At 40.6% G+C, this 288,358-nt stretch overlaps 5 protein-coding genes, 1 long non-coding RNA gene and 2 pseudogenes across 29 annotated transcripts; 3 read left to right on the top strand and 5 right to left on the bottom strand.

The window, feature by feature from the left end:
- Positions 1-1,301: 1,301 nt before the first annotated feature.
- On the bottom strand, positions 1,302-20,524 carry LOC140616850 (cationic amino acid transporter 3 pseudogene; annotated as a pseudogene).
- Positions 20,525-52,524: 32,000 nt separating this feature from the next.
- LOC140616849 (cationic amino acid transporter 3 pseudogene) lies at positions 52,525-72,837 on the bottom strand (annotated as a pseudogene).
- Positions 72,838-92,036: 19,199 nt separating this feature from the next.
- Positions 92,037-126,046, top strand: LOC140617379 (uncharacterized). Of its 12 annotated transcripts, XR_012017618.1 has the most exons (12): positions 92,037-92,932; positions 93,062-93,156; positions 94,667-94,784; positions 95,364-97,985; positions 100,182-100,332; positions 100,438-100,564; positions 102,470-102,532; positions 103,420-103,573; positions 105,707-105,806; positions 108,949-109,071; positions 111,715-111,849; positions 124,984-126,046. It is a non-coding gene; the product is annotated as an uncharacterized lncRNA (long non-coding RNA). The 12 variants fall into 12 exon arrangements; XR_012017627.1 differs by lacking the exon at positions 124,984-126,046 and having other exon boundaries at positions 94,667-94,780; positions 111,715-113,908; XR_012017617.1 differs by lacking the exon at positions 124,984-126,046 and having other exon boundaries at positions 95,364-96,341; positions 111,715-113,908.
- Positions 113,080-159,295, bottom strand: RECQL (RecQ like helicase). 10 transcript variants are annotated; one of them, XM_072798717.1, is made up of 17 exons: positions 159,166-159,287; positions 158,601-158,795; positions 158,043-158,130; positions 152,441-152,488; positions 145,436-145,633; positions 143,766-143,945; positions 141,290-141,396; positions 134,883-135,081; positions 127,014-127,180; positions 125,603-125,684; positions 124,482-124,630; positions 124,272-124,389; positions 123,596-123,734; positions 121,721-121,812; positions 115,106-115,325; positions 114,679-114,808; positions 113,080-113,876 (listed from the first exon to the last, which is right to left on the bottom strand). In XM_072798717.1, the coding sequence occupies exons 4-17, from the start codon at positions 152,454-152,456 to the stop codon at positions 113,733-113,735; spliced, it is 1,941 nt and encodes a 646-aa protein (XP_072654818.1). In that variant the 5' UTR covers positions 152,457-152,488; positions 158,043-158,130; positions 158,601-158,795; positions 159,166-159,287; the 3' UTR covers positions 113,080-113,732. The 10 variants fall into 10 exon arrangements, with proteins under 10 accessions (XP_072654818.1, XP_072654822.1, XP_072654819.1 ...); XM_072798721.1 differs by having other exon boundaries at positions 158,609-158,795; XM_072798718.1 differs by having other exon boundaries at positions 159,162-159,178.
- Positions 159,296-159,375: 80 nt separating this feature from the next.
- On the top strand, positions 159,376-172,866 carry GOLT1B (golgi transport 1B). Its single transcript, XM_072798726.1, has 5 exons — positions 159,376-159,551; positions 165,310-165,401; positions 166,961-167,139; positions 168,035-168,116; positions 170,429-172,866. Exons 1-5 carry the CDS (start codon positions 159,527-159,529, stop codon positions 170,465-170,467), a joined length of 417 nt encoding a protein of 138 aa, XP_072654827.1. The 5' UTR covers positions 159,376-159,526; the 3' UTR covers positions 170,468-172,866.
- Positions 172,867-178,443: 5,577 nt separating this feature from the next.
- SPX (spexin hormone) lies at positions 178,444-186,664 on the top strand. Of its 3 annotated transcripts, XM_072798747.1 has the most exons (6): positions 178,444-178,973; positions 179,164-179,221; positions 180,180-180,242; positions 181,168-181,251; positions 185,079-185,130; positions 185,698-186,664. In XM_072798747.1, exons 2-6 carry the CDS (start codon positions 179,200-179,202, stop codon positions 185,699-185,701), a joined length of 225 nt encoding a protein of 74 aa, XP_072654848.1. In that variant the 5' UTR covers positions 178,444-178,973; positions 179,164-179,199; the 3' UTR covers positions 185,702-186,664. The 3 variants fall into 3 exon arrangements, with proteins under 3 accessions (XP_072654848.1, XP_072654847.1, XP_072654846.1); XM_072798746.1 differs by lacking the exon at positions 185,079-185,130; XM_072798745.1 differs by lacking the exons at positions 178,444-178,973; positions 179,164-179,221 and having other exon boundaries at positions 179,988-180,242.
- On the bottom strand, positions 186,658-247,084 carry GYS2 (glycogen synthase 2). Of its 2 annotated transcripts, none has more exons than XM_072798743.1 (16): positions 246,859-247,084; positions 229,917-230,098; positions 225,935-226,126; positions 223,558-223,740; positions 218,425-218,569; positions 215,844-215,961; positions 215,541-215,661; positions 213,110-213,216; positions 211,941-212,000; positions 210,944-211,022; positions 210,049-210,162; positions 199,699-199,825; positions 195,857-195,952; positions 194,875-195,038; positions 193,353-193,433; positions 186,658-190,938 (listed from the first exon to the last, which is right to left on the bottom strand). In XM_072798743.1, the coding sequence occupies exons 1-16, from the start codon at positions 246,959-246,961 to the stop codon at positions 190,717-190,719; spliced, it is 2,094 nt and encodes a 697-aa protein (XP_072654844.1). In that variant the 5' UTR covers positions 246,962-247,084; the 3' UTR covers positions 186,658-190,716. The 2 variants fall into 2 exon arrangements, with proteins under 2 accessions (XP_072654844.1, XP_072654843.1); XM_072798742.1 differs by lacking the exon at positions 246,859-247,084 and adding an exon at positions 239,094-239,527.
- A 9,192-nt stretch (positions 247,085-256,276) lies between these two features.
- On the bottom strand, positions 256,277-278,905 carry LDHB (lactate dehydrogenase B). The gene is made up of 8 exons (XM_072798741.1): positions 278,657-278,905; positions 275,472-275,606; positions 268,254-268,371; positions 266,645-266,818; positions 264,858-265,031; positions 260,785-260,902; positions 258,388-258,511; positions 256,277-256,650 (listed from the first exon to the last, which is right to left on the bottom strand). Exons 2-8 carry the CDS (start codon positions 275,598-275,600, stop codon positions 256,483-256,485), a joined length of 1,005 nt encoding a protein of 334 aa, XP_072654842.1. The 5' UTR covers positions 275,601-275,606; positions 278,657-278,905; the 3' UTR covers positions 256,277-256,482.
- Between the last annotated feature and the right edge of the window lie 9,453 nt (positions 278,906-288,358).

The raw sequence follows: 288,358 nt of genomic DNA, 5'->3' as shown, positions 1-288,358 counted from the left end.
ACTAAAAGTCCATTCCTGTACAAAGTCTTCTCTAATTTCACCAATTAACCCTCACCACTGTGCCAGCCACAAATGATCATCTTCTACTCTGAATTCCCAAAATACTTTATTTGTATATTACTTATGACAACACTTTCTACTTTGTGTTACAGCTTTGCTTTACACCTTGTATTAGAATATCAGCTTCTTAAGTGCAGGGGCCACATGTCATCTTTTTTTGGTCTTTTTCTAGTTTCTTTTATTTATTTTTATTGAATATAATGAGCATACAGTGTTCTTATATTACTCTCACGTGTACAATACAAGAATTCGACAATTCCATATATTTCTCAGTGCTCATCAAGATAAGTGTTCTCTTAGTCCCCTTTATTTAAATCACTCATTCCCCTACCATCTCCCCTTTGGCAACTATCAGTTTGGCCCTCTATTTAGGAGTCTGGGGTAGGTTTTTTGATTCTCTCTTTTTTCTTTTTAACTTTTTTTAATTTCTTAAATTCTATATAACAGTGAAAACATACATGTGGCATTTGTTTTTCTCACGTGATATATATATCACATCTTCTTCATTGATTCAGCTATCAGGGGATACAAGGGTTGCTTCTATATCCTGCCTATTATAAATAATGCTGCAATAAACATAGGGTGCATATATCTTTTCAAAATCATGTAACTAAAATTCTTCCCAACAGAAAAAGAAACCATCAACAACAAAAAGAGGCAACCTACTGACTGGGAGAAGATACCCACAAGTGATATATCAATAAGGGGTTGACACTCAAAATACATAAAGAACTTATACAGTGCAATACCAAAAAAAAAAATAATAATCCAAATAAAAAAAGGCAGAGGACCTAAATATTTTTCTAAACAGACATACATACAGATGGCCAATGGGCACATGAAAAGATGCTTTGTCTCACTAATCATCAAGGAAATACAAATTAAAACTGCAATCAGATATCACTTTATCTGAAATCAAAAATAGAAGAAAAGCAAGTGTTGGCGAAGATACGGAGAAAAATGAACCCTCATGCACTGTTAGTGGGAATGTTAATGGTGCAGGCATTATGGAAAAAAGTATGGAATTACCTCAGAAAATTTTAAAAAGAACTACCATGCGATCTGGTAATCCTGCTACTGGATATTTTCTTTTTTTTTTTTTTTTTTTTGGATATTTTCTTAATTACTACAGCCACTGTGCAGATCATACTCACCAGACTCAGATCAGGAATCATGCTATACTGACTGAGACAGTTAGCTACATCCTTCACTAGTGGATATTTAACCAAAGAAGAGGAAAATGCCTTCAAGCTTCTTTTAATACTAATTATGTAAATGTCAGTAAGCAGTATAGACACAATTAAAAAGTAGAAAGGAAAAAAAAGAGGAGAAAGAGCAAAGTCTCATCCTTCACTCTACCATAAATATGGAGCTCTATTAGTATTTTCACACCAATATCTCATAAGAGCCCTGGATTCCCATGTGCTCAAGAGTACTCCCCATTACTGTGTAGGGAACCAGACTGAATTCAGGTGTGATGACGTCAAACCAAAAATGTACTGGCACTGCTGAGTTCAAGGTCTATGGTTTGGTCACTTAAGGCTGTGCTGGATCCCATAGACGAAATAGATAATAAACCCAGTCAGCATCCAGGCACCAAATCGGACCCAGGTGCCAGCGGTCATCTGCATCATAAGGCAAACATTCAGAAAGATGCTCAGGAGTGGGAGGAGAGGCAGACCAGGTACCTTAAAATGAGGCAGATGGGAGCTCTGTGGCTGTCTCCAGATGATCCCAGTGATCCCAGTGATGACCACCAAGAGCAGCACAACTACTGTGATCCACCCTGGGTCTCCAGAAAGCAGACCTGGCCACTGGGCGAGCACCAGGCAAAGAACAATCAGCAGCAGAACAAGCAGTGAGGAGCAAACATAGACAACCCGGCCAGAGAGTGGAGTGGGGATGGGGCTGCCTGGAAAAAATAGTCCCTGTAGAGTTAGCTTCTCTGCTGCAGGTGGGTTCTCCTCCTGCACCTCTGCTTCATTTCCCTCATTCTCCTCTTCCTCCTCTGCTTCGTTTTCTTTATTCCTCCTCTCAGGCTGATACCTGATGATGAGAACACAAAAGGCTACCAAGGAATAAGATAGCAGGGTCGCAATTGACCTGAGGTCCAAGAGATCAGCAAATCCAAAGAATAATAATATGATTACTAGAATAACATAAATGAATATCCTGAACACTAAGTGGGTGTATGTGCCAGTGATGAACCTGGCAATCACAGGGAACAGGAGGCCATCCTTTACCATCATGTGTATCACAAAACGTATGGGGTACGTAAAGCTCCAATACATGTTGACAAAAATACTAAAGAAAATTACAACAGCTACAACATAGTAGGCAAGGCCCCAGCCAATATGGAGAAATGCCTCAGGCAAGGTGCTCCCAGGTCGGAGCTTGTAGTAAGGCACCATAAGTGTAATTGCTGCAGAGACACCAAAATACACCAAGACGCAGGTGAGCAGTGAAATAACAATGCCCATGGGGATGGAACGCTCAGGCTTGTGCAATTGATTGACTCTGGTAACAATAATGGCGAAACCTATAAAAGCATAGAAACAGGTAGCTGCTCCACGAAGAATCCCCTGGAAGCCAAAAGGCACGAATCCTCCAGAGCCCAGAGGGCCCAAGCTAGAGGTGTCATTGAGTCCAGCCTTTATGTAGTCCTCTTCTGTGAGCCTCCAGTTGTGCAGGTCCCCCTTAACGAAGCCAGAGATGATGACAAAACTGAGAACCAAAAGTTTCACCAATGTGAAAAGTTTGAAAACCCTGAAGAACCCTTGAAAACCCAGATCTTGAATTTCTAAGAGAAAAAACCAAAGGACCATAGTAAAGTAGATTAGATTATTTGCTAAGACCTGGGGAATGTGCTCTGAGATGCTCTCAGAGATCTGATTTCCAATCAGGTAGTCAAAAATTAAGGTCCAGGCCTGGATCACAATGACTGCATCAATAAAAAAGGAAAGGATGAGGTTCCAACCGGTGATGAATGCCCAGAGTTCACCTACAGTGACAAAACAATAGAGATATGCGGAACCAGAATGCGGAACCCGGGCGCTAAACTCTGCATAGCACAACCCAGCCAATAACGAAGTTAGGCCAGCCACCAAGAAGCATATCACAGTGGCTGGTCCTGCTTGACTACTAGCCACCTCAGAAAGCATGAGATACACACCAACCCCCACTGTGCGGCCCACACCCAGGGCCACTAAATCCAGAGTGCTCAGGCTTCTACCATATTTAAACTCATATACATCTTGTTCCAGTGGACGTCTGTGTACCAGCTTTTGACCAAACTTGCGAAGTGCTTGACGCAGCATTCTAGCTGGAATTGAAGAAGATCCTAAAGATCAGAGAGTTGTAGCAACATCTGGGAGCCAAGAGTGTTAGATCTGGTTCAGTGAGGCTGAATTAAGCCAGGTTGGGTTAGGGCTGCAAAGGTTGGGTTGCTCAAGCTTCACAGTTGCTGCTTCATATTTCTTCTGGTATCTGTTATCCTTCCATAATGCCTAGGGAAACAATAAGTGTATACTGAACATTGGTGTTCAACCAACCAAATGAAACTCAAAAGTCACGTGTAACATGGTGCAGGCCAAGTATCACAGGAACTGACACCAAAAGACATCATAAAAAAATCAATCCTGCTTTCCCCCCAAGAAAAAGTACCACATACCATCCAACATTCTGCTTTAAAAAAAAAATGTATTTTTCAGAGGGCTCAATGCCCAGCATGGAGCCCAACACACGGCCCAAATTCACAACTTTGAGATCAATACCAGAACCAGTATCAAGACTCGGGCTCTCAACTGACTGAGCCACCCCAGCACCCCAAAATCCTCCTTTTTTACACACCACGTGATATAATCCCATTTGATCTCATAAGTCATGTAGCTTCACATACTAATTAAGAGTTTGTATGTATCATGGGATTTTTCACATGCTGTGAAAAGTGTGTGCTGTGCTTGAGCATAGGTTATGACACATTAATTCATGGACTAGAGGGCCATGATGAAATTACAGACCCACTTTTTATATATCATCAGAGTTTAAAATACAAATATTGGTGTATCAATCTTAAAGCTCTTATCACTAAACAACAAGCACGTGAGACAGATAAGGAGGCTCAGTTCTTAACTTATGGATTCTTTCTACACTATTTAAAGTGTCCCTAACCCACAACCAGGCTTCACATCCCCTCCATGGTTCCTACCGCCCTTTCTTCCTAGTCTTTCCTTTCTTCATCATCTGACCTGTCCTTACTCCTCCAGCCTCATTCCCTGCCCAGTTCCAGTTCCAGCTGAGAAATTCAACACTTGCCCTGTTCCCTGCCCTCTAATGCCCTCTGGGCCCCTTCACTTAGCTAACTCTCACTTCTCTTTCAGTTCCCAGGTCAGCAGTTACTTCCCCAGGAAGCCTCCACTGACCCTTATGCTGCCCTTCTTATGTGCTCTCACAGCACCAGGCTTCGCCTCAGTGCCATTGATCCTAATATATCCAAATTCCAGGTCAGCTGCCAGTCTCCTCCATCAAACTGTGGGTTAGGTGTTCAATAAATATTTCTTGAACAAATGACCACACTGAGAAGAGAACCTGCAAGAAGCCATTATCCAGAATTCCTATATACTGGATATTAATATACCTATTTTGTAGTCAAGCAACCTTGATAAATATAGATCAGGTAAAGATAAACATGGTATTACCTTCCTTGTGGAAGGTGAGCAAAATGGATAGTGAGAAGGGGAAAACAACTGTGATGAAACTTTGAATGCATATCATTCATGGCAGGTATAAACCACACCTAAGTGGTAAACAATTGTTTGCCTTTGAGGACACTTGTTTAAAAATATAGGGCTGCTTTGGATTATAGACAACCGATACCCATGCCCAGTTTGAAAATCCCTACTTTTTGGAAGGCATAGGCTCAAGCACTATAATCCAGGTAGGATGTCCTAAAGCAGAGGTTCTCACTTCAGGGAACAGAGGCAGGCATAATGAAGACACCTGGGGACATTTTCAAACTTCAATCTTCTCCCTCTGGAAATTCTTGTCCACTAGCCCTTACTTCCCATAGCTGCTCTAAACCACCCCAATTCACAAGAAATCATCCTCAAGTTCAAGAGGAATGGATTCTGAAAACTTCCTTCACAGGAGGCAGCATAGTTGAATAGCTATGAGTAAGGTTCTGCAGGTAGACTGTTCAGGTTGAAATCTCACCTCAACCTCATACCTGGGTGACTCTGGTCAGATTAGTTCACCTCTTAGAGCCTTAGCTTCCACAGCAGTCAAATGGAAGTAAAAGTGAATACTCATAAGACAGTGGTGAGGAGTAAGTGAAATGATGCCTGTAAGCACTTACCTCAGTGCCTAGAAAACAATCAGGACTTAATATGACTACCTAGTATTTAATATTGAAACCCGGTCAAAAGTAATCAAATTTTGAAAATCTATCAGTCTGTATAAATGTGCAGACTCAAAACCAACCACTAAAACTCAAGCTTGTCAGCTAGCCCTCAAAGACAGTGAAAACAGTTTTATTCCATATGATTCACCTTCAAATGTTAAGGACATTTGACACCTTCATTAGACACCCTAATTAGACACCCTCATACATACTGGTGATAATACATGGGGCGGGGGGGTCCTAGGCTTACTACATTAGGCCAGGCATGGAGAAATGCAAGATTCAATACATAATAATAATTAATAATAACAGTAATAATAATATCTTTGCCCATCTGGAACAAGGAGTACTGGGTACTATGAAGGTAAGAACAATGACATATAACAGAAATCCTGGATCATGACTATATGAACTTGGGTAATTTGATTAATCTCTCTAAGCCTTAGGCTCCTCATCCATTGACTTGACTTCCCTCATTGGATCAACATGAGAATTCAATAAGAAGATATAAACCATCACACACTGCTGGTAGGAATGTCACTGGGGGACCATCTAGAAGCACAACCTTAGTGGAATTAAGAATGCACACACGCTTGTGCACTGTAGTTGTTGAATGGGTGAATGTATCTAAAACATATATAGAATGTGGACTGGAAGAGCATTTGTTAAATACACTAAAGCAATTGCCTCCAGGAGGGGAAATGAGAATAGAGATAAGGATGAAAGGGGAAAATAAAATGCATTGAAAGTAGCCTGACAGGAAGTGATGGTCCTAACATACCATAATGGAAGAAGGGACTGACTCCACTCTGTGCAAGGCAGGTTCAACACAGGAATCCAGGAGAGGACCTGGTACAGACCCTGATAAATGGTGGGAAGATGTAACATGAAGGGGAACCAGAATTCTGTAATCATCAGGATACAGAGAATACAAAGAAGGAACCTGCCAAAGAGAGGGGGAGCAGGGAACATGAGGCACCCTTCATACTATTCCCTCTGAACCCATTTCCCTTTTCCCAATTCCTCTTTCTCCTTCAGCTCCTTTAAGTATCCTTGGAGGCGCCTATACTTAGCACTAAGGATGTTTGTATCATGTTTCTTTCTCTAGGGAACAGTCCCCAGCCAAATACCTCCCAACAAAGACACAAAAGTGGTTCTTCACATTATTAAATCACAGAGACCCCTGAGGTTGGTCACCTCAAAAAAAATGTGTTACACTATTCTGAAGTCCATCCATGGACCCTGAGTGAGATCCAGAGGAGAACCATCTGAATGGCAGGGTTGAAGAGGGCAATACTTTAATAATTTGTTTCTCTCAACTGTGTTGTGCAAGGTGGTCCTTGTGCTCTTCCCACTTTTACCGAAGAGGAGAGAGAGGGGTCTACAGAAAGTATGAAGACACAAGAGAAGCAACTCAAAGAACAAAACTTCTAGGAATTAAATAACCATGTTTTATGACTCCAACAGGAGCAGGCAAAACAAAAAATGAACAAGTAAACATATAGAAGAGAAAGCAGATCCATTATGGGGAATTCTGAGAGAGCCTACCACAAGTCCAGCTTCAAACAACACAGAGACACATGGTCCTCAAATGCCAGGTTCAGAAATGCCCATTCTCATGCAATAATCTACAATTATTCCAATGGTTTATACTCAGTCCAAACTCTGACCCAGCTGTCAGAGCCCCTCCCTAATTCTCCCCCTACCCTCAGGCCCATCAGCTCCTTCCTAACTCAGCTCATCACATCCTGAATTACCCTTTCTGGGATGAACCTGTGGCCTGGGTAAGTACCTGCCCTGCCAGGGAGGTCCTCCTCACTCCTTTCTGTCCTGTCTTGACCCTGCAGACTCTAATAATTTTCTACAATCTTTCTCCGGCCTGCATGTATGAAGCCTTTCCTTAGCCGTCCTGGCTATCCCCATCTCCAGCCTTCTTCCCCTTCCCACCAGCACTTACAGCCTATTCTGATGATCACTTGAAAGTAATTTTCCCAGTCAGTTGGCGTCATGAGTGTGTTCCTTAAATTCCTTGATACTCAGAAGGCTTCCAGAGCATTGTGCCAGGCTCTATATACATCCTCATTCTGGATTCCACACTCCCATCTCCAAACCTTATAACTCAGGACAAGGATCTGCTCAGAATTATACTAAGTAACCAAAAGAGGCATTTAGGACAGAGAAAATGAATACATAGATGGATTGATTAACTACTATATCTTGAGATTCCTAGAAGAAGGGTTGTTTCATTTTGTTTTGTTGGATAAAGAGAAAAATCCCAAACAGTGGTATAAACAGGAAACTATAACATACACTATCACCTATTTCAAGAGTGTCCCAAGGACATTTCCTAATGAGGGCCCTGGGTCTGTGAATCTCAGTTTCATTAGGAAACAATCTCTCCCAAGAGAGTGTACTTGGTAAAGGGGAGGTGTTTAAGAAATGCAGAAAGGGGCCAGGGAACATGAAGCCAGCTTCTATGATTTCCATAATGGCCCCCCTTCCCTCCTTCCTCCTTCCAGTGTATCTCTCAGTCTTTAAGCTTCTTCCAAACTCCAGAAGTTCCATCCTATGTTGCCTGGAAGAACTCTTGTCGAGTCCAACAATTCACTCCCTAAGTTGCCGGCTGTCTTGCTTTCCCAGCCAGCAACCCCACCCCACCCCCAATCTCCTTTGTCCCTAAGGTCATTGTGTTCACTCTTCTGCCTCTGAGAAGGGCACTGCCCTCACTCTGGACCTTTCCTTTCCAAACATTTTTCCAAAGCACGAACTCCCACTGGTTTCCATGGTAGGAAGTTAATACTCATATCAGTCAGGAAGTTGGCCTTCTGGATCCTCCTGAATAGCTTCAAAGGTAGTTTGCATACTAGATACTTTGCCAGAAGTTTGAGAAAGATTTAAAACAAAGGCTAATGATGCTGTTAAATGATGATTTTCAAGTTCTCAAAGTGTCAGAGACATGGACTGAAAATGCAACATCACCAGAGATGATACAATCCTCTATCCAAGTATAGCTCCCTCTTGATCCCAAAGTGCATAAATAACTCTCGTCCACCTTTAAATCTTTTTAAAGATTTTATTTATTCATTCATGAGAGACACAGAGAGAGAGAGAGAGAGAGGCAGAGACACAGGCAGAGGGAGAAGCAGGCCCCATGCAGGGAGCCCGACGTGGGACCTGATTCCGGGACTCCAGGATCACACCCTGGGCCAAAGGCAGGCACCAAACCACTGAGCCATCCAGGGATCCTCTACCTTTAAATTTTGAGACAATGAAGCTTACAGATCCAATCAAACCCGTGGCTCTCAAACAAAGTCTTTTGGAAAGCTAGGCTTCCCCAGAGTTCCTGAAGTCTTAACTCAAGCAGCCCTGTAATTCTGGTATGGAGCACTCAGAAATACAAGAAGAGACTTTGAGTTAAGGGCAAGAGTTTGAAAGAGTAATAACTATGGTGCATGTCTCACCAACACTTCCATAGTGATACAGTTCACAATACGTATGAAAATGCAAACAGAATGAAAACAGGCTGAGCCTCATATCCAAGGGTAAAAAAAAAAAAAAAAAAAAAAGTTTACAAACGCAAATGAAAATGTAATTTTCCCATTTTCTCTTTCTGTTTGTAGAAGTCTGTGTTCAATCATGGTCCTTCACGTATTCATTCAACAAGTAAGCTGCCCCCTATTTATTTTGTACTATGGATAAAGTAAAGAAAAACATAAACATCCTTCCACTGAAGTTGCTAACATTCTGCAATAGGAAGCAAATTAATAATCACATTACTAATAAGAATATATATTGTGTCAGATTTGCAATCATTGCTGCAGAGAAAAAGAAAGCCGGGAAAGGTTAGGGGGTGTTTAGGGTGGGTGTTGTGATTTTAAAATAGGTGATCCAAGATGGCCTCACATTCACACTGTTGTGGGGCCATCACCACCATCCTTTTCCAGAACTTGTTCATCTTCCTCAGTTGTAACTCTCTATCCATTTAATAGCAGCTCCCCATTCTTCCCTCCCTGCAGTCCTTGGCAGCTACCATTATACTCCCTGTCCCTAGGAATTTGACGCCTCTAGGTACCTCATGTAAGTGGAATCATATAACATTATCATCTGTGACCAGCTTATTTCACATGGCATAACGTCTTCAAGGTTCTTCCATGTTGCAGCATGTGTCATAATGTCCTTCCACTTTAAGGCCGAATAATATTCTATTGTGTGTATATCCCACATCTTGGTTATCTAATTATCCATGATGCACATGCTGCTTGTTTTACGAATTGGCTGTCGTAGATAACGCTGTTATGATAAATACAGGTATACAAATATATTTTGAGTCCCTGCTTTCAATTCCTTGGGATATATACCCAGAAGTGCAATTGCTGGATCACATGGTAATTGTATATGCAATTTTTTGAGAAATCACAATACTGTTTTTCCAAGCGGCTGCCCCATTTTACATTCCCACAAGCGTTTAATTTCTCCACATCCTCACCAACACTTGTTATCCTCTTTGTTTTTAATAACAGCCATCCTACTGGGTATGAAGTGTACTTGGCTAGTTTTGAGGAATAACAAGGAGGCCTATGAGGCCAGGACAGAGTGAGTGAGGGAGAACAGGTAGGGGATGAGGTCAGAGAGAAAGCAGGAAGCCAGATGCTTCACATAGGGTCTGAGAGTTACTGTGAAGCTTTGGCTGGATATGATAGAAGCTTTTACACTGGATATGATAGAAATCCTAGAAAAACAGAGCTTCACATGTTGTATACCGATTTTCATGATCTTTGAACTAAGTATTGGGGTCCAAGGAATGACTTCCTCCAGAGTTTGAAAACAAGGCATGGAGACAGGTTTTGCAGAGCTCTCAATAGCTGCCTGGAGCTTCTGAAAACACAGTGAGGACTGAACAAGCTGCATGCTTCCATCTGCCTCCCTCTCTAGATGCCAAAGAAAAGATGTCATATAGCCTCCCATGGGACAATGACATGACAGATTTCTTTCCCTGAAGCTACTCACTTTATGGATTGTATCTACATAGGACTCTATCACTTTATCAAACAAAAGGCATTGTAATATCCTTCACTATTGTAGGTTATTCCCACCACTATTTTGGATAATAGAGCTGACAGGGAGATAAAGGGCATTTTTTCCTGGAACCTGGTGAAATTAAGGACTGCAAGGACAGGGGTAAGTAGACTCTCACACAGGGAGCAGGAACCATGTGAATCAGGCACTCAGAAGCCTTACAGAATTAAATTGATGAACCCAGTCCCCTGCCCCAGATGCATCAGAAAGGACTGTCAGAAATGTCTGAGGTTCTCAGAGCTGGAGAGAGAGAAAAGACCCCCAAGGGAGCCTAAACATACATTTCTGAAAGGCAAAGAATACCTCTTATAACCACACTTCACCAGGTTGATGGGTTGAAAGCTTCTACATCCAAATAAGAAGTCCAAGGAATTAGACAGCTTCTCAACAACAAAATAATCTGGAGTGAATGGCTGCCCAACCACTGTCAATGGTGTTCTTAGGATTCAAATGGGGGTAGAGGAGGGAAGGATAGTAAACTCTGGAAACCTAAATAACTAATTTCTCTCAGCAAGGAAACAGGCTATGTACTCCTAGGTTTTTCTGTTTCTGGTTTTTCCACAGCTTACTTCACATCATAGTCCCCATCTCATTTCCCTTCTCTGTGCACTCTTTATAGAGGTCCTGGATTACATTTAACTTTCAAACATGTATTCTAAAAATGGGACTAGAACATAGGAGGAGGCCGCTCTTTCTCCCATCCTCAGGTAGAAAAATAATAGACCTAAGTAGCAGTGAAAGTCTTACATCATTCATCATTCATTCATTCATTCAATAAATATTAAGTACCTTCTAAATGCCAGTCCTAGTGTTTGACCCTATGTACACAATGGAGAGGAAAAAGAGGTGTTTCCTGTCTACATGGCACTAATTGTTTTTAACAATGTTCTTATATAGTATTCCTACCCAAAATGTGAACCTGAATCTAATGATAAAAAATGATCAGTCCCAACTTATTCCTATGTATCTTATGATTTTTGAAGATCTGTACACTGAAACCTATAGAACACTTACAAAATAAATTGAGATGACACAAAGAAATGGAGAAACATTCCATGCTCATGGATTCAAAGAACAAACATTGTTAAAATGTCTATACCATCCAAAGCAATCTACACACGTAATGCAACCCTTATCAAAATACCACCAGCATTTTTCACAGAGCTAGAACAAACAACCTTAAAATCTGTATGGAACCACAAAAGACCCCAGATAGCCAAAGCAGTCTTGAAAAAGAAAGAAAAGCTGGAGACATCACAATTATGCACTTCAAGCTATATTACAATGCTATAGTCATCAAGACACTATGATACTGACACAGAACAGACACATAGATGAGTGGGACAGAATACAAAGCCCAGAAGTGGACCCACAACTATATGGTCAAATAATCTTTGACAAAGCAAGAAACAATATCCAACGGAAATAAGTCAGCATCTTCAACAAGTGGTGTTGGGAATACTGGACAGCAACATCCCGAAGAATGAAACTGGATCACTTTCTTACTCCATACACAAAAATGAAGTCAAAATGAATGAAAGATCTAAATGTGAAACAGGAATCCATCAAAATCCTAGAGAAGAACACAGACAGTAACCTCTTTGAACTCAAGCATACCAACCTCTTACAGACACATCTCTAGAGGCAAGGGGAGTAAAGCAAAAATTAACTATAGGGATCTTATCAATATAAAAAGTTTCTGCACGGTAAAACACAATCAACCAACCTAAAGGACAACCTACAGAATGGGAGAAGACATTTCCAAATGACATATCTGATAACAGGTTTCTATTCAAAGTCTATAAGGAACGTATCAAATGCAGCACCACAAAAATAACAATCCAGTCAAGAAATGGTCAGAAGACATGAACAGACATTTGTCCAAAGAAGACATCTAAATGGCTAACAGACAGATAAAAAGACGGTCAACATCACTCATCATCAGGGAAATACAAGTCAAAACCACCATGGGATATAACCTTATGCCTGTCAGAATAGCTAAATATAACAACACAAAAAACAACAGGTGTTAGCGAGTATGTAGACGAAGAGGAACCCTCCTACACTATTGGTGGGAATGCAAACTAATGAGATCACTCTGAAGAAGAGCATGGAGATTCCTCAAAAAAGTTAAAAACAGAACTACACTTCATCCAGCAACTGTACAACTAGGTATTTACCAAAGGATACAAAAATACTGATTTGAAGAGGCACATGCACACTGATGTTTATAGCAGTATTATCAACAATAGCCAAATTATGGAAAGAGCCCAGATGTCCGATTGATGAGTAGATAAAGAAGATGTGGTATCTATATACAAGGGAATATTACTCAGACATCAAAATGAATGAAATCTTGCCATCTACAACCTTGTGGATGGAACTAGAGAGTATTATGCTAAGTGAAATAAGTCAGTCACAGAAAGACAAATATCATATGATTGCATTTATATGTGAGATTTAACAAAACAGATGAACATAGGGGAAGGGAAAGAAAAATAAAATAAGATGAAAACAAACAGTGAGGCAAACCATAAGAGACTCGTAATGATCAAGAACAAACTGAGAGTCCTGGAGGGAGGTGGTAGGAGATGAGCTAAATGGATGATGGGCTTTAAGAAGGGTACTTGTTGTGATGAGCAATGTGTGTTGTATGTACATGATGAATCACTAAACTCTATACCTGAAACCGATTTTAGCCTATGTGTTAGCTAACTAGAATTTAAACAAAAAATTTGAAATAAAAATGATCCGTCTACAAACAGTGGCATTCCACAAAAACTTGACTTTCTATAAAACAACTGACCTGTGTGTTCAAAAACTGTCAGTGTCAGGAATGGCAGGAATGGCAGGAACAGCAGGACGAGGAACTGTTGCAGATGAAAGGAAAATAAAGAAACATGACAATGAGATGCAATGCAGAGCCCTGGACTGCACCTCAATCAGGGAGAAATATTTTACTATAAAATTGAATAATTACTAATCTTTGAATATGGACCATATTCACTCACACACACACACACACACACACACACACACACACACACACATAGTGGAGAGAGCAATAATATGTGCCAATATATCAACAACTGCTCAATGTCATTGAAAGATAAAGGAATGTTAATGCTACTATTCTTGCAGCTTTCTGTAGGTTTGATAATTGTGAAACTAAAAGGGTAGGAAGAAAACAACAATGTCCCAGTAGCAAAGGTTATGGGTTCTCCTTCCCTAGATGTCCTTTATAAACAAGCTTGCCGTGACTTTTGGATGGAACCAATTTTTATCCAGAATGATCTAGCCCAAAATCAGGAACATTAGATCAGAGGAGTGAGTATGAAGATAGAACTCCCATGTCTTTGACTTACAACCATATTTGTCAGCAAGCAAAAATTACTGGAAAAAAAACTACAACCTTGGCTCATGTTACCATGCTTATAAAAACTCTATCCTCTTTTATTGTTATTTTGTGGGACTGACACAAACTAATAAACCAGGGCCCTAGGCTTGAACTCTAGAGGCATTGGGGAATATGTGCAAAGGTTGGAGGTAGAGAAAAATGGTGTCTGGCATATAGGGGAACCACTTATATGTGCAATATTTATGGCCACATGGACAGAGCCATGAAAGAGAACAAGAATTTGAGCTGCAAGTAATATGCAACATTATTTCATTTAACCCCCATAACAACCCCATGACCTAAGTATTATTCTTCTCTTTGAGACCAGGTCACACTCTGCCAATGTCTCCCTCTCCTCCCATATACATAGTGATGGACCAGAGCTGGAAGTACTGTGATGTTAAGTCTGAGAGCTCTATCTAAACATGTCCTGCTAAAACCAAACCAAATTTGGGGCCAAAATGTTTCCATATCATTCATTCATTCATTCATTCATTTTCACACATTTTTGTCAGCATAAATGTGCCATGATACTTTTTAATAAAAAAAAAACCTGCTGAAGACAGATTCAACGGAGTGGTCATATACTCAAAATGTATGTTATGAAGCAAAATTGGAAATAATCCTTTGCTATTCCAAAGAAAATGTGAATTCCATTTTTAAATGCATGTCGAACAGAATACTCTTGTTATAAGGATTAATTGCCACTATCTTCTCTATGGCATTCCACTTAATGGAATGATTAATAGTTGCAGACTGAAATATTACATTTTGTTAATTTGTTTAATACTTTTATTTTATGTTTTTAATTTAAATACAATTGATTAACATGTAATGTATTATAGGTTTCAGAGATGCAGGTCAGTGAGTCATCAGTCAATATAAGACACCCTCCTTGACTAAAAATGAGCAGTAGTGTTCCCCATTGTGACCCATGTCTGTCACCAGCTCTAAGCCCATAGCACCTAGAGCATTGAGAATATTTATTGATCACTCAGAGATAATCACTAGGACCTATGGACATCAAGCATCATTACAGAATTCTTTGTCTCTTTGTGGATCACCTACTGTATTTTTTAAGTTATTAACAAATACAGACTTGACATAAGGAATAATGGGCATTGTGAACATGCTATTACCTTAGGAAGATCAATAAAGAAGATAAAGGATTGCCTTTAAATTTTAGCTTCAAAACAAAGAAAACCCTAAATATGACCAGAAACAAGGGTATTGACAAGGCAGCCTCTAAGGACTTTATTCGGGATAATAACATAAAAGTTTTGAATACATCTAAGGAATTCCAACTGAAACCATTGGTTTCAGATATTTGGAGATCACCAACCTCACCCTCAATTCAATTCAGCTGACATTAAGTCACATGGACCCTTAGCGCCTTGTCCATACAACCTCTACCTACTAGGTTCTTATGGTTTGCCAATATTGCATATCCAGGGCCAGCCTCCTGCCATACTCCGTGGTCCACCCTCTTGGTCCATAAAATTTGTAACTCTAAATACAAGATACTCTCACCTCTCACTCAGATTCACAAGACAAGGCCCTAAATCACATTCTTCCTGACTACTACATTGCCCCAGAAAACTGAAGTGGGAGTACTCCCTACTGTCTTTCTGGAAAATGACACTTTCTTCAAGTCTTAAAAAGACACACACACACACACACACACACACACACACACACACACAGAGTTTCCCCCTCTCTATCTGATCCAAACTTCTAAGATGGTATTTTAAGTCTTTCTTTGCACCGTTTTTACCACTTTCCTACTAACAAACTTTTCTGTGTCTCCTGCTTGAACAGAACAAGTTTTTCCCCACACATGCATGTCTTGCTGGTGTTAACATCAGCCCTCACACTGCCTAGAACACATTCTTCCCAACCCTGTTCAATATGTCTCTACCTCCAGAAATAGCTTGGGCATACCTCCAGATAGATATCCAGTCTCTCCATGAAGCTCCACTTGCTCCCTGATCTCCCCTCATTAATGTCCAGTGGGCCTGGAACTCTGCACTGGGAGAATTCCTAGTTAGGGAAGAGGGTAGGAGTAGTAGGTAGTGAGTTGGAGTACAGGAGCAGAGCTTCTGTGTGATGACATTCTCAGCTTGCCTTTCCTTTCCCTGATGGAGCCTGAGGTACAAAGAGTTAACTGGCTACAGCCAAGGAAGGACCCTAGACTCTAAAGCCCATTTTGGCCAAGACAGAAATCTGACAAAGAACTGAGGTCCAAGTCTCTTTCACCACCATGAAGTGAAAATACAAGGGAAGTAACCCAAGTCAGTTGACACAAAGTGCATTACCTGTGACATTTATGATTTGCTCCAGTGTCATCTCCTTGATGTGTGACAACTGAACAGACAGGACAGAGTTTTGCTATTTCCACTTTTTACTTTGTTTATAAAACAAGTCACCTAACACTTGAGCATTAGGCAACATGACATGATTCTCCCAACTTCAATAAGTACATGTAGGACTAGCCTGCAGAAGAGAGGCGTGTACAACAGTCAAAGGATTGAAGGGGGTGTAGAATAGGATTTTCACCTGTTTCAGGAGAATAAGGAAGTATCCTTATAGTGTAAGCACCCAGAGAAAAGATATTCCTGGATTTGTTACCTTTTTTCCTATAATCTGTAAATAACTACACAGGTGCATTCAATGTATTTTGCATTGGGGCTAAACAGAGACATTGGATGGTCTCTCAAGTAAAGACTACGTAAATTTCTACATGAGAAAGACTGGATTCAATCTATTAAAGATCAGATTTCAACTAAGTATAATGAATACAAAGGCAAATTCCAAAGTAGAAAATTCGGGAACCACAGTGATTCTTTGCACAAAAGAATTCAAGCAAAAGAAATATCTTCCTTCCCTCTAATTTATCAATACCACCACCAATATCCCCAAATCCTCACACACTCAGTTACACACAGTGCAAGACAATGGTGGCATATACAGAATTCCACTCTCTGGGAACTTACAACTTAGGGCATTTCATGAACACCTCCCCACCTGCTGAAATACGTAAAAGATAGATCCACTATGAACCAGAAAGGGCATTCCTAAGTAAGAAATGAACAGTCAAGGCAAAGGTATGTGAGATCCCACTTGGCTTACTAGTAGATGAAAGGGAAGGGTACTAAGGACCACATTTTCCAGTGTTGGCAAGGCTAGTGAAAATCTTCTGTGCACTGTGGGTCAGCCTGAGAAGACTGTGTAGAAGAGGTGGGAATTGATATTGTGTATAACTATAACCATCTTGATATTGTGCATAACTGTTGCCAAGGAAAACATCACTTCAAGCTACATCTTCACTTGGGCCATGATCCAATAGGTAGAGCTCCCTTAGGCCTTCCTTCTAGGCCCCCCACCAAAACCACAAAACAAATTCCACCACACATTGAGCCAGTAAATCCAGTTTGCCCAAATGGACAAATCCGCTTAAATATTTGCTACAGCTTTTAATATAAATCCAGGTACTAAAATATAATGTTAATGATAATGATGCTAATAATTCTTCTCAGTACTGGCCTATGCAGGAAAGAAAGAGGGAAACCATTGTAGTAATAAAAAATGTGTAACTTCTCTCCTAGAAAAAGAGAAGGAAAGTTCAGATAACTTCCTTCAAAGGTTGGAAAGAAGGCTGAAGTAACCAAATTCTCTCATGCTGAAGAAAATAATATCCTAACTTATCTCCCAGCAGTCCTGTGAAAACCACCTCACCAAACGTATCACTTACCAGGCACCCTCCCACCTATGATCTACTTCGTACTACATTCTGGTTATATGCAACTTAGAAGAAGCCTTTGTGTCCCTTTCTAAAATAAAAACTTCTAGATACAACCTGCTTCATCTTCTCGCCATGAGCCTAGAATGCCAAATTGTCCAAGTAGATATTACTAGGTGCAACCAAGACTTGAAATTGAAGGCATGGCAGCTCCCAAACTGTCTGCTCATTAGACCAAGAGGAAATACAGCCACCTCCTCCAACTCACATACCTACCCTACCACCTCCAGCACTACACCTCTCAAATCCCATCCCACTCTGGCAGAGGCTGAATTCCAACAGTGAAAACCTATCCTGATGCAGACTAATAGGCTCCAAACCAACTATATGTGGACCAAATCCATCCACCCAATAGATTCCAAAATCTATGTAGGTGGAGACCAAAACATTTTGCTTCCTCCTACAAAATACACGGAGTCCCTGCCAGCAGCAGCAGTATGCTAGTAGCATTGCACCATTAATTGGGTAAACAATCAGATAACCAGGGCTTCTGTAGAGGCTGTAGAGACTCTGTATTATCTAGTATCATTCTGGGGTGGTTGTGAACAGGTGGCTTTTCTTAGTCCCTCTGGGATAATTTTAGAAAAGATGGAGTGAAATGCAATATTCCTCATTCACGATTTGACTCATTTACAGGTTTAGATTCAGTCAGAATCCAGTGAGGAAATTCTTCATATTTCTATCACACCAAAACAAGAGGATAACCTGACAAATCATAAAAGCCTGGACTTCCCGCTCCTAGAAGTCTTCAGAAACAAGATGGGCTACCAGGAAGAACTAGAATGAGATTTTCCAAACAGGAAATAGAAAGAGAACTGGGAAAGCCAGCAAGGGTGAGTAATTAAGGGATGAGAAAGTGATAGGAGACATTGATGTCAACAGTGAAATTCGCTTTCTTCTCTACTTCTCCCTATGATTCTCCAATCCATTTTCTCAATCCTGAATCCTGCTGACACAAAACACCTAATAAAAGTCCTCAGGAGAAAGCAGAAGGAAATCCATCTACCTTTCCAAACTACAAGTATAGTGTAGGGGAGCACTGATTCACAGTCCTTTTTTCCAAGATGCCTTACTAAACACCTTTGTTTTTTCCCCTAAATTCTCCCTTTCCTTGTAAGCCCAGAATCATGAGATCCATCCAGTGGTCTAATCCATCACTATAGTGTTTCCACATTTGGACTAGTTGTTGTGGGTGTTCAGACCTATGGTGCCTTCTTCCATGACATCCTCCCAACACACACCCTCAGTAATATGCTGACGGTCAGAAAGGCTGACGGTCTGTCTGGTTTTCTTCCTTCATATCTTTAAATGCGTCTTCCTGTCCTCCTCTGTAAGGACTTGGCTATTTCTCTTTCCATCCTGTCTCACCAGACTAGGCTTGGTTCTTAAAATAGCCCTAGAAGGATGCTCTACATTACCACCATCTTCACTGGAGAGAGAATTGTTTTGCTTTGTTTTCAATTATATTCATTAGAGAGAGAGAGAGAGAGAACACAAGCAAGGAGGTAAGGCAGAGGCAGAACAGACTCTCAACTGAGCAGGGAACCTGAGGTGGGGCTTGATCTCACTGAGCACATAACACCCCTGAAGTGATAATGGAGAGACATGGCCTAAGAACTGCTAGAGGGCAAGAGAAAGACAACCTATAAATCAACATTTTCCATATACAATCAAGATAAAAGGAGTGCATGGGTACGTGTTCTCTGGGCTTGTAGTGTTAGCCTATGGCCCACAGTGTTCATGGTGGTGGAGAGGTAGGAAGAGTAGAGAACAGTATAGGTTCCAAAGGCCTTCAAAATTAAAGAGTTGCTGATATATTTTGTGATAACAGCAAAGTGCTTCTTGGTGAGTCAGTGTTTTAATGATCACTAGGTGGTCACACCCCAGGGGACTTTGGTAATCTTTCCTCCTAAGCCTGACCTGGACTATATTCCATCCCCACTACAACTTTTTTAAATTAGATAAGAAAGGCAGGGAGATACCTTCAGCAGCTATAAAAATATTTAGCTCCTTGAGCCTGGAGGAAGATGACCCTCAAACCCACCCGGGTGATGGGGAACCACCTTACCAAACTGGACCTGCTCATCTGCAAAGTCCACACCAATGTCCTGCCTAAGAATATGTGATAAAGAGACTTCCAAAATCTCCGATGAGAAAAGGAGGCAAAACATGGAGGCAGCAGAGTCAGGGGGAAGAAACTACTCATTCAAAGAGAATGTCTAAGCACACTGTGTGCTGGGCCCTGTGGGAGAGACATAGATGAGGAAAGCAAGCTGTGCACCAGGTGAGAAAGGAAAGGACTGGAAGGAGGGTGGGGTCAACATGTGGGAGGACCCTGGAGGAGAAGTGCCGAGGAATAGCCTCCCCTAAATCAGATTTTCCTTAGCAGAGCTGAGAACCTGTCTAGTCTGGAGGAGGATGTGTAGGCTTCCAAATCCCCCTGATCCCAGCAAACCTACCTGCCCTTCCCAAACTCACAAAGCCTCTGATCCACACCCCACCCCTACACCAAAGTCTGGCTCTGGCACCATGAAATACCCTCTGCTCAAACCCCACAGGGCTTCCATACCCAGTGGTGTCCCAAGCCCAGGCTTCCTCCTCTCTGGCTCTGTCTCAGTTTTCCTACCAGGTCTTTAAACAAGGAAAATCACTTACCCAGGAGATTCATCTGCCTTCTAGGAGAAATACTTAGAAGAAAGTGCAAGACAAACCCAGGGACAGGAAAGGAACTTGGCCAGGCAGAGTCAGGACTTGGAGCAGAGCTCACAGGGTGCCCTCAGGAAGTTGAGGCCCTTAGGAGGCAAGGTCCTCATGGAGGAGGGGCCTCAGGAGTCTGAACACTAACCAGGCTGGGCCTCATTTTGTTGGGGCTAAAGGGCGAAGAGGTCTGGGAAGATGTGAATTAGGAAAGAGGTGGCTGAGCTGGAACCCTGGGGGAAGGTTAGAGGTGGGCAATGGAAGACTAGTGGGGCCCTACGTGGTGAGGAGGTGGACTAGGGGCTCAAATGGGATTTTGTTGGAGACTCTGTTGGTAGCAAGGGGTGAGTTTAGAGGTTACCAAGCCCTCCAGGGTCCTGGGTATGGAGGAGGTCCTGGCTGGTAGGAGGAGAGTATGGGGAGCCCAGTGGAGCCCAGCCTGTGGTCTATGGAGGCCAGTCCCAGATCCAGCTAAGGAGCCCACTAAGCAGTTATATAACAAGGACAGAAGCACCCCACCACCCCAGGTACATCTACCAGAATCTCCTACAGGTTCCTCTACCAGCACCACCCATCCTGGTCCTTCCGCCATGTTTCCAATCACTCCAGGGATAAAACTAAAAGGGAGTTGTTTTAAGCTTCGCCATGAGGGATGTCCTTAGATAGTCACTCAGCATTCATAGCACATTCTGACTGAATCACTGTGTGGACCAAGGAAAGATACGGTCTCAGCTAGAGTTTTCGGTTCTAGACATTCATCACATAGCACTTCCAAGACCCTGAAACAGTCACCAATGGAAGAGGCCTCCTCCTTGCCTTCAAATGGAGGTAAGACTTCCTGAGATGGAGAAGGTGAGGCCTACTTGGACAACCAGGGCAGAATGCACATGTGATGGACTCACAAAATGGGTCTCAAGGAAAAGGGGCACCACTGCCTCTACTTGATAGTGATGAGATTCCAAAGCCTCAATTAGGTTCCTTAACCTGCGGTGGAGGTAGAGAGAGGGGAGAGAAGGGGAGCAGCCGGTCCTAAAGACAGTCTATACTAGTTCCATAAAGACAGAGCATTGAACTTGCAGCAGAATGAAGTGCCCAGATCTCAGGAAGAACCTCTACCTGAAGAAAACCTACAGAACCCAGCACCCCTGTCCTAACACATCTCCAGGAGGCAGGTCCTGTGTTCAGGGCACTGTGCTGGGGAGGGGGTGAGTGGCCCAGCCCAGACCACAGACCCAGGATTCCCAGAGGCAAAGGAAAAGGGCACGATTGGCAGGAGGGCTGTGATGACAGGACAGTAGGGAAGGGGCAGCTGGGTGTGTGATCTGTGTCTGTTCCCAGGTCCTAGGCGGTCTTCTCTGCCTCAAGCTGGGATTGTCCCAGATGTGCCTCTGCTTGAAGGAAAGAAGGGCAGGTGCAGGGGAGGGTCTGTGTATCCTGCATCTGGTCCCCAGAGCAATCCCTTCCCCTTCTCCTTGTGCTACTCACTGCCTGCTGGGGAGAGGGTGGGAGGCTGGGGACAGGCCAGGGTCCCCAGTTACTGGGTAATAAAAAAAAAAAAAAAACCAGCAGAGGCACTGCTTTCCCTCCCTCCCACAGGGCAGCAGGGGTGTGTTGGCAGCCTGGAGGCCCTCGGGCAAACCATGAGGCCTGTCCAAGCCCAGCGGGCCAGGGGTGGTGCCTTGAGCCTGGGCTCTACAGGACTCCTGCCTCCAGCCCACTGAGCTCTGGAGGCCCCACCAAGGCTGAGGTCATATTCCCCATGTTCCCTTGCATGCTGCTACCCTCATATCTGCCCGGTGGAGTGGGCAACCTCCTGAACTCCTTCTATTCACACTAGGGGCACACCCAGAACCCCCTGCAAGTCAGGGCTGAGCTCCAGCTTCACCACTGATGCCCTTGCTGCTGTGCCCCTGGCCTGGCTGCCTCCACAGTGGACAGAGCAGCTCTGAAGCCTCCACCTGTGTCCAAACCAGATGACCCAGCTGCACCCCTATCTCTGCTTCCACCATCGCCTCAGCCACCACCACTGCCTTCATAGCGTCAATCTGGATGGTCCCCATGGCCTGGGTCACATCTGCCTCTGAGAAGAAGACAAAGAGCAAGGGAAACTACACATGCACCCTGCGCACCAAGAAGTCCAGAACAGCCACAGTCTCTGGAGGCAGGAGGCCATCCACATGGGATCCGGGCTATCTGGGTTCCTGGGTGCTGTGGAGATGCCCACCGTGATGCCCCACGGCCTCCTGCATGTCCCCAGCTGAGTGATGCCAGCAGGGGAGGGGGAAATGTGGGTGCAGGCAGGGCCACAGGGTCCACAGGGGCCCAGGGGCCATAGGAGGCAGGTGACAGCGCCCGCCTCTGGAAAGTACACCCTTGGGAAGCACGCCTGTGAGGTGAGGCAAGGCCTTCAGTAACGTCTCCCATCCAAAATGACAGGAGCTGTGACGCTCAGTCAAGGAGCCCTGCCCGTGCCCTGTGTGCCAGCAGCACCGCAAGCACAAGGACCTCGTGAGCTACCAGGAATGTGCATAGGACATAGGGCGCAGTGCATAACCCCACAACGGCCCCCAGTGTGATAGAGCATCACCTGCCACGTCACCTCAACACTAGGCTCAAAATATGCGCTTTACAGACAGCCTTCGAATGGGACACGGGTGGCAGCTTTTGCTACTAAGGATCTACTGTGGGCGCACATAGTGCTGCACCAAGAGAAGGGACAACACGTGTGTGGCGAGATGCCAAGAAGTGCACTGCCGAGGCCCTCACCATGTTGTTGAGCTCCGCAACAAAGCTACAGGTAAGGTCTGTCCTAGGGCAGCAGTGGTGATGGTGGCCTGGCACACCTGACCCCACACACACCTGTTCCCTCCGTTGTGCTGAGGCCCCCTGGAGAGTGGGCAGCAGGGAGAGGACAGGAGCGGCCGCTGCCCTCACCCCTCTCCTCTATGGACCCCCTGCCCTGCCCTGCCCTTCCAGGGATCTGGGAGCCTTGGTGGTCCTTGCCCCCTCCTTCCACCCTACCCCCTACCACTGTCTGCTGCCAGCCCCCCGCCCCCGGAGTGGTGGGGGTTTTTTGTTTTGTTTTGTTTTGTTTTTAGCATGGGGAGGGAGGTTAGGAAGAGAAGCATCAAAGATCTGTCTTAAAGTGCAGAAAAGGTGAGATTGGAGAAGGAGCAGAAGCAGGGAAAATGGGGTACCAACTTCATAAGGCCAGGGCGTTTGGGTCCAGGCTCTAAACATCATCCTACCTAAGCTCTGTCAGGGTAAAATAAGCCAAAGGCAGCAAAAGAAGGAGCCACTAGTGCTAGAGACAGAACAAGTGATGGAATTTTAAGGTGCCAGGATAAACAGTAGGGGTTTCAGTAATTACAGGAGCTTCCTGCAAGTGGGCAGAATGGTGCCACGGTGTCCGCCACCCCTTTTCCACCCCACATCTTTTTTTTTCACCCACTCTCCTAGGAGCTGTGGCCCTGGCCCTATCATCTGGTTCCTGTGTCCGCTGCCCATTCCCACCCTTCATCCCTCCTTTTGCATGGACGATTAAATTTTAAATGAAAAAAAAAAAAAAGGAAAAGTAGTGGCCCAGGGCTGCGTGGAAATAGAGGGTGCAGAGCTGAGATCTTAAGTCCCTCCTTCAGGCAAAGATGGAGGAACCTGGAGTGGGGAGCCCACCCTAGTGATGTCACAGGAAGTATCTGAAACTTGAAGGGGGAAGGAGAGAAGAGGGGAGGAGGCCAGGATGTCTGTCTCAGGAGCCAGAGACCGGGGGAGAAGCTGAGAGACACAGAGATGAGAGAAGCAGGGAGAGCCCTGGAAGGGAGGGCAGAGAGGGACCAGGGATGGGGGGCAGCACAGGAGACAGACAGCAGGACATGCAGGGGGACACACTGACAGGAGCCCAGGGTGAGACTCACACAGATGTGAGGGGAAGAGAGACCCTCTGACCCTGAGGGAGGGACACAGGCAGGGGGACAGCCAGAGGGAGGAGCTGAGGACAGACCCAGCTGAGGGCAGACCCAGCTGGGAAATCTCAGAGCACAGGACATCTGGAGTCAGACAGACAGACCCCCAGACAAACAGATGCATTGACAGAGGTGAAGGTGAAGGAGGCCAAGATGGAAGGAAGAAGCCAGGGCTGCAGGGAGGAGGTGAGGGGAGCAGACAGGGAGAGAGGAGGCAGGTGCGCAGCAGGAGGGGGAGCCAGGCCAGGGAGGGGGCTGCAGAGTGGCTCCAGGAGCCTCTGCCCTCCCTCCTGGCTCCTGCTGAGTCCGGGCCCCTCTCAGGACCTGCTGCTGCTGGATGGGCCCAGAGAGCTGACAGGGCCAGGCTGCTGCCAGGGCTGCCCCAGGCTCCCTCCTGTGCCCACCAGGGGGTCCCAGAGGCCCTACGTGGATATGGACACTGCCTCCCCTGCCCTCCCCACCACGATGCTGTCATCAAAGGAGGCCTGAACTCAGCCCTAATGTCTCAGAGCCTGGCACACCCAGGGCAGGGAAGTGGGGGACAAGGAGAAAGAGAAACTGAGGCAGGCAGGCAGGGGAGGCTGACCAGCTCTGGAGAAGGTGCTGGGATAGCTTGGTTAGGGATCCCATGGAGGAGAAGAGAGAAGGCCCGGACTGTGTCTGCACTGAGAGCTAAGGAAGCCCCCTGCACAGTGAGAACAAAATAACCTACTAGTGACTGTCCATTAATTTGGGGTCAGCAGTGTAGACAACCTCTGAGCAGCCACCATCAATGCCTTCAAGCAGCTCCATACTAAAGGCCCCCAGTAATACACTAATGAAACCCACAAAAGGAGAAACTGAGGCAGAGACTAGAGACCTGGAGGCCAGTGTACATGCTTGAATCTAGGTTACAAGGGACCAGGGATGAAGCAACCACCACACAAGTATGTGAGACCTAAGACAGCATGGCAAGCTGGCCCCCGCCTCTTACCCAGGCTTTCTCGGGGCTCTGCAGAGACCAGCTCCCCCAGCTCCCCTCAGGGTCAGGGGAGACCCTGAGAACATTAACCCAAGCAACCTAAAGGAGAATTGTTCTCCCCACCCCGGCTGGGTGGCACAGGGAACCTTCCAGAGAAGTCTTGCAGACAAGACCAGTGAGCAAAGCTTTCCAGGTCTATCCCACCTCCATGGACACTTATAAATGTAATAAAGTTTGAATATCCAGGGCTAATGGGTAATTACATCCAGGAGCTGCGTAATCATATTACCTCTCGACATTCTACACTTAACCCTCTTCCTCCCCCAGGGACACACATCTTTTATAAAACACAATGAACCAGATCCTGGATCAGTAGCTGCCTCCACTAGAGATGGGTTTCAGTTCAGAAAGAAATTTAGAATACCCTAGAAGAGCAAAAGACACGAACAGAAATCTCACAGAGGAAGACATAGACATGGCCAACAAGCACATGAGAAAATGCTCCGCATCACTTGCCATCAGGGAAATACAAATCAAAACCACAATGAGATACCACCTCACACCAGTGAGAATGGGGAAAATTAACAAGGCAGGAAACAAATGTTGGAGAGGATGCGGAGAAAAGGGAAGCCTCTTACACTGTTGGTGGGAATGTGAACTGGTGCAGCCACTCTGGAAACTGTGTGGAGGTTCCTCAAACAGTTAAAAATATACCTGCCCTACGACCCAGCAATTGCACTGTTGGGGATTTACCCCAAAGATACAGATGCGATGAAACGCCGGAACACCTGCACCCCGATGTTTCTAGCAGCAATGGCCACAATAGCCAAACTGTGGAGGAGCCTCGGTGTCCATCGAAAGATGAATGGATAAAGAAGATGTGGTTTATGTATACAATGGAATATTCCTCAGCCATTAGAAATGACAAATACCCACCATTTGCTTCAACGTGGATGGAACTGGAGGGTATTATGCTGAGTGAAGTAAGTCAATCGGAGAAGGACAAACAGTGTATGTTCACATTCATTTGGGGAATATAAATAATAGTGAAAGGAATATAAGGGAAGGGAGAAGAAATGTGCGGGAAATATCAGAAAGGGAGACAGAACGTAAAGACTGCTAACTCTGGAAAACGAACTAGGGGTGGTGGAAAGGGAAGTCGGAGGGGAGTGGGGGTGACTGGGTGGCGGGCACTGAGGGGGGCACTTGACGGGATGAGCACTGGGTGTTATTCTGTATGTTAGCAAATTGAACACCAATAAAAAATAAATTTATAAAAAAAAAAAAAAGAATACCCTAGAAGAGGATTTCCTTAGAGCCAGGGAAGGTAAACGCCAGAACCAGAGAAATACACACACACACACACACACACACACACACACACACACGCAGGTAAAGGAAAGCCTCTCTTCACTGCTGTTTCTTTGTTTGTGGGATGGACCTCCAGGTGATGTATCCCACATCGAGAAAACAATAGTCTCTCTAAATATTAGGAAATAGATTCCTGTCTAACCATGAGTTGCAAGAGAGAATGACTTCTCCCCTCCCCCGGTCATGGCAAATGTTCTGAGGAAGGATGACACAGCCTGGAGGGAAGAGCCCACATGCAGATGCCCGGTTACCTGTCCTGTCCCCCGAGGCCTCCCTGTCCTGTGGATGTCACCCCCCTGCATGTCTCAGCATCCACTCTTTGGACTTCTCCTGTGAAGCCCAGAGGGAAGGAAAGCACCCCAGGGGAGAACACAGGTCCTTGTTCTCTGGGATCTGAGAAGAGAGACACACAAGATAAGAAACTCTGGTAGAGAAAAAAAGAAAGAGACAGAAAGAGAGAAAGGAAGGAAGGAAGGAAGGAAGGAAGGAAGGAAGGAAGGAAGGAAGGAAGGAAGGAAGGAAGGAAGGAAGGAAGGAAGGAAGGAAGGAAGAGCATCGGGCAGAAGAGGGGGAGAGTGGGAAGGAAGACCTCAGAGCTGATGAGGAGGATGGATTAAACACCTCATGCACTCAGATGTATGATTCTTTACAACTGCGCACGGTTCTTTGGCAGGAGCTCATTTTACCTCTGACAACAGGCTCCAGAAGCAGAAGTTAGTGCTGCTAATTTATAATGACTTTAAGGCACAGAGAGGGTAAGTCACTGGCCTCAAATCACAAAGCAGGTGAGGGCAGAGCAGAGAATCACAGGACTGCGTGTGGGGCCCCATCCTGCAGGCTCTGCCCTGAGAAGCAGCCAGGCTTGGGGCCAGGGGTGGAAGGGACAGGAGACTCTCCAGAGGGCAAAAGACCCCACTCCTGGGGCCCTTCTCAGCATGTCCTGCCCCGAAGAGCTTTGCCAGGTTGAGGCCTCAGCTGGGAAGTGGGGCAGGAATACCTTACCCTCTGCACATGAGAGGCTGATACACATCATTTATGGGAGGACTTTGAGCCCAGAACATAGAATTCTGTCCTTGGAAGGGGTGGGTGATGGGGAGAGCCCGGAGAAAGGTCCGAGAGCCTTCAGGCTTCCCATGACCCTCCCCACCACACCCCCATCTCCCTCTCTCTCTTTCTGTCTCCTGACCCCCAGGGGCCCCTTCCCCACCCGTCCAGTTCCAGCTACTGTGTACCCCCAGATATGGCTCCCCAGCCTGTGGGGTCCAGGCTCACCATCCTCACAGCCCAGGAGGACACATCAGGGCCAGGAAGTCAGTGTCACTCCCAGCATCCTGCCCACCCAGCCCAGGGTCACCATGGAGCTACAGCCCTGGCACAGGTTACATGGTGGCCCTGCATCCAGCAGACCCTCCTCCTCCATCCCTCTGCCTCCCACACACATTCTCTCTCTCTCTCTTTCTCTCTCTCTCTCTCCCCCCCTCCCTCCTCAAGTGTCTCCCAGGCTCACATCCCCTCCCCCAAGGTCATGCACTTCCTGAGAGCTGTGACTTCTCTGACCATCTCCTCTCCAGGTTCCTGCTCCTTGCTACTAACTGAGCATCATCCTCCTTGTCTCCTTAGAAACCTTCTAGACTTCTGAGTCCTCCTCCATTTTCCCTCCTTTGGTCATTGCCAGGCTCCCATCATCTGACTCCTCTGTCCTGGTCCACTTGCCTTGACCCACTCCGCTCACACACACACACACACACACACACACACACACACACTTGCTGAGGGAGCACCCAGAGCCCTGTGTCCCTCCACCCTGGCTGTCAGGCTCCTCTTCCCAGCTGGCAGGGAGCTCCCCCAGGGCAGGGTCTCTGATCCTCCCTCTGGGTCTCCCCTGGGTGCCCAGCACACAGAGAGGGTAGGTGTAGGACCCACTGCTTCTGCTCCCCAGGAGACAGGAGGGAAGTGAGAGAGAAAGCCAGGCAGAGGCAGCAATCTGAGCCTCCCCTGCCCTGTGAGGTTCAGGGTCAAGGCAGCAGCAGCTGGAGGGAACCCATCTCCGGGGGGTAGTGCTTTCCTTTAGAAATCCCAGGGCACCTCTGTGTGCGTGTGTGCGTGTGTGTGCATGTGTCTGCACCTGCCATGCAGGGAGGGGAGGGAGGATGTGGGTCTGAGGCTCCAGGAGTCCAGGTCCTGTGTGGAGGGGAGAGGGATGGGGGAGCTGGACCCCAGAGCAGGGCAGCTCCCAGCACACACAGGCCCATGAGCGCAGGGACGGAGGGGCTCAGTGTGGCCACAGTAGGATGGATGCAGGTGGACCGTGGACATGCCTCCTTCCTCCCTGCGTGTGAATTGGCTCATTCAAATTGGATTTGGTTTCCTGTGTCCCGTGGTTCCATCCTGCCCCCTCCTCCCTTCTTGTCCACACTCAAGGGCATTTCCTGTGCTCAGAGCTTAGAGCCTTTGTTAGGCTGAACCATATGCAATCCCTGATAGTCAGTTTGGACTTACACAGTCTATTATTCTCACTCTTCTCCCTTCTACAGACTTTTTGGACTCCAGGCTAAGGCCCAGGGGAGCAGAGTGAGGAAGGGCACATTTACTGAGCACACACTGTGCTCCTCTGTGGCATTCCTACCACAGCGCTGATGCTCACTATAGACCCTGGAAGAATTTCCTGCAGCCCTGACAGGTATTCCCCACCTGTTACAGGTGAGTGAGTCCAGGTGAGGAGGCTACACCAGGAGGAACAGGGCAGGGATCAAACTCAGCCCCAGACCTCTTGCTTCCCCACCTCCATCCCCCACCAGAGGGATGACACAGCCTGTGAGCCAAAGGCCATGCCTGCAGCTTCAACATAGGGAGGGCAGGAGACACAGGCCACACTGGAGCTCGGGGTGGGGGGGGCAGGAGAGCCCCCATGGAAGGGGCAGGGGCAAAGCCCAGCGAGCACACCTGCACCCCAGCGGAGATGGGACAGTGCTAGAAAGAAGCAAGACAGAAACACACCCATGAGTACAGGTGACAGAGGTGGCAGCAGCAGAAGCCAGAGGCTGGGAGGGCAGAAGGAGGACTTGCAGGGAGAGGCCAAGGCGGGTGTAGACAGAGCAGAAGGGTGATACTGTGGAGAAACAGGGCTACAGGGTCTAGGGCGCCAGGGCAGGAGCCTAGATGGGGGCAGGAGGAGGAAAGTTAGAGTCCAAGGAAAGGATGGAAGCAGGAGGGAGGGAGAGAGCATGGAGGAGACAAGGGACTGAGGGGAGGGACCAGGGGTAGGGGCAGTGCTCAGAGGGGGTGTGAGAGTAGCCTCAAGGAATTAGAGAAGGGGGTGAGGTGGCAGGACTGGGAAGCAGTGAAGGAGTCTCTCTCTCTCTCTCCCTCTTTCTCTCCCACGCTATCCAAGACAAAAGCAACAAGTGTCTGGTGTTTGGCTCTGAGGCTGGGTGTGCCCCCACCCCACCACCCCAAACCCTGGCAGGCACCCCCTATTATGACCAGTGAGTGTGTGTCCTTCTGTGTGGGGCAGGCCTGTGGGTGCCTGAGAGTGTGTGTGTGTGTGTGTGTGTATGAGTGAGTGCACCTGCTCTGGTGAACAGCCTGTGCCTGCAGGCCTGGGTGTGGGTCTGGGGCCCTGAGGCCTACGTCCGGGTTCCTCCCCTGCAGGGAGCGTCTGCACAGGTTTACCCGGTGCTGGTCTCTGTGGGCAGAGCACTTTGCCACTGTGCTGTTTGCCCCCTTGTCAGGCCCTCAGCGGGGGCAGATCTACCCAGTGGAGGGAGAGCAGGAGGTGATGCGGGGGCAGCCGGGGCTCTGCAGACTGTTCTCCCCCTGCGGACACATGTGCGCACACAGACCCTTGCACACCTGCACACATGTTTTCCTCCACCACAACTAAAACACAAAATGCAACTGAGACCCATTCGCAGGTGACCACAAGGAGTCCCACAAAGGAACAGACCTTGCTCAGACAGACCAACATGCCATCAACACACACAGGGAAAGACAGGGAATCGGGACACAAAGCTTCTTAACACGATGTCACCTGAATAAGTCTCCCCCCAACATAAACACACGTACACCAACGCTCAGAAGACACGCTAACTGGGGCACACACCTCTGCAGACACCTGTGCACGAGCGCATCACAGCCCAGCACATCCCAGGGCTCCCTCCGTGGGCCTCACTCCCAACCCTAGCAACCTTGGACACCCTGCCTGACTGTGAACATCCGCCCCCCACCCTGTCCCCTTCATGCCGGGTCCCCAATCCAGCTGTTTACCCCAGGCCAGCCCAGCTGTCTCCGCCTGGTGAGGGTTTGCTCTTCCTGCTTCAGAAGCAAGAGAGGTGACTGGGGCTCCAGCAGCCACCAGGAATGTCCCCTCTGTCACATGCTGGGAGCTTCTCCCTCACAATGACCTCTCAGAGCCATGTGGGAGGAGGCACATCCTCCACTGTGTCTCCCACATCCACCTGGTTTTTCTCTGGAAATCCTGCCCCCGGCTGGGTCCTCCCTTCTCCCCCAGCCTCAGAGAGCACTAGGCGATCCTCAACACTGAGATCCGCCCCGGAGGACACACGGGCCCCTGGTGAGGACGCTCAGGGCGGCCCTGCAGGCTGTGAGGGCCATCCCCACAGAGGAGGCCACAGGAGCCAGGCTCCTGCAGGGACAGGTGACACCACCACTGGGAAGCAGGTGGCAGGCAGGGGACAGGCTCACTGTACGGAAAACAGGGCAGAGGGACAGGGTCAGCCTAGAAGCAGCCCTGCCGGCCTCCCCACCTCAGCACAGGGTTGTGTCCACCCAGCCCAGGTCTCTGGGGACAGTGGAGCCCTGCTGGCCTCCCCCCTGCCCCTGACCTGCTTCCCCACAGCCCTGACTCCCCCAGCCCCCCTGCGTCTCTTGAACCCCTGCCTCCCACAGGTGTCCTGCTCCAGCCCTGTCCCCCTCAGTCCTCTGTCCCTTCCCCACTCTCAGGTCCTCTCCCTCTGATCTCGGGGTGTGGGGGAGGCAGCGCTGCCACTTCTTTTCCAGCTCAGACTGTCTCTGACTTGCATCTGGTGTCTCTCCCTGCCCCCCTCTGCTCAGAGCAGGGGCTGCAGAGAGAGGGGGACAGGGGCACCTTCAGCACCACAGGACTCTGGCATTGTGACTAGAGCTCCTGCCTGCTGGGGTCCTGTCACACTCACACACACACACACACACACACACACAGGAGCCCCTCCTCCCACCACAGCCCCAGGACCTGGGAGGCCAGCAGAGCCCTTGACTCAGAGCCTGCACCCCACCCTCTGCTGCCTCTCCCTGCCCCTTCTCCCTGCCTCTCCCCTGCCCCCACCTCCTCCTCGCCCTCCTCTGTCTCCCTCTCCCTCCCTCCCTGTGGGCCTTCTCTGGAGTCTCATAACCCTGTCCCCCCTGTCCAGATATCTGCCTTTGGCTCTGGGTCCATGGCTTTCCCACCCCCTGAGCCTAGGTCCCTCTCCTGTCTCTGAGTCCATGTCTGTCTCTGTTATCTCTGGCCTCGGGGTATTTCTGTGTCTGTCATGATCTTCTGCTCTGGTCCATGGAGGCTCCTCTCTTTCCTTTCTCCTGTGTCTGGCTCTATCCCCTTGTGTCTCTGTCCCACAGTCCACTGTGTCTCTGGTGATTCTGTGTCTGGGTCTATAGGACCCACCAGGTCCTGGGACCAGCTCCGTCGTATTGGTCTCATCTGTTGGTCTGGGCATGAATATCCTGGTCCTTTCTGTCCCCGTCCCTATAGCCATATCCTCCTTCTCGGCCTGCCCCCCCCCCACAACTGCCCCCTACATGCAGGGGTGGGCTGGCTTGTAGAGCACAGAGGAACTGTGCCTGGACGCCATTTGTGTGGCAGGTAGATGGCCGGTGGATTAGGATGCAGGTTGGAATCCTACTGCAACATCCTGCTCCTCTCAGAACATTCTCCACGACTCCGAATGCAGTTCTCCTCCTACCTTAAGGTTTGATCTGACCTTTCCCAGTCCATCCACTGAGATCCACAGGAAATACTGGGAGGGCATTTCAGCTCCCCTTGACCAGGTATCTATATATCTGGAGCATATTAGAGACGTGAGGAGAGGCAAGACACCACTGGAAGTGCTTTGGCAGAGGAGTACCAGGGTGTGCAGAACAGAAAACCTGGGAGCTCTGGCTCTGCACCCTGGGCAGGAACAACCCAGCAGCTCCTTGCACCACAGATAGTCACACCTGGAGAAATCAAGGACATGTGTGAGTTCTCCAAATAAGGAAATGGGAACAGAAATATGTGTGTCCCTCTTTTATCCCAGCATGGCACTTGTAACCCCTCTGTGTACATAGGAAGCTCTTCATAAAGTCAGTGGCTCCTATTGCACCAGGTCTCCCACAATAAGCCCCAAATCAGTGGAACTCAATCCCTTTCATATCCCTTCCCACCCCACCCCCACTCCCTCACCCCCAGCACCTCAGTATGTGTGCCCAGCACAGTGTCCCTGCCAAGCCTGCCGTGCCCCAGGGATCAGGGGACCCCAGCTCACATCCCAGGCATCCCAAACCTTCCTCCTCCCTCATTTATCTGGGTTCCCTTCCCTCCTCTCCCCCCTGCACACCCAATGCAACTTGGCCTCCTTGGTGTCTCCCAAAGACAGGCAGTCCCTAATGAGCCCTGAGCACTAGAGGGGAGGGCCCAGGACAGCCTGGTGGGGAAGGGCATCGAGAGCTAGAGATAAGGAGTCCTGCCAGCATCTGTCCATCTGCCATCTCCTCCAGCATCCCTGCCTCCTGCCTCCTGGCTCCTGCCCATCCGTCTCCCTGCTGAGGCTGATGGGCTGAGCTCAGGGGCAAATGCACAGAAGCCCAGACTCATCATGCCTGATCGGCTCCAGACCCATGTTCTCCAGGAATGTCACTACCTCTGCCATCATTCCTTGCAACCCTTCAATGACCTTCTTAAGGTGAAATTCTAGATGGACCCCAAGGACGCGCAGAAATTGGTCTCATTCCTCAATATCTTGATCTCAGCCCTTTGTCCTCACAGCACATTCCCAATAGGAAGAAATGAAAACTTAGGCAATGACAAAGGGGTTGAAATCTCAGGAAGACTTTCTCAGCCTTAAGGAGCTCCTGACTGCCCCTGGGAAGCAGGGGCCAGGGCGGGATCCGGGAGATGCAGGGGAACAGTCAAGTTTGCTTCTCCTCATAAATGCAATTTCCACCAGGGGCGAGGGACCCAGCCCTGGGGACTTGAGGGGCACCTTCTCCGCAGCGGCCTGCGACGCGCTCCGCGGCCAGCAGAGGGCGGCAGAGAAGGGCGCTCCCCGCACAGCCCGCCCTGGGCCCTGGGCGCTGAGAGAGGGGGGGCCGCCCAGCCTGGGGAGTCGGGGCTCCAGCGAGAACCCAGGCAGTTCCGAGTTCAGGGAAGCCCTCCTGCCGCCCTCCCCACCGGCGTCCCTGACCCCCGCGGCAGCCCCTTCCCTTCCTGGCCCCAGCCCTGGGGCTGCTGGCACACAAGGGCCACCTGGCTTTTCCTTTATGCTTGGACAGCAGGTGGCAGCGCAGCTCCCAGAGGTGATGCCTCCAGGGGCCCCGCTGGTCACTAGAGCCAGCCCTGGAGCCCACGCGGGCTCCATTCCCAACCCAGGGGTCTTCCCTGGGCGCCCACAGCTGCTCCTAAAAGCAAAGCACACCCTGTAGGCCCAGTGGGAAGGCAGCTCGCAGCCCTGGGCTCCGATAACCTGATGTCACAGCCACCCCTGCCCCGGGTGATACCTGCTCACACACAGAACTGGGCACAAGGACTGTGAACCCCGCAGCACAGACCCGCGGGCCGCACACGCCTGCTGTGCACACCCGGCCTCAGCACCCACACCCTCTGCTCCTCAGACTCCCCCAGCCCTGCCCTCTGCTCCTCCCTCCTGAGCTGCCAGAGGAGCTTCTCTCCATCCCTCATTTGCTCTGTGCCCTGTGTGTCCAGGGGCTCCTGGAAGCTGCACACAGGGAAGCACTTTCCCTGCTCTAATCAGGTCCTTCCAACCACAGCCCTGGACACATGGAGCTGAGGGGACACCCAGGGTGCTGAGCCCCCTCTTCCCAGGGATCCTCTCTCTCAAGCCCTTCCTGCCCCTCCTTCTCCCCTCCATCTCTGACCCACCTGCCCCTGCTCCAGATCCTTCCTGCTGTCACAGGTCCCCTTCTAACCTCAGTAGCTGGGTCACCTTGGAAATGAGCACTGAAGAGAGAGAAGGTGGCGGGGGGGGGGGACAGGGAAGAAATCCTAAAGCAGAGCAGGAGCAGCTCTGTCCTGATCCCTTGACTCTCCACTGGAAGGTTCTGGTGTGAGTGTGACCCCGGGTCCTGGCTCGTCCTTCCCTCCCCCCACCTCTCCTTGGAGCTGAAGAGCTGCCCTAGGGGATGGCAGCTGCACTGACTGCACTGCCTCAGTGGAATGGAGACACTTGGGGCAGGGAGCACAGGTGCAAACTCCTGAGCTGATGGGCTGAATGGGCGCAGATAGGAGGGCCCCCCACCCCTTCCCCACAGCTCCCTCCACATGATCTCCCTGCCTTTCCCCAGTCCAGGACCCCTTCATTCTAGAAGAAGACCAGAGAAACCTGCCGGGCTTTCAAACACCTTATTCCTACTTTCATCCCACAGAGGAACCTGAACAGACCAAACCCTCCTCCCGCCCCCCATGTGCCTCCTTGTCCACTCTGGACTGGGCGTGGGGGTGGAGGAAGAGATACCATCCTGAGGGCTGCTGAGGAACTGGAATGTGGGTGCCAGGAACGGAAAGGGCTTCAAAGGGCCTCAGGATGATGGACTCCGACCCCGCCCCATCTGCCCTCCCCTAGAGACCCATCCACAGCAGAGAACAAGGGCCATGACTGGGACTCAGCTGTATTTCCCCAGCACCTGTGAGGCCTGAAGCCCAAGCAGAGACCGTTCTCCAGTGTGTGAGCTCCTGTGCCATCGCCTTCATCTCCCCGGGCCCATGGGGCAAGGAAGAGGAGGGGGAGTGGTGGAGAAAGTGAGGCACAACAGCCCTCCCCCAGGACCTTCCTCACACAGATTGTTGTCCTCTAGCCACCTTCCCACCTGCAGTTCTTCTAGCTGGTTGGCGGATCCCCCCATTCCCAGTGCACAGGAAGGACTGCAGGGAGACCAGAGAAGGGACTTCCCACAGTAGCATCTTGGCCATCGCCACACACAGGCTGCAGTAGGGACGGGGAGGACCCTGGGCTTCTCTGCATAGGCCCCCTGAGCCGAGCATGGGGCCAAGTCATCTGGGGGAGGTGGGGCAACCTACTGGGAAACTGGGGAGCTTTGCAAAAGCTGTGCACCTGTCAGAAGCAGTGGCGCCCAAATGCACTTCGGGATTGCCTGGGAAGTTCCTCTCAGGTCAGATGTCAACTCCTCTTGCTGTAGTTTCACATTGTTTCCCTTTAGGGCTCTTTTGGGGAGGGAGAATTTGACTAGGAGGTAGGTCACTTACAGAGTTTCAATGTCCCACTGTAGATGTGTCCTTGCTGATTGGCTCTCCCCCCAGGTCTCTACTCCCCTGTCACCCAGGAACTGAAAGGCTCCCTGAGGAAGCCTCCAGGGTCCTTGAGGCCTGCTCCCCTCCTCCAACAGGCACAGAAGACACCCTCCCCCACCCATCTCAGCACAGGGACCCCCATCCTGCAGCTCTTGGGAAGGCCACAAGGGAGCAACCCACACAGAGACAGTCCTCAAACTAGGGTGATGCCTCCCCAGAGCCAGGCCCCTCCCCTCCACCTGCATCACCACCACTCACCCTCCTCTCCAGGCAGCAGGCCAACCCCAAGGGTCTCAGGAGAGGCAGAGTGGGCTGAAGGAGCCCAGGCAGTGGGGACAGGTGGGCTGCATGAGGAGGGAGGGGAGGAAGGAAGGGAGCCTGGAAGAGGAGCCTGGGAGAGCACAGGTGTGCAGAGCCCCAACCAGGAAGCAGGTGTGCAGGGGCAGCTGAGGCCCAGGTTGAGAAATGTCAGTGGGCCTGCCTGCTGCTCCCCACCCCAGGCCAGCGTCCCAGGGGGTCAAGGGCCTCCGTCTCCACAGGCCTGTGCACTGGGTCAGAGGCAGACAAGGACAGGAGGATGGGGGGGTCGGGTAGGCCTACACCCCAATAAGGGGTCCATACTGCCCCCCCTCGGAATGAGCCCCGCTGGACACCATCTTCTCTGCTATTCCTTTAACACAGAACATGGGGAGGGGCCCAGGCAATTGTCCAGGGCAGTCCTGGTCCTCCTGGTGCCTAGAGGGGGTCAAGGGGAAACCCAGCCCTGCCTATGGGGGCACAGCTGTATGTAGAGGGGGTGAGGACAGAGGGGGAGCAGGGACCAGGCACACAGCCAGGAAGGAGAAGACAGAGGAACAGGACAGGCCTGCAGGTACCCTGGCAGTGGTTCAGATAGAAACAGTGTGGGGTCCAGAACCAGAGGAATTAATCCCGCAAGACTTCCCAGAGGAGACGATGGGGCGAGTTTGCAAGGAGCTGAGAGGCTGGTCTGGCTCAGAGTGGGGACAGGCTATAAGGCCAAGAGGGGGCAGGAGGCTGCCAGGGGGAGCTAAGAGACCAGATGCAGGGAGCCTGTGGAGGGAGGGCGGGAAGGACCAGGGACAGGTGTCAGTGGGCAGGAGGCCCTGAAGCCCAGCTGCGAAGGCTGGGCAGGAGTCACTGGAGGTGGAGGAAGGGGGGAGAGCACCCCAGTCTAGCTGGAGTACTCCTCCCCTCTCCCCATCCCATAAAGCCAATAGAAGAGGACAGAGTCTAGGGGCCTCCAGTTGGGGCACATGAAGGACTCCTGGACCAGGGTCGGGGCCTGTTTGCCTGAGGCGGCCATCACCGAGCAGGGGACACTGAGTGTTCCCACCCCGGGGGCCTCGGCTCCTGTCTGCAGGTGGGAGTGCTGCTCCTGGTGGTCTCTGAGCTCCCTGCTCTGGATCTGCCCTGCTCATCAGGGCCTCCGGCCCAGGAAAGGTCTGACCCCCTGCGACCCACCAGGCTTTACCCCACATCCTCTCCTCTCAGGGTCCCTACACTCTGACCCATGTCCCTATCCAGAAGAAACCACTTCCATGCTGGAGGGTGGGGTGTGGGTCCAACTTGACAAACTCAGCTTCAGTGGATTGGACTGGAAGTGCCACAAGGGGATTTGAGTTAGACTCAGTAAGAACTTCCCAGCACAAGGGGTCTGAGGGCCCACCTTGTATGATATTCAGCAAGAATTTATACCAAGGGCCTCCAGGGAGCAAACACTTGTTCTGGACCTGAGTAGTACTGACTAGGGACAGAAATTTCCACTGCGATTAGGGTCATCCCAGCCTCAGAAGGTGGCACACAAGGACTCCTGGGGACCCTAAGGCCCTCAGGCAGAATGAGGAGAGCCTAGAGTTAGGACCTGCAGCCTGGTGCCCTCATTCCCAGATCCTGGGGTGGGGGCAGGGAGAGAGCAGGCCTGGACCCCCTGGTCTAGGCCTGGACCCCTTGGCCTCCCTCCTACCCTAGCCCCCCTCTTTATAGCCTTCCCTGGTCAGAGCTGGGCCTCTGAGCCCTTCCCATGCAGCCCTGAGTGCAGGCCTCAGGCCCCAGTCTGCACCCAGCCTCAGACCCGGGACCCTGATGCCCTCCCCCTGTGCCTGGCAGGGCAGAGGCACCCCTGCTCAGGCTCCCATCTCCACCCCAGGACTCACAGCCTCCCTCTTCTGGCTCCTCCTCCCCCCACCCCCTAGCACAGCCTCAACCCTGCTGGAAATGTGCACAAATTAAATCAGTCACATGTTCTGGTATGAGTCTCCAGGAGCCCCTGGGACAGCACACACATGCACACAGGCACCTGCATCCATCCATGTGCACATGCACCGATGCTCACACTCCTACATACACACAGACACTTAACCTCAAATACACACATACCACACCTATATGTTATAAACTTCTCACATGTATACAACACAAAGACACATCCCCTCAAACAGACCACCTGCACCTCCAGACCTACACACACTCATACACTTGTCACACTTGTCCATATATACACACCACCCTATTCCTTTGGTCTAATGATCCACAGCCCAGTCCTCTAGGCTCTAAAGATCTTGAATATCCAGGAGAGAGTATGGACAAGGAGAGAGTGGGTAGAAGGGACCCAGGATAAGGAAAGGGGGTGGGGATCCTACCCCTACCCCTGCTGCTCAGGAGGCCTCCACAGCTCCCCTGCAGAGTCATGGCTCAGCCTGAATGGGAAGTGACTCTGAGGTCCTACCCTCACTTTCCTGGGATGCTCCATGGACCCACAAACAACTTTGCTTTCCCTGCCACAGCCTTTACTCCCTGCAGCCTCCCAGGCTCTGACTCCTTGTGAGCTGCTGTCTGCCCTCCTCCCAGTGGGATCCTCCTCCAGGGCTCCTTCTAGACAGCTGGCCTGCTTGAACATCTCTGAGTTTCCCTGGCACTACCCCATCCTGGTGCCTCCAACTTCCCAAATGCAGGCCCCCAATCCCTCTGACCCCTCCCCTGCCCACCTCCCATCCAGTCCCCTCCCACCTGGACAACCTCCCACCCCACCCAGATTGCCTCCCTCCCCTCCTGGCTCACCTCCCCAGACATCCCCACCTCCCAGTGGGCTCCACCTTCCCATTACCTCCATCTCTCCAACCTGCTGCATCCTACCACATTGCCCCATTTCTTGTCATTTCTACATCTGCTTTCACACCTCCTCCACCCTTAGGAATCTAGGGAGTAGGGCAGGCTCAGAGCCCAGTGGAAGGAAGGACATTAGCCCCCTTCTCTCCTCCTGTCCTCTGACTGTCGTCCCCTCCTCCCTTCCTGAGGACAGACCTGGTCAGGTGTTAGAGAGCTGAAAAGACATCTCCTCATCAGCAAGTGATGGGGGGCGCTGCGCAGAACTCCAAAACCAAGGTATACCTACAAGGCAGTGAGTCCACCTGGGTAAGCCCTGCCCACTAAGCACAGCCCCGCCCCCTTGTCAGTGGCCTCAGAGGGAGGGGACGGGTCAGCCCTCACTTCCATCCTGCCCCCTGTCCTAAGGCACCCTTGACAGCCCGGGGACATCGGAAAGGCCTAATGACCCGGTCACCCCAAAGCCAGTCCGTCTCAGGAGAAGACAGAGCCACAGGTGACCCCCTCGGGTCGCCCCACCACCTCGGCCTCCAATCCATCTGGAGGGAGACGCCCCCTCGCGCCCAGGGCAGGTTTGTGGGAGAGAAGGACCCTGCTCAGACTCAGTCTTTCCTCCACGCAGATCACTGAGGTCTGAGAGCCCAGCTGAGGGCTCCTGGTTTAGCAGCGACCCTGTGTGTGCAGGACAGGCCTGGCGCCTCCACCTGGAAGCCAAGATCCCCACAGAGTGTCACCTTGTTTTCTGCCGGTTTGCTCTGTGTGGTCTCTCCTTCCCCCGCCACACCTTGTTGAACCCCAACACTCCTGGGGAGACAATATCCCTCTAAGGGTCTCTTTTCACCCTGTTCCTCCCTGTATCAGGTCCAGGATTTGTGCTTCAGAAAACAAGCAGCGCTGTCTGCTCAAGGGAAGTTCTTCCTCTCCTCTTGCTTTAATCCTTCTTGCTGCTGCAAGTAATCATATTGTCCCCGAAAACTGTGAGGCTCTCTCCCAACTTTCCCCTTCTCCCCACTTCTTCAGCTTCTCCGTGGTTTGTCCCAAATATGTACACTCCGGATCCCAGGCTTCAGGGAGGCTTCTGGCCGTGGACATCAACCCAGATGCTGAGGAGTCTGACTATCTCTGTGAGCTGCACGGGGAAGGCAGTGGTGTCTGGGTTGAGAAAGGCCAGAGAACACTTTGGAGCTCTGTGCACACAGCAGGTGTGTAGTGAGTGTGAAATGCCCCAATGAGAAGCTGGGAATGGGAGGTGAGGGAGGGGGAGAGGACAGGAGTGAGGCTGGACTGGTCTGAACTGTCTGCTCCCCATTCTCTTCCCTTCTGCTCTGGGCCACCTGGAGAGAATATGCTCTAAGACTGACCTGAGCCTGGAGTCCTCCCTAAGCTGATGGGGTGACCTCTTCTCCATCCACCTCCACCCAGCCCAGCTCAGGACACCAGGACAACCCCCGCAGGAGTGGAGCCACTGTTCCCCCACCCCACCAACCACACACACAACCCTCTTCAGCCAGGGCTCCAGATCTCTGAGCACTCACCTTGCACCCCAGCCTGAATGCCCCCATCCTGGCAGAAACTTAGGTGACCTCCCTCAGCCCCTGCTGTCAACGTGGTAGTCTCCAAGCTTTAGCCAGCTCCCTTAGCCCACAGCATGATTAACTGATCGTTCTTAGTTCACCTATAGTATGTCTAATGCAAACGTGTTATCCCAACAGGAGGCAGGGTCGGGAAAGGATGAGTGGGTGTAAAGTTACGGGTCCCAGTCTCAGATTCTGATTACTCCCAAGCCTTTCTTTTTTTTTTTTTTAAGATTATTTATTTATTTATTCATGAGAGGCAGAGAGAGAGAGAGAGGCAGAGACAAAGGCAGAGGGAGAGACAGGCTCCATGCAGGGAGCCCGACGTGGGACTCGATCCCAGGTTCCAGGGTCGCGCCCTGGGCCGAACCCGGCGCTAAACCGCTGAGCCACCTGGGCTGCCCTCCCAAGCCTTTCTTTTTTTTTTTTTTTTTAATTTTTATTTATTTATGATAGTCACACAGAGAGAGAGAGAGGCAGAGACCTAGGCAGAGGGAGAAGCAGGCTCCATGCACCGGGAGCCCAACATGGGATTCGATCCCGGGTCTCCAGGATCGCGCCCTGGGCCAAAGGCAGGTGACAAACCGCTGCGCCACCCAGGGATCCCCCTCCCAAGCCTTTCTTAATGAGACCACTGCTCTGCAAGAGACAGGAAGGAATGCTACCAACTGGTGCCAGGAGGAAGGGGCAGGCAAGTAGTTAAAGGAAAACCCTGGTAATGACAGAGGTGGCTGAGGCTGCTGGGATCCTGGCAGACGGCCTGCTCCTCACAGCCTGGGTTGTCTTCAGCCTTGGAGCGGGGATCCATGGATGATGGGGATGAGAGGTGGGAGACTCTAAAGTCACTCAGGAGATATCTTACCTCTCTCAAAAGTCCAAAAGCCTGACAAGCTGCCCCAAGGAGCCCAGAACTCAGTAAGACTGAGGTGGGAGGTGAAAGGGAGTCTCTGTGACAGCAATTAGCCTCTCTGTGAACTTCTGTCTCCATCTCTTCCCCAGCTCCTCATATCCTGGGGCATTACTTTAGAGGCCTCTGCCTTGATCTGTTCCAAGTCTGGAGCAAGATCAAAGCTCTTAAGCCCTGTTTTGCTTGCAGAATCCTCAGCTGGAGAGGAGGGGTCAGGGTCCATCCTGAGGCAAGGGGAGGGCCCTGATTCCCCTCTTCCCAAGGCAGTGTTGAGTTCAGGAATTTGTTGGGTTTGTTTGTTTGTTTGTTTGTTTGTTTTGAGTTCGGGAATTTGGACCAAAGTAGGAACCAATCCTAACACTGGGTCGACACACACACCCTGGTCCGAAGGCTTTTATTCTCATTATCAATGTTATTGATACAGTTGCAGGTTAGAAATTGAATTAATTCATAATCACATTAGTGTGATACATGACAGTGAGCAGTAAGGTGCTCCTAACCTCTACCTAAAGAACATTCCTTGTGTTCGTCTATGATAAGACCCCATTTATTTCCTTCAGGGGTTCTTCACACTCTGGAATTATTAAACATTGGTTTTCTTGCTTATTGTCTTATTCCCACTCGGAAAAGCTCTGTATTTGAATTAGAGAAAGAATGAATGACGAATACTTTGTGCAGGAATAAATTTACTGGTGAGAGAAACATTTCCTAATATATGACCCATTCCTGAACGTATCACGTGAGAACCTATGTTAACAATAATATCTATAATCAATATTCCTAATGCCCCTACTTCTACATCTTCTCACCATGGCGTCTTTTCCTCTATTTTATACTATGCGAAAGCATCTTAGCAAGTCTTTAGCTCTGTGTCAAGCCCTGTGGAGAGGATATAAATATGTATGGGGCAGAGTCTCCCCACCGCAGAAGCTGACAGATGAGTAAAGAACAAGGCGAAGACACAGGGTAACTACAACTGAACAGGTGTGTGGAGAGCCAGCTATGGTGAGACTGACACAAAGGACTAGAGGAGGGCAGAGGAAATAAATTGCTTCAGGGTAGGTAATCCTGGAACATGTGGGCAGGAGGTAATATTTAAACTGAACCACTGATTGTGAAGGATTTCAGTAGTCAGAGATTGGGAGGATGGAATTCCAAGGAAAGACATAGCTAATGGGAAGGATTTCTTGACTTTGGGCATCATTGGATATTGAACTTCTATTCGTCATGAGGGAGTGAGATGCAAGGACCAGTGAAATTCAAGGTAAAACTGTAGAAGCTCCAGGCTTTGAATAGAGAAGACAGGAGCCAGGACCTGGGTCGCAGCTCAAGGTCCATTTATCTTCACTTCTCTTACACCTGATCTTATTGTTCAGTTCACATGGGACAGGGCACCCTCTGTGCCTCCATCTATATGCCTCGCATCTCCTTTCTCCCCCCAGTAGTTCTTTATTAACAATGAAAGGATTTCCTAATCTTGTTACTGAGAAGAGCACAAAACACAGAAAGGCACAAACTAAGTTAGATAATTTGCATGCCTGGGGAAAGGGAGAAACTTCTGCCATCTCCATAGTCAGTTTTCCTAGATCTTCTGACTCTATATGTCAATAAATATCTGTATTTCCTCATTTTCTGGACAAGAGATACTGTGAAATGTCAGATGTAAAGTTTCTCATAAAAATCCTTCATAAAGGGGGAGCCCGGGTGGCTCAGGGGTTTAGCCCCTTCGGCCCAGGACTTGATCCTGGAGACCAGGGATCGAGTCCCGCATCGGGCTCTCTGCATGGAGCCTGCTTCTCCCTCTACCTGTGTCTCTGCCTCTCTCTCTCTCTCTCTCTCTCTCTCTCTGTGTGTGTGTGTCTCTCATGAACAAATAAATAAAATCTTTAAAACAATCCTTCATAAAGCAGGCCCCCGCACTGGCTTTGGAAGGTGGAGGAGGGGGGTCCTGTGCTGTGTCTCTGCCTTCAAACCACGCACGGGTCCACTTGTCTCCTGCTTCCAGGAGCTTTGCTCCAAGCTTTGTAAAGAAGGAAACAGAAACATTGAATCCTCTTACAACCTTGCTTCTTTCAGAGCCCATTACTTCTTTATGAATTTCGTTTTACAAATGACCAGTTTCTCACAATCTCCACTGCAGAATCCTTTTTTTAATTTTTTTTTTAAATTTATTTATGATAGTCACAGAGAGAGAGGCAGAGACATAGGCAGAGGGAGAAGCAGGCTCAATGCACCAGGAGCCCTACATGGGACTCGATCCCGGGTCTCCAGGATCGCGCCCTGGGCCAAAGGCAGGCGCCAAACCGCTGCGCCACCCAGGGATCCCTCCACTGCAGAATCCTTAATCGGTATAATTTTAAATTCTCCTCTTCCTGGATGGCTCAAATAGAGAATCCCACTTGGAGGCAAAGATGCAAATAAAATGGCTTCTCTTAGTACCTTCCGTGAGGGGTTTCCAGGAGAGGCCCTTGCTTACAAGGGTGGTGTACTTTTAAGGGGAGCTTGTATCAGGCTACAAAGTAAAAAAGAGGAGAGCATTGCCTTGCAGCTGCTGTTTCTCTTTCTCTGCAAACCCCTTTTGATTGTAGCAGATGTATGGGGGCTCCACAGCAACCCAGCATCTTGGCCATGAACTTCCTGAAAGGAAACTCATTAAAGTTTTCTTGAGAGAGAATGCCAAATAAATATCAGGATTTGATGGAAGCACACTAACCATGGACAGGGCTGGAAAGGGGCTGGTACCTTAGTGCTGATTGAACTACTTCAGGATTTGTGCACATACACACATCCCATACCCAAAAAGTCTAAAACATATGCTCGTGTTTATAGACATACCGACACAAATGTGCCCCACCTTTGGTGGATATTTCCACTCAAATTTAAACACATATGTCTATATATTAGGCACACACACATGACTCTCAGTGAGGTGCTTTATGAATATATGCACCCAGCCTCTCCCCCATTTCAAGCTCCTGCCTGCAGGGGGTGGGGGGGCAGTGAGGGTAAAGGAGAGAGTGAGTATCAGCTGCTTGTGCCACTAAGTGTGCCTCTGATTAACACGCCATGAAACACACAAGAATTGTTTCCTTGTTATTCACCATTTGGAGTTATCCCGCATCTTTTAATTATCTCTGTGCCATCAAGTTTCTATGATCATCTATCCCTCACTGAGCCACTACTCCTTGCAAAGTATAGCTCAGGGGTTACAGGCACAAGATTTTGCTCAACCTTGGTACAAATCCGAGCTTCACTACTCACTTTGCACAAATAACGTCTCTGAGCCTTCCATTCAACTTTTGCAAAATGAGCATAACAATAGTCACCTCATTCAACTTTATATTAAGTAGGTGATGATGGAAAGTGTTTGGAATACTTAGCAAATGTAGGTATTTAATCATCATCATCATCATCATCATCATCATCATCATCATCATCATTTTGGGACTGTGGAGATAGAAGTAATACATAAAGGGATATTCCTTCCCCTTAGAAGATTTTAATATCTCCTTGACACAAAATAAATGCATGGAGAGGAAGAACTTGTAAACTTAAAACTCTATTCGAGCCCTAATGTCCCATAGGATTAGGAGAGTTGATAGCAGATTTCAGTGCTCTAATAAGATCGGTGTTTTTCTTCTGTCACTCATCATCCCCATGTGTCACCACATTACACACACCACACATCCACCACAGCCTCTCATTTAAGAAGTTGACTGGATAATGCTTGGAGAATAAAGATTTTGAGAGTTCATTTTGTACATTACCCTGTTTCTGAGCAGGAGCCCATCTGAGGCATTCCACACCCCAGTGAGACGGTCATGCACAGGGCTAGAGATCCTGTGCCCTCGCATCTCCCCTGGTCACCCTCTAATCTCAGAAAATTCTTCTTTCTGCTCAATCTCAATCTATTTTATTTGACACTCACCTCTATTTATCACTCATTCTGATTGGGGATGAGGTACACAAATCCTCAAAAGCCTAAGAAAATTCTTAGATGCCCACCTGGTACCATTGTTCCATTGCCTATCTCGCCAGGTCTCTGGATTATAGGGTTTAAAATTTTTTGTTGTTCACTCATTAAAAATCATCAAATGATCCCTTAAGGAGCATTAATTTGGTTCCTACCAGGGTATAACCCCTTATGTAGAAATCTGGTCTCTCCTGAAAGCATTTGGAGGATGTAAGTATCCTAATTTCCATAACAGACAGTTAAGAATTCCTATTTCATCCCCCAACCTCCAGAGCCTCTCAAGTTATAACTCATTTGATGAAGCGACAGTACAGCCCTGAGACGGGGCCATGACTAATATGACCTCCTCAGTCTCTTTCTGTCCATCATATGAAGGATGGGAAAAGAATTGGCGGCCATCCCCACCACCCAATGCTTGACCCGGGGAGCCCCTGAGGACCAGACAGACCCCAGTGAGGCACCACAGGCTTTTCTCCCCACAGTGGGCAGGGTCCACACCCTGGCATAGTGACTGGAGTGGGAATCCTGGGGACAGAGGACACAGACCCCACACTTATCCCTCTTCCCCAAATTCAACTTCCACAGCCTAGCGCCCTCCTCTATCACTCCCAATTCCAAGATTGTCAGACTTGCCATAGTGCTCATCTGAGCCCAGACACCTGTCATGCATCATCTCAGGCCAGTGCTTCCCAAAGCTGAAAAAGCATACAAATCACTTGGGAGCCTGTTAATAATGCAGATTCTGATTCAGGAGGTCTGGGTTGGGGCCTGCGATAACAGGAGCTCTAACAAGCTCCCAGGTGACCCCCATGCTTCTGGTCCATGGACCACACTATGAAGAGCGGGATCTAGATGACTGTAGCAGGTGCTACAACTCTCTCCCAAGAAGAGTCTCTCTATCCATAACCACTGTCTGTCTATCCTCCAGATGGCTGTGAGAATCATATCTCATCCTTCCTGGGTCAGAAACCACACCCCATGGCACAATACACAATAAAACCTGAAGCATAAATTCCCTTCAAATGTGAGAAAACACACCCCTCACAAGAGTCTCATCTTTCATGACTCTTAGGATCTATGTAGCCTAGAATTACTGTCCCTTTTCCTTTCCAACTCACCTGCCCCTCTTCTATTTCCCAAATTACTCCATAAGCACCCACCTCCAGGAAGTGTCTCTTGACCAATACCTCTCTCTCAGTTTCTACTCATACCTTCCCTTCCAGAGTAATGATGCCTCCATTCCTATCCAATTATTGATATCTATTTTGTCCATTTTTCTCCATATGTGGGGTATCAATTCTCTTTCCCTAAAGAATCATAGATGCTCTAACAAGGTTTTTGCACCAGTCTCTCAAAGAAGCATCTAAAGTCGTGGGTAGGGATCCCTGGGTGGCACAGCGGTTTGGCGCCTGCCTTTGGCCCAGGGCGCGATCCTGGAGACCCAGGATCGAATCCCACGTCAGGCTCCCGGTGCATGGAGCCTGCTTCTCCCTCTGCCTGTGTCTCTGCCTCTCTCTCTCTCTCTCACTGTGTGCCTATCATAAAAAAAAAAAAATTAAATAAATAAATAAATAAATAAAGTCGTGGGTAAATATATGGGTAATCCTGGCTCGAATAATTTTCCCTGCAGCCACCTACTTCCTGTTCAAAAGAGGAGAAATTCAGCAAGTGAGAAAGTAGCTTCCCTCCCTCCCTCCCAGCGTGGGCCCCATACATAATTACAGTAGAAAAACACTGGCCCTCCTATACCAAAGCATAAAATTGATGCATCAAGAAGGATGCGTGTTGTGCTCACACTGGAGCCAGTCTCATCTCCAGGGACTCCCTGGAGTCAGGTAGAGTAGGTTGGGGTTTCTATCAATTTCACTCCTCCCATCCCCTCCCACATCCCATGGGAAGAGATAGAGCAGGACCATGGAACATTATATCAGGCATCCTTCTGCCCCAGGACTTGTTTTCCCTGTTGATCTTGGAATGAACACTCTGCTTACCGCTGGGTCCAGAGGAAGGGGAGAACCTATCCCTGGCCCTGAGCATGATTCCACTGTAATGGAACAGACAGGACAGTCACCAGAACTCAGGCATAGCCACACAAAGGCAAAACTACAAGTGCCTGGGGACAGATCTAGCTGCTGGGTAAGGATACAGTTCTAGATGGAGAGAAATGCTGTTTGTCAAGGAAGTCCCCCAGAAGATAGCCTTAGAGAAGTAGCACACTGTTAGTCTGAAGGAAAGGAGAATTTTTGGTACCAAGGAAATGTGTAAGGCTCAATTCAATTTAACATGAATTTATTAAATGCTCATTGTATGCCTGGCCACCAGCTGGATGCCCTAGGAAGTGAACAGGTTATACTCCTTACCTATGACTATAATCAGGAACAAAAAAAAAAGACAAGAAAGATACACAGATAACTGGTATGCTATTTTTTATTTCAGATTTCTTCAGGTACAATAGACATAACTGTAAGATACTTAAAGTACACATTTGATATACATGTAATTGTGAAATTATTCATTTAGATTTCCCTCTGTGAAATAATTAATAATGGCATTTTAATCTAAATGTTACATTAAATGAAGGTGAAGTGTTCAAAGGACACCTTGTTTCCTTCCCTTCATCTATACACATGAAGGGGCTTCAGCTGGATCTTTGGTTTTCAAAGTGTGGTCTCTAGACCAGCAGCAGCAGCATCACGTGGGAACTTGTTAGAAATATAAATTCTGAGTTCCACCTCCACCTCCTGAATTTCAAACACTGGGGACAGTGGTCTAGCAATCTCTTTTCACAAGTCCTCCAGGTTTCATGGCACCCCATGAAGTCTGAGCACCACTAAGCAGAGTACTGCAACTGGCCTCTCTCCACCTGGCTCTCTGTGACCTTTGATTAATGAAGACGTAACATGGAGCATATCAGTTTAGCTTCTTTCAACTTTTGTTAGCTCTCTTATTTTGTCCAGAACAAACCTGACCACTGGACACATGAAATCCAACCTGCTCATACAGGAAAAAAAACTAATTAAAGCAGACTCTTCTGTGATGGCAAGTGAGGGATACTCAGCAGTTTTCGTGATGAGGAGTAAGTCTGTCTAATGTAGTGATACAGGATTAGCAAGGCAATAGGCTGCACATCTACAGCTGATGATTCAATCATCTGTCTCTGTGTCATGATTATCAATAGATTCCAAACATGGGGTAGGGGTGGGGGGAATGGCATGTTATTTATTGGACTTCTACAGCTCCAACAATAGGTTGTGGTGAAAAGTGGGCAGGAAGAGGGTACAGATTATGTTCAGTAAAGGGACCTAGTTAAGAGAATAACAGAAGGACCAGAGGAAATCCTAGAATTCTTTAAGTAGACAGACTTGAGGAACTATCAGTCCTGATCTCTCCTGTTACAGATAAACAAGCAGAGGGACTGAGCACTTTTCAAGTTCACATTGGTAGTTAGTGGTAGAAACAAGACCGTGACCCAGGACACATGGCTCTCAGCTGTGTGCTTTCTGAGTAGGTGGACCAAAGCAGGTTTCTACTGTTGCAGTAGAAAAACTTCAAAGTCCAAGAATGCAGATGTCCCTAAGTACCAACAAAGGGGTTCTCAGCATGGGTAATGGGTTCAAGGCCAAAGTGCTTTGTGCTCAGAGGAAAGCTGTGGCTGCAATCCACCTGTGTATGGCTCTGTTGTCCCCTCACACAGCCAGGGCTCAGGCTACACAGCCTGCTCAGTGCTCTGAACAGTTTTGTTTTCCTCTGCTTTTCCTCCTGGTATTCCCACTGCCTACAGCTTCTCCCTGCTGCCCATATGTGGTAAATCCTATCCCTGATGACAGCCAACTAAAAGTCCATTCCTGGGGATCCCTGGGTGGCGCAGCGGTTTGGCGCCTGCCTTTGGCCCAGGGCGCGATCCTGGAGACCCGGGATCGAATCCCACGTCGGGCTCCCGGTGCATGGAGCCTGCTTCTCCCTCTGCCTGTGTCTCTGCCTCTCTCTCTCTCTCTGTGACTATCATAAATAAATAAAAATTAAAAAAAAAAAAAAAAAGTCCATTCCTGTACAAAGTCTTCTCTAGTTTCACCAATTAACCCTCACCACTGTGCCAGCCACAAATGATCATCTTCTACTCTGAATTCCCAAAATACATTATTTGTATATTACTTATGACAACACTTTCTACTTTGTGTTACAGCTTTGCTTTACACCTTGTATTAGAATATCAGCTTCTTACGTGCAGGGACCATATGCCATCTTTTTTTGGTCTTTTTCTAGTTTCTTTTATTTTTACTGAATATAATGAGCATACAGTGTTCTTGTTCTCACGTGTACAATACAAGAATTCAACAATTCCATGTATTTCTCAGTGCTCATCAAGATAAGTGTTCTCTTAGTCCCCTTTATTTAAATCACTCATTCCCCTACCCATCTTCCCTCTGGCAACTATCAGTTTGGCCCTCTATTTAGGAGTCTGGGATGGGGTTTTTTTGATTCTCTCTTTTTTCTTTTTAATTTTTTTTTAATTTCTTAAATTCTATATAACAGTGAAAACATACATATGGCATTTGTTTTTCTCAGACTGACATATTTCCTTTAGCATTATACCCACCTGATCCATCCATGTTGTTATAATGGCAAGATTCTATTCTTCCTTACTATATATATATAATATATGTATATCTCACAACTTCTTTATCGATTCAGCTATCAGGGGATACAAGGGTTGCTTCTATATCCTGCTTATTGTAAATAATGCTGCAATAAACATAGGGTGCATATATCTTTTCAAAATCATGTAACTAAAATTCTTTCCAACAGAAAAAGAAACCATCAACAACAAAAAGAGGCAACCTACTGATTGGGAGAAGATACTCACAAGTGATATATTAATAAGGGGTTGACGCTCAAAATGCATAAAGAACATATACAGTGCAATACCAACAAAATAAATAATCCAAATAAAAAAAGGCAGAGGACCTAAATATTTTTCCAAACAGACATACAGATGGTTAATGGACACATGAAAAGATGCTTTGTATCACTAATCATCAAGGAAATACAAATTAAAACTGCAATCAGATATCACTTTACCTAAAATCAAAAATAGAAGAAAAGCAAGTGTTGGCGAAGATACAGAGAAAAATGAACCCTCATGAACTGTTAATAGGAATGTTAATGGTGTAGGCATTATGGGAAAAAGGATGGAATTTCCTCAAAAAAATTTAAAAAGAACTACCATGTGATCCGGTAATTCTGCTACTGGATATTTTCTTAATCGCTACAGCCACTGTGGGGATCATACTCACCAGACTCAGACAAGAATCATGCTATACTGACTGAGACAGCTAGCTACATCCTTCACTAGTGGATATTTAACCAAAGAAGAGGAAAATGCCTTCCAGCTTCTTCTAATACTAATTATGTAAATGTCAGTAAACAGTATAGAAACAATTAAAAGTAGAAAGAAAAAAAAAGAGGAGAAAGAGCAAAGTCTCATCCTTCACTCTGCCATAAATATGGAGCTCTATTAGTATTTTCTTTTTTTTATTTTTTTATTGGTATTCAATTTACCAACATACAGAATAACCCCCAGTGCCCTTCACCCAATCACTCCCACCCCCACACTCCTCCCCTTCTACCACCCCTAGTTCGTTTCCCAGAGTTAGCAGTCTTTACGTTCTGTCTCCCTTTCTGATATTTCCCACACATTTCTTCTCCCTTCCCTTATATTCCCTTTCACTATTATTTATATTCCCCAAATGAATGAGAACATACACTGTTTGTCCTTCTCCGATTGACTTACTTCACTCAGCATAATACCCTCCAGTTCCATCCACGTTGAAGCAAATGGTGGGTATTTGTCATTTCTAATAGCTGAGTAATATTCCATTGTATACATAAACCACATCTTCTTTATCCACTCATCTTTCGATGGACACCGAGGCTCCTTCCACAGTCTGGCTATTGTGGACATTGCTGCTATAAACATTGGGGTGCAGGTGTCCCGGCGTTTCATTGCATCTGTATCTTTGGGGTAAATCCCCAACAGTGCAATTGCTGGGTCGAAGGGCAGGTCTAATTTCAACTCTTTGAGGAACCTCCACACAGTTTTCCAGAGTGGCTGCACCAGTTGACATTCCCACCAACAGTGTAAGAGGGTTCCCTTTTCTCCGAATCCTCTCCAACATTTGTGGTTTCCTGCCTTGTTAATTTTCCCCATTCTCACTGGTGTGAGGTGGTATCTCATTGTGGTTTTGATTTGTATTTCCCTGATGGCAAGTGATGCAGAGCATTTTCTCATGTGCATGTTGGCCATGTCTATGTCTTCCTCTGTGAGATTTATCTTCATGTCTTTTGCCCATTTCATGATTGGATTGTTTGTTTCTTTGGTGTTGAGTTTAATAAGTTCTTTATAGATCTTGGAAACTAGCCCTTTATCTGATAGGTCATTTGCAAATATCTTCTCCCATTCTGTAGGTTGTCTTTTAGTTTTGTTGACTGTATCCTTTGCTGTGCAAAAGCTTCTTATCTTGATGAAGTCCCAATAGTTCATTTTTGCTTTTGTTTCTTTTGCCTTCGTAGATGTATCTTGTAAGAAGTTACTGTGGCCGAGTTCAAAAAGGGTGTTGCCTGTGTTCTTCTCTAGGATTTTGATGGAATCTTGTCTCACATTTAGATCTTTCATCCATTTTGAGTTTATCTTTGTGTATGGTGAAAGAGAGTGGTCTAGTTTCATTCTTCTGCATGTGGATGTCCAATTTTCCCAGCAGCATTTATTGAAGAGACTGTCTTTCTTCCAATGGATAGTCTTTCCTCCTTTATCGAATATTAGTTGACCATAAAGTTCAGGGTCCACTTCTGGGTTCTCTATTCTGTTCCATTGATCTATGTGTCTGTTTTTGTGCCAGTACCACACTGTCTTGATGACCACGGCTTTGTAGTACAACCTGAAATCTGGCATTGTGATGCCCCAAGATATGGTTTTCTTTTTTAAAATTCCCCTGGCTATTCGGGGTCTTTTCTGATTCCACACAAATCTTAAAATAATTTGTTCTAACTCTCTGAAGAAAGTCATGGTATTTTGATAGGGATTGCATTAAACGTGTATATTGCCCTGGGTAACATTGACATTTTCACAATATTAATTCTGCCAATCCATGAGCATGGAATATTTTTCCATCTCTTTGTGTCTTCCTCAATTTCTTTCAGAAGTGTTCTATAGTTTTGAGGGTATAGATCCTTTACATCTTTGGTTAGGTTTATTCCTAGGTATCTTATGCTTTTGGGTGCAACTGTAAATGGGATTGACTCCTTAATTTCTCTTTCTTCAGTCTCATTGTTAGAGTATGGAAATGCCACCGATATCTGGGCATTGATTTTGTATCCTGCCACGCTACCAAATTGCTGTATGAGTTCTAGCAATCTTGGGGTGGAGACTTTTGGGTTTTCTATGTAGAGTATCATGTCATCGGCGAAGAGGGAGAGTTTGACTTCTTCTTTACCAATTTGAATGCCTTTAATGTCTTTTTGTTGTCTGATTGCTGAGGCTAGGACTTCCAGTACTATGTTGAATAGTATTTTCACACCAATATCTCATAGGAGCCCAAGGTTCCCATGTGCTCAAGAGTACTCCCCATTACTGTGCAGGGAACCAGACTGAATTCAGGTGTGATGATATCACACCAAAAATGTACTGGCACTGCTGAGTTCAAGGTCTATGGTTTGGCCTCTTAAGGCTGCGCTGGATCCCATAGGCGAAGTAGATAACAAACCCAGTCAGCATCCAGGCACCAAATCGGACCCAGGTGCCAGCGGTCATCTGCATCATAAGGCAAACATTCAGAAAGATGCTCAGGAGTGGGAGGAGAGGCAGACCAGGTACCTTAAAATGAAGCAGATGGGAGCTCTGTGGCTGTCTCCAGATGATTCCAGTGATCCCAGATATGAGCACCAGGAGCAGCACAACCACTGTGATCCACCCTGGGTCTCCAGAAAGCAGACCTGGCCACTGGGCCAGCACCAGGCAAAGAACAATAAGCAGCAGAGCAAGCAGTGAGGAGCAAACATAGACAACTCGGCCAGAAAGTGGAGTGGGGGTGGGGCTGCCTGGAAAAATTAGTCCCTGTAGAGTTAGCTTCTCCTCTTGCACCTCTGCTTCATTTCCCTCATTCTCCTCTTCCTCCTCTGCTTTGTTTTCTTTATTCCTCCTTTTAGGCTGATACCTGATGATGAGAATACAAAATGCTACCAGGGAATAAGATAGCAGGGTTGCAATTGACCTGAGGTCCAAGAGATCAGTGAATCCAAAGAAGAATAATATGATTACTGCAATAACATAAATGAATATCCTCAACATTAACTGGGGGTATGTGCCAGCCATGACCCTGGCAATCACAGGGAACAGGAGGCCATCTTCTGCCATCATGTTTATCACTAAAAGTATGGGGAACACAAAGCTGTAATACATGCTGACAAAAATACTACAGGAAATTGCAATAGTTACAACATAGTAGGCAAGGCCCCAGCCAATATGGAGAAATACCTCAGGCAAGGTGCTCCCAGGTCGGAGCTGGTAGTAAGGCACCATAAGTGTAAGTGCTGCAGAGACACCAAAATATACCAAGATGCAGGTGAGCAGTGAAATAACAATGCCCATGGGGATTGAACGCTCAGGCATGTGCGATTCTTTGACTCTGGTAACAAGAACGCTGAAACCTATAAAAGCATAGAAACAGGTAGCTGCTCCACGGAGAATCCCCTGGAAGCCAAAAGGCATGAATCCTCCAGAGCCCAGAGGGCCCAAGCTAGAGGTGTCATTGAGTCCAGCCTTTATATAGTCCTCTTCTGTGAGCTTCCAGTTGTGCAGGTCCCCCTTAATGAAGCCAGAGACGATGACAAAACTGAGAACCAAAAGTTTCACCAATGTGAACAGTTTGAAAACTATGAAGACCCCACGAAAACTCAGATTTCGAATTTCTAAAAGAAACAACCAAAGGACCATAGTAAAGTAGACTAGATTATCTGCTAAGACTTGGGGAATGTGCTCTGAGATGCTCTCAGAGATCTGATTTCCAATCAGGTAGTCAAAAATTAAGGTCCAGGCCCGGATCACAACAACTGCATCAATAAAAAAGGAGAGGATGAGGTTCCAACCGGTGATGAATGCCCAGAGTTCGCCTATAGTGACAAAACAGTAGAGATATGCGGAACCAGGATGCGGAACCCGGCCACTAAACTCTGCATAGCACAGCCCAGCCAATAACGAAGTTAGGCCAGCCACCAAGAAGCATATCACAGTGGCTGGTCCTGCTTGACTACTAGCCACCTCAGCAAGCAGGAAATACACACCAACCCCCACTGTGCGGCCCACACACAGGGCCACTAAATCCAGAGTGCTCATGCTTCTACCATATTTAAACTCATAAACGTTTTGTTCCAGTGGACGTCTGTGTACCAGCTTTTGACCAAACTTGCGAAGTGCTTGACGCAGCATTCTAGCTGGAATTGAAGAAGATTCTAAAGATCAGAGAGCTGTAGCAACATCTGGGAGCCAAGAGTGTTTAGATCTGGTTCAGTGAGGCTGAATTAAGCCAAGTTGGGTTAGGGCTGCAAAGGTTGAGAAGCTCAAGCTTCACAGTTGCTGCTTCATATTTCTTCTAGAATCTGTTATCCTTCCATAATGCCTAGGGAAACAATAAGTGTATACTGAACATTGGTGTTCAACCAGCCAAATGAAACTCAAAAGTCACATGTAAGTTGGTTCAGGCCAAGTATCACAGAAACTGACACCAAAAGACAAAAAAAATCAAAAAAATCATGAAAAAAATCAATTGTGCTTTCCCCCCGAGAAAAAGTACCAAAGACCATCCAACATTCTGCTTTCAAAAACAAAAAACTGTATTTTTCAGTAGGCTCTATGCCCACCATGGAGCCCAACCCATGGCCCAAATTCACAACTTTGAGATCAATACTAGAACCAGTATTGAGACTTGGACTCTCAACTGACTGAGCCACCCCAGGATCCCAAAATCCTCCTTTTTTACACACCACGTGACATAATCCCATTTGATCTCATAAATCATGTAGCTTCACGTACTAATTAAGACACAACAGAGCTTGTATGTATCATGGGATTTTCACATGCTGTGAAAAGTGTGTGCTGTGCTTGAGCATAGGTTATGACACATTAATTCATGGACTAGAGGGCCATGATGAAATTACAGACCCACTTTTTATATATCATCAGAGTTTAAAATACAAATATTGGTGTATCAATCTTAAAGCTCTTATCACTAAACAACAAGCACATGAGACAGATAAGGAGGCTCAGTTCTTAACTTATGGATTCTTTCTACACTATTTAAAGTGTCCCTAACCCACAACCAGGCTTCACATCCCCTCCATGGTTCCTACCGCCCTTTCTTCATAGTCTTTCCTTCCTTCATCATCTGAACTGTCCTTATTCCTCCAGCCTCATTCCCTGCCCAGTTCCAGCTCCAGCTGAGAAATTCAACACTTGCCCTGTTCCCTGCCCTCTAATGCCCTCTTGGCCCCTTCACTTAGCTAACTCTCACTTCTCTTTCAGTTCCCAGGTCAGCAGTTACTTCCCCAGGAAGCCTCCACTGACCCTTATGCTGCCCTTCTTATGTGCTCTCACAGCACCAAGCTTTGCCTTGGTGCCATTGATCCTAATATATCCAAATTCCAGGTCAGCTGCCTGTCTCCTCCATCAAACTGTGGGTTAGGTGTTCAATAAATAATTCTTGAACAACTGACCACACTGAGAAGAGAACCTGCAAGAAGCCATTATCCAGAATTTCTATATACTGGATATTAATATACCTATTTTGTAGTCAAGCAACCTTGATAAATATAGATCAGGTAAAGAAAAACATGGTATTACCTTCCTTGTGGAAGGTGAGCAAAATGGATAGTGAGAAGGGGAAAACAACTGTGATGAAACTTTGAATGCATATCATTCATGGCAGGTATAAACCACACCTAAGTGGTAAACAGTTGTTGGCCTTTGAGGACACTTGTTTAAAAATATCGGGCTGCTTTGGATTATAGACAACCAATACCCATGCCCAGTTTGAGAATCCCTACTTTTTGGAAGGCATAGGCTCAGGCACTATAATCCAGGTAGGATGTCCTAAAGCAGAGTTTCTCACTTCAGGGAACAGAGGCAGGCATAATGAAGACACCTGGGGGCATTTTCAAACTTCAATCTTCTCCCTCTGGAGATTCTTGTCCACTAGCCCTTACTTCCCATAGCTGCTCTAAACCACCCCAATTCACAAGAAATCATCCTCAAGTTCAAGAGAAATGGATTCTGAAAACTTCCTTCACAGGAGGCAGCATAGTTGAATAGCTAGGAGTAAGGTTCTGCAGGTAGACTGTTCAGGTTGAATCTCACCTCAACCTCATACCTGGATGACTCTGGTCAGATTAGTTCACCTCTTAGAGCTTTAGCTTCCACAGAAGTCAAATGGAAGTAAAAGTGAATACTGACAAGACAGTGTGAGGAGTAAGTGAAATGATGCCTGTAAGCACCTCAGTGCCTAGAAAACAATCAGGACTTAATATGATTACCTAGTATTTAATATTGAAACCCGGTCAAAAGTAATCAAATTTTGAAAATCTATCAGTCTGTATAAATGTGCAGACTCAAAACCAACCACTAAAACTCAAGCTTGTCAGCTAGCCCTCAAAGACAGTGAAAACAGTTTTATTCCATATGATTCACCTTCAAATGTTAAGGACTCTAATTAGACACCCTCATACATACTGGTGATAACACACGGTGGCGGGGGGGGGGGGGGGGTCCTAGGCTTACTACATTAGGCCAGGCATGGAGAAATGCAAGATTCAATACATAATAATAATTAATAATAACAGTAATAATAATATCTTTGCCCATCTGGAACAAGGAGTACTGGGTACTATGAAGGTAAGAACAATGAACATATAACAGAAATCCTGGATCGTGACTATATGAACTTGGGTAATTTGATTAATCTCTCTAAGCCTTAGGCTCCTCATCCATTGACTTGACTTCCCTCATTGGATCAACATGAGAATTCAATAAGAGAGGGGAGGAGCAAGATGGCGGAAGAGTAGGGTCCCCAAATCACCTGTCTCCACCAAACTACCTAGAAAACCTTCAAATTATCCTGAAAATCTATGAATTCGGCCTGAGAATTAAAGAGAGAACACCTGGAATGCAACAGTGAGAAGAGTTCGCGCTTCTATCAAGGTAGGAAGACGGGGGAAAAGAAATAAAGAAACAAAGGCCTCCAAGGGGGAGGGGCCCGCGAGGAGCCGGGCTGAGGCCGGGGCGAGTGTCCCCAGGACAGGAGAGCCCCGTCCCGGAGGAGCAGGAGCTGCACCGACCTTCCCGGGCGGAAAGGGGCTCGCGGGGAGGTGGAGCAGGACCCAGGAGGGCGGGGATGCCCTCGGATTCCCCGGGACAGTAACAGCAACTGCGCGCCCAGGAGAGTGCGCCGAGCTCCCTAAGGGCTGCAGCGCGCACGGCGGGACCCGGAGCAGCTCGGGGGGCTCGGGCGGCGGCTCCGCGGAGGGGGCTGCGCGGCCCCGGGAGCAGCTCGGCCGGGTTCGGGCAGAGGAAGAGGCTCCGTGCGGAGGGGGCTGCGCGGTTCCAGGAGCAGCTCGGAGGGGCTCGGGCGGCAGCTCCGCGGAGGGGGTTGCGCAGCCCGGGAGCGCGAATCCACCAGCGCAGGCTCCGGAGCACAGGGCGCCGGGACACAGCCCAGGATCCCGCCTCCCCCGGGACAGGCAGAGGCCGGGAGGGCCCAGGACAGCGAGGACGCTCCTGCCCCAGCTGAGCAGATCAGCGGCCCCACCCCGGAGCCTCCAGGCCCTGCAGACGGAGTTCCTGCCGGAGCTGAATCCAGGTTTCCAGAGCTGCCCCGCCACTGGGGCTGTTCCTCCTGCGGCCTCACGGGGTAAACAACCCCCACTGAGCCCTGCACCAGGCAGGGGCAGAGCAGCCCCCCCAACTGCTAACACCTGAAAATCAGCACAACAGGCCCCTCCCCCAGAACACCAGCTGGACGGACAACTTCCAGGAGAAGCCAAGGGACTTAAAGTACACAGAATCAGAAGATACTCCCCTGTGGTTCTTTTTTTTTTTTTTTTTGGTTTTTTTTTTTTTTTTTTTTGGTTTTTTGGTTTTTGTTTTTTTTGTTTTTGTTTTTTTGTTTTTTTGTTTTGTTTTGTTTTGCTTTTTGATTTGTTTCCTTCCCCCACCCCCCCTTTTTTTCTCCTTTCTTTTTCTTTCTCTTTTTCTTCTTTTTTTTTTCTTTCGTTTTTTTTCTCTTCCCTTTTTTTTTCTCTTTCTCTTTTCTTTCCTTCTTTCTCTCCTCTCTTTTTCTCTTTTTCCCAATACAACTTGCTTTTGGCCACTCTGCACTGAGCAAAATGACTAGAAGGAAAACCTCACCTCAAAAGAAAGAATCAGAAACAGTCCTCTCTCCCACAGAGTTACAAAATCTGGATTACAATTCAATGTCAGAAAGCCAATTCAGAAGCACTATTATACAGCGACTGGTGGCTCTAGAAAAAAGTATAAAGGACTCAAGAGACTTCATGACTGCAGAATTTAGAGCTAATCAGGCAGAAATTAAAAATCAATTGAATGAGATGCAATCCAAACTAGAAGTCCTAACGACGAGGGTTAACGAGGTGGAAGAACGAGTGAGTGACATAGAAGACAAGTTGATAGCAAAGAGGGAAACTGAGGAAAAAAGAGACAAACAATTAAAAGACCATAAAGATAGATTAAGGGAAATAAACGACAGCCTGAGGAAGAAAAACCTACGTTTAATTGGGGTTCCCGAGGGCGCCGAAAGGGACAGAGGGCCAGAATATGTATTTGAACAAATTCTAGCTGAAAACTTTCCTAATCTGGGAAGGGAAACAGGCATTCAGATCCAGGAAATAGAGAGAGCCCCCCCTAAAATCAATAAAAACCATTCAACACCTCGACATTTAATTGTGAAGCTTGCAAATTCCAAAGATAAGGAGAAGATCCTTAAAGCAGCAAGAGACAAGAAATCCCTGACTTTTATGGGGAGGAGTATTAGGGTAACAGCAGACCTCTCCACAGAGACCTGGCAGGCCAGAAAGGGCTGGCAGGATATATTCAGGGTCCTAAAGGAGAAGAACATGCAACCAAGAATACTTTATCCAGCAAGGCTCTTATTCAAAATGGAAGGAGAGATAAAGAGCTTCCAAGACAGGCAGCAACTAAAAGAATATGTGACCTCCAAACCAGCTCTGCAAGAAATTTTAAGGGGGACTCTTAAAATTCCCCTTTAAGAAGAAGTTCAGTGGAACAGTCCACAAAAACAAAGACTGAATAGATATCATGATGACACTAAACTCATATCTCTCAATAGTAACTCTGAATGTGAACGGGCTTAATGACCCCATCAAAAGGCGCAGGGTTTCAGACTGGATAAAAAAGCAGGACCCATCTATTTGCTGTCTACAAGAGACTCATTTTAGACAGAAGGACACCTACAGCCTGAAAATAAAAGGTTGGAGAACCATTTACCATTCGAATGGTCCTCAAAAGAAAGCAGGGGTAGCCATCCTTATATCAGATAAACTAAAATTTACCCCAAAGACTGTAGTGAGAGATGAAGAGGGACACTATATCATACTTAAAGGATCTATTCAACAAGAGGACTTAACAATCCTCAATATATATGCTCCGAATGTGGGAGCTGCCAAATATATAAATCAATTATTAACCAAAGTGAAGAAATACTTAGATAATAATACACTTATACTTGGTGACTTCAATCTAGCTCTTTGTATACTCGATAGGTCTTCTAAGCACAACATCTCCAAAGAAACGAGAGCTTTAAATGATACACTGGACCAGATGGATTTCACAGATATCGACAGAACTTTACATCCAAACTCAACTGAATACACATTCTTCTCAAGCGCACATGGAACTTTCTCCAGAATAGACCACATATTGGGACACAATTCGGGTCTGAACCGATACCAAAAGATTGGGATTGTCCCCTGCATATTCTCGGACCATAATGCCTTGAAATTAGAACTAAATCACACCAAGAAGTTTGGAAGGACCTCAAACACGTGGAGGTTAAGGACCATCCTACTAAAAGATGAAAGGGTCAACCGATGAAAGGGTCAACCAGGAAATTAAGGAAGAATTAAAAAGATTCATGGAAACTAATGAGAATGAAGATACAATCGTTCAAAATCTTTGGGATGCAGCAAAAGCAGTCCTAAGGGGGAAATACATCGCAATACAAGCATCCATTCAAAAACTGGAAAGAACTCAAATACAAAAGCTAACCTTACACATAAAGGAGCTAGAGAAAAAACAGCAAATAGATCCTACACCCAGGAGAAGAAGAGAGTTAATAAAGATTCGAGCAGAACTCAACGAAATCGAGACCAGAAGAACTGTGGAACAGATCAACAGAACCAGGAATTGGTTCTTTGAAAGAATTAATAAGATAGATAAACCATTAGCCAGCCTTATTAAAAAGAAGAGAGAGAAGACTCAAATTAATAAAATCATGAATGAGAAAGGAGAGATCACTACCAACACCAAGGAAATACAAACGATTTTAAAAACATATTATGAACAGCTATACGCCAATAAATTAGGCAATCTAGAAGAAATGGACACATTCCTGGAAAGGCACAAACTACCAAAACTGGAACAGGAAGAAATAGAAAACCTTAACAGGCCAATAACCAGGGAGGAAATTGAAGCAGTCATCAAAAACCTCCCAAGACACAAGAGTCCAGGGCCAGATGGCTTCCCAGGGGAATTTTATCAAACGTTTAAAGAAGAAACCATACCTATTCTCCTAAAGCTGTTTGGAAAGATAGAAAGAGATGGAGTACTTCCAAATTCGTTCTATGAGGCCAGCATCATCTTAATTCCAAGACCAGACAAAGACCCCACCAAAAAGGAGAATTACAGACCAATATCCCTGATGAACATGGATGCAAAAACTCTCCAAAAGATACTGGCCAATAGGATCCAACAGTACATTAAGAAAATTATTCACCATGACCAAGTAGGATTTATCCCCGGGACACAAGGCTGGTTCCACACCCGTAAAACAATCAATGTGATTCATCATATCAGCAAGAAAAAACCAAGAACCATATGATCCTCTCATTAGATGCAGAGAAAGCATTTGACAAAATACAGCATCCATTCCTGATCAAAACTCTTCAGAGTGTAGGGATAGAGGGAACATTCCTCGACATCTTAAAAGCCATCTACAAAAAGCCCACAGCAAATATCATTCTCAATGGGGAAGCACTGGGAGCCTTTCCCCTAAGATCAGGAACAAGACAGGGATGTCCACTCTCACCACTGCTATTCAACATAGTACTGGAAGTCCTAGCCTCAGCAATCAGACAACAAAAAGACATTAAGGCACTCAAATTGGCAAAGAAGAAGTCAAACTCTCCCTCTTCACCGATGACATGATACTCTACATAGAAAACCCAAAAGTCTCCACCCCAAGATTGCTAGAACTCATACAGCAATTCGGTAGCGTGGCAGGATACAAAGTCAATGCCCAGAAATCAGTGGCATTTCTATACACTAACAATGAGACTGAAGAAAGTGAAATTAAGGAGTCAATCCCATTTACAGTTGCACCCAAAAGCATAAGATACCTAGGAATAAACCTCACTAAAGAGGTAAAGGATCTATACCCTCAAAACTATAGAACACTTCTGAAAGAAATTGAGGAAGACACAAAGAGATGGAAAAATATTCCATGCTCATGGATTGGCAGAATTAATATTGTGAAAATGTCAATGTTACCCAGGGCAATATACATGTTTAATGCAATCCCTATCAAAATACCATGACTTTCTTCAGAGAGTTAGAACAAATTATTTTAAGATTTGTGTGGAATCAGAAAAGACCCCAAATAGCCAGGGGAATCTTAAAAAAGAAAACCATATCTGGGGGCATCACAATGCCAGATTTCAGGCTGTACTACAAAGCTGTGGTCATCAAGACAGTGTGGTACTGGCACAAAAACAGACACATAGATCAATGGAACAGAATAGAGAACCCAGAAGTGGACCCTGAACTTTATGGTCAACTAATATTCGATAAAGGAGGAAAGACTATCCATTGGAAGAAAGACAGTCTGTTCAATAAATGGTGCTGGGAAAATTGGACATCCACATGCAAAGGAATGAAACTAGACCACTCTGTTTCACCATAACAAAGATAAACTCAAAATGGATGAAAGATCTAAATGTGAGACAAGATTCCATCAAAATCCTAGAGGAGAACACAGGCAACACCCTTTTTGACTCGGCCACAGTAACTTCTTGCAAGATACATCCACAAAGGCAAAAGAAACAAAAGCAAAAATGAACTATTGGGACTTCATCAAGATAAGATGCTTTTGCACAGCAAAGGATACAGTCAACAAAACTAAAAGACAACCTACAGAATGGGAGAAGATATTTGCAAATGACCTATCAGATAAAGGGCTAGTTTCCAAGATCTATAAAGAACTTATTAAACTCAACACCAAAGAAACAAACAATCCAATCATGAAATGGGCAAAAGACATGAACAGAAATCTCACAGAGGAAGACATAGACATGGCCAACACGCATATGAGAAAATGCTCTGCATCACTTGCCATCAGGGAAATACAAATCAAAACCACAATGAGATACCACCTCACACCAGTGAGAATGGGGAAAATTAACAAGGCAGGAAGCAACAAATGTTGGAGAGGATGCGGAGAAAAGGGAACCCTCCTGCACTGTTGGTGGGAATGTGAACTGGTGCAGCCACTCTGGAAAACTGTGTGGAGGTTCCTCAAAGAGTTAAAAATAGACCTGCTCTACGACCCAGCAATTGCACTGTTGGGGATTTACCCCAAAGATACAGATGCAATGAAATGCCGGGACACCTGCACCCCAATGTTTATAGCAGCAATGTCCACAATAGCCAAACTGTGGAAGGAGCTTCGGTGTCCATCGAAAGATGAATGGATAAAGAATATGTGGTATATGTATACAATGGAATATTGCTCAGCTATTAGAAATGACAAATACCCACCATTTGCTTCAACGTGGATGGAACTGGAGGATATTATGCTGAGTGAAGTAAGTCAGTCGGAGAAGGACAAACATATGTTCTCATTCATATGGGGAATATAAATAATAGTGAAAGGGAATATAAGGGAAGGGAGAAGAAATGTGTGGGAAATATCAGAAAGGGAGACATAACGTAAAGACTGCTAACTCTGGGAAACGAATTAGGGGTGGTAGAAGGGGAGGAGGGCGGGGGGTGGGAGTGATTGGGTTACGGGCATTGGGGGTTATTCTGTATGTTGGTAAATTGAACACCAATAAAAAAAAATAGAAAGCCCAGAAGTGGACCCACAACTATATGGTCAAATAATCTTTTACAAAGCTAGAAACAATATCCAATGGAAATAAGTCAGCATCTTCAACAAGTGGTGTTGGGAATACTGGACAGCAACATCCCGAAGAATGAAACTGGATCACTTTCTTACTCCATACACAAAAATGAAGTCAAAATGAATGAAAGATCTAAATGTGAAACAGGAATCCATCAAAATCCTAGAGAAGAACACAGACAGTAACCTCTTTGACCTCAGGCATACCAACCTCTTAACAGACACATCTCTAGAGGCAAGGGGAGTAAAGCAAAAATTAACTATAGTGATTTCATCAATATAAAAAGTTTCTGCATGGTAAAAAACAATCAACCAACCTAAAAGACAACCTACAGAATGGGAGAAGACATTTCCAAATGACATATCTGATAACAGGTTTGTATTCAACATCTATAAGGAACATATCAAATGCAACACCACAAAAATAACAATCCAGTCAAGAAATGGTCAGAAGACATGAACAGACATTTGTCCAAAGAAGACATCTAAATGGCTAACAGACAGATAAAAAGATGGTCAACATCACTCATCATCAGGGAAATACAAGTCAAAACCACCATGGGATATAACCTTATGCCTGTCAGAATAGCTAAATATAACAACACACAAAAAAAACAACAGGTGTTGGCGAGTATGTGAAGAAAGAGGAACCCTCCTACACTATTGGTGGGAATGCAAACTAATGAGATCACTCTGAAGAAGAGCATGGAGATTCCTCAAAAAAGTTAAAAACAGAACTACACTTCATCCAGCAACTGTACAACTAGGTATTTACCAAAGGATACAAAAATACTGATTTGAAGAGGCACATGCACACTGATGTTTATAGCAGTATTATCAACAATAGCCAAATTATGGAAAGAGCCCAGATGTCCATCGATTGATGAGTAGATAAAGAAGATGTGGTATCTATATACAATGGAATATTACTCAGACATCAAAATGAATGAAATCTTGCCATCTACAACCTTGTGGATGGAACTAGAGAGTATTATGCTAAGTGAAATAAATCAGTCACAGAAAGACAAATATCATATGATTGCATTTATATGAGATTTAACAAAACTGATGAACATAGGGGAAGGGAAAGAAAAATAAAATAAGATGAAAACAAACAGTGAGGCAAACCATAAGAGACTTGTAATGATCAAGAACAAACTGAGAGTCCTGGAGGGAGGTGGTAGGAGATGAGCTAAATGGATGATGGGCTTTAAGAAGGGTACTTGTTGTGATGAGCAATGTGTGTTGTATGTACATGATGAATCACTAAACTCTATACCTGAAACCGATTTTAGCCTATGTGTTAGCTAACTAGAATTTAAACAAAAAATTTGAAATAAAAATGATCAGTCTACAAACAGTGCGTTCCACAGAAACTGACTTTCTATAAAACAACTGACCTGTGTTGTTCAAAAACTGTCAGTGGCAGGAATGGCAGGAATGGCAGGAACAGCAGGACGAGGAACTGTTGCAGATGAAAGGAAAATAAAGAAACATGACAATGAGATGCAATGCAGAGCCCTGGACTGCACCTCAATCAGGGAGAAATATTTTACTATAAAATTGAATAATAACTAATCTTTGAATATGGACCATATTCACACACACACACACATAGAGGAGAGAGCAATAAAATGTGCCAATATATCAACAACTGCTCAATGTCATTGAAAGATAAAGGAATGTTAATGCTACTATTCTTGCAGCTTTCTGTAGGTTTGATAATTGTGAAACGAAAAGGGTAGGAAGAAAACAACAATGTCCCAGTAGCAAAGGTTATGGTTTCTCCTTCCCTAGATGTCCTTTATAAACAAGCTTACCGTGACTTTTGGATGGAACCAATTTTTATCCAGAATGATCTAGCCCCAAATCAGGAACATTAGATCAGAGGAGTGAGTAGAAAGATAGAACTCCCATGTCTTTGACTTACAACCATATTTGTCAGCAAGCAAAAATTACTGGAAAAAAACTACAACCTTGGCTCATGTTACCATGCTTATAAAAACTCTATCCTCTTTTATTGTTATTTTGTGAGACTGACACAAACTAATAAACCAGGGCCCTAGGCTTGAACTCTAGAGGCATTGGGGAATATGTGCAAAGGTTGGAGGTAGAGAAAAATGGTGTCTGACATATAGGGGAACCACTTATATGTGCAATATTTATGGCCACATGGACAGAGCCATGAAAGAGAACAAGAATTTGAGCTGCAAGTAATATGCAACATTATTTCATTTAACCCCCATAACAACCCCATGACCTAAGTATTATTCTTCTCTTTGAGACCAGGTCACACTCTGCCAATGTCTCCCTCTCCTCCCATATACATAGTGATGGACCAGAGCTGGAAGTACTGTGATGTTAAGTCTGAGAGCTCTATCTAAACATGTCCTGCTAAAACCAAACCAAATTTGGGGCCAAAATATCTCCATATCATTCATTCATTCATTTTCACACATTTTTGTCAGCATAGATGTGCCATGATACTTTTTAATTAAAAAAAAAACTGCTGAAGACAGATTCAACGGAGTGGTCATATACTCAAAATGTATGTTATGAAGCAAAATTGGAAATAATCCTTTGGCATTTCCAAAGAAAATGTGAATTCCATTTTTAAATGCATGTCGAACAGAATACTCTTGTTATAAGGATTAATTGCCACTATCTTCTCTATGGCATTCCACTTAATGGAATGATTAATAGTTGCAGACTGAAATATTACATTTTGTTAATTTGTTTAATATTTTTATTTTATGTTTTTAATTTAAATACAATTGATTAACATGTAATGTATTATAGGTTTCAGAGATGCAGGTCAGTGAGTCATCAGTCAATATAAGACACCCTCCTTGACTAAAAATGAGCAGTAGTGTTCCCCATTGTGACCCATGTCTGTCACCAGCTCTAAGCCCATAGCACCTAGAGCATTGAGAATATTTATTGATCACTCAGAAATAATCACTAGTACCTATGGACATCAAGCATCATTACAGAATTCTTTGTCTCTTTGTGGATCACCTCACTGTATTTTTTAAGTTATTAACAAATACAGACTTGACATAAGGAACAATGGGCATTGTGAACATGCTATTACCTTAGGAAGATCAATAAAGAAGATAAAGGATTGCCTTTAAATTTTAGCTTCAAAACAAAGAAAACCCTAAATATGACCAGAAACAAGGGTATTGACAAGGCAGCCTCTAAGGACTTTATTCGGGATAATAACATAAAAGTTTTGAATACATCTAAGGAATTCCAACTGAAACCATTGGTTTCAGATATTTGGAGATCACCAACCTCACCCTCAATTCAATTCAGCTGACATGAAGTCACATGGACCCTTAGCGCCTTGTCCATACAACCTCTACCTACTAGGTTCCTATGGTTTGCCAATATTGCATATCCAGGGCCAGCCTCCTGCCATACTCTGTGGTCCACCCTCTTGGTCCATAAAATTTGTAACTCTAAATACAAGATACTCTCACCTCTCACTCAGATTCACAAGACAAGGCCCTAAATCACATTCTTCCTGACTACTACATTGCCCCAGAAAACTGAAGTGGGAGTACTCCCTACTGTCTTTCTGGAAAATGACACTTTCTTCAAGTCTTAAAAAGACACACACACACACACACACACACACACACACACACACACACACAGAGTTTCCTCCTCTCTATCTGATCCAAACTTCTAAGATGGTATTTTAAGTCTTTCTTTGCACCGTTTTTACCACTTTCCTGCTAACAAACTTTTCTGTGTCTCCTGCTTGAACAGAACAAATTTTTCCCCACACATGCATGTCTTGCTGGTGTTAACATCAGCCCTCACACTGCCTAGAACACATTCTTCCCAACCCTGTTCAACATGTCTCTACCTCCAGAAATAGCTTGGGCACACCTCCAGATAGATATCCAGTCTCTCCATGAAGCTCCACTTGCTCCCTGATCTCCCCTCATTAATGTCCAGTGGGCCTGGAACTCTGCACTGGGAGAATTCCTAGTTAGGGAAGAGGGTAGGAGTAGTAGGTAGTGAGTTGGAGTACAGGAGCAGAGCTTCTGTGTGATGACATTCTCAGCTTGCCTTTCCTTTCCCTGATGGAGCCTGAGGTACAAAGAGTTAACTGGCTACAGCCAAGGAAGGACCCTAGACTCTAAAGCCCATTTTGGCTAAGACAGAAATCTGACAAAGAACTGAGGTCCAAGTCTCTTTCACCACCACGAAGTGAAAATACAAGGGAAGTAACCCAAGTCAGTTGACACAAAGTGCATTACCTGTGACATTTATGATTTGCTCCAGTGTCATCTCCTTGATGCGTGACAACTGAACAGACAGGACAGAGTTTTGCTATTTCCACTTTTTACTTTGTTTATAAAACAAGTCACCTAACACTTTAGCATTAGGCAACATGACATGATTCTCCAACTTCAATAAGTACATGTAGGGCTAGCCTGCAGAAGAGAGGAGTGTACAACAGTCAAAGGATTGAAGGGGGTGTAGAATAGGATTTTCACCTGTTTCAGGAGAATAAGGAAGTATCCTTATAGTGTAAGCACCCAGAGAAAAGATATTCCTGGATTTGTTACCTTTTTTTCCTATAATCTGTAAATAACTACACAGGTGCATTCAATGTATTTTGCATTGGGGCTAAACAGAGACATTGGATGGTCTCTCAAGTAAAGACTACGTAAATTTCTACATGAGAAAGACTGGATTCAATCTATTAAAGATCAGATTTCCACTAAGTATAATGAATACAAAGGCAAATTCCAAAGTAGAAAATTCGGGAACCACAGTGATTCTTTGCACAAAAGAAGTCAAGCAAAAGAAATATCTTCCTTCCCTCTAATTTATCAACACCGCCACCAATATCCCCAAATCATCACACACTCAGTTACACACAGTGCAAGACAATGGTGGCATATACAGAATTCCACTCTCTGGGAACTTACACCTTAGGGCATTTCATGAACACCTCCCCACCTGCTGAAATAAGTAAAAGATAGATCCACTATGAACCAGAAAGGGCATTCCTAAGTAAGAAATGAACAGTCAAGGCAAAGGTATGTGAGATCCCACTTGGCTTACTAGTAGATGAAAGGGAAGGGTACTAAGGACGACATTTTCCAGTGTTGGCAAGACCAGTGAAAATCTTCTGTGCACTGTGGGTCAGCCTGAGAAGACTGTGTAGAAGAGGTGGGAATTGATATTGTGTATAACTATAACCATCTTGATATTGTGCATAACTGTTGCCAAGGAAAACATCACTTCAAGCTACATCTTCACTTGGGCCATGATCCAATAGGTAGAGCTCCCTTAGGCCTTCCTTCTATGCCCCCCACCAAAACCACAAAACAAATTCCACCACACATTGAGCCAGTAAATCCAGTTTGCCCAAATGGACAAATCCGCTTAAATATTTGCTACAGCTTTTAAAATAAATCCAGGTACTAAAATATTATGTTAATGATAATGATGCTAATAATTCTTCTCAGTACTGGCCTATGCAGGAAAGAAAGAGGGAAACCATTGTAGTAATAAAAAATGTGTAACTTCTCTCCTAGCAAAAGAGAAGGAAAGGTCAGATAACTTCCTTCAAAGGTTGGAAAGAATGCTGAAGTAACCAAATTCGCTCATGCTGAAGAAAATAATATCCTAACTTATCTCCCAGGAGTCCTGTGAAAACCACCTCACCAAACGTATCACTTACCAGGCACCCTCCCACCTATGATCTACTTCGTACTACATTCTGGTTATATGCAACTTAGAAGAAGCCTTTGTGTCCCTTTCTAAAATAAAAACTTCTAGATACAACCTGCTTCATCTTCTCACCATGAGCCTAGAATGCCAAATTGTCCAAGTAGATATTACTAGGTGCAACCAAGACTTGAAATTGAAGGCATGGCAGCTCCCAAACTGTCTGCTCATTAGACCAAGAGGAAACACAGGCACCTCCTCCTACTCACATACCTACCCTACCACCTCCAGCACTACACCTCTCAAATCCCATCCCAGTCTAGCAGAGGCTGAATTCCAACAGTGAAAATCTATCCTGATGCAGACTAATAGGCTCCAAACCAACTATATGTGGACCAAATCCATCCACCCAATAGATTCCAAAATCTATGTAGGTGGCGACCAAAACATTTTGCTTCCTCCTACAAAATACACGGAGTCCCTGCCAGCAGCAGCAGTATGCTAGTAGCATTGCACCATTAATTGGGTAAACAATCAGATAACCAGGGCTTCTGTAGAGGCTGTAGAGACTCTGTATTATCTAGTATCATTCTGGGGTGGTTGTGAACAGGTGGCTTTTCTTAGTCCCTCTGGGATAATTTTAGAAAAGATGGAGTGAAATGCAATATTCCTCATTCACGATTTGACTCATTTACAGGTTTAGATTCAGTCAGAATCCAGTGAGGAAATTCTTCGTATTTCTATCACACCAAAACAAGAGGATAACCTGACAAATCAGAAAAGCCTGGGCTTCCCGCTCCTAGAAGTCTTCAGAAACAAGATGGGCTACCAGGAAGAACTAGAATGAGATTTTCCAAACAGGAAATAGAAAGAGAACTGGGAAAGCCAGCAAGGGTGAGTAATTAAGGGATGAGAAAGTGATAGGAGACATTGATGTCAACAGTGAAATTCGCTTTCTTCTCTACTTCTCCCTATGATTCTCCAATCCATTTTCTCAATCCTGAATCCTGCTGACACAAAACACCTAATAAAAGTCCTCAGGAGAAAGCAGAAGGAAATCCATCTACCTTTCCAAACTACAAGTATAGTGTAGGGGAGCACTGATTCACAGTCCTTTTTTCCAAGATGCCTTACTAAACACCTTTGTTTTTTCCCCTAAATTCTCCCTTTCCTTGTAAGCCCAGAATCATGAGATCCATCCAGTGGTCTAATCCATCACTATAGTGTTTCCACATTTGGACTAGTTGTTGTGGGTGTTCAGACCTAAGGTGCCTTCTTCCATGAACATCCTCCCAACACACACCCTCAGTAATATGCTGACGGTCAGAAAGGCTGACGGTCTGTCTGGTTTTCTTCCTTCATACCTTTAAATGCGTCTTCCTGTCCTCCTCTGTAAGGACTTGGCTATTTCTCTTTCCATCCTGTCTCACCAGACTAGGCTTGGTTCTTAAAATAGCCCTAGAAGGATGCTCTACATTACCACCATCTTCACTGGAGAGAGAATTGTTTTGCTTTGTTTTCAATTATATTCATTAGAGAGAAAGAGAGAGAGAGAACACAAGCAAGGAGGTAAGGCAGAGGCAGAACAGACTCTCAACTGAGCAGGGAACCTGATGTGGGGCTTGATCTCACTGAGCACATAACACCCCTGAAGTGATAATGGAGAGATATGGCCTAAGAACTGCTAGAGGGCAAGAGAAAGACAACCTATAAATCAACATTTTCCATATACAATCAAGATAAAAGGAGTGCATGGGTAAGTGTTCTCTGGGCTTGTAGTGTTAGCCTATGGCCCACAGTGTTCATGGTGGTGGAGAGGTAGGAAGAGTAGAGAACAGTATAGGTTCCAAAGGCCTTCAAAATTAAAGAGTTGCTGATATATTTTGTGATAACAGCAAAGTGCTTCTTGGTGAGTCAGTGTTTTAATGATCACTAGGTGGTCACTCCCCAGGGGACTTTGGTAATCTTTCCTCCTAAGCCTGACTTGGACTATAATCCATCCCCACTACAACTTTTTTAAATTAGATAAGAAAGGCAGGGAGATACCTTCAGCAGCTATAAAAATATTTAGCTCCTTGAGCCTGGAGGAAGATGACCCTCAAACCCACCCGGGTGATGGGGAACCACCTTACCAAACTGGACCTGCTCATCTGCAAAGTCCACACCAATGTCCTGCCTAAGAATATGTGATAAAGAGACTTCCAGGATCTCCGATGAGAAAAGGAGGCAAAACATGGAGGCAGCAGAGTCAGGGGGAAGAAACTACTCATTCAAAGAGAATGTCTAAGCACACTGTGTGCTGGGCCCTGTGGGAGAGACATAGATGAGGAAAGCAAGCTGTGCACCAGGTGAGAAAGGAAAGGACCGGAAGGAGGGTGGGGTCAACATGTGGGAGGACCCTGGAGGAGAAGTGCCGAGGAATAGCCTCCCCTAACTCAGATTTTCCTTAGCAGAGCTGAGAACCTGTCTAGTCTGGAGGAGAATGTGTAGACTTCCAAATCCCCCTGATCCCAGCAAACCTACCTGCCCTTCCCAAACTCACAAAGCCTCTGATCCACACCCCACCCCTAAACCAAAGTCTGGCTCTGGCGCCATGAAATACCCTCTGCTCAAACCCCACAGGGCTTCCATACCCAATGGTGTCCCAAGCCCAGGCTTCCTCCTCTCTGGCTCTGTCTCAGTTTTCCTACGAGGTCTTTAAACAAGGAAAATCACTCACCCAGGAGATTCATCTGCCTTCTAGGAGAAATACTTAGAAGAAAGTGCAAGACAAACCCAGGGACAGGAAAGGAACTTGGCCAGGCAGAGTCAGGACTTGGAGCAGAGCTCACAGGGTGCCCTCAGGAAGTTGAGGCCCTAAGGAGGCAATGTCCTCATGGAGGAGGGGCCTCAGGAGTCTGAACACTAACCAGGCTGGGCCTCATTTTGTTGGGGCTAAAGGGCGAAGAGGTCTGGGAAGATGTGAATTAGGAAAGAGGTGGCTGAGCTGGAACCCTGGGGGAAGGTTAGAGGTGGGCAATGGAAGACTAGTGGGGTCCTACGTGGTGAGGAGGTGGACTAGGGGCTCAAATGGGATTTTGTTGGAGACTCTGTTGGTAGCAAGGGGTGAGTTTAGAGGTTACCAAGCCCTCCAGGGTCCTGGGTATGGAGGAGGTCCTGGCTGGTAGGAGGAGAGTATGGGGAGCCCAGTGGAGCCCAGCCTGTGGTCTATGGAGGCCAGTCCCAGATCCAGCTAAGGAGCCCACTAAGCAGTTATATAACAAGGACAGAAGCACCCCACCACCCCAGGTACATCTACCAGAATCTCCTACAGGTTCCTCTACCAGCACCACCCATCCTGGTCCTTCCGCCATGTTTCCAATCACTCCAGGGATAAAACTAAAAGGGAGTTGTTTTAAGCTTCGCCATGAGGGATGTCCTTAGATAGTCACTCAGCATTCATAGCACATTCTGACTGAATCACTGTGTGGACCAAGGAAAGATACGGTCTCAGCTAGAGTTTTCGGTTCTAGACATTCATCACATAGCACTTCCAAGACCCTGAAACAGTCACCAGTGGAAGAGGCCTCCTCCTTGTCTTCAAATGGAGGTAAGACTTCCTGAGATGGAGAAGGTGAGGCCTACTTGGACAACCAGGGCTGAATGCACATGTGATGAACTCACAAAATGGGTCTCAAGGAAAAGGGGCACCACTGCCTCTACTTGATAGTGATGAGATTCCAAAGCCTCAATTAGGTTCCTTAACCTGCAGTGGAGGTAGAGAGAGGGGAGAGAAGGGGAGCAGCCGGTCCTAAAGACAGTCTATACTAGTTCCATAAAGACAGAGCATTGAACTTGCAGCAGAAAGAAGTGCCCAGATCTCAGGAAGAACCTCCACCTGAGGAAAACCTACAGAACCCAGCACCCCTGTCCTAACACATCTCCAGGAGGCAGGTCCTGTGTTCAGGGCACTGTGTTGGGGAGGGGGTGAGTGGCCCAGCCCAGACCACAGACCCAGGATTCCCAGAGGCAAAGGAAAAGGGCACGATTGGCAGGAGGGCTGTGATGACAGGACAGTAGGGAAGGGGCAGCTGGGTGTGTGATCTGTGCCTGTTCCCAGGTCCTAGGAGGTCTTCTCTGCCTCAAGCTGGGATTGTCCCAGATGTGCCTCTGCTTGAAGGAAAGAAGGGCAGGTGCAGGGGAGGGTCTGTGTATCCTGCATCTGGTCCCCAGAGCAATCCCTTCCCCTTCTCCTTGTGCTACTCACTGCCTGCTGGGGAGAGGGTGGGAGGTTGGGGACAGGCCAGGGTCCCCAGTTACTGGGTAATAAAAAAAAAAAACTGGCAGATGCACTGCTTTCCCTCCCTCCCACAGGGCAGCAGGGGTGTGTTGGCAGCCTGGAGGCCCTCGGGCAAACCATGAGGCCTGTCCAAGCCCAGCGGGCCAGGGGTGGTGCCTTGAGCCTGGGCTCTACAGGACTCCTGCCTCCAGCCCACTGAGCTCTGGAGGCCCCACCAAGGCTGAGGTCATATTCCCCGTGTTCCCTTGCATGCTGCTACCCTCATATCTGCACGGTGGAGTGGGCAACCTCCTGAACTTTAAGGCACAGAGAGGGTAAGTCACTGGCCTCAAATCACAAAGCAGGTGAGGGCAGAGCAGAGAATCACAGGACTGCGTGTGGGGCCTCATCCTGCAGGCTCTGCCCTGAGAAGCAGCCAGGCTTGGGGCCAGGGGTGGAAGGCACAGGAGACTCTCCAGAGGGCAAAAGACCCCACTCCTGGGGCCCTTCTCAGCATGTCCTGCCCAGAAGAGCTTTGCTAAGTTGAGGCCTCAGCTGGGAAGTGGGGCAGGAATACCTTACCCTCTGCACATGAGAGGCTGATACACATCATTTATGGGAGGACTTTGAGCCCAGAACATAGAATTCTGTCCTTGGAAGGGGTGGGTGATGGGGAGAGCCCGGAGAAAGGTCCGAGAGCCTTCAGGCTTCCCATGACCCTCCCCACCACACCCCCATCTCCCTCTCTCTCTTTCTGTCTCCTGACCCACAGGGGCCCCTTCCCCACCCGTCCAGTTCCAGCTACTGTGTACCCCCAGATATGGCTCCCCAGCCTGTGGGGTCCAGGCTCACCATCCTCACAGCCCAGGAGGACACATCAGGGCCAGGAAGTCAGTGTCACTCCCAGCATCCTGCCCACCCAGCCCAGGGTCACCATGGAGCTACAGCCCTGGCACAGGTTACATGGTGGCCCTGCATCCAGCAGACCCTCTTCCTCCATCCCTCTGCCTCCCACACACATTCTCTCTCTCTCTCTTTCTCTCTCTCTCTCTCCCCCCTCCCTCCTCAAGTGTCTCCCAGGCTCACATCCCCTCCCCCAAGGTCATGCACTTCCTGAGAGCTGTGACTTCTCTGACCATCTCCTCTCCAGGTTCCTGCTCCTTGCTACTAACTGAGCATCATCCTCCTTGTCTCCTTAGAAACCTTCTAGACTTCTGAGTCCTCCTCCATTTTCCCTCCTTTGGTCATTGCCAGGCTCCCATCATCTGACTCCTCTGTCCTGGTCCACTTGCCTTGACCCACTCCGCTCACACACACACACACACACACACACTTGCTGAGGGAGCACCCAGAGCCCTGTGTCCCTCCACCCTGGCTGTCAGGCTCCTCTTCCCAGCTGGCAGGGAGCTCCCCCAGGGCAGGGTCTCTGATCCTCCCTCTGGGTCTCCCCTGGGTGCCCAGCACACAGAGAGGGTAGGTGTAGGACCCACTGCTTCTGCTCCCCAGGAGACAGGAGGGAAGTGAGAGAGAAAGCCAGGCAGAGGCAGCAATCTGAGCCTCCCCTGCCCTGTGAGGTTCAGCGTCAAGGCAGCAGCAGCTGGAGGGAACCCATCTCCGGGGGGTAGTGCTTTCCTTTAGAAATCCCAGGGCACCTCTGTGTGTGTGTGTGTGTGTGTGTGTCTGCACCTGCCATGCAGGGTGGGGAGGGAGGATGTGGGTCTGAGGCTCCAGGAATCCAGGACCTATGTGGACAGGAGAGGACTGGAGGAACTGGACCCCAGACCAGGGCAGCTCCCAGCACACACAGGCCCATGAGCGCAGGGACGGAGGGGCTCAGTGTGGCCACAGTAGGATGGATGCAGGTGGACCGTGGACATGCCTCCTTCCTCCCTGCGTGTGAATTGGCTCATTCAAATTGGATTTGGTTTCCTGTGTCCCGTGGTTCCATCCTGCCCCCTCCTCCCTTCTTGTGCACACTCAAGGGCATTTCCTGTGCTCAGAGCTTAGAGCCTTTGTTAGGCTGAACCATATGCAATCCCTGATAGTCAGTTTGGACTTACACAGTCTATTACTCTCACTCTTCTCCCTTCTACAGACTTTTTGGACTCCAGGCTAAGGCCCAGGGGAGCAGAGTGAGGAAGGGCACATTTACTGAGCACACACTGTGCTCCTCTGTGGCATTCCTACCACAGCGCTGATGCTCACTATAGACCCTGGAAGAATTTCCTGCAGCCCTGACAGGTATTCCCCACCTGTTACAGGTGAGTGAGTCCAGGTGAGGGTGAGGAGGCTACACCAGGAGGAACAGGGCAGGGATCAAACTCAGCCCCAGACCTCTTGCTTCCCTACCTCCATCCCCCACCAGAGGGATGACACAGCCTGTGAGCCAAAGGCCATGCCTGCAGCTTCAACATAGGGAGGGCAGGAGACACAGGCCACACTGGAGCTCTGGCGGGGGGGCAGGAGAGCCCCCATGGAAGGGGCAGGGGCAAAGCCCAGCGAGCACACCTACACCCCAGCGGAGAAGGGACAGTGCTAGAAAGAAGCAAGACAGAAACACACCCATGAGCACAGGTGACAGAGGTGGAGCAGCAGAAGCCAGAGGCTGGAAGGGCAGAAGGAGGACTTGCAGGGAGAGGCCAAGGCGGGTGTAGACAGAGCAGAAGGGTGATACTGTGGAAAAACAGGGCTACAGGGTCTAGGGCGCCAGGGCAGGAGCCTAGAGGGGGCAGGAGGAGGAAAGTTAGAGTCCAAGGAAAGGATGGAAGCAGGAGGGAGGGAGAGAGCATGGAGGAGACAAGGGACTGAGGGGAGGGACCAGGGGTAGGGGCAGTGCTCAGAGGGGGTGTGAGAGTAGCCTCAAGGAATTAGAGAAGGGGGTGAGGTGGCAGGACTGGGAAGCAGTGAAGGAGTCTCTCTCTCTCTCTCTCCCTCTTTCTCTCCCACGCTATCCAAGACAAAAGCAACAAGTGTCTGGTGTTTGGCTCTGAGGCTGGGTGTGCCCCCACCCCACCACCCCAAACCCTGGCAGGCACCCCCTATTATGACCAGTGAGTGTGTGTCCTTCTGTGTGGGGCAGGCCTGTGGGTGCCTGAGAGTGTGTGTGTGTGTGTATGAGTGAGTGCACCTGCTCTGGTGAACAGCCTGTGCCTGCAGGCCTGGGTGTGGGTCTGGGGCCCTGAGGCCTACGTCCGGGTTCCTCCCCTGCAGGGAGCGTCTGCACAGGTTTACCCGGTGCTGGTCTCTGTGGGCAGAGCACTTTGCCACTGTGCTGTTTGCCCCCTTGTCAGGCCCTCAGCGGGGGCAGATCTACCCAGTGGAGGGAGAGCAGGAGGTGATGCTGGGGCAGCCGGGGCTCTGCAGACTGTTCTCCTCCTGCAGACACGCGCAGGTACGCAAACACACACACACACACACACACGCACAACACACACCTTGCACACGCAGCCCTCCACCACATGCAGCCAAATAAAATACCCGAAGACCAAGACACTGTTCACACATGACCACATGGAGACACACAAATGAACAAAGGTGCTCAGACAGTCCAACGTGCCATCACCCACACGGATGGAAGGCAGGAGCCTGGGGCACAGAGTCACTTGACACAAAGTCACCTGAATGTGACCTCTCCCCCTCCCCCCGTACGCCAACGCTCAGAAGACACACTAACTGGGGCACACACCTCTGCAGACAGCTGTGCACGTGCGCATCACTGCCCGGCACATCCCAGGGCTCCCTCCGTGGGCCTCACTCCCAACCCTAGCAACCTCGGGACACCCAGCCTGGCTGTGAACATCCGCCCCCCACCCTGTCCCCTTCATGCCGGGTCCAATCCAGCTGTTTACCCCAGGCCAGCCCAGCTGTCTCCTGTCTGGTGAGGGTTTGCTCTTCCTGCTTCAGAAGCAAGAGAGAGAGGTGACTGGGGCTCCAGCAGCCACCAGGAATGTCCCCTCTGTCACATGCTGGGAGCTTCTCCCTCACAATGACCTCTCAGAGCACTGTGGGAGGAGGCACATCCTCCACTGTGTCTCCCACATCCACCTGGTTTTTCTCTGGAAATCCTGCCCCCGGCTGGGTCCTCCCTTCTCCCCCAGCCTCAGAGAGCACTAGACGATCCTCAACACTGAGATCCGCCCCGGAGGACACACGAGCCCCTGGTGAGGACGCTCAGGGCGGCCCTGCAGGCTGTGAGGGCCATCCCCACAGAGGAGGCCGCAGGAGCCAGGGTCCTGCAGGGACAGGTGACACCGCCACTGGGAAGCAGGTGGCAGGCAGGGGACAGGCTCACTGTACGGAAAACAGGGCAGAGGGACAGGGTCAGCCTAGAAGCAGCCCTGCCGGCCTCCCCACCTCAGCACAGGGTTGTGTCCACCCAGCCCAGGTCTCTGGGGACACAGGAGCCCTGCTGGCCTCCCCCCTGCCCCTGACCTGCTTCCCCACAGCCCTGGCTCACCCAGCGCCCCTGCGTCTCTTGAACCCCTGCCTCCCACAGGTGTCCTGCTCCAGCCCTGTCCCCCTCAGTCCTCTGTCCCTTCCTCTGCTCCCTTCCCCACTCTCAGGTCCTCTCCCTCTGATCTCGGGGTGTGGGGGAGGCGGCGCTGCCACTTCTTTCCCAGCTCAGACTGTCTCTGACTTGTATCTGGTGTCTCTCCCTGACCCTCTGCTCAGAGCAGGGGCTGCAGAGGGAGGGAGTGCAGGGGTCCCTTCAGCACCAGAGGACTCTGGCATTATGACTCTGCTCTGGCCTGCTGGGGTCCTGCCACACACACACACACACACACACACACACACACACAGGAGCCCCTCTTCCCACCACAGCCCCAGGTCCTGAGAGGCCAGCAGAGCCCTTGACTCAGAGCCTGCACCCCACCCTCTGCTGCCTCTCCCTGCCTCCCCCCTGCCCCTACCTCTTCCTCGCCCTCCCCTGTCTCCCTCTCCCTCCCTCTCTGTGGGCCCTTCTCTGGTGTCTCCTCACCCTGTCCCCCTGTTCAGGGATCTGCCTTTGGCTCTGGGTCCATGGCTTTCCCACCCCCTGAGCCTGGGTCCTTCTCCTGTCTCTGAGTCCATGTGTCTGGAATATTCTGTGAGAAGAGGAGTGAGGAGAGGCAGGAGTTCCACCTGGCTTTTCCTTTATGCTTGGACAGCAGGTGGCAGCGCAGCTCCCAGAGGTGATGCCTCCAGGGGCCCCGCTGGTCACTAGAGCCAGCCCTGGAGCCCACGCGGGCTCCATTCCCAACCCAGGGGTCTTCCCTGGGTGCCGACAGCTGCTCCTAAAAGCAAAGCACACTCTGTAGGCCCAGTGGGAAGGCAGCTCGCAGCCCTGGGCTTCGATAACCTGATGTCACAGCCACCCCTGCCCCGGGTGATACCTGCTCACACACAGAACTGGGCACAAGGACTGTGAACCCCGCAGCACAGACCCTCGGGCCGCACACGCCTGCTGTGCACACCCGGCCTCGGCACCCACACCCTCTGCTCCTCAGACTCCCCCAGCCCTGCCCTCTGCTCCTCCCTCCTGAGCTGCCAGAGGAGCTTCTCTCCATCCCTCATTTGCTCTGTGCCCTGTGTGTCCAGGGGCTCCTGGAAGCTGCACACAGGGAAGCACTTTCCCTGCTCTAATCCGGTCCCTCCTACCACAACCGGTGTGTCCAGTTTTTGCCCTGCCTGTGGAGACAGGGGAAACAGAGGGAAAGCTGGTGGTCTCTGAGCTCCGTGCTCTGGATCTGCCTTGCTGATCACCACCCTCCTGCCCAGGAAGGGTCTGACCCCTGCGACTCACCAGGCTTTACCCCACATCCTCTCAGGGTCCCTATCCTTGGACTCACTTCCCTATCCAGAGGAAACTACTTATATCCTGGGGTTGGGGTGCCAGGGTTCAATTTCACAAACAGACCCTGGCCTTATAGGGCACCTATGAAACAAGAGGATTTGAGTTAGATTCAGTAAAAACAAGGGGTCTGAAAGACTCACCATGTGTGAAATTCAGTAAAAATGCATACATGGCCTCACCAGAGGCCTCCAGGAGACAAGGACTTGTTCTGGACCTGTCTGGGTAGTACTGACTTGAGACAGAAGTTTCCACCCTGATTCAGGTCATCCCAGCCTCAGAAGGTGGCACACAAAGACTTCTGGGGACCTCAGGCCCTCAGGCAGAATGAGGGGAGCCTAGAGTTAGGACCTGCAGCCTGGTGCCCTCATCCCCGATCCTGGAGTGGAGAATGGGAGAGAGCAGGCCTGGATCCCCACTGTCTGGCCTCCCTTCTACCCTGGCTCCACCTCTTTATGGCCCTCCCTGGTCAGAGCAGGGCCTCTGAGCTCTTCCCATGCAGCCCTGAGTGCAGGCCTCAGGCCCCAGTCTGCACCCAGCCTCAGGCTCATGACCCTAATGCCCTCCCCCTGTGCCTGGCAGGGCAGAGGCACCCCTTGCTCAGGCTCCCATCCCCCACCTCAGCACTGACAGCCTCCCTCTTCTGGCATCCCCTCCCCCCACCATATAGCAAGGCTTTGAACCTGCTGGAAATGTGCACAAATAACATCGAAGACAACTTCATATCTGAGTCCTCAAGCTCCCCTGGGACAGCACACAATGCACACATGCATACACATGCTGATACACATACAGAGATCTGAGCCTGAGGACTCAGATACGATACTCACACTCATACATACACACAGACACACACACTTAAATACACACATATACATACCCACATGTCACATTCTCACACGTATGCAACACAAAGATGCATTCTCACAAACTCATATATTTACAGACAGATCTGCACACCCAGACTTACACACTCTTGTACACTCATCAAACACACCTGTGCACACATACACACCACTCTATTCCTCCCTTCTATGGATGCAGAGCCCAGACCTCTAGAGTTTAGAGGGCTAGCATGTCCAGGGGAAAGCAGGGAAACCCACAGGACACCTATTTCCAGTTTCCAGGCCCACACTGGAGCTCCTCTGCATTCTTCCCTTCTTGTCACCAGAGTCTCTGGACTGTGGCCCACACCATGGAAGTACAATCTGCAGAGATAATTTCATCTCTTCAGACAACAGACACTTTTGAGCACTGACTAGCAGCATTCCCCACCTCACCTCCCACCCTCGGGTCTGCAGCCAAGGCAGACACATAAAACAATGACTCCTCTGCTTCTCTCAGCACCTGAATTTCTGAACCATCCTTCACCTTCTTTAAGAGCAAGTTTGCAGCTACATGGGATGCCTGGGTGGCTCAGGGGCTAAATCGTCTGCCTTTGCCTCAGAGCATGATCCTGGAGTCCCAGGACCAAGTCCCACATCAGACTCCCTGCATGGAGCCTGCTTCTCCCTCTGCCTGTGTCTCTGCCTCTCTCTCTCTCTCTCTCCCTCAAATGAATGAATGAATGAATGAATGAATGAATGAATCTAAAAAAAAAGTTTGCAGCTAAAGAAAGATGGCCAGAAGAGTTGAGCTCCACAGCGCAAGGAATGGTTTCCTGAAAACAAGGAAGTACTTCAAACTCTCATTGTCCTAATGTATAGGACCAGCCTCCCCCATCCCAATCCCACCCACACCTACCCCAAATCTTCTCATCTCAAGGAGGCACCACTGTCTACCTAACCAGGCATCTGGGATCAGCCATAACTCTTCCTTCTCTCTCAGTTAGGGACTCTGTTACATGCATTAAGCAATTTAAGTGACAATTTTTTGTAAAGCTAAAAGTTGAACGTTTTTAGGGTCACACATCCACAAACATCAAAATGACTTCACAAATCAAAATGTCCTGTCTCCTGTCCTCCCACACCTTGCCCAGGCTACCTCCTAAATAACTCTAGAGTCTATCCACTTTGCCCCATTCTATCAGATGAGTGTGACAGCAGGGTAACCGAACTGCCTCCTTCCTGTTTCCCAGGCTCTAGAGCTAACCGTCTCCTTTCCTCCTGTACTGAGGAGGCCCAGGAAGCAAATAGGATGTGCCCACCACAGCTTCCCAGATAGAAGTATTTTGAAACTGCTGGACAGATAATAGAATTGTTAAGTACATGAAACCAATTTCAGGAGTTGTGACAAAAAAAATCTGTTTATTTTGTGATAATGTAAACATTTTCCGACTTTTCAATAGAATAAAAAAAAATAAAGAAAAACTATAGGAATAACAAAACCCTCTTGAAGGGAAAATACTACTACCATCACCAATCAGCCTGTGTGGTCTGATGCCCCACAACACTTTGATTGACTGAGCTCCAATCTGTTCTTAGGCCGGAGATCTTTGACTATGAGTGGCTCATAAAGTTGGTGTTCTGTTAATTCTGGTGGGATGAATGAGAGATACATGGAGGCATGAACATGTGGGCAGGTTAGAATCATTCTCTCCAAAGGCATCTTTCTCCCAGGACAGATTATTAACTCTGTCAACTTTAGAATGTACCTGGACTCAGTGTTGATAGCGGCTAAACATGATCTCCAGCCCCTTTGCAATGAGGTGAGGCCATTCAACTGGCTATCACCAATGGAGTATACACATCCAGGCTGAGGAAGCTGAGGGTGGCTGTGCCTTCTCCACATGCCTTCTCCTCTGCTGGCAAGGTGACACCTGCATCACCTGAAGTCACATATTTGAGATGGCAGATCCACAGCTTGAGCAGGTCTGGATTCCTGAGTTACCTGACCACAGATCTCCACATTGGACTATGTGGTATATAAATCTTTGTCATGTGAAGCCACTGAGATATGAGAGTTGTCCTTTGCTTTTGTTAGTTAGAACAAAGGTCACAAACAGTAAGAAGTGCCATACAAATCCTTACAAGGAAATTATAGACAATATAGATAAAGCACATCTGGTTGAGTTTACCTGGGCTGGAAGTAGATTAAAAGAGTAAGAGCAAATTCTAAAATTTTGAAAGAATGAAACTTAAGTAGCCAGAAATGTTACTGTATACGTATAAAAAATCTATATAATAACAAATTCAATACTTTTTAAATTGAAATCAAGGACAGGCATTATAAAAAGGAAAATTAATTTTATCAACAAATTGTAGATACAGGGAAAAACATCTCTTTTTCATCTTCATTTTGATTATCCTATAGACATGTGAACCATGGGCCTATGTAACTGACATGCTGAAATAAACAGTGTGAGCTCACCTGAGGGCTAGGAGCCCATGGTCCTGTGTCCAGCTATAAATGTGATAAAACTATATATGATAATTGATTTTTGTTTCTTGAATATGCACCTCCACTTCCAGAAACATGAATGATCTGAATAAGCAAGAGGTCTTGCTTAAGCAAAACTCCTACCCCAATTAACCCCCATAACTTTCTATGATTTGAAATCCATCATTTTGCATTTTAAAGGCTTTTTAGTTCAAAAGTCTCTGAATAAAAGAGAAATCCCTTTTGACAGGGAAATCCTTACTATCAACTAATACTCTACTTTAGGTACATTAACACTTTGACTAAGAACAATCCTTGGAGAATTGAATATACACCTGAAGATAAGAAAAGAGGTAGGGTGGGGTGGGGCAGGGCGGGAACTCTATCTGCAAGGAAGAGAAAGGAGAAGGAGCAGTGGGAAAAGTCATAAAGGGGTCCTGATTACCTTACAGTTTCTCTGGTCAGATTTGGGGCCTTACATTCATTTGTAACCATTCCTTGCCCACAGTTGGGCACGACAATGTGGAAAGCACTGATTCTACTCTAGTTATAAAGATCCTAAATGTAGCCTGGATCAGTAGGATACATAAGGCTGGCAGGATAAACCAGGTAAAAGAATAAGACAATGAAAACCATTTGTTTCTCTGAATCTTCCTCAGGCTTCCTCATATGGTATCGGGTCCTTGGGAACACTTTTGTCCAGAGTCACTCATCTACAGAAATGGAACAGGAAAGTAAATAGCTCTGAAACAAAACCAAATGCTTTGAATACCAGGACATTCAAAGCCAGTTTCTGGAGCTTTCTTTGGATTTGAGTTTATAATTAGTATCTGTCTATACCCAGGTGATATTGTCTAAGTGTGTTCAATTTCCATAATAGAAAAATAAAATCAAGCATTTCAAGGATGTCCTATTGTCATGGTGAAGAGCAAAAAAATTAACAGGACATTGGAAGCTACTACAGTAAGGCTGGTGGTATGGTGGGAAGGATGAGCTTCAGAACCAGGCTGACCTTTGTTAGGATCCAGGCTCTTTTCAAAACTTTACATACATTTCTTAATTTCTTTTAGCTGCAATTCCTTTATTTATATATGAAAAAGATAATATCTGTAATATAATATAAAAGTGCTTTATCTGTAGAGAGATAAAAGGATAGAGATAATGCATGAAAAGCACTTAGTATATAATTATACCTGGCTATCCTACATTTTACAACTTTTAGCTGTGGTTATTATTAACTCAGTTCCAGGATATAGCCTTGATCAGAGCAGGAAGCATTAAAAACTTATACAGTTTTCCTATGTTCACATTTGAACTTGATTCTAAGAACTTTGACTAAAAAATAAGAAAAAAGTAAAGCCATGTCAGGATGCTCAGGAGATTCTAATAGCTACAACTGGTAAAATTTTGCAAGTGTATGATTGGCCTTCTAAAGCCTGTTTGAATGTAGAGAGGACCTTTCTGTTTATTAACATGAACATCTTCATACAACAATTCAACAAAACCTTAAATGTGGCTATTTTCAAACATAATGTCCTGGGGCTCTTCACTATCCTTTAAGTCTCACACATTTCTAGTACTCGGTGCTCTGGTATACTTGAGTTTAGTATCTCAGTCACCTATGGTGACAATGATAATGCATTGCTCTATCATCAAAACTGAGCTTCTTCACTATGATCAATTTCTATATTTTCTTTTTTTTTTTTTAGGTTTGTTTATTTATTCATGAGAGAGAGAGAGAGAGAGGCAGAGACACAGGCAGAGAGAGAAGCAGGCTCCTCACAGGGAGCCTGATGTGGGACTCAATCCCCAGACCCTGGATCAAGCCCTGAGCCAAAGGCAGACACTCAACCACTGAGCCAGCCAGACGTCACAAATTTCTATATTTTCAAAGTGTATTAAATCTTTTTCAAAGTGTATTAAATCTTTATCATTGTGTGATGATTTATTTTATTCTTAATAATTATTTTTTTACTTTAAGGTCTCCTTTATCTGATATAAATAACTGTACCAACTTTATCTTGGCTAATATTCACCTAATGTAATTTTTTCATATTTTTACTTTTGATCTTTGCATGTTCTTATACATGTGATCTTATACATGATCTTTGCATGTTTCTTTTATAAACACTATACATTTAGATTATTTACCCTGTTTATCAATTTATCTTTTAACTGTTCAATCTAATTTTATTTCCTTTTAATTACTGATATACTTAGATCACCTACTACTATATTAATTCATTACTTCATTTTTTTAATCTTTTAATAATTTTCTTATTAATTCAGTTCAACTGGTGGTGACTGAGTGGCTCAGTGGTGAGTATCTGCCTTTGGTTCAGGTCCTGGGACTGAGTCCCGCATCAGGCTTCTCACAGAGAGCCTGCTTCTCCCTCTGCTTATGTCTCTGTCTCTCTCTGTGTGTCTCTCATGAATAAATAAATAAAATCTTTAAAAAATGTTCAATTCAACTGGATCAGAGAAATGAAGAGCTCAAGGAGGGAAAATCCTAAGGAATATGTTATTAATGTGTTTGAAGTTATTGAGTTGAAATATTAAGTGTTTGAACTAACTGATCTAGAATATTAACTCCATGAGAGCAGTATGTAGCACGTAGTAGTACCCAATATATTAATTTTCTATATTTCTGTCATAGCTTCATTTTTGGGGCAGTTTAGGAAGAAAGTAAGTGATAGGAACAAAGAAAATTAAGCAAATAAAAAAGCGAGACAACTGTTAACTCCAGAGAAAATGAAAAATTTACACAAGAAATGTAATAATAGTATAATAGTTGCTATGAACAATATCTATGAGTCATAACTATATAAACTTTGAATACATATTTAATCAAAATTATGGTTGACTATATTGAGATGAGTGCTATCAAAAGGACTATTATACATGTAGATATATGTATAATGGGTTATTTCAGAGAGTTATATCTTCCATAGGAAGGAGATAAAAAGCATAAAGTCAGTTAGTTAAAAAAAAAAGTGATGCCAGAAAAAACAAAAATAATGAAAATGTTAAAAATAGTTTTCTCTAATGAGGGCTACTTAAGCCAAAAACTCTGGAGGATACTTGTTTATCTTCCAATACATCTCTCCAAGCATTCAATGCTGATTTTTCCCAGAAGGCATTTCTCTGACCCAGGGTAAACAATTGCAAAATAGATCAATTTTTATGAATTACAAGGCAAGACCTAATTGGAGCAGATTTAAGAGGAAAGAAAAGGAGAAATTATTCTGCAAAGGGAGAAAAAAAGTCTTTCAAGATCACTAACATCTGTAAATGATTTTATGTCCAGTTTTATCCAGGACAGTTCTGGTTTATGTCTCTTATCTTGGCATAGTACTTAATAGTATCCCTTTTCCATTTTAGAAATGTGTACATGATAAAAAGTATATGGTCAACCTCCCGAAGTCCTGTTGGTTCTTCCTTCAAAATATATCCAGAATCCAAAGGCTTCTTCCTGACGCAAGCTACCATCTCCTTTCACCTGCTGCACTTTGTCTCTCTGGTTTTGATCTTACCTTCCAAGTTTGTCATTCTTATGTTCAAAGCCCTCCTCATTTCATTAAATAAATGCCAAAGTTCTCACATGGCCTACAGAGCTCCCCTTCATCTTTAACTGATTCTCTCTCCTCGTATCTTGCTCTTTCCCCTTCAGGGCTCTGCTCCAGCCAGATTGGCCTCCTAGCAACACCTTGTTCTGGTAGATATGTTCTCATTTCAAAGCCTTTGTCCTTACTGTCCTTGCCCCATCACCTATGTTACTCTTCTCCCAGACATCCACAAGGCTCTTTCCCTTCCTTCATGCCTTTTTTTTTTTTAAAAGACTTCATTTATTTATTCATGAGAGACACAGAGAGAGAGGCAGAGACACAGGCAGAGGGAGAAGCAGGCTCCATGCAGGGAGCCCGACGTGGGACTTGATCCCAGGTCTCCAGGATCATGCCCTGGGCTGAAGGAGGTGCTAAACCACTGAGCCACCGGGGCTGCCCCTGCTTTCATGTCTTACCTCAAATATCATCTTTTCAATAAGATCCCACTTTTCTTGTTCTGTTTTCTATACATGTAAGCACTTTTAAACATGACCTTATATACTTTATTTATTTTATTGTCTGTCTTTCCCTGGTAGGACAGAAATTTTTGTTTGTTTTATTCACAGATTCGCAGATATATCCCAGGGCCCAAAACAATGTCTGGGTCATAGTAGATGCTCAGTAAATATTTGTTAAATGAATAAATCAGTGAAAGTGTAATGATTTTTAAACTTTTAAATGACATTAGAATGATCATGCTGATCTGCATTTGCATAACCTAAATTACTTCTTTCAATTCACTTTATTATTATATTTCTCATTACCAAGTAAAAATCATTGAACTTATTAAGCATATTTGACTAATTATGATTTATGTAAACTTCTATGAAAGTGAAGAAATATATTCAGACTTAGAAATTTGCTATGTTAAATTATTAAATAGAATCCATGATGATTGGGAGGAAAACAAAGCCATTGCCTTGGAAATAGTTAAATTTATGTAACTATTTGATATCCCAATCAGATCTAGACATAAATATAGACATTCATATATACATTCAGAAGTGGACATACATATATATACACATACAGGTGTTAACTAGAAGTTCATCTGCACAGCCGCCTACTGTTTACTCACTGCTAAGCAACCTCAATATAGAAAGGGTAGGAAATTTAAATCTGTGTCTAATAAAATATGTCATGCCCTGCCATAAAGTATATTCACTAAAATAAATTTGGATTGGATTTCCAGGAACAATTAGCACAAATTAATGTCAGTGTGGTCAGGAATGGCATAAGGAAATCAAATTATCAGCAAGTTCCCCAAATTATAAATTACATCATACCTCAGCAAAATGTTTCAGATAAATCACAGCAAGAGATGCCACTGTAAATCAGTGAACTCCTTTGAACTAAAAGCAATTTGTCTGACTTTGAAAATGATAAAAAAATATCGCCTTCAGTTCTGTACATTTTCAAATAGCACATTGAAAGGAAATCTGAGACAAGCAATAGGAATAATTATAGTTTGAAGATATAACAGGAGTGAATCTGATGTTTCACTCCTTATGTAATTAAATAAAAGGGAGCTGGGTTAGGATTATGTTCAGCCATAAGGACAGAAAACTAATAGTGGCTTAAATGCTGAAAGATTTATTTGTCTCAGGCAACAAGAGGCCTGGAGGTAGGCCATCCAGAGTTTTAAAGGGGGCTCGATTAAGCCTTAGAGAAGAGTCTTTCCGCCTCTCCCCTGTATATCATTAGCAAATATATTTTCATCTTTATACTTCTTTTCTAAAAAAAAAGATTTTGCTTTTTTATTCATGAGAAACAGAGAGAGAGAGAGAGAGAGAGAGAGAGGCAGAGACATAGAGAGAGAAGCAGGCTTCTCGCAGGGAGCCTGACGTGGAACTTGATTCCCAGACCCCGGGATTGCACCCTAAGCCAAAGGCTCACTGCTGAGCCACCCAGGTGTTCCTCATCTTCATACTTCTAATCTCATGGTTGCAAGATGGTTGCTCTACCCTTAATCTCACATCCACATTCCAGGCAGGAAGAAGGAGAAAGAGAAAAGGAGGAACTAGTAGTACCTGTGTCAGGAGAACAAACGTTTCCTAAATCCCTGACTGACTTAAACTTACTCAGTCACCAGAATTGTGTCATTTGGCCACCTCAGCAGCAAAAAGGTATGGAAAGACAGATATTTTTTGGTAGTACACAATTGATTTAAACAAAATTGTAATTCTTTAGTAAAAAATAATGAAAGAATGTATATTCAATAGTCAACAAGGAAAAGATGTGTTAAAAAGATGGGATAGAAAGAGAAAAGAATTTCACATAGGATTTTGAGAAGCGCGTACATTTAGGGGTAGGCAAAAGAAAATGGATCATACAGAGAGCAAAAGAACCTGGAGATGTAAAAGGAAAATAGGAATATTATTAAAAGAGTTACTTATGTTTTGCATTATTATTACGTTTGAATAATACTTTGACACATTTCTGAATTACTTTGTAATGTGAGGAAAATCGTTACATTATGATTACATAAGTCATGCTATCTGATAATTGACATTAATATTCCTTTTCAAATGGAATTTTTTTTTTATAAAAAAAGATAGTATAGGTTCCTGGGGCAGATGGCTGGGTCTAAAGAAAGGAAGAAATGAATGGGTGTCCAACTCTTTACAAATACCAGACACTGCAACTGTTCTATAACTGGTATTACATTAGATTACTTCAAGCATGTCAAAAAAGTGAATCACTGCACAGCCAGCTGATGCATCCCTTTAAATAAATGTTTCATCTTTCTGAAGAAAAACTGTCCCTCTGTGAATGCCACAATGATAACATTTTTTGGTGTTACGCAAAATGTTTTTTTAAATAACTGTTCTTCAAAATGTGACCCATACATGGGCCCCTGGGGGGCTCAGTCCGTTAAGTGTTTGACTCTTGATTTTGGTTCAGGTCATGATCTCAGGGTCATTATATTGAGCCCCCATGTCAGGCTCCGTACTCTGTAGGGAATCTGCTTGAGGATTCTCTTTCTCCCTCTGCCTCTGCCCCTCCTTCCTTGCTCTCTCTCATAAATAAATAAATAAATAAATAAATAAATAAATAAATAAATAAGACCCATACAATAAATGACCTCACCTGCACTACACCAGAAATTGCTTAAAACTTGTGCTTCCCAAGTTTAATGTTGAAATGCAAATGTCCTTTTACTTTTAGCTTGATGTATTTGAGTTGGCATGTTCAATGTGAATCATTGTTGCTACCAAATATGATTTGATTGAAAGTTATTTGACACCTGAAAGTATTTTGACAACTAAAAAAGGAGAAATCATATTTAAACTTTCATATAAATCTGTCTCAGATTAGTGTGAATTTAAAAAAAGTAATGGATAAGAAATTGCAGTATTTGCGGTATTATTTGAAACAACATAACTTTTTCTTTTTAAAACAGATAAAATTCTTTGATACAACCTAGTTCTAATGTCAGTATTTTTTATCAACTCAAATAAATTAGCCACATCCATTTGATACCATAACTTTTTGCTTTTCATTAAGAAGAAAATATGCTTTACCTTCTTTATATCTTAATTTATTTTATGGTAGCTATGAGAGATTTCAATGAATTAAAAGTATAAATAGAAAGTATTGTTCCTTTTTCTTCCCTTAGTATAACTAGCTGTGGGAAATATTTTATTTATTTATCAGAAAACAATCTGAATTTCTCTTATCTTCAATGTAACTGAAGTTAAAATGTTGCCTTATACACTAAAATGGAGAATAGTCAAACATCAATGTAATTAAACAATAATTCCACTCCAGTGGCATTTCTCCACTTTCTCTTGGTAGTTGAGTTCCAGGTTGTTCGTCTCCTTGCCTTTGCTGAAGGGTAGCTAGCTTTCATAATGTACAGGAAGATCTTGACCCTGGAAAATGAATCTATAAGTCTTTGGGGACTTCAGACAGTCTCATGTTCCACCTAATTACTAATTCATTCAGGACGTCTACACTGAGGACTCACTACTAATTGAAGATTGGGGGTATAAAGGGAGGCTAGTAATAATCCCTGAGATTAAGGAGTTTATGATGTTGGGGGGTTGGGGGTCAGATGGGGTAGTAGGTGTTTCAAAATAAGGTGATATAAGTCTAAATTCAGGGCATGACAAGGCGCTATTGGAGCCTTGAGAAGGTTAATGTAGAGAAGACACTTAGCTCAGTCTTAAGGACATTTGATAATTTGATAATTTTTGATGACCCAAAGGACATTTGGGAAGTGATGGGTCATTGAAACCAAAGGTTCGTGAAAATTTAGCTAGGGAAAATCAGTTGGAAGAAGAGCATCATAGAAAAAGTTACATGCAAATGCTCAGAAGAGAAAGAACATAACCACGTCCTGGGTGCTGGCAGTGTAGCTCAATCTAGATGGAGCACAATGTGAGTGAGATCACATGAAAATAAGCTGCAGGGATCCCTGGGTGGCGCAGCGGTTTGGCGCCTGCCTTTGGCCCAGGGCGCGATCCTGGAGACCCAGGATCGAATCCCACGTCGGGCTCCTGGTGCATGGAGCCTGCTTCTCTGCCTGTGTCTCTGCCTCTCTCAATCTCTAGGACTCATAAATAAATAAAAATTTAAAAGAAAAAAAAAGAAAATAAGCTGCAGAAGTAAGCAGGACTAGATTGCAGTGTGCTTAAAGTACTATTTCCTCCTCCTAGAAATATTTTGTTTGGTTGTCTAAGCTACTAATAGGAATTAGAATCAATACTGAACTGCTTACTAATTAATTTATTAAATCAAAGCACAATAATCATTAGAGTATCAGTAAATGTCAGTAATTACATGCTAGGCTTTCCTATAGAATATATAGAATGGTTATATGGTTAGAATATATTCCCTGTAAAATACATAGAATAGTTATTTCCAGAGCTTAAAGAATTAAAGGGGGGGGGGGATTGTAATTGCTAGTTTTAGAGCGAGCATTTAGAGAAATTGTACCTTCTTAATACTATAATACAATCCCAAGGGAAAAATATGATGTTAGAAAGTAAAGGCAAGAGTATATAGCAAAATAATGAAAATAGTAAATATTGTGATAATGTGAATAATTTTTTTTAATTTAGTCATTTTTCAGAACAAATGAATGCCACCAAAAACAAAACAAAACAACAACAACAACAAAACGGTATTAGCAGTAAGATTGGGAATATTTCATTCAGGCTTCACACATGCCATTTCCCAGAAACTTGGGAGGAATGTTCACTTATTTTGGCAAAATGGCGAGTAACTCTCTCTACTACTGGGAATTTTAGCTGGGGTCAAAATTGCAGATGGAAAGAACTTCTTGGAGAACAATTCAGCAGTACTGCTTTGCTTGAATGCGTCACGAAGAATGCGCTTCCAAAACACAAAATCCCGCACTGCTGGGCGAAAGGCAGCGAGGCCGGTACTGCCCGTGCCTCCGAGTCTGCGGGCTCAGCCCACGCCCAATTCCTCGCAAGAACGAGCAGCGACAGCTCGGGGCAGCTCGTGGGATCCCAGAACGCTCCGCCGGTGGGAACTCTGGGCTGTGCTCAGACAATCCGCCGAGCTCCTCGTGGAGACCCATTCCCTTTCCTTTTGTTTCGTGTCTTCTCTTTATCCAACCTGCGTGGAAAAAACCACATCCAGGGGTAGAGACGGTACAACAAAGCCCTGAAGTCAAAGGGACATCCTCGGGATCCTCCATCAGCCCGAAGCGCAAACGCAAGGACACTAAGTGTGAGCCGCCGGGCACCCGTAGCTGAGCTTCCCAGGCTCCTACGCGGGCACCGGAAGTGGCCGCCCAGCTTGACTTCCGCTCCCAAAGCACTCGCTCCCGGGGCTCGCGTTCTGGTTGTTAGGAAACCACCAAGGAGTTTGAGAGCATGGAGGCCGCGCGCCCTCCCTCGACGGCAGGGAGGTTCGTGGTGGTCGGCGGAGGCATCGCGGGTGTCACCTGTGCTGAGCAGGTAAGCGGGCGCGCAGTTCCGCCGCTTCCCCGGCCTGGGGGCGGTGGCGCTCAAGGCATCCACCTGCCCCTCCTTAGGTCCTTCCTCCGGATCCCTCGTTAGCCCCCTCCCCCCCCTCCTTGCTCTCAGGTACCGACTGCGCGGTGGCCCTTGTTGGACGAAGTTCCTCCGGCCTCTCCAGCTTCGCCTTAGACGCAGGGAGGAGTGGACGGCCAGTCTCACAGGTGTGAGGTGGTGTCTCGTTGTGCTTCTGGTTTCCCTGGTTTGTGATGCTCAATATATTTTCGTGTGTCTGTTGGCCATCTGCATGTCTTCTTTGGGAAAATGTCAATTCAATTTCTGCCCATTATTAAAAATTTTTTTTGAAAAATTAAGTTGTATATACCTTTTTAAAAATATATATATTTTGGTTATTTACCTGTTGCTGGATGTATGATTTGCAGATACCATCTTCCATTCAGTAGGTTGTCTTTTGTTTTGTTGATGGTTTCCTTGTCTCTGCAAAAGCTTTTTAGTTTGATGTAATTTCATTTGTTTTACCTTTAAGCTTTTTGTTTTACCTTGCCTGAGGAAAATGGCTCAAAAAGTTTTACTAAGACTGGTGTCGAAAGCTGACTACTTATGTTTTCTTCTTGGAGTTTTATGGTTCCGTGTGTTATATTCAAGTCTTTAATCCATTTTGAATTAATTTTTGTATATGGTATAAGAGAGTTGTCCAGTTTCACTTTTTTTTTTTTTTTAGCACGTAAGCTGTCCAGTTTTCCCAACATTATTGAGGAAGAGACTTTCTTTTCCCCATTGTATGTAACTGACCATCGAAGTGTTGGCTTATATCTGGGCTCTGTCTTCCATTCCATTGCTGTGTGTGTCCATTTAAAAAAAAAAATTTTTAATAATTTTTTATTGGTGTTCAATTTACCAACATACAGAATAACACCCAGTGCTCATCCCATCAAGTGCCCGTCACCCATTCACCCCCACCCCCCGCCCTCCTCCCCTTCCACCACCCCTAGTTCATTTCCCAGAGTTAGGAGTCTTCATGTTCTGTCTCCCTTTCTGATATTTCCTACCCATTTCTTCTCCCGTCCTTCTATCCCCTTTCACTATTATTTATATTCCCCAAATGAATGAGAACATATAATGTTTGTCCTTCTCCGATTGACTTACTCCACTCAGCATAATACCCTCCATTTTTTATGCCAGTACCATACCGCTTCGATTACTGCAGCTTTGTGTATGGTTTGAAATCAGGGGCATAATACCTCCAGTGTTGTTGTTCTTTCTCAAGGTTGCTTTGGCTCTTCAGGATCTTTTTGTTGCTTCGTACAAATTTTAGGATTCTTTGTTCCAGTTTTGTGAAAGACGCCTTTAGTATATTGATGGGGATTGCATTGACTCTGTAGTTTGCCTTTGGGTAGTGTGGACATTTAAACAATATAAAGTCTTCCAATCCACGAGCATGATAGATCTTTCCATTTACGTATAGTTTCTTCAGTTTCTTTCACCAGTTAACCTCTTTGGTTAAATTTATTCCCAAGTATTTTATTCTTTTTGGTGCAATTGCAAATGGATTATTTTCTTAATTTCTCTTCCCAATAGCTCGTTATTAGTGTGTAGAAACTCAACCGTATGTAAATTTTGTAGTGTGCAGTTCTGCTGCATTAATTTGTTCATTCTAATAGGTTTTTTGTTGTTGTTGTTGTTGAACATGCTCTGTTTTTAATGATATTGTAGGGAGAAATAGAACATGGTGGTTTTGAAGAATCAGAGTGTGATTTAAGAAGATTCTTTCAAGAAGCTTAAAGTGAGAGAGAGGTTGTAGCCAGAGGAAAATGATGAAAAAAAATGGCAAGTAAGCCTCTAAATTTTGTTGAAGCTAATACTAAAATGGTTCTGTTTTCCCAGCATGTATAGGGGTTGGGCATTTAGAAGGGGCATAATAATGATGCCAAAGCACTTAGGAAAAGTCAGGCTAAGATTCTGAATACTTACTAGTAAGGATTTGCTGTAATTTCATCCCACTGAAGGGAAATGAAAACATTATTTTAAAAGAAATAGAAGTTGGTTTAACTGGTAATTAGGAAAATATTTTATTCTCATTCTCCGCATGACAACTTTAAATTGGTGTATAAGGTAGCTCAAGTAAGTAAGGAATACTTCTTAATATATTTTTCTTGTTCAGGAGGTCTTTGTTCGTGTTTAGTATTAATGTATGGTTTGTTTTATCAATATCAGAGTTAAACATAACCCACCACTACCCCCATAAATAGGAACAAGACCCAGAATAATGGAGACCTTCATATGAAGAAAAGTGAACTTATAGTTTCCTAGCTGGGTTAATAACATTAATAAAAGTGCATTATTCCTGTCTCACCCCTCCTGTGGCATATATACTAACACCTAAAGTTATTTGTTCTATTTTTTCTCCTAGCCTTTTTTTTTTTTTTAAGTAAGTTGGCTGACTCTGGAAAACTCTGTGGAGGTTCCTCAAAGAGTTAAAAATAGATCTGACCTACGACCCAGCAATTGCACCGCTGGGGATTTACCCCAAAGATACAAATGCAGTGAAATGCCAGGACACCTGCACCCCGATGTTTATAGCAGCAATGGCCACGATAGCCAAACTGTGGAGGAGCCTCGGTGTCCATCGAAAGATGAATGGATAAAGAAGATGTGGTCTCTGTATACAATGGAATATTACTCAGCCATTAGAAACGACAAATACCCACCATTTGCTTCGACCTGGATGGAACTGGAGGGTATTATGCTGAGTGAAGTAAGTGAATCGGAGAAGGACAAACAGTGTATGTTCTCATTCATTTGGGGAATATAAATTATAGTGAAAGGGAATATAAGGGAAGGGAGAAGAAATGTGTGGGAAATATCAGAAAGGGAGACAGAACATAAAGACTCCTAACTCTGGGAAACGAACTAGGGGTGGTGGAAGAGGAGGAGGGCGGGGGGTGGGGGTGAATGGGTGACGGGCACTGAGGGGGCACTTGACGGGATGAGCACTGGGTGTTACTCTGTATGTTGGTAAATTGAACACCAATAAAAAATTAATTTATTAAAAAAATGCTATTTGCTCTGTTTTCAATAAACCTATTTTAGATTGTTTCTATAATGCTATGTATTTCAATAAAACTGTATGTTTAATTTCTTAAAAAACAAACAAACAAACAAAGATCCAGATACAGTGAAACGCCGGGACACCTGCACCCCGATGTTTCTAGCAGCAATGTCCACAATAGCCAAACTGTGGAAGGAGCCTCGGTGTCCATCGAAAGATGAGTGGATAAAGAAGATGTGGTCTATGTATACAATGGAATATTCCTCAGCCATTAGAAATGACAAATATCCACCATTTGCTTCGACGTGGATAGAACTGGAGGGTATTATGCTGAGTGAAGTAAGTCAGTCGGAGAAGGACAATCATCATATGTTTTCACTCATACAGGGAATATAAAAAATAGTGAAAGGGAAAAAAGGGGAAAGGAGAGAAAATGAGTGGGAAATATCAGAGAGGGTGACGGAGCATGAGAGACTCCTAACTCTGGGAAACGAACAAGGGGTGATGGAAAGGGAGGTGGGCGGGGGGTGGGGGTGACTGGGTGATGGGCACTGAGTGGGGTACTTGACGGGATGAGCACTGGGTGTTATACTATATGTTAGCAAAATGAACTCCAATAAAAAATATACCAATAAATAAATAAGTAAGTAAGTTGGCTGTTCACTTTCTATTAGGAGATATTCTCCTAGTAACAGCTTCTGCTATTAAAGTGATTACAAATTTCAAGCAGGTGAGAACCTTTGTATAACTTTCTTAGTATTAAAGTTTTTAAATTTCAGTAACTTGACTAGCATGTAGTGTAATTATAGTTTTTAAGTGTTTGAAATGACAAATATTCTTTTTTCTGTTTATTTTAGTTTAAATTCAATTAGCCAACATATAGTACATCATTAGTTCAGATATAGTTTTCAATTATTCATCAGTTGCATGTAACAAATATTCTTTTGATAGTCATTTTAAAATCAAAGCTCAAAGTTTACAATCATATTAAATATCAAAAGTACCTAAATGATGTTGAATTTATTCTTTTTTTTCTTTCCATCTTTTCCTCCCACTCAGAATTACTTTTTAGAAAATTTTAAATAAAGTTCTTTTGGGGAAAAATGCTACATAAATCTAACTATGGATACAAATATATATGTATGCCATTATTGTAAATAGATACATGTGTATAAATGTGTGTGTTTGCAAATCAGAAAAATGTTCCTCAGTCACACTTGCAGATAATTTTGAGATGTGTAATAAGCATCTAAGAACATTTTGTAATTCCGTAAATTTATATTACACACATTATAACATTACATTAGAGGTCTAAGATCATTTGGGTCATAGTATCATAAAAGAGTGATCTCTAAACAGACTTTTGTTTTTAAGTAGTCTCCATACCCAAAGCCCAAAGCAGAGCTCAAACTCGGGACCATGAAATCAAGACCTGAGCCAAGATCAAGAGTCGGATGTTCAACTGACTGAGCTACTCAGGTGCCTCAATCTCTAAACAGTTTTGATCTGGCCCGTCATCTGTTAAAAAGTTTTGACTGAAATCCTAATATATGTATATTTATATATTTATAAACTAGACACATATACGATCGTGCTATAATTATGAATGTTATAATGCCTATGCAAAAAAAATAAATAAGTAAATCTTTTCTTCCCGTATTTCAGTGAAGAAAAGTGTCCACAGTTTTTAATACGAGTTCTCACTATATTTACCACTTAAACACTGATGGACTTCCTTGCTCTCTTATCTTGAACCATTACCCTGCAAAGCTGCAACCACAGATCCAACTACTGCTTTCTTCAGTCCTATACCCTGTCTGTCGTGGAAGGACCACACCTTGCAGATAGCATTTGATGTCAGCTGCTGCTTAAATACTACTTGGAAATCCTACTACACGGCCCTAGTAATTCTCAAACCTTTTAGTCTCAAGACTCTTTTATACTCCTACAGATAACTGAGGACTCCAAAGAACTATTGTCCTTGTGAGTTAAACCCAGTGATATCTGCTATATTACCTAAGAAAACTAAGAAAAATTTAAAATATTTGATTCAGCTAGAATAATAAATCCAAAACATGTTAAAGAGATATAATATCCTTTTAATTAAAAAACAACCATTTTTCCAAAACAAGAGAAATTAAGAAGAATGGCATGTTTTACATTTTTGAAAATTTCTTTCAAAACTAAAACTGTACTAGGAGTCATTATATTCTTCACACTCAAAGAAATTAAAGCCAGTAAAAAATGTTAATTTTATTAAATCCTGACTCATAATTGTGCATCTTCTTAATATTCTGTATGATGGAATGGGATGTAGGCATAAGCACTTGTTTTGCACACAGGAGTAGTGTCTCAAGGAAAAGGAGTTGTGCATTTGTCAAGTTGCAAGAGGAACTAGTTCCTCTTTTATGGACACCAACTTTACTTGAAAGAACAATTGACAAACTAAAGTAACTCATATTTGGAAAATAAAGTGAGCCTGTCACTTCAAGGAAAACAAATGACAGCATTTGTTGCCAATATGACAAAATTAGAGCTTTCTTTTTTTTTAAGATTTTATTTATTCATGAGAAACACAGAGAGAGGCAGAGACACAGGCAGAGGGAGAAGCAGCCTCCATGTGGTGAGGCGGATGTGGGACTCAATCCCAGGACCCCAGGATCACATTCTGAGCCAAAGGCAGACGCTCAGCCACTGAGCCACCCAGGCATCCCAAAATTAGAGCTTTCAAGTCAGAATTAGAATTTTGGAAAACCCATATTCTTTACTGTGAGTCTCACAGTAAGACTTCTCTGATGAGATTGTTGGTGACAATAGTGTGATTTTTTGATATTGTAGTGATTTGAAATGTGTTAACATTGGGAAGGTCTCCATAACTTAGGAAACCACTATTGTCCAGATGACAAATGTGATGTTACAAGATCCATTCAAGGTGCAGGATAGACCAGTGGATTTCACAGTAACAGAGTATGAAAAATTCTTTGATACGGTTTTCAAATTCTACATTGCAACTAATCTTTAAGAAACCACACTTGTTGAGTTTTAGTGTAACAACAAAGAATATACAGTTCTCTGAAAAGGCTGCATTTCTTTGTGAGGCTGAACCATCTTCGTATACTTCAACTACATTAACATATTGCAGTAGTTTGAATGCAGAGGCAGATCTTCTGTTAAGACCAGACATTAAAGAAATTTTCAAAATGTAAAGAAATGTAAAACGTGGAAGGGGAGGTGGGTGGGGGGATGGGGTGACTGAGTGACGGGCACTGAGGGGGGCACTTGACAGGATGAGCACTGGGGATTATACTATATGTTGGCAAATTGAACTCCAATAAAAATATACAAAAATAAATAAATTTGGTCGGTATCTATAACTGCTGTTTGTCAGATAAAATTCTAACCATATTATCGATAGGAAGACTTGTATAAATTTTTTATATGCATTACGCTATGTGGAATTATTAGCTTTATGTATTTGTTATGCATTTGGAGAGTTACAGTGGGTAACAAATGTCTCAGTAGTTATCAAGTGCTACAGTTAAAATTTGCCATGTTTTACAAATCAAACACAGGGGACAATGTTAACTTCTAAACCACTATAGCAAAGTCTGGCATCTCTCATACTCATATGTACTTATTACATATATGTGCTTTCTAAAGGCTGCTACTTAGATGTAGGTTTTCATTCAATATTAAGGAACAAAAACAATGGATCTCAGATATGCAGTTTTAGACTCGATGTCATTAAATATTGATATGAATAATTTAGCCAATAGATGCTCGGATTTAAGGTTAACACGTTTTTCACTTATATTAAAATATCTCCAAAGAGCATGTTTGCCAGTAAAGTGATTGTTATTTGTACTTAAGAATATAAGTACTGTTTTTAGCACTTCTAATGTTTTTATATAATGTTCCCTTTTCTACCACACTCTACTCCCTGTTACCCATACCAGCTACTAAAGTATAATATTAGAATTACTAGATATTCCTATAGTAACTTCTACTGAGATCAGAAAAACTCATTAAGGCCTGTCCCACATATAAAATATGATCAGAATGCTCAATTTTAAAATTTCTGAATGTTTAGTTTTTAGCCTGAGGTCAACATACCTTCCTAAATATGAAATTCCCTAAGTTTTATGCAAAATTCTGATATGAATGTACCTTTTTTCTCAGGGAAGAAAGACTTCTTGTAACCAGATTCCCAGAATGTTTCATGGCCCTAAAATGATGGTTGATCACTGGACTGGAGACTGCATTCTCATGTTTACTTTGATTTGCAATCGCTGTAGCAAAGTATTGAGTGCCACCAAGAGGCAACCTTAATGTATTTTTTGCTTTTGTCTTAATGAATTTTTTATTTAAAATGAAATTGTACCTACTCATGGATAAATGTTTCTCCCCTCCCCTTCCTTGCTCTGTGTTTTTACAGTACATTTTAACAGGAGATGGCAGTCAGCATGTGTATAAGAAACTGTCTGTGTGCTGGAGCTAAACCAAAGTTGATATGTGAAGGAAATCCTTATGTATTAGGAATCCGTGATACAGACAGTGCTCAGGTAACATTCTGGGGTTGGGTCATAGGAAAGGAACATGAATATTTCTTAGATTTTTCTATATTTGAATCAAAGTATCCACTTATACATTAATTATTAAATTATAGAAGAGTTTGTTTTATGATCCATAAACCAGATCATAGTTATGTTATTGCCAGTTTCAGTTTAGCTTTGGTTGATAATTTTTGTTTTTATTTTTAGTTCATGCTGCTGTTCTGTGTTTTTCCATTGTGCAATGTATCCCAGATAAAATGACTAAGCTGAAGGTTATAACTTAAATTATACATATGTTTATTATTGTACTTTGGGAATATGTGATTTGCAACCTAAATAATATAGCAATCTTTTTGCAAAAACATAAAGCATATCCCAAACTTGAACTTACCCCTTAGCAAGATTTGAGGTACAGAATCATGATAGAATCCCAGAATGGAAAAATTCATTTGGTTTATTGTTCTGCTCAGGAATAAACAGTAATAAACTATCCCAAAAAGGTGAGTCTGTGGAACCTTATACAACTTCTTCTGGTAAGGGATTTCAGGGTTTCAGGCTTCACGGACCCTTCTTTCCAAGAAGCTCTTCCTGATTTCATAATATTCTGTCTTACAGCTCAAGCTCATTGTTGTGGTTCTGTCCCATAGGGTGATCATTTTACATTTATTACTAAAAATATTTTATATTCTTAAAAACTGATAATGTTTTCTTTTAGTGTATGCTTAATTAAATAAGAATTTAGAGAAAAGTAGAAAAATCATAAATTTTAATTATAATTGTAAACATTTCAGGATCCTTTTATCAAAGATTGAGTTCATAACTGTGTTCCAGCTAGACCCTCTAAATACAAGAGCTCGCTGACTGCTTATGATAATCCTGTGACAGTATTACTCCCACTTTACAAATACAAAACTCTGATAGAGAAATTAATTTTTTACCTATACTAAAATAGTTACTGAGTTTATCAGAAGTTCAATTTAAACTCATGTCATTTATCTCCATGTCCAATGCTTTTAATAGATCTTTCTTAAATTATTTACTGTTGTCAGTGAAGGACAAACTAAAATGAACTTCAGGGTCTTTTTCTTATAGAAGTTGAAAAAAGTCAATTTCAGTAGTTATTTATCGACTATTATACGTTTTTGGATGAATGTAATAGCAATGGTAACTTGACATAGTAGGAAGAGGAATTTAGCTATTCATAGGTCATCCTGAAGCATTCAAAAGTGCCATAAAAATAACCAGGGCATCCCTAAGCTCGTTGTGATCTTTTTTAGGGGGCAGAAGAGGAAGGTGGTAGAGACATCAATTAGTTGTCTTATAATAATAATAATAACATAACATTATTTTCTGATAAATGTTAGACACTATTGTGCCCTCTCCTAACAGTTTTATTTGTATTATCTTAATGCTTACAAACACTTAATGAGATCAAGTCACTTCTTGTTTCCATTTAAAGTTGCAGAACCCGAGGCAACTTGCCCAATTTACTAACTCCTAGAGCAGGGACTCTTCCTGCAAGTTTTGAGTGTTGAGTGACTCCAGGGAAAGTGCCAACTGACGAAAAGGAATAACTCTGTATGCAGGATACAAATCAATGTCCTGTTAGTAAATTGATCTGATCAAGTAGTTGGGAATGTGATGGACTAGACATCTTGCCTCTTGCTGAAATTTGGAACTACTCTAAATGTAATGACCTAAGCGGCAAGGAAAATCAGGAGAGGCATTGCTCTGAAACCAGCTTGGATGAAACAGCACTTGTAATATTGGGAGGGTGTGTCCTGCAGACTGGGAAAATTAGATTTATTTTGTTCCTTCGTAAATTGGGTAAAATTCTTATATTTTAAGAATATTATCAGTGAGTCCTCTTGCTTCACATTTTTCCCACTATTTACGAAACTGTCTCCTTTTCAGAAACAGCTTACTAAAGCTAAAAGAATAATGATCATAGGGAATGGCGGCATTGCACTTGAACTGGTAAAGTATATATTTTTAAATACTATTTAAACACTGCTCTATGATTTATGTGATTGGCAAACTAGAAAACATCTTGGTATTCTGAAATTCAAAGATAAATGTAATTGTTTTTCATATATTTTCAAGGAAAATATCGACTTTATATTTTTAGTTTTCATGGAATTCATAGTTGCAGAAATGTCATTGTAAAACATGAGTTCAGGAAATATTTTATGTCTCAAGGGTCATACACAGGTGACTAGATAGATGGAACCCATAGATGTGTTTGTTAAGTACTATATTGAAAACCAATTTCAATATGCACACTTTTAGAGATTTCTAGTCACAGCCCCCACCACTTTTTATTGTTTATACCCATCCTGCTTCACTCATTTATATGGTTACCCATCTGGCTCCGTTTCAAGATATGTGGTACGCCAGCTCTTGGTTTTTTAGAAGTTGAAATTTTGATGCAGGAGCAGCTGAGTTCTTAACTTCAGAGCTCATTGCTGAAAAACCAGAGGCTAGAATTGTACATAAAACAACCAGATATACAATTGAAGGTATAGCATCTGGTTCATTAATTCACAAATGAAATTGTTTAGTTTTATATAGAAAAAGGCTATAAAAAAACACTGAGCAAAATATTATAGCTGGGGGAGATGAAATATATTTATTTGCATATCTTATATGACTTAGATTTTCTAGGGTTTGTATTTTTTTGCATGAAAAATATGTATAATTAAAACTGGAAATTTAATGAATTTGCACCTTTGCAAACATGCTACAGTTGGACAGTGCTTAAGTTAATTTTACAGAAAATGCAAGTGAGTTAAAAAAGAAATACAAACCTCATTTATTTTTTTAAACCAATTTTTAAAAAGTTTTTATTTATTTGTTTGAGACAGAGAGAGAGCATGAGCCAGGGGAGAGGCAAAGGGAGAAGGAGAAACAGACTCCTCGTTGCCCTGTGCTGTGCCAGGAGCCTAAAACAGGGCTCCACCCCAGGACCAGATTATGACCTGAGCCAAAAGCAGACACTTAACCATCTTAGCAACCCAGGTACCCCTCAGTTTTTTATTTATTTTATTTTATTTTATTTTATTTTATTTTATTTATTTTTTTAAGATTTTTTATTTATTTATGATAGACAGAGAGAGAGAGAGAGGCAGAGACACAGGCAGAGGGAGAAGCAGGCTCCACGCAGGAGCCCGACACGGGACTTGATCCCGGGACTCCAGGATTGCGTCCTGGGCCGAAGGCAGGCGCCAAACCACTGACCCACCCAGGGATCCCCTCAGTTTTTTATTTTAAAAGAGCTTTTTGTTTGTTTTTAACGTTTACCCTATAAAATTTTAAAAGTATTGTGTAAGTTTTGAGGGTGCTAAAAATTGACAAAATGTTAAAAGATTTGGTGGCTAATTTTTTTATTGAATTACAATTGACATTATATTAGTTTCAGGTATACAATAGTGATTGAATATTTTTATACATTATGATGTGGTCATCTCAGTAGGCTTGATTACCACTCTGTCACTGTGCAAACCTATTACAGTATTTTTTTTTTTAAGATTTTATTTATTTATTCATGAGAGACACACAGAGAGAGAGAGAGGCAGAGACACAGGCAGAGGGAGAAGCAGGCTCTATGCAGGGAGCCCGATGCGGGACTTGATGCCAGGACTTCAAGATCACACCCCTAGCCAAAGGCAGAAGCCCAACCACTGAGCCCCTGTGCAAACTTATTACAGTATTGACTGTATTCCCTGTGATGCACTTTACAGCCCTGTGACTTACTTATAACTGGAAGTTCGTAAATCTTACTCGTGTTCACTTGTTTTGCTTGCAGGCCAGTGGCTCCCCTGTGGCAACCACCAGTTCTCTATATCTGAGCCTGTTTCTGCTTTGTTTTACTTATTTTGTTGTTTTTAAGTATTTTTTCTAGTTTAACTTACATGTATTTAAAATAATTTTACTGTAGTTAACATACAGTGTTATATTAGTTTCAGGTATACAATATAGTGATTCAAGAATTCAATAATTACTCAGTGCTCATCAAGATAAATATATCCTTAACCCCCTTTATTTCACCCTTCCCCCTACCCACCTCCCCTCTGGCAATCAACAGTTCTCTGAATTTAAGAGTCTAGTTTTTTGTCTCCTTGTTTTGTTCCTTAAATTCCACAGGAGTAAAATCATATAGTACTTGTCTTTCTCTGTCTGACTTAAATTTGATATAGCATAAAAGCCTCTAGGTCATCCATGTGTAGCAATGGCAAGCTCCTACTCTTTTTTATGGCTGAGTAATATTCCTGTGTGTGTGCTATATACATATATATTTATATATGTATATATACACACACACACACACACACATATATATAGCACACACACACACTACACACCACATCCTCTTTACTCATCTATGAACGGACACTTGGATTGCTTCCGTATCTTGCCTGTTATAAATGATGCTACAGTTAACATAGGGGTGAATATATCTTTTTGAATTAGTGTTTTTGTTTTCTTTGGATAAGTACTCAGTAGTGGAGTTATAGAATCATATGATAATTCTAATAATTTTTTGAGTAACGACCATACTGTTTTTCACAGTGTCTGTACCAATTTGCATGCCCACCAGCAGTGCATGAGGGATCTTGTTTCTCCATACTCTTGCCAACACTTGTCATTTCTTATCCTTTTTGTTCTAGCCATTCTGACAGGTGTAAGGTAATACCTCATTGTGGTTTTGACTTCTCTGATGATGATTAGTGATGTTGAGAATCTTTTCATGTGTCTGTTACCATCTGTATGTCTTTGGGAAAATACCGGTCAGGTCCTCTCCCCATTTTTAATTTTGGTTGTTTTGTTTTGTTGTTAGTGAGTTGTAGGAGTACTTTATATATTTTAGATATCAACCTTTTATCAGACAGATCTTACCTTTCATATTAACCAAATATATAACATCCAAAAAACACATTATGTTTACACTCAACTCTTGATTAAAAGATCCATTTTATATCTGTATCACAAAATATTAAAATAATGAATAAAGTGATCAAAACATATAACTCAGCACGCTGCATATACATGTATGAGAATCATAATATTGCCTAAAAGCTTGAGAACAGAAGCATACTTCTTGCCTTGCAGTTTTTAGATTATTTGAATTTTGAATTGAGTTTATCTCTTTAGAAGGAAAAAAGAAGCACAGAACAAAGCTGATGCTGGTAATATGGGCAGTACCTTAGGACCAGATTGGCATAAAGGCTTGAATCTTAAAGGTACAAAAGAGGTATGTGTTCATGTACTAATTAAACATGTTTAAGATGCGGGACACCTGGGTGGCTCAGCAGCTGAGCATCTGCCTTCGGCTCAGGGTGTGATCCCGGGGTCCCAGGATTGAGTCCCACATGGGCTTCTTGCGTAGAGCCTGCTTCTTCTTCCTCTGCCTCTCTCTCTCTCTCTCTCTCTCTCTCATGAATAAATAAATAAAAATTTAAAAAAAAGAACATGTTTAAGATGCAATTTTAAATTCTTAAACCATTCATTGAAGACTGATTACAAGTAAGTCAAATAATTATTAGGTTACTCTACTTAAAATCCAAAGCGCTAGGATAGACAGGACCAATGGCACTTGGCCCAGTTCCTTACTAAAGATAAGTTGAGTACTTAGTTCATCTAAAACTGACTCTTGCTCCAGAGAGATTTTTAATTCCTCAGGCAGAGAGATTTCCAGACCTACAGTGAATATAGCTGTCGTATCTTTTAATCTTTTCTCAAAGGTCACTTCATATGCATTATAGTATTTGGTTATTGGATGAATTCTAAATAAAATACATATTTAACACCCTAACTGGATAAGCAGATGACTTGCTTTTACTCATTTATTAGATATTTGTTTTTAAATAGTTGTTAAAGGGCTGTGATATTTACATACTTTAAGGAGCATACATGGAGTCCTTATTACTATGTATGATTTATTTTCAGCCTTGGATGGTTTGGAGGGGAGCTGGCTTCATGGCAGATCTAATTTTTGTGATAGGAATTATACAAAATCATTTCTTCCTGCACTTTCAGATCCAAAGATTAATAATATTTTTAATCTGAGAACTTAAGCAGTTTGGTTCAGTAAACATTATCTTTTACGTACTTGGCACTTTACTAAGGTTCTGGAATGTAACAGTAAGTGGGCATGGACCTGCCCTCGAGGTTTTTATAGTCTCTAGCAGTTTAATTTTTTAAAAACTATATTTGTAATTATCAGTGAGGCTTATATTCATATTATTATTTATATTTTTAAATCATGCCCTTGATGTTACCTGCTAATACAACTAGTTGTTCTCTTAAGCTCTGAATGGATTTCTGCTCTCTCCCTTCATGCATAGAAATTGAGAGGCTTATTTTGGAGCATCCATTGTGTTTTCATTTATATTGTAAGAATTATTTTTTTCTTTATGTTTCTATAAGTGTATTGTAATTTTGGGGAGAAGTATTATGGTAACTAGTATTTCTTTTAGTTTTCTCATAAGATTCACATTGAAACTATGTGTGAAGTAAAGAAAATCTACCTTAAGGAAGAATTTAGAATTTCTAAGAAAAAGTCCTTACTTTTTCCCCAAAGACCACTATAATCAGTCACAACTGATAAAGGCAAGTAATAAAATAAGAAAAAATACAATACCACCAATTTAAAAGGAAGAAAACTTAATCTTACTGTATTAAAAAAGTAAATTTCCATATGAAATTTAAACATAAAAAGTAAAAATGAAACCATTATTTAATAGAAGTCATTTCATTTTCATTGCTTATTAGTCTTCACAGTCTTGATCATTTGTATTCAGCTTTACATTTTACATGGGGCTCATGGTGCTATGACCACCACAGTTCTGTGAGTCAATCACAGTATCTTGCAGATCAAAACAAATACAAACTAAAAAAATCCTTTATGCTCTCAGAGGTGAAGTGACTTCCCCCAAATCCAACAGATTAAAAAGCCTATAAATTTGGGATTTGGAAACAGATCTGATCCTTATTCCACACTTCTTTTGAGAACTACCACCATTTGAAGAAATATGCTCAGCCAAACCAGCAAATGAGATAGTCCACTGTTTTTGGATTCATTGAATTTTCCATGGGAAAAAGTAGTGTTAGAGTTTGAATATGAATAGTAGGAAAACACTGAAAAGTGAGTAATCTGTTTGGACTAAACTCTCAGTGGAGTATAATTGTTTAGTATCTTTGAAGACATAATTTATAAAGTGATTATCAGTTTAAATTCACTTTGTTAGAAGTTCTTTGTCTGAATTTGAAGGAAAATGTTTAGAATGCCATAATTGTGTAAGTATACCCAAAATAAGGAGAGTATTGATTGCATAATTGTTTAAGCAAATGTGCCTTATAAAAATTAAGAGGTCCGCTTTAAATTCCTCTCCTGCCTTTTTCTTTCTAGGCATTATATTCACATAATGCTAATGATAGCTGGTGGGGATTTCATTTAAAAAATAAAGTTGGGTTGGTCTGTTTCTTTTAATGAGGTATGGCCTGTATATGTGGAATTGACTACTGAAAAGATATATGGCTGTGATTTCATTGTCAGTGCTACAGGATTTATACCAAATATAGAGGCTTTTTCTCTGTGGCAACAATGTAAGGTGAAATTTTTTGTCCTGCTATGAATATTTTTAAAGTAGTATGAGATTCCTGATTCTCAAGCCTAAATGTTCATTATTTTAGTGTAAATCTATCTTAAGGAAGCTGAAAACAATTTAGTTTACATTCATGTTTTGATCTGCAGTATTTCATATTGCCTACAGTCCGTAAGCAGTTAACATCCCAGCAGTAAGAATCCTCCTTAATGGGACATAATGCACAACTCATTTGTCTAAAGGTTGATGAATTCTTACAAATGATTCTTTTAAAGAAACTATCTGGTATTTTCTGCCTTTTAGCACTTGAAACTCACAAAACGGGATCCCTGGGTGGCGCAGTGGTTTAGCACCTGCCTTTGGCCCAGGGCACGATCCTGGAGACCCGGAATTGAATCCCATGTCGGGCTCCTGGTGCATGGAGCCTGCTTCTCCCTCTGCCTATGTCTCTGCCTCTCTCTCTCACTGTGTGCCTATCATAAATAAATAAAAATTAAAAAAATAGGATTTTTTTTAAAAAAAGAAACAAAACAGAAATACTGTTGTTATGAGCGGGGTGTGTCATATGGTTTACTGAGTGTTCTTGATGAAAGTCTAAGAATTTTTTTAGTTGGTCTGTCCTAGATATTCCCTAGAGATGCAGCGGAGATGTCTTTGCGGCTGTTTTCTACTTTCTCACTACATATCAACATACCAAGGTGTAAACATTTGACTTGTTCCTTTATTTTAGAACAAAAATGTCATCTCTCATTTTTCTTCCCACATATGCTGATCAGGAACATTGTTTAGTTTGATCTAGGAGAAGATGGTGGCCTGAAAGCAGATGCTCACATGCACACATCTGTTTCTGATGTCCATGCTGTGGGTGACATCTGCACTGCGTCCAGACCGCCCAGCCCAGTCTGGCAGTAGGTGAGCCAGCATCCATAATCATGCCTTTTTATCAGATTCTGTCTGACAGTGACGGAGTTGCTAGCAGCAAGTGCAATTTCCTGGTTTTTCCCACTTTGCTACTTTAAGTAGGAAGCTATCATTGAGTTTTTTGTGACATTTTAAAAACAGAATTTTTCCCCTTTGGTAAGTTATTCTAAAGTGATGGAACAGACTTGGATGTCTTGTGATTTAAAAAGAATTATGGGCTATTACTTTGTTTTTTGTCTTCAAATACTTTGATCACTGTCCGTGGAACTTTATGTGACGACAGAAACGTTCTGTGCTTTTGCTGTGTCCAGTCAGGTAGCCACTAGCCCCAGGTCTCTGCTGAGCACTTAAAATGTGCTGAGTGTGACTGAGGAACTGAATTTTATTTACATTTAAGTTTCAATAGCTCCATGTGTTTAGTGGCTACCAGACCGAACAGTGCAGCTTTAGATGAATAACTAACTGTATAGATGAATGATGACCCTATGCCATTCTGAGGACCCAGTTCTGTTCCTGTGGGAATTATGACTGAAAAAACTTCCTAGAGTGAACACCATTCCTCAGCTGAACAGCTCTGTCCGACTGGGTGGCCACTTCCTCCTGCCCTCAGTGCTGCCGGCCCCCCTTGGCAGAGCAGAAGTCCTTAAAGACAATACTCAGGCCATGACCGTAGGTGAGGTGGTCTTAGGAAGAGTAGAGACACAGGTAAATACCACAGATAAAACAGCCAGCCAACACTCGGTGAGAGACCAGCTCCATAGGTGGAGGTTTTAGTTCCTCAGATTAACTATGGAGTGTGAAGTAGCAGAAGAGCTAGATGTATTTTAAGAGGCAGCTTCAGTTCTCTGTATGTTTTTACATACAGCAGAGATAACAATCATAGGAAAAGTACTTTCAGCCTGTTTCTAAACTACCAGCTTGTTTTCAGTTTTCTCTGCAATCATTCTGTCACTTCTGTGGCAATCTGTCATCAACTGTCTATTAGGAACTAGATTTTGTAGGATTTTTAATATTTTAAACTTTGTAGGAAAATTTTATTTTTAATTGGTGTAATAGTCTGCTATAAGCAATATCCAAAAATAAACAGGTGCCTTTTGTTTGAGTGAATCTAATAGACCTTGAAACAATAAATAAGTACAATAATTAGTTTTATGTGATCCAAGACCCAAACTGGAAGGACTCTGAGGCTGGTATACATTAAGTAACAGTCCAGCAGTGTGATATTGCAGGCTGCCTCCACTAGCCATTCTCAAGCATTGTGCTCAGTTTGCTCTGCTCCCTTACCATACACACTCCCTTTCACTTCATCAAACCTATCTTGTTTACACAGGAGACTGAATTAAAAAAAAAAAAAATTATCAGGGCACCTGGGTGGCTCAGTAGGTTAAGCATCACACACTTGATTTCATCTCAAGGTCATGATTTTAGGGTCATGGGATCGAGCTCCATGATGGGCTCTGTGCTGGGTATTGAACCTGCTTAGGATTCTCTCCCTCTGCCCCTCTTTGCTTGCATGCTTTCTCTCTCTTTAAAAAAAAAAAAAATCACTTCTACCAGAAATGCCTAAAAATCACATCCATGATTGTCGTGGTATTTTTGTACATAAAAGGACATTAGTTACAGGGATATAAGGAAAACTAATTGTTTAGTGTAGGTTAGCTTATTTAATTCTCTCAATAGCCATGGAATAGGTGATATACCTTTATGTTTTTAAGTGAAGGATTCAAGGGTCAGTTAATTAAATAGAAATATGTACAAGAGTTGGTATTTAAATCTCTGGACCCCCAAGGCAAGTGTTCTGTTCTCAGATCTTTGTAGAAATACAGTAAAAATACAGTAGAGGAGAGAAATTACTAATGTTGTAAGGAAAGAATTTAAAATGAATTCCCAGCATTGGTTGCTGAAATCAGGTATGATATCCTGAAGCCGGAGATCACATATCATATCGATCTACCTGACCACTGAGGTTTAACTGCATGGGAGGCCCTAACTAGCACAAAAAAATAAGGATTAGGAAAAGGAATGAATTTTTCAGTGATAATTTGTCATCTCTACTTCATGCTGATGATGAACTTTGAAAGAGGAGACTCGTTAATTAATAGTATGCTTACCTTAGTGTAATCTGAAATGTTTTAATTATTTTTAATGGAGAGTGTATTGAAACATAGAGCTGGTATCATCCTTTAATTTTAAAGGCAGTAATTTGGATAGAATTATCAGATACTGGGATCCCTGGGTGGCGCAGCGGTTTGGTGCCTGCCTTTGGCCCAGGGCGCGATCCTGGAGACCTGGGATCGAATCCCACGCCGGGCTCCCGGTGCATGGAGCCTGCTTCTCCCACTGCCTGTGTCTCTGCCTCTCTCTCTCTCTCTGTGTGACTATCATAAATAAAAATTTAAAAAATTAAAAAAAAAAAAAAAGAATTATCAGATACCAAAATCAGTCTGGTTAGTGTAGACTGATGATTGTTTCTATGGCAAAGACAATCCAACTAGTCATCAAGCTCACTAGATCTAGCCAATCTAAAGGACTGTCAGTATTGAACCCCTTTAAGGAATTTTGGAAGGTTAAGGTGCTAGCATTTTTTAAGTAAGGACAATGAAAAAAATACCTTGTAACATGCTTTTCTTTCAGATGAGGCTGTGGACCCAGGCTAGACAGATGGGATGATATGCAGCGAAGCGCACGGCTGCAGCTAGTTTAGAAGAATCTATTGACATGGACGTCAGCTTTGAACTTTTTACTTAGGTAACAAAATTTAACTATAAGGTAAGCTAGATAAGCAAATTAGTGACCTTTTCTGCTTGTTACTCTTATAACTAATTATCTGATGTTTCTCATTGAATAAGAATTTACATGGTTTTCATCATTTTAGAAAAAAAATCACGTTTTCTCAGTTCTTGCAAATCAATTATTGCTAGTCTTAATTCCTAATCATTAACTACCGTCCTGCTATACTGTTGTATAGTAAAGGGAAAAAGAATCTCTTTCAGATTTGTTGAAAATCCTTCTTGGGGGATCCCTGGGTGGCGCAGCGGTTTGGCGCCTGCCTTTGGCCCAGGGCGCGATCCTGGAGACCCGGGATCGAATCCCACGTCGGGCTCCCGGTGCATGGAGCCTGCTTCTCCCTCTGCCTATGTCTCTGCCTCTCTCTCTCTCTCTCTCTGTGACTATCATAAATAAATAAAATTAAAAAAAAAAAAAAAAACTTAAAAAAAAAAAAAATCCTTCTTGGCACATTTCTACATTTATTTGAGATTAAATCTTGCTTTGTGAGGGGAATAGCTATCATACTCAAGAATGAACCAGGTACTTTGCCATATGTATTATTTACTCCTCTTTACTCCGAGTCAAGTTTTTTCTTCATCATTTACTCATGAGGAAGAACATACACAAGATTTAAGAAAATTAATTTGCTCATGAAAGATCTAATTCTATTCCTTATTAAATCTTTAAGTCATTGACTCTAGGCTAATGTAGTCCAGATCCTACATATTTAATTCACTAGGTATTTTTAATGATCATATAGATTGTGTGGTGGTGTCATCTATACAATAAATGCAGTCATTCAAATGTTTTATTTGTGACCCTCTCCAGTGACACTTAGCTGTAAAATTTTATGAATATATTTTTGTGCTGGCCATTCTAGAATAACAGTGTTAACTGCTTATCATGTTTCCTTTTTAGTACTCACTAGAAGAACTTTATCATCTCTGTATATAGCTTGTATTGCAGGGAAAATATAACACACAGGGCTTAGGTTCAGAACCTGGACTAATGCTGAGATGTACTGAAGGACAAAAATATGTCAAAGTCATCATGCAGAATGGGCAATTTTAATTGGTGAAACTGATTTAGAAGAAACATTTGAAAACTTAATTTTAGAGTCTTTCATCATATGGAGAAGATCTGCTAGATCCAAATACCGATTTAGACGATTATATAGTTCTTGAAATGCCTTTTTTAATCAAAATGAAGTTTCAAATAACAAAGTCACAATAAGGCAAATGCACTGATTTAATTAAGTAAGAATACAGAAGTGATAATGATTTCAGAAGAGTGTATTAAAATATTTTTTTAAATGCAAAGATCAAATAATTTACAAATACATTTTTCCAACACAAAACTGACGACATATGTAAATGTTACTCCTGATTTAGCTTTGGAGCAGATTTAGCTAGGTTGTTATCTCCTTAACAACAACTTGGGTCTGATATGCCAGGATCATTCTTTGATTATGAGATGTCAACGAGGGTTAATAGCTTGCTTGCTAATATCCTTTGTATTGATACCTTAATTCTTTTTACATTTGGATTCTACAGCTGTTATGAGCTGAAATCATTTCCTTTCTGTGATAAGCCTGTGTAAAATATTCCGTAAAATAACACTATCAAAAGAAAATATCCCTTGACATACCTAATTTTAAAGAGCTTGAGGTGGTTACATTAATTCTTTCTTAAATATTTTACATTAATTTTTTCCTTGTTTCCTACTGTAAATTTATAGAGTTCATGATCTTAAATTTTCAAGTCTTCAGTACTTCAGAGCTAAGTCCCATATGTATAAAATATCAATAAAATTATCTTAATCTTTTAACTACAAAATAATGGTGTATACATAAACTTTTCTTGGAAAATTTAGAAACATTCATCTCATGCATCATCAATTTTTCTTTTCTTAGTCCCTGTATTCTTAGGTTGCTGAACCGTATTTGCAGACTTCCGGAAGTTACCTGAATTTTTTTCTTCCCTCTTTTTATCAGCTCCTTCAGAATGACAAGTTTGAGATGATTCAATCTACAAATAAAAACAAACACTCTGGTCAAAACTCAGCTGTTCCATTTTCTCTTTTGATTAATAATCCCATTGTTCCTTCTATATCAGCCCATTAGTTAAGTGTCCAGTGGTATGGTTTTTTTTTTTATATTCAGGTATCTCCTCAGATACGAGCCCTGTCCCAGAGGGGACAGAGAACAGAGACATTGTGTCCCAGAGACACAATGGTACATGGGCGGCATGCTTTCGCAGCCTTAAGAGTATTTAGTGTGTGGGAGTCACTGTTCTTTTTTTTTTTTTTTTTTTTTTTTTAAAGATTCCATTCATTCATTCATGAGAGACACAGAAAGGTAGAGACACAGGCAGAGGGAGAAGCAGGCTCCACGCAGGGAGCCCCACGTGGGACCCGATCCCGGGTCTCCAGGATCACGCCCCTGGCTGAAGGTGGTGCCAAACTGCTGAGCCACCAGGGCTGCCCAAGTCATTTTCTTGACCTCTGCTGCACACAGGCTGACATCTCAACCAGTGTTGATCACAGTCAATGTTGTGAGAGCAGAGTGCATCACAAATTAGACAATACTAACACTGATTTTTCACATTCTAAAAGGTTGAAACTCTAGTCTGTGTTAAAAGGTACACTAGTTTAAATTATTAGTTAATATCTCTACGGAAAGCAAAAGTATGCTTTTTCTCTTCCATGCCCAGATTTTAAGAAGAAAACTGCTTATCTCTTATGTTCCACTGGACCTAGGACATTACTAGTTCCAGCATCCTATAAGCTTTAATGAGTTTTTTCAGTGTATAAAAATTAATAGTCAGTTACCCTGAAACAGCTCTGCGTGGGCTTCTTCATTTGCATGGTAATAACATGTGCCTCATTGTTTAGAAGATTAGCTTTAGGTCCTATTTTCAAATATGAAATGGTAGCATAAGCTGTGAAACTGTAGTCTTCTCTGGAAAATAAAGGCCAATAATCAGAAAGGTTTTCAGAAACTATTTAAAAAAAAAAACAAAATTCATTTTAAAAAACCATAAATGCAGTAATTTTAATACAGTGATATGAAATGAAACTTGCACAAAGCAACAGCATCTAGAGATTGCATTTTTTTGACATACAGTGATCAGAGTTTATCAGGCAAACTGTATATGGCATTTAAGAGTTTTACATGGAACTGGAAAACCACTTGTTCCATTGCAGTTATGAGAAACAGTCATCAAGACAACACCAAAAGAAATAGATTTATAGATACTTAAGATACTGCTGTAGAAGAAGGTGTGCAATAATTTTCTCTAGATCTTCACGAGGAAGTTTGGGAGGAGCAACACCTGCCACTCTCAATTTTGCTGCACCCTTTCCCATCCAAGAATCAATCAGTTTCAGTGGAGTGAGCTTTTCATTCAGGTCCTCTGCCTGCTTCAGGATCTTGACTAGATCTCTGCAGTGTGCTGTGACATTCTTTCTTTCACATGCTATAATGAGACAGGCAACTGGGATTTAGAAATTGCAACAAGGACGGACTAATAGTAGTAGTTTAAAATGAGTCCTCAACTTCAGCCCCCAAACTGTTGGTTCTGCATTAGAACTAGGCTATTCCTCAAGTCTATCACCAAAATAAGTTAGAGTCTTTGTAAGACACTATTAAATTTACAGTAAAGAAAATAAGCTGGTTACCAGAAGGCTTTTGGGTATGCTCTAGAAACCAGTGTCTGCCACATGTCTGAGAGGGACTTATAAGAGAATCGGTCTATTCATATTTCCCTGATTTGTGCTCATTGAGCAATATTCCGAAAACTGTGGCTTCCTTGGTACTGTGATTTATGTCTTGGTGTGATACTCCTAATTATTGATTCCAGAACCCTGATTTATATATCAGACTCTTGCTAATGTGGTCAGTATAACAGAGTATAATAAACTTCTATATAAAAGTTTCTCTAGCTGCAAAGTTAAAAGTATAGTGACCTTCACCCACCAAGACATCAGAACTCTGTGAGAGAGAACTGGTTAGTCCAGCTCTTCAGACACAACACAGGATGAAAAAAGTTAAAATACACCATAATACTGCTAAGTTAGTATCTGAGTGGTTAGCTATTATCTAGATCAAAAATGATTGACTATAGTCTCCTTTGCATTAAATTTCTCTTCCCAGCCTTTTCTTTATAATAGCATTACTATTCAGAAGAATTTAAACTTTCCTTCACTTCTTAAAAATTTAACATGCCTATAATATAGCAACATAGGATATATGCATCCACATAGCACTTTTTCTTTTTTTACCTTTGTTTTAAATCCTTGCGTTGTTAACTTTTAAATCTAGAAAATGCTATACACATCTTACTTAATCCACTTTGGGATCTAATATTGCCCCCATGTAGTCCTAGTGTATATATTAGCCTATAAAGATTTAAAAACAATGAACTAGGGAGTGTTCCAGTCCAAGATGGTGACACAGGAAGATCCTGACCTCCCGTCTGTGGGCACACCAAATCTACACCTATTTACAGGTGGTCCCTCCTGAAGAGGAACTGAGGGCTGGCTGAACAGCTTCTGTACAACAAGATAGACACACAGAAAACAGCAGGAGAGACTGAGCCGTGGTAACAAAGGGTGCCCCTACCTCTGATGCTGCAAACTGCAGGGGGGAGGATAGTAATGAGGTACCCAGAGCAGATTCATCTACCCTGGGCCACAGAAAATCAAAGCCATGGTTTAAAAGAACAACCAGAATATAAAGTAAATAGCTCTTGAACCCTGCTAACTGGCAGGGGAGCTGCTGCAACTAGCTTTGGGTCCGAGGGTCCGGTGAGTGCCACAGTTTATGTTCCCCCACCACCTTGACAGCATAGAGGGGAGCTGGTCCAGGCACCCTAACCAGCCTACCAACACAGTAAGCCCTATAGGCCCCCAGACCACACCAGCCCCCACTGTCCCACCAAGGCAGCCCCACCGTGGGGCACATGAGGACAGCCCCTGGTCAGTGCTCACTGCAGCATCAGCTCTCTCACCACACTGAGGCAGGCACAAAGCCTCTCAGAACACTGAGAGTTCCACAAACCTGCACTGCTTTGGCTTCAGATCGCTTTCTAGGGCACCCCCAGCTGATGCCTTTTCTCAGCTCCTGCTGCCCTACCAGGAAACCCTGGCTTATACCCATGTCAGCTGTCCTTTCAGGGCACCATCTGTGCAGAGAGCCCTGGGGCAATCCCAGCCCACACCCATATCAGCTGTAACTGGCTTTCCTGATTGCACCCTGCACAAAGCACCCAGGGACCTTCCCAGCCAGCAAGCCGCCTCAGCTATGGCTGCCCCCACCAGGGCACCTTCCATGCATTCCAGAACACCCCAGCTTACATAAATTTGGTTTTAGCCATCCTGCCAGGGTGCCCTCTGCAAAGAGCCTCAGAAATCCTCAGTCCACAACTACTTAAACTCCAGTCATCCCACCAAGACGACCCCATTGCAGGGTCCCCAGTAACTCCCAGCCTATGCCAGTCGCAGCTCCAGATAGCCAACAAAAGTCACCAGGCATATATTGTCTACATACACAGGGGACAACTACACACCAAGACCATTCCTTCAAGTTTGGGATAAATAGCAGTTCTTTCTAATTCATGGAAACAAAGTCAAGGAAAATGGGGAGACTAGGGAATATGTTCCAAATAAAAAAAAAACAAGACAAAACCTCAGAAAAAGAACTTCATATAGCTGTGAAGAGTTTAATGATCTTAAGAATGCTTGCTGGACTGAATGAAAAAACTCTGAGAACTTCAACAAAGAATTGGGAAATACAAAGAACCAGAGTTAAAGAATACAACAAATGAAATGCAAAATACATTAGAGGGAATCAACAATTAATGGATGGAGAAGAACAGATCAGTGATCCAGAAGTTGGGATGATGTGCAGTATTCCAGCTGAACAGCAAAATAATTTTAGAAAATGAGGACAAATTGAAGGGTATGTTAGATAACATCAAGTGAGCATTCATATTATAGGGGTCCCAGAAAGACAAGAGAGAAAGGGGCAGAAAAGTTGAAGAAATAGCTGAAAACTTCCCTAACCTAGGAAAGGAAATAGACATTCAGGTTCATGAAGCACACAGAGACCTGTAACAAGATGAACTCAAGAAGGTCCACACAACACAAAATTAAAATTTAAAAGGCTAAAGAGATAATTGTAAAAACAAGAGAGAAACAAAAAGTTACATACAAGAGAAACTATGTAAGGCCATCAGCTGATTTTTCAGCAGACACTTAGGCCAGAAGTGAGTGGCATGGTACATTCATGGTGCTGAAAGGAAAAAAACCTAAAATCAAGAATACCAAAAGATTATCATTTAGAATTGAAGAATGAGACAGAGTTCCCAAACAAAAGGTAAAGGAGTTCATCACCACTAAGCTGGCCTTACAAGAAATGCTAAAGGGACTTGTTTAAGTGGAAAAGAAAAAAGCCATAATTAGATATAAGGAAATTATCAATAAAAAGAGGTAAAATATGGCAACATACACATAAACCATGGTGGGGGGGGGAGTGAAAAAGAAGTTCTTTTAGAATGTGTTCAAACTTAAATGACCATCACCTAATATATACACTGCTTTATACTCAGAATGTTATATATGAACCTCATGGTAACCACAAACCCAAAACCTATAATAAGTCAAATAAAGGGAAAAAGTACAGTATATAGATATAGTCAATGGTACTGTAGGAGTGTTGCATGGTGACAAATGGTACTGACACTTGTGATGGGTACACCATAACTTACAGTTGCTAAATCAATATGTTGTACATCTGAAACCAATATAACGTTGTGATGAGTCAAATAAAGGCAAAGATAAGAAATTTTTAAAAATAGGGGCTCTTGGTTGGTTTGTCAATGGAGATTCATCTACCCTGGGCCACAGAAAATAAAAGCCATGCAACTCTTGATCTCAGGATTGTGAGATCTTTGCCCACATTGGGCAAAGAGATCACTTAAAGAAAAATTTTTTTTAATAAAAAGCCAAACTTTAAAAATGTGGGGGAAAAAAGTAACAACAGAAAAGCAAACATAACACCACATAAAGTCATCAATCACAAAGCAAGAGAGCAAGAAAGGAAAAGAGAACTACAAAAACAACCAGAAAACAATCAACAAAATGGCAATAAGAACACAGCTATAGGGCAGCCCAGGTGGCTTAGCGGTTTAGTGCTGCCTTCAGCCCAGGGTGTGATCCTGGAGACCTGGGATCGAGTCCCATGTCAGGCTCCCTGCTTGGAGCCTGCTTCTCCCTCTGCCTGTGTCTCTGCCTATCTCTGTGTGTGTGTGTGTGTCTCTCTCATGAATAAATAAATAAAATCTTAAAAAAAAAAAACAACAATACTTTCTCCTCAAATTATATCAAAAAAAGAAGGAAAGCTTCCAAATACATTCCATGCAGCCAGAATTACCCTGATACCAAACTGAAGACAACACACAAAGAAAGCTACAGGCCAGTATCACTTATCCACATAGATGCAAAATTCAACAAAATATTAGCAAACCACATTTAACAACACATTAAAAGGATCATTCACCAGGATGAACTGGTATTTATTCCCAGCATATATAGATGGTTCAATATTTGCAAAGCAATTAATGTGATACTCACTTACAAGAGGTATAAAAAACATGTATTATCTGAATAGATGCAAAACAAGCATTTGTCGAAATTCAACATCTGTACATGATAAAAACTCCATAAAGTAGGTTTAGAGGGAACATACTTCAACATAATAAAGCCTATACATGAAGAATCTAGAGCTAACATACTCCATGATGAGAAACCAAGAGCTTTTACTCTAAGGTCCACGAGCAAGACAAGCCTGTCCACCTCTATTCAATATGGTACTGGAAGTCCTAACCACAAGAAAAATATACCCATCTTGTAAGGAAAAAGTTAAAATATCACTATTTGTAGGAGACATGATACTATACATAGAAAACCTTAAAGACTCCACTATAAAAAACTAGTAGAATAAATGAATTCAGTAAAGTTGCAAGATATAAAATTAATACACAGAAATCAGTTACATTTCTATACACTAATAATGAGTAGCAGAAAGATAAATTAAAAACACAATTTCATGTACATTTGCACTAAACATAATAAAATATCCAGGAAGAAACTTATCCGAGAAGACAAAAGAAGCTGTACTCTGAAAACTATAAAACACTGTTGAAAGAAATCCAAGATTACACAAGCAAATGGAAAGACCGTCAATGCTCATGAGTTGGAAAAATACTGTAAAATGCCTACTGCACGAAGCAGTCTACAGATTCAGTGTAATGTCTATCAAAATACCAACACTTTTTCTCACAGAACTAGAATAATCCTAAAACTTGTATGGGACCACAAAAGACCTCAAATATCCAAAGAAATCTTGAGAAAGAACAAAGGTAGATTTCAAATCACAGATTTCAAAATATACTATACTATAAACCTGCCATAATCAAAACAATATGGTACTTCTACAAAAATAGATACAGATCAATGGAAAAGAATAGCCCAGAAATAAGCCCACATTTATATATATGGTCAATTAATCTATGACAAAGGATGCAAGAATACAGAGAAAAAGACACTCTCTTCAATAAATGGTGTTGGGAAACCCAGACCACTTTGATCCCATATAACAAAATAAACTCAAAATGGATTAAAGACCTAAATGTAAGACCTATAAGCATAAAATGCCAGAAGAGAACATAGGCAGCAATTTTTTTGACATTGGTCATAGCAACATTTTTCTGAATATGTCTCATGCAAAGGAAACAAAAGCAAAAATAAATTACTGGGACCACAGTAAACTAAAAAGCTTTTGCACAGTGAAGAAAAGACAATTTACCAAATGGGAGAAGATATTTGCAAATGACATATCTGATAAAGGGTTAGTATCCATGATATATGAAGAACTTCTGCAACTCAACACCAAAAAAAACAGTCCTGTTAAAAATGACCAGAAGACCTGAATAGATATTTTCCTAAATAAGACCTACAAATAGTCAAGAGACACATGAAAAGACGCTCACCATCACTAATCATTAGGGAAATGCAAATCAAAACCACAGTGAGAAATCACTTTGCATCTGTCAAAATGGCTAGAATCAAAAACACAAGAAACAACAAGTGTCGGTAAGGATGTGGAGAAAATGGAACACCTGTGCACTGTTGGTAGCAATACAAACCGATATAGCCACTGTAGAAAATACTAGGGAAGTTCCTCAAAAAATTAAAAACAGAACTACCACAGAGAACTACCACATGATCCAGTAATTCCACTACCAAGTACCCCAAAAAACAAAAACACTAATTTGAAAAGATATATGTACCACTACGTTTATAGCCAAGACATGGCAACATCACAAGTATTCACTGTATGCCATTGATATACACAATGCAGTATTACTCAGCCATCAAAAAGAACGAGATTTTGTCATTTGCAACAATATGAATGGACACAGAGGGCATTATTCCAAGTGAAATAAGTCAGACAAAGACAAATACCATAGGATTTCACTTCCATGTAGAAACTAAAAAAATAAAGAAAGCAGAAACTGACCCATAAATACAGGAAACTGATTGTTTGCCAGAGGGGAGGGAGGTGAAGGGATGCACAAAAAGGGGGAAGGAGAGTGGGAGATAGAGGCTTAGAGTCATGGGATGAAAGGCACAGCACAGGGAGTACATGGTCAATGGCACTGTAACATCATTTGCATAGTGGCAGGTGGCAGCTACACTTGTAGTGGGCACAGCAGAGTGTACAGACTTACAGAATCACTATATTGTACACCTAAAACTAATGCAACATTATGTGTCAATTCTACTTCAGTTAGACAAACAGTGAACTCACAAATGTCTTTACAACAATTATCACACATTCTGTTGCATGCTTCTGCATTCCACACTTCATCAAAATGTTGAGCTATCAATACACGGCGACACCTGTAAACACATTTAAAGATACAAATTATTAAATGACCTAATAAGTGTTAAGAATCCCCATTTCAAAACACAGTTACAGATTATATTAGTTTCCTACTGCTGTCATAACATTACCACAAGCTTAGTGGCTTAAAACAACAGGAATTTATTATTTTACATTTCTATAGGTTAGAAGTCTGACATGGGTCTCCCTGGCTTAGAAACAAGGTGTCAGCAGGGATGGATTTCTTCTGGAGGCCCTAGGGGAGAATCTGTTTCCTTGCTTTTTCCAATTTCTAGAGCCTGCCTGAATTCCTTGGTTCATACCCCCTTTGCTCCCTCTTCAAAGCCAACGAGTATTATTCTGACCTTTCCTGCTTCCTTCCACACATAAGGACCCTTGTGACTATACTGGGCCGACCCAAACAACCCAGGGTTCTATCCCTAGTCTCTGGGGGACTATCCTTCACCTACCACATATAATTTTTTCCTTATGTACTTGAAAAAACACTTCTTTTAGAAGCCAAGATTCCCTTTGAGATGCAATATTGTGCAAATATTAAGAGAATCTTCCTGATACCAAAGCAGTTTCTTGCATTTTAGCAGTTTCTTGTATTTGACTCTAAACCCCAAAATATGCTGCTTGGGAGTCTACTGGATATCTAAGAAAATTGTCATTTTCTTATTCCTTTACCTAGATTGTTGTACCACCTATAGGGAAGAAATTACATTTTCTGTCACTGTCCAATAACTGTTTATCAGTTCAGAATTTTTTAGTCCTTTTTAGGATGGGCAGTAAGAGTATAAGGATGACTAATATTAAAAAGCCATCAGGGAACTATATGGTCTAACTAAAACCACCCTAAATACAGATTTAAATTTATTTTTTAAGGAGAAACTTAACCCTGCTCTCAACTATTTCATCAACCCATCAGCTGGTGAAATGGTACATGTTACTGAGCTCAGCTCTCAAAATGCCTACCATTTATACTCTTTCAAAATGAGTAAAGCTTATAGCTATATGCTGGTTCCAGAAGAAAAGGCTTGGACTCACTGTCAATTTATATCAAAACTTTCAATATGGTGGAGGGGATTAAGAGATATAATCATATATAATCTTCCAGTTATAAAATAATGATGACCAAGGGATGTATTATACAGCAGAGGGAATACAGTCCATCATATTGTAACAACTCTGTAGGGTGACAGAGGGTCATTAGACTTATTGTGACCATTTTGTAATGTATATGAATACTGACTCTCTATGTTGTACATGTGAAACTAATACGGATATTGTATGTCAATTATTCTTCAAATAAAATCAGTATTTCCATATGCTTAACTTAAAAAAAAAAAAAAAAAAAAAAAAACTCCAGGGCAGCCCAGGTGGCTCAGCGGTTTAGCGCTGCCTTCAGCCCAGGGCCTGATCCTGGAGACCCGGGATTGAGTCCCACGTCGGGCTCCCTGCATGGAGCCTGCTTCTCCCTCTGCCTGTGTCTCTGCCTCTCTTTCTCTCTCTGTCTCTCATGAATAAATAAATAAAATCTTAAAAAAAAAAAAAAACTCCATTAAAAAACAGTTTTGGAGGATTATCAGGGAGAGGGGGAGAGAGAGAGAGAGAGAGAGAGAGAGAGAATCTCTTCTTGAATTAAGGCAGATCCTGAAGGTTCAGGTACTGACATTTGCTTTTACAAGTTTATACTTGATACTCTGCCAGTAGATTTACTTACTGAGCAAGTACTCAAAGTAATTTCATATCATGCTTATGTTTAAATGACAAGTTATAAAAAAGTATGTGGCTTACTTGCTTATGTTTTGACAATATGACACCATCTCATAAAGCTTCTGTTGTCCCACGTTTTCCATCACCACCATTGAACTTATTCTGAATATATCTCCAAAGCCATAATACAAAATACAGTCCGCTTTCATGTCATCTCGACCTGTAGTGTGAGAAATCTTGAGATTGCAAAATTACTTGAAAATTTGAAAATATGCAAAAAAATGTAAAATCAGCTGACAATGCTTGTTTACATATATCAAATCTAAAAATTTCAGAGATATGAAAGTTAATTTGTATCAGCTGCCCTCAAATTCTCAGAAAAAAAATGACTAAAGAGATTTATGATCAGCTTTTAAGTTAAAAAATATGTGCTATATAATCCAGTTACTGAAGTTCTAAATTTGAAACCACTAATTAAAAATCCAGAAGGCAAAGATGGACATCAAATTATCTTAGCAAACATAGGAACAATTTCCAACACTCCCATACAAGTAAGATAGGCACTTAAGAACATAAGTATAAATAAGTATAAAACTGCAAAAAAAATAAAAATTTTAAAACCTGCAAAAATTATTTCATTGTCTAATATACTAGCTAATAAAGAAGATTAAAAATACAGAATTATTAAGCAGCATATATAGTATGTTTTCTGGAAAAGCTTTGTTAAAAGTTACTTCTGGATAGTAGTTGTACATACCTGCACGTCCACTCTCTTGGTAATAATTTTCAATAGATTTACTCATTGAATGATGGATAATAAACCTCACATCTGGTTTGTCAATTCCCATACCAAATGCAACCGTGGCCACTACTACCTAAAATTTGTTTTAACATTTTTTGTTAGTTAAATCAAGTTAAAAATATTTTTAAATGTTAATTAGGCTTCTACTGAAGATATATACTTAACCTGAATTTCATTGGCTGACCATCTTCGATGAACCCTGGTCTTATCTTCTGGTTCCATATTGGCATGGTATGCACCTGCCTGAATTCCCAGTTTCTGTAAACTAACTGTAACTTGCTCGGAGTCTTTCTGAGAAAAGCAATATATGATTCCTGTAGTAAAATATGTTCAGTTGTTAGATATATATAATTTTTAACATACATTCAACATGCTGATTAATATAATGCACAGGAAAAAAGATTTAGAAAAGAATTCCAAGGTCCTGAACACATGTGACTTTCTGGTATAATTCAAGATTTGATCAGCAGCTTGCTCTAAAGGACAAATAAGCCCTGGGCCACCAATTTTGGTTCCCATTACACCTCTCTTTCCTCTCAAATATGATGTAAAAGGTTTCATGTGCAAGTGACTTTGGGGACCATCGCACTGAACAAAGTTGTTTTTTGTTTGTTTGTTTGTTTGTTTTTTGCACTGAACAAAGTTAAACAAGTTTCTCTATTTGCAGGGCTGGCCAGAACTTCTCATGTGCCAACTGATATACCCTGTGAAGCTCAAGAAGGGAAAAACAGCTGCAGCCTTTCTCAAATTTGACCCTGGAGCTCCTTTCACCCAGGGCACCATTAATATCTTCTGAAAATCTGTAGAACAGCTTTGAAATGCTTTTACACAAACTCTGTGCTTCAGTAACTCCTGTCTATGCATAAATTCTGGAGCATGGATACAAATACTCTCCACCTACAGTTAACTCATTCAATATATACTATTTATTCCTTGCTGTATCCTTTTCTATAAAGGACTATGTATTACATCTCTTCAGAAAATCACTGCTTAACCTTCTATCTTATACACAGTGGATACTTACTAAATATGTGCTGTTGATACTTAGCATTATGTGTTAGGTCCACTATTTAAAGCAATTAGGTGCTGGACTCTTATAATCTGTCCCATGAGCAAACGACACATCCAATTTCTAAGATCACCAAGTAAACTAATTCTTTCATAACATTTTCAAGTATCTTCTAACATGCATTAATATTTCTGGCAGCTCATCATTCACTAGATCAATGTAATATTAATTACTTTTTTAAAGTTCTGTCTTCAAAGTTGGTTTGTTTTTGCATTACCTGATTGCCCTTTGTATCTCCCATTAATGAGCTTTACAATATCCTCGATAACATCTTCCGTGTTGGAGGGCTTCTGCCGAATCTAAGAAAAAGCTAACTTAGTACAAAGTAAATTAATGAGCCTCATCCACATAGCCATTTGCTTAACAACTTTCAGGGTGCTGTGCTTTTATGGGTACAATGCTTATCTCTTACTCATATTCACCTCCCCTGACCCTGCCACCACCCAGACTCTTCTTGATCCTTGGTTTTGAATTTACTAGGAATGAGGAGGCACAGAAGCAGCAAATAACCTGTAAAGATGGAGACCTTTTTTATTTTCTGGTGTTTATTTTTTTTTTATGTAGGCTCCATGCCCAGTATGGAAGCCCAATATAGGGCTTGATCTCATAACCTGAAGTTAAGACCTAAACTGAGATCAAGAGTTGCATGCTTAACTAACTGAGCCACCCAGGCGTCCCTGTTTCTGATGCTACTTTTTTTTTTTTTTTTAATTTTTTATTTATTTTTTTTTTTTTTTTTTTTTTTTTTTTTTTTTTTTTTTTTTTGATCTTTTTTTTTTTTTTTTTTTTTTTAATTTTTATTTATTTATGATAGTCACAGAGAGAGAGAGAGAGGCAGAGACATAGGCAGAGGGAGAAGCAGGCTCCATGCACCGGGAGCCTGATGTGGGATTCGATCCCGGGTCTCCAGGATCGCGCCCTGGCCCAAAGGCAGGCGCCAAACCGCTGCGCCACCCAGGGATCCCTGATGCTACTTTTATAAAAACATAAACCATGGCATAAATAACTTCAGTGAAAACTCCAAAAAATATTAAGTCTATTCTTTTAAAAGTTTCGAAAGAAAAAAAAAAAGCTGTTAACCTATATAATCTAAATTAGCAAATCTTTAATGGCTTATTAATATTTTATGATTAACTTCAGTGGAGATGTCTTTAGGGTCCTTGGTATCAATCTATGCTTCCCCTCCATTCCTGTACAAGAATGTGCATCAATTTCACAAGTCAATGTCTTTTATTTAATCCAGCAGAGGATTATGCAGCAACAGAGACACATGAAGAAAGCATTACTCAAGGATCTGCTTATAATTACCTCCTGATTTTAAAAACTTTTAAATAGAGTTAACTGTTACGTAAATAAACATAATGAAGAGGAAACCTCTGCTGTAATCCTTCATGAAAGTGATAAATTGACATAAAAGTTACAGGGGGATCCCTGGGTGGCGCAGCGGTTTAGCGCCTGTCTTTGGCCCAGGGCGCGATCCTGGAGACCCGGGATTGAATCCCACATCAGGCTCCCGGTGCATGGAGCCTGCTCCTCCCTCTGCCTGTGTCTCTGCCTCTCTCTCTCTCTCTGTGTGTGACTATCATAAATAAATAAAAAATTAAAAAAAAAAAAAAAAAGTTACATACCTCATAATAAAGATTTGGCCGATTAAAAGAAGCCGTGAAAGTAAAACACTTTCCCACACACAGTATCTTCTGGGCATCCTTCAGTACATGGCTTGTTGCGGTTGCAGTCAGCCCCATTAGGGCTGTGTTAGGGAACTGCCGCTTCAAGATACCAAGTGCCTTGTAATCTGGAAAAGAAAAAACATCAAGTTGGCCCACTTTCTATCCTTAAGGAGAAAATGACATCTTACCATTACAGTTAAACAATGGTTGCTGGATTTTATTTCCCTAGCTTGCAACTGCTAATCTGCAGTTGGTGCCTGGCCTTTTTGAGTAGGCAGGTGTTAGGCTACTTTTAACTGGTTCTTCAGAAGCACTGCTCTTGCCCGCAGGTGAACTGAACTCCCTGTTGGAGAGAGGAAACACCAAAACATTTCCAGTAAGCTGTGCACTGGTCTGCACCCTCTGACTGGGGGATTCAAGAGTGGAAGTGGCCATAGCATGTGAACCTTACAACTGACAAGAGAGAAGAGAGGCCATCAGCCAAACCCCTTCTACCATCACTATCCTCCAAGTGTGGCAAATTCAGACCAGAAAACTTTTGCTGAGGCACTGGTCTATATACAACTTATTTCCGGGAAACCATTCTGGGCTCATATTTGTCATAAACATTTCAATCACTAGATGAGTTGTCCTGACGTACCTGAAGTTCTTGGAGAACATGGAAAGGGACTGTGGTCGAAACTGCTAAATGCAAAGCTAGAGAACTACCAGGAAAACAGAGAAGGTGGCATTGAGGAAGTCATGAAGGTTTCAAGGAGGTAACGTCTGAGTTGGGTCTTGAAGGACAAGCAGAAGCTCACTAGGCAGGGTAGAAGAGAACACCAGGCACAAACACAGCACATACATATGCTGCAAATACACTGGCATGAAATTACCTGGCAGTCAGATAACAGCAGGCAGTCCTGTCCGGCTAACTCACAGGGGGTCAAGCTGGTGCACCTACTGTCAACTCCAGTAAGTGGGCGAACCACGTTCCCTGTATGGCTCCAAGTGCACATGGCCCAAAAGAAGACCATGTGCAAGGTGTGGCAGGTAGAAGTGAAGTAGCCGCCATTACTCTCTGGGGATCTTTCCAGGCAGATAGGATGAGGGACAGATGCACAGGTGCCCAGGCAGTTCTAGCTTGTCCTAGTTTTTTTCCACTTTCCCTTCAGCTCTTCCTCCCAGCTGTAGGCCTTGCCCACCAACAGGCCCCACCAGATGCTTAGCAGACCTACGGTGCTGACAGCTACTAGGAGGAGAGAGCTTACCAGAGCCCTCTCAAGAGCTTCCCCTGTGTGGCTCCCTCTGGCACCAGACAGGCTCCTTAGACACCACTACAAGCTCCAGTTGGTCATCCCACACCAGTGCTTCAGGAAATCAGGGACTTTCTCTGATCGTCCATCCTTCACTTCCCCAGCTCCTCGTACCACTGTACAGGGCTTGCTTCCTAACAGAAATCCCTGATGACCTGGTGTTCACAGTAGCTCTGCTTCCCCACCTGCACCTCGAATGATAGCACCACAGAAAGACAGCAGAGCACTGAAAGGCAGGCTTAAGTAAGACTGGGAACAACTGTCAGTTGGTTGAAGGAGCTAAGCCTTTGTCCTATAGGAAATGAGTCATCATGTTATTTTTATAGCACACAAGGGATATAGATAGACTCATCTTTTGGTGGCAGCGCAAGGTATGGGCTGGAAGAGGGGAAAGACTAAAGAAAGGGAAATCAGTTCAAAGATGGCAGCAGCCAACTGGAAACCCAGTAAGAACAGGAAACAAGGCATGACAATGAGGACAGAACAGAAAGAAAACACTGAGGAGAAACCCAAGAACAAGAGCCCTATAAGTCCTGGTGACTACTGGGATTTGGCCTCTGGGGGAGGGAGAGTAGGGAGTATCGAGGGGAGGGGAGGGGAGAGAGGGATCCAAGATTCATCCATTCCTGCCAAGCATTTCTCCAGGCACTGAAGACTATGTGGTGAACAAAACAAGGATGTTATGCAAATGGAAGTACAATTCAAGCAAAGAAACCAGACAAAACAAAGAGTAAATCAATAAGTACGTTATTATCAGAGGGTGAGAAGGGCTCATAGTGGTAAGCCTAGTGTAGTAGGAATGTAAAGAGGGAGGAAGAAGAATAGGAAATCAGGTAGAGACAAACAGAAGAGAGATCGTATGTACCGTCTTATGGACCCCAGTTAAGAATATGGAATTTATTCTAAGTACAAAGAGGATCTGGTGGATAGTTTAGGAAGGGAAGTCCCAGGGTTTGATTTGTATGTAGAAAGGATCACTTTGGTTGCTGTGTGAGGAATAAACTGTAGAAGAGTAAGTCTGGAATCAGGCTAGTTGGGGAGCCACTGTAGTGGGCCAATGGAAAGGAGCCTAGCTGGACCTAAGAGCAATACAGACAAAGGGAAGTAGACAAACTTGAGATTCAGTTTAGCAGTAGAGCTGACAGGACTTGGCGATGGCCTGGATCTGCAGAGGTAAGATAAACCAAGGATGATGTGCCATTATTACATTACAGTTATTAGCTGAGAGAACTCCATCCTTCTCTACCCCGCTCTGTGGTGCTGGAGCGGGGAATCCGTACACTCCATTTCTGTTTTGTGAGCTGGCCCTATAAGGACAGAGTACGAGGCTGGGGGAGAAAGAAGTGTCTCAATCCTTCCTTTCTGCTTCCTGCGGACTTGCTTGTATTCTCAAGAAGTCACCCCAGAAGGCTTCTTCATCCCTATACAAGCACTGTGTCTTCATAGGAGCAGATGAATACAGATGGCAGTTTTTCCAAACTTTGGAGAACCCACTTCGTCACAGGTCCACCCACCTTGGCCTTCACTAGGAGACATCAGCAGCATGGGGCTGTGCCTCCTCAGAGGATGGAATTTCAGCTCCACAAAGACCTTCTTCTCAAGCTTATTACTTCCAAACTTTTCTTCCTGTTCAGGAACAAGACAAGGATGCCCACTCTCACTACTGTTATTTAACATACTAGTAGAAGTCCTAGCCAGGTTAATTAGGCAAGAAAAAGAAATAAAAGGCATCCAACTTGAAAGAAAATAAGTAAAACTGTCACTATTTACAGATGACATGAAATTATACACAGAAAAATCTTGATTCCACCAAAAACCGATTAGAACTAAAATTCACAAAAGTTACAGAACACAAAATCTATATACAAAAATCAGTTGTGTTTCTATATACTAATACCGAACTATTAGAGAAATTACGAAAACGATTCTGTTCACAATTACATCAAGAAGAATAAAATGCCAAGCGATAAATTTAACCAAGGAAGTAAAATATGCACTTGAAAACTATAAGACCCTGATAAAAGAAACTGAAGATAACACAGATTAATGGAAAGATATTCTGTGTCTATGAAATGGAAGACTTAGCACTATTAAAATGTCCATATACCCAGAGCAATCTACAGATTCAAAGCAATCCCTATCAGGAGTCCAAAGGCATTTTCACAGAACTAGAAAAAAACATCCTAAAATTTGTACGGAACAACAAAAGGCCCCCAATAGCCAAAGCAATACTGAGAAATAAGAAAAAAGATGGAGGCATCAAACTTCATTTCAAACCATATCACAAAGCTAGAGTAATCAAAACGGTATAGTGTTAGTATAAAAATGGAAACATGGATCAGTAGAACAAAATATAGAATCCAGAAATAAATCCACACATATATGGTCAATTAATTTATGACAAAGGCATCAAGAATATACAATGGAGAATCGACAGTCTCTTCAATAAATGGAAAACTAGACAGACACATGCAAAAGAATGAAACTAGAACCTTATACCATATACAAATCAACTCAAAATGGATTAAAATCTTGAACATAATGCCTGGAACCATAACACTACCTGAAGAAAACATAGGGGATAAGCTTCCAACACTGATCTTTGCAATAATTTACCGGATTTGACATCAAAAGAAAAGGCAACAAAAGCAAAACTGTGTAAGTGGTACTGCATAAAACTATAAAATGCTTCTGTACAGCAAAGGAAACCATCAATATAATGAAAAGGCAACCTATGGACTACGAGAAAATATTTGCGACTATCTGATACAAGGTTAACATAAAAACTATACAAAGAACTCATTCGACTCAATAGTAAAAACAAAACAAAACAAAACAAAAAAATCTGATTGAAAACTAGGCAGAGGATCTGGACAGACATTTTTCTAGACAAGACATACAAATAGCCAACAGGTACCTGAAAAGGTTTCCCACATCACTTATCATGAGTAAAATGCAAATCAAAACCACAGTGAAACATCACCTCACACATTGTTAGGATAGCTATCCTCAAAAATACAAGAAATAACAAGTATGGGAGAAAAAAAGAACCCAGGTGAACTACTGGTAGCAATGTAAATTTGTGTAGCCACTATGAAAAACAATAGTGTGGGGCACCTAGGTCGCTTAGTCGGTTAAGTATCCAACTCTTGATTTCTGCTCAGATCATGATCTCAGAGTCATGAGATGGAGCCCCATACAGGCTCTGAGCTCAGCGCGGAGTCTGCATCTCTCCTTCTCTCTGTGCCCCTCCCTCCACTCTGGCTAGCGCATGCTCTAAAATAAATTAAAAATCTTTAAAAAAAGAAAAAACAAACAAACAAACAATATAGAGGTTCCTCAAAAATTAAAAAATAAAACTACCATATGACCCAACAATTCCACTCCTGGGTATTTATCCAAAGAAACAAAACCACTATCTTGAAAAGATAGCTATGCCTGGGGGTGCCTGGGTGGCTTATTGGTTAGGTATCTGGCCTTTGGCTCAGGTTATGATCCCAGGATCCTGAGATCAAGCCTCACATTGAGCCCCCCTGTCTCTGATTCTGCTTTTCCTTCTCCCTTTCCCTCTCCCTTTCCCTCTGTGTACTGTCTCAAATAAACAAATCTTAAAAAAAAAAAAAAAAAAAAAAAAAAGGTACGACCATAGTGAATACCTATTCAGTGCTTAACATTTAAAAAAAAAAAGGTATCTACTCCTCTATGTTCACTGGAGCATTATGCATAACAGCCAAGGCATGGAAACAACCTAAGCATGTAATGATACATGGTTAAAGAAAATGTGGCGTGTATATATACATACACCCACAATGGAATATTATTTGGCCTTAAAAAATAAGGAAATTCTGCTATTGGCAACAACATGGATGAAACTTGAGAGCATAATGCTAAGTGATATAAGTCAGATAGAGAAAGATAACCACTATATGATCTCACTTATATGTGGAATCTTTAAAAAGAAAAAACAACCCAAAATACTGAAAACACACTGGTGGTTGCCAGAGGTGAGGCACAGAGGTGGGCAAAATGGGTGAAAGGAGTCAAAAGGTACAAACTTCTAGTTACACAACTATTTTATATAACTAAGAGTAATACAAGGTTGTATGTCAATTACAGCTCTATTAAACTTTTTTTTAAAATGGGTACACATTTCCAATAAACTAAATCTGTAGTTGCAGAGGAAGAGAACTAGATATAGAACCACTGATGACGACTAGCAGCTAATTTACAGAGGCAATGCAAGTTATGCTAACACACAAGCAACAGTTCTCATCCTAAGTGATCAACTACTAAGGCTAGAAATATAGGGCAAGGGTGAGAAACTGGATATTTTCAGTAGCTACCAGGCAACAACTCTTTGGAATAGTCTAAATAACATGGTGGGGTCTCTAGTAAAAAAGACAGTATATATCCTGCCTAAGACATGTAAATCAAAATTTAAAAAAATACCTAATGCCCCCAAATAATTCTGAAAGTAGAAAACTGTGTCTTCAGGCCACGAGTCCACCATGCCTGAAGTAGTGTAAGAAAAGACGAAAACAGATTAGAACCATGGGGAACACTTAGGGTGGCAGCAAAGGAAGGAGAACAAGGCAGAGAGAATGGAAAAGAAACACATCAAAAGCCTCCATCACAGAAACCCAGGGAGGACAAGTGGCCAAGAGAGAGATAAATGCAGGAAATGCTCCTCCTGCTCCAGAAGTTAAGTGGGAAAAGGAATTCAGATGAACCCCCTGGATTAAGCCCATGGGGAGATAGATAGGAGACCAAGGTCACCTCTGAGCAGAGTGGTGAAGGCAGAAGGGACTCTGAATTCAGAAAGGAAGGAAGGTGAGAAACAGATGGTAAGTTTAGAGGATGAGGTGAAAGGAAGAACAGAAACAGGACAACACCATAAAGGGGTGAGAAAGGTGAAAGCCTATTTCAGTTTCTCTCTTTGTTTTAGGGAGTCGTAAAATTCAGGAGGTGAGCCTGTGTGGTTCAGTTGGTTGAGGGTCTGACTCTTGATTTTGGCTCAAGACATGATCTCAAGGTTTTGAGACAGAGCCCAGTGATGTGATCTGGGCACAGGGTAGTTTGCTTCTCCCTCTCCTTCCACTCCTCCCCCTACTCGCTCGCTCAATCTCTTTCTCAAATTAAATATTAAAAACTTAAAAAAAAAAAAAAGAGGAACCCTGGGTGGCGCAGCGGTTTAGCGCCTGCCTTTGGCCCAGGGCCGATCCTGGAGACCCGGGATCGAGTCCCACATCGGGCTCCCGGTGCATGGAGCCTGCTTCTCCCTCTGCCTATGTCTCTCCACCACCCCCCTCTCTCTCTGTGACTATCATAAATAAATAAAAATTAAAAAAACAAACAAACAAATTCATTCCTTTTAAAAAAAAAAAGATGCAGGAGTGAAGACTTTGACAGAGTGAGTCTTAAGAAGGCAGGAAAGGATGAAGTGGGAGGAGTCATGGTAACACTGATAATAAATGGTCTCTTTTGCCTTACGAAGAAAAAACAAGTCACTAATGTTTGGAAAGGGAAAGAGGGTGACATCCAGACCTGCTGGCACCTATTTTCTGGGGACTGAGAGGCATCTGCAAGTAGGAGTTAGGACCTAACGAGAAGTGAGAAGTTAAAGGCATGAATAGCTTGCTGGGAGGAATGCTAACGGGAGACAAATCAGGAACAAGTCGAAGGGCAGCAGTCTGATGGCAGCTGACCTGAGGTGTAAATTAATGCAGCTGTAAAAATTCTTCCCACCAGTGTTTAATACTGAAACAGCAGGAATGGGGGAATAGAGGCCTGGAGGGGTCCAGAAGCACAGTCTGGCACAGAGCCTGAGGCAGGTAAAATGCCAGGCAATCCAGGAGTAACAGAAGTGGCAAGAGCAGAGTCTGAAAGGAGGCGAGAGTGACTGTCAGGTAATGTCTCAAGCCCTGCTCAAATGCAATGAGGGATTAGAGGGGACCCCAGGGGACCATCTGCGTGTGAAAGCAGGTTCAGAAAGAAATGAGGTTGAAAATCAAGAACATGATTGCTTAAAGCTTAAGGTTGTTTTGCACAGAACAAGTCTGAGTGATCTGCTTCCAGCTATGACTGCAGGATTAGGTTGGAGGAGTACAGAACTGGGTTCCTAAAATACCTGCCCCAGTCCCCCACACTGTAACCCCAAGGTGGTAGTTGGATGTTGACCAGGAAGTGGAGGCTGGAGACTGAATGATGACTAAAGAAGACAACTCTGAAGCAGATACAAATTCCTCACGGAATGTGAGGGAGAACGTGGTGTCAGGAAATCTTTATGGCTAAATGTGGAAGCTAATCATGTTGCTGAGAAACATGCATTTCAAGGGATAAAGGCAATAAGACTAAGCACTCCAGTGAGAGAAGTAAAGATTAAAGACTCAGCCTCTCCATTTTCCTTATAAGGCAAGAGAAAATGAGCAACAGCTAGCTGATGAAATAATTTTAACAGAAGCAGGGATTTCCATCATGTGAGTAAGAAAACAGTCCCTAGCATCAAGGAGTATTCTAGATACATCACACATACCAGGTCTGAAATCATGTCCCCAGTGGCTACAACAGTGAACTTCATCCACAGCAATCCGGGTAAATCTCCTTGCTTCATAGGCTTTCTCTAGTCTCGACATGAACATTTTGCTCTTTGCAATTTTCTCTGGAGTCACATAAATTAGCTTTAGCTTGGAGTTCTTATTTATCATTTCAGCATGAACCCATTTCACATGCTCCTATTAAAAGTAAAAACAGACACAATGATGGAACTAAGCTGGCAGACTGGATACTAAGTGGTAAATGAAGAGGCACTTACTCAAAGCAACAGCCTTGGACTGTTTTAGCAGATGCTGAGTTCATTAAAACTGAGCCCATGTCCCAGTACTAAACTTCAAGGTAGCTGCAAAAAGCATTTTATTTGTTTACTTGTATTCAAATGCTGATAAAAGAATAATCTCATTCGACAAAAAACAAAAAATAAAAGTGAAAACACCTGGGGCACCTGGGTGGCTCAGTCAGTTGGGTGTCTGACTCTTAATTTGGAGTCGGGTCGATCTCAGGATCATGGGATCGAGTCCTATGTCAGCTCTGCACTCAGTGCCAAGTCTGTTTATCCCTCTGTCTGCTCCCTCCCCACACCCAGTCAATCCCTGTTTCTCTCTCAAATAAATAAATAAAATCTTTAAAAAGAAATATCCCTGACTCTCCAGAACTTCTGGCAGTTCTGTAAATGGAAAAAGCAAGATTAAAGAAAAAAAACTGTACTCACATCCTATGAACTACTAGTAAAAGCAAATGAAAACTGGACTTGACCTTGACCTATCCTCTTTTCTTTCCAGTTTTTCAAACAGCAGTGATATGGCATGAATCTTTAATTATCTGCAACTTCTAGCTACTTTCATTACTATTACTTTCTTTTTCAGGGTTATGGAAATATAATAGAAAAAAGCAATGTTCTCCACGTTCATTCTGTTGAAGGAGAGAGCAATTTGGACATGAGAGTTTAAATAAAACAGAAATAGATGAAGGAAACTAAAGGAACCTAGCTACCTGGAGATATGGCTGACACCAGGTCTGGGGGGAAATATGCAAAATGAGCAAGGAGTAACTTCTCATAAAGCAAGCTAGGAGTCAAAAACTATGCGGTGAAGAAAAAAGGGGTGTTTACTGCCCAAAGACAGGACTATTTTGGGAAAATAAAGAATAACACAGATTAAGATCTATCAAATATGTTAAATGTCCGTAAGTTAATAATGATACTTAAAAAAAAGACCTTATTGATCACCTTTAGAGAATGGTAAAGGGAAAGAATTTTTAATATGGTGGTAGACAATACGTAAATGAACAAGCATGGTTGTGTCCCAATAAAACTTTATGGACACTGAAATCTAAATTTCATATAATTTTCACACTTCACAAAGCATTCTTCTTCTGATTTTTTTAACCATTCAAATATATAAAAACTGAGGAGCACCTGGGTGGCTCAGTCAATTGAGTGTCCAACTGTTGGTTTCAGCCCAGGTCATGATCTCAGGATTGTGGAATCAAGCCCTGCATCAGGCTCCCCACTCAGCAAGGAGTTTGCTTCCCGTTCCCTCCCCTCCTCCACCCCACATGCATGTTCTAAAATAAATAAATATTTAAAATACACATGTATATATATATAATATATATGTATATACACACACACACACACAGACACACACATATATACACACACAAACCAAGCAACGAAGACTAGAAAGGAACAGAGACCACCACCAGAAACACCAACTTGACAGATAACACAATGACACTAAGTTCATATCTTTTAATAATTACTGAGTGTAAATAGACTAAATGCTCCAATCAAGACACAGGGTATCAGAATGGATAAAAAAGTAAGACCCATCGAAATGCTGCCTACACGAGACTCATTTTAGAGCTAAAGACACCTGACTATTTAAAGTGAGGGGCAGGAGGGACGCCCGGGTGGCTCAGTGGTCAAGCGCCTGCCTTTGGCTCAGGGCATGATCCTGGAATCCCGGGATCAAGTCCCACATCAGGCTTCCTGCAATAGAGCCTGCTTCTCCCTCTGCCTGGTCTCTGTCTCTCTCTGTGTGTGTCTCTCACGAATAAATAAATAAAATCTTTAAAAAAAAAATAAAATACAATAAAAATAAAGTGAGGGGCTGGAGAACCATCTAACATACTAATGGACATCAAAAGAAAGCCGGAGTAGCCATACATATATCAGACAAAGTAGATTTTGAACCAAAAATTGTAACAAGAGATGAAGAAGGACACTAATATCATAATTAAGGATTCTATTCATCAAGAAGATCTAATAATTGTAGATATTTATGCCCCCAACTTGGGAGCACCCAAATGTATGAATTAATTAATAATAAACATAAAGAAATCCATTGATAATAATACTAGAGGACATTAACACCCCACTTATAGATGATCTAAGCAGAAAATCAACAAGGACACAATGGCTCTGAATGACACACTGGACCAGATGGCTTTAACAGATACATTCAGAACTCTTCATTCTAAAGCAGCAAAATACATTCTTTTTTAGTGCACATGAACATTCTCCAGAATAGACCACATACTGGGTCACAAATCAGCCCTCAACAATTACAAAAAGACTGAGATCATACCATGCAGATTTTCAGATCATAGCACTATGAAACTTGAAGTTAACCACAAGAAAAAATTTGCAAAGACCACAAATACACAGAGATTAAAGAACATCCTACTAAAGAATAAATGGTTTAACCAGGAAATTTAAGAAGAAATTAAAAAGTACATGGAGGCAGGGACACCTAGGTGGCTTAGTGGTTGAGTGTCTGTCTTTGGCTCAGGTCATGATCCCAGGGTCCTGGGATGGATGGAACTCCACATCAGGCTCCCTGCAGGAAGCCTGCTTCTCCCTCTGCCTAGGTCTCTGCCTCCCTCATGAATAAGTAAATAAAATCTTAAAAAAAAAAAGCACATGGAGGCAAATGAAAATGAAAACACAATGAATACTAGAACAGTTTAATGAAACTAAGAGCTAGTTCTTTGAAACAATAAATAAAATTGATAAACCTCTAGCCAGACTTGTAAAAACAAAAGAGAAAGGACCCAAAAAATAAAATCACGAATGAAAGAGAAGAGATCACAACCAACATCACAGAAATACAGATAATTATAAGAGAATTTATGAAAAATTATAGGCCAACAAACTAGGCAATCTGGAAGACATGGACAAATTCCTAGAAACATACAAACTATGAAAACTGAAACAGGAAGAAATAGAAAATTTGAACAGACCCATAACCAACAAAGAAATTAAATCAGTAATCAAATATCTCCCAATAAACAAAAGTCCAAGGACAGATGGCTTCTCAAGGGAATTCTACCAGACATTTAAAGAAAAGTTAGTAACTATTCTTCTCAAATTATTCCAAAAAATAGAAATGGAAGGAAAACTTCCAGACTCATTATACAAGGCCAGCATGACCTTGATTCCAAAACCAAAGACCAACCCCCCCAACTAAAAAGAAGAATTACAGATATCCCTGATGAATATGGATGCAAAAATTCTCAACAAGAAATTAGAAAATCAAATCCAACAGTGCATTAAAAGAATTACTCATCATGATCAAGTGGGATTTATTCCTGGGCTGCAGGAGTGGTAATACTTGCAAATCAATGTGATACACCATTAATAAAAGAAAGGATAAGAACCATATGATCCTCTCAAGATGCAGAAAAAACATCTGCCAAAATATAGCATCCATTCTTAATAAAAAATCTTAACAAAGTAGGGATAGATGAAATATACCTCACTATTATAAAGGCCATATACGAAAGACCTACAGCTAATATTATACTCAATAGGGAAAACCTGAGAGCTTATCCCCCTACGGTCAGGATCAAGATAGGGATGTCCACTCTCAGTATTATTCTTTAAGTACAGTAAGGGAAGTCCTAGCTTCAGTAATCAGACAACAAAAAAGAAATACAGGCATCCAAATTGGCAAGGAAGAAGTCAAATTTTCACTATGTACAAGCGACAGGATACTCTTTGTAGAAAACCCAAAAGACTCCACCAAAAAATTGCTAGACTATATGAATTCAGCAAAGTTGCAGGATACAAAAGCAATGTACAAAAATCTGTTCCATTTCCATACACCAAAAATGAAACAACAGAAAAAGAAATCAAGGAATCAATCTCATTTACAATTGCACCAAAACCCATAAGATATCTAAGAATAAACCTAATCAAAGAGGTAAAGAATCTGTACTCTGAAAACTATGTAAAACTTACGAAAAAAGTTGAAGAGGACACAAAGAAATGGGAAAAACTTTCCATGCTCTTGACTGTTCTTGGAGGAACATTGTTAAAATGTCTATACTATTCAAAGCAATCTACACATTTAATGCAATCCATACCAAAGCAATCTACACATTTAATGCAATCCATACCAAAATATCATCAGCATTTTTCCCAGAGCTAGAACAAATAATCTTAAAATTTGTATGGAACCACAAAAAAAACCTGAATAACCAAGTCAACCCTGAAAAAGAAAACCAAAGCTGGAGGCATCACAATTCCAAATTTCAAGATATATTACAGAGCTGTAGTTAAGACAGTATGGTACTGGCACAAAAAAAGACATATAGATAAATGAAATGGAACAAAAAACCGAAATGGACCCACAGCTCAATGGTCAACTAATCTTCAACAAAGCTGAAAAGAATACCCAATGGAGAAAAGAGAGTCTCTTCAACAAATGATGTTAAGAAAACTAAAGAATGAAACTGGATCACTTCCTTACACCATACATAAATTCAAAACGGATGAAGGACCTAAATGTGAGACAGGAAACCATCAAAATCCTAGAGAAGAACACAGGCAGCAATCAACTATAGCAACTTCTTACTAGGCATGTCACCACAGGCAAGGGAAACAAAAAGAAAAATGAACTATTGGGACTTCCTCAAGATAAAAAACTCTGCACAGCAAAGTTAACAATCAAAACTAGAAGGCAGCCTACAGAATGGGAGATGATATTTGCAAGTGATATATCTGATAAAGGGTTAGTATCTAAAATTTATAAAGAACCTACCAAGCTCAACACCCAAAAATCCAGTTAAGAAGTGGTCAGTTGACATAAACAGACATTTTTCCAAAGAAGACATCCAGATGGCTAACAGACACATGGAAAGATACTCAACATCACTCACCATCAGGGAAATACAAATCAAAATCACAACGAGATATCACCCCCATCTGTCAGAATGGCTAAAATTAACAACACAAGCAACAATATGTATTGGCAAGGATGTGGAGAAAGGGGAGCCTTCTTACACTGTTGGTGAGAATGCAAGCTGGTGCAGCTACTTTGGAAAAATGGTTTGAAGATTCCTCAAAAAGTTAAAAATAGAACTAGCCAACACTTGAGCAATTGTACTACTAGGTATTTACCCAAAGGATATAAAAATATAGATTCAAAGGAGTACATACACACTGTTTATAGCAGCACTATCAACAATAGCCAAACTATGGAAAGAGCCCAAATGTCTATCAACTGATGAATGGATAAAGAAGATTGTGTGTGTGTGTGTGTGTGTGTGTGTGTGTGTACATAGATAATGGAATATTACTCAGCCATCAAAAAGAATGAAATCTTGCCATTTGCAAGGATGTAGATGAAGCTACAGGGTATTATACTAAGTGAAATAAGTTAGAGAAAGACAAATACCATATGATTTCACTCATATATGGAATTTAAGAAACAAAACAGAGGTAACTGGGTGGCTCAGTCAGTTGAACATCTGACTCTTGGTTTCTAGTCAGGTCATGATCTCAGGGTTGTGGGACTGAGCCCCGCATCAAGCTCTGCACTCAGCAGAGAATCTGTTTGAGCCTTCTCTCTCTCCCTTTCTTTCCCCCCTGCCTCTCCTGCCGCTTGTGCACACTCACTCTCTCTCTAAAACAAACAAATCTTTAAAAAAATAAAAAGTAACAAAATAGATGAACATATGGAGGGGGAGAAAATGGGAAACAAACCATAAGAGACTCTTAATCAAAGAGAACAAACTGAAGGCTGATGGAGAGAGGTGGGTGGGGCATGGGCTAGGTGAGGGCTCTAAGAAAGGCATTTGTTATAGTGAGGACTGGTGTTATATATATAAGTGACGAACCCCTGAATTCTACTCCTAAAACCAGTATTGCACTCTATGTTAACTAACTACAATTTAAATAGACACATACACACTATTCTTAGTTCACAGACCTTATAAAAATAGGCAGTGGGCTAGAACTGGCCCATCAACCATAGTTTGCAACTCCAGATATGGTTATCAGTTTACAATTTTATAACCAATTCAATTGTAACCAAGGCTCCTACTGCAGTGAAGAGTTTAAATTAAAAAAAAAAAAAAAAAAAAGCCACAGAAGCATACCTTAGAACTAGAAGCATTTAACATGGTAGCTGAAATTCCTAATTGTTTTAAAACCATTAACTGGTCTTCCATAAGAGAGATCAATGGGCAAATCACAAGGGTAAAACCTAAAAGAGAAAGTATCTACTTTAAATTTTATACACCTCCAGAATAAGTTTTGACCACTCACCTGAGGGCATCACAACATCGATATACTACCAATTTTTCATCCTCATTAATAAAAGATATATTCTAAATAAATGCTCATTAGCCAAATAAGCAAATATTAGACAGAAATCTCTTTCCTTATTCAATACTATAAAAGTAAAAATAGATACCACTCTGAATTTTTACTTAACAATCGGTATTAATCATCTTAGCAAAATAATATAAATCAAGACAAATACTGCCCAGTTATATCAGGAGAAAGTTATTCCAAAGTTTTCCAAAGAAAATATAGCAACCTGTATAATTACATGTGATAGTTACATGAGTATTGTCCCACTTACTGAACCAGATTAATATATGCTGAGTAGAAATCAGTTAATAGTACACTGAACGAAATGCTGACAATACAGCCCGTTTCTCTTATTACTAAAATCGTGCACAGTTCTAAGAGTTATTCTACATTATTAGAATCACTGACTTTGTCTCTGGAGTTTGTCCCTTAAAATAACCTGAGACAGAGAGCAGACCAATTAAAAAACACACTCAAGTTCAGCATTTATCAGGGTTTTATCATCTCAGATAGTCTCTCTGCTATATTTTCACATTCTCCTCAGTGGTACCTTCTCACTACATTTAAACATGGGCAAGTCTCTCTTATCTTTGAAACACCCTGGACAGCTAACTAAGGGCCCCTCTCCTTTTCCCTTCATACAATTCTTTCTAAAGAATGTTCCATTCATTAGTTCCACTTCATCAACTCATCTTCCCTTTCTCTCCATTCCCACAGAAGTTCATTCTCCAAACGTACCCTATTTCAGTGAACAACTTCACCATGTGTCCCAGCCTAGAATTTGGACATCATTCTAGACTATCCCTTCTCCTACCACCTGACCTCCCCACACTCCCACCCTGTGTCCAATGAATACCAACTCCTACTGAATCTACCTCCTAATTGTTTCTAGAATTCCTCTATCTTCTAAAGCACAATTCTGACCAGTCTCTTACCTGTATAAAACCCTTCAATGGTTTCCCACTAATCTAAGGAAGTTTTTATACTATCTTTCAAGATTCTTTCCACAAGTCTTCCTCCCCAACTGCCTGCCACACTCAAATTCTTCCAGGTTACTGAAGACTCCTACCATGAAGGTTCTTACTTTTGGGCTCTCAGAAATACTGCTCCCCTGCATGAACACTCTTCCTTACTCCCCTGTCCTATCTTTGCCTTCTTACCCTTCAGCTTTTAGCTCAAATGCCACTTCCACAGGACAGCTTTCTCTGACAGCCCCAGGCCAGACCTTTGCACTGACTTAATTTCCTATTAAAATCTTTATCACAGGGCAGCCTGGGTGGCTCAGCAGTTTGGCGCTGCCTTCGGCCAAGGGTGTGATCCTGGAGACCAGCGATCGAGTCCCACATTGGGCTCCCTGTATGGAGCCTGCTTCTCCCTCTGCCTGTGTCCCTGCCGCCCCCTCTCTCTCTTTCTCTCTCTGTGTGTGTCTCTCTCTGTGTGTCTCTCACAAATAAATAAATAAATAAAATCTTAAAAAAAATCTTTATCACAAAACCTTTATTACAAATGCTTGCAATTACTTATATTCTCTAGACTGGGGTCAATAAACTAAAGGACTAGCTGCTTGTTTGGGTAAATCAAGTTTTAATGGAACACAGGCACATCCATTAGCTTGCATGTTGTCTATGGCCACTTTTGCCCTACAGTGACAGTTCAGCAGCTGCCCAGAGAGAGACCTTACAGATCATACCTATCCCATTTACTGACTGCTCTGCTAAGGGAAAGTCTACTGAGCCCTGCTCAATACCTTACTAGTCCCCAAACAACAGCATCAGTATCACCTGGGACCCTATTAGCTGTACAAGACCTTGGGTCTCACACAAACTCAGAATCTGCATGTTAATCACATCACCAGTGATTCTTACACACACTACAATTTGAGAAAGCACTGTTTTACACCAGCTCTATGAAAACTAGGACCTTGCCCGTTCTGCTTACTACTCTTAGTTACAGTGCCTAACACCACCACTGATGCTCAATAAAGATCTGGGACTAGAATCCAGGTCTGTGAATTTCTTATCTAGTACTTTATCTCCTACATGTTTTTTAGCTTATGTTTTAAGAACCAGATAAAAGAACTAATTCCGTTCAGTCTTTAACATTCCTTCTTTAAGTAAATCCTTTAAAATTTCTATTAACATAAAGATAAAATAAAAATGCATTTGATTTTCACATAGGTATGGTTAGAAATGATTTTTTTAAAGAATTAAAAGAGATATATCATTTCTTCAATTTAAAGGAATCTTTACTAATACTTACCATCCGAACATAATGCTGGTAACTGATAGCATAAGCTCTTTCCACCTCCTGTAGGCATAACAAGAAATACATCCTTCCCAGACATTGTTACATTAATAGTTTCAAGCTGAAGCAGTCTGAACCTCTGCAGTTTAAAGATATTTTGCAGAACATCTTTAACTTTACTAGACCAGGGAAAATCTAGACAGAGGAAAAAAAGTTAAATATATTAGAACTATTTAGGATTATAAACAAGATACAAATATGAATGGCTGCTTTTATATTAGAGAAAAACAGATAAGAATTTATATAAGACTTGTAATACTATTAACAACTTAACTTTTATACTAACAATTTTGTGATTAGTTTTACTCACAAAGCTAAGCAAAAACAAATAAACTGGTATGTGATAAGAAACAGTACATCAGGGCAGCCCTGGTGGCTCAGCGATTTAGCACCGCCTTCAGCCCGGGGTGGGATCCTGGAGACCCGGGATTGAGTCCCATGTCAGGCTCCCTGCATGGAGTCTGCTTCTCCCTCTGCCTGTGTCTCTGCTTCTCTCTCTATGTCTCTATGTCTCTCATGAATAAATAAATAAAATCTTTAAAAAAAAAAAAAGAAAAGAAATAGTACATCAGAAAAAATGAAAACATTTGCCATTAACCTACACAGAACAAGGTGCTTGATTGGTATGCAAAAAAGTCTGAATGTTGATCAAGGAATTCATAATATCATAAAAATCTTAAATACCAAGTTAACGTTTTTGTAGAATTTTTTTGTATAAATATCTTGTTAGAAGCAAATATGTGGGAAGCAAGGCTCATTAAAGCACTGCCATTTGAGAGTCATAGTATTCCATTATAACATGATAGCCAGTGATGTACATGATGCTTGGCAAGATCTTGACTCAAGAAAGTTGTGTTCACTAGGGCAGGAAAATGAAGTAGACTTTGGCAAGAATTTGAATCTATTCTTTTTTTCTTAATGGTTTAATTTTTTTCTAGTTAAAATTCAAAAAATTTAGTTTCTGAATTAAAAAATCTTTCTCTAAGCACTAATTAATGCTAGAACCAAATCTGGAAAAATAATGAAGTCTGAATAATAAAAAGCTTCATTCAAAATGAACATGGAGGGATCCCTGGGTGGCGCAGCGGTTTGGCGCCTGCCTTTGGCCCAGGGCGCGATCCTGGAGACCCGGGATCGAATTCCACGTCGGGCTCCTGGTGCATGGAGCCTGCTTCTCCCTCTGCCTGTGTCTCTGCCTCTCTCTCTCTCTCTCTCTCTGTGTGACTATCATAAATAAAAAACAAACAAACAAACAAAAACAAAACAAAATGAACATGGAGGGCAGCGTGGGTGTCTCAGCGGTTTAGCGCCACCTTCAGCCCAGAACATGATCCTGGAGACCCAGGAACAAGTCTCGCATGGGGTTCCCTGCATGGAGCCTGCTTCTCCCTCTGCCTGTATCTCTGCCGCCTCTCCGTCTCTGTGTGTATCTCATGAATAAAAAAATAAATAAAATCTTTAAAAAAAAATTAACATGGATAAAGAATGTTTTGCCTATTGGTTTCCCACGCTACTCAAAGAGCAGCCAGTTTCCCCTCTGGAAAGTACTGATACAGGAACAATGACTGAACTCCTACATAAAGAAATAAACAGAAACAAAACTAGCAAAGAAAAACAGAGTAAACCTTCTTTATTCCAAGCAGCAGGTGAAGAATCCGATTCACTGCTTTCCCCAACGTCAGAAGCTTCTAAGTGCTGCTTTATTCGGTTTGTTAGGATGTTCTTTTTCTGAATAAGCTCTTGTTGCCTTTCCAGAAGTTCCTGAATTTGAATGTCTACTGCATGTAGCTCATTGGTTATAGAATCCAATTCTTCAGTTAGAGCTACAAGGAAGGAAAAATAAAAGATACAATAACTAAACAATTAGTTTTAAGTTTCCCTATTGACTTTTGGATATTCTTCACCATCCAAATTATAGACATATTTACAGTAGGAGACCAAGGTAGTTAAGAGCATGTGTGAAAAAAAAAAAAAAAAAAAAAAAGAGCATGTGTGTTGGGAGTCACACAGACCTGAGTTAAATCTTAAGTCACTGTCTCAACTCAAGCTAAGTCCTTAACTGAGCCTCAATTTCCCCACCTGTAAAAGGGGATAATACCCAGCTTTCTTAGTATTGTTTTAAAGAATTAAGTCAAATAACACATGGGAAGTTCTTAACATAGTACCTGACACATAGTTATGCATCTAATAAATGATCATTATTACCTTTATTGTGTTGTAGGAGTTGGAACAACAATCTCCTAAGTGATTTAAGCAACCAGACTTTAAAACAAAAGGGAAGTATTTTAAAGTAATTCCCTAACTACTTAGATATTATTTCACAAAAACACTCATATTTGGGTTCGTATGTTGGCATGAGGAGGAGCTGATGACTATAACAAGCTGATGTAACAATAAAAAGAGAACTCGAACTGACATTATAATTCAATCAAAACTAATTTATAAAGCAGTCTTAATGTAGGATTCTAAGCAATCCTTTATTAAGGCCAAAATGAGATTCCTTTGGATACCACAACAATAAAAACCAAAACGTTTTAAAGATGTCCTTGGTGCTTGCTAAAACATCAGCTTGCAGTAATCTAGCCTTAATTAATGCCTGAAATTTTCATAGGATGAAATCTCACGGTTATGATTTAAAATAGGATGCTATGGTGGCTTTGTATTATACCAGCTACCAAAATTTTCTTCCCTCGTGATTCTGGGTTACAATTGCCCACAAATGAACTCTGGTTTCAGACTTGGAGGTGGACATGAAACAGCAGCCAGCTTTACATTCAGATGGTTGGCATAAGATCAGGTGCTGTTGGGCTCATTCACCTTCTTGACACGGGCAGATGCCAGTTCCTCCATCTCCTGCTGAATCTCTCAGGGGTAGCAGGTTAGCCTACAGTTTCTTCTAACTTCCCCCAAATTGTTGGCCACGTTCTTATACAATTTTCTATGGCAAGTGCACCAGCTCTTCTGAAGGGCACCAGCATCCTGGATGTCAGAGCCTTGTAGGCAATGACTTGCAAACACAAGACCAAATGAGACACAGACAGGTCTCAGCTCATCTTTACCCTCCCACACTCCATCTCCATCTTCCTGTCCCTGCTGCTGGCACTGCTGACTTCAGGACCAGTAATGGACTGCTTAACCAGGTACCATGATCATATAGGAACTAATCCCTAAAAAAAGTCCCTTAAATCACTCATGATTCAGCTTCTCTGAGTGAACCCTAACCAACACCAAATGCTGTTCCAGAAGAAAAGAAACTTAAAAGTAGGTTCTCTAAATTGTTTCTATGCCACCTAGAATAGTCTCTGATTTAAAGATTTACAGATATTAATGACCCTTGTCTGCTGTGGTAAAAGGGACAGTGGTATTTCATGGCATGCAGTAGACAAAGTTATTTAAAATATAACCTAGACACCAGTAAGTAAGTATCTGGAGAGGGAGAGTCTCTGGGTGACCGAGCGTCTGCTGTCACAGAATATTTTTGTGAGAATAATGGGGTTGATTGGCTGCTTCTAAATATGCTGAAGAATCTGACAGAAATGCAGGATCTGCATAAAGAAGGAACTTCCAGTCTCTAATGATTATCCTAAAAGAATCCCTTATATCCTATAACTACAGGGTCAAGACTACTGAATACCAACATTCTGCAGGTGGCTGAATTCCAATGCAAATTGAATTTCCAGCCTTGCACAGACTCTTACATCAAAGTTAGGGCATGGATTAGGAAGAGGTGAGACCTGCAATTGGGAAGGGAACATCTGGGCAGATTCCAACAAAGCAGGCAGGGGGCCTGAAACCACTAACTTGTGCCAAGTCTCTCTTGCCCTTCCTCCCCTTTCTCAGACAGCCTCCTGTCTGATTGCCTGTGATGGTCTTTCCTGAGGCAGCTGCTTTGCAAGGGTTTGCTATTCCCACTAAGAATCTGCCCTGTCACCTCTCAGTATTTCAAGACCTAAGAAGTCCTAGAGAATGAGATACAAACGTAATGCATAAAAAGACATGAAACACACCAAGAGTTGTACTTTCCAACATATATAAACATTCTTCATCTTATCAAGCTTCACTTTACTGCATTTTGCAGATATTAAGCTTTTTAAGAAACTGAAAGTTTGTGGCAACCTGTGTTGAGCTAGTCTACAAGCACCATTTTTCTACCAGTTTGCTCACTCCATGTCTCTATGTCACATTTTGGTAATTCTTGCAATATTTGAAACTTTTTCATTATTATTACATTTGTTATGGTAATGTAGGATCAGTGCTTTTTAATACTACTATTGTAATTGCTTTGGGGAACCACAAACTCCACCCATATAGGACAGTAAACTTAATAAAAGGGGTACATGTTGTGATTGTTCCACCGATCAGCCATTCCCCAGTCTCTCTCCCTCTCTATGGTCCTATTCCCTTAGACACCTCTATATTGAAATTAAGCCAGTTAAATTACTCCACAATGGCCTCTAACTGTTCAAGTGAAGGGAAGAGTTGCCTGTCTCTCACTTTAAATAAAAAAACTAGAAGTGATTAAGCTTAGTGAGGAAGGCACGTCAAAAGCCAAGACAGGCTGAAAGTCAGCTAGAGGAGTTGTGAATGCAAAGAAAAAGTTCTGGAAGGAAATTAAAAGTGCTACTTTAGTGAACACATGAACACAGGTAAAGTAGAAAGCAAAACAGCCTTAATGCTGACATGGAGAGAGATTTAATAGTCTGGATAGAAGATCAAATAAAAAAAAAAAAAGAAGAAGATCAAATCAACCACAATATTCCCCTAATTAAACCAAAGCCTAATCCAGAGCAAGGCCCTAACTCTCTTCAATTCTATGAAGGCTCAGAAAGGTGAGAGAGAAATGGGCAAAAGAAAGTATGAAGCTAGCAGAGATTGGTTCATGAGGTTTAATTTCCATACACAAAAGTGTAAGGTAAAGGAACACCTGGGTGGTTCAGTCTGTTAAGCGGCTGCCTTCAGCTCAGCAGGGAGCCTGCTTCTCCCTAGCCTTCTTTCCCTCCCCAACCCCACCCCTGCTTGTGCTCTCTCTCTCAAATAAATTAAAAAAAAAAAAAAGTGTAAGATAAAGCAGCAAGTGTTGATGTGTAAGATGCACCGAGTTATCCAGACGATTTAGCCAAAATAGTTAATGAAGGAGGCTTATAATAACAGATTTTTTCACTGTAGACAAAATAGCATTCTATTAGAAGAAGATGCCAGGTTGGACTTTCATAGTTAAAGACAAGTCAATGCCTGGTTTCAAGCTTAAAAGAACAGGCTGACTCTTGGTAGGATCTAAAGCAGCTGGTGACTTAAGTTGAGGCCAATTCTCATTTATAATTCCAAAAACTGCAGAGGCAAAAATTATGCTAAATCTACTCTGCCTGTGTTCTATAAGCCTGGATGATAGCACATCTGTTTATAACATGGGTTACTGAGTACTTCAAGTGCACTGTTGAGCCCTAATGTTCAGAAAAAAAACAAATGAGGAAGTAAAGATTCCAAATACATTCTACAAGGCTGGTATTATCCTCCTATCAATGATATGAAATCCCAAATTTCAAGATATGTAACTGTAGTAATCAAAACAGTATGCTATTGTCACAAAAAAAGACACATAGAATAATAGAACAGACAAGACACACCAGAAATAAACCCACACTTACATGGTTTATTAATCTATGACAATGCAGGTAGGAAAATACAATGCAGAAAAGACAGTCTCTTCCGTAAATGGTGTTCAAAACACTGCATAGCTACATGCAAATGAATGAAACTGGACTACTTTCGTACACAATACACAAAAACAAACTCAAATGGATTAAAGACCTAAATGTAAGACCTGATACCATAAAACTCCCAGAGGAAAACAGAGAGAGTAATCTCTTTAGACACTGCCCTTAGCAACATATCTAAGGATATGTCTTCTCTGGCAAGGAAAACAAATGCAAATATAAAATACTGGGACTATATCAAAAGAAAATGCTTTTGCACAGCAAAGGAAACCATCAATAAAACAAAATAGCAACCTAATAAATGACAGAAGATATGTGCAAAACATAAGGAATATCTGATACAGAATTAATACTCAAAATAAATACAGAACTTACAAAACTCAACACCAAAAAAAACCAAATAGTCCAATAAAAAAAAACAGAATACCTGACCAGATATTTTCCCAAAGAAGATGGAGATAGCAAAAAGACACATGAAAAGATGTTCAGCATGACTAATCATCAGGGAAAGTTTGAGGTACTTGTAAGAGGTACAAACTTCTAGTTATAAAATCAAAACCACAATGGGATATCACCTCACACCAATCCAAATGACTAGTATCAAAAACAAAGAAATAACAAGTGTTGACAAGGATGTGGAGAAAAAAATCCTTCATGCTGTGGTGGGAATGTAATTTGGTACAGTTACTGTGAAAAATAGTATGGAGTTTTCTCAAAAAATTAATTAAAATTAAAAATAGAAATGCCATATCATCTAGTGCTGAGAAAGAAAAATGAAAAGAAAATGAAAATACTAATTCAAAAAGATATTTTGTTGCAGTGTTATTTAAAATAGTCAAGATATAGAAGCAATCCAAGTGTTCAATGCCTGACAAATGGATGAAGAGTAGTGTGTGCATACACACACACACACACACACATACACACAATGGAATATTACTCAGCCATAAAAAATAATGAGATTTTGCTAATTGAAACAAGGGACCTAAGAGGTAGGAGGCTAAATAAAAGAAGTCAGAGAATGACAAATGCCATATGACTTCACTTACACATGTAATGTTAAAAACAAACAAGACACCTGGGTGCTCAGTTGGTTAAGTGTCTGCCTTTGGCTTAGGTCTTGATCTTGGGGTCCTGGGATTAAGCCCCATGTCAGGTTCCCCGCTCAGCAGGAAGTCACTTCTCCTTCTCCCTCTACCCCTCCTTTGTGTGCATCTGTGTGTGTGCGTGTGCGCTTTCTCTCTCATTCTCAAATAAAACCTTTAAACAAATAAAAACCTTTTGTTTTTTTAAAAGATTTTATTTATTAATTCATGAGAGACACAGAGAGGCAAGGACACAGGCAGAGGGAGAAGCAGGCTCCCTATGAGGATCCCAGAACTCCAGGATCACGCCCTGAGTTGAAGGCATATGCTCAACCACTGAGCCACCCAGGCATACCAAACAAAAACCTCTTAAATACAGAGAATAAACTAGCAGTTGCCAAAAGAAGGAAGGCAGAAAGAATGGTGAAATAAGTTAAGGGGATTAAGAGGTACAAACTTCTAGTTATAAAATAAATCACAAGTTGAAAAGTACAACACTCGAATATAGTCAATATTATAATTACATTGCAGAGTGACAATGACTACACTTAAACCATGGTAAGCATTGATTAATGGATAGAACTGGGGAATATGTTGCACTCCTGAAAGTAATATAACATATACTAATTGTACTTCATTAAAAAAATAATAAAAACTCTTTGAAAACTAAAATATTTGTTGAAAAATCATTCATCGATATATTATCTACAGTATTAATTTGAGTAGTGGGATTCAAAGTGATATATATTTTCTACTTTATGATTTCTTAGGTTCCTATAATTCCCTCAAAAAAACATGTCATCCCTTGGAACCCTTAGCATTGCTGTGGGAATGTAAAATGGAACAGTCAGTATGGAAAATAGTATGGCGGGATCCCTGGGTGGCGCAGCGGTTTGGCGCCTGCCTTTGGCCCAGGGCGCGATCCTGGAGACCCGGGATCAAATCCCACGTCGGGCTTCCGGTGCATGGAGCCTGCTTCTCCCTCTGCCTATGTCTCTGCCTCTCTCTTTCTCTCTCTGTGACTATCATAAATAAATAAAAATTAAAAAAAAAAAAAAAAAAAGGAAAATAGTATGGCAGTTCCTGAAAAATTAAAGACAGAAAAACCATGTGATTTCAGCAATTCTACTTCTAGGTACATACCCAAAAGAACTGAAAACAGACTCAAACACATTTGTACTCCAATGTTCATAGCAGCATTATTCACAATTGCCACAAGATGAAACAACCCAGATGTCCACTGACAAATTGATAAACAAAAGGAGATATATACAACGTAATATTATTCAGCTTTAAAAAGAAAAATGTTACAAAATCCTAGCTCAAAGACATTACACTAAGGGAAATAAGCCAGACACAAAAGGACAAATATTTTATGAGTCCACTGACATGAGGTACCCTGAGTATTCAAATTCATTCAGACAGAATATGAATAGTTACCAACCAGCAACTGGTAGGAAGGAAGGAAAGGGACGTTAATGTACAATGGGCACAGAATTTTGGTCTGGAATGATGAAGTTCTGGAGATGGATATTGGTGATGGTTACACAATAATGTAAATTTTGGGCACTGTAACTGTATAAAGAGTACATTTTGGCAGGTATGTTTTACTACAATAAGAAAAAACCCACCACACATCATTTCAATAATCAGACTTTTAAAACAAATATTTTTATAATTTATGTTTCTTTATTTTTACTAAGACTTTCCTGTTAGAGCAGTTAAAGGTTCACAGCAAAACTGAAAGTACAGAGAAAAACAATTTTTTTCAAAGAACATGCAATTAGAAATAAAACAGAACGTACTATAAAATGTAATCACTTCCACTAACCTGAAATGGATGCCATTTTAAAACTGAATTGGAGATCCAAACTTCTTTCTAAAAATGAAAGAAAAATCATAGCAATATTTTTTAAACCACACTATATTGATAATGTCTCACCAACAATAATATGTCAATACTGAGCATGAAAAATGTTAAAAAGTAAATTATATATTGTAGTGACTCATACTTTTTTGTGTGTAATGCACTAGTGTGGAGCCTAACTCATGACCCTGAGCTGAAACTGAGTTGGACTGGGTGCTCAACCAACTGAGCTATCCAGGCACCTCTTATTATAGAGGAGACTTTTAAAATAAGGATTACATTAATTTTTATGGAGAATTCTCTAGATTACAGAGAAATGTACAAAAATCACATGGGATCACTCATATCAATAACACTTGAACATCACATACAAAGTGATTAGCAAAAAAGAGCAAAGCTTTGAGGCTAAACAGTGTTAGCACTAAATTACTGTATAATCTTAGCAAAGTTAAACAACCTGTTCCTCTTAGCCTCTTTCCTTTATCTGTAAAATTGGGTTATTAAACCTATCTTATCAATACAGATTCAAATATCCCAGAATAGGCTAAATCCATCCATATAAATAGTCATTCAACATTTTATTGAATACTTGCTTAAAGAGTTACAATTTAGGTTCAAAAGAGGAGCTGGTATCCTAAGAAGGGATCAGATTTCAGGAGAGAATAGGAAAAGGTCAGAGGCGGGGAAACACAAAACAATTAAAGAACTTTAAATACCTCTGAATGACTAAAAAAATTTTTTAAAAGATTTATTCATGAGAGGCAGAGAGAGAGAGAGGCAGAGACAGAGGCAGAGGGAGAAGCAGGCTCCATGCAGGGAGCCCGAGGTGGGACTCCATCCCAGGTCTCCAAGATCACACCCTGGGCCAAAGGCAGGCACTCTACCGCTGAGCCACCCACCGGGGCTGCCCTGAATGACTAAAATTTAAGAGTACATATGAGCAAGTGGGAGGAGAGGAGGCTTGAAGGCAGGAACTTCTCACTATGTAAGCTGCTTTATAAACAATATACCTCTGAATTTCCTTCCATGTTTTGGTTTGAATGCTCCTGGTTTACACACTGTCTTTTTGGTGTGTGCACAGTAAACTTTTACTAATTACTACTTCAATATTTCTAAACTATTGACAGTTTATGGTGTAAAAATGGGATCCAAAGAAGCCACGACCCCACCATCCCCCTCAACTGAGGCCTCTATGGTGATAGAACTGAGTCCACTGCTTCCTCACCGACCCTAGAGTCTGAAGGTCTCTCTTATAGCTGAGCTCCAGTCTCTCCATTTTGAGCTGACTTTAATTTGCACAACACTTTGTTTGTTGAAGCTTCTTAGTAAATTACCCTATTCTGTTTCCCTTTGGTTTGGAAAAGTTTTTGAAAAACAGGGTTCCTCATAGTCAAGAACTCTTAGGGAATCTAAGGGCAAAGATGGTTCCACTTGGTTTATGGACCAGGATTTTGTGCCTTTTTGGAAAATGGGTGAACTTCTGGAACTGCAGTCGCTACTGTAGGGCAACTTTAACTTAGAGAAGTGGATCCTGACAAGAGAGAATTTCAAATCTCTCAGTGACAATGGACTGCATTCTTTGATCGATAAACAGAAGCTTCTAAAAGACAAAATGACTGCAAAAATAGCTTTAAAAGATCCTTACATCATTCAAACAAACAAACAAACAAACAAAAAACTTAGTAAAAAAAGAAACCTTTGTTATCAGAGTAGTAATCTCAACTTAGTCCCACAATTTGGATCCAACTATTCTTTTATAAACTAGTGAGTTTTGCATTAAAATGGCTATCAGCTCTTGATTAAATTTTTTTAAACAAAAGCTGTAAGATCTGTTTTGCATCTGTCTGCATGTTTAAGTACGTCTAAGCATGCATATTGTTGATGTGTGATATTTTTCTAATTTCAGATGGTAGTGCCAAAACTAATGTGTAAGAAGCTCTATTTAATTGGCTTAAAGAAAAATAAGCACTTATAAATTAAGTATTCTTGAAACCCTCAGAAACATAAGAACTAACCCAAATGTTTTTCAAGTTCACAAGACCTGACATAACTTTTGAAAAGTAAAACCTAGTTTAAGTTTGTTGGCTTAATAAAAGCAAGTATGTGGGGATGCCTGGGTGGCTCAGCGGTTTAGCACCTGCCTTTGGCCCAGGGCGCGATCCTGGAGTCCCAGGATCGAGTCCCGCGTCGGGCTCCCGGCATGGAGCCTGCTTCTCCCTCTCCCTGTGTCTCTGCCTCTCTCTCTCTCTCATGAATGAATAAATAAAAAATCTTTAAAAATAAATAAATAAATAAAATAAAAGCAAGTATGTCTTCACAATCTCTCAACGAGAAAAATAACCTGAGATGGTTAGCTGTTTAATGTTTAAGCATAATTTTTAAAAACAAATAATTTAAATACATGTAAATAACAGAAAAGTTTGTACCAAGTTAAACTATATAATGAATACCTAAATCATTTCCAAATGAGATAATATACTGAATCATTAAATACTAAACAAGTTTATCTACTCTGCGCTTCTTTTTCTGTACAGTATTGTAGTATCACTAATACTTTATTTAAGGAAACTAACTTTATTTAAACTTATACTGAAATAAAACTATACATTACTACCAAAAATGGGGAAAAGAAGTAATCTGTCACTTACTAGAAGTAAAACATAACCACACCTATAACTGTAATAAACATAAACCAATGATATTTCTGCCTGCTGGAGTTTGAAGCTTGGGGATTGCTCATTTTGTTAAAATGAATTAATAGCAGGTATAAGAGAATTACTAAAGACCTACAACCTCAACTAATAATTTTCCCTGAAGCTAATAAGGATTAAAAGAAAGTTAAAAAGGAAATAATCACTGCTATGTGATTTAAAATACTTTTTATCATGTCCGGGTGCCAACTAAGATTGACCTCAGTAAATTAGTGTTTTGGAAATGTCATTTAAACCCATTTAAATTTGCTCTCTGAATTGGTTCCCGTCATGGTTATTTATCAGTACTACTACAGTGACTCAAATCTACCTTAGATTTGAATGGTTTTTATTAAGTACCTCCCTTGTATTACTATGCAAGGTTCTTATTTACGTTAATCTATAGTTCCATTTGTATCATCTGTTACAAGGTAACCTAAATCTAGTTCTTCATCTTCTGGCAAAACTCTCTGAATAAATTCACGCTATGGCAACTATTCTTTTATTTGTGAGAAATCACTAAATTCTATTGGCACCTGCCAACATTTTTACCTTACTCTGGCTTGCTCATACCGCCTTAAGAGTCCATTCAGGGGATCCCTGGGTGGCGCAGCGGTTTGGCGCCTGCCTTTGGCCCAGGGCGTGATCCTGGAGACCCGGGATCGAATCCCACGTCGGGCTCCCGGCATGGAGCCTGCTTCTCCCTCTGCCTGTGTCTCTGCCCCTCTCTCTCTCTCTCTGTGTGACTATCATAAATAAATAAAAAAAAAAAATTAAAAAAAAAAAAAAGAGTCCATTCAGGCTTTAGTAGCCTAGGATTCATCACAACAACCCTAACTTTTGGCTCTTTAATTTTTAGAGACAAAAGATACTTGGATCTATCAATAACTATGTCCTTTGCCAATTAAAAACTATACTATTAAAAAAATGTATGTTTCTAAAAAGGTTTTATAATTGTGTATTTATAAATTTGCCAGTCCACAATTGCTTACTTCTTGGCTTTTACTATAAATATTATGAGTTAAGAATTCTAATTAATATATGTAATTAAAGATACTAGAAATAATAAGGATGAAGAAACAGTGTATGAAAAGTAGTTAAAACAGAACATGTTTTTTGGACAAGGAAAGATATGAAGAATATGGGCTTTTGTTGTTGTTTTGGTAAGGGAAGAAGGAAAGGAATTTTGTCCAAAAGCAAAATGATTATTCCAGAATGGGAAAGGAAAATGATGAAATAAAAACTAGATGGATATAAAAAGTTGTAGAAGGCTTATGGAAAAGGAATCAAGAAAGGAATTTTATGTGTGGTCTAGCTAAGACTGAAATGGAGTTAAGTTTTTGCAAAACTGTTCCTACAAACAAAGTGCTTCATCTCCAAAGAGATTAATGGAAAAGACTGACAAGTACAGGTTTCTGCTAACTTTAAGGTCATCAGACTGAATGGGGCAAGAATTTCTGAAAGTTTAGTGGGAAACTGATTCATAAAAACCTACTTTTGTAATCAAAGGTTGAAACATTTTTTTTCTCCCTACCTGATTTCGCCAGAATTTAAGAACTCTTATTAATTAAATAATCTTATTTTTCATGACAGTATATGTATTTACATAAGCTCGATCTGATCTCCTTGTGATAGGGCATGATTAGACAAGTCCTTAGCTTGGTTGCTTAGCCCAAAGAGCCTTGAAAAGTTCAATCTAAGATTTTTATTTTTTGATTCTTTATGAAAAGTTCTAGCAGAGTGGATTTAAAAGAGCCTGTATGATCACTATTTTTGCTGCACTTATATAAATAATCAGTCCAAATTTATTGAAACTGGACTCAATTTGCAAACAAATTAGTCTTGATAGAAACTTGATAGATAACTGTAGTTATCTTGATAGAAATGGGATGATTATAGAGAAAAACTAGGTTTCAGTAACACATCTTTGTGGACATCAGATCCTACTGCTGTTAATTTCTTTAAAGTTTTATTTTCTACTTATACACTGGACTGGATCCTGAATACTTCTAGTTTCCTCCAATATCTGGCTAGAACTCTCCAAACTAACATTTACAATTTTGTCTTCTGATTTGGAATCACTATGAAAATAAAACTGCCCTTTTCCTAAAGTCATGCAAACTAAAGCCAGACAACTGGATACAAACTTCAGGGAAACCACCAAGAGCTCATGTAAGAACAATGTGCCTGTTGCTATGTGGTCACCCAGCAAGATAACCAGAGACATCCAAACTGCAAACCAGGAAAAATCTATCAGATTGTTACTCTTGCCCTCACTCCATCTGAAGATAATTTGAATCCAACATCTAGAAATTTTCTCAACTGGCTTCTCTCCAAACTCAAGACACTGCACTTAGAATTTTCTTGAACTATTATCTTCCTTCTTTTGTTTTCATTGAAATGTCTCACTAAATATCTGACAGCTCACAGCATAGAGAGGCCGAATTTAGGTGGAAGTTCACCTGTAGCACTGCCTCTTTATTTTTTTTTTTAAAGATTGTATTTATTTATTCATGAGAGACACAGAGAGAGAGGCAGAGACACAGGCAGAGGGAGAAGCAGGCTCCCTGCAGGGAGCCTGACATGGGACTCCATCCCAGGTCCCCAGGATCACACCCTGGGCTGAAGGTAGCGCTAAACTGCTGAGCCACTGGGGCTGCCCAGCACTGCCTCTTAAAATAAAACATCCTCACCTTCATCCAGTCCCAAGTCATCGTGAAGATGTAATTGTTAATACATTGTCTTATGCCTATGTAAATACCTTTTAAAAAACTGAAACCCAGTTAATTTATTTGGTTGGTTAAATGTTGGCACACGGGAATCTCCTCTGGGAATTTTTCAATCTTTGGCTATTGTCCTCCTTAGTTCATATTTACCTCTCTAATATGCTGCACACTCTCAAGGGTTTTGAAGGTCTGTCAGCAGCCACTCACAGGCCAAACGGTATCCATCAGGATCAGACAACTGGATAGAATCAATAATAACCACATAAATGATGAAGATGATGAACAGCCTGAGCCTGATGACTCAACTAATGGCCAGCCTGAGCCTGATGACTCAACTAATGGCAACAGCAAAAATGTGATTCTTCAGCCTGAGTACATCAACAGTGGAAACTGAAAATACTATACTGGTTGATCAGAACAACCAAAAAGGGAAGAACTGTTTTAAAAAAAAAAAAAAAAAAATTGAAAAAAAGGAGAACAGCCTTGAAAATTCCGAGCAGACAAAACCGGTTTAGTCAAAGCTCAATAGAGCTTATCTGGTGAAACCAACTTGACCTAGATAATTTCCTGTCCTATGCCTCCAGAAATCGTAAGCAAAACTTAAAACTGTTTCCCAAGGTTTATATGAGGTAATCCCACTAACCAATTCCCTATCATTTAAGAAAAAGTTAATCCTCTGATCACTGTGAAGAAGAAACAGTCACTGACTTCTTAACTGTGTTAAGTCGCTTGGTAACAATATACGCCCAGAGCCTCATTCCCTTTTTGGGCTCCTGGTTTCACAGTCGTCTCTTCGGTGCGTGCACAGTAAACTGCTACTTTCAAGTTGCTACTTGAGTGGTTCACTGGTTTTCCTCCTGCTCTTTCTGGACTTCGGACCGCACGCCCCCGTCTGCCCACCACCTGCGTTCAGGAAACAGCAGCAGTCTAAGAACGCCCCCCACTATGCTGATGCGTCTCCGAAGGTGGCCGCCAATGCGCAGACTGGAAACCCAGCTTCCCACGTGGAAGAGGATGGGGTAGGCAGCCCAACGGGCCCCCGGAGGCCCTCGCTCCACGGAGATGGGCGAGGATGCACGCCCGTTTCCCCCCTGCGGAAGTGATCCGCGATAGCCCGGCTCACCCTCAGGACGGAAAAGGGAGGGAAAAAGAGCCCTTTCAGAGCAGATTTACCCCAAAACCCCTCCCCAGACGGCTAAAGGAACCCACGCCGCCAGCGCGGCCGCCCCGCTCTCCGACCTCAGAGCGCCGGCCCCTCAGGACCACTACCTACAGTCTCCAGCCGCTCCGCAATGAAAACTTCCCGCCACCAGGCTTTCCTCTTTCTCCAGCCGCGAGCATCCGCCCTTCCGGCGAGGTGCCCTCCACCAATTGCAAGGGACAGCCTTCTCTAATTGGTGAAGGGGTGTGGCCACTAGGCGCGTCACCGAACAAGGCCAGCGGTGATTGGTCTGTGTCGGGGGCGGGCTTAGCCAATGGGAAGCAGCCTTGAAGCGCGGGTGGGGGGTGGCTGCGTGTTTCCGGAAGACGTGGCGGCTCTCCCCGGGGCTGTTTCCCGGCTTCTTTCCTCCCGACTTTGCTTCACGCCCTGGACGCCCCGCGGTGCTGTGGCCGCTGCCCTCCCTGCTGCAGCCATGATCTCCTTAACAGACACCCAGAGTAAGCGCTCGCCCCGGGGTCCCCGCCTGGAGCCTCGCACAGCCGTTGCTCGAGCCCGTCTCGGCCGCCCACCCGCCCCTCGGTCCGGGTCAATGAATGAAGCTCGGCGTCGGGGGCGGCGGCCTGCTGGACTGAGCTGGGGACGCGGGACCTGGAGGGCTGCCTGGAGGGGGCGGGAGCTGGATTGGCGGTGGCTGGCCTGGCTGGGGGGAGGGGGGAAGCCTTCGCTGAGTGTCGGTCCTGCCCCGGGGTCTCGCCGCTCTCGCTGCCGGGGAGATGGGCGCTTTGTTCCCGCAGATGGCCGCGAGAGAAAGTTGGGTGCGCGGTGCGCGGTGCCCGGGGCTCACTCTGGGGACGTTTGTGCGCATCACAGACTTGGGGTCCTCTACAAGTCACTGGCCGCTTGTTTGGGAGATGGTATTTTAAATGTCATCTATTTTAGGTGTTGGGTTTGTGTGTGTGTGTGTGTGTGTTTTAATATGCTTACACTTAAACATTTTGAATATTTTGCCTTTTACCACCTCTGGAAACAACTTCCCAAAAATTCCTTGAAACGACTTCACTTTTCTACGCCTCACCTTTCCACAGTAGTAATAATCAGTGAAACGATTGCTTTCCTTCATGTTGTGTATTGTGCTCTGCGGCTTTTCATTATTTTAGCATCTCTTTGTGCCGGAGATAGAGTTCCCTAGGCGTATCTTACGTCTAAGGTTAGCATTACTGTTTCCTTTTATTTCATTGTAACATTCCTACTTTTCTACCCTATTGTCAGCTTTTATCATTTTCGTATTTACATATCTGCCCAACCGTGTGGGTCCTATCTTTTAATGGTCATGATAGTTTTTTTTCGTCTCACTTTATCTGCCACGGTCTTCATTTTTTATTCTGCTTAGCTTTGATTTTCAAGATTTTAAGAACTAAACAGTCTATTAAAGTGGAGTCTTAAGGTTTGGATTGAAGTCATGGATGACTTGAACTTGAGAGAGCCTCTAAGGTCATATATATATATATACACACACACACACTACCTCCCCAATCAGGCTCCTCATTCTGTGGTTGGATAGGTCTGCACCTTAGAGCCACCTGCACTGACCGAGGAATGGTACCCATTTTGTTTGTTGGCCTCACCTGTTGTGATCAGAAGATACATAAAGTCGGGATCCCTGGGTGGCGCAGCGGTTTGGCGCCTGCCTTTGGCCCAGGGCGCGGTCCTGGAGACCCGGGATCGAATCCCACGTCGGGCTCCCGGTGCATGGAGCCTGCTTCTCCCTCTGCCTATGTCTCTGCCTCTCTCTCTCTTTCTCTCTCTCTCTTTGTATGACTATCATAAATAAAATAAAAAAAAAGAAGATACATAAAGTCCTTTTTTTTTTACTGTTATAATAGAAACTAGCAATCATATAAAGACATTTCTTTTGATTTTACCAAGTGCTTTCATATAAATCATTAAACTGAATTTTTATAAGAGTCTTATAAGGCAGGGAGAAATATATCTCTTTTATAAATTAAAAGAGACTCAAAAGAAATTCAACGTATGGTCGTAAGGAAAGTGACAGAAAAAGGCTTTATCCCAGGTCTGCTGGCTCAGAAACCTTTGTGTTCACTGTACCCTTCCAGCATCGAAGAAAACTAGATACAAACTTTGAGATTTGTCTTAGAATAGTGTGTTTTTTTATGGCAAGGATAGATAGCAACAGTAGATATTTATCCTATAAAGTTATGCATTGATTTTTTTTGAGGGATTGTGTAGTATATTGAGTCCATTGTCTTTGTGATAGTGTTTTGTTCCTCTTGACTGAAACCCAAACTTTAAATTGTCCAAGAAAATAAGAATTGTATACCCAAATTGCTAGAACTTATTTCTAATTCTGCTAATTAGAGAAAGCACTTAGTCTCTGCACAGCTTTTCTAACTGTAAAATATTATTTTTCCTTTCTATCTGAGTCTGATTATTACATAGATTAAAAATACGAACTTTTTATTTATGCTTTGCAAAGAGATTCTCTTCTATTGAAGACTTCTTATAGAGACAAGCATCTGATTTACATTCTTCCAAAATCCAGAACAAAGGGATTGGGTTGAAATATGGGCAAATTACAGAGCATTCTCCTTCATTAAATTGATGAAGAAGACGAAATTATATTCTTTATTATTTGCCAAATGTTTTAGGTAGGACAATGGATTGGAACACAAAACGATTAGTTTAACTGCAGAAATTGGCCATCATTCAAGTGATTTGCAAAGATTATTCTGGTATTCTGATTCTGGGAGAGGGTGACTGAGCACCGAACAGAATAAAAAGCAATTCATGATTGTTTTAAGGGGTTCTATAATAGCACTCTCCCCATCCCTCTCCATAAAAACACAAGATTTATTCAGAGGGACAGAGTAGGGTAGTTCCCATGCTGCCTCTAGATCTTTACTTCATTATGTCACATTGCCTGAAATTCTCCCATGATCTTCAGTTGAGTTGTTCGATTTGGTTGATATTCAGTTGAGTTCCTTACTATGAAATTTTCTATTTTTTAAAAGGCATAGAAGGAAAGAGAAAGCTAATATTAAAATTTTCAAATAAGGGATCCCTGGGTGGCTCAGTGGTTTAGCGCCTGCCTTTGGCCCAGGGCGCGATCCTGGAGTTCCGGGATGGAGTCCCACATCGGGCTCCCGGCATGGAGCCTGCTTCTCCCTCCTCCTGTGTCTCTGCCTCTCTCACTCTCTCTCTATGCCTATCATAAATAAATAAATAAATAAATCTTCAAAAAAATTTCAAATAAGATATAAAAATGCTAACAGTGATTGCTGTTAGATTAAGCATCTTTCCTTATAAAATTTTCGTGTTTTTTTATTTCAGACAAATTTTATTAAATTGCTTTTATCTGATTATTCTTTAAAGAAAAAACCCACATATATAGGCAAGAGGAATGCAGTTTTGATAGTTGCACAGCGAAAGATAAATTTATTTTACTAAGTATGATTCTGGTGGTGAATAGGCAGCTCTGTGTAGGGTTTTATTAACCAGGGGGCTTATGAATGTGTAGGCACCGGGAAGATGGGAATTCAGGATGTGAGGAAGGGCACAGTGAGGCCAGTTAGAAACTTTTGGTCCGTTTAAGCCGGGAAATACTTGGCAACATCATGCCAGTACCAGTTCTGGCAAATATGTAATAGGCAAATATCTCCTCCTGGGCTACACTGGGTGAAATAGTACCAATATTTTGGTGCCCATGCTACAGTTGTAAGCTGTGGAGTCCAAAACTGAGTTTGAATTCTAGCCTGACTCCACACAACCACCACTTTTCCTGCCCAACAGCCTACCTTACTACCCCCTGCTACACACACACACACACACACACACACACACACACACATATACATTTGATTCTATGAGCAAGGATAAGTTATGAAACTCTGAGTCCATGAAACATAGAGCTGGTACCATTTTCACCTCACAGTTTTGTTAAAGGAATTATAACATATTTGTATAAACATTGCAGTGGATGGGAAACCATATCCAGATATTGTCTCTTTTCACTGCAGTTGATTTTTAATACTTCTACTAATTCCTACTTAGTTGTTAGATGACAAACCAATCCTGTTAAACTTGAGTCACCCAAAGATGATTCCCCTAGAAGTTCCGTATGCTCTAGTGCCCTTGAGTTTTATTTAATTAAATATAGTTAACCTGAAAAAAAATTCTGTGGGAAACAGTGTGATGTAATAGTTAAGCACAGGGTCTGAGTTCAAATACTTAACCAGAAGTGTGATTCTAGACAGAGTCATTTCTCTAAACCTCAAGTTGCTCCATCTCTAAAATGTTGTAGTCACACCTACCTTGCAATAGTGTCAGGAGGATTAAATTACATAAGGCTTGTAAAGTACCTCATAATGGATAATTCATGGCAAATTAACAGTACATAGTAGGTATACTTCAATATAATTTACTTTTGATGAACAAACATCTCAAAATGTTGGAGGTGCCTGGGTGGCTCAGTTGGTTAAGCATCTGACTCTTGATTTTGGCTCAGGTCATGAGATCAGCCCTGAGTTGGGCTCCCCGCTCAGTGCAGAACCTGTTTGCAATTCTTTGCCTCTCCCTCTGCCCCCCTCCCACTCCTTCTAAAGTAAATAAATAAAATCTTGGGGAAAAAAAAAAGATTTATATGTAATCATTAGGATGATTTATGAAAAGGTAGAAATTAGTCATATTCAAATAACTCAACTGCCAGTGACTAAATCCTAACTACTAAATTGTTAAAAGATGGAATTTTAATTGTTCCTTTGTCCATATTTTCCTCTAGGAAATTATATCTGACAGCTAAACAGTTATTTGATCAATTGTCTTAAGGGATTTAAGCATGAAAGCATTAGCCATTTTCATAGGATTTTGTGTTTGTGGAATAAACTCATCAGTATATTTATAAACCAGTACCTGAATTCTTTTAGACTAACTTTGGGGGAAAAAAAGGTAGTTGGAAAGGAAGCAGTAGTTAACTATAAATTGAGGAGGTGGGGGATGTAGAGAAAGGTATATGATAGAAGTTTTCAACTCATCAGAACATTTTCCAGGGCTTAAAAATTTTTTGAGTAGCTATGACCTAGATTTTGGCTTTCTGGAGCCAATGCCAAAAAGTTAAGTAACAGACCAGAAATCATTAATAGTGTATTTAAAATAGGGTTTCCAAAAATATGGTTTCTGCTGTTTCATTATTTCATGCGGATAGTCTGTGTCTAGGTAAAATAACGATTGGTAAGTATTTCCTGAGAGCAAAACTAAAATGACCAAGGGGGTGACTTTGTGGCTTATGCTTTTAGGATTAACAGAAAAGGACAACTGTAATCTTAGAAAGTTAAGAATCCTCAGGCTAAAAAGATAAGACCAACAGAATGTAAAGGTAATAAAATTACTAGTGTTTTATATTAAGGATGAACATAAACATCAGTGCTTACACTTTTTTTTACCACCGTACACTCAGTACGTAGAAGAGATTCTGGCATCTAGGAGTTGATCAACAATTTTTTGTATTTGAATGAAAAGAGTAAAACCTCAGAATATTAATATTCAGTAGAACTGTTCTTTGAAACTTTTGGAGAGCGGATTTTAGGACTTAATACACTAAATGCATTAATGGGTTCATGGTTTAGATAATTTATAGAAGATAAATCCATACCATCAAGAAGTTAAAAGTAATGCCTAACCTCCTGAAAATTAACTTATGAGGAGACACTAATGTGATTCTCAAAATATTGCCATTGTGAGAAGCAGTATATCATGGAGTAGAGTATATTGTGCCGACCTACGGTAGCATTACCACTGAGTTAAAGAAGGAATTAATTTAAGAAGGGAAAGGAGTAACTGTAGATATTGTGCATATAAATAATAGTCATTGAATATGAAAGGACATAAATAGTAAAAGAAAACCCTTATACTTAGGTCTGATGCCAATGGAGTTCTTGGGAGGGAAAAAATATATAATCAAAGGTTTAGAATCCTGATTATCTTTCCTGTGTTTGTTTATGAGAAGTGCTATCTTTCATACAAGGATAGAAATGTCCATTTATATTTTAAATTTTGGAGTTGTTTGCTGATGTTAATTTATTATAGAGCTTAATGAATGTCATAAAGTTAACCTGCAATGTGGAGGACCTATTTTCTTATATCAACCAAAAGAAAAACTGAAAAATTGTCTTACTTAGTTTACGGGGATCTTAATGTAACTTTTGTTTTTCTCTACCCTTAACTATATAACTTATATTGCAGAAATTGGAATGGGATTAACAGGATTTGGAGTGTTTTTCCTGTTCTTTGGAATGATTCTCTTTTTTGACAAAGCACTACTGGCCATTGGAAATGTGAGTTTTTCAATAGATATTTTAAGTAAATCCATAAGGAAACTGTAATTAAAATGAATAATTGCCTGCTATTAAATTTGAGGGAAGTAATTCACTGTTACTCAGGTATTACCTTCTCTTTACATCAGAAATAAGGCTCCTGGGTGGCTCAGTCAGTTAAGCATCCTCCTTCTTCTTAGGTCATGATACCAGGGTCCTGGGATCAAGCCCCACATTCATCCAGGCTCCCTGCCCAGCGGGGAGCCTGCTTCTCCCTCTGCCTGCTGATCCCCCTGCTTGTGCACTCTCTCTCTCTCTGTCAAATAAGTAAAATTTTAAAAAAGAAAACTATTTAAACAAAAGGTAAGCATTTAGAGATTTTTGAATGACTACTCTGTTGAGTGTTGGTTATGTAATATCAATGGATTAAATCCAGGCTGCCTCTAGATAGGAGTTCAAAATAGGTGACTTGGTAGCCCCCAAATTTCTTAATATGTTTGACTTAAAACATATGACTTGAAACATTTGGTTCAGTAGTATAAAACAAACAGATCTTTAAAACCCATTTAAACCTTTTAATATATCTGTATATTAACAGCCGACTTGCCAAGAAAGGTGTGTGTGTTGTGTATTTGGAATGTGCTTTGTTGTCCATTGTGAAGATTGTACAAGAGTTCTAGAGATAAATCATAACCTTTTTAAGAAGACAACAAAGTTAATGAATAATATTAAATATCTTTGAAGTGTATATTACCAATTACCATAGGGCTTTTAATTGGAAATTAGAATATATAAAGGATAACTAATCAAATTTATATTTTAATTAATAATATAAGGAGCACTGCTATTTGAGCCTATGAACCTTAACCATTAGGCTCAGTCAGTACTTGGTTAAAATTTTCATTCAAGGTAGTTACAAAAAAAGGCAAGTATTAGGAATAAAACCTGGGGGAAAATAAGCTTTTAAGAGATCACCATTTCTTGCTCACTCTCTGAAAACATACAAAATATATGTATATTTGAGAATATACAACTTTATTTTTATTTCTGCTGCCACCAGATATTCTGGGATTAGTAAGACTAGAATCCTTTTCCTGGCTTTACATAGTTTCTCCTATCAGCTTAGCCATGTCAGTATTTTTCCCATCCATAGGCACTCCTGTAGCCTGTGGTGAAGTGTGCAGAACCAGGAGTACCTCCAGGTGGCATATTTTTATGACCAGCCTTCCTCTTTTGCCCAAACACTCATCTGCATAACTAAAGCCGTCTCCATTTAGCTTGCCTGGGAGAACCATTGCATATGTACATGCCCATTGATAACATTTGATCTTTCTTTGGTTCTTTTTCTCCATTTAATCAAAAAAGAAGAGGACTGAGAAGAGTGGAATCCAACTTCAACTTTCACATGCTTAACCCACTCCTTGATTCTACCTCTTGGCGTGCATCCTCAGTTCCACAAGCCAGTTGCCCACACTAAGAGCCAGATGTGCTGCTTTTTATATTAAGCTTTGACCTTGCTTTTCAGAGTTATGCAGTATGGTTAACTACTTTTTCTACCTCCCTTTTTCTTTCTCTTCTAGGTTTTATTTGTGGCTGGTTTGGCTTTTGTCATTGGTTTAGAAAGAACATTCAGATTCTTCTTCCAAAAACATAAAATGAAAGCTACAGGATTTTTCCTGGGTGGAGTATTTGTAGTCCTTATTGGTTGGCCTTTGATAGGCATGATCTTTGAAATTTATGGATTTTTTCTCTTGTTCAGGTAAGGCAATTATTTTCTTTTACTTTTTCTCCTTTAATAAACCAGTATGTCAAATAATTATTACAAAAACCCAGATATTTGCATTGGCATGGGTACAAAGACCATAATTTTCTCAAATGGATTTTTGTTTACATTGAATCTTTTATTGAGTCTTACTAGATAATTCAGTCAGCTACAAAAATGTTTATAAAACCTAGATATTTGCCAATAGAATATATATTATCTTATAATTTCAACGCAATAAAATTCGTTTTATTGGGGTTTCAAGGCACTGTCTTTCTGTTAAGGCACTTTGCTATTTTTATCAGCTAAACAATGATACATACATATATGCATACAGCATTTTAATACATCGCACCTGATACTGCATAATTATTGCCACTTGGTGACAATTCGTTTAGTACATATTTAATACTGAATACACTATGGTAGATTTTGATCAGTTAACATTTACAAATGCTAGTTGCCAAGTGAATAAACAGTAGTCTATGTGAGAAAATACCTTTAAATAAGGTTGGTTTAATTATTTATTCAAGAAATGTATATCCTTTGTCTTCTATCTGCCAAACGCCATTTTATTCATGGGAGAATGAATTAGTATCAAATATACTTTAGAGAATCTCTCACTTCTGATATGGGAAAGAGACAAAAAGATACCAGCAGGATATAGTAGTAATGCGTGATAGGTGTATAAGCAAAATACTATAGGAGTATAATTAAGAAAGAGATCAAATTCAGGGAGAGGTAAGAAACATTACCACTAAAGGTAACATTTGAAATGTGAAGTCTCTAAGACATTTAAAATTTTAACTGGATCCTTTCTTTTTTCTTGGTTAGCTGTTGATTTTGATAATAAAGAATCTTTAAGTTCTGAGAACCTTTTTCCTTCTTCCAGGGGCTTCTTTCCTGTGGTCATTGGCTTTATTAGAAGAGTGCCAGTCCTTGGATCCCTCTTGAATTTACCTGGAATTAGATCAGTAAGTTATCATGTATTAGAAATAAAATTTTTAAACCATCAATATCAAGAATAATATTCTTTGATGCTTTCTACTCCTAGAAATACAAGTAATTGATACCTAATTAATAATAAGTTTTTTTATTATGATATAAATTGTCACGTCACCATAGATCATGGTTACCATGAATACCAGAGAAAATCATCATTGCTAACCATAAAAAAACCTGAAATTGATTTCCCTACATCCATTTTTAATACTATCGGTTTTTTTACTTTAAATGTAATTCAGGTTGGTATGCTATGCTACCTTTTTTTTTAGTTCAAGACATTTTTCAATTAACTTTTACATGATTTCTAATTTTAGAAGCTATTATGTAAAAAGGACATCATTATTTCTAATAAATATTTTCTTTCTTAGACTGTGTCACCAAATAGCGTGCATTAAGACAATTAAATCAAGCACTATTATACTGGAAGTCAGATGATAAAATTCTGTTCCCAGCTCTCTACAGTTTGAAAGATCTCATTAAATCTCTTCCTCCAAATTGGGCCATCAACTTTCTAAAGTTGTTTACAGATGTTTGTAGATGTTTCTAGAGAGAGAATCCATAGCATTTACTAGATTATCAGCTAAAGGATGGCTTACCCACTGAAGAATGAATAGGTTTTGCTGTAAGACAAAATCTCATTTCCAACCTCAAGTCGATTTTAGAGTCAGAATTTTACAGCCTAGGGGCACTTGGGTGGCTCAAGCCAGTTAAACATCTGCTTTCAGCTTTTGCATTTCCCAAGGTCCTAGGATGGAGCCTCATGGTGGGCTCCCTGCTCAACGGGGAGCCTGCTTCTCCCTCTCCTTCTTCCCCTCCCTGCCCCACTCATTCTCTCTCTCTCTCTCAAATAAAATCTTAAAAAAAAAAAAAAAAATACAGCCTAGGTAACAACCTAGATATTTGAAGTTACCTTTGGAGAGAGATTGTTGTGCTTTCTCTCCACTTATATTTACCTTAAAATCCTAATGAATCCATGGTACTTTCTTTTTTTCTTTTTTCTTTTTTTTTAAGATTTTTTTATTTATTCATGAGAGACAGAGAAAGAAGAGAGAAGGAGGCAGAGGCAGGGAGAAGCAGGCTCCCCATGGAGCAGGGAATCTGATGTGGGGCTCAATCCCAGGACCCTGGGATCACGACCTGAGCCAAAGGCAGCCACTTAACCTACTGAGCCACCACCTAGGTGTCCCTCCATAGTACTTTCAAAGCAACTCTTAGTTTCATGTGCCAATCATCTATTTATAAGAAGATAAAATGTTGGAATGTGGGCTTATAGGGGGTATGTCCTGATTTCATTTGCATTAATCTCCAAACTCATACTGTATAGTCAATTTTGTTTTTACTTAATGGCTTTTGGATTCACCGAAACTTCGTTATACAGTTATAGTCATTATTCACGTCCTTAATTTAAGGATTCTTCAGTATTTGCATATATAGACACTCTATGCTGTAAATTATGTTTCCTTTTATTATTACTTCATGGTTCAGTAAAAATGTGAATAGTGAAATGAAAGGAAGGGTTAAGCGATTGCTAGATATTGATAGTGTTATGACCACTTGGGTTACATAACTTTTAATATCTCCACTAATTATTTTGTTTCAATATTCGCATCACCATCTGGAATGCTGAAGAAGGCCCAGTTGCTTTACATTTGGGGTGGAGTAGCCAAAGTAAATAACCACTTAAATTAATGTGTGTTAAAATTTATATTCAGGAGCTATAAATTTATGCTTGCCTCATTACATCTATTTTTAATGTCATTACCACTTGCAGTCTGAAGCCCAGATTACACATTTAAAGTATTTTTAGTCAATAGCTGTTGTTAATTATTGAACTTAATGGAGTTAAATCTGTTTGTTCAAAGACTACATAGGCCCAGAAGAGATCCTCAGTAATGGTCAGTTGAAATGCCTTATTGGGTTCATTAATGCATGAATGGCTGACATCTCAGCTTTTCATTTTTTAATTTTTTGTTAAGCTAGCAGTGTTAATTTCATTTTATCCAATTTTTTTGTTCATTGTGTTGTATTTCTCGTGTTGTACCCTTAAAGTCATATGCATAACATGTCATGCAAAAACTACCTTAGAAAAGAAAATTTTTTAATACACATTTATGTGTCAGGAGATGGTAGTGAGTAGTACTGGATTAATAACCATTGTCAGTCATGCCTTAAATTTCCACAAATCTTATAAAGCTGGGTTTTTTAATCAACATTTAAAATGTTGATATGTTTTTATAATGCTGTGGGTTTTCTTTTAATTATCTGTTTTTTCTTCTTGCAGTTTGTAGATAAAGTTGGAGAAAGCAACAATATGGTATAACAACGAATGAATTGAAGACTCATTTAAAATATTGTATTATTTATAAAATACTTTGAAGAATATTCAGCACAAAATTAAATTACATGAAATAGCTTGTAATGTTCTTTACAGAAGTTTAAAACGTATAGTCTACAAAGTACCAATAGCAGTTAATAAAGAGGCAATGAGATCAGGCTTCTAATCAAGTGATCTAAGAAGTCAGCAAGCAAACTAAAGGAGGTGAATCTATGTTACAATACTTATTGAAACTCTTGAAGGCAATTTTTATTGTTTATCCACAATGTGTGAAACAGCCATCCTTGGAGAACTCTGCTGCCTGTTTCTTTTCTTATATTGGAGGTGCTGGAGCACTGTAGGCATTTGCTTTTTAGAAATATCCACTGGAATGGTAAAAGTATTTCCAGTTGCGCTGTGTCTCTGAAAGTGATGCATGAGTTAGATTGGATTATGTCATTTTAATGTATTAAAACCAAGGAAAACCCAGTTTTGATGTATGAATCACTTTTTTTTTTTTTTGTAAATGTATGGTAAAAATAAAACATTTGTGGTTCTTCTGATTCTTAATATTTTAAAGCCAGATGAAAATCTGAACTAGATATTCACTGTCAGAATACGCAGAGGTCATTCTTTATAACTAAACACTCCGGAACTACTTCTACTTCCTGAGAGTCTGACCTAATTATCTGTATCCTTCGTTACATGTAAGCATCTAACAAAAACCATGAAGTAGTCTGTTACGTGCCTTGTTTCATTGGATAGTCTTTTCTTTAAGATACCAAACGATGCAAACCAAATGGATTTTTCTGTCATGGTGTAGTTTTTCTTTCTTTTTTGTTTTATTGTTTTTATTTTAGTAGTGATGTTATCATTTTACTTTTCATAAATTAAATAACTATTGATAATGTTTACTTTAAGATGTAATATGTTAAAAGGTTAAACTTATATTTGGTAAGAGCTTTTCATGTAAAGTGGAGTTTCCCTTTATTTTTAGCTTTTTCCTAACAAAAATCAATATGCATGTTGAATGCTTCATAAGATCACTCTTCATCTTGAATTCATGGAGAAAATATCTGAATTTCACATGCTAAAGTTAGTTTATTATAATTAAATGGGCTATAGTTTCTTAAAAATATGACACTAAAAAAATGTGTTGTTTTTTTCTACCATTGATGCTTGACTGACAGTGGCCATTTTTTCATTAGTAGTTTTCCGACATGGCAGCTTTTCTGGTAGATGTAAGAACACATTTCAACAGCCATAGTACTATTTGTTTTACCACTAATGATTGCACTTTTACTTTTTTAACAGTTGCAAAGCTTTTTAATGCACAAAATCATAACTGAAATTTGTGATTTTTATTTACAAACATGTCTACAAAATATATCACAGCTTATGTTATTTTAGTTAAATCTCGATGCACAGAAAACTCCCATCCTTGCTTGTCTAAAGAAGGAAAGACTTGGTATATAGTTTAATGGTTCAGTCTTGTGGATTACTGTCTTTTGGTACTGGCATTTGACTTATGACATAATCTGTGAAACTAGATGATATTGACAAAATGAGACTCCTACCTCAATAGTTCATGGAATAATAAGAGACCTAGTGTTGTGTCTAATGTTCTTCAAAAAAGTAATATCCTCATTTGGAGAGTGTCAAATATATACATATTTTGGGGATCGACTTATACAAGTTGCCCTGTAGGACTCTTATACATATTTTTGACTGATCCATATTATTTTCAGTGGCTAGATAATTCTATCTTTTTAGAACAAGAACAATATCTGCTAATGTAAGGAACATCTGTATTATTTAACTCCTTTGTAGACATGAATTTCTATCAAAATGTTCTTTGCACTGTAACAGATCTCTTTTTCAAAATCTTACTTCAGAAGTATTATTAGAAGTTGGTGTGAAGGATTTGATAATCTCCCAGTCCTTAGTAAGATTGAGAGGCTGGAGCAGTTTTCAAAGAGTCCACAAGTTAATTTCAAATGTGAGTTGGGGACTGCTTGGCAGCATTGTATATTTCTTACTCAGAACCACTGATGAGGCTCTATTTTTAAACATATTAGTCTTCTGACAGAAAGCACTGTACATTATATTGTTTCTTCCTTTCCAAAATTAGCCTTCTCTCTTTGTGACAAAAATGTACTTTGATTATTGCTATAAAGATGGAAGAAAAGGTCTAATACTACTTAGCCTTAAGTGTACCTGGCGTTGTTCAAATGTATTTTCTGTAACAGAAACATACTTGCAATGTTTTTCATTTCCCCTTATAAATTGTAATTCCTGAAATATTGCTGCTTCAAAAAGTCTCACAGTCAGAGTATATGACCTAACAATTGAATATTGTAAATACACTTGTCTTACCTCTCAATAAAAGGGTACTTTTCTATTAATTGGTGGTTGTCTTAGCTCGGGCTGCTATAACAAAATTCTGTAGGCTGGGTGGGTTAAACAGATCTTTATTTCTCACAGTTGTAGATGCTGGGAAGTCCAAAAGAATCTGAGGATAAATTCAGTTATTGTTGAGGATGCTCTTTGTGGCTTGCAGATGACTGCCTTCTTGCTGTGTCCTCATATGGCAGAGAGCTTTAGTCTCTTCATCTTCTAAGGACACTAAGCACATCATGGGGAGGTTCATCTTCATAATCTCATCTAAACTGAATTGCTTCCCCAAAATCCCACCTCCAAATACCCTCATATTGGTGGTTAGGGTTTCAACATACTAATTTGGGGAGAATATATATTCAGTCCTTAACAGTGGTCAACTGTATATTTATGATGGAATTCTAAAAACTAGCATTGCATAATACCTCATTTTTTTTAAATTAGCCTTATATGCAGTTTTCCTTTTTTCATAAAATAGTCATCACATTTTCCATTGCCAAATTGTTTAAATGTAATCATAAATAGAAATGGATGCCAGGTTTTAAAAAAAAAAAAGTGGACAGTGAATTTAGAAATAGTGGAGGAATGTTTCTTTTTTTCTCAAAATGGAAAGAATAGTCCAATATTGAAATCTTTGTGACAAAACTACTTCAATGTTTTGATTATAAATTTTGGTAATGCTAAAAATCACTGGCCGTGTCTACCACTTAAAGTACCCAGTAAGTACCTATTGAATCTAGTACTTGAACTGCAAGCAGGTCTTGACTATTGCCTGGTGAACCAGAAATCTTAAATCTGTTTTACAGACCTCTTTCTGACCTTGTCCTCCGTACTGAAAGTTTCCCACCTTTACCCTTCTGCTACCTGTACCCCATGTAAGAGGTAGGATACAAAAGTAGAGTGCCTGGCACACTTTTCCACCACCTTACCTTTACTAGCTCTCAAGACCTAATCAAGAATAGTTCACTTCTATCATGTCTTTCTTGATCTGCTATAGCAAAATAGCTGGTCCATCCTTGTCCTCTCATAGAACTTTTCACTTGTCTATATTACTTGGTTACAGAAAAGAGATTCTCGAGGTTCTAAGTCTTAAGTAAAAGGAAGACCGTAAACACAGCAATGAATGGGGAGTTTAATTTTTGGATAGCAGGACTTCTCTGTGCCCCTGAATCTGACTGGTAGCCTTCTGAGGAAGTTACTTCTGTTCGTGAGCCTGCTGGTCTATGGGGCAGACCAGCCCGGGCATAGAATTAAGCCAAAGTAGAATATTGAACCAATTGAGCTCATTCATATCATACCAAAATCCTTCATTCTGTCATCAAAGAAGTAATTTGCAGTTTTTATTATCATAATAGCCATATTATCCATGTAACTTTACCCAAGATAGGAACTGTTTTCTATATGAACACAATACTAAAAAAAAAAAAAAAAAAAAAGAACACAATACTCACTAATCTTGGTAAATTTACAACTTGAACAGTGGCCATTATTCTATAAGGACCTGGGCATGCTCCAGTCAACTGGAAGAATTCAGATAAAGTCAGTGATACAGGCAAAATGTTCCCCATTGACTATATGCCTTTAAAAAGGGTTTATCTTAATTTGTCCAGTGCCCATTACCTGGTCATAATGTCAGCAGAACAAAATTCAGTGGTCTTATCTGTCAAGGCTTTTATCAAGTAACTTTTCTGAGCCCACATCTAAGTTTGGACCTGTAAAAGCCCTGACGTTGTCATTTAACAAAATCCTATTAGGAGGCAATGCCATTTTAGACAAATGCATTCTAGCACATTGCTTTTGATAAGACTACAATATTGATAATCTGTCAAAACCATTCTCACTGCTGCATATTATACTGAATATGGCAGTTTTGATGGAAAGCATCTACTTGTGAATTCATTACTGAAACTTTTATAAACAAACTACATCATATGTTTATCCTTAGAGTTGTAAATTCAGAACACAGTTTTATCGGTGACTCATTTTCCTGTCCCTCTTTCTAAAATGTTTCTGATTTTTTGGTACTGAGAGGGGGAGATCGGCATTTTGCTTGTTTGTTAGGTGACCTAGCAACTGGGTTTCACTTACAAGTTCCTTTGAGACAAACACATGTATAATTTTATTTCTTTTATTGTCCTTTTCTTTGGAAGTTGCTGTAATGCCGTGAAATTAAATCCTAAAATCGTGAAGTCTGACATTTAAAAAATACTAGATTTTATCCAGTTTTGGTGTTAATCTATTAGTCCTTAGTTTTTAATCTTTCCCCTCTCCTAAGATTGTTGGAAACACTACAGTAACAGCTTTGGCTCCTTCTGGCTTGATTTATGCCTTAAAGGGAGTAAAGTTTCTACCTACAGACTACTTTTCTCATTTACTAACCAAACTTCAGTGTTCATGTCTTCACAGGCTGGTAAGTCTAAATATCAAGTGCTCAAATCCCAATCTCTCTTACAAAAGTATTTGCAGATACCAAGTTTATCTGTTCTCTCCCCAAACTCCTTGATATTTCTATGGCTAGCCATTCTCCCAGCTACACAGACTCCAAAGTTTCATTTTTATCACTAATATCCTCTAAATCTTTACTATTCGAAATATCCTAGGATCAGTAGAGTAATATCTATCAGCATCACCTGGGAGTTTATTACAAATGCAGAATTTCAGTGGCTCAGACAGTTGAGTGTCTACCTTAGGCTCAGGTCATGATCCCAGCATCCTGGGATGGAGCGTCGCCACCCCCACCCCTGCCGCTCAGCGGGGAGCCTGCTTCTCCCTATCCTTCTGCCCCTCCTACCTGTTCATGCTCTCTCTCAAATAAATAAAATCTTTAAATAGAAAAAGAAAAGAAATGCAGAATTTCAGACCTCATCCCACTTGTACTAAGTCAGAATCTACAACATTCCCAGGTGATTCACATACATATTAATTCCTGAGGAACTACTAACATTTAGAGGAAAGGGATTATCTTTCTTATTTACAATAGCTTAGCATATGGTGAGTATTCAGGTCCTTGTTCAGTATCTGCCTATATATGTAACTGTTTCACCTGGATATCGACATTCTTTGCATCCTTTCCCTGTCACATTCTACACATTTCTTCTTGCAGTTACCTTCTTTTCAGCATCATCAATGTCTCCTCCTGATCATCTCCATCAGCATATGTGTTATGCAAATGGTTTGTTAGTTGTCATTAGAGGAAGCCGACAAACCTGATTTTAGCAGGACACTGCAGGTGGTATCACCATCCTGGAATCTGACTTCAGCACTGTAGGCAGTATTGCCCCCACAAACAGGCTTACCACAACCACTGCTGCACCAGAAAATGTTTCTCCTGATTCCAACTTCATCCAAGCTCCCAATTTCCCATCTGAGGCAGCGTGTCTGATTGGGGAAGCCTGTTTCATATACCCACATCCTACCTGTTAGGGTTGCTGACAAAGTAAGTGTCTGGCATTTTCACCTTGTACAATGAAGGAAGCCTCTGCCTCCCACAGAGATTCAAAATTCCATAATTCATAATTTAAGGCATTTTAGGAATTCCTTAAAAATGAAAGGGTTCAGATATTACCAAAAGGCAAAAAAATAATACGCTTCCACTACTCTCAAATATCTCATCTTTAAAAAAAAAAAACAAAAACTTCATTTTCCTTTCCTCCTTTTAGTGAAATGTAGTGAGGCTAACTTAAAAATGCTGAACTCATCCTTATTTCCTTATATTCTATTTCACTAACAACACACTCCAATCTAGCTTATGTTCTTAAAAACCTTCATATTTCCAAATCCAGTGCACACTTCCTGGTGCTCATCTGACATGACCTCTCAACAGTGTTGGATATTCTGTTGGCTTCCATGGTCTTGTGACCTCTGAGAATTTAACTTTTTTTTTTTTTTTTTTCTGATGGCTTCACCTCAATTTGCTTTCCTGGCTCTCCCTCTGCTCATCTCTAGATGTTTGTTTTCAGAGCTCTTCCCTCTCATCTGTCCTTAACTCCATTCACTTTCTAAGCGTTCTTGTTCAATCCCAATCATTTTCCTGCCTTAAAATTCTTACGATTCTTAATTCTTAAACTTGACCATTTCTGCCTTTAGAAAAAATCTGTAGGCTGGTGGCCTCTTTGCTGAACTCTGCAGAGTTTCACATAGCCAACTGCCTACTTCACACTTAAGCTTAATGTATGCTTCAATTTTAATATTCAAATTTAATTCACCTCTCTTAACTGTCTCCTATGAACACTCTAATTTCAGTAAATGGCTTTATCATACCCAGTGTTTAAGCCAGAAACCCAAGACGCATCCTTGATTTATTTTTCTTGGACTCTCACATCCCATTTATCCACAGGTTCTATATTTTCTACCTCCAACACACACCCCAAATTCATTTATGGCTTTCCATTCCCTGCAAGTATCACCCAAGTCTAAGCCATCATCATCTCTTGTTCATAACCGTTTCCCTATGAACTGGCCCATTTCTCCCTCTCCAACCTTATTTCAAAGTGCTCTCCCCTATTATCACCCCTTAACCCACTCAGCTTTGGCCTCATTGGTCTCCTCCCCATTCCTCAAACAAGACATTCTTTGCCATCCCAAGATTTTGTCTTTCTTTCTTCTGCCTGTTACACTAATTCTCACTCTGACTCATCTCATGTCTGACTCTACCTGATATTACAGAACCCCCTCAATGCTGCCTTCCCTAAAGTACTCCACCACTTATGATATCGCCTCACTTATTTTTACTTCATAAAGTATTTAAAACATTTTCAAATTACCTTATTTACCTGTTTATTAATTTACAATATTTCTCCTCTGACTAGAAAATAAGCTTGAACATAGCAGAGACCATGTCTTTTTAATGCATGGCTGTGTCTCTTGAACTAAAAGGAAAAATGTTTGATACGTAGTAGGCATTCAATAAGTGTTTATTAAATAACTGAATGGATATATAAGTGAAGGAGTGGTGTCAAATTCCATCAAGATTCCCTGACCTTTTTATTTTTACCCAAAGGATTCATCTTTAGTCATCAGTGATAGCTTGATAGCTAGCTACACAAGACAAGTTTGCTTACTTGATTCATTTACTTCTGATTCAGCCTGGGCTTGTTAATAATTTTTTCTGCTACTAATAAATACTTTGGGAAGCTAGTGGCAAAAGCAAAAGCAATGATGCTGATATATTCAGAATATCTCCTCACCGATGTGGTCAGTATCTAAATAAATGATGTCCACTCATCAATCATTTATTTACTTCCTGCAAACAAATCTCCCTGGAAAAATTGTCAGATCCTCTCAATCTTGAATATTGACAAGAATTCCCTATTGACTCCCTAACTCTACTGAAGATCAGGAGGGGTCCCTGACACTAAGATTTAAAAGCTCCACTCTCAGAGCAAGATTAGAAAACTGACAGGTAAAGTTACAGTTATCGCAGGCTCTGGAAAGGAGCTGAACATGAAGGTAAGTAAAAGTTTTATTTACTGGAGACTTTTAAGCTATTTGTAAAAAGCTTTATAACTTTTTACCTATTTTATCTCTAGTAAGCATTTTATAGGCTAAAGGATATTTAAACAACATGCCTTAAAATATCAATCATTTGATTTTGCTACCAAAAAAAATCACTCATTTGGGTAATAAAAATAACACATTTCTAATTTTTTTTAAAGATTATTTGTCTATTCATGATAGACACACAGAGAGAGGCAGAGACATAAGCAGAGGTAGAAGCAGTCTCCCTGCGGAGAGTCCCCTGAAGGAACTGAATCCGAGGGCTCCAGGACCCTGGGATCAAGTCCTGAGCCAAAGGCAAGGCTCAACCACTGAGCCACACAAGCTTCCCTCTAAATGTTTTTTTTTTTTTTTTTTTTTTTTAAGAATTCTTTGTAAGTTAAGTAGAAGGTAGACTGGGAATTCCCCTCTCCTCCACATACTGAGTATTATTAAAACAGAGCACATGGAAAAGTAAGAGGTTTGTCATTGTCCAGGTGTCACGAAAGTATGAGATGCTATAGGCACAGAAATTACTTTCTTTGATTTTTTCTTGTAGGGACTCAGAAGCCTGGTGGCAACAACCTTGGCTCTTTTTCTAGTGTTTTCTTTCTTAGGAAGTTCCAGCAGTGCGCCACAGGTAAGCAAACGCAAAACCTGGGGCTCCTAGGTGTTCTTTCTTTTCCTTCCTTCTGACCTTCCGTCCTTCCTTCCTTTTTTTCTTTTTATTTCTCTCTCTCTTCTCCCTCCTTCTCTTCCTTTCTTTATTCTAACAGAAGACTGAGCTACAATGTCTTACTAACTGCTTTTCTCTTCTCCCTGGGTTGTAGGGACTCTTTGAGAGAAGGAACTGGACTCCTCAATCTATGCTCTATCTGAAGGGCGCACGTAAGTTCCAAATACTTTGCTCTTCCGACAGCAATAAAGGAAGATCCTTAGGGGTGCATGAATCCATGGGATAGGTGTGTGGGGAGAGAATAACATCGAGTTTGTTCCCTTAAATAATCGAAGCCATCCTGGTCTTGAAAAAAAAAAAGAAAGAAAGAAAAAAGAAAAAGAAAGCAAGCAAGCAAGCAGGGGGTGTGGCAATGGAAAAGAAAGACTGATTATTAGAACCTCTCCATCCCGAACTGGGGCGTTGCTGGCTCTTGCCGCACAGGAAGACTCTGGAGTGTCCTGGGAAACACCGCATGGACCCTTGAACCCGACCACTGATCATTTGCCGCGGCGGGCAGGGCGCCGGCAGGGCGAGAGCGGGGCGCGGGCAGACGCATGCAGGGTGCAGCAGGCGTGGGCAGGGCGCGGGCAGGGCGCGGGCCGACGGGTGCAGGGTGCAGCAGCTGCGGGCAGGGCAGGAGCGGGGCCCGGGCAGGGCGCGGGCAGGGCGCGGGCGGACGGGTGCAGGGTGCAGCAGCTGCGGGTAGGGCAGGAGCGGGGCGCGGGCAGGGCGCGGGCAGGGCGCGGGCAGACGGGTGCAGGGTGCAGCAGGCGCGGGCAGGGCAGGAGCAGGGCGGGGGCAGGGCGCCGGCGGACGGGTGCAGGGTGCAGCAGGTGCGGGCAGGGCAGGAGCAGGGCGGGGGCAGGGCGCCGGCGGACGGGTGCAGGGTGCAGCAGGTGCGGGCAGGGCAGGAGCTGGGCGCGGGCAGGGACCGGGACCCGGACAGGCAGGCGCGGGGGCAGGGCGCAGGCAGGGCGCCTGATCCAGCCCCGGGTTGCACGCCGAGCTCCAGAAAACTGGCAGTCCAGGGCGGACCCGTCGCGCCTTGGGGACTCCCGGCGCTGAGCCCAGTTTAACCCCGATGTGGAGCACCCGGAGGGCGCTGAGCCCCACGTCTCGCCTTTGCAGAGGGGCGCCGCTTCATCTCGGACCAGAGCCGGAAGAAGGACCCCTCGGACCGGCCGCCGCCGGGTGAGTGAGCGAGGGAGGAGGCTTGGGGTCAGCGGCGACTCACCGCAGGACCCCCGGGCAGGCCGCGCTCGGCAGGGTCGTGGCTCCGGAGCCTCATCGGGGACAGCCAGCCGGCGCCCAGCTGAAGCCGCAGCCGGTGCCCCGCTCTATGGGCGGCAGAGGCTGGAACTGAGGCTCCCGAAGCTGAATCCCGTCTCGGCTGCTCCGGCCCTCTGGTCCCGGGGGAGCTATCCGAGCCGGGCCGGGCCGGGCCTGGGGGTTCACCTTCCAGGAGGAAAGGAGTGGGAGCGAGAATGGTGCAACTGCCTCGAAAATGTACCTCCCCTTTTATGGCAAGACCTTTAAAGATTTCCTTTTAAATGTTTTTGTTGTTATTAGTACTTTACCTGGAAACTTCAAATGTACGCCCCTATTACATTACTAGAAGGGGCTCTAAAGCAGTTCAAAACCAGAAATAGTTAATAGATAGGGGCCATTAAGAATAGGGCCAGAGACTTATTTGCTTTACTCATGTAAGAATGTAGATTATTATTTCAAATAGCTTTGGACAGAAAGAGAGAAGTAGCTCAGGCTCCCAGGACTATCCATTACATCTAAATATTTCCCCCCAAACAGTGCATTTTATGCTCTGAAGGGTGAAATTATTCAGAGTAATTTACCTTAATCCATCCTCCTTTCATGAAATTCTCTGTAGTATATAAATTCTCTTCCATACCTGTAATAACACAACATAACCAATTGTAAGTAACATCCCAGAGAAGTGTAGAATGTTCCAATTCATAAAAATTAATCTTCTGTGTAAAGGGGGGGGGGTGATTTGCTAAGGGATCAAGTCTCTTTCAGAAGGTTTTTCGATGTATAGCATATCACAGTAGGAATATTTAAATGCTAATAGAATCTGTGTATACTTTTTTTTTTCCTCCAGAAAGGCGAAGCCCAAATCCCCAACTACTAACTCTTCCAGAGGCAGCAGCTCTGCTCTTAACTTCCTTGCAGAAACCACAAGAAGGTACAAGTATAGTGACCTCTTTCAGCTGCAGGACAGCATAGCTTTAATTACTTTTGGGATTCTGTGTTGAATACAACAAAGTTGCCTTTATTCAGATTTTTTAATATAATTAACAGTTGCTCCCAGCTCCAGAAACTCAGACATGTTTATTATATAAACATTAGTACATTACTCATTAAAGGAATCCCCGGGAACATAAAAACATTTCCTTGAGGACACTGGGGGATTTCATATTAATTTCATAATCCAGAGCCTACCCTAACCTTGTTTCACTTACAACCAAATGAAATTGCTGAAAATGAACTATTTTATATTTGCATATAGCAATATCATATGGTTCATCCCAGTAGATATGGGCCAGTTCTAATTCCAAGCCTGTGTAATTTTCATTACATTATACAACTTCTTCTATACAAAGATTAGGTGTATCTTCAATTAGAGACACTCTGCCCATGTAGCACTGAAACCACTAGTTGAATTAAGGCATCTTGGTAATAGATAAGCCAGAGCTTTGGAGTATATAACAGGCTGGGTTCAAATCCTGGTTCTGCTGCTCTACCAGCTGGATAACCCTGAGTCTTAGTATCATTTCTGGTAAAATGGAATAATTATACACATGTGTAGGATTGCTATGAGAGCCAATTGAAACAAGATACATAATTTTAATTACTATTAACAAGAGATCATCAAAGCATAATAAACAGACCTAGAATTTTCCCTCTCAAAAATTGAAATGATGCCATCTTGTGACATTATTTAAATGTTTAAATATTTAGAAGATTTATAGTGAGGAGTCTGATGTTCAAAGCACAGGCTTCTGGCCTAGTGTTCCGACACTTATGCTAATAGAGAAGACATATATATCCTCTGGGCCTAGTATTAGATGGACCATGCGGGGAAAAGAAGAAAGGAAGGGTACTTTCTGGCTTCAGGCTTATGGTTTTCTTGTGAAAAAAGTACTGATGAGAAGTAAATGCAAGAAAGTGGGTTTGGGAGCCTTCTGAACTCAGAACAAGGACTGAGTAGGTGGGTAGAGGGGTATAATCCTTAACTCAGCACATATGCACTATGCCTGCTAGGTGCCAGCTATTGCGACAGGCAGAAAAGAAAGCAGATTAAGGGTAAGCAGGAATGAGAACAACCATTGCAGCAAAAAAAATAGGGTGAGAAGCACCTGGGTGGCTCAGTTGGTTAAGTGTCTGTCTTCGGCTCAGGTCATGATTTCAGAATCCTGAAATCAGCACCCACCCCAAGGGGTCTCCCTTCTCAGTATGGAGTCTGCTTCTCCCTCTGTCCCTCTCCTGCACCCGCATTTGTGCTCATATGTGCTCTCTCTCTCTCTCAAATAAATAAATAAATAAATAAATAAATAAATAAATAAATAAAATATATATATATTTTTTAAAGTAGAATAGCAGAACGCAGGCGGAGTGGTTATATCAGGGCTAGGATGATGATTATCTGCTACTATGACTAGTACCTTGAGCTAATAGTTGTTGAGGGCTTACCATAATGCAGGGGGGCCAGCATGTGATATAGATTAATACATTTAACCATCATAGTGACCCAGGGGGGTAAGCATATTATTATCCACACTTGCCAGGTGAAATGGAGGCACAGAAAGATTAAGTAGCTTGCCCATTCTTCTACAGCAGGTACTTACTGGAACTGGGATAAAGAACAAAGGTAATTTACTCTTTGAGAATCAGTAAAATGCCCTCTGCATTCAGAGCATAGTGATGATTCAGTGAAGAAGGCTGAATGTGATTATGGCCCAGAGAGTAACAATAAGAACTGTAACAATTGGAACAATACAGGAAGGTCTACTATGTGCCAGATGTGAATGGGAATCTTTCGGGCTCAGAAAATTGAACCTTTATGAGGTGTATTTACTTTCCTAAGGTTACGCAGTTAGTAAGAAGCTATGTTGGGATTTTACTTCACATCTCGTTGGTGTGACTCTACAGCACTCCCCATTATGCCAGGCCAGCCGCCAACTGCATTGTCTCCAAGAAGACAGATCGCAGAGGGGAATCAGGGAGAAGCCAAGGAATGTGAATAGAAACTGCAGGATTGCAGAGATGAGGAGCAGCCAGTCAGTGGGAATGGATGGGGAGGCTCCACTCTAAGGAATACTGGAAAGAAGAATAAATAACGTGGGATAACTATTCACTGAGGAGATGAAAGGGAATCCAGAGTCAAGCCCATTTTGAAATGGTGATGCTGGCGATGAATGAACATTTCCATGGGTATAATTAAGGTTCAGTCTGAGATGACAGAGATGGTCCAGTGAGTAAAAGTGTGTAGGTCAGTGGTTCTCAACTATCCATCTATGGACTGGCTCCATAGAGTTAACTGGAGAGCTTCCTCAAAATACTGATTTCTCAGCCTTAGACCCACCAGAGATTCTGACTCTTCAAAACTTGAATGAGGCCTCAGAATCTGTATCCTTGAGAAGTTACCCCAAATGATTCTGATGATTGGGCAGATTTGGGAACAACTGGAAATGCAGAACCAGTTAATAAAGGCTGAGCCATGAAAATCGAAATCTCTTTAAGGCTTGTTCAACAGCTGAGGCCTTAAAGGAAAGGGCAGATCATAAAGGATTTGCCTCAGAGAGTACCTAGAGATTAAGGGAAAAGGAGGAAGGTCGTATCAGTGAAGGGACATTTCAAGGAGAAGGCAGGAATGTTAAGAGAAGAACCCGAATAATAGCATATCCAGAAATCAAGGGTGGAAAGTTTCAAGAAACGAGTGATGAAAGCATCACATGTAGAGTAATGGTTAGTGAGAGAAGACATCAACCAGAGAGGAAGATCGTGTTGGCTAGGTGGGGTCATTGAACAGCAGGCCACAAGATTTCCGCTCAGCCCCTGCTCAGTGACACCACTTGCTACTGTCCTGCCACTTGTGAAACCTTCTTGAGAGGGAATTTGGGACAAGAAGAAAGCAAGTACTAGCTAGCATGGCAATCAGAACTCTTGCAATGAAAAGGTGAGAAATAGCTGGATAATGGGTAGAGGATGCTACTACCTCCAAGGTGATCTTTTCTAAAATCAACATTTGGCGCACTTACTATTTGTTGAAATTAGTAGGAGGAGACTGCTGGTAAAAATGGATCAAAAGAGAAGTTTTAGATTTGGTTGCTGGGAAGATGCATGGAGCCAGAAAAAAAAAAAGAGCTAGAATGGAAAGAGGGAAGGTAATTTTAAGGAGGGAAAGAAGGATCTTCATTCCAAACTTTAGGGAAGACTTTGGAAAACAAATGTTGCATTGGATGTTAGCTGACTAAAATTTAAATTTAAAAAAAAAAGGAAAAAAAACTTTAGAGAAGGGTGGATGATTAAAGGTCCCAACCTCAAGTCTTTCTTGGAAAAGAAATGTATTTTTTTGCTCACTGATGTTTCCAGAGTAGCTTGTTTCTGGTGATGAAATAAGGAAACACAATCTACTTGCTTAAATTGATGGGAAGTTTTGAATTTCCATAAGATATGTTAATTACTAGCCACCTTTAATATTTCTATTCTAAAGTACCTAAGTATTATTTGATAGGCTCTTATTTTATAAGGTGAGTTATTTTAGTTCACGATATACAAGAATGCCCTTTTAAAAAAAAATATTTTATTTCTTTATTCATGGGAGACACAGAGAGAGGCAGAGACATAGGCAGAGGAAGAAGCAGGCTCCCTGTGTGGAGCCTGATGCAGGACTCAATCCCAGGACCCCAGGATCATGACCTGAGCCGAAGGCAGATGTTCAACCACTGAGCCACCCAGGTGCCCCAAGGATGCCCTTCTTACTGAATTTTTTTTTCCTTCTCTTTAAAGAGCAGCTGTTCCTGAGACTGTTATTCTGGCAACTCCTTCTCCCTGCCCTATGGTAGGTTTTAGTTTTTCCACCCATTGTTACAGTCTCAGGTAACTGCTGTCATCTGACTCCTTAGCTACCCTGCCCCGGAAGTGATACCTCATGCTCTAAAATTTGGCAATTTCATCCAGCCAACAAGTGTCCCTTCTCTTTGTCTCATTTCCTCCCCAGGCCTAGTCTAGCTCAGTAAATAAGCAGAATATGTGCAAAAGTGCAAATAAGACACACTGTTAACAGGAAGTTACCAGAGACAATCGAATGGTTCTATTGGTGGGTATTTAAGACATGAGGCAAGATACATAGCCTTTTCGGATTGCTACCAAACATAGCACATTACAGTTTCATTCATTTTGGAGGAAGTCTGATGTGAAATGTGAGTTCTGTTATGTGTCTTGAGCTGAGGAGGAAGGTTTTTAAAACCCAATCAATCAAAACACATTTTTTCAGATTCTCAGTAGCAAAGGGCAGGGGTTAATAGAATTTAGGAAACTAAATGTTTATTTCTTGAGGACCTCTTCATCTTATCCCTTCCCCTTTTAAAACACAGGGAAATGTGTTTATGTATTTTTTTTCTTACAGCTAGAGAAGAAAACTTTGATCAAACCAGTGTCCTAGAAGACAGTCTACTAAACTGGTGAAAATAAACCAGATTATAGTCCAATACAGTTCCATTCTCGTTGAAAACATGAACCATGTAAATAAAGCCCTTGCACCCTTTTACTCCAGTTGTAATGATGGGAACATGCATAACCAGTTTTATTCTTCCCAGAAGCAAAGGTAATGTAGGGTTCTTAGCTGAGAACATCATTGCTTCTGGTCCTGTTTAGGTCACCTTGTGTCTTACTCCCATTCATAATTATAAAGCTGGAGACTCTTTAGAGCATGCTTTCTATTTATTACAACAAATATCCATCTTGATCTAGTGGGTCTTAGTCATTGATTTTTTCATTCCCTTATCCTTTGCATTGTCTTGTACTCAGCTGCAAACCTCCCTCTCCTTTTCTGCCTTTCGTCCAACTCCGTGGTGGGTGAGGTGGGGAGCATGGCAGGATGGGAAAGAGTAGAGCGTGTTCTCTTAGTGGTTCATCTTGGAGACTAAGTTGTTAGGAAGAGAAGAGGGATGGAGGTGACTAGGAAGAAGCCCTGAATAAGAACCCTTCAGTGTAGCTGCTGAAGGGGAGAAAAGGGAATCTGTGAGGCTGGTAGAGGGTCCCACTGTGGGGAACTCCCATTTGCGCTCTTTGGGGATCACCCTGAATTCAGGAAGTTACTGGGAAATAAGCCGGAGACACACTCCACTCCTGTGTATATTGTACAAAAGGAACAAACCGGTTTTTCAGAGATGACTCATGTTCCTCAGCTAAATAGACTCTGCTTACTCTAATTAACTAAAGCTCTAGGCTGTATTTTACATTAAAATGTTATATAAAGGCACCCCGATAACATCAGTATACAGTGATATGCCTAATCTGCTTCTCCTCAAAACTATGAAAACTGTCTGAAGAAATACATATGCACAAACACACAGACACATCCACAGCGAGCATAATAACCTATTTATTTGGAATTACAATATGATCAACATGTTAATTTTTTTTCACCTAATTAGTTGAGAGTTGTTATTGATAAATGTCATAGTGGAAAGTATTGTTAATTCTTACTGTCATCAGTATATAGTCATTATTCAGTAGCTAAAGGATTTCTTTATGTGAATGTACCTGTACCTTGGAATTACAATTTCACTGTGTTATGAAATTAAAACCCTGCTTATAAGATTTGTCTGTATCTTGTATCATAACTGAACAATGAAACTATATTCAAGTAATTGTTACATTTATCTCTTCCAAAAAATATGTTAACATTAAAAAATTATGTGGTATCATAATAGGCATCTGTGATTTGTTATGATTTGACTTTAAGTGGATTTTCTAGATAATACCTATGTCCAGTTTATTGAGATTTTGCTCATCGATATAGGTGTGTACATACTGGCTATTTAAATATTATGCTTACTCCAAGACTATTTTAAAACCCCAACATGTGAAATAATTCTTCCCACTACTAAATAGAAAAATCTCAAGCATTTCACACTTGAAATTTAAAAAGTTTTCAAAAACTTTCCAAATAAGCAACAATTATTAAAACAATACAGTATCGTATTAGAATACAATTCATATGATATATAGTACCAAGTATTGTATACGTGCTTGAATTCCTTGAATATTGTTCTGCTGTACAGATGTGCCTCATTAACATGGTATTTGCATACAAGCCCCTATGCCCAGCTGCTATAACATTCTATGTCTCTTGGAATATCTTTGCAATTCTCTTTATTTCTAGATTTTTCAAAATTGAAATGGACAAAAGATGTTCACATTTGTAGGGCTTGTGTTTTAAAACTGGGTGGGCGCCTGGGTGGCTCAGTGGGTTGGGCATCTGCCTGCGGCTCAGGTCATGATCCCAGGGTCCTTTGATTGAGCCCAGGTCCTGCTCTCTGCTCAGCGGCGAGCCAGCTTCTCCCTCTCCCACTCCCTCTGCCTGCCCCGTGTGAAGCTGGCAATTGTACCCCCCGTGTGACTTCACATAAGTGTATCCTCACCCTTTAGGCCTCCCCAAGTACATTTGACCAGTCCCTCTCCTGAGTCCTCCTTGCCCTGGGAAACAATTAGCAGAGCACTTGCAACATTTGATATTCTCATCAGTATATGTAAAACCAGCTCTGCTCACCCTAATTCTTAACATGGAAGGAAGAGGGTGGTCCAATGCATTAAAAAAGTCTTCTGTTAGCTGGTCAAGCACACATTGACTATTTTCTATAGTTCCTGTACTCCAGCTTATGAATACATACACTTTAAAAACATCAATTTTTCTGTACCTCTACTCCCAGGGAGACCATTCATTTGTGCAGCTACTGTATATAAGGTACTGTGCTAGAAACAGTCTTCTACTAACAATCCTGTCTGTTGCTCCTCATCTGGCTTTGTCAGTCTTGGGGAGAGGACAAACAAATGACTGGAGGAAGAAGATGGAATCCAGGGGCAGCAGCTCTCGGAATAGAGGAGCGAGTGCAGGGTGGAACTAGGCGGCTCAAAACCAGGTGTTCGCAAGTCTGTGAATTTCCACAAGCTCTATCATTTGTACTCATTTCTAATTAGAGAACTGCTCTTCCATTTTTTTTTAAAAAAAGCACTTGAATTTTAAAGTTTTATATTAAGAAGCTATTTTACTGGGGCTCCTGGCTAGCTTAGTCAGAAGAACATGAGAATCTTGATCTTGGGATCATGAGTTTGAGCTCCACATTTGGTGTAGAGATTTCTCAAATAAATATTTTTTTAAAGAAGCTATTTTACTGAGGAAACCTCATGCTTTCAATAACAGTGGACTAGCCAGTTACCAACCACGGATATCATTTGAATATACACATTATGCCACTTTACTAGGAATATATTTTTATGGTTATTGTAACATTAAACCTCTTTTTATCATGAGATTTTTCTGACACTTCAGCGAATGAGTATTTATATTGTAATACAAATCCCTCTCATATTTTCTGACTTCTTGTGCAGACGTTCCCAAACTGCTCTGCAGACATTGGGTTAATTGGCATCGACAGGCATTTTTCAAGGATTAGGTTTTAGGTAATTTATTTCTCTTTTTCCTGAATCTCTAAGTGAAGTGAGTTTGCAACCATCTTCCACTGTGACCTGATTTGTGGCTTATGATGAAGGTGGATACCTTCATCTACTTTTTCTTAACAATGGGGCAGACAGTAGGAGAGCTGTATTACAGTTTTCCACTAGGGCAGCCCCAGTGGCCCAGAGGTTTAGCGCTACCTTCAGCCTGCAGGTGTGATCCTGGAGACCTGAGATCAAGTCCCACGTTGGGCTCCCTGCGTGGAGCCTGCTTCTCTCTCTGCCTCTCTCTCTCTCTCTCTCCCTCTGTGTGTCTCTCATAAATAAATAAAGTCTTAAAAAAATTTTTTTCCAGGGGATCCCTGGGTGGCGCAGCGGTTTGGTGCCTGCCTTTGGCCCAGGGCGATCCTGGAGACCCGGGATCGAATCCCACATCGGGCTCCCGGTGCATGGAGCCTGCTTCTCCCTCTGCCTGTGTCTCTGCCTCTCTCTCTTTCTCTTTCCTTTCCTTTCCTTTCCTTTCCTTTCCTTTCCTTTCCTTTCCTTTCCTTTCCTTTCCTTTCCTTTCCTTTCCTTTCTTTCTCATTGCTAAGTAATCTCCACACCCATCATGGGGCTCAAACTTACAACCCTGAGATGGAGAGTCACATGCTCCACCAACTGAGCCAGCCAGGCTCCCCAGACTAAAACTTGTTTAAAACTTCTGCAGAGAAGAAGAAGGAGAAGGAGAAAGAGAAGGAGAAGGAGAAGGAGAAGGAGAAGGAGAAGGAGAAGGAGAAGGAGAAGGAGAAGGAGAAAGAGAAGGAGAAGGAGAAACCTCTGCAGATCCAGGTCAATTGATATGCCAAACAACCTATTCATTGTGATCTAAGTGCAATAATACTTAAGTTGTGGAAATAATAATCCAAGAGTGAAGGTGCGGTTTGTGGATTGTTTCTTTTTTTTTTTTTACCTATATAGATTTCATTACATTTAAAGCATAAATATGTTAAACTACAATCATTCAACAATGTCTCTAAGCACATCATGGATGTGTTAGAGACATTGCCCTTATTATAATTAAGTAGACTCTATATTTTCTTTTTTTAATTTTTTAAAAGACAGCTTTAAATGTTATACTTTATAAGGCACTATTTCATAGCAGGTATTTTATACAGTTTGTCTTATTTAAATGTCTAAATAATTGAAAACGAGACATCAATGAAAGCTTAATTGATATTTTGATCTTAATATTAAATATCGATATATTAATTTATTTGGATTTTAAAAGACTGAAGACTGACCAAGTTTTCCTTCCAAACAGCTTTCCTTTTAAAGAATAGAAAAATTGTTACAGTCAGATGGTATAGTGCAGATGGTAACATCTTCCCATCATTAAGTTGAGAAGTGACCTTGTAAATATGAATTACTATGTATCAGGATCTGGATTTAAGACAGCTTTTTTCTTATGGATTTTTTATTGTGTTCAGAGCTAGATAGAAACTTATGGCTCTGAGTCATGTGAAACATGAAAATAATCACTAAAGATCGAGTTATTTAAAATATGGGCTCAGATCAGGATCGCTTTTGGGGAAAATAGGAGACTTGTTTGGTAGATACAGCAGTTGTATAAATATTAAGCACAGGATTATGGTGATGCTAATTTCAAAATGTACACTAGCAAATGAAAATTCTTATTGCTTAAATTAACCATTTTAAAAATACTTCTAGTCTTCCTCCTTTAATGAACACTCCTCCTCATGCCTAAATTTACTGGGAATAAAGGAGTGGGGGAAAGAAAATAACTTGAATTTTATTAGAAATTACCAAATTGCCATTCACTTCATCTTCTCCCCTTCATAGGCAGAGAATAAATCCTGTTGTAACATTGAGAAGAAGAGAATGAAATGTGTAGCACTTTCTTTTCTTTAAATAATCACTCTTCCTCTGTTCTTACTACATGAGCTCTGTTTGACCAGCATGGAATTCAGTTCTTGTATTCTCCATGCAGCTTCTTCTTCCCACGAGGAACACGGCCCAGAGAAAATGGTGACTTGATATTTAACCGATCCCTTTCAGCCTCCTCTTCCTCATTGTATCGCTCATCCTCTTCTTCATCTTCCACATCACTGCTTTGAGGACTAGAGACCTGAGACCCTGAAGGGGAAGGTGGAACTGAGGAAGGCCTGGGGTATTTAAATCCTTCGGTCTGCCAAAGATAAAAATAAGTCACAAACTTGTAACAACTTCTTGATTTTTCAATGATGTAAACACTTTGCATATGCATTTAATATAAAACATAGTTGGATATTTTTTGTGGTCTGTTCAAGGGCTATTATTATCTTTGATTCCTCTTGACTCTGGTGCCACCAAGCTCAAGAGAGATTCATTAAATAAATAGCTTTCTTTCATTATACACTGAAATATTCCAGGTGCTTGCTATCTATCTATCTATCTATCTATCTATCTATCTATCTATCTATCTATCTAATATAATTATATATATACTATTTATATGTAATCTTATTTAATCCTTGTGACAACACCAATAAATTTGTTTTTCCCATTTATAGAAGAAAATTGAGGGTTAGAGATGCCAGATAACTTGACCAAGGTCATGCAGCATGTAAGTGGTAGAGCAAAGATTTGTACCAGTGCTGTGATCACTCCCTAGTCTTTAACATCAATCATCGTGTTACACTGCTGATATTGTTTGTCTCAATGCCACTTTGCAGATTTGCTGAACAAAATAGCAGAACATGGGCATCCTGGACATGCCATGGACAGCCACCACTAGAAAGACATTCTGAAGCCAGGGCACTTAGTTGACCCTGAAATTCCACCAGTTACTTTAATTTCAGTTAATGAGCAAATATCACTAGGTTTAATCAAATTTCTCTTCTACCTAAGATTCACTGAGATAACTCATTTGGTAAATGAGCACTAAGCACAACTATGGGTCAGCCACTATAATGCCACTGAGGAAACAAAGAAGAAAAATATGATTCTTGCCCTTTGAGAGAGCACATGTTTGACTAGGGAGGACAGCTGTACAAAATAGTTACAACACTTGTCATTCTGTATTTCAACTCTTTTTGTACATTATCATGTGATACCTATACATCATTTCAAGGTTCAGATATTTCACCAGAAAGCAATTTAAGAAAAAGAAAAGAAGGGAAAAGGAGCTGATTCATGCACTTAGGACCTGGCCCAGAGTAGGAGCTCAGTACTTATTAATTGAATAAGTTGAATAAATGGATGAATATAGCTGAACTATCAAGTTGAACGACTGCCTCTAAACAAGCAAAGCAATTAATTCTGTTAAAATCCTGAACATGAAGTTGGAATTTGTATTTTGAAAGGTTTCTAAAACCGTGTCACCTTCTACATGAGCAAATTTTACCTTGGGTTAACTTCTGAGATGTTTCCCTTGACACTTGATAAAGATGGAATACCATTACATTATTATTAGGCAAAATCAATTATGGTAAAAGGGACTCTTGATTGAGAAATTACATCTGAACTTAGAGATTTATAAGTTATTGATGAAGATCTAGCTTTGGGGACTCCCTGAATTTGATGACTCTTGTGCTTGCATATATTCTTTGTGGAGTCCACAGAAGCTTAACTGTGGAAATTTATATGGGATATTGGTTCCTGTGGGGCACAAAACTATTAAGCTAAGATAGATCTCATACCTAATGATATGGGTCTCACCTTTTTGCATCTAAACTTTTGCCTGGTGGGCAGCAGGGCAAAGAAGTGTGGCTTTTGGACTGCCATGTATGTAGACTGCTATGAGGACTAATCCCACTGAAAAGAAATGCCTGAGGCTGGCCTACTTCAAGCCATGCTTCCTATCTTATATCCTATGTGAATGTGATGACAAATAATCTATGCTCATCTCATGAATATAAATACCTAAGAGAACTTCAGAAGAAGAAGACTCCCTGGTGGGCACTGCTGACTGGTCCATAAATACTCTTCTAGTTCAATTCATCCCATGGTTCCTGAATTAACTCTATGTTACTCTTGCCAAGTAGTCACCCAATATTTCCTTGGATAGCAAATTCACCTGCTGTTAAAGCAAGCCAGTTCACTTTTCAATAACTCCAGAAAGAATGGGTGTCTAACACAGCGGTTTTAAGCACTAAGGCAGGGAGAGTTTCAGTGTGGAAGTACTTCTCTAATGACATGAATTAGCTGATGGCCTGCTCATCCTCTGCATAAGGCTAACTCTAACTTGAGGGCTTTGAATTCATCTGATTTGTCAATTCCTCTATTCTTTGCTTTATGGCAACATTATGAAAAAATAGTTTGCGTCCTTAACTACTTCTAAATTAAAAGGTATTGGCAGGACTTGTGATACATAAAAAATTAGTTTTCTTCCTTTCTTTTTTTTAAAGATTTTATTTATCAATTCATGAAAGACACACAGAGAGAAAGGCAGAGACATAGGCAGAGGGAGAAGTAGACTCCCTGTAGGGAGCCTGATGAGGAACTTGATCCCAAGACCTCAGGATCACGACCTGAGCCAAAGGCACACACTCAACCACTGAGCCACCCAGGTGCCCCAAAATTTAGCTTTCAAAAGAAATACACAATACATAAAATGCTTACCGTTGGTGGTGATGGAGCCTCCATATGGAATTCATCTGGAAAAGCTCTGCTTAGTGTCAGGTACCTGGCATGCTGATAATACTGTGATAGAAAACCCAATTCACAGGTTAAAAAATTATATAACTTAAGAACGAAGTTATTATATAAAATCTTCTTCTCCAAGTTATAAAACAATAGTTTTAAAATGACAGAACCTAGTAACCCTAAATTTAAGAATCAGAAAAAAAGTTTTACAGTTTTATTATTTTCCAGCGAATAAGGAAAGAAATGCTACAAAAAGTTGGAGGGAAAAGCCATACTGGCCTTACTGAAAACTCTGAATCGAGTGCTGAGGGGACTGAAAATATTGGCTTCATGCTACAGAGAAGCAGCATGACACAGGGCAGAGGTGGGGCCTGAAAAATCACACAAACTGTACCTAAGTCCTGTTTGAGACCTTAGATAAGAAACAAAATTTCTTTCTTTTTTAAGATTTTATTTATTTACTCATAAGAGACACAGAGAGAGGCGGAGATATAGGCAAAGGGAGAAGCAGGCTCTCTATAAGGAGAGCCTGATGCAGGACTTGATCCCAGGACCCCAGGATCACGACCTGAGCCAAAGGCAGATGCCCAACCACTGAGCCACCCAGGTGCCCAAGAAACAAAACTTCTGAAAGCCTTATCATTCTGCTTTCACTGTAAAACATAGACAGTACAATTAATCACCCAGGTTTTGAGGAGCAGTGGCATTAGTATGTGTAGAAACTCGGCAAAAGGCAGCATCTATCATGTGTCAGAGAGGGTTTAGTGGTATCTGAGCACATACGTGATGTCAAGACAAAATCAATTTATTTTTTTTTAAATTTTTTTTTAATTTATTTTTTATTAAATCATCCAGTGCTATAATATATGTCATCTGGGTATTTACAAACCTATGGCATAATTGAAAGGAGAGAAAAAAAAATAATTGAAAGGAGATATTTCCTGTACTTATCATTTGAAAAAGATTATTATTCCCGCTCTTATTGTACTTAAGGAATATAGTCACATTATCAGGTAGAGTCAAACAAAGTAGATATGTTTCTGTAGATGTTTTCCTCTTACTCATGAACCAATACATGAAATATGTCAAGTTAAATGCTGACAATAAAATAACTAGTAAGATTACAGTTAGATCCCGATAGATTTGCTGTTATAAACTCAAACTAATAAATATGTAGGTGTGGGGTTAGGATTTTGCAAGCTCATATTAAGTAAAAAAGTACATGAAAACATCACTTGAGATTTCAACAATTATGATACTGAATTGACTTTGCAGCTGATGACTAGAATCTATATTTTTATAGTCCAGTGGGATTTTCCTTTTCTTTTGCTTTATTTTTAAGTAGGCTCCACAGATCCCAAGGCAGGGTTTAAACTCACGACCCCAAGATCAACCTGAGCTGAGACCAACCATCAGATGCCCAACCATCTGAGCCACCCAGGTGCCCCAGTCTGGTGGGATTTTCAAAGTGGTTCTCTTGATCCCGAACTTAACTTACTCTGCCCAAATATCTCCAATCCAGAAGATCGGAGAGCCTCTCAGTTCGGTTTCTCTGAATAATTCTTTGGCGGCGTGACTGTTTGCAAAATCCATATAGAAACTGAGTCAGCTGATTGCAGGAATCATCCGGAGAGCGGAACCGCCTATCAACAATGTAAATACCTGAGCAGCACAAAAACCAAAGCCCAGGTCAACATAGGGTTAACCTTAGAATGTTTCTTCTCCCATTCCTTAGGTTCCATCATAGACCACCCACACAGGCATTACCCACTCCCTGACTCCCCTGTTGCCTCTGTGTTATCTTTTCCCTTCCATGGCTGTCTTTCTTCTGTGATCTCCTTCTAATGTTTTACAACTGTCACCAACACAAAGCCAACACAATGAATCTTGTTGAAAAAAACTTGGCAGTAGAGGGATACCCTGGGTCAGTGATTTTCCCTGGGACTGCTCACTACCAGAATCTCTGGGGTGAAAGCTGGGAATCAATGATTTTCAGGATCCCCAGGCCCACCACACAGCCACAGCTGAGAACCACAGCTCTAGACTGAGAGAAAAGAACCGTGACAAGGAGGCCATAGAAGACCAGGAAATCGGCATATATAGGCCTACAATCCATCCCATCTTGTTTTTCTTGCTGCTAGGCAACACGGACACAGAGAGGGTAGGGTTGTAGGCAAATTCTTCTGCAGTCTTAAACAATTTAAGTGAATTTTGCTACCTTGGCACAGGCCTTTAAAATAATGATGCTGACCAGCCTACGTACTCTAAGGTCACAGTTATTGGAACATCAATATATTTAATATTAATAGAATTTTTAGCTTTTCTATGAAATACATAATTAAATCTACTTTTAATAAAATAAGCAGTGCAAACATTACTTTAATCATCAGGATAGCTTTAGGGTTAGGCTCGGTAAAGACTCTGTGCTTTGTTTGGTTAGAGGTCACTTCTTGAGTTGGGCGAATGATGAAAAACCTCACCGTAAGCAGTAGGATCAGCCACATGCTCCTGCATGAAACAGCCAAAGCCGGAAAGGTTGGTTGTCACACTGGGGATACCCATCACAGTGCATTCAGCTGCCAGGGGAAAAGAGACAAAGACTTGGCTTTAGGCCAGCTCCTGTATCCTCTTATGCCAGCCTAGTACTAGCGATGTTTATTATGTACCAGGCACAGTATGAAGTCCTTTACATGTATTAACTCATTTAATCTCCTCAACAATCATGTGAAGTGTCATTATCCCCATCTTACAAATGAAGAAATTGAAGCACAGAGAGTTTAAATAATTTGCCCAATATCACAAAGCCAGGGAATGGTGTAGAATTGGAACTTAAAGCCTGGTGCCCAGCTCCAGGGCTCCTGTTTGATACTGCTACTCTATACCACCTCTTTCATTCCAGCTGGTTTTTCTCTGTGCTCCATTCTAAGCTGTGTCTCTAAGTATGTGACGAGTTTGTGGGTGTTGGACATGAGCAACTCCTCCCATCATATTAGTTTCCCTTGCCACAAATCCCTCCACTTCTCTAATTGTCCATTGTACTCATGCCCTCTTCAGTCTTCACTCACCCTCTAGTCAACACCTGTTTTAATAAAATATTTTTATAAAATAGTGGATACTTTTTTAAAAAAGAAGTATTACCTCTACAAGGATATCTGCATTTTTAACAAGGAATTTATATTTGATTATGGAATTAATCTTGGTTGGCTAACTCTGGAAAACAGTGTGAAGGTTCTTCAAAAAGTTAAAAATAGAGCTACCCTATGACCCAGAAATTGCACTGCTGGTTATTTACCCCAAAGATACAGATGTAGTGAAATGCTGGGACACCTGAGCCCCAATGTTCATAGCAGCAATGTCCACAATAGCCAAACTGAGGAAGGAGCCACGATATCCTTCAACAGATGAATGGATAAAGAAGATGTGGTGGAATATTAATCAGCTATTAGAAACAATGAATACCCACCATTTGCTTCGGCTTCGATGTGGATGGAACTGGAGGGTATTATGCTGAGTGAAGTAAGTCAATCGGAGAAGCACAATCATCATATGGTTTCACTCATACAGGGAATATAAGAAATAATGAAAGGGATTATAAGGGAAAGGAGGGGATATGAGTGGGAAAAATTAGAGAGGGAGACAAACCATGAGAGACTCAACTCTGGGAAATGAACAAAGAGTTGTGGAAGGAGAGGTGTGGGGAGGAGGGTAAGGGTAACTTAGTGACAGGCACTGAGGAGGGCACTTGATGGAACGAGCACTGGGTGTTATACTATATTTTGGAAAATCGAACTTCAGTAAAAACAAATGAAAAAAATCTTGGTTAGCTAATGGGGATGGGCCAAAAAAAAAAAAAAAAAAAGATTTCCCCACTAATCAAGAAGTACTGCAATTTAGACAGTAGCTTTTTCTTCTGCTCTGCAAGTATTGCCTGGTGGTCAATCTCTAGAGAGATGTGGTTTCCTAATTTTTGGAGAGGGTGGTGGAGGAGAAAATGGGACAGGGATTCTCGACCCATCTGAGAATCTAATGAAAACCTGAAGCTCTTCCCCAGAAAAATTATTATACATATATGTATAAAGAATCTTGCCTACAATTCCACGGAAGTTCATAGAACCTTATTTTTATCAAATACTCATTAACAGACATGTAATGAAATGCTAGATACCCATAATCTCTGCAAATGTTCATTGAATGATTTTAATGGAATAAGTACTTCTATTCATTGGATTTTGTAAAAAAAAAAAAAAAGCAGACTTAAATGAATACTTTCTGGAGTATGTTAAACTTAGTATCAAATAAGTTATTCTTTAAAAAGTTAGAATTACCTAATATACCAATACTAAATTTATACCACCAGAGGTCTTGTTATTTCTGTAACTACAGGTTTGGTGAGGAGTGGCCAACTTCCTGTGACTAATTCAAAACAGAGAATGACTCACTCTCAAACTTCTTTTTCCATCTACTTACCTTTTATAACACTTTTGCTGGTCTTTATCTTAAAACGCTAGATGTATCTCCTTATTCATTTTGGGCTAAGTCTATCTTTGTCCTATAAAAATGACGTTTGGTGGAAAATCTGCTGTAAATTATAGAACATTCTCTTTCCCCGACATAATTGATTCCCCACATCCCTCAGTCACTCAGGCTTTGGTTTTGTGCTTCTCTATTTTTGAAACTTCCTTGATAATGTTATGTTACTTACTAGAAATAATAGGAACAAAAGTCAATAACAAAATGCTAAGTTCATCAGTGAAATGGGTACATTTTATGTATCTTAAAAGAAAGATACTCTATTATAAACAATTTAAGATAATATGTAGGTATTTCATAAGGAAAAAGACACCATCTTTATAAGTATGATAACTGATACCCGTAACAATTTTTAGGACTACAAAAGAGATAGTTGGAAGAGTTAGTTCAACAGTTTTTCTTATGTCATGTTTTAAGAGGAGATAATCCTTTATCTATTTTCCCCAAAAGTTTTAGTATTTTTATAGCTGCTGGCAAATTATACTTGGTGGAACCTAGAATGATAGAATAGGACCTTTATGTCGAAGGATGCAGAGATTTCATGTTGCTCCCTATGTAAAGATCCTATTTCTATAGAATTTAAAATTCTATATTGAAATTCTGGGCTCAAAATACAAAGATTAGAAAAATTCATCCTCTTCTTTAATTCAACCATGATCTCCCTAACGTTGACTGCTGCCACCCCTTAGCTGGGCAATGATGACATTGAAATCAGAAAGCAAAATTTATTAATTATGCATACAAATTTTTCCGAACCTTTTCTTTTAACATTATAAATGAAAGTATATTTATATTTATTTTTTTAATTTATTTTTTATTGGTGTTCAATTTACTAACATACAGAATAACCCCCAGTGCCCGTCACCCATTCACTCCCACCCCCCGCCCTCTTCCCCTTCTACCACCCCTAGTTCGTTTCCCAGACTTAGCAGTCTTTACGTTCTGTCTCCCTTTCTGATATTTCCCACACATTTCTTCTCCCTTCCCTTCTATTCCGTTTCACTATTATTTATATTCCCCAAATGAATGAGAACATATAATGTTTGTCCTTCTCCGACTGACTTACTTCACTCAGCTGAAATTATATTTAAACAAAAAGGAAAATCTCTGACTACTAACATGAGTTGGAAAAGTCAGTATTGTATTCTTTCCATTGGCATTTCTTTGTATTATTTGTTTCCTTTTTCATTAGCCATTTCAGTACAAATACAAATTGATTGCTCTTGATACTAATGACAACAGTGCTATTAGGAGACAAAAAAGAAAAATAGGTAGTGCATTTGAGAATTGACCATTCAGGAGAAAAAAAAAAGGCAGATGAAGAGGTGGACGATCTGAATGGAATGATATCACTGGTCATAATACCTGCCACCAAACTGGCATATAAAAGCACCTCTTTCTTGAATGACAAGGGTGTGAGGAAGGCCTTTCATTGTATACCGTCTTATACTATTTGTTTCTTTAACTAACTGAATGTGCTGCCTATTAAAAATTAAATGCATCCATTAATTCAAAAGGAAACATTTCCAAAATAAGTTTGAAAGAACACTTTTGCAGGACATCATTTCTCATATTAAACCTGCTTGCACTCAATCTGTCCTTAATATTACTAGTTGGGCCTGGTAGAGATGACTCAATAACATGTAATGTTTACAACACATTCTTTTTCTTTGTAATACAATCATTTAACCTTAGCGGAAATTACGTATCAGCTTTGAATATTATATCCAGGTGCAAAAAATAATAGATTAATAAAATTTTAAATATTCCGCAATCTATATGTGCCACATACCTGGAGTATAACCCCACGGTTCATAGTATGATGGAAATACTCCAAGATGACAACCTCGGACAAACTCTTCATAATCCATGGGTAATAATGGGCTGGTGGAAGATAGAAATTCTGGGTGCAAAATCACCTAAAAAAGGAAAATTCTAATGAGAAAAAAAAAAAAAAGAAAAGAAATCAAAGCCAAAAATCTCCTATAGTTCGGTATTTGATACTGTAGAATCCGTGTGTTTTAGATTCAGGGAGAGAAGAGAAAAAAGAAAAAGAAATAAGCTTGGGTGCTTTTTCCTCTATTTCCATTCTGTGTAAGTATTCACTCTGTGAACTTTCTCTCATGTTCCAAGGCCTAGATCAGAGGAAAGGTAGTTAATATGCCCATTTTTGTTCTCAAGCTAAAATATATCCTTCAACCCAAATTGTTTTGACAATAAAGGTATTTTTTATAAAGATTTTATTCTTAGGTAATCTCTACATTCAACATGGGTCTCACACTTACCATCCTGATATCAAGGATCACATGCTCTACCAACTGAGCCAACTGGGCATCCCAATAGTAAGGGTTTTATTTTGCTTCCTAATGGCGGACTGCTGTCTTATTTCTCAATTTGCTCCTACCCGGAGCAGGAAAGAGGGGAGCTAGGTAAAGCCTGCCCTCCATTGCCTCTGACACAAGTTAGCCCAGGGAAATAGATCTAAGGGACAGAGATGTACTACGAATCTCATCTAGATTGGATCAGACTAGAAGTCTTCACCCTTCGCTTTTGAACCTGGAAGTAATCACCTCCTCTCTTACCATCCTCTCTCACCTGGAGGTAATTACCTCCTAACCTAGCTCCTTGCTTCTACTCTACCAAAGTCTCTACTCAATACAATTAGAGTGAACCTTTAAAAATGCCAGCCACTCCTCTGCTCAAGATCTTTCAGTGGGTTCCCATTTTATTCATAGTAAAAGCCAAAGGATTTTTTTACTATGACCTTTAAGCAGTGGTGTTCTGGTAAATGTTTAAGAATGGAAAGCCAAATTTAAGTATATATTGGTACGTAAATTTACAATACATTTTATTGATATAAAGAATGTGTACCATACAATTTCCAAATATTAAAAAATGTATACAAAAAAACCTACACAAAAAAACTTGCACACAGACATTTGCATCAGCTTTATTCATAATTGATAAAACTCGGAAGCAATCAAGATAACCTCTAACAGGTGAGTAAATAAATAAACTGTCCAGACAATGGAATATTATTCAATTCTATAAAGAAATGAGCTATCAGGCCATGAAAAGACATGGAAAAAAATTAAATGGACATTGCCAAGTGAAAAAGGCCAATCTGAAAGGCCACATATTGTATGATTCCAACTATATGGTATTCTGGAAAAGGCAGAACTATGGAGACATTAAAAAGATCAGTGTTCAGATAGAGGCAGGGATGAAGAAGTAGAGCATGGAAGAATTTTAAGGGAGTGAAACTATTCTGTATGATTTTGTAATGATGGATCCATATCATTACACATTTATCAAAGTCAAAGAAGGTAAAACACCAAGAGTATAACTTAATGTAACTATGAATCCTGGTGGATAATAATGTGTCAATGTAGGTTCATGAACTGTAACAAATATACATTGTGGTGTGATATATGGATAGTGGAAGAGGCTGTATATGTGTGACAGTGGGGATTTGTGGGAACTCTCTGTACTTTCTGCTCAACTTTGTTGTGAACTAAAACTTCTCTAAAGAAGAGAGTCTATTAAAATATATGTAATGTACTCCTTATTATAAATTCTTGATAGTTAACTGTTTCCAAATGCTTTTGTTGACTTTTGCTAGATAAAATCTTGTATTCAGAACCAACTTCTGGTTTCACCCGAGGACAGAATGTAATTATGATGTGAGGGTTGACCCATTCAGAGATATACGTCAGAACTTCATCAGTGACATGAGTGGCTTCTTTCCTGAGTCGGATATTAGCTTTTGAATCCTGGAAAAATATTTCGTCAAATTTTCATGCCACTCACAATTTTGTGTATTGATTCTAGACACAATCCTTTGAAGGTTAAATCTGCATTGTTAATATTTCTCTGTTGCCTTCTTAAGTCTAGACAATTGATAAAAATATAATTGCCTACTTTCACTCTCTAGATACTCCCACTATGGCTACTTTCAAGCTACCAATGTGATGTCACTGAACTGGAAATGAGAAAGGCAGTAGCACACCATTATAGAATACTTCCACCATGTGGGTAAAATAACTTCAAATGCATGGATAATTGTAAAATGTAGTAAACGATGAGGATGTGATGAGTTTTGAGCATTACTTTTCATTTTAATATGATTGATTCATATTTTTAAGTAGGTATAATTTTTTTAAAATAGCTACTTTAAAAACTGGTTCACAAATTTCTGAAAATGTAGTGATTGGCTCTCGTGTGCTGGTATGAACCTGTACTGAGACTCCACTCCCTGTAATGTTATGCAAAGGTAGAGATGAGAATGAAAGAGAAAGAATGGTTATGTTGGAAGGCTGTGACTAGAACAGCTACTTAACTGGTCACCTGGAGGAAAAAAATTCTGCTTTTCTCCTATTTATCAAAGTTTTTCTTGAACCATTATTAGGTAATTTGTCAGCCTCCCCCCATAGTTAAGTAGTTATTAAAAATAAAATCTGATTTAGAAGCATTGGGATTATATATACATGTATATGATATATATAATATATATACTATATATAACATATAGTACTTATATTGTATACATATACCTCATATACCTCATATACATCATATACATGCATAATGTATGATATATATTATATATTTATATTATATATATTATGTGTACTACATATAATATACACATATAAATATATCTTATTTATATTGTATATATACATAATATACATACACACATACATAATATATAATATAATCAAAGAATAAGTGTCTATTTTTCGAAAGAGATTGCTTTGTGCTTTTGTTGTTATTGTTTTAGGATTTTATTTATTTATTTGAGAGAGAGGGAGAGAGAACATAGAGGGAGAGGGAGAAGCAGACTCCCCACTAAGGAGGTAGCATGATGTAGGGCTCTATCCCAGGACTCTGGGATCATGACCTGAGCCAAAGGGAGATGCTTAACCAACTAAGCCACCCAGGCATCCCCAAAGAGATTACTTTGAAGAAAAGCCCTAATTTGGATATATAACAACAATGATAACAGTTGGATGATACTTTAATATATTAAAAATAACTTTCTCACATATTACTTCATTTAATTCTAGCAACATTGTAACATTCTCATTTCTCTAATTTTAGAAATAAATTATAAACATTATAAATAAGTTGTATCTCAGGAGATCCACAAATGGGAGCTAGGTTAAACTTAAGAAATAAAATGATAAAATATCCAAAACTAGTACCTAAAAATGATAGTTCATTCAAACACAAGATTCATAGATCTTGGATACTAGCCCTTTATCTGATATGTCATTTGCAAATATCTTCTCCCATTCTGTAGGTTGTCTTTGAGTCTTGTTGACTGTATCCTTTGCTGTGCAAAAGCTTCTTATCTTGATGAAGTCCCAATAGTTCATTTTTGCTTTTGTTTCTTTTGCCTTCGTGGATGTATCTTGCAAGAAGTTACTGTGGCCGAGTTCAAAAAGGGTGTTGCCTGTGTTCTCCTCTAAGATTTTGATGGAATCTTGTCTCACATTTAGATCTTTCATCCATTTTGAGTTTATCTTTGTGTATGGTGTAAGAGAGTGGTCTAGTTTCATTCTTCTGCATGTGGATGTCCAATTTTCCCAGCACCATTTATTGAAGAGACTGTCTTTCTTCCAATGGATAGTCTTTCCTCCTTTATCGAATATTAGTTGACCATAAAGTTGAGGGTCCACTTCTGGGTTCTCTATTCTGTTCCACTGATCTATGTGTCTGTTTTTGTGCCAGTACCACACTGTCTTGATGACCGCAGCTTTGTAGTACAACCTGAAATCTGGCATTGTGATGCCCCCAGCTATGGTTTTCTTTTTTAAAATTCCCCTGGCTATTCGGGGTCTTTTCTGACTCCACACAAATCTTAAGATTATTTGTTCCAACTCTCTGAAGAAAGTCCATGGTATTTTGATAGGGATTGCATTAAACGTGTAAATTGCCCTGGGCATTGACATTTTCACAATATTAATTCTTCCAATCCATGAGCATGGAATATATTTAAATCTCTTTGTGTCTTTCTCAATTTCTTTCAGAAGTGTTCTATAGTTTTTAGGGTATAGATCCTTTACCTCTTTGGTGAGGTTTATTCCTAGGTATCTTATGCTTTTGGGTGCAATTGTAAATGGGATTGACTCCTTAATTTCTCTTTCTTCAGTGTCATTGTTAGTGTATAGAAATGCCACTGACTTCTGGGCATTGATTTTGTATCCTGCCGGTGGGTGGGGGTGACTGGGTGACGGGCACTGAGGGGGGCACTTGATGGGATGAGCACTGGGTGTTATTCTATATGTTGGCAAATAAAAATAAATTTTATTTATAAAATAAATAAAACACCAATAAAAAATAAATTTAAAAAAAACAAACACAAGATTCACAAATTACAAAGTTAAAATAGATCAAATAGTTTCCTCCATAAAATATGATTTGAGTTCCTATCATGGGCAAAGTACTGCATGAGGAAAAGAGACAAAGACACAGATACTGTGTTAGGCAATCATCAAATCCACAGCCCATAGTACTGGCAAGTATCAGCAAACAGGGATTCAAAACTCATTGTGCCTACTTTGGCATTTCCAAGCCTGGGAAAATTTGTACTCTCCAAAGCCCATTTTTGGAACATGAAAATACCATGGCTCATTCGTTTTTGTTTCCAGCCAAGCAGAATGACAGCATAACTAAAATACGAAAGCAGCTGCTCTGGGCCCTGGACAGCGATTACAGAGGCCTAGGGCGGAGGAGATGTTAGAGGTCATCCCAAGGCTATGGGGAGGATTAAATGAGATCCTGTGTACCAGAGCCCCCAACAGAGCACCTGGCTCACAGCAGGCCCCAGATCAGTAGGGAAAAAACAAATAAAAGCCAAAATGTAGTCTAATTACATTTATCCTGTGAGGCTATTAAGATCCCAGGAAGTTAATTTACTTTCACAGAGTGCTGGCACAGGATCAGGACCTGGAATCTGCACTGTAGGTTTTTCTCACTATGCACACTGCTGAGGCAGAATTGATGGTAAATTCAAGCTCAAAATTATTTGCAATGTTTCCTGAATCAAATAAATAGAGAATTTGTCAATCCACTCTGAGATTCATATAAAGAACTTGTCAATCCACTCTGAAAAGAACTTGTCAATCCACTCTGAGAGAACGACTCCATAGAGTTCTGTAAATATGCAACGTAAATATGTAAATTTTATTTAAGAGAGAGAGATCACACAAGTGGGAGGAAGGGAAAGGGGGAAAGGGTGAAGCAGACTTCCTGCTGAGCAGAGAGCCCAATGCAGGGCTCCATCCCAGAACCCCAGGATCGTGACCTGAGCTGAAAGCAGTCAGATAACTGACTGAGCTACCCAGGTGCCCCCGCAGGAGCTATTCTTTTATTTTTTGTGTGTTTGTGATAATAACCAATGAAAATCTCAAAATATTCATGAGTTTGTCCATATAAACATGATTTGTATGAGACAAACTTCCTTCTCCATTCACTCTACAGAAGCCATGTGCTTTTTTTTTAGACTTTTTTTTAAAATTTTTATTTATTTATGATAGTCATACAGAGAGAGAGAGAGAGGCAGAGACATAGGCAGAGGGAGAAGCAGGCTCCATGCATCAGGAGCCCGACGTGGGACTCGATCCCGGGTCTCCAGGATCACGCCCTGGGCCAAAGGCAGGCGCTAAACCGCTGCGCCACCCAGGGATCCCAAGCCATGTGCTTTTATATCTCTGTGCCTTTTTATCCACTTCTCCTGCCTACTCTCTCTACATGATGAACTGTTATCTTAATGATAAACCCCCACTTGTCAGTCAAGATCTAGCTAATGTGTCATCCCTTTTATAAAATATTATCACGTCTCTAGGCAGAGATAAATCCTTCATTTTCTACTTCCATCAAACTCTGTTTACACCTCTCTTCTAAAAGTTATAGAGTACCCATTGTATGTGCCGGGCTAAGTACAAATAAAAGGTAACATATATTATGTGCCACATACCATGTCCCCATGGTCTGCACTAACTGCAGCATCTATTATTTATTTAAGCCTCACCACAATGCTGGGAGTGGGGGCCTATTTTACCACCATTTTACAGATGAGAAGGTTGAGGTACATTAAGTCAATTTGCAAATTGATTAAGTGTCAGAGATCAAAAGCCAGACAAAGAATCTTGATTGACAGCCTCAACTGCCTCCCCTCTGGAGCAGCTACAGCAGCTGCCCTAGCCTATGGACCTGGCAGAGATGGATACTGTGCTAACTCATTTCTGCATAACCAATGACTCTTTTAATGGGCAACTGTTGTTTGGAAAATCTCTACTCCTACTAATAGGAATCCCTATTAAAATTATTGCATTCAGTTGCTCATAGAATAAGGTACCCATCTGCCTATCAACCTGAAACTGGTAGGTGAATGAAACACATGAAAGTAAAACATAAAGGAAAAGTTCAGGTACAAGGAAATGATAAATGTGGTAATGTTAATATATTCAAAGTAAGTCAACAGTAAACCACAACACATGCACACACACACGGATATCTTTTGTATTAAGAAAGGAAGTACTGGAAAATAATTCTGAATCTGTGTTAGCTGTAGATTGTACTGTTGAAATTTTTTTTTTTTTTTTTTTTTTTTGGTGGGCACAGGGGTACATGTGTCTCTGTGTGTGTGTGTGTGTGTGTGTGTGTGTTTGTGTGTTTCCTTCCCCTAACTGACCAGTCACATTAGTAGTCTGCTTTTTCTCTTTATGAGTCACTACACAGTGCTGCTACGTGTGTATATTTTTCATTTATTTGTTAATTTTTATTAATTCTAGTTTTTGTTAATGATATTTGACTTTCCTTTTGGAAAATAATGGTTGAGAGGTGTTTAGAACTGGGTTGCAGTCTGTGGGCCTTTCCTCCTCATCTTTCCTCGCCTCTTTCCAAGGTGTTTGACTACTTCTCCCTGCCTGCTTTTGTTTTCAATCTCTATCCTTCACAGGCATTTTCGCTGATTAAGTGTTTTCACATCTAATCCTGTCTTGGTGTCTGCTTCTCAGAGGATGAAAACTGAGAAAATTTATTTTTTTAAAAAATATTGTATTTATTCATGAAAGACACACAGAGAGAGAGAGGCAGAGAGGCAGAGACACAAGCAGAGGGAGAAGCAGGCTCCATACGGAGAGCCCGACGCAGGACCCGATCCCAGGTCTCCAGGATCATGCCCTGGGTCGAAGGCGGCACTAAACCGCTGAGCCACCGGGGCTGCCCCAAAACTGAGAAAATTTGTATGAAACACATTCACTGCCTCAAAAACTCACAGTCTCACTGGAGGGATAGACATACATATTTTAAAAATGCAAATAATCTGGAGCGATGATTCCTATATTTGCAGTAGATATAAAGCATCTTGAGAATGCAGATAAGAAAGCAATTGTTCTGCTTGGAGTAGATGGATGCATGTTATGGACCAACACAAGGAGGAGATGACTTCTAGGTCAGATCCCAAAGGAGCTGTTAGAATGGCTGAGATAAGGCACTTCAGAAAGGGAGAGTAACACCAGCAAAGACACAGAGGGATGAAGTATTTAACATACTTAGGAAATAATGTACTTGTCCATTCCTGAGAAATTGCTTCACTGTTACCATACTTTAAAACACAAACAAACAAAAAACACATAGATCAGCAAAGCATACTTTGTTTAGAGCTCCCAATTTCAAGGGACCTTCCAGGCTCAATCTTCCCAAGAGCAAAGAAAGCATGAACCACAGGTATGGCTCCATGCCCCCTGTTCCATCTATATTTATTGTACAGATTACATGCCAGACACCAGACAGGTCCTCAGGGAAGAGCTGCAGATTTAAATGCAAGTGTGACATGCAAAGTTCTGTAAAACAAAAAGCTACAAGAAAATAATAGGCTTTCTTTCCACCACTATTTCTGTTCCAAGAGAAAAAAAAATGGAGAAGGACTGGTCTAAACTACGTGAGAATGGGGTCAAGTTAGTGCTGATACACAGACGTGAGGTAAGTGTCTGCAGATCCAATCATGCTGAAAAATGTAAGGATGGAGCACTCTTGGGAGATACATCTCTGGATTTCCAAGGAAAAATTTGTAGCCTATTGCCTATCATTGGATGTGTGCTAGGGGTAAAAATTTTGGAAATGCAGAAATGCAAATGAGTAAATAAAAGTCACCCATAATTCTATGACACAGGGAAATATACACACATATATGTGTGTCTATGTACACATGCATGCGTGTGTGGAGAATATATTTTAAATGGATGGGATAGCATTGCATGGGACATCTTGTACACAGCTTGTATCATTTAATTCTGAACTATGAGCTGCTACTATCTACTACCATGAAAATTTCTCCTGCCTTGATTTCTGAGATATTTTTCTCTTCTAATTCTTGCTCTTTTTTTTCTCGACTTTTCCTCCTCTAATCTCCTCTTCAATCTTGAGGTTTTCTTGGGTCAACACTTTTCTCTGCTCATTCAGCCTGGTCTTCCAGCATGGCAGGTATCCCCTGTTGCCCCTGCACTGATATAGCTCCCTTCATGATTGCTCTATGTTTTCTTTTTTTTTTTTAATATTTTATTTATTTATTCATGAGAGACAGAAAGAGGCAGAGACACAGGCAGAGGGAGAAGCAGGCTCCATGCCCGACGTGGGACTCAATCCTGGGACTCCAAGATCATGCCCTGGGCTGAAGGCAGGAGCTAAACCGCTGAGCCACCCAGGGATCCCTGCCCTATATTTTCTAAGTACCTATGAAACATCTCAACTTGAGTAGCTCACACATAACTCAAACTCAATCTACAAACACTAAAGTCAATTCATGATGCAGTCCTCAAGCCAACTTCTGATAAAATCATTCCTTAGTTTTTAGAAAGTGTTGACTAAATACAGAAGCCAGGAGGCTATGATCCTTGCCTTCTCCCTCTTTTTCTCCTCCCAATGAGCATTGGTCACTAAGTTTGATCTTTTCTATATGTAACCACCTCTCCCATTATTCCATCCTCTCCAACACTTCTGACATGGCCTTTGTAAGGGCCCCTTATCATCTCTCACCTTCCTGTAACAGGAGGTCCATAACTTGTCTCCCTCTACCACATGCATTCACAGCTATATCAAGGAGTGAATGAAAGGTGAGGGATGAATTTACAAGTAGACTATTGTTCCAAGAAATTTTGCAGAGAAGAATAGAAAATACCAAAACATTTTTAAAAATCAAGAGAAGACCAGGTTAAGGCAAAGTTTGTTTGCTTTTTAATGAGAGAAAATTTAAGAAATATTTGTAGACAGCAAGGGAAGGAGCTAGTAAACCTGCTGTATAAGGGAGGGTTAAAAAGGTAAGTTTCCCAAGAATGTCAGAGGGAATGAGATCCCAGAGCAATCCTCAGAACCTAAGTGAAAAGAAGTAAGAATAGGCCAAAATCTTTATTTGAGGGTCACTGAAGGTTTATAACTCATTGAATTCTCAGGTCAACTGCTAAAGGTGAAAGAAAGAAGAAAAAGTGGGACCTTTGAAAAGATTGGTAAACTCTTATGACAATGTGATCTGGAATACTGGTGAATGGAATGGAGTAGAGATAAGCAACTGTCTGTTCACATGTCCCTTTTATGTCCCACACCTAGCACTGTGCCTGGAACCCAGTACACCCTCAGGACACATCACAGAGGCTAAGCTCCACAGTGGCAGAAACCAGGTCTTATTCACACAATTCACACTGTGCTTAATCATTTACAAACTCAAGCATCAAAACAGTGAATTGGCCTGTAGAAAATTCCATAAAAATATCATTAGCCACATTCTCTGAAACTGGAGGCTTCTCATAGTATTCCCTTAAAGTTGAACTTTATCAGGAAAAAAGAAGAAAATTCATATTCATCTCAGAGATTCACTAATTAAAGTAATTCTTAGAATATATTCATATCATTAAAAATTAGGCAATTTCCCTATTTTTACCGGCAATATTGTACAATGTTGAGAATGATACTAAAACAATCATTATACTTTAATTACCCAAGACAGGAAACAGAATTATTTTTTTTTTGGAAATATCATTTGATAGGTGTCAAAACAAACCTAGGAAGCTTCTAATAAGCTCTGAAGAAGTATATTCTATATCCTTCTGAAGTGCCCTCTGTAAACAATTAGTTCTACCTTGACTCTGTCTGAGCGGCTGTTGAAAAGTCCAATCCGTCTAATGGTGCTGAGGATGGGATCAGTGGAGTCATCAATCATGTTGTGAGTGGTCACTGGAGGCAAAGACTGTCGCTGAAGTCATAGAGGAAAGAAAATGTCAATGGTGAAAAGAATTAATAAGTGTGACTAATGTCAACAATAGGTCATTGGCAACATGTCAACCAGTCTTTATGCCTTCCATCCTGTGGGATGACACTAATGATGATGACTAAGTTTTGCGTGGGTTCCAGAGAAGGATAATAGGTTGAAGAACTTTCTTCAGATATTGTGAACACATGATACTTTTGTTTCTCACCTGCAGCCACTCTAAGAAAGGCCTACACTTCTTGACTACTTTTAGGACTTGTTTGGAATGAATGTGTCCTGAAATCTTAAGATGAACTCCTCTCCTGGATCCTTCTAGCAAGGCTGTCCTCTGACGGCACCTGCTGCCTCACTGTTATGACAAGATGTCGGCACATGCCTATCTTGCATTTTTGCAATGTCCGCTCAACCGAGAGATATTCACCTTTTCTCTATCATGACTCAAAATGCCATGCTTTTTGAAAATTTTAGGGACAATTTTGTTGCCATTGCAATATACACAGTTTTTCAAAAAGATATATTGGTTTCTTTCTAAAAATAGAAATTTTTAAAGTGGATACAAGATAAGTTCCATGACATTTTTTAAAGGAGCCCTGAGAAGCACTCATAAAAGAAAATAAAGCAAAGTTATCATTTAGGTGAATGCATAAGAATGACTTCTCTAGTTCTCAGGTTTATACATTTTCCAAGCTGGCTCATTCCAGTAAATTAAAATATTGATCTAAATAGATTTGAACAACCTTGGGAAGGGATGGGCACTCTTTGTTACCTGAGTTGAAAAGATGGCTCTTTTCATAATTGTTACATCATCTCGATCCAGAATATTGTTCATGTCAGGAATTTCTCCTCTGTGGGGAAAACAATGTTCATCATAAAATAAAAATAACTGGCACTAATTTAATGCCACGTATGTGTCAGACAGCGTACTGAACACTTTAAAAATAATTATAAAGCAAACTTGATTTCCTGATGAAGCTCATAGACAAATTCCTAAAACATGAAGAAGTTTGATAAAAAAACAATTTCAATAGCATCAAAGAAAATTAAAATTCATTTTTAAAGTATTAACGTTAACCATCAGAAGGAGAATCTCACTATATTTTGCCTACTCTTGAGTACTATGTTCTAAAGTGGACATAACTATCTTTCTTTATGTGACATAAAGATCTTTAAGTGACATAACTGGTAAAAGGAAATGATGCATGCCTGCCATCGTCAGTCAGGACAACAGAGCTTTCTCTTCATATTATAACATAATCTATATATTTTATATATAATCATTACTTTATAATACATTTTAGTTAGATTTGATTAGATTTTATACATCTATATTTCATTTATTTTATTACATATTTAAATGTTTATTATTCATTAAGTAATAGGTTAATTAACATTATTTAATGTTACTAAATATTTTAATTTAATATATAAGTAAGTTATTTAATATATAAAGTCAACATATATTTTGACTTAAAAAACTCATGAAATCTTCCTCAGTTTCGCATTGATATATTAACCCTTAATGAGAGTTCCATTGAATTAGAACCTATTTGCACATGTGAATATGTTCTCATTTGTACAACCTATCTTAAGAATTTGTCAGATGAAGGATAAAACAAGATCTGTTCACGTGATATAATACATATTCAAAGGCTACTCATTCTTTTACATCTGGATTAAAAGAAATACATTATAGCGTTTAAGTTGTTAAATTTGAATAGGGGAACCCTATAATATTTGAAGTGTTAAGTACTCTCAGCACCTACCTTAACAATGCATCATAGAGTTTCTTTCCAAATTTTTCCTTTACAGAATGTGCAATGTCCCTGTATGAATTGAAAGATTTTTAATTTAAATAGGGTCCCAATTCAAAATCTTTGTTTGCCATGGCCATGCTGATGTTTTGTCATTATATTCTTTGAAATTACAGGCCTCTTTTGCAGAACCTCCTCTACTGTGTTTCCTAGTTGCCAGTTTAGCTTGAGTTAAAATCTCCAGAGCTGAGGCACCAGAACACCCTGAGCAGCCCACAGAGCTTGACATTTTTTGACTTGATGAAATTAGGGCAAGTGTGGACAGCAGGGCGGGGGAGTGGATGGAAGTATAGGTGTAACAAGATGGGTAATTCATTGATAATTGTAGAATCTGGGCTATGGGCATGTAGGGAGTCATTATACAAATCTCCTTATTGTGGAATTCACATTAAAACATTTTAATGTGAATTTCACATTAAAATTTTCACATTAAAAATTTTTTTTTCACAATAAAATTTTTAAAAATTCAACCCATCGTTAAAGATTGCTGCAGAGGCTTTATCCGTCCATGGTGGCTCATTCCAAAGTTTTTATAGTAACACAGTTTGATAGGCACTACATAATCTAACATAGTAGCCTATAAGAAGAGAAACAAGTTTGCGCTATAACAATCTTTACTTTTTTTTTTTTTTTACTTATTCGTTTGTGAAAGAGAGAGAGAGAGCAGGAACGGGGAGTAGATCAGAGGGAGAGGGAGAAGCAGACCGTCTGCTAAGCAGGATGTCAATCCCAGAACCCCAGGATCATGAGCTGAGCTGAAGGCAGACACTTAAGTGTCTTGTGCTATAATTTTTTTTTTTTTTTTATGATAGTTACAGAGAGAGAGGCAGGCAGAGACACAGGCAGAGGGAGAAGCAGGCTCCATGCACCGGGAGCCCGACGTGGGATTCGATCCCGGGTCTCCGGGATCACGCCCTGGGCCAAAGGCAGGCGCCAAACCGCTGCGCCACCCAGGGATCCCTTGTCTTGTGCTATAATCATTGTAAGGCTGTCCAGCACTCCTTGTGCTATAATCATCATAAGGAATAAAACAGTTCAAGGAGATATATCAGGAATTATGCATGTCAAAAAAAATCTCTTTACACTTATTGCTTGAGAACATTCACAAAACATGAGATTACCATAGCTGTTTCCGCACTGCCTGGCCTTTCAGTGTTTCCACGTTGAAATTATTTGTCTTGGCAGGCATAATGAAAAATACCACTACCGTGACGTCACTTTTATGCATCTAATGAGGGATTAGGAAACATAACAAGTCAACTACCAAAGATAAAAGAAAACGTCAACAGATAGACTTTAAACTTTAAAAAGTATATAGTGTTTTAAATCATCTTTAAATAAAAGGAATACTTATTTATGATTTAGAGACATTAAACCCACCTTCCTGAAGCTTACTCAGAAATTTAAATCTGGCTTTCAGTCGAGAACTGCTGGTTAACAATTTGAAAATTCAGACATAAAATATTTTCATTAAGCAGCTAAAATATATAACAATGGCTAGTGATATCATAGTGCTTTTCTGTGGTTAAAAAAGTCACATCAATCTGAGCTGTCTTTAAAATTTCATATTGGAAAATTAATGGGAGTTTGGCTTTGTTTCATTCTATTTTTTTCTAGTTTTTATTCACTTTGATTTGCACAAAAAGAGTATTTAAACTTTCCTGTTACATGTCTTATCATAATGCTACATTTTGGTTTTTTAGTCTTAAAGTCCAGGAACAAGCAAAGGAAAATGTGCTCAGCACTTCTGGTGTGGCAGGCACTGTGCTGGATGCTTTAAATGCATAACTTAACCCCATCCTCACAATAACTGTGCACAATAGATGGCTCTCTTTTCATCTTACTAACTGAAAGAGAGGCATGAGGGTATCAATTGTCTAAGTTCCTACAACAGATTATTGGTAAAGTTGGGATTAAAACTGGTGTTTTTTGATTCTATACTCTGTTTGCTTTCCCCCTTCCCTAGTATGTCTCAGAAGGAAATGATATATCCAGTCGTGAGAATGGAAGCATAAACTTACTTAAAACCGTGAACATATGAATGAACATATGAATGTTCATATGAATGTAGTCTGGAAATGACTATCTCCAAAGTGTGGGCACCACATACTCTGTGGCCCCTTCAAGAGTCTATTAATTACATTCTATTTTAAAAAATCTATGGAAGTCATAGAATAGGAAACTCTTCAAGAGAAGTCAATGTGCTATGAAAGAATAAATGTACTATATGAAAGAGAATACTTTCTCCAAGTATTGTAATTATCTTTGATGTCTAGAATAGCAATTGGCTTTTTTTCATATTTAAAAATAAAGTGACTATTTAATAAATGTATAGATAAATTGATTAATCATGTCCCTAAACATGATATATGTTTGACATAACTTTGAGTCCATCTATAAAGCTTGTTGAATAGATACATACCAGGAAATAATGGACTAAGATTATTGTAGCCTATTCTAGAATAATCTATGTGGTCTTCAGTCCTATTTTAGAGTTTGATTTTTATTAATGTATTATTTCCTTAGTAAGTGGTATCAGTGAATCTTTTAGTATACTTGGTGCGATATCTGCTCTAAGGCAAAAATAAATTTATGTCCAAGGAAAAATATTAACTGGAGAAGAGTATGAGCTCAGGAAAGTTTAAATTGTCTTGGTATCTCAGTAAGATTGAAATTCTACACTGGTCTCCCGTAGCTTATTGTTATTTATTCTATATCTACATGATAGGATTAGAATATAAGTCAATAATTTTAATCACTAGCTATTACATGGTACCATTTTGTATAGTTGCTTCTATTGGCACAGGTTTTACTGCTGGCTTAATTGGGAAGCTATATTAAGTCCCACCTTCCTGAGCAAAAACTGAATCTGCATGAAAGTAGGAACCTCCTTTCCCCTCCTTGTTTCCATGTGGTGGGATATCTCCTGGTCTCATAGTTGAAGGCTCTTAATCTTAGGGAGGGGGTATGGCTGATGAGTAGGGAGAGGAATAGTTTGTGTATGACTGCCCTGATGTACGGAGAGAAATTGTTTGGTTGCCAGCTAGATGGCACAGGTTCCTCTGAAGGCCTTCTTTGGTTGAAGGAGGACAGCAATATGGTGAGATAGCTAGGTCTAATAGTAAGGTCCAATATCCGGAAGCCTATTGGTGCCATATACCAAGCCACATCTTCCATTAAAGTCTTTATCAGTTTTAAAGACATCAAATTTTGTTCTCCATTTGCTTGACTTTTTCATATTTATCTTTCAACTGGTTAACTCTTGGGACAGGGGAAGGAATGTCGTAATGTCATATTAAAATATATCACAATAATCTTGTGGTTCTCTTTTTAAAATACCTGATAACATAGGCAGATAAACAAATGAACAACGTGGTGATCCCAACCTGTAAATTGAAAGACTAGAGCCATTTTTAAAATAAGGTTGACATTGTAAGTGTTCACAACCACATATCTCTTGGAAAGTTCTTAAGAAGCCAGAAAGTTCTTTACTTCCCACAGAAGAAAGTCCTCCTATAAAAGTATCATGTGGCATTACTAGAGCATTCTTACCCTCAGCAGAAAATTAAGCCTGGATAATGCTTCTAGGAAGATGTCAGCACCTTTGTTTGAAAACTCATATCTCCCAGCAATGAAAAGGAACAAAGTCTTTTCAAGATCAAAGTCCAGATGACTAAAACAAAACAAAACAGTTTCAAATGAAATAAGGCAACAGCAACAAAATGTACAAATGAATTCTGTTAAAGTTCAAAGAGAGCTGGGAAAGACAAACATTTACTGTAACAGTCTTGTTTTCTCTATGCCATAGGTCCCCAAAACACACACTATTTCTTTTTTAAATAAAGAAAAGCATACCCGTAGAAATGACCTCGAACAAAATCTTGGATCCTGGCCTTGTACATGGCATGTAGATTTTGAAACTCATGTACTGCCGAAAATTTCTTAACACTCAAGCCATTTGGAGTAACTACATCTGGAAAAGCAAAAATAATATCATGGCAAAAATCTTTTGAGAGAGGGTATCATTGTAGAAAAATAGTTTGTTTAGATACATAAAATTAGATGTCTCTTAACACTTCTAGTTTCTATCATAGAACCAAAAATTCATAAAACAGCACAATAAATTATTGAAATAGGAAATTAGGAGTGAGTGACAAAAATAACATTAACTAGCACAATGAAACATCTAATTAAAAGCACTAATAATAAAAAAATTAAAAAAAAATAAAAAGAAAGAAAAAAAAAAGCACTAATAATGATTATTATAGTTTTCGTTTATTGATGTCTTATTATTGCTCTTAATACTCTAAACACTTTACAGTGTAACTCATTTAATCCTTGCAAGAACCAATGGAGTAGGTTTTCTTATCTGCATTTCCATAGGCACAGAGTTGTTAAGGTATCCGTCCAAGAACACAAGTGTCAGAAGTAGAATCCATGTAGTCTCCCTCCACATGTTGTGTCTTTAACCATGCTGTACACTAAACTACTTCTTAGCATCTTATTTTGACCAAAAGTGTGGGAAATGTTCTGTTCACTTGGAAAATTGGAAAGTCATGTCTTTCTTTCTAATTCCCAGAAGAGCTTACTCAAGTAGGAGGACATGTTTGGTTTTCAAGAATAATTATTAGTTTGTGACAAGAAAGATAGAGACTCTTCAGAGTACAAGATGGGAACTACCTAGTGACTTGAATACATGGGCTGCTGCATTTAGTAGCAGCAGAAACAAATTAAAATTTAAAAAGAAGCTATATAAAAAAAAAACCCGTAACACATGGCAATGGGCATTTTTGCAAAGGAGATTTGAGCTAAAATTATAAATATGCCATTGTTTTGAAGGATATTTTACAGTTAACAAGCTATCTTTTGAAATGATTCAACAAAATCAACCCAGGCTTCTTGGTCAGTTTTCTTAAAAACAAGAACAAACTGCCATTCTTCTGCTTTTTTACTAAGTAATTGGACAAATTCTATACTCCACAGCAGAGTCAATTTTAGGTTGTCAAGGTTTCTAGTGAAAGCCCTCATGTGAATAATTCCTATAGTCTTATCAGGATAGTAAACAATCCCCTCTTATAATGTATTTCTCTTTCTGAAACATTATATAGTGCTTAGTTTGTGCTAGATGCTAGTGTAATTGATAAATATTAATTTAATTTTTATAAATCTATATGAAGTAAGTTATTTTGCTATCCCAATTTTACAAGTGAAGAACTGATCTATAGAGAATTTAAGCTATTTGCACAAGAACAAGAAACTACAAAGTAACAGAGATAGGTTTTAAAACCAAGGCTACTTGGGGGCACCTGGTTGGCTTAGTCAGTTAAGCATCTGATTCTTGATTTTGGCTCAGGTCATGATCTCAGGGTCATATGATCCAGCTTAGCATCCGGCTCTGTGCTGAATGTGGAGCCTGCTTGAGACTCTCGCTCTCCCTCTGCCCCTCGCCCCGTACTCTCACTTTCTAAAATAAATAAATAAATCTATAAAATAAAATAAAACCAAAAAATTTAAGACTTTAGTTAGAGAGAGAGAGAGAGAAGGAGAATGTGCATATACATGCACGAATGAGGGAGGGACAGGCAAAGAGGGAGAGAAAGAAACTCTCAAGCAGATTCCCAGCTGAGCGTGGAGTCCTATCCAGGCTCCATCTCACAACCCTGAGCTGAAATCAAAATTCTTTGGCTTAACCAACTGAGCCCCCAGGCACCCCTAATTTAGCCTTTTTGCATCCCATGGAACATAAAAGAAAAATGGACACTGCCAAAAGTTTCAGAGCTGACATTTTTATTCTACAAGTGTGCATACATACTGACCCATCTGTTTAGACTCCCTCCTGTGGGAGCATTCTGATTGTCCAGAATCAGAATCAATCTTTAGGCTGGGTATCTACCTCTAGACCAATCAGCTGTGACCAAGTGATAGAATCATGTTCTAGGAACATGCCTTTCAGCATTGTAACCTCTGGTAGGTCTGGGGATAGCTCTCAGAAAAGCTTTCAAGGTCACAGGGGAAGTAAAACAATAAGTTTCTACTAAATAGAATCAATGATGCAATGTCACAAGATGTAGGGCTGGAATATTCTCACACAAATTTTTGATATTTTTTTGTAATTTTGTTTCCTTAAAATAGAAAAGTTAACTTGCTTTACACACAGCAGGTCACTGTGACAACCCTAGAGCATAAGCCCATTTCTAGCATAACCCATTTATTCAACAAGCACAGACGGAACACTACTATGTTCTGGATATAGCTCAGTATTGGTTTTGCAACAGAGCTGACATTGAGAATTAAAATATGTGCAAAGATTTGGGTGGTAGCAGTGAATGTCATTTTTCCTCTATTAGTTTATACTTTTTTGTTTCAAACAAAAGTTTTAGACTCCAATGTCATTTAGGACTGAAAGGTGGGTGACGAATTCAGAGATAATAATTACCAGGCTTCCTCTTTAGCATATGTTCTGCTTCTATTGCAGTTATTTCAGATACTGTGGTGAATACATGAGCACAATGGACAGAGGCCCGCTCCATGCAATACCGGTGGTAAATCTGCCTTTCCCCAGCCTCTTTGTCTATGTTAAACTGTTAAAAAAAAAAAGAGAGAGAGAGAGAGAAAGAGAGAGAAGAGAAAAAGAAAGGAAAAAAAAAAGAAAAGAAAAAAGGAAAGGAAAAGAAAAGAAAAGGAAGAAAAAGCAAAAACACATATACATTTGATATACATTTGCTCATACAATCAATCCTTGACAAACATGAGGGTTAGGGGCATGGACCCCTGGTGTAGTTAGAAATCCCCATTTAACTTTTGACTTCACCCAGCACTTAACTACTAATAGCCTACAGTTTACAGGAAGCCTTACCAATGATAAAAAACAGTTGATTAACACATATTTTGTATGTTATGTGCATTACATACTGTATTTTTACAGTAAAGTAAGCTGGAGAACAGAAAATGTTAGTTAAGTAAATCATAAGGAAGAGACAACACATTTACAGTACTATAATATATTTATTGAAAGGATCCATATATAAATGGACCCGCACAGTTCAAACCTGTGTTGTTCAAGGACCAACTATACTGATCCTTCTACACAAGTGAAACAAAATCATATATTATACATATTGTTTTTCCTCAATTCTGTGTAAAGTTTTATAACCACAAAAAAGTAATAACTTTTTATTAAACCTATTACTAAATGCACAGTTATGCATGCTTTAAAAAGTATTATTCACTTCACTTCTGCTTCTAAACTGCTATTTAATCCCTTAAGTAAATAGTTTTACTTTGCTATAATTACATAGAATTCTTAATTTTTTGGTATTTTAATATTTACTTACCTTACATCTTACAAATATTGAGCTAATTTCTTTCCCCAAGGTCCTTATCATATTTTTCCAATAAACAAAGAAACAAAGGTGACATTAAGCTCTATATTGAAAATAAGGATAATTATTATCACTTTAATTGGCTGGTGTGTTAGATTGTGCAATCATCCACAAGATATCCTGGGTATCTTAACTTAAATTAAAAAAAAAAAACTTCAAAAACCAATAAGCCAAGCACCAAACAATTAATTAAATAGTTGGCAACAGTTGTGGGCTTTTGCCATATTGCTTAGCTGAACATTATGTCTCACATAGCTGCAGATGAAACTACCAGTGTTTAAGAGAGAAAAGTGTATAAGGTTACTCACATTATATTAGCAGGGTGCATTCTCTAATAAAGATCGTTAGAAGCTCAACACTGGATCAGGCTCTCTTCTAAGCATGTATCATATTTCATCCTTATAAACCAACTGTGGTTTGTATTTTGTCTTCATTTTATGCAGGGGAAAATTGAAGCTTGTAAAGGTTAGGAAACCTGCCCAAGATCACATTCCTATTAAGTGTCTTAGCAGAGCCCTGAACTGATACCAAATCAGGCTGACTCCAAGCTTGTGCACTCTTCTGCTTTTCTATCCTTTAGACTCCGGTTCAACCAACAAGTCAGTCCCAACGATTACTGCACCATATACTGAAATAGACTGAAAAAAAATACTGAAAAATACTCATTATATGATTCTAGAGATTACAACAAAGAAATTCCTAGAGCATTCTATCTTAACTGTAATATTGTAATATTTCTGTGAAAATGTTTGAAACATGGCTCTCTATGGCATCCATAGATCAGCTGAAGTTATCCTAAGAGCTCAATTTGACTGGTCTCATTTATTCAACCAAATCTCTCATTCAACCAACATTTGTTGAGTAATTTATTGTTTCTGTGGCCTTCAAAGAGCTTATAGATTAGTGAGAAAACAGGTTAAAATTAAGTAGAAATGAGTAAGTGCCTGAGGAAAGCATAGGATCAGAGTGGGACTGATTCACACTGGCTGAGAATAGAGAAATGTATCTCTTACTATGCAAGTGTTCATATCGTCAGTATCACCTTCAGAATTTAAGACTTTCAAGGGCAAGGACCATAACTTATTAATCTTTGTACCTCCAAGTTGATTGGATGAATAAAATGGCATTTGGACCAGGACATGAAAGTTTAATTTGAGGAAGGTTATTTTGGATTGAAAAATTAGCTGCCCTAAAGAACACATATATTAAGTCAAATAGCATGTGTAGGAAATAGCATCTGATATGACTGCAGCAGTGGTATAAGAGAAGATGACAGACAAGGCTAGAAAGCTGGCCTTTGTCCTATGTACAATGAAAAGGACCGAAAAGGTTCATTTAATCATATGGTAAAGACAGCTTATGCATAGGAAAGATAACTCTGGAAAAAGTATGAAATGTTTTATGCTTAGAAAAGTGCCTGGCACATGGAAAGTGCTCAATACCTTTAGCTGTTGTTACTATGATTGTTATTGGTTTTATTGTAGAGAGTAATAAGATTTCACATATGGGACAGCGTTTAACATCTAGACATTTAGAGATAAGAAAATAGGATTTCTAAATGAGTAAACCAAGTATTCAAATATTTAAGGGAAGGACATATTTAAGCAAGGAAATATTTAAGCAGAGGCCTGGTGAACCTGTGAAAGGTCTCAATGAAGACAGGCATGTGCCTTTTCTTGGTCCCATGGTCCTCTTACCATGCAGGCCTATGGTATGCATGGCCACACCTGTGGTTTACGGCAACTCTAGGTGTTTATACATGTTGTCCACTTTTCCACATGCATATGATAGTCTGTTAAAATCTGTCTGGGGGGGCACTTGGGTGGCTCAGTTGGTCAAGTGCCTCCCTTCAGCTCAAGTCATGATTGCAGAGTTCCAGGATTGAGCCCAGAACTCTCTCTTTCCCTCTGGTCCTCCCCCCTCCTTCGTGCATGCTGTCTCTCTCTCAAAATGAATAAGTAAAATCTTTAAAAAATTAACTATAAAATCTCTGTCCGGTAATTCCAACATATAACATATCTGGCCCTGGTTATTTTGACAATGAATCTCACTTTCCTACATTTTCATGTATTTCATTACTTTTTGTTAAATTCAGGAAAGTGTGTATAAAAGATGTTTCATATTGCAATTAGTTTTTGAGTAAAATAATTCTACTCTTTCTCTTTTTATACAAGTTAGGTACTTTCATTCTTGTTCCTATCTCTCCCCCATATTTACTTGCCTGAACCAAAGCTTACTGCAACTGATTCTGGGACTTGCATCAAAGACTAAATTATGACTCATTTCTTATGTTGAATGTTTAAAAAGTTTTCATGCATATATATAATATACACATAATTATATTATATATTATATATTATATATTATATATTTAATTTATTATATAACATCCAAATTCTAAACCTACTGTGAGAATGGGGTGAGGAGGATCTGTAGGAAATGATTATGGGGGACTTTTCTATGAAAAATAATTATGAGTTTAACTCAAAATCACCTGGGTGGCTCAGTGGTTGAACATCTGCTTTTGGCTCAGGTTGTGATTCTGGGGTCTGGGATCAAGTCCCACATCAGGCTCCTTGTGGGGAGCCTGCTTCTCCCTCTGCCTATGTCTCAGCCTTTCTCTCTCTCTGTCTCTCACGAATAAATAAATAAATAATTTTTTAAAAAACAAATCTAGTTCCTAATTACTTGTGATCTCCTAGTCACTCTGCTGGACAGGATATTTTACTAGAATGATGGGTTGAGACTGACTCAGCTCACACATTTCAACCAGTGAAGAGCCTTAAAATGGGAAGATACATCATATTTGAAGATAAAATGGTATAAATACTAACCTTTTGTCCAAGGGATAATATTGTAATATGTAACTACACACTATAATCATTTGTTACTTAGAACAACTAATATTATCTAATGAATTTTATTAGTGGTTTTTATTAATTGTTACTATATAATGGTCTTAGATGTTCTGAAGTAAAATATTTGATACGCCTCTCCAATATTTTGTCTTTCACAAAAATCAAAGTCTATTCTTTTCTAGAAAACAAGATTGCTGAGCTTACCATAGATCAGTGGCTTGACCTTACTAGTGTATCATTATCATATACTGTCAGGAAATTTCCCTTATTTGACTTTCTGATGACTTTATTTTAAATGTACAACTTATGTTTAAAATTTGACCTTTAGGTTAGACTGACCTTTTCATAGGAAAGCTCTCTTTAGGACCACATTTAACATTTGCTCTGCAAATGTTAAAGTTTGTCAGAAAGAGCTTTCCTACACTCAAAACATCTCTGGGATAGTAGAAAAGCTTTCCATTACCATTAACTAAGTGTTCATGTATTACAAACACACACACACACATATTCTGTTTCATAGAATTTTAGAACTTTTTTAAACCACAGAAATCTTTAGAAATCCACTTTCCAAATTCCTAATTTTCCTGACAGTAAACAGAACCCAAAAATGCTAAGTTCATTTGATTGGCAGTATAGATACCAAGTCTATAAAACCCTGACTTTCTGGTATTCAAATGCTTTGTTGATATCACTGACATGGTGATATAAAGGTATAATTTTATTAATCTGACTTAACTGTCAGCAAATAAAAGAAAACGTCAAAACAGAATGACCTTGGTCATAAAGTTGGGCAGTCTTTTAAGATAAGGAAACCCAATTATTTGGTCACCAAGGACCCTGTTTTAAAGAACTGTCTTACTCAACCCACACACCAACTCCACCTATACATCACAGGGTTACAGGAGAAATCTGACCATCTGTTCACTTGAAAGAGAGAGGAAGACCCAGAGTTGTACGCCTAGAACACCGGGTCTAGCTGCCACTCTGAGCTGTGTGTGGATCCAGCACCCTCACAGTGTTTCCTTAGCTTCATACACGGGAGTCCAACCCACTTACACCTGCTGTGCCTCTTTGGATCTTGGCTTTACTGTTCCAAAGTAGATACACATCCAGCCTGTCACCACTACGCTCTACTGCACTCTGACGATTAAACTGCATCAACTCTCTGTCACCTCAAGGGAGGCTTTGTCATGAATGTTGATTCATTAAAAGGGCATTTCTGCCATCTGGTTGGCAGATGGAAATGTAAAGATCAATACTTCTCATCCCTCAGGTCCAAGGATCAGAAAGAAAGGTGGTTGGGTGGGGGAAGGAGGGAGGACTTTTTACCTTATCAAGATGGTTGTAGAAATCAATGTTTGCTGCACAGAGATACCTCCCAAGCAGTGTTGCATGAGTGGTAAATATTGTAGCAATGGGAAGTTTCCGAGCTCGAGAAAGGATCAGCCCAGTTCCTGCCTGCCATTCATGGAATTGGGCAATGACATGTTTCCCATCTGCATGATCTGTCACCTACATCAGAAAAGAAGCATTTAGAAGAGTTGTTGGTAAAGCTTGATCTTGACCATGGCCCACAGCATAAGGAAAGTTATCGTGCCCATAAATTTTTGCAAAATTTAAAGAGAGCTAAGCAAGAAGTATGCAGATTTAGCCAGCAGAATAGTTTTATAGGATTTAGCTGCATGTTCAAAAAGCCCACATATTTTTTTGGCATAATCCTCCCTTTCGGTAATGAATCAGATTTATTTTTGTAACTACAGAGGGGCCTAAGAGAACAAATGTACAGTAGGTACTCAATAAATATTCGTTGAATGGATGAATGGATAATAGCAATAATATCCTTGAAGATAACACTGAGCAGCCGAATCACTGGGCACTACCTACTTACAAACTTCTTTTGAAATAAACAATAAATGACTTCATGTTTTAAGTCAGTCTTATTTGGATTCTTTGTTCTTTGAAGCCAAAAGCACTTTAATATACTATTTGCTTAGAGGCAAATCCTATTTTAGTAACATGCCGAGGACCCAGGTCTAATCCCAGTCTAGTTCTAAAACTAGACGGGGCATCAGTTTCCCTGCCTCAAAGTTACCTTGTTTCACCCTTACAGAAATTTAATATTTGCATTTCACTACCTTTATGACTGCCTGTTTCCTCAATGAGGGAGCAGAACTGATAATGCAAAACATGCACATTCAGAGAGACTGAGCAGAGAATTGGGAAATGGAGAGTTCACCCAAGAAGGCAGTTCTTGCACTGAGAGGACATCGGTGTCACTTGGAAGGCTGGTCAAGCACAGGTATCTGAGTCCCATTGCCAGATGATCTAATTCTGGGCTGGGGACAGGAGTTTGTATGTCTTTTAAGTTTGCAGCCAATGCTGCTGGTGGTGGCCTATGGAAATACTCTGTGAAAACCACTGACTTAGGCTGGACCTTTGTAGTTTAAAATACCTACTCTTGAAAAAGTTCCTTACAGTAATTAACAGTTGCACAGATCAGTGGTAGCCGAGAGATGACAGCAAAAATAAGGCTTGCTCAAGTGCCTTAGATTTTTGTCAATGTCTTTATTTGCCATTTGAATAAAAAAAATTATGTTTCTGTAATAGCTTTACTTCAGAGAACATTGGGGCTTTCACTTTCTTGCTTCTCTCTTCTCTAGATTCCTTTAGCAGAAAGGATGAGAACAGACACACACACACATACAAGCACACGCATGAACATATACATGCACGCACACATGCACACACAGGCTGGCCTCAGCCCTGGGGGTAGTGGCTCAGGGAGGCAGTTTGCAGAAGAAAAATTGGTTCCACCAACCAATGCTAAAACAAGACTGTTAGCACCCTCACCCTGTTCTCCTATTCTGTCACCAAAACAAGGTAATGTTACTGCCCCTTCACCTTTCCCTTCACCTTAAGGCAGCCTTTTGTGACTATTGAATATGGCTTCATCAGCAAGAAAGGGTGGTCAAGGGGACACACTGCCAACATATAGTTCTGTGATTTATCCTTAGACTATATCCTCACTTTGCTAAGGATGCTCTTCCCTCACCATCTGATTTTTAAGTTAGGCATAATCATTTTGAGGTAATGCAAGAAATGCAAAGAAATCTTTCTGCCATGCTTTGAGAACTTGAGAGCACAGGCTTGGTTCATTTCACAAGAATTGGTACCTAAAGCTCTTGGGACTTGGGCGGACTTGGGGAGGTTTGTTTTTTTTTGGGGGGGGGTATTTCACTGCTAACAGATCCTTCACAACTAAGGAGATCACTTCAACCCTTAGAAAATGATGAAAATATACAAAAGCCACTGCAGTAGCACAAGTACCCATGCATAAACAACACCAAATATTTCAAGCTATTTTTTACTCCCATAAGTCTAGAATTCATGTGCATAGTGCATGATGTATACTGTTTTTTGCTTGTATATATATTACTTTCTATGTATCAGGCAATATAATGGGTTGTTTTATTCTATTTAAATCTGACATGTGGTACATGCTAATAAGCACGATTATTAACCTGTTCCAAAGGCTAGTATTTAGTTAGAGGAAGGCTGAATATTTCCTCAGATTCTTTTGAAGTGTATTAGGACAATCATAATGACGTCATCTTACTTAGCTTAATCTAAAAATCACAGAATCATTGCTGGGCACAGAGCACAATTATGCTTCTCCTCTATTGTATGTCTATACAATAAACTGTACCTCTTTTAAGAACCAGGCAGTTAAAGATCCAAATATTAGCATATCGTTGGCTTCTCGGTCATGATAAGGGATGCCGACACTGCATGCTTCCCAGAGGTCACCCTTCCACCTGTCCAGGTTCCAAGCCGAATAGCCTATGTCAAATAGCACCACGTAAGGACTCCCTTCTATCAGCCATCTTCCAAAGTGCACCTGCCATATTAAAGAACATACAGCTTTGCAGTTATACCAGGGAGAAAAAGGTATTTGTGCTTAGAGTAGATAAACTTTATTTAGAACTCAACAGCAGACAGTGCAAACTATACAGGGAAATGTAGTGGTAACACAAAGCATCTGATATTTGAGCCTGAAGATGGAATGGGCTTGCATCCATTCATCTAAACTTCCAAATTCCTATCTTTCATTAAATTTGGTCATTTTAAAGATGAAGTATCTAGATCTCTGTAATCTCTGCCCTTCTCTTTCTCCTGTGACCTTGAGCTCATGGTTTTAAGATTTAATATCATGGTCTATGTTTTTATGATAGAGTACTAAGGTGAACTACTCTGTATCTTCAACTTGCAGTTGGATATAATGTCTACAATGTTACTTATTTTACTTTATACTAGAAAAATCTGCTAGAAATATCTGTTTCTATAATATTCCATGTTAGAAAAATCTGTTTCTATAAACAAACGTAAATGATTCTCTCATTCCTCCTATAAAAAAAAAAAAGTGACATAAAGTGTTTCCCAACATGGTTGCTGCCAGGTGTCCTAACTAAATATATTGCCCAAGATAACTGTATCTCTTTAATCTAGCAGCTCAAAGTCTAATCCTGTTTTATTTTCAAATTGAATTTTTATTCCTATTTTATCTTGTGCAAATTTTAATGTATTGGCTATCTCACTTTTTTTCTAATCGTAATTATATAATCACTTGTATATGTAAGTTTTAACTTTCTTTTTGGCCTCTATATTTTCTGAATGAGTAATTTACTCATTCTTTTGTCTTAACTTTTATTCTATGTTTATTCTCCTATTACATGGTATGCATCTCCATAAATTCGCTTCAAACCCTTGGAAGCTGGCAAAAACTAAGAGCCCTTCATTGGGTACCCAGGCCTCTTTAGTAAACTGGACGTGTCCACATTGCTTAGTCATTGACCCTGTGACTTCTGAATCCGGGGAGCTTACAAGCCCATTTGATCATCACTCTCTTCCATAGGACTCAGAAATGCATGATGGTATCTCTCCCATCTAGCCTTGGACAACTCTGAAAGACCCCCATTAACTGTCAGTTGCTTTCATTGTAATGAGTATTTATCATGGGACTCTTCTCTTCTCAGACTGAGTTTTCCTTTTCAATTGTTTTCTCTTTGGGACATTCCTTGATTTATGTATTCATTCAATGAATAGTTGCTGACTCCTAATATATGATATATGATACAATGAGCTGAGATCATAGAGGATTAACATTAGAGAATATAAGCTAGCTTGTTCTGACTTCCATTGAGTCCTTGGCTGTGACATGGAAAAATCCTTACACCAGAAATCCATTTAGAACCATGAGACTTGGGCAGCCCCGGTGGCTCAGCGGTTTAGTGCCGCCTTCAGGCCAGGGTGTGATCTTGGAGTCCTGCGATCGGGTCCCACGTCCAGCTCCCTGCGTGGAGCCTGCTTCTCTCTCTGCCTGTGTCTCTGCCTCTGTGTGTGTGTGTGTGTCTCTCATGAATGAATAAATAAAATCTTAAAAAAAAAAAAGATTTAGAACCTTGAGACTTGTCACACCATTATGACTTTCATCTCCCTCTTCTTTCATGAGAGCTTCAAATGTAAGCCCCTTCCAAAGACTCATTCTTTCATCCTGATAGTACAACATGCATCCCTCTCTTACTTTTCTATGTTCTCTACACTACACTCACTATAATTTATTTTCCTGGTGTTCCCTGGGACCTCAAGTTCCCTTTATTTAAATCTTCTGCATCTTAAACTTTGCATATACCATCTTAAACTTTGCATATTTGTAAATCTTGCTACTCATATAGACATCTCAATGAAGGCTCCTTATTTTTTCACCCCCAGAAACTATATTCCTGGGATGAGTATGAAGGAAGTTTGGATCTTTTAAAATCACACTGAAACTTATTTGTGTATAAAGACATTTTTGGAACTTGGTAGTATATTTGGATACTACCTTTCCTTATTCTACTAATCATCTGGCTACCTTTCCACCTTTTTGGGGACAACTTCAGAATCCAGGTTTTTATCCCACACACTTATGTCATAGTTTTCTGACTTTATTGACTTCAAAAAACTTCATGTCCATGACATTCCAGCTACCCATGTTCATGGCTACATTATTATCCTTGTCAAAACCCAAACTGTTCCTCCCCTGAAATATTCAATCTTAGAATTCTATTCCTTGACCACAACGTCAATGCCCCACTTCTCTTACTCTGTTTCCCCGAGGGTATATACTATTTCCTTTTTCTCTTCAAGATCTCCAGTTCCTATCTCTTCATTTTTTCTCTACATCATCTCCTCCTTTCTGGGTTTGCTTCCTTTCTTATCCATTTCAGACACACTGTCCATCAATTCAATCATTAATTCAGTCAATCACATAGTCACCTCCAGGACTGATGCCACCTAGCCCTGTTTTCTGTTTGAGTGACAGGAGGAAGAAAAATCCTCTCGGTAGTGCTTTAGATTGTGTTCCCTTTCCACTTCTCAATGATCTTTCTCTCTTTGTCCATTTCTTTCGAACTTTTGACTTCTTCCTATCTGCCGGGTATTTCCTTTTGGCATCTAAATGCGATCAGATCTCACATTTAATGAAACACTAATTCTCAAAATAATATCACTCCCAAACTGCTTAATTATCTTTTTTCTTCATAGAAAAATATCATTGCCACAACTTCTGTACCTTTTTCCTAATTGTTCACTCATTCCTAAACCTACTGCAATCTGACTTAACCCTCTTCTCCCTAGAGGCTGTATTTAGCAAGATTGCCATGAATAACCTGAATATTGCTAAACTCAATTGGCTTTAGTTAAATCCTTCATTGACTTAATCCCTCCTTTATACTTGAAACTCTCTTCCCTTGTTTTGACCTATAACTATTATGATAGCAACAGATTACCACAGACCTAGTGGTTTAAAACAACACAGATTTATGATCTTTCAGGTTTGGGAGTCAATAATCTGAAATGGGTCTTTTGGGTTAAAATCAACATACTGGCAGAGTCACAGTCTATCTGTAGTCCTTTGGGGAATCTGTTTCTGGCCTTTTCCAGCTTCTAAAGATTACCTGCATTCCTTGGTTTGTGGCCTCTTCCTCCATCTTCAAAGCTCATCAGGCCAACTTCTGCTTCCATTGGCACATCTTCTTTTTGATTCTAACTCACCTGCCTCTCTTTTATAAAGACCCCTGTGATTACACTGGGCCCACCTAGATAATCCAGAATAATCTGTTCACCTTGCAATTCAAATCTACAAAATCTTTTTGTTATATACGGTAACATATGCACAGGTTCTGAGGATTAGGACTTGCCCACTCTTGATTCTGCATGACTGACTATGTTTCTACTTTCGCAACCTCTGAGTTTTTTATTTTAATGTAGATGTTCTAACATGTTGACATTCCTGAAGGTTTGACTCAATACATTTGCTCTTAATCAATAAACTTCCACTGAATGCTGTTATCAATACCCATAATGTCAACTAAAATTTAAAGACAAATGACTTTCCTCAAAACATTTCTATCCTCTACCTTCTGCTGAACTCCAAACCTGTTATCCTATTAGACACTTCTTGATGGTTTGCACAAGATGCTTCAAGTCTAACCTATTTACAAACAAGTTCATTACCTTTCTCACAAACCTGCTCCTTTTCCCTAGGTAGATAAATAATCTTCCATTGTGAGTTCATGTAAATGGTGCTCTATTCTTCCGTAACAGTGTCCTAGGTCTTGCTGAGTGGAGTGTCAATCAGTAGCCCTTACCTGGCAGCCATGTTTATTCATTGTGTCCACAGCTCTTCTAACAGCATCATTTATAGGTTCACACTGTTCCACCTGAGTCTTCATATTATGCTCAAAATATGGGCCAATCAGAAAATAATTGTCTCCCCATTCATCTGCTGTGGTTTTGGCCTTTGTCTGAATCACAGTATAGATGCCACCAACTGTTAAAAAGAAAAGGTTCCATTTATCATTCAGGTTAGTATTTCACTTTAAGTGATGAGGCATGGAAATGCGTTCTCATTTTTAAGTTAGCATTTAGGATTTATCAAGCACAAGGGTTTATTTAACTTTATAAAAGAAATCTTTTTAAAGATTTTATTTATTTTTTCATCGGAGACATACAGAGAGAGGCAGAGACATAGGCAGAGGGAGAAGCAGGCTCCCTATAGGGAGCCTGATGTGGGACTCGATCCCAGGACCCCAGGATCATGACCTGAGCCAAAGGCAGATGCTTAACTGACTAAGCCACCCAGGCACTCCTCTAAAAGAAGCTTTTTAAAGGACACACAAATAGTAACTATTTGGTTTAATTCATGCATATTTTAAAGCCTTTTCTGGGTGCATATCATAGAGCAGCAGGTTGACAGCAGCCGAGAAATACAAACATTTCAAGGCAATCTGACAAGATGACTGTAGTAAAGCAGAACTTGGCTTGAAGGTCTATCTACACTGAAGTGTCAAAGTTGGCTCCAACAGCCATTGTCAAGACACACACTCAGCAACTGTAGTCACCTTTTACTCCTTCTCCTACACTGCTCCAAGAGGGGGTTGGTGTATGTTCAAGTAATAGCCACTGTTGAAATTATGAATAAGTCTTTCAAGCTAAAGAGCCACTTACCCTGGAAGGTACCCAACAAGGTACCTTTTGACAAGAGAAAAGAGGTGATAGCATTTAATAGGGGAATACTTGGCCCAACCCTCATGTCAAGCCCAGTGACTCACATACAAATTTTCATGTGGTCTTTCATTTTTCCCCCTCTGGCATTGCTCCCATGACTTTTGAAACACAGAGCTAGGGGCGCCTGGGTGGCTCAGTCAGTTAGATGTCTCCCTTTGGCTTGGAATGTGATCCCAGAGTCCTGGGATTGAGCCCCATGTTGGGCTCCCTGCTCAATGGAGAGCCTTCATCTCCTTCTCCCTCTGCTGCTCCCTCTGCTTGTGCTTGCTCTCTCTCTCTCTCTCTGTAAAATAAATAAATAAATTCTTAAAAAAAAAAACACAGAGCCAAAAAATACGTATACTCTAGAAAAACATGGATACTCTGGATTCAGCATGTCTACATCTAGAAAATCATTCGGGGAAATAAGAATGCTAAAAGATATGTGTATTAGGATATTTATGGAAGCATTTTCATACTGAAAAATTTGGAACAACTTAAATTGAACTAGTTAACTCAATCTAAGGCTCCATTAGCTCATCTGTTCAGCGGGAATAAAATATTACTTAGTTTAGGGGCAAAAGGCAGGTTGTAGCAGCAGTATCACAGACTAGGGCTCATTGAAAAGGTGGTATTTGAGTAAGTATTTAAAAGGGTGAAGAAATGAGGCAAGCAGCTATCATGGGGAAGAACTTTTTAGGCAAAGAGTAGAGTTAGAGCCACGATCCTAAGTTGAAAGCATAGCGTGCAAGTGGAGAGTAATAGGCATTTAAAAGGAAAGGTTTGAGAGGCCACAGCTAGGCAGGAGGACCAAGGAGAAGAAGACCTCAGTAAACTTTGGGAGGATATCTTGTGCTGGCTCTAAGCAACCATCTTGTGTGACAATATGAAAATGGTCTGAATCAATTTCTTGAGCAATTCTCAGTCCATGGGCAATAGGTGAGAAAACAACTCAAGAAATGCTGTGTGAAATTCCAGAGCCAAACAGATCCTGGCACCAATCTTTATTTCCGTTTCCTAGAGTGATTTTATTACTTGTGTATTAAAAAAAAAAAAGGTTCCCATTTTTACTATGAGTTTTCATAAGTTATTTCAATTCATCAGGATATATAGGTCGATAGCAATTGCATCTCTTACATTGTTTCAGTAATTTAGGCTTTAAATAGTAAGTCATACCAATAATCACAATCTATGGCCAAAAGCTAGAATTTGCCATCTGCAAATTTTTTGTTAAGCCCAAACCACTCAAAATATACTTTGTGATAAATTGCTATTTAAGAGATAAGCCACAAAATGCAAATGTTGGCACTATTATATAAGTAACAAGATTCATTAATTCATAAAATGGTAGAGCTAATATAACTCACAACATGCAATTATTACATGCAAACAATTTTAACATGAGCCTACATAAACTTACCGTCTTTAAGAACTTCATGTCTAAGAAAAGACTTTGTGATTATGGAAAATTTAAAGAAACTTAAAACTATCACTTGAACAAAGAACGATAAGAACATTCAATCACAACTCAGATGGCAGGTGATGAGAGTAGCATGGGACATGTGAAGATGATTTGTAAACCCTGCAAGCAGAGGCTTCTAGACTAGACCAGGAAAAACGTGATTCACTTACGTAATCAATAATGAATCTGAGGCTACATAAATTGATGCCAGCATCAAGTATGCCTAAATATTTCTCCAAATTCCAGAAAATTTTATGAACTGTCAAAACCATTTGTTGAGGAAAACAAATTTAGAGAAATAATTTGCAAGAACAATCAAAAGATTTTTCTTTAAAGTATATATGAGTCACATCTTAGCAACATATTTAAACATATATAAGCTTTATTCATACTTACTATCCATGCAAAGGCAAAATTTTCAAATAATTTCTTCTGTAGACTTATTTCCTTCACCTTTATTTTATCAGGGGGTTATGTTACCAGATTCTGATGGCACATATTTATATTGCCTGATTCACATTTCTATTCTTAAAACTCTTTTATTTGCAACTATGTATGTTGCCCAGAGATCTTAGGACATCCTTGTTTGTTAAACTATGTGTTTCAAATTCAAATACACTTGAGTAAATGCAAGCATATTTTTATTTGCTGAAGGACAAAAAGGAGAAGAGAAATTTTTTACTCAAAAAAAAAAAAAAAGAATGATTAGATGTGGAAATTGAAATGCAAAGTTAAACACTGTTGGTTAATTCGCTTCTTCTTTTTCCCATTTGAGGCCTTCAAACTTGATAGCGATAGTCCCCAGCTAGCCTTAGAGTGTTCATAAATACTATGGATACATTCTTTCAGTCTATCAGGAATAAAAACATAAAATTTTTAAAAAGAGTCAATCCTATATTGGTTGAGGCCTAATGGTAAATGAATCATTCCCCCCTAGACTCCTTCATGTACAGACTTTTTGGGAGGAGATCATCTTACCACTATTTCATATGCAAGCTCCATTTTATGTTCTTTCTGTCCTCCCCATATTTGTATGCCAACTACTTGCCCTTAGCATTTAACTTTGTCTGGATACCAAACTTACCCCAATCTCCTCTCCTGGCATGCTAATCATAGGTAAAATGGCATAGAAATAGGGTCATTCCTATTTTCAAATTTGGAGTATAAGCCAGAGGTTCCCCAACACATATTTTTTAATGAATTATTGTTTTACCAGTGTAGGTCATTGAATTTGGACTTGCCCTTCACTTTCAAACATGTACTTTGTATCTTATTGATCTATATTTTCCTGCAACAGCATGGGAGCTATCTTTCGTGTGAGGGCAAAGTATCAGGCCTTTCATAAGAAAGAAAAGATGAGGTCCCATGGCATATGCCATGGAGATAGCAAAAACCCCAAGTTTTCATCTAGAAACACTGCTGATATTGCTAAAATCTGGATTCCAAAGCATTATAGAATGTGGATACCAGCTAAAATAAGGCTACACACACACACACACACACACACACACACACACATGTATATACATATATACTCATGCACACACATACATATAATATATTATAATACATATAATATATTGTGTATTATTCTAAATATATATTATGTATAGCAAGGATATACATTTGACCCTTGAACAATGTGGTGGTTAGGGGTGCCAACACCGCATGCAGAATAAAATCCACATACAAGTTTTGACTCCCCAAAAACTTCACTTCTAATAGCCTACTATTGACCCGAAACCTTACTGATAACAGAAACAACACATGTGTGTATGCTATATGTATTTTATACTGTCTTCTTACAATAAAATAAGCTCGGAAAATAAATTTTTTTTAAGATTTATTTATTTATTTATGATAGACATAGAGAGAGAGAGAGAGGCAGAGACACAGGAGGAGGGAGAAGCAGGCTCCATGCAGGGAATCTGATGTGGGACTCGATCCCGGGACTCCAGGATAGCGCCCTGGGCCAAAGGTAGGCATTAAACCGCTGAGTCACCCAGGGATCCCCGGAAAAGAAAATGTTGTTTAAGAAATCATGAAGCAGAGAAAATACATTTACAGTACTGTATTTATTGAAAAAAATCTGCATATAAGTGGACCCATTCACTTCATAATTGAGTTGTTCAAGGGTTGACTATATTTTATATATAAACTGGGATAATCATCACTTTTTTAAATGCTTAAAAGTTGCAGAATTGGGAAGTTATATGACTTCAGTGTACAGAGCTACTAATCTGGCCCTCCTGTCTCAAGGAGGCAGAACAGCAGAACAGTGGTAGTCATTTTACCGTTAGACATCATTCTCTGAGGTAGCAAACCTGATAAGAAAGACTAAATGTTACTACTGGCAAAAATGGTCAACAAATGTTTATGTGTCTAGAGCTTTGCTGGGTCTGTGATTCAGAATGAAGCATCTGCAGTCTTGGGCAGTGGGAGATGACATACTTAAAGCAAAACTGTAGATACCTCCCACCCTGATTATACCACAGTGGTAACTCTAGATGTTTTAGACAGGAGGGGCTCAGACATGGTAATTTGGATGAAAAAGAAATGAAGAGACTAGTGCTCATCTTGAAGATATGTGTGTACCAAGTATGGGTTTTGTATAGATTATGTTTCATGTGGTGAAGCTTGGGATGCCACTGACATGGCCACCACTTATTCATGCCAGGCAAAGGAAACTTGACCCCTACTTACTGTAACCCCGATCCATATCTTTCCCCCCTCTTGGCTTTTGCATTTAAAAACAGAAGGATGGAATTGCTCAAAGTGAAAGGCAGTATGAAAATGAATGATCCAACTTCTTCATTTGATGAATGAATTTTATGAAGAAATAATCATAAGCTAACACCTACAAGGCATTTACTAAGTGTGGGGCACTGTTCTAAGAGATTTACAGTTGACATTTCTTTTAGTTTTCACAACCCCATTATAGGTAGGTGCTATTATTATCTTCATTTTTAAATAAAGAAACTGAGGCACATAGAGGCTGTGAGACCCATCCAACATCATACAGGTAATGATGGAGTTGGGATTCCAGTCCCCAAAGTCTGACCCCAGAGTCCACAGGCTGTAGACAGCAAGACTGCAAGTAACTATCTGGAGTAAAGTATTCATAGATTTTTAAGAGTGGTAGGTGGGAGGGTCAGAGGGAGAAAATGAGTGGTATCACGGAAAGATAAATATCTTTAGGTCTTGGGGAAGGTGGAATCCTTTCTATTCTGCCCTAGAGAAAAGCCATTTAAAAAACAGTACTTAGTGGAAATAGCTTTTTTATTTTGGCACTTGCATTTCTGGTTAACAAAAAGGAACCCAGGGTTTGGGGAACTTGAGAGCAGTGGTTCTCACATCAGTCACTGAGGCTTTTGGAAATCTGATGAAAGCATTCAGTCCTCTTCTCCAAAGGAGGACGTACACAAACCACTTTCAGATATAATTTTAAAAGTTTACAAACTCTTTGAAGCCCACTTGTATCAAGGTCCAACCTTCAGAACTCCCGCCTCAGAATAGCAGACTCACAGTTATAATCAGTTTCTATCATACCATCTTGATTGTAGTTTTCTGAGTTTTTCCATATGCCTTTCATACCATGTGACCCAGAGCTATGGTATCCGTTTTGAGAAGGAAGAAAATAGAAGTATTATATGTATTATATTACATGTTGGCCTAGGGCTAAAATGAATTGCGTTTAATATTTTTTTTTTTTTTTTTTTTTTTTTAGAGAGAGAGTGTGTGAGTGCATGGGGGTGGGAGGGGAGAGGCAGAGGGAGAGAAAGAATCCCAAGCAGATTCCACACCACACCCAGCACTCAGCCTCACACAGGGCTTGATCCCAGGAGCCTGAGATCATGAACTAAGCTGAAACCCAGAGTTGGTCACTTAACCGACTGAACCACTCAGGCGCCCCTATTTTTAGTAAAATTTTAAAAAGAAGCATTCATTTAGTGACTATACTTCAGAATTACTCACATGTATTAAATTAATAATCATTAATTGTGACAATATTCACTAAAGTCTTTTTAATCTCAGATATCCTTAATATAATACAAATATTGTGTAGTCTACCATGATTTGGGCAGGTCAGAGAAAATAAACCTTTTTATTTCTAACATTTGGGCAAAACTCTCCATCCTAGATCATGCCACAGTCTCTAACTTGTCTGCTACTTTCCTGCATCCTCTCACCCAACTAGTAACAGTGCTTTTTCAAAAACACACCTGAGTTAGCACTTCCCACTATTTAGAAATTCAATGGCTTCCTATCATTAATCATAAATTTCACAAACTCCCCCCTGCTGGTCCCTCCCATCTGCTCTCACCCTCCACTCCTTTCCCTCTCTTAGCTTCCCTCAGATCTTTGAACAGAGTACACTTTCTCACCTCTGCATCTTGGCACATCCCGCTCCTTCACAAAGAACACTGAACTGTCTCTATCCTTCTTCCATCATCTTTTTCCAGTGGCTATTTATCCTCCACGTGTCAGTTCAACTGTCTCTTCCTTACAGAAGTTTCATCTCCTAACCTCAAATTAGGTAGATACCTCCATCCCCTGCCCCCAGTGTATAGTCTTGGAGCATCTTGTTCTTTCATTCTTACTGTATCACATTTGATTCTAATTGCATGTTCAGTCTCTACCTGCAAGTTTGTAGATTCTGGAAGACTGGGGATCAGTTCTGCATTGTTAAGCTCTATCTCCTTCAATTTTCAGTGCCTGACATCTAATAAATCAACACTTGATGAATATTTATTGAATAATAAATGAAGAGCAATAATAAATGTTTAAATGAATAAAAGCAATAGATGTCAAGGGTAATATGAACAAGTGGAAAGTGTTATTTGAAGTCTGAGAATGAATATCCAATAATTTAACTGTGACTCTCTAGTTTGTTATATTTTACACATATTCATTGTTCATTGGCAAGATTATGGCAGAAAGGGATTTTTTTTTTCTGTAAGAAATCTTTTGTTTTTTTGGATCTGAATAGAGTTCCTTGCTTGCCATGAAACATTATAAGAGAGCTGGATCATGTTACATTAGTTTCATTCAAGAAGAAACTTGATATTCAGATGATTTAAATAATTTTTTTCAAAGTCTTAGAAATTTATGGCCTTTGATTGCAAGTCCTATGTTCTTTCATCTATAGGACATTTCCTTAGGCAATGATTTTAATTTTTAATTTTTGTGTGGTAGTAAAAAAGAGAAGTGAGTTTGAAGAAGACCTAAATGCTAGTTCCAGCCCTGACATTTGCTTGATCATCTAAGCCTGAGGCATCCATTTCATCTTTGAAATAGAGGAGTTGGATTCTAAGATGCCGCATATCACTGCCATGAACTGCGGGGAGATAAAAGTAATGTTTTTAAAAACTGTATTTATAGTGTCAGTGTATTGTCAGGGATGAACACAATAGTTGTCCTTTTATATAAAAATTTCTAAACTATCAGACTGTAATAAATATCAGCATAAAGATATGCTGGAGATGATGTCAATTGGATAAATCACATCGTGGTTCTCTTCTCCATAAAACAATTTCCTTTCCCTTGTATGGGAAAAGCAAGAAAATTGGTTCAAAGGCATGGAGGGCTGAAAACAAAATGTATTTGTTCTTCATTCCAAAGAAAAAAAAATCCATGGAGCATTTTCTGCCCACCAGTCACCATTCTGGGCCCTGAGATCAGCCTGTGCGTCGACAGGATATAAGCTCCATGGAATAACAGTGTTTGCCAGGGTGTTCCTAGCACTGGGAGACAATGCTCCATTAATGTTTGCTAGATGGAGAGAAAAGGAGGAGAGAAGGAAGGAGAAGGGACTCTGTTCAGGTACTGGAACTCACGCAGGGGCTCTGGTCTAAAAATCCCCCCCCCCCCCGGTTTTTCCGCCAATAAGCTATATCCTTGAGTTTCTGCCTGCTCTGTAGAAAAAAACCTTCATTTCAAGTCGTAGACTGGGATTTATGTATAATAGAGATGACTCCATTCCCAGGAACTTTGGGCATTTTAAACACCAGGTGACTAGGAAAAGAACATTAGAAACAGCTCTTCACAAAACACTTCTCTGTAATAAGGTTTCTATTCTCTTTGCTTCCACACTACAGAGAAGAAGCCTGCTTTGTTCTCTCACATTCATTCCTGCATTTCTACCCAAGCAGGATTGATTTTTTTTATTCTGATTGTATGCTATTATTAATTTTATAAAAAATTTGCTGCATTTTATGAACTTTGAATACTTAGCATAAGGTGAAAATCAGAACTGGTGCCAAATATAATTCCTCTAAGTTTGAAATTCTCTCATTCTTCTTAATAGGAGCCCTGTGTAATGTTTTCTGAGCAGCTAGTAGGTTAGAACTTTAATTCCAAGCTGGTCATGAATTATTGGCAACATTATTAATAAGTATTTTGTACCATCTTTAATGGTGCATGGCATTAAGGTTTGTAAAGAGTCCCAATCACATGTGGTTCTCCCTAAACTAAAGTACTTGGTTATGCTTTTTTTGTTGACAGAAAGCATAAAACCAAAAGAGTAATAGTAGCCTTTCATTTCTGTTTGGCCATAATATGCATTTCAAATTTTAGTTTAAATGCACATTCCCTGACAACGACTAATATTTTCAACGTTTTCTCCCTTCAATACACAGCCGCATCTAAGTTCTCGGTGGCCTGTTGGAATAGACAAGGTTAAATGTAACCTCAACTTATATTCAGTTTGAATACTTTCCTCACTCACCACCAATTCATTCTCACTAGAGTCACCTGTGAAATCCTAATACATTCTTCAGCAATCTGGCAAATAGCCACCTTCCAGGGTAGTACAAACCTTTGTTGGTTACTTCCCAAGCGACTTCAAAAAGCAGTAAATCCTCCACAGGAAGCTCTTCAACTTCCCACTGAGGCAGCCCACTCAGGGATGTCACAGATAGAGATCGGCCTCGAAGCATTCTTTTCCCAGTTCTCTGAAACTTTTTTGAATCCTTTTTTCAACAAATTGTGATCCCAGGAGCGGTGTGCCAACAGCCGTACGAGTTCAGGGTGGAAGATTTCAGGCTTGGGGAACTTCTCACAGGTATAAACCAGTCAAATGAAATCTCATGTGCTTTCCAGAGAACTCTCAGGTTAAGGAGGAATTTTCAGCTCCTGTTTCTGAGCAGGTCCAGTGAGGACAGTATCTCCAATCAGTATTGACCTGAGCAACTCTATCACATGTATAATCCTCAGGTTTGGGGCTTAGCAAGCACTCCTTCAGAAGGTGGAATCCTCATAGGCTGAGCATGACACAAATCCAGACCTTTAGCCCTTGTCCTTTTGACCAAACTCCTAGACTCATACAGTCATCAATGCTTATTTCGTCACTTCTAAAGTGATCCAAGATTTGCAAATTCCCCTTATTAAGTTTATAGACCACTTTGGATTACATGTAGAATTCACTGGGACTGTTTTTAGTGCCTTAAATCCCTTTAAATTTCCTAAGTATGCTTTTGATTCCTATTTCTAGAGCATTAAATTATTATAGTCTATGCTTATCATCTAAATTTTGATGTTAGGCAGAGATCTTGGTTCCCCTCGTCTTAATTACTTTTATTAAAAAGTATGAAAAAAGTATAAAACCCAGTGTGTCTTTGGTTATAACATACAAAGTGTATAATTTTGACCAACCGATGGAAATTAAAAAATAAAAAACTGTTTTCAAAAGTTTAATCAGATCGCCTGATGATTTTTTCACTCATTCCCACTCTCATTACTCTGACTTTTTGAAATTCCTGGTCTTCAATTCTCATTTGGGGTTTTCGCTTCCAGTAAGCATTGTCAACAACATAGCATCTCCTAACGACCCTTCTAAAATAGACTTATGTATTTCTTTTGATCCCATGATTCCTAACATGAGGTCACCCTTTACCAATTCTTTTCAATGGTGAATACAATTTTCAAAATTGTTCCTTGAGTCAACAGGGGTGAAATAAATGGAACTAAATTAAATATGTCCATGGTATAGATCTTCATCTATCCATGTTATGTGAGTGAATCCTCTTCTTTCGTGTGTGTGTCTGTATGTTTGAGAGAGACAGAGACAGAAAGAGAAGGAGAAAGAGAGAAAGGCAGTAATTTATGCAATAAGATTTAGAGAATAAAAAAAAAGATTTGGAGAGTAATCAGAAAAAGTTCTCTGTTTTCCATATTCCCGAATATTCTCCTCTAAGATTTGTATTAAAAACACAAACTGATGAGTTGGGAGTTGAAAGAGAATAGTCACTCAGACAGAAAGTCAGATGGAGTTCCTCCAAGATGGGAGAAGGACTCTCAAAAATTCTAATCCCTAATTTCACACTCACACTAACATTTTATCATTCAATGAAAACTAAGTGAGAGGGCAATTAGGGAAAAATGAAGACTTGTATTTGGTTTCCTTGGTAAGTATTCCAGCAGAGGTCACTAGATACATTTAGAAAATCACACATCTGCTTTGACAATGTATAATCTTGTAAGTCTTTAGGATATTGAAGGCTTGATTAGCCTGTACCTACATATCCAAAAGAGTCAGTTAATGTATTTATAGAACACCTACTATGTGCTGCTATTCTAGAAAGTGAAGGTATTTTAATAAACAGTAAACAAGTCCTTGCCTTCATGTGAACAGGTAGACAAAAGAGTTACCTATCTCTCTGGAAAGAGTTAGTCACCCTGAGAAGTTCAATCACATTTTGTGATGTTTTTGTCAATGTTCACCTGTCCTTAGTTTTCCTACTAAATTTTCAATAAAATCAATATGACCATTTTTTTAAAAAAATCAGTTAAAAAAATTAGAATCTGGAGCAAAAGTGTGTAAAGATGACAGCAAACACTGCCAAAAGTGAAAGCCAAATGTTGTATGTTTACCAGAAGGCTGTTAGGGAGATAGCATATTGAAATAGTTAAAAATAAGGGCTTTGGAGATGGGCTTATCTCGGTGAGAATTGGACTATTTACTAGCCTGTAACGTAGGGGTGATAATATTTACCTCATGAGGATGTTGTGAGGGTTAGAGAAGAGAATGTATGCATGTCCCTCCTCGAGTGTCTTCCAAATCCTGCTTCTCAGAATCCAGAGATCGCAATGTAGATATATGAATTTGACTATTGGCAGCCCAGCTCAAGCTGCTAATCTGCCTCCTGCCCTGGTCTCAATTCAGAAGACCATTAGCTGGCTGTCGTTAAATTCCCTTTTCTCCCAGCTCTACTTAGATGCAGGGATACTTGTGTGGAGGTTAGAAATACCAAGTAGAGGCTTGCTTTTCTGATATTCTCCACCACATTCAAGATTGCCAAATATTTTTACGCGGTGATTTTATACTAAACGGAGGTATATATACTATGCGGAAGCTTATCAAACATATATATGTTTGTAAATACCAAATATGACAAGGATAACAAGTCAAATAATGTGTGTGATGGTGTTAAACTGTTTTCCTTCCTAAATGGTGTCATGAAAATGGTTGGTTTAGTAATATTCACTTGTTTTTTTTTTAACATAATGGAAAGAAACTCTACTGGTGATATGGCCATTGCACTAAATCAGTTTTCTGTTGGATATAACACCTGTTGGTAATTACTCTGTTTACCTTCCATGTCATGGCTCAGTGTTGTTAGGTAAACCTTCCCAATCTTGCTGGAACCAGCAGTACATGAGACCTCAAATAATTCTTTTACCATCAATGTTCATCAGATGTCTCCTTGAGATGATGTATTTTTTTAATTTAGCTCTTTCTATCAACCTCATAAATCTCCACTTTTGTGTGTAGAAGGCGTAAAAGCTTGTTCTCATTAAATACAAATGAGATATGGATATCTGGATATGATGGTGTCAGAACAAAAGGAAAAGTCATGATAGTCCTAGACATTACCTAGCCTTATTATAAACACAATTCTGAGGTAAAAGATTGTAAAATTTAATATCAGATTATATTCACATTTAAAGTTTTTAAAAAATCGTATCTTTCACAGTACCAATTTAGGGTTATTTCTCAAGTGCTACATTTGGAAGAGAAGTAATTGGCAATTCCATTTGCTCTTTGACTAGACAACACGTTGTTCTTATAACACTGAAGTGGTTCCCAATGAATACTGTGGAGTCACTTTCCTGATAAGTGGTTATACAATCTTTTAGTGTTAATGTAGGTTGGAAGATTGAGAAGAGGGGAGAGGTATAGAAGGGGTATTAAAAAAAAGGCCAAAAGATTTTTTTCTAAGCCCATGCACTAGCCTACATATGGTAAATATGTTCTCTTCTTTGTTTTGAGAGGCCTTCCTAACATAGTACAATGAAGATAAGCATGTGTGGAAGTACATGCTTCATCATATTGATAACTTAGTGATTAAGAACATGAGTTTGATTTTTGGGGTGTGTGTGTGTGTGTGTGTGTGTGATCCCACGTTATTACTTTAAATTAATTCAATGTTTCACCAAACATGTATAACTACTTATTTAAATCCACAAATGAATGAATAAATCAATTAAGAATAAATGAATGATTGGTTAAAAGTAGTTTTGTTCTACTATCTACAGGGCATGTTAACATTATTATGGGGAAAAAAGTTTTTCCTTCATATTTTTTTAGAGATGTTACTTAGAAACATTAGCTTTTCTTGCAGAACCAAAAGTTTATTTCATGAATAAAAGCAAACTTTAAGAATGCTTCCTCTTTAGAAGATGTACTAACTTGGTTTTCCCACTCCTGCTGGGAAGATGGCCACCTGGCTGAGAACACATTTCTCAGCTTTCTGGAGACCAGCTGTAGACATGCAACTGATTTTTCATCAAAGGAATGTGAACGGAATTGATTTGTGCCCCTGACTTCAGATTTCCCCCAAATGCCTTCATTCTTGAAAAAAAATGTTTTCTCCCTGAAAATACATCATATAATATTATAATTAGATAAATAGTAATTCTAATATAGGGGGCAACATATTCCTGAGGGTGAACCAATCAAGAAAGATAATGTTAACTGTAGTATGAGCAGATATCTCTCAGGTAAGTTCAGGAAATGAATGATCAGAATACAAATTCTAAAATAACCAAGGAAGAGTTAAATTACAGGCAATCAATTATCTCATTGGCAAATAGCCTAGCAGTTCTTACCTTCAGGGGAGAGATGGGCAAATAGAAACAAGTTAAATTATGCAATGAAAAAGTGATGATGAAGGGTGCCTGGCTGGCTCTGTCAGAGCATGCAACGTATGATCTTGAGGTCATGAGTTTGAGCCCCATGTTGGGCATAGAGACTACTAAAAAATAAATAAACTTAAAAAAAAAACTGATGTTGAGTCCTTAAATCCTAGATCAAATTCATGTCTAGTTTGAAATTCAAAGATGCTGGTTTTTTTCTGAAAGTATTAGAAACTCAACTTTGCAATTGGTTAAAATCAGGTCTTGATTCAGGAATAGAACATACAGCTTTCATAAGAATATTTGTGGAAGGGCACCTGGGTGGCCCAGTCAGTTGTGTCAGACTCCTGGTTGCCACTCAGGTCATGATCTCATCAATCTTGGGATCAAGTTACCCTCACCTTTCCCCCCCCCCCACCCCCCAAGTGAGCTCTGCTCTCAGCATGAAGTCTGCTTGGAAGATTCTCTCCCTCTGTCCCTCTGTCCCTCCCCCCAGTCATGCTCACTCTCTCTGCCTCTCAAAGGACAAACATTATATGGTCTCATTCATTTGGGGAACATAAAAAATAAATAAATCTTAAAAAAAGAATACTTGTGGAAAAATAGAAAAAGATCTTGAAAATTGTTTTTAAAGTGTATTTTGTCTCACACTAGGTAAATCTCAATGAGGAATTTTAAAAATATCTAAATAGCTTTATAAGACAAAAAGTCTACATGTTTGAAACTAAGTGAATTCTACAAGTGAGAAATTTTTTTTTTTAGGTTTTTGCTCACTATTGGTTCAATATCTAGCACAGTTCATCACCACAGGAACTCTGGGGACATACTGAGATATATGTATCAATCTGTGAGATATAATTAAGAAATTTATCTTAATTGTGTAGAATATTAGAAACTCACTTCTACCAAAATCCATCATTTAAACTTTTAAAATGCTGCTTCTCACATGAGAAAATGCTCCGCATCACTTGCCATCAGGGAAATACAAATCAAAACCACAATGAGATACCACCTCACACCAGTGAGAATGAGGAAAATTAACAAGACAGGAAACAACAAATTTTCTTAATTTTATCTTATTTTTTACTCTATATTAATTCTATTTCTTCTCTTCCAGTTGTTAATTTCAGATACATAGTTTTATTTTAAAGAATTCCTGAGTTCTGTTTACCATCATTTTCCCACATTAACTTCTAGGCGGATAGGAACTCTGTCTGTCCGTCATGGTCACTTTTGTATCTCTGCACCTGGCAAATTACCTGACACATTAAAGGCATTCCAGGAATAGCTCCTGAAATAATGATGAATGAGAGCATCTCCAAAGCTTCATAAGAAGGTTGCTACTAATTCCTTGTTGTCTAAGGAACAATTTCTTATGTAATTTAATATGTGTGCTCTGTGATATCTGGGCAGCTGCTGGTGATTTTGTTCTTTTGGTAGTCAACATTCCCTGGCAAAAATGATGTTCTTTTGTTTTTAATTACTTGTTGAAGGAAGAGTGATTTCCTCGTTGGAGTCTGGCATAAAAAAAAAAAAAGACTCTCCCACTGGGCAAAAGGATAATCATTTTCTGTAGATTGTTATGAGCTTAGAGCTCAATTTCATGCCCTGAATGATTCATTCTAAATCAGTTTTGGCCAGGTTTGAAGGCAATAGATATCATTTCTGAGATTCCTCTTTGGCTCCTTCTCTTCTCCACCCCTAATATCCAACATTTCTAGAGAACTGGCATGTGTCAGCCAGTGTGCCAGATGCTTTATAAAGTCTTTTAAGTATTGTGTTCTCACAACAATCCTGAATGGAAAGTACCAATATGTACGCCCATTTTGCAGAAGTGAAAAATCAAGGCTAAGGTCAATGAACTAGTTTAAAGTCGCAAAGCCAACAAGTGTCAGAGCAATGATTCATATAAGGCAGCCCGGCTTGAGAATCTGCACTCCTGACCACTGTGGTCTAACCATCGCTTGTTGCTCTTAATACTATCAATGTAGCTTGCAAATATCTCCAGACTTCTCCCATTTCTCTAGTTCTCCATTGCCACCACCTGAAGCTAACTTACAATCATCTCTTATAATGGTTTCTGGGATCCACTCTTGCCAATTGAAAACTAAAGCAATTTTTGAAAATACAAATCTGATCAAGTCACACTCACACTCAAAACACCCACTTGCTTCCAAACTCTCTTAGCCTAAGTATTCAGATCCTAAACCTGGCTTACAGGATTTTGCAGAACACAGTCAATGTGTACTTCTGCAGCTCTTTTTTTTTTTTTTTTTTTTTAACTCTCTCTCTCTCTTTGCCTCTGAGCCACAACCATACTGGCTTTCTTTCATTTGCTTGAATTTTTCTTTCAGAGGCCATGACCCTTTCCACCTCATAGCCTCTGTACATGCTGTGTGCTCTCTTCCTGGAATGCTCTGCCTATCTTTCACCATCAGATCCAATGTAACTGTCCCTGAGGGAAGCTTTCTGTGGTTCCCAGAATAGGGCAGGTTCCTCTGTTAAAATTTCTTGTTAGTATCCTGCAATTTTCCTTCATAATACTTAATGCAATTTGTAATTATATGTATCTTGTGTCATTATTTGATTAGTGTCTTTCCCCCGAGGCTTCATGTGTATTGTCTTCCATTCACAGTGCCCGGTACATAAGCGCTCAATCAAAACTAACGACTAGATTCATGAATGCGTATGGGTTTCTGGAGGCATAGGTAGAATCTTCTGGATGTTGGCACTTATAAGCAAGATTAGGTAAGTTTCAGTGCTCAAGCATGAGTAAAAAGTTGAAATGTCGAAATTGCAAAGATACTGAGGATTTCTTCTAGGGAAAAAAATAGAAGACTTGGAAAGGATTAAAGGAAGGAAACAAAGAGGAAGAGAAAGAACAATATGGAGACACATCCAAGATTTTCTAACCCAGCCCTAGCATGGAAGAAAGTTGAAAGCACTTTTCAGGACCAGGAGCGCGGTCTTCTCAGGGAAAATCCCCCCTTTGGGAAATGGTACATTTCTTTCCTGCATCAAGCGTCTCCATACATGCTAGCCTCATCGTGGTCAGTTCTCAGGTTAAGGAATTGAGGAAGAGGAGGGAAGAGAGTCTTTATCTTTTATAAAATATGTTTATGTCAATGAATATCTTTTTCTAGACAGTTTACTGCATACAATATTCTTTTTTTTTAATTTTTTTTTAATTTATTTATGATAGTCACACAGAGAGAGAGAGAGAGAGAGAGAGAGAGAGAGAGGCAGAGACAGGCAGAGGGAGAAGCAGGCTCCATGCAGGGAGCCCGACGTGGGATTTGATCCCGGGTCTCCAGGATCGTGCCCTGGGCCAAAGGCAGGTGCCAAACCGCTGCGCCACCCAGGGATCCCGGCATACAATATTCTTAAATCCAAAACCCCTGAAAGATCATAACTCTTCAAATAGCCTAAATATTGTTAGCACTCACTGTAGATGTAGATTTCGAGATGCTCCGTGGTTTGCTCCATTACAACTCCTTCAGTGATTATGCTGTGGAAGGAGGCCCCTGTCACTGGCTCCTGTTTCCTCATCTAACACTCAGAACCAGGAATCCAATGCTCCAGAGACACCAGGCTACATGTCAAAGCCTCCCCATGATGCTTTGATTTGGTCAATGCTCTTCCTGCCCCTCTGGCGGGCGTAGTCCGTCTGCTGCTCATTCTGCAGTTGGCCAACTCTTTTCTCATCCTCTAGGTGTCACTAGACCAACGTTTTCTTGGGCTCTACTTGCTCAGTTTACAGGAGATATTCCTCCTTAAAGCTCCTTTAATCTCCTGTGCCTGCCTATTCTCTGGCTACATTTGTCATGCTGCATTTTATAACGATTTTCTGTTTGCATCTGTTTCTTCTCAAGAAGCCTGTTGAAGGTGGAATTGTCTTGTTTTCATCTTTGATTCCTGGTCCCTCGCATGATACCTGGAGCATACTAGTCAGTCTGGAGGTTTTGCTTGCTGTGGGCTTTTATACAATTTTATTTTCTCATGATATACACTTTTATACAGTATTTCAAACTATTTACAATAATACATACAATAACAAGAAGATAGCACAATTCCAATGCAGGGTTAAAAAAAGAAATACCAAGGGGAGCCTGGGTGGTTTAGTCAATTCAGCTACTGACTCCTGATTTAAGCTCGGGTCATGCTGAGTGAAGTAAGTCAATTGGAGAAGGACAATCATCATATGGTTTCACTCATATGGGGAATATAAGAAATAGTTAAAGGGATTTTAAGGGAAGGAGGAAAAATGAGTGGGAAAAATTAGAGAGGGTGACAAACCATGAAAGACACCTAACTCTGGGAAACGAACAAAGGATTGTAGAAGGGGAGGTGGGCAGGGGATTGGTAACTGGGTGACAGGCACTGAGGAGGGCACTTGATGGGATGAGCACTGGGTGTTATCACTATATGTTGGCAAATTGAACTTCAATTTAAAAAAATAAGAATAAGCTCAGGTCATGATCTCATGGTCATGAGATGCAGCCCTGTATGGGGCTCTGTGCTAGAGAGGGAATCTGCTTGGCATTCTCTTCTCTCTCTTCCTCTGCTCCTTCCCTAGCCTCAAATAATAAATAGATAAATCTTTAAAAAAAGAAGAACAAGGGTAAAAGATATTTAGGAACAAAGTTAAAACTCAATAGCATCATAAGTAAAACTCCATATAGTATGAATCTGTCTCAAATATATTCACATGAGACAGGACATCATTGCTCCTATTCCATTTTTTTAAAGATTTTATTTATTTATTAGAGACATAGAGAAAGAGAGAGAGAGAGAGAGAGAGAGGCAGAAACACAGGCAGAGGGAGAAGCAGTCTCCATGCAGGGAGCCTGACTTGGGATTCGATCCCGGGTCTCCAGGATCAGGCTCTGGGCTGAAGGCAGTGCTGAACCACCAAGCCACCACGGCTGCCCTCTTATTCCGTTTTTGATGCTCACAAAATAAGCAGCAAAGTCAATTTCTCTAGAGCTTTTGTTTTTATCTTTAAAAAGTTTTTATGTGTCAGAGACAACTGTATGGCTCAGTCAGTTAAGCATCTGACTTTTGGTTTCAGCTCAGGTCATGATCTCCTGGTTGTAGGATTGAGCTCCTGTAGGGCTCAGTGCTGATTATGAAATCTGTTTCAGATTCTCATTCCCTCCCACTCTGCTCCTTCTCCAACCCTGCCCTGCTTGCTTTTCACATGTGTGCTCTGTCTCTAAAATAAATAAAATCTTTAAAATAAAAATAAGAGAGTTTTCTGTGTCTAAATATATTTTTATTATTAAAATTTAAATGACCTTACTATTTATTACATAGGTTGAGGTATAGAGGAAAATGTTTAAGTAAAACACTTAGAAACGATGTAAGTAGGTGTGGCTCAGTCAGTCAAATGTCCAAATCTTGACTTTTGGTTCAGATTGTGATCTCCGGATTGTGAGATTCAGCCGAGTCAGGATCCAGGCTGGGTATGTAGTCTGCTTAAGATTCCCTCTTCTTCTCCTTCTGCTCCTCCTTCCCCTCCATCTCTCTCTCCCTCTCTAAAATAAATACATACATTCATAAAATAAACTCAGATGTAAATATATTACTGAGCTTGCAACGTGTTCAAAACATACAGAAGTGTGTTCCTATGGATCTTTCATAAATTTGATATTTATGTATAAAATAGGTCTTTTAACCTAAAAATTTATTCCATTAATATGCAGTTGAGCTAATTTTCATGAAAAGTCTGCTTGTGTCAAGCATTATGTGAGCATACTTCTTTCTCTCATGCCCCACACCATTATTAGGGATAGAAACAAAGTGTAATAAATCTTTAAATCTTAAGTAGGCTCATGATGTCTCCTTGCAAAGCCCTTGGCTAATATATATGTGTTATTTTTGTCTGTTGTTAAAAATATCCTGTGCATTGTTCTTAGAATTATGTAGCTGATTAGAAAGGACCATTTAAGTCTTTGGCATGAATTGAAAGCACCAGCTGCCTGGTGTCAGGTGGGAGTCACAATTTCCAGGCAGCCTTTTAGTTCCTCATTGCTAAGAGAACTTGCCTGGCAACCGTGAGTGTTTTGTAATGCTAGTGGCAAATACCATGTCACTAGAACAAACAAGAGATAACCTGAGAAGTGAGTTGTCATCACTGTCTGATTTTTTCCCCCTTGGGAGAAAAATTCCATGTTATTTAACCCTTCAAAACCTCAGGGTTTTCTATATTTCTTAGAGAATTGTTTTCATTCCAAACCAGATTCAGAATGATCTTATCACCTGTATGTCTGTTCTTCTCTGATTTCTAAAAATGCAATTTCTTGGTTGTTTTAAAATAAGTTAAATTAATCTGTCTTCTAGGGATATAAGAATTTGTTTTGCCTCCATATCACCCAGTTAAATCTATTGGTTTTAACATTGTAAAGTCTGTCCTCTATTATCTGAGCAAGAAGTAATACAGGATTTGTAAAAAGAATGATGGTTCTTTCATCATTAGCTCCTATGGGTTTCAAGTTAATAATCTAGAAATAAGGAAACACATGTCTTGATGTTAGATTCAGATTCAGTGTATATTCAGAAACAACCTGTTCTGTGGACTTGAAAAGGGACACAGAATTTACTTCTTATAATAATGATTATTACGTGGTATACAATGAAAATACCTTATATAGTGTTACATTTTTTTTTTAAATTTTTATTTATTTATGATAGTTACAGAGAGAGAGAGAGAGAGGCAGAGTATAGTGTTACATTTAATAGAATCTCGAACTTTCTCAAGAGAAATTAACGAGATCTTGAGAAAGCTTTATGAATTCCTTCCAACTTATGTAAACAATAGCAAATAGCTTTTACAATCTAATGACCTGATTGTCATGAGTTGCTGTACTTGGTGATTTGGATGAGAATATTTTTAAAAAATTGCTACTAGAACATTGTGAATGTCTGCAAAAGATGTTTCATAAAACATTAAGTTGTTTTTCTTATTTTTCCACATATAGAGGCTGAGAAAAAAGTGAAACAAAAAGACAAAATTAGGGAAACCTGGGTGGCTCAGTCGGTTAAACAACCGACTCTTGATTTCTGCTCAGGTCATGATCTTAGGGTCATGAGATGGAGCTAGGAGCCTGCTTAAGTTTCTCTCTCTGCACACCACCACCCCCAGCATATGTACGCAAATGCTCGCTCCCTCTCAAAAAAAGATAAATTTAATTCATCAGGATTTCTGAAGATTTTAATGTTCTTGCTATTATTTTTTTACATTGAAAACAATGTCTAGCATTTTTATTTTGAAAACTTTAATAAACAATATACTTGCCTGCTTTGAAATCCATAAAGTATAAAAATAATACCCTAAAATACTTCCTTCCTCATATCCAGCTTCTCATCACTCCTTCTTCCCCCGCTACCACCCATTAGCTCTAAAGATACATTGGCTTTTTCATAGTTCTTTTAATGTACATACAATCAAAGAAAAAAATACATTCTTTTTCTCCCTGCAGTTTTCTATGGGCATTCTTTTCACTTACCAGTCCATCTTTCTGTATTGCTTTGTGGAAAGCATGGTCATTCTTTTTACACAATGAATAATATTCCACTGCGTACATAGATATACTTCAACGGTTCTCTGTTTACAGACATTTCAATTGTTTACTATCTTGTGCTATTATAAACAATGCTGTTGGGCTAAAATATACATCGTGTCATTCTGATGCTAATACACAGAATTCATTCCCAAATATGCAACTTCTGAATGAAAGGTATTTGCTTTAAATTTTGATAAATTGCTTAATTGACAACAAATGTTGGTGAGGATTGGTATATAACTGGTATATAACTTCATGCTCCCTGTGGCAATATATATGAGTTCCGTTCCTCCCACAGGCATGGAATTAGAATATATTACGAATCATTTGGATTTCTCCTATTAGGTGAAAAACTGTATATCAGCATACTTCTAACTTGTGCTTCTTATGAAAGAGGTTGAGAATTTTTTCAAATATTTTGGAGTAATGTGCTCCCTTTTAAAATGAGCCATCTATTCATATCCTTTTGATTATTTTCCTATGGCATTTAAAAATTCAACTTCTAAGGAGTCCTTATAGGGAGATTCACCCTCTGCCTGGGTTGTGAGTTGAGTATTTTCCTTCCAGTTTATTGTTGCCTTTTGACTTTTCTTATGTTGTTTTTTCAGGCAGGCAGTTCTTTTTTTTCCTGTAGTTAAATTGAACCAATCTTTTCTTTAATGACTCTGGATTTGGAGACTTAGAAAGGTCCTTCCTAGTTCAAGGTAATAAAAGAATGTTATATATATATATATATACATATTTATGTGTATATATATTTACTACTTATGTATTTTTTCTTTTTGCATTTAAATTTTTGATTCATTTAAAAATTCTTCTGGTTTAGGATGTGAAGCATCTACAACATTTTTTTTCAATCATGCTGTTGAGTTAATAATAATTCTACCCCTCTCAATATTTTCTAGGGGCACCTGGCTGGCTCTGTGAGTAGAGCATGTGAATTTTTATCACAGGGTTGTGAGTTCAAGCCCCATGTTGGATATGGAGCTTACTTTAAAAAAAAAAAAAGGAAAGAAAGAAATTTGGTATGCCTGGGTAGCTCAGAGGTTGAGGGTCTGCCTTCGGCTCAGTCCCACTTTGGGCTCCCCGCATAGAGCCTGCTTCTCCCTCTACCTGTGTCTCTGCCTGTCTCTCTCTGTGTGTGTCTCTCATGAATGAATAAATAAATCTTAAAAAATATATTTTCTAAATCATCCCCATAAAGTGTCTTTCAGTCCACAAAGATTTACTGTTCAGAACTGTTGCAGCACTTGGGATTTTACCACTGTACTGTTGTATTATAATAATGTACTTGTGTAGGGTCTTATAATTTAGTTTTTTAAGCTTATTTATTTAAGTAATCTCTACACCCAAGGTGGGGCTCGAACTCATAACCCTAAGATCAAGAGTCACATGCTCCTCTAAGCCAGCCAGGTATCCCAGTTTTATAATTTGTAGTCATCTTCTACATGTAATCTCATTTTATCTTTATTTGATACCTTTTAAAATAAGGAATCTCACCTGATCACAGGGATTTAAAGAAGAGCCGTGATTCTGCCCACAAGTATGATGTTTGGACACAGGTGTAGTTCTGTGTCCTGTGCTCACCATACATCTGTCCTATTACTGCACTTCTAAAGGTTTTGTTTTTGGGAACCCTGGGTGGTTCAGTAGTTGAGTGTCTGCCTCCAGCTCAGGATGTGATCCTGGGGTCCTGGGATCTAGTCCCACATCAGGCTCCCATAGGGAGCCTCCTTCTTCCTCTGCCTATGTCTCTGTTTCTCTCTCTCTCTCTGAGTCTTTCATGAATAAATAAATAAAATCTTAAAAATAAATAGATAAAGGTTTTATTTTCCTGAAGGCATGGACTATGTCTTCTGACTTTCCACAGCAATGAAAAGACTTGTTTATACCAAACACTCAATAAACACTTGTTTATTGGCTAATTTAGTGTACTATGACTTCTGTTGTTAATTCTCTGCTTCATTTTGTTCACATAGACCTGTTTACTCTAAAACTAGATAGAAGATTCCTACTTTCCTTTGATCTCTGAGTTTTCTAAAGTAATGACTAATGTTTCTGTGTGGGAGTGTCAATAACAGGAACCAAACTGAACCAGATTCAAGAATTGAAAATGTAGGAGCACCTGGGTGGCTCAGTCCATTAAACATCTGCCTTCAGCACGGGTCATGATCCCAGGGGTCCTGGGATCAGTGGGGAGTCTGCTCCTCCCTCCCGTGTGTGTTCTCTCTTGCAAACTCTTCTCAAGTAAAGAAATAAAATCTTTTTAAAAATAGAAAATGTAATCATTTTCCTCTCAGAAGGTCTTCATTTGACCTAAAAACCTTCATTATGGCAGGAACCAGATAAAACTGAAAACATTTATTACATAGCTATTGGGGAACAGTAATGCCAGGCAATAAAATGTGGTAACAGAAAGGATTATAAATTGTGTGTCAAGATCAGAAGCCATTTATTGTTTTTTTCAACTAGTACATATTTCCCCCAGTGGTAATATGGCAATCATAACTTAAATTTCTAAAAAATTAAAAAAAAAAAAAAAAAAGGGATCCCTGGGTGGCGCAGCGGTTTGGCGCCTGCCTTTGGCCCAGGGCGCGATCCTGGAGACCCGGGATCGAATCCCACGTCGGGCTCCCGGTGCATGGAGCCTGCTTCTCTCTCTGCCTGTGTCTCTGCCTCTCTCTCTCTCTCACTGTGTGCCTATCATAAATAAATAAAAAATTAAAAAAAAATAACTTAAATTTCTGCTGGGACCCATCCTCTCCACTTCTCTCAGTTAATGGGCTTTGGCTCCAGAAAAACCAAGTCATTAGTCAATGAGAGCACTGAGCCTCCCAGGCATAGGAGATAGGTTCAGGGACGTGCATTTCATCAGTGAGATGCAGTAAAATGCAATAAGATGCAGTGAGATCTTTTCCTGGAGTTTCTAGGAAAGCAGGGGGTATAGTTCTCTATACTGAACACAGGATCTGAGATTGGAGTTGCTGTAGACAATTCACCACAGAACCTGAGAATCTAAATATACAAAGGAGACAAGAATTAAGCCGAGAGTTAAAGAAAAACTAGATAATCCTTGTGACATTTCTTCTGTTGTTTCTCAATGTAGTCTTGCTTCCTGTCAGTTCCACTTCTAGACTTTTCAGTGAGGTAAACCAATAAATTCTCCCTCCTTTTTGTTTTGCTTGTTTCAGCCAGTTTGAAGGAGTACTAACCAATAGATCCACAAAATAGGTTGGTGGCATTTAGGCAAATCGGATTAGAACTTGGGTCTGTTTCTCCTCTATGAAATAGCTTGGAATGAGTGTACTTCCCATGTTAAAATTATATGGAATAACATCTCCTTTATGAGTATATTACGTCAGTCCCAAGCAGTGGTGATATTTGCATTTAGGATATTGATCTATGGGATATTTGAATCCATGTATTAACTACTCAGGGTTATTTTATCCCTAGAGAATGTTAACAATTTAATTCTCCATGTTTCCCCAGAGAACAAGAAAATAACTAAGGTGCCCCAATTGAATATGTGAGGGCTCAGGTTTTTTTCTTGATTTTATAGCACCTTGACTTCTTATTATTCATGTCTATCGCATCTAGATAAAAATTATTTGCTAATAGGTACTTTGTCTATGGTTGATTGTTCCTAATAAAGTCTTATAGAGTGTGTCACTAAGAATGAGCTTTGGCTAGCTGAGAGAGATAGCCGAAATAACAGTACAGGAGTTTATTTCCTTCTAATGTAAAAGCAATGTATAACTGGTATAACAGCTCCATGAAAACCAAGGACCCAGACTTCTTCCAGCTTGTGGCTCTGCATCCCAACAGTTTTGCCTTTCTGCTCCTGGTCTTGACAGTTGATAAATTTGAGATTATGGTCTTTCCATTCTTTTGGCATTAAAATGTCTATTTGTATGAGAATAAGAATATGGTATTTTTTTTCTCCAATCCTTATTTGGCAAAATAAAAAGTTGGCAAACTTATGTTGAGACCCCCTACCTCACTCTACACATGTATTCATTCCCCATCCCTGACAAAGCAAACTCTACCCCTAAGTGGTGTTGGAACTTGCAACCCCACGATCAAGAGTCATATGCTCCACTGACTGAGCCAGCCATGTACTCCTGAAGTTTAAAAACTTTTAAAACTGGTCCATAAAGTCCAAGCTTAGAAACTACTAACTTATTTTAAATTCAGCATTCACATAGAAATTGGAATAATGAATAACCTTTGCGAGAGTGCTGATAATACTGACTCCATCTTTGGCCCTCCATCTCGTTGGTGTTTGCTCAATGACCTCCCTTGGGCTACACATTCCAGGCCCCTTAGGGATTGATATATATACCTCAGAAATGCCCGCCAAGTCCAGAATGGGGGAGGCTTGTTTGGTCTCCCACGAATCTGTTAGAGAAAGTCTTTCCCCTTCCTGCACAGGTGGTGCCACAAGAGCTAATTAAAGGTTAGCTGTCAATTAGGTGTATGTGAACCCTTTGATCTCACTACAGGGCTCTTATGTGTATCCCCTTGCTCTATAAAAGCAGAGGACTAAGGTCTGGATTTTGCAGAGAATAGCTATGCAGCTGCCCTGGATCATCCTCCTCTTGATCCCCTGACTTAATTTATCCTGAATAAAGCTGTAAACTGTATGGAGTCACCTCCTTCATGTTCTAGCCTCAGAGTAACTTCTGTTTGGTGAATATTTTGTCTCTCCCCCACCTTCTATAACTAATTAGTTATCACTATTTCATAGATAAGACTATTGAGGCTTGGGAATGGTTAAGTAACTTGCCTCAAATAAGTTAATCAGTGATATAACCTGCACTGAAACAAGTTTATGACAATCACCATATTTTTAACACTACATTAGAATGGTGGAAATATGTTGCTTATACATTTGTTCAAAGCCATGGAATGTACATCACCAAGAGTGAATCTGATGTACACTATGGACTTTGGGTGATAATGACATGCCAATGTTGTTTCATAGATTGTAACGAACGTACCATTCTGATGAATGATGTTGAAACCACCATGTGTGGGGGCAAGTGGTATATGGGAAATCACTGTACCTTCCTCTCAATTTTATTGTAAACCTAAAATTGCTCTAAAAAATGTCTTTAAAAATAAAAGGGTAATCATATTCTCAAGACAATAACAAAATCATGGCATATGCGGTGACAAAGAATGTGCTATTTGAAAGGATGAATATAGATAGAATTTAGGGCCTTTTATGACGGGTGAAGAATTATTTGAAATATTGACTGAAATCTTTCAGAAGTCACTAAAGAAAGAGTCCCGGAAATAGAAGCACACTACGGTAGGTAATTTTATTTGTTCAAGGCTCATATTGCAAGCATTAAACCAAGCATGGGCTTTGATTCTGTGAGCCCAGATTCACATATTTAGGAAGATAAAAGCAAACTGTGATCCATGTATATGGATGAAAAACTAAAGGCTCACAGTTAATTACATCATGGTTTTAAATTTCTACAGCCTAGAAGCCAGAAGTCACAGATCTTTTAGGTCTTTCTGGATATCCCACAAGGTATCTGCACTTTTCTTGAGCTGGGCAACCTCATCATCCTTCAGCTTCTGATTGATCACACTGGTTAAGCCCCGAGCGTTCAGGATACACGGAAGACTCAGGAAGACTTCGTTCTCAATACCATACATACCCTGCCAGAACAAGAGAAACAATTAGATTAAGAAATGAAATTATAGGGGCGCCTGAATGGCTCAGCTGATTAAGCATCTGCCTTTGGCTCAGGTCATGATCCCAGGATCCCCACATTGGGCTCCCTGCTCAGTGGGAAGTCTGCTTCTCCCTCTGCCTCTCCCAATGCTCATGTTGTCTTTCTCTAATAAATAAATTAAATCTAAAAAAAAAAAAAAAAAGTGAAATCATAGATAAGAATGACCAGATTCCATGTTTAAACAGAAAGAAATGTAGGAAATATGGTAAGAACAAACTCGTTCTTTAATTTTCAACACTTATAGGCCCATATTTTCCAAATACTTACATTTTGAATTCGATTTTATATGCAGAATATACAAAAACACATTATAATAAGCTAGACATTTATAAGAAAGTAACACTTTTTTATTGAACTTATTGATACATCTCTGCCTGGATATACTTTAATAAAACTTAATATCTAAGTCTTCAAATTAAATTGCATTCCAATGTGTTTCTTAATGGGCTGCTTTTTATGAAATCCTAAATTTTAAAAAATTCTTTTGTTTAGGAGAGAATTTCAGGTGGTAGCTATCCAAGAGGTCCAGAATAAATGTTGGAAGCCACTCAAAAGCAAGATCTTTGCAACATCCAAGAACTGCCGGAAAAATAGCATAATTTCCAAAACACAGAATTTACCAGTTTATATAAAGCAGTAAATTTATTCAGAGTCAATTTAACCATGCAACTAACTGGATTATTTAATTATATCAAACAAGTTACTTTAATACATTTTTCATGCCTTTTTAGAAAAGTTTATTTTTCTAATCTCTGCACTCAATGTGGGGCTCAAGCTCATGACCCTGAGATCAGAGTCACATGTTCTTCCACTTAGGCCAGCCAAGCACTGCTATTTTCTAAACTTTTAGTTCAAAATTTTTGTATACACACCAAAGCAGAGATCAATAAATTCCAAATATGTACTCCAAGACCCAGCAATTATCCAATTTTTTCCATACTTATTTTTTAAAATTTTGTTATAGTGCTTGAAAAAACAAAACCAAATACACCTGACACCACATTTTACCACCAAATACTTCTATATTGTTCTCTTTTGCATGTTTTTTAAAAATCTACTGCATTTTCCCCTTATATTTCCTCCCCTGACTTATGGAAAATGAGTTATCTTATATAATGTTTTAATACAATCTTAATTTTATTGAAAAATAACCAATTTCTATTTCAGTGTTTCATAGCTTTTTCTTTTAAATATTTTATTTGAGAGAAAGAACACAAGCAGGGGGACGGGCAGAGGAAAAGGGACAAGCAGCCTCCTGATTGAGTGAGGAACCTGACTGGGGCTTGATCCCAGGACCCTGAGATCATGACCTGAGCTGAAGGTAGATGCTTAACCTAGAGTCACCCAGGCACCGGTTTCCTGGTTGTTAAACTGAACTAAATTTACTAAGGTATCAAGTACTATATCAAGGACAATCTATACTTTAATACCCCAACTTGAAATAAAACTAATACTTATTTATATGATACATATTTTGAAAATGTGTTAAAAAAGATTCAGAGTGAATATTTAATTTGCCACCGTATACAAGAGAGAAAAGAGAGAAGTTTTCACAAAACTTTGAGATTCAGAAAAAAGTAGACTGAGACCACCTTGTCCTTCTTTAAATCTAATCACAGAATAGAATACCGGAAATTATATTTGTAACAGTTTATCTTACCTTCACCATTGTTGACACTGGATGAATCCTGGAGAGATTTTTCAACATGGATTCAATGAGATCAGCCACACTTAATCCAATAGCCCAGTTGGTATATCCTTTTAGCTTGATGACTTCATAGGCACTAAGAAAAAAAATCATAAAAGAGCTCACTGAAATCAGACTCAATAGTTATTAAAACTGGACTCTTTGTGTTGGCTGCTGCTCCCTTATTAAGCTGTGTAATCTTCAGTAAACCTTTCTTATCTCAGTGTCCTCTCCTATAAAGTGAGGACATCTATTTTATAAGTTTGTTAAATAAATTAACATATATTTAAAACATTTACAGTTGGAAATACTACCTAGTGGGCTCTACATGAATGCTATGATGAACTTAAATAGATTATTGAGGGGCCTCTGGGTGGTGCAGTAGGTTGAGTCTAACTCTTGGTTTCAGCTCAGGTTATGATTAGGTCTTGAGATCAAGCCCTGCCGTCAGGCTCTGAGCTCATCGAGGAGTCTGCTGGGGTTCTCTCTCTCTCTCTGTCTGCCCCTCTCAGTGCTCACTCTTTCTCTCTAAAATAAATAAATAAATCTTTAAAAAAATAGATTATATGCATAAATATTTATAAAAGCTACAGTGGTAGAAACATACTTTTTTCCAACCAATCTTCATATTCATAATACATGAGTATTTCCAAAATTACTAATGAAATCAGGAAACAATGAAAATAAAAAGATGTTCACATTCTAAGGACAAAATATACCTTGATTTTGAGGTCCTACTTACTACTGTCACCTAAATTACGATGACCAACTAATCTAACAGCAGAGTGAAGATGATCTACCTTGCCTGACAATGTTCTGTACATAAATTTTACACCTTGAAATCCACAAAGCCCTTGGTCCTTAAGAGGTAGCAGGAGTAACCAAAATTAGAATGTAGGAAATTGGGATTTAATGCTATCAATGACTAGAAGACCTTAGGCAAGTTACATTACCTGGGGAGACCTAGTTTTCTCATTTTAAAGCAAAGGGATTAAGTTAACAAAATGCTAAGAACCCTCTCACATTTTTAAACAATCTTATCTCTATGCACGGGTCAAATTCCAGAAAAAAATAAATACATTTAAACTAAGCAAAACAATTCCATGTTTGAGAAATTTTTTTTTAACAATTCTCTGCAAATAATAGCCGATGTTTACTGAATACTCAGCAGCATTATGTCTGTGTTTTTACTAAATTTTCGTAATAATTCTATTACCATATGACTTCAGAAGGGACAAAACTGAGATTCAACTTTATGGCTTCTGTAATACCAGTGTCATAGTTTGAATTCAAGTCCATATTCTTTACTCATTCCACAATGATACCTTATTTTATATGCATTAAGGTCATAAGGAGAGGAGTTTAAAAACAGTTTTAAAAAAAGTACAAAAGAGTTTAAAGAAGGAAAAAGAAAAAAAGAGAGATATCTTTAGTTGGGTGCGGAGAGGTAAATATAGCACAGCTTTAACACTTTTAGCAATCTATCAGTAAGTACTTATTTTAGGTAATTATGAAACTAATAGTGTCCAGGTTCTATGCAAGTCAACCCTATTCATCAGTAAGAGGCAATCTGAAAGCCCTTCTCACTTGTTAATTCCATATTTTGCTCCTGTTCCCTATACAAACAGATTTCTCCAGAAAAATATCTGGTTACCCTAGGGGGACTCGTATGGTAGGTTTGACCAGTCAAGTTCGTCTTATCTGTTGAAGTAGACAACAGCTGCATGTTTACTATATTAAGAGTTTATCTGAGTGGGTGGCCATCATGGAAATCACTGATAATTTTATCTAGATAAAATTAATAGCAGTAATATCCATAATAGCCAAACTATGGAAAAAGCCCAGATGTCCATCAACAGATGAATGGATAAAGATGTGGTGTGTGCACGCGCGCGCGCACACACACACACACACACACAGAGGAATATTACACATTCATCAAAAAGAATGAAATCTTGCCATTTGCAATAATGTGACTGGACCTAGAGTGTATTATGCTAGGCAAAATAAGTTAATCAGAGAAACACAATTATCATAAATTGAGTGGAATTTAAGGAATAAAGCAGAGGATCATAGGGGAAGAGAGGAAAAAATAAAACAAGATGAAATCAGAGAAGGAGACAAACCATTAGAGACTCTTAATCATAAGAAACAAACTGAAGGTCACTGGAGGGAAGGGGGATGGGGAGATGGGGTAACTGGATGATGGACATTAAGGAAGGCACAGGATGAAATGAGCATTGGGTGTTACGTAAGACTGATGAATCACTAACCTCTACCTCTGAAACCACTAATACATTTTATGCTAATTAACTGAATTGAAATAAAATTTAGAAAAAAATTAATCATCTTAAGCCTCCTTCTACTTACCTTTCAACCACCATCTTATGCACTTCCTTCCAATTTTCACTGTCGTTGTCTGTTCCCATTTCTGGATTCAGTTCCTGAAGAGAAACACCTGCCACATTCACTCCACTCCACACAGCCACTGGAGAAAGAGGATAAACATTTCATATTTCTGACACTACTTTAAAAAATCTTTTATTCTCTTAGTTCAGATTTTACCTCTGAGGCAAGTTACTGAATACCTGCTGGAACTGCTCCAAAGACAACTGACCCAGTCTACTCCCCTAAAGGCTGGCATGTACTTTCAAAATAGCCACACATCTGACATTTTAATTTTCAACCATTTTGGTGCAAAACAGAACTGTTGTGTCATACTTACAAAGAATATGAAATTCTTTGCCTCCCTCTGGGCTTGTTGAAATCACAAGGGTTTCTAGTTCACGACTACCCTAAAATTTGAGCAATCTTTAACTCCACTCCTACTCATTTTCCTTATATAAATCCCTTTTTTCTGGAGTGAAGTAAAAAAAAAAAAAAAAAAAAAAAAAAAGATAAAATCTAAAATCCAAATATACTCCAGTCATCTCTTTTCATGCCCCAAGTCCAATCTATCTCTCAAAAGAAACTCCAGGTAACCACAGTGAATTTTTCTGGTCTTAACTGAATCAAATGTCTCCTTCTAAGAATGGCCCCAGAGGCACACCGAAGGTGTTCTCTATCACCAACTGTATCTTTTGGAGGGCTCCATGTATCAGAATACCCTTATCCATTATTCTTAACACCTTTTACCCAGCCAAAAGTATATATTGAAAATGTAGATGTACAAAAATGAATAAGGATATGTTCTGTGCTGTGGCTAAATTTAGAAATTACTGGAAGAAACAGGCAAAGGAAACTAAAGCAATGAGATGGGCTATCACAGAGGTATGAAGATAAATTACAATCCATTTACTTGAGGAGCAAAGGGATATCAGAAAGGGCTACAAAAAATGGCATTTGCAGGATCCCTGGGTGGCTCAGCAGTTTAGCGCCCAAGGCGTGATCCTAGAGTCCCGGGAGTCCCGGGATCGAGTCCTACATCAGGTTTCCTGCATGGAGCTTGCTTCTCCCTCTGCCTGTGTCTCTGCTTCTCTCTCTCTCTCTCTGTCTCTCATGAATAAATATATAATTTTTTTTAAATGGCATTTGCATTGGACCTTGAAAAATAAGTAGAGCTCCTTGGAGACCTTTGGAAGAGAGCACTGTAAACTCAAGAAATAGGAGCAGAAGCATGGGGTCAAGTCCAGTATAGCTGAAACTGGCTACCAAGGGCAAACCTGCCCATGGCCAAATAAGATCCACTTTTAATCCACAACTTTTGTGAATTCAGGCTAATAGTTGAGAAAATTATGGAATATGGGTACTCTCATGGCTTTTGATGAAACTGAAATCTACATAATCATGTCAGGGTTGAGTATGGTTTAATTTTCTTTCATTTCATGTACATAATACAGGTCAATGTGGAAATAGGAAAAAAGATGTTTTGGAAAAAAAATGACACAGTGATGAGTAAATAGTAGCCTAGATAGGAGTCAGAAGACATGATTCTAGGGACACCTGGGTGGCTCAGTGGTTGAGTGCCTGCCTTTAGCTCAGGTTGTAATCCCCGGGGTCCTGGGATCAAGTCCTGCATCTGGCTCCCCACCGGGAGCCTGCTTCTTCCTCTGCCTATGTCTCTGTGTCTCTCATGAATCAATAAATAAAATCTTAAAAAAAAAAAAAAAGAAGACATGATTCTAGTTGTAGTTGTGCCACTAATTAGCTAAAGGATTTTTTTTAAGATAGATTTATTTATGAGACAGAGAGAGAGAGAGAGGCAGAGACACAGGCAGAGGGAGAAGCAGGCTCCATGCAGGGAGCCTGACGTGGGACTCAATCCCAGGACTCCAGGATCGCGCCCTGGGCCAAAGGCAGGCGCTAAACCGCTGAGCCACCCAGGGATCCCCAGCTAAAGGATTTTTAACAAGCCATTAGCCATTATGACTGCTTTGTCTCATTTCTTCTTTCATTATAATGCAAGCCTTAAACTAGAGAACACATAATATTACTTCCAGATCTGTGGTTCTAATCACTGTACAATTTTAATAACTAGCGTTGGCTGAACTTCCACTGCATACTGCACACTGTGACGGTTTTTTATATATAAGACATAGATTCAAACAAATCCTTGGATATTAGGAATTCTTGAATGAAGTGGAACAATGTGCCAAAAAAAAGAAAAATAGCATCATTATATAAACAAGAACAAATGCAATAGTTTTAAGACCAAATTCTTTTAACATAGAAAACTCTTTACTAAAACCACATTACACACTCTCACTGAATTCAAAAAAATATTTACACCTAAACCTTTTTAGGGGGAAACAGCTCCTTGAATATAGGACAGATATGAATTTAATAGAATAAAGCTTATTGTTAACATTAAAATGGATAGTTTTACACATTGGCCTATTCAATGTATTTTGGTTTAACAAACAGGCTTAAGAGTTACATAACCAGAATTGTTCATAAGTGTTATTACATAAAATTGTTTGGAAAAGAAATATTAATTTATTTTTTAAAATGTCTTTAAAGTTTATTTTTTTAGTAATCTCTACGTGCAAACTCATGACCAAGAGGCTCATGCTCTTCTGAATGAGCCAGTCAGGCTCACCATTAAACAGAAATATTAACTTAAATAAATGATATTTTAACTGTTTTTCTTCTTTCTTTAACAAAATATTTATTTATTTATTTATTTATTTATTTATTTATTTATTTATTTATTTGAGAGAGTGAGCACGTGCACATGGGTAAGGAGGTGCAAAGGGAGAGGACAAGTAAGACTCCATGCTGAACACAGACCCTGACATGGGGCTCAATCTCACAACCCTGAGATCATGACCTGAGCCAAAATCAAGAGTTGGATGTTTAACCAACTCTTAAACCAACACCTGAACCACCTAGGTACCCCTTAACTATTTCAAAACAAAGCATTACAAAAGAAATCAAAATATAACATAACTTTAATGTTGGTCTTTTTACAATGATTGATTTATGCCCAACAATTCTATTTAAATTCCTAAAGAAGATATTTGAGATATTTACCAAATGGCCTCTTACTACTTAAGTGATTGATAGTTATTATTAATGCTTTAGTAAAAATCAGATTTCATTTACTTTTATCTTTTTTTTTAAAAGTAGTCTCCACACCCAATATGGGGCTTTAACTCACAACCCTGAGATCAAAAGTCAGATACTCTACCAACTAAGCCAGTTAGTCAGGTGCCCCCATATCAGGTTTCATTTAAAGCAAGATTTATTTTACACTATAGAATAGTGGATACTGGTTACGTAAAAGCTTTTGTTACCCAATTTATTTCTCCTTCAATAAACATGATGGGTATGATACCTCCATCCACTGAAAGGAACTAGAAGCAGGGACATACCAGGAGCATGAGCACACCTATGTCCAGATCTCGGTTCCTAAACGCCATTCCTCTTAGAAGTAAACAGGACTCATTGGAGAAAGAGATGCGTCCAGTGCAGAGAAATGGGAAATATAACACCAACATGGTGCACTTTATTGTCCTAGAGATAAGGAAGGGCTCAAGAAACTCTGGGACATGTCAAAAAGACCCAGGTGCCAGTCTGAAGAGCCTATTACTTGACAAATCTGGGACAATGTCTGTGTTACAATTATAGTGGAAGAAGATTTGTTGAATAAAATAAAAATCTGAGTCCACATATAAATAAATGAACACATAAATGGTGAACAGAAAGCTCTCTTTTACAGTGGAACTCAATAAATATTCAGAAATGATTGAATATTGTGTCTGACAACTATCACAGTAGGAATTTGTTTGAGAATTATCGATAGATCCTAAACATAGCAGGCAAAAAACTGATGAAGAATGTATACATATTTACCTAGTTACTATCAAGGTATTTTCCCACAAATTGCTTATTTGTAATGTGAAGTATGTGAATACAAAAATTAAATTAAAAAACAAAACATTCAGAATGACAAAAATAACACCGTAAGTACACATCAGAATATTAAGGTTTTTTTTCTTTACCACTTGAGTCACCATGTTCTCCCAAAATCCATCCATGGCAGCTGCTGGGATGAATGCCAAGTTTTTCAGCCATAAGATAGCGAAATCTAGCAGAATCCAGATTACACCCACTTCCAATCACACGGTGCTTGGGTAGTCCACTTAGTTTCCAGGTAACATATGTAAGAATATCCACTAAAACATTTAGAAATAATACATGTGAGTAAATCAAAACTGATTTCAACTGCTATGGCAATTAGCAGGTGTCCTAGCTTCTTCCTCCCCAACTTGTCCAGTCTGAGATGTGAATACAGCCAGAAAGACATAAACACTGTGACTTTACATAGTTAAGAAATAATGCATGTAAGAGACCCTATGGTTACATAAGTTTCTCGATTTTAATGTTCCATGACGGTAGGGGCTATCATCATAACCCAAAAGCCACGGGTTATTAAATTACTAATTATGGGCACGAGATACCATTCAGGAAGAAACTGTGATAATACAAGGGGATTTATATTTTGTTGTATTTAATGAAAGGACCTCTATGATAGAACCTTTATTCTGGTGTGGCACAGCCCTGAGACTTCACAGAATAAAACTTGCTGGTCTAGACAGGATCACATCACTCTTAGGCTATAACCGTCAAAAGGAGAAAACATGCACTCAGGGAATGCAAGAGGTTAATCTTGCAATCTCCACCTCCACACAAATATACACATTAGTCAAGATATTTTAAGGTCATTTTGGACTGGGGATTATAAAGCTCTTCCTTGGCAACTTTGATTCAGTGGGAGTGACTTCCTGGAGAGTTGAGACTTTGAAGCTATACCTGGAAAGTTGTATAATGAGTTAATGTCTGCCTTAGGCAGGGGATACAGCAACTTCATATGTGCCAGCTATTTGTCACTCTTATTCCAAGTCTATTTGCCACTATGTATTTACACGAAGTTTCATATAAAAGATTTAACTATTCAGTAACCCCCAATCCAAGACTGCAGAAAATAATACTGAAAGAATCTCTGTCCTTGCTGGCTCCCAATTCTCAATATTCCACAAACTGTAAGGATCCCCCTGCTTCTTACTCACAATCTTCCTCTATGTCCAGCATCCGGAGACAATCAGTTTTATCAATGTATCTACTATGTTCACCAATAAATAGTATGTTTGGTGGCAAATTATAGACAAAAGAAGTATGAAATAGAGAATGAATTCTGACTGTTTAGGTTAAATAATGCAATGCTTTCGAACCAGAAGTTTTAATGTTTATTCTGCAAATGTTGATTTAGCAACAAAAGCAACTTTTAAGCTCTAACATTTGGCATTAGCATGTTATTTGTCCATCGATACAGTCTATTTCTATCTTTCAAACTGGACTGATTAATGGCTTTTAAAACTAGTTTCAAATTCAATGCCACTAGAATACACATTTTTGGCCAACAGAAGGTCAAATTTGCTAAAATGTTTCTTACAAATTAAAGCCACGTTTAAATGTTTCATTACACACCCCAGGATAATCTTCCTAGAAAATTTTAAAAAGCTTCTAGGCTCTACAACAAAGTGATGAAACAAACAGATGCAACTGTTTTATATATAACTCTTCTCACATTTTTAAACATTTGGCCCAGGACTCAGCCATTTGTTTTGCAAACACCATTCTTTCGCAGCCAATAACAAGACACAAGAGTTGCTTCTGCTACTAAATCTTAGGACAGATTCTTTAAAAGCCAAACAACAGAAATAAAATAAAACCCAAAACATTTAACTTAACAGGGGTGAACCTTAAGACATTCTTGTTAATTAAATACCTGGGTTGGAAACCACAATTATGATACAATCAGGACTGTACTTGACTATCTGAGGAATAATGAATTTGAAGACATTAACATTCCTTTGCACCAGATTGAGGCGGCTCTCTCCCTCCTGCTGGCGGACTCCTGCAGTCACCACCACAATCTTAGAATTGGCAGTCACAGAGTAATCTAGGAGAGGGAGAAAAAAAGTACTTTAAATACAACTCTTCATCAAAACATATCATATATGGTATGCTCCAGAAACCTAAACATCCATAAGCTTTTAGAACTTATATAAGCATTACATACTGTAAGAATTACATAGGCAAGAATTCTGTATTATAAGGTTTTGAAGTGTGACGCTCTTCTCAAAAGAAATGACATCTTCCTTTCTGAGTCACAGAGAAATAATCCAACCATAAAACTGACTCAGAGAATAGACCAAGGAAATAAAGGCCCTAAATTATGTTTCTGGCTAACAAATTCAAAATGCTATTGACTTTTGATGGCTACTAATTTGATAAAACATAAACCATGAGTCCCAAGTTCAACAGGCAGCCCTCCAACAGAAAAAGAGAATTAAGGACACTTGTAGACTTGTAATGTTAATCCAACCCATGAAAGGGAAGGAGGGCAAAGAAGCATTTGCTCTTGGCCAGAAACTCATTTTTAATACTCAATATTTTAAGGAAGCCTGTTTACTTTCAGCAGTTGAGTTTCTCTGGCGAATATTTTTTTTTCCCCTTCAAGAAAGTATGTCACTTCCCAAAATATAGATATTATGACCTGATGTGATCATCAGATATAATAGCTACAGATGAGTCACATAATAAACTAGTGCTGGGGCACATGGGTAGTTCAGTGGTTGAGCGTCTGCCTTTGGCTCAGGTTGTGATCCCGGAGTTCTGGGATCAAGTCCCACATCTGGGTCTCTGCAGGGAGTCTGCCTGTCCCTCTGCCTATGTCTCTGCCTCTCTCTGTCTTTCATAAATAAATAAATAAAATCTTAAGAAATAACAATTAAAAAAATAAACAATATTGCTATGTGACTTTTGATAGTTATTAATACCTTTTATCAGTTTCTTCCCCATAACACGAAGGTACTAAGACCTACCTCTCACACCTTTCTTGTGAAAATGAGGTAAAATGTGACATTCAAAAATTTCATAGTACACAGAATGCTAATAACTCAATAATAGCCAGCAGTAGTCATAGCAGAAATTATTCTGACGTTCACATTTCTAGCTTTAGACACAGCCCTGCTATCATGGTTATCACTGCATAAATGTGCTAATCTAGAACAGACAGCTAGAACATGAATTTTTTTTTGGTTTCTTCAAAGCACTCAAATTACTTTGTACAAATATTTTTTGGGGGTCTAAAACACTCTTGTTCTCAGATACACGTAATCAAACATTAGGATATAATTTCCTAAAATGTCATGTGTCAAATGTATGGAAATCATCTGGGAAGTTTACAGAGGCGATACTTGTTTGTCCTCGAGGATGAACTGGATAGAGAAGGAAAGAAAAACCACCAATACTAGATTCACCAGGATGGAAGACTAATTTTATAGAGTGAGGGCATCTATGATTAGATCACTTTAGGCATGAAATGTAACTACCTTTATCTGCCACAATTTTAGGTGTCTGTAGAAATAAGCTCCCATGCTGTAGATCCATCATTTCTCCTTTGAGTTTATCTTCTAAAACATCCACAAGGGCAAGTTCATCAGCCAGAGACTAGAAATATAAGAACAAGGGTTAGTACTCTAAGCCACTCTAAGGCACCCCGGCTCACAATCCAGCAAAGAACCTTTATTTATTTATTTTTTTAAAGTAGGCTCTAAGCTGAGTGTGGAGCCCAACACAGGGCTCGAACACATGACCCTAAAATCAGGACCCCGTGTTGAGACCAAGAGTCAGTCACTCAACCGATTGAGCCCCTCTGGTGCCCCCCAACAACAAAGACCCTTTAAATGGATAAGCACCAAGTGTTAAAAACCCTGAGAATTTTATCATGGAGTTAGGTGTGCTCTTTAAACAACTGCATGAGAAAGTCTTGAATGAACTATTAATATTAAACACATTGATTTTTCTAAATTTTATCTTCTAGTACTCAACTAGGATTTAATTATCACGATACTTAACATGCTACAAATCACTTTAAGAATATGTAAGACAACGATTCCTCATGAAACCAACAGTTCAATAGTGTTCTCAGGATATACAAGCCTTTCCATTAATGAGGGGTGGTGAAGACTCACCCAGACTCAGAATCAACCTTGGGCAGTGTCCATCCCTGAAATCACCTCCAGTTTGGAGGGTTTTTCAGAAGGCAGATTTGATTTAAACCATCAATAGTTTGACCACATAGTAGGCTCTAAAGCCCAGTTTGAAGTCTGAACTCAGGTTGGATAGAACCAACTTGAATGTCTTGATGGGCAAAGGGGTATCCTATGGATGGCAGGGTCTGGGATTTGCAGATTCTTCTGTGTCATCCCAAACTTCTCCAGTTTTCTATTCCAGTTGTCACCCTGTGCCACTCATTCAAAATACAAGTCTAAATCTCAAATATACTACTTAATCTTGATCTAGACTCATAATTCTACATATTCTATAAAATGTTCTGTATATAAAATGTTTTATTCATATGTCCTCTATATCTCTACAGAAAGAGTGGGAGAAAACAAAGCCTTGGGTTCACCCTTTATCAGTCATGTAGAGTACTTTCTTAAGCACACACTTGATCTCTCCTTGTAAAAATAAGGGGAGGGGAGGTTGTCGGTCTAGATGCAGCCAAAAATCCTTTCGGCTCTGAAATTCCATTATCTTATGGAAACTCGTAATTTGCAAAATGTACAAAACATAGTTATCCCTCTTGTTGAAATATCATTAGTCTTTGCCTTTACTGTTTTTAAGGCTATTGGCAAAATAATTAGCTTAATATAACATATCAATATGGAAATCCACTTAAAAATGAGGATGCCTCTCCTAAGGATGGCATGATCAGTCATATCAGAGAGGAGTATTGATGGGGAAAGGGTAGGTAACTGGGTTCAGAAGGCACTTGCAAGGAAAAGGTAGAGTAGTAGAGGGTGGAACAGGAGGTGTCTGGAAGGCACTGACCAGCAGAAGATGAAGCCAGTAAAAAAATCTGACCTACTTTAATTTGCCAGCCAAGGCAAGTCCTGCTCCTTGTAGGAGCCATGGGATGAGCACTGTCTAGTCCCTAGAATCCCAGTGGCTCGCTAGTCTTAAGAAGTGAGTGATAACAGGCTTGCCTTTGAGTTCCTGAGACTCTAGCCTCCAAATGTGCATTTACCTCCAAGCAACAGATTTACTTGCAAACTTTTGCAATGACCATTTTGCAAGTTGGGGATTACTTAGCCACGGTTTTCTCATTTCTTTGTATATCCACTATTGGCACTTGTTTTCACAAGTTTTCTTTTAAAACAGGTTTTGATGCTTTTTAAATGGTTTTGTCCCTCTGCAGCCTCTGACAAGAACACACAAACCTGTATTTGTCTTTTTTAAACCCTCAATTAGGACACTATAACTTAATTATAGCCATCCCATCCCATCAAGGTACCGAGCAATAGGAATATCACTTTTATTTTAGTAACATAACATCTGTGTCCCTAAAGTCAGCATGGCAAAACAATTTCAGGCTTACGTGGAAAAGGATGTCACAGGATCTCAGATCCTGTCTTTTGTTTCAGCCAGTGGGTGTGGAGAATTGGCTGAGAAGTGCGTCCTCAGCTGGTAGAGAAGGAAGAGATCCAACACTTGGGGAAAAAAAAACAAAAACTGTCGCACTGAATTTAGCTGCATCTGCACGACTGAATATCCTCCAAATGCGGAGGTAGGCAACACAGAAGATGTGTGCCTAAGTGTCAGCACTGTTGTTTGACTGAAATAAATCTCCTTCTGTAGTTCCTACGCAGGTATCCCCCGCTATCCTAAAGTAGAATGTTCCTATCAAATCTTTTGTAAGCAGAAATGGCATAGAGCAGAAGCAGCAATTACCATTAATTTATGTGGGAAATTTCTGAGAATTCTCAGATTCCAAAATAACCTCTCCTACTTCGGTTTATCTGATACCTTAAGACACATCTTGCTAACAGATGCACAAAATAAACCGGAGGCAAAGCACAGATGTTCATGCAGTTCAAAGCTCCTGAGACGCTGAAAGTATATAGCTATTTCCTGGGGAAGTCATCTGGTGGGGCCACTCTCACTGCTTGGGGTGTGTGCTGCCTCTGTGATAAAATAAACTCTGACTGCTTTTTTGCTTTTTACCTTTTCACGGTAAAAGGGAAAATTCTCTTGGGATTTCGTTTGATTAGAGAAAATAGCTACTAATGAGGGTCTTCCGTAAAAGCAAAGTGAACGAACTTTCAAAAAGCAGGGAATACCTGTATTGTAAAGCCTGTGAATCCACTTACACTGTAAATATACTTAAAATAGTTTGAAACCGCAAAGCTTAATTGCAAAAGCAGGAAGGACAAGGTTGGGTAGAAGGCAAGGACATCGCTGTTGAATGTGACCACTTGTTTAACATACAACAAAATATCTTTTAATCTGAAGTCCCACGTGGACCAGACATGGCCCTATTTGCCCCATGACTCTCTTAGCCAATAAGTTACTGCCACCAATGCTATAGTATCTGATCACTGCATTTTTATATCCAAGTGTTTATTCTGCATGAAATTTTATGGGAGGAAAAAGTGTAACTTTTTCCAAATATTGAACTAAACGGACAAGCACCTTTTGTTTAGTAATTTATGGAATGCCACTTCTATCATATTATTAGATACTATTCACTTCTATCATATTATTAAATACTATTTGGGCCTTTTTCTGGGCTTTTAGTTCATTTTATTAATCTAACTATTCTTGTACAAATACCAAATTTTATTATGTCCTACTTTCAAGCCAAGTCCAGCACTGCTAAAACTACTTGACAATAGGTCTGTAATTACACTGCTCCTAAAAGACTGACGCTGTGCCTGTAACCACAAGAACAAGGTTAGCTGACATAAGTGAGGATAGATACTCAAAGAAAGCTGGACTTAGTTTATGATAACCTCTCACGAAAGCTCTGTAAGCCCCTGACAACATGATGAGGTTGATATTTAGAGCCCCCTCTTGACAGCTAAAATGCAGAGCCTGTGATGGGTAGTAGGGTAGGAGTCCTACTTAGCAATAGAAATCATGATAAAGGAAAAGCTACGATCAAAATTTGACAAAAATAAGTTATTAGGAATAGCAGAAGCATTTATGTAATACATACTTATTAGTAATTATTCTACTAATTAGGAACAAATTCAGCCAAGTCTCTTCTCTCATGGAATGTTCTAGAAAAAGAGGAGTTAAGCAAACAATTTAAGATCATTTCTGATAGTGGCCGTACTATATAAAGACCATAGGCAGGGCAATGTTAATGTTCCTGGGAAAGAAGTTTACTTGGACAGTCAGGGGCTGCCTGCCTACAAAGTTATGATATGAAGAGGAAGAAATCAACTCTGATGGCCTAGGGTAGCACTTCACAGGTGAAAGAAAATGTAAGGAAAAGGGTTTTAAGCAGAAATGAGCTAGGTATTTTGGAGAAGTAGGGGAGATGGCACATGATAAAGTCAGAGATGGTAAAGGTGCTGAAAGTATGTAAATAGAGCCCCCTGGGGTTGTGCACTCCACCACCTTGCTCTGAGACAGGCAGGGAGACATTTCTGAAGTCCTGGATTTTGATGTACATGCCATCTATGTGTCCTATGAAACTACTGGAATGTTTAAGTACAGGAGCTATAGTTTTTATCAAAGCTCACTATGTTTCATACGAAGACAATGAGGTTGGGGAGCCTGGGCATGAGAAACAAAAGATAATTTTTTTTTGTAGTGATGGCATACCCTACTAGGGGCCTCAGTTGCCTTCTCAGACCTGGCAAAGGTGTGGGCCTCCTCAACCTACCTCTGATGCCCCAGGTTGGCACATTTCCCGGGCAGAAAGCAATGTGTACTCCCTATAAAGCATACCAGTCCAATGATGGACTCCAAGACCGGATAAGGACCTTACTATCTCTGTGATCTTCACCAAGTGGCTTATTAACCTTTCTAGGCTGTTTCTTTCCAACAGCAATACATAGATGACAATACCTCGCCAATTTTTGGGAAGGAGTAAATGAAGTAATATATAAACACCTCCTTCCTCTATTAAACTAGTAGGGTTTATAATCCCCAAATATTAATAAGGAATAATTCTGAAACACTTTAATCCTCATCCATTAAAATAAGATTTGAACATTTTTAATTAGTAAGATGGTCTTTGAGCAAGGCAGACAATCCCTCAAAGCATCTAAATTGGAAGATTCCTACTGTGTTAGCAGCAGGGTCTGTTCTCTCCAGCACTTGAATTGGGCCAAAGTATTACATAACTGTAGGCACAGTCACAAGTTTATTTACCGAAGACAATTTTAAGTTCACAGTAAAAATCACAGAAGTATTCTTTATAGCATCACAATAGCTTAGATGTAGTTTCCTGAAAAGTCTAAATTTTGAGATTTGCAGGAGAAAAGAAATATCTCTAGCTAGTGTGTCACTAAAACCTTGATGTTTTTAACTGCCTAAAGACTATCTTAGAATAAAAAGAAACTGGAGTCACTATAATTAAAGAGTTCAGAGCCTGGGTTCATAATACAGCTCTACTGGGGTGCTTTGCTAGCTGGGGTGATAGAGCATGCAATTCTGATCTCGGGGTAGAGAGTTCGAGCCCCATGTTGGGGGCAGAGTTTATTTTAAAAAATAAAATTAAATATCAAAAAATAAAATACAATTCTACTACCTCAGCTGTGTGACTGGAGGCAGGCTGCTCAATATTTTTCTTTTTTTTTTAAAGATTTTATTTATTTATTCATGAGAGACACAGAGAGAGAGGCATAGGAAGAAGCAGGCTCCAGGTGGGGAGCCCTACGTGGGACTCGATCCAGGGACTCCAGGATCATGCCCTGGGCTGAAGGCAGCACTAAACCACTGAGCCACCCGGGCTGCCCTGCTCAATCTCTTTACACCCCAGCTGCCTCATCTGAAAACAGGATATGAACACTTCCCATTCTGAGGTTGCTGTTTAAAATGAAGGGTTTTATTAAAACACTTCCACTATGGTATACATTCAATAAATGCTTTAAAAGAAACGTCAGCTGGAATATTTTTCATTTTAATTGACATGAACAGTGGACACTAAATTGTGATTCCCTATGATCTGGGAAGCAGCTACTACAAATAAGCCCCTGGTCAATACTAGCTAGAAAAAAAAAATGCAAAAGAGTAAAACCTTCATTGTTGATATCATAGTTGATTTCTCTGATAGCTTTTTCTCAGTCAAGACCTTAAAATTAGTTCCTTGAGAATTCAAACTTGCAAACAGAAACCTGCTTGGCGAGGTGTTATTTGGGCAGCCTTCAGACATGACACAAAGGAACAGTGTACTCTACTGAAGGCAGAGCAGCGATTTTTTTTTTGAGGGGGGAGGGTCCTACATTTAAAGCAGCCTAAGGAATCAATTCAGTGAGGTAAATGAGAAAGGGCTCTTTGGGTGCCTGGGTGGCTCAGCTGGTTAAGCATCTGCCTTAGGCTCAGGTCATGATCCCAGGGTTCTGGGACGAAGCCCCACATGGATTGAGGGGTGGGGGTGTCCCCACTCTGTGGGGAGGCTGCTTTTCCCTCTGCCCCTCCCCCTTGCTTGTGATCTCTCTCTCTCAATCAAGCCCTGGGGTGGCACTAAACCACTGAGCCATCCAGGCTGCCCAAATAAATAAAATCCAAGAAAACAAAAACAGAAACAAAACAAAAAAAGGGGCCTCTTTCCTCTAAAATCCTTGGAGACTAAAAAAAAAAAACTACAGCTTGACCTACATGGGGCGTACATAGTAGTCAAGCCAGAAGCCTGTGGAGGTATACCAGGAGAAAAGTCTGCAGGAGTGGAAGGTGCTAACAGCGTGACATCAGTGTTAAATCTCCTGATGCTGAGAACTGCTGATTATATGAGAATTTATTTCCGATTAGGGAATGTACTCTGAAGGACTCAGAAGTCATTTCCACCACTTCGCAAAGCCCTTGTGCAAGTTACTTATTAATGATAGAGGGTAAAAGGACCTTTACAATGGAGAAATCATGCACCTATCACTTCAACCTAGGGCGTCTTGGGCACCTACTGATATTAAGACAAAGTTGAACATCTCATGCCTCCTGATGTGATCCCATCACCTAGTCATAACCCTACCCAAAAATTTAACCTGAACCTAATTACAAGGAAACATCAAACCAACATCAATTGAGGGACATTCTACATAACTGACTTGCACTCTACAAAAATATCAATGATGTGAGACACAAAGAAAGCTCAGTAATAGTTCCAGATTAAAGAACAAAAGAGATACGACAAGTATATAAAATATGATTTTGGACTGAGGTGGAAACAGATATAAAAAGCTATTAAGCAAAAAAATAAATAAATAAATAAATAATAAATAAATAAATAAATAAATAAATAAATGCTATTAAACAGCAGGGAAAATTTTAACTCTAGGTACTATACATTAGAGGATAGTATTATATCAATGTTAACTTCCCCGAGTGCAGCAATTCTATTGTGGTCATGTAGGGAGAGCATACTCTGTAAACACATGCTCTCATATTTAAAGGTGAAGTGTCATGATGTCTATAACTTATTTAAAATTGTTCAGGAAAAACAAAATATTTTAAAGACAATAAAATCCTGAAGTGCCTACAGAGATTGTACACATAAACTGAAATTATCTAACATGTATGGTGTTCTTGAAATATACCTTTCCCAGAATGCTGATGGCACATGCCATACCAACTTGTCCAACACCCACTACAGTGATCTTATTGTTTGGGATTGCAGCCTCTTCTTCTGCAACTGGTGCAATCAGTTTTTCCTTAAGAGTTGCCATTGTGCCCTGCAAGAAAAGAATCAAAACATTATACATACACCCACACATAAAACCCAAATGGGAATAATCCACAGAATGCTACTGTTGCAATTTTGAACTACAGCAGTTAAAAATGAGCCTAATGATATTCTCCAACACAAATATATTTTAAAGAACGATGTAACCCACTTAATGGAGAAATCAATTAAACAAAAAACTTCTATGAAGTCATTAGAATTTGGGATACTGTGCTAGTATTTAACAAGTCGTAACAATTTTGTCTTGTGGCTCTTCATTTATTGGCTGAAAGACATGAATATTTACATTTAGAATAGCTCACTTGTTTCCATTCCCCTCATGAAGAATTTATATGTAACAACACAAACTAAATTAGGGCCCTGGACTAACCCATATGTAAGCTTGGTCTAAAAGAGTTAATAGCCAGTTATGAGTATAATTTCTACTACTAATGGTTATTATCACTCTTTGAAGATAGGGACCGGTTCTTCTACTTTGAGTCTCATTTAAAACCTGTCAGTGTACTGGACATATCACATATACTTCATAAATACAGTGGCATGAAAATAGTGATAAATGTTTATGCAAAATCTTCAGAAATATGACTCTAAATTCCGTTTAGTGTACCTTGGAACTAACTGGAAGGTGGGCACCCACTTAATACATTTTCCTTTCAAGGAGTCACGTTAGGAGAATATCAGCCTTTGAATCAGTTTCTTTCCAGCCATTAAAAAAAAAGAAAAGAAAAGAAAAGAAAAGAAAAGAAAAGAAAAGAAAAAAGAAAAGAAAGGAAAAGAGAAAAGAAAACCTGTCGGAAAACATTCCATATAGTAACACCAAATTTATCTGTACCATCAGATAATCAAGTACATTTTCTGGATAACTAAAATGTCAAAAGTTACTGAATTGTAAAAGAAACTTCACAATTCCATGGCAACTTAGTACACAAAATACACTGCCGGGCCTTCTTAAACAGAGAGGCAGGTCATACTTAAACCCTTTCTTCACATTTAAGTATCATTTATAATTGTAACTCATTATTATTTCAGTTTCCTGTTTACTTTTTATGCTAGACTCTCACATCCACAGCCACTGTACCTACGCTGCTTTCCAGTCTCCTTTTTGTTTCTCATCTGCAATGGACTAAGTAACAAAAGTTAACTAGTTTAGAAACTGTGTATGTTAAGAGTTCAGAAGGCTCTAAATTGGAATAAATTACTTGAATTTGGACACAACTATGTAATAACTATTTTGTTCCATACCTATTTTTCCGCCAAAAAATATTGCCTCCCTCCATCTGTAGGAACTAAATTTAGAGATTATTTCGCAGAGCACATCTGCAGTTTTCTCACGGAGGCCTAAGAAAAAAATAGGCAGCCTGGTGCAACTGCCTCTACGAATGGCTTGACACAGAAATTCAAACACGTCCTGCATTCTGAGCAGAATCAGAAGACTGCCCCTTCTCTTGCTGAACAGAGAGATACAAACTGTGTATTTTTTCTCCATTAAGTTTATTTTCGTCGGCTGGTTTAAGATCCTTATATATAGAATCCAGTAAGCAAAACCCAGAAATGGTCGCTATATACAGACTGGTTGTTCAGACACACCTTCTAAATTAATTTTGAAAACTTCAGAAACCACAGTTAGAGGCTCAAGCCAGTACATTATTTTCTTTCAGATCCTGCCGGAGAAAAGTATTTAAAAAACTTTTTTTTTCTCCTTAATAGGAGTTATAAGACATTAGAAGAAAATGTTTTCTATTATTATATATGCAGGACTGTGCCAAGATCTGAGTGCTTAGCTGCAGGGAAAAAGAATGGTAAACAGGGTGAAAACCTCTGATTCTCGGTCCTTTCCATCCCCCGCAGGTCCAGCGCCCCCGCCTGGGGGGAGAGAGGAGATCCCTCCCCGCCCGCCCCGCGGATGTAAATCCTTAGAAGTGAGCCAATGAACCGGTGTCTTAAATTCAAAAACAAAGACTCTTTTTGCAGACTATCCTTCAATTTTAACTTTCTTCTTAAAAAGATTATTTATTCATGAGAGACACAGAGAGAGAGGCAGAGACACAGGCAGAGGGAGAAGCAGGCTCCCTGCGGGGAGCCGGATGCGGGACTCGATCCCTGCACCCCGGGATCACCACCTGTGCCAAGGGCAGACAGACGCCCAACCACTGAGCCACCCCGGTGCCCTGATTCTAACGTTTTAGAAAGCCAGGTTTTGCCATCGAATTCCTCGACTTTGCCATCGAATTCCTCTGGCTCTCGCTCCCCCGGCCGCTCCCTGCAGGCCCTGGCCGCAGCTTGCCCAGCCGCCGCCCACAGGCCACCCCGCGCCGGGAGCAGCAGGTCACGAGGGAGGGCAGCAACCTCAGGTCGCCCAGGAGAAGGTCCCCAGGGGCAATCCCGGGCCTTCCTCACTCTCAACACCCAAAGCTGGCCAAGTACACAAAGCTCCCGAGGCATCAGGAGGAGAGGCCAGAGGGGAACCGGCCTGCGTCTCCACGAAGGCCTTCTGCATCCCAGCAAACCGGGCAAACCCGGAGGGCCGGGCAGGACCCGCGCATCATCCTCTGCCCGCACCCGCCCAAGCAGGGGCTCGCGTCCCCGACCCGGGTAGTGGATCCCACCGCCCAGGCTCGGGGTCAGCCAGCTGTCACGTGCTCCTCGGCTCGCCCCTAGTTCCTCCAGCACGTGCGCGGGGTCCGGCCCGCAGGCCCGGGGAGTGGGGGAGGGGGGATGCGGCCTCCGGAAAAGGATCGAGGGCATGCAGCACCCGGGTTTTAGCTGCCAACGCCCCAAGTCCCTCCCGGATACAGCACAGGCCGGAGGCGGGCTCTGGGGCGGCGAGGTCACGGCCTCGGGCTCCCCCGCGGAGGGCACGGCCTGCAGCCCCACAGCCTGGCGGCGAGTCCGGGCCCGAGTCCGGATGCTCCGCGCTAAAGGCCCCAGAGAGCACAAGCCCTGCAGGGCCCTTTCCCGCGGGCTGCTACGCAAGGGCCCCCCCGCACCTCCCACCCCGGGGCCCGTGAGCCCGGATCCGGGGTCCCGGGGGGCACCTACCCGAGACCAGCGGCTGTAAGGGTCGCGCGAAGGAGACCAGGTTAGCAGCGCGCGTCTCCGCCGGCGCAGGATCCGCAAGGAGGGAGGAGGAGGCGGGGCCCGCCCGCCCGCAGCCTATTGTGATTGGAAACCGGATCGCCGGATCGCCGCCCACCCCTCCCCTCGGCTCGCTCAATCCCCTTCAAGGACGAGGGCTCGAGTGCACACGCGCTCTCCCTCCCCCTGGAGGAGGTCACCTTCCGAAGGCAAAGCTGCAGCCTCCCAGCTTAGACTCTTCAACCCAGAGGTCCCATTATCTCTAACACTTTGCCCATCTTTGTTCTGGACCCTCACGCTCTCGTTTGCATACATTTAATCCAAATAGAAAGACAATTTTATTTTTCCCATTCTGGGTCAATTTAAGAGGACCCCTGTTCTTAGGCAAGGTGTTGGTGGCAATGTTACCCTGGAATAGTACTGGTGCTTCTGGGTGTTTTGAAAAATAAAACTGATTTTTCAATGTTCACGCTCTTGGTTGTAAAGTTCATTTGGTACAGCAGTAACTACCCTCCCCCCGCTCCCCCCCCCCAACACATACCCTAACTGAGCAATACTCATTGGTTTCCTTCTAGCTGTCTGGCAAGATCAGTGAGGAGCAGTGCCTACCTTCTGAAGTTCCTCTACAAATATGTATGCTCTCAAGGGTAGGCTTTGATCTCAAGGAAAGATAATGGGGTAAGATGCCTTCATTTTCTGTGTCAGCCCCTGAGCCACAAGGCTGAAAGTTCTCATTCACCTGTGCGGTTTTAACACCCAGCTCAGTGCCTAGTACAATCCAGTGTTGGTGAATGAGTGATCAAGCAGTTGGAGACATCCCTAAGATTCAGCTTCAGTTGTACTGTGTGTTTGTTTGTGTTAATAAAACGCTTTCAGGAAGAGCAAACACCCTGATGCGAAAGGACGTATTTTGTGTTAGTTTTTGTGTAAATGATCATTAATCCTATAGCTACTGCTTTCATTTCATTTTTGTGCCAGGCATGGAAGGTACAAAACTGAATATAACACTATGCCCCCTGAGAGCTCCCAGTTCAAAAGAAGCAAGTAGGCAAATTCTTTCGATTAGAATTCAGCGTGATAGATGGTAATAGAGATTTAGTTAAAGTACAATAAAAATTCAAAGAGAGTAGTCAAAGAAAGGGGTGTGTCTAGAGGAATTGAAAACCTTAAACTTGACAGAATTACAGTGACCAGGTCTTGGGGACTTTGAAGGACCTTGAAGATATGATCCAGCTACAAATTGAAACTTGGATATGAGGGAGAGAAGGAGGAGTTTGGTGGATGCACTCAAGAGCATGGCATTCACCTTTAACCCAGTATGAAGCAAGACTCAAGAATCATCCTAACAAGACCTCTTTCTCATCTACGTTCCAAAACATCTACGTGTCCTGAATGTAGACTTCCAAGCATATCCCTATTTTCTCCCCTTCTTGCCATCCCTACTACTGTGTATCTTTGGGTGAAGGGGAAGGGGGACAGAAAAAATGAGAAGAGGTCTCTATGTCTTTACTCTCAACTCTATTCCTTACACAACCCGTTATGAATCTTACTGATTCCAGTGACTTTTGCGGTATGCAACTCTTGATACATAGTGCCAGTCTCAAACATTTTTGAGAATTGTATGCCCAGGCAACTTTTTTTGAAGTGCGAAGTATGGAAGCCAATTTTATATGTGCAAGGATTCAGAGAGTATACTCCCCAATGAGGTTCAGGACATGCTACCTCAAAATATGGTACCTTGACATACTGAATATCTTAAGCTGAAGAAGTTTGACTTAACAGCAAGGGCAGGAAGGTCACTCTGACCTCCTTCCATCCTGGCCCTTCCCAGGAGAAATCTCCTAGGAGAAAGGGGCCCTCCCTGTGCCAGGAGGGAGATATTCTTATCACCAAAGATAGGGAATTTGGGCCAAGAAATCTTAAACAAATTTGGTAAGATAATCTTTATTTTCCTAGTTACTTCTTCACCATTTACTACCCCTAGCTCAAACCTCTTTGTCTTGTCAAATTCTTCACAAATTTATTATTTCTTTATCTAAAAGATGTAAAAGCTTCCTGCTCTGGTTACTTCTTCTGGTCTTTATTCTTTTGTAAAGGCTCCCATATATATCTAAAAAATTTACTAAAATTTACATGCTTTTCTCCTGTTGATCTGTCTCTAAGTTTTTAGACCTAGTCAGGGACCCTAAGGGAGTTGAAGAAAACTTTTTCCTTCCTGTGCCCTATACCATTCCGTTCTTTAAGAAATTGTTTGGAAGCCGAGTCTCACCTCATTGAAAAACAAGCAAAATTAGGAATCCAAGAAGCGGGGAGTTATGGCAGAAAGCATAGGCAGCATAGTATAATAAGAAATAGATTGGGTCTTCACCTGGTCCCCAGCACAGAACTCCTAAAACCCTTGTAATTTCCTAAATTGTAGGAGTATCTTCTATTCCTAACTAGCCCTTTCCAGCATACCTGAGTTTATGCTAATAAGGTGATTTAGTGTGACCTCCCTACTTAGCATCAGGATGAGTCTGGTCCCCCAAAAGACCAGGTGATTAGAGAGGTAGAACTTTCAGCTCACCCACCAACCTCTGGGATAGAGATTAGAAACTAAAGCTCTAATAAACTCTTCTACGAGATTTGATAAGGTTCTGGGTTGGTAAACATGCTGAGAAGGCAGTGCATCCCAGTTCCATGGGGACCGAAACTCCTGTGCTTTCGGTCCTTCCAGACCTTGTCCTACGGACCTCTTCATCTGCCTTTTCAGCTGTATCCTTTACCGTATCCTTTATAATAAACTGATAATCTTGTAAGTAAGTGTTTCTCTGAGTTCTGTGAGCAACTCTAGCAAAATTAATCCAACCCTAGAATGGGGTCATGGGAACCTCTGATTTATAGCCAGACAATCAGAAGCATAGATGACAACCTGGACTGTGATCAGCATCTGAAGTAGGTGGGATAGGGCAGTCATGTGACACTGAACCCTTAACCTGTGGCATCTGATGTTATTTCTAGGTAGATAGCATCAGGAATGAGTTACGTTTGTGGGCCACCTGGTCAGCATCTGTTGAGAACCAGAGAAGTGCTTTGTGGCGTGGATAACAGAGGCAGTGAAGTCTAAACCAGTTAACTTAGAGATAAAACTAAATAGTTTCCAGAGATTTCATTATAATACTGAATGCAAAAGTCAAAAAAAATCTTCAAAACAGATTATTTCTTTCAAAAAATCTATTTTTTAAAGATTTCATTTATTCATGAGAGACAGAGAGAGAGAGAGAGGCAGAGACACAGGCAGAGGGAGCCCAATGTGGGACTCGATCCTGGGACTCCAGGTCATGCCCTGGGCAAAAGGCAGGTGCTAAACCACTGAACCACCAGGAGTCCCTCAAAAAATATTTATTGAGGCTTGTGTGACAGGCACTGTTTCAGGGGTCAAGATGGACAGGATGCCTTCTAATGGCAAGCATGTATCATGTTAATAAACAAGTTAATAAAAGTGATAGGATAAAGAATATAAACATAATAATATACAACTGCTCTTTCTGTACTTTTAAAAAAGACTTTATTTAGTTATTCATCCGAGACACAGAGAGAGGGGCAGAGACAGAAGCCGACTCCCCGTGGGGAACCAAATGCGGAACTCGATTCCAGAACCCTGGGATCACACCCTGAGCTGAAGACAGACAACCGCTGAGCTATCCAGATGTCCCTGTCTGTAATTTTCCTTCCTGTAGGCCTTTGTGAACAATATTTATGTGCCATGATAAAGCCTACTGCAAAAGGTAGAGTGTTTTGCTTCCATAGTAAGTTATCCCAAACTACTGGTCTTTCTTTTTTTAACATCTTGTGCCTTTAAAAAATATTATATCCTATTGTCAGATTATCAGCTCTTGTAAGACCATATTCATGGAATTTTGGAATGGAATAGGAGCTCTGACATAATCTAATCCAAATGAATACCCAGAGTTAGAGTGCCTGACCTCATATTACTCCTTGAGATAACAATAGAACCAGAACTAGTTTTAATCTTGCTGCCGTGTGCCTGTGGGAACTCTTTTTTTAAATTATTTTTTTATTTTTTATAATACATTTATTTTTTATTGGTGTTCAATTTGCCAACTTACAGAATAACACCCAGTGCTCATCCCGTCAAGTGCCCCCCTCAGTGCCTGTCACCCATTCACCCCCACCCCCCGCCCTCCTCCCCTTCCACCACCCCTAGTTCGTTTGTGGGAATTCTTTTAATTGGTTTTCTGTTGTTCTGTGATTATAAAACCAGACTACCTAATCTTATTAAATCTGTCAATTCCTTCTTTATTCATCTTTATATCTCCAGGTGCTATAGTATCTGACAAGATACTCTTGTGTCTCCCAGAAACATATTAAACGCAGGGTACTATGATGAGCAAATAAACTCTATGAGTTAGGATTTTTGAGGCATCCCTTGGTTCACAGATTCCTTTACACTTTTTTTTTTGGTCATTGTCCTTTATTTCCTAATTCTTTTTTTTTTTTTTTAAGATTTTATTTATTTATTCATGAGAGACACACAGAGAGAGAGGCAGAGACACAGGCAGAGGGAGAAGCAAACTCCATGCAGGGAGCCCAACGTAGGACTCGATCCTGGGACTCCAGGATCACACCCTGGGCCAAAGGCAGGCGCCAAACTGCTGAGCCACCCAGGGATCCCTATTTCCTAATTCTTAAGTATGTTTCATTTCAGTCAGCTGAGTTCCCTTGAAGCTGAGTTCTGGTGGGGGAGTTTTTACTCAAGTTGAAACTATACTAGTAATATTTGCATGGGGGTAGGAGATGAACCTTCCCTTGGTAAGGCGTCAGTCCTCTTAGGGTGATATTGAGGAGAAAATGTTCACACACAGGGAATTATACAGCAGATGAAGGTGAACTTCAGGCAGGCCAGCTCCACAGAGCCAATCAGAAAGTTGAACTTTCCTATCACTTTCAATGGGTTGTCCTGGAGGTTGGCTGGGCACTACTTCTGGGAACGGAAGTGCCCATCCCCCATGCCCTCAGGACATTGAAAAGTCTTCACTGTGTGAAGTCCTCTGAGGACCACCAGTATTTCCCATTCCTAGAACTGTGGCCTCATATTCTTCCTGGTGCCAAGGGTTTTCTTTTTTTTTTTTAAGGGTTTTCTTTAGTAGCTCCAAATACTTTTCTTATTTTAGAGACCCTCAAGAAGATGAGTAGTTTTTCTGTGCTCTGACCCTGCATGTTTCAAAATACTAACTTTTTTTTTTTAAGTTTTAATAATCTCTACACCAATGTGGAGCTCAATCTTAAAAATCCCTGAGGTCAAGGGTCCCATGCTCTACTGACTGAGCCAACCAGGCGCCCTGGTTGTGAAAAAGTGACAAAATTCTCACTTTTTATCTTTAGCAAATACAAGATTAAGAATCCAATAGAATGAAATGCTTACAATAAAATAGTCTCTGGATGCCTGGGTAGCTCAGCGGTTGAGCGTCTGCCTCAGGTCATTGATCCTGGGGTCCTGGGATTGGGTCCCACGTTGGGCTCCCTGCAGGGAGCCTGCTTCTTCCTGTGTCTATGCCTCTGCCTCTCTCTCTCTGTTTCTCATGAATAAAATAAATAAAAATAAATTAAAAAAAAATAGTCTCCTCTCCTTTTCCCTTATGCCCAGTCTGGATCCTTAGAGCAACCACTTACACTTCCTGACTTCTTGTGTTATAGTCTAAAGCCCAGGAGAAGGTTATCACTGATATATATATATATATATATATATATATATATATATATATATATATATAATTTTTCCAGATGAGGAAACTAGGCATAGAGTTAATTCTCTGCCCAAGATCACACAACTAGTAAGCAAACTATTTTAACATTTAAGGTCATTCTTTAAAATAGGTTTATAAATGTTTCTTTTTTAAAAATGTTACAAGAAGTCAGGAAGGTTACTAAATATTCAGAAATATAATTTATTTAACTATTCTCATATTTTGAGACTTTTTACTGGGATAAATAGCATTGCATAAATACCATTGTACAAAGTCATTATCTGTTAGTTTTGTTCCTTCTTGAGGATCTCTGAAGGTGAAATGACTGGGCCTAACCATATGAGCAAATTTCCGGAACTTACCCTTTTTGCTCCCTTAGCCATGTCTGTCTTATGTAATGTTTTATTTTTGCCAGTTTATTAGGTGAAAGTGGTATTTTGCTCTGCTTTTATATGACTTTGATTATTGGTAAAGATATATACCTTATACCTTTTAAATATTTATAGAGCACTTGCTTTTTTCCCTTAAGTTTCCATTATCTGCTCATCTACTAGAATAGATATTTGTTTTGTTTTTTCACCTAGCAACTATTCATCTTATTTGTGTAAACAGTCAGGGGTTTTCTGTTCTTCTTTCACCTCTTTAGCTCCTTCCATACTTAGCTTCTAGAGAGAAGAACCTGTCTGAAACCAGAGCCAGCCAAGAGAAATAAGAACTGGGTATAAGGCAGGGAAGAGAGAAACCTAGTGATGGTGTTTGAGCTTCTTCTGAACTTTTTCACTGACCATAGAAAGGGTCCTCATTGATACAGTTCTTTTGCATATTTTTAAATCGCAGAGTCATTTTTTTTGTTTCAAAACCAAAATATTGAAAGTATAAGAGATTTTTAAAAGCTTTGTATTTTGAAATAATTTTAGACTCACGCAAAGTTGCAAAAATTATTTGGAAAGTTGCCATGTACCCATTGCTAAGCTTCCTTCAACAATAACACCTTGGTCACCATACACTATTAAAACCAAGAAATTGACATTATTATGTTACTGCATATATATTAAACTATGGACCTTATTCAGATCTCACCAGCTTTTATATGCATTGGAAAGAAGTATATAAATAAATATACTTCTTTAAATTATAACTTTTTAAAAATATATATATTAAATATTTTTTAGGTTTTTAAAAATATTTTATTTATTTATCTAAGTGAGAGAAAGCACAGAGGGAGAGGAAGAAGCAGTCTCCCTGCCAAGCAGAGACCAAGGTAGGGCTCAATCCCAGGACCCTGAGATCATGACCTGAGCAGAAGGCAGGTGATTAACCAAATGAGCCACCCACATGTCCCTATATATGTTTATTTATATTGAACAATTTGTGCAGCATGCAAAGATCATTTTCTAACTAAAAACTAAATATGAATATTTCAAAATATATTGAGCACTATGTAGATTTTTAGGTAGTGCTATGGACTCAGGAATTTCATTTTTAGAGTAGAAAATGTTGCAGAGAACATATGCCTTAGGCATTTTGGCTGTGGACTGTGTATTAAAGTTAGTTATTATATCCTGCTCATTATTTAAGGCAGGTTAAAATGCAATTTCCTGCAGTGTTCTTGTTGCCACAAAAGAATTTGTTTCTATCCATCAACCATCACTAGCGCTGGAAATCAGTTAATGGATTTTTGAAAGCCATTCCCCTGCAGCTGTGTTTATGCTTCACTCCAAATGCTCTTTGGTATTTCCTAAGCAAAAATACGATAAGGAATACTTTTCTTGTCTGCATTTGAAAACAAACAAAAAAAGCCCCTTTTTTAGTATCTTATTTTGATTTCTCTGATCTTAGCCTTTAAGAGGAAAAAAACAAAACAAAACAAAAAGGAACAACAATGAGGGGCACCTGACTGGCTCAGATGGGAAAGCATGCCACTCTTGATCTTGGGGTTGTTTGAGCCCCAATTTGGGGATGGACGTTACTTTAAAAAAAAAAAAAGTTTAAAGAAAGGAACAATGATGAAAAAAAAAAAACTAAGAAAAATTACAGAAAAACAGAGACGTGCACCAAAAGCAACTGCTAAATTCTATAATCTTGATATTGCTCATTAAATGAAAATGGGTACTAATTGTAGAGAGGAAAATCAGGGAACTAATATTTATTAAGACCTGCTATGTGCTAGATGCTATACTGGTATTTTAAATGGCCCATTATAACCTTGACAGTATATTCAATAGTGTATCGATGCTATTGATCTTAAGATAATTGTCTAATAGTATTTAATGAAGAAGGGTGACAATCCAATGAAGCAACAGAATCATTTGTAAAGCTGGAGGCAGAAGAAAGCATCAATTTCTAGCTAATTAAGTGATATTGTTCAGGGACAGAACAGAATGGTCAAGAAAGAATTCTTTAGACATTGTAGTGCTACTTAGTAAGTTTACTGAGTAGCCTAGGGACAGGATCTGTGGGCAGAAAGAGCTATACTTTTTGTTGTATGAAGCTGGTGGTTTTCTGCTAGTGCTCAATGGGGAGGGGAGTATTAGATTTTTAAATGTTTTCTTCCAATTTCTATTCATAAAACTTCTTTTGCAAAATGTCTCTGGTGTTTATCACTCAGTTCAGTATTACCTACCAGTGATATACACAGGCTAGTCGTGAAACCCTTTAAGAATGCAGCAACCAGCAGCATATGTGTGATTCTTATCAGAACTATGCAGGCTATAGGTTAGCCTTCTAGGCTAAAGGTAAACATTTTCTGCTTCTATCCTCATAAATACCGTACTGTCAGGTCTTCTCATTTTAATTCCTTTAATTTTATTCTGTAAATAATCTACTACACAGCAGGAAGTAAAAGTCCTCAATTTCCCCATCTCCCATTCTCCTTACAGGAATCACCCTTAGCAATTTGTTTTGAGTCTTTTTTTTTTTAAGATTTTATTTCTCTATTTATTCATGAGACACACACACACACACACACACACACACAGAGGCAGAGACACAGGCAGAGGAGAAGCAGGCTCCATGCAGGGAGCCTGACGTGGGACTTGACCCTGGGTCTCCAGGATCACTCCCTGGGCCGAAGGTGGCACTAAACCGCTGAGCCACCCAGGCTGCCCACCCTTAACAATTTTATATGCATCTTTTCTGTTTCCATATCTTAAAAGGCATCCTGACTCAGTGTATTTTGACTTATAATTTTTCAACTTTATAATGATGCAAGTGTGAAAAGCATTCATTAGAAATCATACTTCAAATTTTGAATGTTGAGCTTTTCCCAGGCTAGCAGTGAGTGGCATGACACTGGGCAGTGGCGCATGATCACAAGGGTAAACAATATATTTAACAACCATTCTGCCCCCATACAACCATTCTGTTTTTACTTTCAGTAAAATACTCAATAAACATGTGATATTCAACGTTGTATTATAAAGTAGGTTTGTATTAGGTGATTTTGCCCAACCATAGGCTAACATGAGTGTTCTGAGCACACTTAAGATAAATGAGGCTACGCTATGATGTTCCGTAGATTAGGTGTATTAAATGCATTTTTGACTTTTGATATTTTAAATTCACAATGAGTTTATCAGGATGTAACCCCACCCTAAGTGAAGGAAAATCTGTAGTTCAAATTTAAAAATGTTTTTAAATTTTTAATATTTATTTATTTATTTATTTGAGACACACACAGAGAGAGAGAGAGAGAGAGAGGCAGAGACACAGGTGGAGGGAGAAGCAGGCTCCATGCAGGGAGCCTGACATGGGACTCAATCCTGGGTCTCCAGGATCAAGGCCCTGGACTGAAGGCAGATGCTAAACTGCTGAATCAGACGGGCTGCCCAGAAATATTTTTTAGTATACAATATGATTTTAATAAATTCCATTCCTTTTCAGCAGTAAGTTATTTATTATTCATACTAATTGTTTTACT

Source organism: Canis lupus, chromosome 25, assembly GCF_048164855.1.
Source record: "Canis lupus baileyi chromosome 25, mCanLup2.hap1, whole genome shotgun sequence".
Classification (NCBI taxonomy): Eukaryota; Metazoa; Chordata; class Mammalia; order Carnivora; family Canidae; genus Canis; species Canis lupus.
The sequence above is the reverse complement of the archived record's forward strand: the minus strand, read 5'-3'. Positions and strand labels throughout refer to the sequence as shown.

Excerpts from the sequence above, each read along its gene's own strand:
- RECQL (XM_072798716.1), bottom strand. Across the intron at positions 135,082-141,289 it reads TAAATGCTTCTAGTTCTAAG|GAGCATGTGAAATGGGTTCA; the intron begins GTATGCTTCTGT and ends TACTTTTAATAG. Across the intron at positions 121,813-123,595 it reads TATTGTCAAAACATAAGCAA|GTGTCGCCGTGTATTGATAG; the intron begins GTAAGCCACATA and ends ATGTGTTTACAG.
- LDHB (XM_072798741.1), bottom strand. The coding sequence starts at position 275,600 with ATGGCAACTCTTAAGGAAAAACTGATTGCACCAGTTGCAGAAGAAGAG. Across the intron at positions 266,819-268,253 it reads TAAAATTGTGGCAGATAAAG|ATTACTCTGTGACTGCCAAT; the intron begins GTAGTTACATTT and ends TCCCTCTCCTAG. Across the intron at positions 256,651-258,387 it reads CAGTGTCAACAATGGTGAAG|GGTATGTATGGTATTGAGAA; the intron begins GTAAGATAAACT and ends TTGTTCTGGCAG.
- GOLT1B (XM_072798726.1), top strand. The coding sequence starts at position 159,527 with ATGATCTCCTTAACAGACACCCAGA. Across the intron at positions 165,402-166,960 it reads CACTACTGGCCATTGGAAAT|GTTTTATTTGTGGCTGGTTT; the intron begins GTGAGTTTTTCA and ends TTTCTCTTCTAG. Across the intron at positions 168,117-170,428 it reads ATTTACCTGGAATTAGATCA|TTTGTAGATAAAGTTGGAGA; the intron begins GTAAGTTATCAT and ends TTCTTCTTGCAG.
- GYS2 (XM_072798742.1), bottom strand. The coding sequence starts at position 239,214 with ATGCTTCGAGGCCGATCTCTATCTGTGACATCCCTGAGTGGGCTGCCT. Across the intron at positions 223,741-225,934 it reads CTGCCTGGTTCTTAAAAGAG|GTGACAGATCATGCAGATGG; the intron begins GTACAGTTTATT and ends TTTCTGATGTAG. Across the intron at positions 210,163-210,943 it reads GAGCCATCTTTTCAACTCAG|CGACAGTCTTTGCCTCCAGT; the intron begins GTAACAAAGAGT and ends CTATGACTTCAG.
- SPX (XM_072798745.1), top strand. The coding sequence starts at position 180,133 with ATGTGGAGCACCCGGAGGGCGCTGAGCCCCACGTCTCGCCTTTGCAGA. Across the intron at positions 180,243-181,167 it reads CTCGGACCGGCCGCCGCCGG|AAAGGCGAAGCCCAAATCCC; the intron begins GTGAGTGAGCGA and ends TTTTTCCTCCAG. Across the intron at positions 185,131-185,697 it reads CTCCTTCTCCCTGCCCTATG|CTAGAGAAGAAAACTTTGAT; the intron begins GTAGGTTTTAGT and ends TTTTTCTTACAG.